At 41.9% G+C, this 288,358-nt stretch overlaps 2 protein-coding genes across 3 annotated transcripts; both read left to right on the top strand.

Annotated features, from left to right (window-relative positions):
- Positions 1–6,899: 6,899 nt before the first annotated feature.
- Positions 6,900–11,258, top strand: HMGB3 (high mobility group box 3). Of its 2 annotated transcripts, none has more exons than XM_069943007.1 (5): positions 6,900–7,005; positions 9,102–9,258; positions 9,344–9,483; positions 9,573–9,747; positions 9,853–11,258. In XM_069943007.1, exons 2-5 carry the CDS (start codon positions 9,109–9,111, stop codon positions 9,994–9,996), a joined length of 609 nt encoding a protein of 202 aa, XP_069799108.1. In that variant the 5' UTR covers positions 6,900–7,005; positions 9,102–9,108; the 3' UTR covers positions 9,997–11,258. The 2 variants fall into 2 exon arrangements, with proteins under 2 accessions (XP_069799108.1, XP_069799107.1); XM_069943006.1 differs by lacking the exon at positions 6,900–7,005 and adding an exon at positions 8,086–8,501.
- Positions 11,259–104,201: 92,943 nt separating this feature from the next.
- Positions 104,202–224,594, top strand: GPR50 (G protein-coupled receptor 50). The gene is made up of 2 exons (XM_069986225.1): positions 104,202–104,394; positions 223,729–224,594. Exons 1-2 carry the CDS (start codon positions 104,202–104,204, stop codon positions 224,592–224,594), a joined length of 1,059 nt encoding a protein of 352 aa, XP_069842326.1.
- The last annotated feature ends 63,764 nt before the right edge of the window (positions 224,595–288,358 follow it).

Here is a 288,358-nt window from a genome sequence, read left to right as displayed (position 1 = left end):
GTCGTAATTTTGCACCCAAATAATGGCCAAAAAATGACGTTTTCTGGTTGCGGCCATACACTGCAGACAACATCTGCTCAAAAATCCATGCAGGAATCAATTTTTTGTTGCGGATATGAAATTTGCAGCATGTCAGTATTGCAGTTATTCTACCGATTGGTTGTAGATTTCCCCTTTGACTTTGGTCTATGCAGATTTTGCCACAGTGGATCCGAAGCAAAATCTGCAACTGTAGAACACATTTCTTTTTCTCTTTTTACATAATCCATAGAGCTCCCACAGAAGATAAATACAAATCAACCAATAAGGCACTATAAATTCCAATGACACAAAGCCATATGCCCTTGCTCATTTTTGTTCTAATAGCAGCAGTCCGAGCCCTGATGTTCTTGTGAAGTTGATATTATGTACTATGTACTTGAGTAAAGAAGTTGTTTTATTGACCCCTTGTCCTATGTTTACATATCTAGGCCGTCATCCATGGACAACACATAAGTAAATTAGCACTGCCCCCTGCAGGAGCAGTCCATGAGATCAACATTCAGGGACTAAAATACTCTATGAACAGTGAATGGAAATTAGACAAATGCCTGTGCTATGCTATGACTTTTTAAGCACTATATTTTAAACCCTATTTTACTGTGTATTATCACACGGTTTTATGTCTAAAACAAAGCTCTATTTTATTTTCACATTTTCCCCACCTTCCAGCTCACTGGAAAGTTAGTTTCATGGTTATAATACCAGTCATAAACATGCATGATACTCGTTTTGGTAGAATTTTTGTTTTTTTTTTAGAAATGCTTCAAAAGTGCAAGCAAAAATCTGATTTGCATAACACATGCTTAAAATCTTAGTAATTGTGCTTGTAAAGCCAGGATATTATTAAGCCTGAAAACACGCTGCGTTCACACGTAGTATTATAGTGGGAAAAAAGGTGCAAATCTATCGGTTCATTCCTGGTTTTGGCTAAAAATACTCACTTAATACTAAGTAATATACTACGTGTGAACACAGCCTAAATATTGTAACACCTAAATGACGTTACATTTTACATATGAGTCACATGTGATATCACATCATACTATGTATTCCCCATTGCAGGCAAGCTGCTTGCATCTTTTTCAGCACCTCTAAATCTTTTGGGATTTTTGTATTACATGTGGGGGAAGTGTCTGCCTCTATTTTGGTCATGCACTCCACCCATCCCCCGAGTGGTAACATAGCTGAATCCTAGATGCCCAATTTTCTTCTATAGCAGTACAGCAATTAAAAACGATCTATATTATCCATACATATTGGCAGTGTGCTTTTTGTGTTGGCATGTATTTGTTTTTCCTAGGGATATCACACGTGGCTGCTATCTTTACATGATTAATTTCCTGGAGATGTAAGATTACATACAGCTATGAATAATCTATGTTTTTTATATTTTTGTCCAGAGTCCCTTTTTTCCCCATAGAAACCCCTTACCCAGTGATGAGAAGACATATACACCAGTGGACAAAAAAGACTACAATCATACGTAGGGTATTGGCCTGTAGGGCTCCATGCACACAGTGCAGATTTTGCATGTGTTTTGAAGGTAATACTAGAGGAGGAATTTTCAATACAATACAATTGTATTGCTTTTTTCCACCTATGTTTGACATTAGCTTAAAAAATAAATGCAAAAAGAAATATGTATTGTTGGTCCAATACCATTAGAGTTTCCTCTGTGTTTGTTCCACTCCTGGTTTTGTTAAAAATCCTGACCACAATACTTACACATGAACCCAGCCTAATAAAGAGGAATATACCAAGCCGTATAATATGACAGCATATCCCCATGGTGGACCCATTATACTTTATACTCAATGGTAGAAAAGCCACACAGGGCTGACATGGCATGAATGGAACAGTGCTTTCCTACAGTAATAGCAACTTTGTTCTGGCAATAGAAGCAGGTTATGGTGATCAGACCCCCACCGATTAGACATTGGTATAGCCTAACCATATGCCGTCAATGTCTGCCATTAGACGACCCCTACGAATAGCATTAATGATATTATTTAGGCCACTTTCAGATGCAATTCACTGATGTGTGAGATATTTGCACTTCTACTAGCCATTTGCTAGACGGTGACAGAAGCAAACAAGACAAAGCCGTGTTACTAGAGGTATGTGTATTGTTCCTGTCTGAGATATATGTGGCCTACAGATTAACAGAGTGTTCCTGGTAGTTTTGTGTTATCTGTTTCAGTCACTTTCTGTACAGCGACATTTATCTCAGAGAAGCACCGTCCTATTATAGAGCGTTCAATGTAAAAACCACACACAGAAAGGACACCAACACTAATAGAATAATAATAAAAAAAAAAAAGATATAAGGCATGTCAGATACACTGAGAAAGCTGCATGGTATAGCTTGGAGTTTTACACACTGCAAAAGGCCACATAGAAACTGTGTATCCATATCACCATGTATCCAAGATTAAAACTTACGTAGACTAACAATACAGTAGTAATAAAACCATTTGTTTCTCTCTTTCCAAAATGCAACTGTTTAAGAGAAACAAAACTAATGGTAACAAGAGACCCCTCTCCCCCCAACCAACAACCTCCCTTGTTCCTGTACACAAACTGATATGAAAAGCAGAGTCCGCCAACAAAATGCAGTTAGGAATGGTTCAGATATGAGCAGGTTCCTGACCACACCAAGATGTAAATTTAATACAATCTAATAAAACATGCGAAAAAAATACCCCCCCCCCCCCAGTCTATGCTAAATAGGCTATACCTATGTATGTAAATGGGGAGTGTGCCCAAAAATGTAGAAAGCTTTTTTGAGTCACTGCCACCCATATAAATATAGAATTCTAATTTCTTAAATTATTTTAGGGTGCCTTCACACACCGGATCCGCAGCGGATTTCATCCTGCGAAATCTGCTGCGAATCCTGGTAGTGTGATTTTTCAATGGGGTTACATAGGATTCCGCTGCGAGTATGTAACCCAGCCCCTTTACACCCCCCCCCCCCCCACTGAAAAACAAAAGGGTGCTCCTCTCCTTCTGGGTCCTGCCATGTGGCCGAGCAACAAAATAAGCCTAAATAGGGGGCACGGGACGCACTGTGTAATAAATGTTAGGGTGCATTTCCTCAATTCAAGAATCTGTGTGAACAGGGTGGCCCTTTATTTCTGAAGCCTGTGCATGAGGCAGGGCGCACTAGGACCCCACTTGAGATATTTATAAAAACTGCAGAATCGGCGTATCAAATATTAAGTTGAATTTTTATGTCAATAATTGCCGTGTCAAAAAAAATTTAAAAATTGACAATTTGTCAAAAAATCTAAATGTATGCATTATTTCATGTGAGACACCCAAAGAGTTAACAAACTTCCTGTTTGATTTGTTTAATGGTGCGTTTACATAGACAGATTTATCTGATTATTGAAGCAAAAGCCAGGAAATGATTTAAATAGAGGAGAAATCTCAGTCTTTCCTTTATGACATGTTCTCTATTTGTAGTCTGTTTCTGGCTTTGGCTTCAACAATCTTTCTGATATGTCTTTTTGAACACACCCTTTAGGGCTCTTGCACACTACGGAAATCAGATAGATATCTTTCCCTGGATTCTGTCACTCACATATCACCCCCCCCCCCCCCCCCCCCCCCATCCCCCCCATCCCCTTGTGCTTCCGCTTGAAGTTCCAACGGTCCCATAGGCTTCATTCTATGGTTAAGCCAATGGACGATGTCCGTCCCAAGGAATTGACATGTCATAATAAAGCCTGAGATTTCTCCTATTTTCAAATCCATTCCTGGCTTTGGCTTTAAATCTGTGGCAGATAGTCTGTCCAGTCTGCTGGACAATCTTTCTGTGTAAATGAACCGTAATGCTTCATTGTGTGTGTAAACAGGTGATATGTGGCAGAAAGTAGTGCATTGAACGGCCGCATGATCGTTACAGTGACTGATTGCTCGTGCTGTATTAAGGCACAGTAAATGAGCACCAATGACAGAGTTTGTATGTACCACAAACTACAGGACATTTCTTATAGTGTTTCCCAATGCCTTAAAAGTATAGCACTGCTGCCTGGTGTTATAAGGTGGTGCACATTCTATAAACACAATACATGTGAACGCCACATGTAATATCACCTGTATAACTGGTTATCACTATATGGTAGCAAGTGTATTTGTATAGCAACTGGTAGGTGCACAGGGATTTCTGGCTCAACCTGTATATAGGTATGATGCATGCAGATAGGTGTATATAGGTTTATTATTAAGGTATCCAGCTACCGAGAAAGTGATAAAGATGCATGTTATGTAATGTACAATCGTACCATAAACTAGTGAACAATGGTAACAATTGTTTGTGGTGTTTTTCTGCTATATATATCTCCAGATTGAAAACAAAACATTTCATGGTGTCTTTTATGCTGAATATATCTGTAGACAAGTGATCTAGTTCGGTGTAATAACATGTCGTTCGGTTGTTCCCTGGTCTATCAGCCAGGAAAGGACGAGTGCAAGAAAGACTCTAAGTAACGATCATCGTCCTGTGTAATAGGGTGAACGGAATAAGATTGCTTGTCATAGCGCTCGCTTGAGATCATTTATCATTAATTGCCGAAAATTCAGCCCATGTAATACCACACGTTTATTCTTCAGCGCGGACAGAGCAGGAGCGCGCACCTCCCATAGACTCCCATTATGAGCGGGAGGCTAACGGCATTCCGCGGCGGACAATTCTGCCGCGGAATTCCGCTAGTTTTGCTCAGTGGGAACGGGGCCTAAGGGTTCATTTACACAGAAAGATTATCCGACAGATTATCTGCCAAAGATTTGAAGCCAAAGCTAGGAATGGATTTGAAAAGAGGAGAAATCTCAGGCTTTCCTTTATGACCTGATATCTGTTTATAGTCTGTTTCTGGCTTTGGCTTCAAATCTTTAGCAGATAATCTTTCTGTGTAAACGGGGCCCTATTTTAAGGGACAATTATCGTTCGCAAAATCGTTAATGATAAACGATCCAAACGATGGCTATTGCGAAAGACCTAAAAACGTTCACCCATTTACATGGAAAGATAATCGTTACTTATGATCGTTCTTGCGGTCGTCTTGTCGTCGCTATTGCGTTCGGCACTACTGCGACCGACTTCTTATTCAATGCAAACGATTTGCGAACGAGCAACGATAAAAATAGGTCCAGGTCTTATTGAACAATTAATGATTTCTCGTTCGGTCGTTAACTGCTATTCAACCGAACGATTATCGTTTAGATTCAAACGATTTAACGATAATATGAACAATAATTGTCCTGTGGAATAGGGCCCTAAATGTGGCTCTCAAGTTGTTGAAAAACATCTTGCCAAAGGCTGTCAGGGCATCTGGGAATTTTAGCTTGCAGTTCTGCGCAGGTTGGGATCATTGCTGTAAACAAACTACAGATGTTATATGAAAACTGTTGACTACAGACCTGCTAATGTTATTGAGGCTCGCCAGCACCTCTGCCCTTTCCCCTGTACTGTGGCACAGAGAAGAGTTTTATAACTTTTCTCGACTTTGAAGACTAGCCATGGATTAGCCTATATATGACCACACATTAAATGTGCCATGTAGGGCAGTGATAGTGTAATAGTGTTACCCAACCTATGGCCCTGCAGCTGTCTGGGCATGATGGGAGCTGTAGTTTTGCCACAGGTTGAGGATCACTCCTATAGACTGTTCACACAACTTATAGATATTGGTTATCGCAGAAGTTAGGGAGCATGCGAGGCTTGCTGGCACCTCTGCCCCCTTCCTGCATCGTGGCACTGTGCAGAGAGTGGCTATGGGTGACTGCACACTGAATTAGGGCCCTTTTACACAGAAAGATTATCTGACAGATTATCTGCCAAAGATCTGAAGCCAAAACCAGGAACAGACTATAAACAGAGATCAGGTTTTATATGAAAGCCTGAGATTTCTCCTCTTTTCAAATCCAGTCCTGGCTTTGGCTTCAAATCTTTCTGTGTAAAAGGGCCCTTACTGTATAAGCCATTTAGGACACAAGTCAGTGTAATAGTGTCTCCCATATCTATGGCCTTTACAGCTGCTGCAAAACTATGGGGGAGATTTATCAATGGTGGTGTAAAGTGAGACTGGCTCAGTAGCCCCCCGGCAACCAATCAGATTCCACCTTTCATTCATTAGACTCTGGAAAATGAAAGGTGGAATCTGATTGGTTGCTAGGGGCAACTGAGCCAGTCTAACTTTACACCATGTTTGATAAATCTCCCCTATAACTCCCATTATGCCCCCACATTGGCTGATGCTGCATGATGGGAGCTGTAGTTCTGCCACAGGTTGATTCTAGAGTCAGCACTAACCTCTCTCCCTGCACTCCAGTGCTCTGTAACCTATGGCTACTTCTATCTTATGAGACTACAACTCCCATCATCCTGGGGGGCAGCAGTGCTATGCGGTCCTGACCACGTGGCTAATTTACTTACAAGGTAAACAGCGTCCATGGCCGTGTACAGCGGGTGAGACCGATGCCCCCGGGGTAACCAGCCATGCAGATGTGCCCCCCATCCCCATAGGCGGCCGCTGCTGCCGCCACATGTAAATGCTGTTACTGTACGACACAACAGCTGGAGGTGGCGCTGCCGCTGCGCCCGTGAATGCGCCGTGTTTACAGTGTGCGCGCTCAGCGTGACGTCTCCACACATATCCCGACATGAAAACACTCGCACTCCACACTACTCCACTATTTGGCGACTTCACCCCCTTTGCATCCCCCAGGCGGGTGTTCTTTTTGAATGAATGACGTACTTAGGCGCTCGTCCAATCAGAAGAGTGGGCGTGGCTGGTATTCATGAGGCCCCGGCCCAATGGCCGGGCTGGGAGGTTGTTTTAAACGGGGGAGTGTGCAGCAGCCAATCAGGGCGCTCTCGTAGTAAGCTAGCGCGAGGCTGTGAGGCAGCATTAGTGAGCGGCGTGCACACGGAGGATCACACTAGAGCGAACAATACAGGTAGGTCCCGCGGCGGCGGCCGGCTCCTGCACCGGGGCCCCTGCCAGCCCTCCCGGGCACCCCGTGCCCCTGGGTGTCTGTGCTCCCCGCCCTATCCCCGCATGTCTCTCCGTTATTCTCCTCATCTTATTATCTTTTATTACAATTTTTTACAATTTAATGAATCTAAACGCTGTAATGTCTCCCGGTAATAGACTGTGCGGCTGTGCCCGGTAGCCGTGTGTTGCCCGGGGCGCCGTCTCCTGTATCCCTCCGCCGCTGTGTTGTGTCTGTGTACGGTGCATTGTGTATAATGGAGGCTGGCGGCGGCTGTGGGCTTTGTGTGGGGCGGCAGGGGTTAATGAGCGGTGGCTGGCAGCTGCCCGGGCTGGCGGCATGGCACTGTTCTCTGCAGAACATGGCTGCTGTCCCTGTCATCTCTGCCTTGTTGTTTTCCCTGTCTTGAGAGGAGGGAGGAGGAGGGGGAGGGAGGTGACCCGTGCCCCGGCTCCCCCGTGCCCCCTGTACCGGCTCCCCCGGCCGCCCGTGCCCCCTCTCCCCTCCTCTGCAGCTCTGCCCCGCGCTCCCCTCAATAACACGAGCGGAGGAGACCGGCGACACGCGCGCTCCCGGCTCTATAACCTGCCCCTCCGCCCTCACCCTGCTCCCTATTGCCCCCAAAACTAGCCTCCCCTCTTGCCCAGACGGTGCCCTGTCCAGTCGTGTCGGTTTTGTCGTTGTTTTCCCCGGTGTGCGGCCGTTGTTGTACTTTTCCGCCGCCTCCCCCCTCTCGGGCTGCCGCCTGTAATGGCTGAACACGGCTCTTTGTTATACAGGGGATTGCGCTAAGCCTCAGCGAGGAGGGAGGGGGGGCGCCCCGAAAACCGACCCGTGCCGCCCTCCCGGGGGTCCCCTCGGTATAACGACCACCGATTCTGATAGAGCACAGTCCGCTCTTTCCGTCGGTGCCTTGTTCGGGGTGATCCGAGGCGATTCCGCCGAGCTGTCCGCCTGTGTGTGCCGCGTAGTGGTTTGTGCAGTGTGTGTATTGCAGGCTGCCTTGTGTCTATGCATAGAGAGAGAAGCCATTTTAGTGAATGGAGAGCGAGCCCATAGCGAAGAACAGCCAGGCTCCTCTATATACTCCATAGCCAGGCTATATACCCATAAAGCGGGCAAGAACGGCCGGCTGCCCCCCTCCCGGGCTCCCCCGCACACCCATACCCGCCGGGGGCTCTCCAGGGCGGCATTTTAGGGGCACTTTCTTTCATGAAGAAGCATTTCACAAAATGGAAGATGAATTATTGGTGTCTTGGTGACCTGTCGTGCTTCTCCCTCCCAGTGCAGCAGTGACTGGGGCTGTGCCTGTAACTTCCCCGACCACAGCCCGGCCACCGCTGCTGCCCCCAGCCCGGGCCACTACTGCCCGCACCTGCCCCCCCCGGGGGCATTATCTCCACATAGTGACCTTGGGTGTGGAGAAAGGAAAAGATGGCGGGGCAGGGGGGAAATCCCCGGTAATCACAACACTCCTCATGGACAACACACTTAATATATTTAGTCACATAGATTTTTATTGAATATATTATCTAATTTTATCTTTTTTTTTTTTTATTATTATTATTATTTTACACTTTGAGGTTTTTTTTATTCATTTTTTTTTTTTTTTTTTTTTTTTTTTTACTTTTGTTTTAATGTGGCAGGAATTAAGTTCCAGTTTAGTCTATATAAATATATATTTTTATATTTATATATTATATATAATTTTTTATCAATTTATTTAACATTCTTATACACTTTTTTTTTTTTTTTTTTTTTAATTTCCCCAATTACCCTAATTACCCTGTTTTGGTTCAGCTCTATGTATGAGCACTAGCGCCCCCCTACAGTTTAAAGTGGTACTGCACCCTAAATAAAAATTAGAAAAATGACTAACAATTTTTTTTTTTCACACTTAAATGACAACTTGTGCGTTAAACTGCAAAATTTTTTTTTTTTTCTTCTTTTCTGTAAGCAGACTGTTTCTGTCCACTTTAAGAAAATGTGCACTTTAATTGTGATCCCAGACCAAATTTCCATGCTCCTCCTAATGTACAAATTCATTTTTTTTTTTACAGAATCAACATGGCTAAAGGAGACCCGAAGAAGCCGAAAGGCAAGATGTCTGCCTATGCCTACTTTGTGCAGACATGTCGTGAGGAACACAAAAAGAAGAATCCTGAAATCCCAGTTAACTTTGCAGAGTTTTCAAAGAAATGTTCTGAAAGATGGAAGGTACGATGCTTCACTAATCTGACTGATGCTTTAAAAAAAAACAAAAAAAAACTTGCAACTAAAATTTCCTCCTTTTGGTTCACAGATAATGTCTGCAAAAGAGAAGTCTAAGTTTGAGGACTTGGCGAAAGCAGATAAGGTCAGATATGACAGAGAAATGAAAGATTTTGGACCAGTTAAGGGAGGCAAGAAGAAGAAGGACCCCAATGCTCCTAAGAGGCCACCGTAAGTTTTATAGGCTCTTGAAAACGATGTGACTTTTCTGGAAAAACAGAGAATGTAACCTTAACCTATGTTTATATCTCATTCCACAGTTCAGGATTCTTCTTGTTCTGCTCAGAATTCCGTCCCAAGATCAAGTCCACAAATCCTGGCATCTCCATTGGGGATGTTGCCAAAAAGTTGGGTGAGATGTGGAATAACCTGAGCGATAGCGAGAAACAACCCTACAACAACAAGGCCGGAAAGCTGAAGGAGAAGTATGAGAAGGTAACTTTGGTCTTCACTTATTTTCCATGTCTAACATAAAGCCACCGATTCTGTTACGTTAACATGTGGAGCTACATATTCACTTTTTTTTTCTCTCTCTCCAAGGATGTTGCGGATTACAAGTCCAAAGGAAAGGTTGATGGTCCTAAAAGTGCTCCTAAAATGGCCCGGAAAAAAGAGGAGGATGATGAGGATGACGAAGAAGATGAGGAGGAAGAGGATGAAGAAGAGGAAGACGATGATGAATGAAGTTGTACATTCTGTCCATGTGAATATCATAGAGTAGGGGAACCACCTGACTGCCATCTTAAGATGGTTGACTGCCCGTATTAGGTCTAATTGAAAAGAAAAAAAAAAAATTTGGTTGTGACATCATAGTTTCATAAAGATGCTCTTGGAGTTGTAACTGGGTTTACATTATGTAGCCGTGTGTGTAAATGGAGCATTCTGAAACTTTATCAAAGTTGTACATACTCCCAAACATTTTTAAACCAGACAGGCGCTCTAGTGTTCTCCTCACTCTGTGCACTTTGCTGTTGGTGTATCAAAGCATTTAAAAATGTTTCAAGCATTTTTTCTTATATTTTTTTAATTTAAGGTGTTACTTAATGGTTATTGATTTAGAAGAAAAAAAAAATCCTGGGTTGTAAACTGTACATATCTAATCTGTAAACTAGACAAATCCTTATGGTGCATAATTTTTTTGGAGCTTGTTGGTAACTCAGGGTTTAAGAACATCCCTGGATTCTAATATCGCCATCTTAGCCCCAAAGCATGCACACCAAGATCTACACTACATTGGGTTCAATTTAGCTTAAATTTTTTTTCCCTTTTTGTATATAGTGAAATAGCATTATGCCGTTTAGTTGTTGAGAGGAGTTCAGCTGGCATGAGAAGTGTATGGGTTCATTTCATTTTATTTTTTAGTTAAGTGCGATAGTTTTTAAACAAGTTGTAGGCACATCTTCACTGACTAAAGTGAGGATCAAGTAAAGGTTTGCAGAGTCCAGGAACATACTGCGCTTACATATTGCATTGTTCTGTTTTTTGTTTTTTTTTTATGTTTAGAATGCTGAAATGTTTTTGAAGCAAATAAAACAGTATTACATTTTTAAGACTGTTCTTGACAGTTGTTCTGGTTCCAGACGTTCGTGCTCTTCATTACATAGCGTTCTGACTTTTAAGTGCAGTGACACAAGGTAGGGCAACAAACAGGATCTTTTTTTCTATGTGGTGAAGATGGTGTCGTGTTAAGACCGTAGACTCTATCCCAGAATCTACTGACACATTAAACTGAAGTGAAACTTTTAACTCTTCCCATCTGACAAAGTTTTGAGTAGGTTATTGTGCCTTACGCCTCCCTGCATATGTAAATTGTTCCTGACTGTATGGTCACATGCAATGGTATAATGGACCAATGTAAAAGTTGTAATTGTTAACATACAAATGTTCTAATATTTCCTAGTTAAAAATGGTATTAAAATGTAATGACAAAATTCCTTTCAAGTGGACTTAGACTCGGCATGTTTTGTGGCAAGATAAAGGGGACCTCTGAAACATAGAAAACATCAACCTGTAACTCACAAGAGAAAACCAATGGGTGGTAATATTAAGGGACTCTTCACCTCATAGCTCAGTCTGTGAGTGCTATTCTGGGCAAAAACTAGTTAGCCTGCCCCGAAGATATCCATTAATAATGCCAAGGTTTTGCCTGGAGATTTACTTTAATCCGTTAGGTGTTTGCTTTATTTTGTACCCTACACACCATCAATGTGACAGAACACACACATGAAGAAGCCTTTACAGAGGGTCTATCTGCTGTCTTGGCTCTATACTCTTATTTCCATATAAATCTTATAGAGATTTACTTACAACTATATTGTGTTTATTTCTCTAGAACTCTATGAATAAACTTGCACCTAGGTGTTGCCATTCCTATTGTCAATGGGGTGTTGTCACAGCCATCACTTGGTGCTAATTTTTTTGCGTAGGGGCACTTGGTAATCATGTCCAGTGGGATGCCAGAAGTGTGTGTGTGTGTAAAAAAAAAAAAAAAAAATTTTTTTTTTTTATTTTGTGGCTTTTGGCAGTTTTGTGTGGAACTTTTTTTCCTCTTATCACATGACCTAGCTGCTGTACCACAAAAGGTTACAAAAACGGCATTAAAAAAAAACCCATATGCACAGCAATGGTGTTTTTGAGTCGTTTAGAACAATCTAAATAAAGTCTATGGTTAAAAAAAAGCTGCACCCTCGGTATGCTGCATTTTCAAACAATTGTCAGCCTCAAATGCCAGAGGAGAGAAAAAAAAGCCACACTACGAATGTGTATAAGGCATATCATAAACATGACCTCCAGCAAAAAAAAAAAAAATAATTGGTGGTTTTCTCATTTTTTTTAATAGACTGCTAGTAGCTACTAAAATAGACATGTCTAAAGTGTTCAGGTCTCTTTTATGGTGGGTCAAAAGATGTTTCTGTGGGTTCTAAAGATACCATGGTACTTGCCCACAAGGTGTACCACTATAGTCCACATCTATAGTCTGTAGGGCTATTAGAGCTCACTACAATGGATTTAATGCTGGGCAGGTCACTTAGGCTTGTCTAGTAACTTCTGTGCCTGCACATTCATCAGTGAGCTCCAAGCAGCTGCACAGACAGGAGCAGACTGCATAGCAAAGCAATAATGGTATGCATCAGTGAGTTCTCAGGACCTGTCTCTTGTCTGACACTGGGGATTTGCATAGAGACCATGCATAGTGGGTATGCAGAAAGATCAATGAAGCAGATGGCTTTATAGCAGCTTAGGCGTGGGGCCATCTTCAGACACCAATAATGTCTACAACTGTCAAGATCCTTTCTTTGGCCTTACAGGATAAGGGGGTTTTCACTGTTAAGAGCTGTAGGTATGAAATTGTGCACCATTTGCACATTAGTATTGTTTTTGGTACTAGAATTTGGTTAACGCTGGCCATATATTATCCTCTAGTGAGCCTAGAATTGGTGAATGTTTGGTTTTAGGTAGTCAGTATGTCCTACTGTGCCAAAATGTGCAGTACTTCCTTTTTAAGATTAGTTGATGGCATAGAAGATGGATGGCTGCATACATCTTTAGGGTGCGTTCACACCTACAGGATCTGCAGCAGATTTGATGCTGTGTTCAGTTATTTAAATGAACTCTGCTGCAGATCCTGTAGGTGTGAATGCACCATTAAAGGGATTATCCAGGATTAGATAAGGTACAGCTACTTTCTTGAGAAACAGTGCCACCCCAGTCCTCAGGTTTTCTGTGGTATTACAGTTCAGCTCTGTTTACTTCAATGGAACTGAGCTGCAAACCCTTACGCCCTAACTGAGAACAGGGGTGGTGCTGTTTCTGGTAAAGAGCGGCCATGTTTTTCTAAGCTTTGATAACCCCTCTAATGTGGGTGTGTCTGATGCTATGAACACATTATGTTGAGGCTTTGAGAAGCTGCTGCAGCTTTACTTCCCATTTCAATGAATATTTTGCAAGGTTAACATCACCAGGCCTAGCTGGAACTATAAAAGGCGACAGCAAACTATCCCATACTTACCTTACTAATAATGTTCTGGTTCAGGCACACAATGGCACCCCGTTATGAGCACATGATGCACTTTTTTTGTGCAAATTTTGTGTTGTGTGTGCATTTACACACGTGTGTGTGTGTGTGTGTGTATATATATATAAATCCAAGACTTTTGCGGTACATCCGTATAGTGAAAAAAATTGGTATTTATTGGTACATCAAAAAGCAAGTGCAACGTTTCAGTCTCATCTCGAGACCTTTCTCGAGATGAGACTGAAACGTTGCACTTGCTTTTTGATGTACCAATAAATACCACAACTTTTTTCACTATACGGATGTGTCGCAAAATTCTTGGATTTATTTAGTTGGAGATTTAATCCAATCTCCGTTGCTAGGCACTCCAGCACTGAAACTGGGAGTGCGTTCTATTGTGGACATTATATATAATATATATATATATATATATATATATATATATATAAAATCATACACGTGTAACAACTTTTCATCACTTTTATTTATTTTCAGCGCTAATATTTTATACCCAGCCAGTAAGAATTATATTCCACCTACTAAACTCTGTTGTACTGTCACATAATCGGTGGCTGCATCACTATATGGATATCTAGTTTTATCAGACAAATCACAAAGCGTAAGGGTCCATTTACACAGAAAGATTTGAAGCCAAAGCCAGGAATGGATCTGAAAAGAGGAGAAATCTCTGGCTTTTCTTTATGATCTGATCTCTGTTTATGGTCTGTTCCTGGCTTTAGCTTCAAATATTTGGCAGATAATCTTTCTGTGTGAATGGACCCTGGTAAGGGTCCTATTCTACGGGCCGAGGAGGGCCCGATCAACGATGTGAACGAGCGGCGATCTGCTAGATCGCCGCTTGTTTACTGGGCCTATTCCACGGCCCGATGATCTTTGAGCGAGGGCTGCAAGGACATCGTTACCGATGCCCTTGCAGCATCATACATTACCTGGCTGCAGGGCTTGTCCTCCGCTCCGTCTCCTCCCCGGGTCCCCCGCGCTCTATCTTCTGAATGGCCGGTCAGCTGACAGGCCACACTCAGCCAATCACAGGCCGCGGCGGTCCCGGCCTGTGATTGGCTGAGCGCTCCGTCAGCTGACCGGCCATTCAGAAGATAGAGAGCGCGGGACCCGGGGATGAAGACAGCGCAGAGAAGAAGCCCTGCAGCCAGGTAATGTATGATGCTGCTGCTGTTTCTTCTCAAATCGTAGGTTGCCCGCCGCGCACCGCTATTCAACCATAGCGATGCGTGGTGGGTTAACGATAATTTTAGGTCTGGCCCTAAATGAACGATCAGTCGATGACACGATCATTGGCTGATCATTCTCTCTATTTCACCAAACGATAATCGGGCCAAATGGGCCCGATCCGGCCGATTATCGTTACTGTGGAATAGGGCCCTAAGGGTGTGTTTACACAGAGAGATTTTTCTAAAAGATTTTTAAAGCCAAAACCAGGAACAGACTATAAACAGATCAGGTCATAAAGAAAAGCCAGAGATATTTTTCCTCTTTTCAGATCCATTTCTGGCTTTGGCTTCCAAAATCTGGCAGATAAATCTCTGTGTAAATGCACCATTAGTTCAATAAACTAAAAGCTGTAGGCACATGATATTGTCTTGGAGAGTTGCAGTTGAACAGGATTAGGTTATAGTTTCTATACGGATTGTTTTGGAACACGTTATTTGAGACTATGAGCCTATGCTATGTGTCTGACCTATTACATTACACAGTTTATGATCAGATTGGATGAGATCTCTGACATTTCCACATTGGGTGAGTTGACTTTTTTTACACATTACATGGCTCAACTTTTCCTGCACAAACTATTATACTGCTGAGTGCAAGACATATAGTTTGTGTCTAGAACATGATCCAACCAAAACCTAGAACAAAACCTTTTTCTGTTTTTTTTTCTTCTTCAGCTGGGATCAAAAGTTTTGAACTAAATGATTCAATTCTCATACATAGCAATATTAGTGCTGTAAGGCTGACTTCAAGCTCCTGTAATGGGTATGCAATTTAGCTTTCACATCAATGCTAAAATATTGACTTTTCACGGTTTTAAGTATCCAAACCTAGATCACCTTGGGCTTAGACAAGTAAAGGGGAAGCAGGTCTGCATACTGCAGTCATACTGGGTGCTAAAGTGAAGATCTATAGAGGCTGTGTTCACATGGGGGGAGATTTATCAAAGTGAAACTGGCTCAATTGCCCCTAGCAACCAATCAGATTCCACCTTTCATTTTCCAAAGAGTCTGTGAGGAATGAAAGGTGGAATCTGGTTGGTTGCTAGGGGCAACAGAGCCAATTCTACTTTACACCATGTTTGATAAATCTCCCCCATGGTGTTTTTGATGCTGCAAAATGGATGCTATTTTACAGCAATTGTGCAATTCCTGGTCACAATAGTGTCATATTTGCCCCAATGTTGCGAAAATTGCAGAAAAGACACCTCAAAAACTCCATCTGTGAACACATCATCCTCAACCTGGTGTAACAACACACGTCTGCAGTGACCAAAATGGACTAAAATGGTCATTCCCCGTTTAACCGACAACCAAATTATGGCTAATGTGTATTGCATGGCCATCTTAATACAGACACAATGGTAAGTATTGTAGGACTCCGGTGAACCTGTCAGCACAAAAGTAAATAAGCCCATGGCATAACTTTCTTTAATCTTCATAGTCTTTTCTAACTCTGAGAAGCCATTTTGTTAATATGTAAATGTCAGGAGGCATTCGATAGCATGGCAAAGGCACAGGTAAGTCCTTCTACCCCATTTCACGGACTAGATAAAGAGGACATGGGCTGGACTTATCTGCACTCTTGCCATGCTGAGGAACGCTCCCTGGGCTTTGGAGCCTCATTTGCATATTAACAAAAAGAATTATATTTATTAACTATGTATTCATGGAATCATGATATCTAGCCATGGGTTTAATTACATTCCTGTTTTACTTGTAGACATGTTTTTCTCTTTGTATTATTATTTTTTTTTAATAATGGCCTGCTTAGGGCTATAACACACCACTCAGTGTTTTGCATTATCTGTAGGGCAAAGCCAGCAGTTGTTACCCGCATCTGTCTGTTTTTTCTATTTAAAAAAAGCTTTGATTTGGATCATATAAAGATGTGTGGCCTATCGTTCCCTGAGCCATAGACCCCCTCTCTGCTGTATGACGTGCACGGTGCATACAGCAGAATAAAAGAAAAATCCATATTATACACATTTCTAGAAGGGAAGTGAATAGTTTATCCACCTATAGTCTAGTCTAAATGTATGCAGCCAGTCGTATGATGTGGCTCATAGGCTTGTATTGCATTTCACATATTGATCTAGAGACCACCAAAATGTGCGTGTGACTGCAAATCTTTTCTTGGTGTCACACCGCTGTAAGACAATTCCTCTCAGTACAGGTTTTATATATTCAGATTTTGACACTAAAATCAATATATGGATGGTTGCTTTGAGCTTACTGTTTACATCTACAGATATACACAACATCGTCTACACTACAAATTTCCTTTAGTGACAAGGTAAAAGTTGTAAACCGTCACTTAAAGGAGTTGTACAACACCGAGTAGAGTAAAATAATAAAATTTTAAAATATACTTTAATTTTTTTAACTGCATCAAAGGCCTAATTTCACTACCTGTCGTTGTATTTTTACCTGACACATGTAAAAATGTTCCTCCTCCACCTCCATGCTTGATATGGACTCTGTGAGTGATCGTTAGCTTAGCCAGCCCTCTAGTATGCCATGCCTAATGGTACACAGAAAGATTTATCTGACAGATTATGGAAGCCAAAGCCAGGAATGGATTTGAAAAAAGGAGCAATATCAATCTATCCTTTATAACCTGTTCCCTGTTTATAGTCTGTTCCTGGCTTTGGCTTCAATAATCTGTCAGATTAATAATAACGAGACATAGAGATGGTCTGGCTTGGCTAGTGAACTGATCGTGACAGCGCCCTATCATACACATCACTAGAAGGGGAGGAGACTTCTATGTGCAGCTATGAAAATCAATCTATATACGCAGCTATGAAAATTGAAATATTTTACATTAGAAAATGTTTCCTGTGATTGTAAAATTCCTTTCATGATAGGGCTTTATGTCTATATGGCCTAATCTACATTCTTACACTGCTGTATCAGTATTTACCCCTAAGAAAAAATTCATGAGCACCATTATGATCGCTCCAAAAAAAAATCAGACTGACCAAGTTTGACAACTGCTGTACAGTTTTATATTTTGCCAGTTTTAAAAATCAGAAGGTGGGCTTGCTGCCAACAGTCTATTGACTGTTTATTTTAATGCTGAAATAAATTCAGAAGAACTTTTTAGATTGACATGGATTTCAAACACTAGTTAGAACCATGTAACCACCATTAGCATTTAAAGGCCCATTATAATAGCCGATGGGGGCACAAAAATGAGTGTCAATCATGTTGAGCGGCACTCATTTAATAAGCCTTCACAATAAGCTTAGTCAGTGGCAGGCCGGGCCCACAAACAATTACTGGATCGTCTTTGTGGCCCTATACATTTTCTTACTGTTTGCCACACATCACGTATTTACACAATGGAATTTGTGGCCAATAAAAAGGATTGACAAAAGCTGCGAGACATTAGCGTACTCTTTGTCACTGCCTATTCGTCAAATAATTGGCCAATGTAGAAGGGCCCAGTAGGAAAAGGTTGAGAAGCTCTGCCTCATTCCCTCTTTGGTTTTCGGGCAGTATTTTCCATTCTTTATATTACGTTAAAGAGAATGTGTCACCTACATTTTCTTTTACTGATCAGAATCACATCCTAAAACTTGTTCTTTGATTCTTTAACACACTTTTTATTGTTTTCAGAAAAGACACATTACAATAGTAACAAACAACTCGAAGGTCTGCTGACAACAAGGCAGCCTACGACAACCGTGAATAGGCTCAGTACGTAAAAGAGACTATGCAGGAGTTACAATAGTCTGCAATGGCTGTTAAGAGTCAGAATATTGCCTAACAACATACTCAGAAAGAAGGAGTCTTTTTAACATAGACCATAGAGTCCATCTCTTAGAAAAGGAATTGTCTATTCTTTGTGCCACCAACCTCTCTATCTCATAATTGTGCAACACCATAGCATGGATAGTGGAGAGAGTACTAGGGGAGGTAGCTTTCCACAACTTGGCTATTGCCGACCTAGTGGCCATGAGTATGTGGACCATAACCATTAGATGTGGAAGAGGAAGCCCTTCCAAGGCCAGGCTGAGAAGAGCTACTTCTGGACCCCAAAGGTAGGAAGACACAAGACACAGGGTGGAGATAGCAGTACAGGTCCACCAAATATGCAGCAATCTTCCAGTAGCATTCTGGCATCTCCCACAGAGACTAGATGTTGTGGGGAATATTCTGTAAGGAGTGTAATACCACCTATAAATACATTTACGTGATGCCTCTAGGTGGTTAATTCATTGCGATATGCCTTTATGAAGAGAAAAAATAGAGCTCCACTGGTCGTCCAATAATCAGCAGATTTGAGGCTGCAGATATCAATGTAACTAAATGACTGAACACAGCATCAAATCTGCGCCATCCAATCTGCTGCAGATCCTGTGCGTGTGAACGAACCCTTAGGGAACAAGAACGTTACAGAGAGAAGTCCACGGCTTATGAACCCACTCTGTGCGCCAGAATGGAGAGCCAATGTGCAGCAGAAATGCAGGTGTCTTCTCAAGGACAAAATCAGCTGGGGGGGGGGGGGTTCTTATACTAACTAAACACTGCGTGGTGAATAAGCCCTATGGACACCTTTGAAAAGCATTTTTTTCCCCTCATTTGCTTAATTTTGCTTATACAGCCTCTGCAGCTTGCTGTGTGAGCTCTATTTTCTCTCTATAATGTACATTTTATTCTCTTGCTTTCTCTTTCTACACCATGTATGAGCTTTCCTTCAGGGTTTCTATACCCCCTGTCTTCCATCTGAAATTCTACCTGCAGTGAGACGGCTTGAAGTCTGTCAGGCGCTGGTGTTATCTTAAAGGGGTTTTCCAGGCTGACAAAACAAGGCCGCTTTATTCCAGAAACAGCACCACCTTGGGTGTGGTTTTGCAAATCAGTTGTATTAAAGTCAATGCTGCTAAGTTGTAATATCACACACAATCTGTTTTTGCAAGAATGTTTCTAATCCAGGATAACCCCTTTAAGGCCATGTTCACATGGCGTATAACACCAACTGTTCTATGACCCAACCGGATCACACAACGGCCAGTGTTACTGAAGATTATCCCGGCCGGTACTGCAGTACTGTCGGATTATCTGCACTACCAATGAATTCAGATGCGGGCGCATCAGTGTGCGCCCGCATCCGAATTCCCCACTGCACAAAATGGAGCGTGTGGCCAGAGCTGCACGCTCCATTGTGTCAACTGACAGGTTCTCTACGGCCACTATGTGTATACGCTCCAGCCGGGATTCCATTTATTGCAATATAATGTATGTTGTGTATACATCACGGCCGTTGTTAAAAATTGCAACAATGGCCGTGATTTATACACAACATAACTTGTGTGAACATGGCCTAAGGCTGTATTACATAAGCACTGTTCTCCTCATTTACAGAGATTATTAAGCAGCTCTGTGATCATGTGGCCAGGGTTGCACGTACAATCACTAGATTGTTTGTGTGGCCCTTTGGTTTATTCAGCTGTTGGCTGCACAAGTAAATAAAAAATCATCACAAAGGTGTCCATAGCCTTTAAACCCATGTGCTAAAACCCTTATAAGTTGGCTTCGCCTGGATGGTTCTCTTAAAGTGCGGCATAGAATTTTGTCATTGATTGAATGCGACAAGCTTCAAAACAATGGAAATGAATAACATAAATAATTCCTTGACACCACTTATGTATTATCCTATGTATGTTTTGACATAAACCTCTGGATTATGATAGTCCAATAGTCTATATTTTCATTACCCTTGCTGGTGTATAACTGGGTCACTCGGGCATTTTAATGTTTTTCAGTTTTGTCTGAAAGGACACATTAGGCAAATGCTGAAAAACAAGAGAGATAATACATATGGTGGATATTGCTTTTCTGAATTGGGCCTTTAATAATTTACACTGGCAGCCTAATACTTGGAATACAAATTATTTCACCCATATGCTGTGCTGACAAACATAAAACTGGAATAATCAAAGCTGTAATGGCAATGCAGTGAAAGAACACACATAAAACGCCTCTCTAAGCCTTTGGATGAATTAATATCTGCAGATTCCAGCTTCATGGATCCCTGATGCCACCGTGTGAGCAGTCATTTGTTTTTAAACACTGGCTGCACGTGACTAAGCACTCGAAACCATGAATGCAATAGATGTTGTAGCTGATTATATGGGCAGAAACAATTGCTTTACATTATAGCAAATACACAGATACTGAGTAGGTACATTCTGATATACAGTGGTACCTTGGTTTAAGAGTAACTTGGTTTAAGAGCGTTTTGGTTTAAGAGCTCACCATTTTTAAAATTGTGACTTGGTTTAAGAGCATTGCTTTGGTTTAAGAGCTCCCTGTACTGGGTGGGAGTGCGAGTGGAGGAGGGGCATGGTCTGCATAGTGGGGTTTGTAGCACTGTACTCTGACCCAGGAAGTGTCCATCACCTTCCAATCCATATCAGATTCACTTAAGGCTGGGGCTCACATCAGGGGACAGGACTGTGGAGGTAATCTCTTCATAGCTGTAACCCCTCTCTCCCCGGACAGAGAGTGCTGCTATACTGTGCCCACACATGTCCTGCTCACTCCTTCATGCTCCCTGCAGTCTCTGTCAGTCCTTGTGTTTCCCATCCTCTCCATTACTGTACAGTAACTTATAATATCACATATTCTGCTGTTTCTGAATGTTTGTTTCATTTGTTTTACATGTTATTCAGAATAATAAATCATTATTTTTGGGGTGTGGAACCAATTGTCTGCATTTCTATGATTTCTTATGGGAAAATTTGCTTTGGTCTAGGAGTGGATTTGGATTACAAGCACAGCCCCGGAACGAATTATGCTCGTAATCCAAGGCACCACTATATATATATATATATATATATATATATATATATATATATATATATATATATCCTGTATATAGAATCATATAGATGGGTATGTTAATAAATGATTACTCATAACATTAGAACCACCTACTGATTACTGCCAGAAGAGGTTTGATCTGTAGAGTTACAGACTCCTCCATACCGTATCCGCAGCGGATTTCAACCCCTGCAGATACCTTCCCAGTAACTTCAATGAGATAACATACTTGTATGGAAAAACCAACCCTCCTTAACCCCCCCACAGCCCAGGTACATACATTACCATGTCCCCGCTCCGGCTTGCTTCGGGGCTCCCGGAGTCTCCCGGTGCTCAGCCAATCATTGAAGTGACTGGGTAGGTATCTGCAACGGATTTTGCTGCAAACTCTCAGTGTGAAATCCGCTGCAGATGCGGTAAGCGTTAACCCACCCTAAGGCTCCGTTCCCACTAAGCAAAGGTAGTGGAATTCCGTGACGGAATTGTCCGCCGCGGAATGCCGTTAGCCTCCCGCTCATAATGGGAGTCTAAGGGAGGCGCGCGCTCCTGCTCTGTACGCGCTGAAGAATGAACATGTTCATTCTTCAGCGTGGACAGGGCAGGAGCGCGCGCGCGCGCCTCCCATAGGCTCCCATTATGAGCGGGAGGCTAACGGCATTCCGCGGCGGACAATTCCGTCGCAGAATTCCGCTACCTTTGCTCAGTGGGAACGGGGCCTAAAGGTATTTTGTAGGCTCTGGCACCGAGGTGTCAGTAGAAGATCCTTTAAGACCTGTAATTTGCGTGGTGGGGCTTGATTATGTTCCTTAAACCATCCCTGAACACTTATAGTGTGACGTGGTGTATTATCCTGCTGAAATAGACTACTGCCGTTAAGGAATACCGCTGCAATAAAGCCTACTGCAATGTTAAAGGTCCTAAGGAGTCCCAGCAGAAGATTCTATGCCTCTGCCTCCATTTTACTGTCTCTATCTGCTTGTCTTTTTCCCATAATGTATCTTGATGCTATCTTTTTCCCAGATAAGAGACACACAGTCAACAGCCATCTCTATGATGTTGAAGGAAATAGCGATTCATTATGCCAGGCCACTTACTTCCATTGCTCTATGACCCAGTTTATGTGCCTTTTGTTGGGCAAGGGTTATGGGCATGGGCACTCAGACTACACAGGAATTTAATTTGCCTCTTACATACCACCCTTTGCGCAATGCCACGTCCCTTTCCCTCACACCTGACAAGTAGGACACAGACTGTTGACTGAACTAGACACAGACCTTGATAAATGCCCCCCCCCCCCTAGTGTTCCAATACTTTCTAGCCAAACATAACTTTTGATATGTTGCTGCTAATGGTGAGACTAACAATTCATTCCATACTTGGTATTATCTATTCAGTCCCCTTCCCCCAGTTCTCAGCTGCTGCTTTCTGATGAAAACACTAAGGCCCCGTGCACACAGAGCAAGAGCGGCGGAATTCCGTGGTGGAATTGTCTGCCGTGGAATGCCGCCAGCCTCCATGTAATAATGACACTCTATGGGAGGCCCGTGCGCTGCATCTCTCGGCGCTGAAGAATGAACATGTTCATTCTTCAGCGCGGAGAGCGGAGCCTCCCATAGAGTGTCATTATCACACGGAGGCTGGCGGCATTCCACGGCAGACAATTCCACCGCGGTTTCCGCCGCTCTTGCTCTGTGTGCACGGGGCCTAAAATCTGTGTGTGAGCTTTCCTCTCTGTCTCCGCCAGGGGCGGGCTGGGCCGGGGGGCAGGGTGGCATATGCCCCCCGGGCCGGTCCCCCCCAGGACACTTAAGGGCCGCAGAGGCCGGATGTTAATTTGGCCGCTCTGCCTCTTTAAGGATCCCGGAAGTAGCAGCCGCTGCGCTGTGACGCTGTCTCTCTCTCTCACACTTCACTTCATTGGTGGTGCAGGCAGCCTGCTGCATCAGGGAGTGAAGAGAAGTGCACTGTCCATGAAGGAGGGAGAGGAGGACGCCTGCTGGGAGAGGAGCCGCCCACTGCCAGGACTGGTATCTGGGGAGGGGGTCTGGGGGGGTTACTGTATAGTACTGGGGTCTGTAAGCTGTAAGACACCACCACTATACAGTAGCCTAGGGCTGGCTGGAGCAGAGGACACTCACCTTCCTGTCCGGACAGCCAGTGTCTCCTCCGTGATTCTGCAGTGTGATTAGCCAGGCCTGCTCCTCTCTGCTCTGGTCAGACCTGATTAGAAGAGGCCAGAGCAGCAGAGAAGCATGGACCTGCTAGTGAGTATATTGGGGAGGTAGGGGGGCATTGTGCTTTGTTCTACAACATGTGACTCTCCAGTTATTGCAGAACTCCAACTCTTATTATACCCTGGTGACAGGACATGATGGGAGTTGTAGTTTGGTAACAGTTGAGGAGCCACTTGTTAGAAAGCAATGATTTAGGTGTACAGTTTATTTAGTAGTGTTCTCCAACATGTGACTCCCCAGTTAGTACAAAACTACAACTCCCATCATGCCTTTCTGGCAGGTGAGAATGGGGATGGTAGTTTAGGAACAGCAGGAGGGTCACATGTTGGAGAACACTTCACTAAATAAACTGTACCCCTAAATGATTGCTTCCTAACAGTGGCTCCTCAGCTGTTACCAAACTACAACTCCCACCATGTCCTGCTGGCCTGATATAATGGGGGTTCTAGTTTAGGAACAGCAGGAGGGTCACATGTTGGAAAACACCACACTAAATAAACTGTACCCATAAATCATTGCTTCCTAACCAGTGGCTCTTCAGCTGTTACTAAACTACAACTCTCATCATGCCTTGCCACCAGGGTACAATGGGAGGTGTAGTTTTGCCACTGGTAGGGAAACAATAATTTAGTGAGGGGGGGGGGCAGTTTATTTAGTATAGTGTTCTCCAACATGTGACCCTCCAGCCGCTACAAGCACATTAGAGAGGACAGTGGTACAGTACATTAGAGAGGACAGTGGTACAGTACATTAGAGGGGAGAGTGGTACAGTACATTAGAGAGGACAGTGGTACAGTACATTAGAGAGGACAGTGATACAGTACATTAGAGGGGAGAGTGGTACAGTACATTAGAGGACAGTGGTACAGTACATTAGAGGACAGTGGTACAGTACATTAGAGAGGACAGTGGTACAGTACATTAGAGAGGACAGTGGTACAGTACATTAGAGAGGACAGTGGTACAGTACATTAGAGAGGACAGTGGAACAGTACATTAGAGAGGACAGGGGTACAGTACATTAGAGGGGACAGTGGTACAGTACATTGGAGAGGACAGTGGTACAGTACATTAGAGGACAGTGGTACAGTACATTAGAGGACAGTGGTACAGTACATTAGAGAGGACAGTGGAACAGTACATTAGAGAGGACAGGGGTACAGTACATTAGAGGGGACAGTGGTACAGTACATTGGAGAGGACAGTGGTACAGTACATTAGAGGACAGTGGTACAGTACATTAGAGGACAGTGGTACAGTACATTAGAGAGGACAGTGGTACAGTACATTAGAGAGGACAGTGGAACAGTACATTAGAGAGGACAGGGGTACAGTACATTAGAGGGGACAGTGGTACAGTACATTGGAGGGCATAAGTAATATAGTTTATTAAGTAGGCAGTGGCAAACTACATTGTGGGCACAGTATAATACGGGGACAGTGGCACTATTTAATATAAACACAGTTGATAAGAGGCACAGTTTATCCAGGGGGGGCAGTGGTACAGTTCATTTGGACAAAGGGGTACCATTTATTTAGCAGAAAGGGGGGGCTAACTGCAGATGGAAGCACAAAGTCGGGGCCCAACTAGTGATTAGTGCAAAAAGGGGGGGGGGGCACAACTACAAATTGGGCACAAAGAGGGGGTCTCATTACAGATGAGGGCACAAAGAAGGGGTCTTACTACAGATAAGGACACAATGATGGATCCTAACTACAGATACAGGCATAAAGAAGGGATCTAAGTATAGAAAGAAGCACAGAAAAGGGAAACGACTACAGATTGATCTTCAAAGAAGTCTCTGTTACTCTTTAAAGGCACTATGATGGAGAGTTTGTATAGAGGTGGTTAAAGGTGCTGTAAAAGTAAGGTCCTGAAGATGTTTGTCTGGCCGATACTGCTGTGATGATTTGTGGTTGGAAGAAGTCTTTATGATGGAAAAGGAAAGGAAACCTGACCGACTCTGATCAGAGAAGACGTCACCTGTGAGTCACTGGATGTGTCTGCACTGTACTTACACCTCTATTTGGGGGAATATTGGCCCCTGTGTGGTGGAGTGTAGTACCAGTATAGTAGTAATGCTTGTGGAGTGACGGTATTATTAAGTAACCATTTATAATGTAGTTACTGTGTGATTATAGTATGTGGACATGGTGTGGGGGTATTATTGGTCCCTTTTATAGTAGTATTATTGGTTATATTAGTATACAGGGTTTGGTCAGTAATAGTATGATGTCCATGTCCATACCAGGTACAATTCAAACCAGAGCAGATTAAACTCTGGCCTTATATAAAAATCCTGGGCCGGGGGAACATAAAAAAGAATCTATACTTACTCATCCCCGTGCCCCTGCAGCACAGGGTCACCAGTTCTCTCACAGCTGCTGTTATCCTGTTCCTCACGTTCCTGCATTGTCATGTCCCGGCGGGAAGTACCCACTCGCCCCAGTGCATGACGTTGCAGGACCAGGAGCTGCAGGAGGCCGGTCTGTGAGCAGAGACGCTGCACTGCGGGGGCACAGGGACAGGTAAGTATGGATTCTTTATTATGTTTCCCTCACCCCCTGCCTGCTTGGGATGTTTAGGTTCGGCAACAGTTCTCCTTTAAGTATATGTGCCCTGACAATTGTCCGCTACTCATGGGCCACTGCTTTGTGCTTGCCCCCCAGGCCAAAGTTTGCCAGCCAGCCCCTGGTCTCCGCCCTACCTTCTGAGACTGAGCTGATATAAACAAGTCCCTGACTGGCTTTATCTGCAACATTGTAGCTTCTTTGTAATGCTGGGAGGGTCATATGTTGCGATACCGGCAACAAAAGTTGACCCCAAAATATGATGTGAATGGGGTCTTAATGTAAAATAAAGGCTACCCCGTGAGTAGTCTGGCTCTGCTTGCCCACAGGCCCTGATGAATAGCTTTCTCTGTATGAGTATGTGTATGGGTAACACAGTCAGTCAGAGCCAGTATATAGGGAAATCTCACAGGCTTACTCCATTTATAACAATGCTACATGGTGAACTAACACATTTCTTATCACATCCAGCAACATACATCCCTGCATAGAATGGCTGCCAGATCCACTGTAATAATTGCAGTTTGGGATCCCTGGCACTTTTAAGGATTTTACACGTCTAGCAGTGTGAGTACTAGAGATTAGTAGTATTGTGGGGCACAGAACAGACTTTTGCAAGATCAGATGAATTAGTCAAGCTTTGAAGAAAACGGTTTCATTCGTTCTCCTTCATTTTATGTATGGTGTTGCTTAACCTAGCACAGCATAAATCTCAGTTTCCGTTCTCGTTAACATTCAGCATACAGATGAAGAATAATGCTTCCGCATACATGGTCAATATCAGAAGAAATCAGGGACACTCTTGAAGAAAACATTCAAGGACAAATCTTTAATATCGGTAACAGTTTTCTGTATATTATGAGCGTTAATAAATAAATAGTGGGAATTCCCATGTAGGTAAGATACCAAAAGCAGAATAGAGTATACCTTAGTTATAGCAAGTATCTGCATCCCTACTTTATATATATTCTGAGAAAGAATATATTACAATCCTGGAATAATATGGATAACAGGCCCATCAGAGTACCTGATAATCCTCCCGAAGTCCCAGCATTTGCCACAATAATGGACACCAAAAAGATCCCACTAGTGACAGATCTAGTCTATTTCAATATACAGTGGTGCCTTGGATTACGAGCATAATTCGTTCTGAGACGAATCCAAATCCACTCTTAAACCAAAGCAAATTTTCCCATAAGAAATCATTGAAATGTAGACAATTGGTTCCACACCACAAATTTATATTTTGAATAACATGTAAAACTAATAAAGCAAACATTTAAAAACAGCTGAATGTGTCACATTATAAGTTACTGTACAGTATAGCAATCAGCAGGTGGAGTATAATGTATAGTAAGTGCATAAACCTGAAGAAACAGCAGCAGTTTGTAGATACAGGATGGAACTGCAGATCCCCACAATGCAGTAGTGTGGTACAGGCTAGAATAGAGAAGCAGGGCTGCTGTCAGAGGTCTCTGTGGTCACATGACAGCAATGGGGAAGGGGCGTATGTTTAGCATGGACCAATCAGGAAGTGAGAATCAGAGCTGTGCAGGAGGACAGTGACAGAAACCCCTCTATACAGCAATGTTAATGGCTGAGTGTAAGTGCAGGCACATTATAGCAGCAGTGTGTATAGCTGAGTGTGAGTGCAAACACATTATAGCAGCATTTAGCTGAGTGTGAGTGAAGGCACATAATAGCAGGAATGGAGAGGATGGGAAACACAAGGGCTGACAGAGATTGCAGAGAGTATGAAGGAATGAGCAGGACATACGTGGGCATAGTATATCAGCACTCTCTGTCTGAGGAGAGAGGGGTTACAGCTATAAAGAGATTACCTCCACAGTCCTGTCCCCTGATGCAAGCCCCAGCCTGAAGTGGATCTGCTATGATTTGGAAGGTGAGGGAGACTTCTTGGGTAAGAGTACAGTGCTGTAGACCCCGCTATGCAGACTATGCCCCTCCCCCACAGTACAGGGAGCTCTTAAACCAAAGCAATGCTCTTAAACCAAGTCACAATTTTTTAAAACTGTGAGCTCTTCTTGCAAAACGCTCTTAGTCCAAGTTACTCTTAAACCGAGGTACCATTGTAATTAAAATTAGGTTGTGTATAGCCAGTAGAGTAAAGGTCCCCAGAATTATTTACTCTGGTGGGTCCATATAGGTTTAGGCAGGGCCATATACTATTCGATGTACAGTGATGCATATCAGAAAGACACAAGTTGTCGTTCTCTTTGGTCTTTATTGCAGAATATTACAACATTAAAAGCAAGATTTTCCCAGATGGAGTCACACATTGCTTATACAGTAAGGAATCCCGCCTGTCTAAGTGTCCCACAGTGTCTCTATGGGAGGGCTTGTGCGCCTCTGCTCCCGCTGCTTTCCACTCAAAGAATTCAACATACCTGGATCTGCTATAGTAAACAATGGATTAATGTGATGATTTCTATCCATCACACTTGGCGTCCTAAAGTTATGTACTTGCTGGGCTTATTTCTTATGGAACCATGTCTTAGCCAAGTAGCTACAGGATGTCTTCCTCAGGCCTCAGCAGAAATAGGCCTCTCCTGGTCTAGTGGCTTCTCATGCATGTGTGTCTCTCAATTGGGCCAAGCATGCAGGTGTAGGAGGTAGAGAGATAGCTGTGGCCTGAACAAGCATATGTACAGAATATAGAAAGCTTATGAATTCTGGTCAATTCTCAAACCCTGTAAAAAATGTCTCCGGTAAGCAGAGCGCAGTATAGGTTTTTACATACTAAGGCCATGTTCAGACCTTGTAAGAGACCGGCCATTCCGTGACCCGGCCAGGTCACAGAACGGCCGGTCTCAGAAAAGTTCATCTGGCCGGCAAGATTATCTTTAGCGCCGCTTATTTAATGAATAGCGACCGCAGAAAACTGACATGTCAGTTTCTTGTTGCGCCGCTAAGGATCCCGGCTGGAGCGTATACTATGTGTATACACTCCGACCAGGGTTCCATAGGCGGCAACGCCACGTATATTTTCGTATTAATTACGGCCGTTGTTACAATCGGCAACAACAGTCGTAGTTTTACGAAAATATACTTAGTGTGAACATGGCCTAATAGCGTCAACCAGGGCAGGACCCCTTTTTCTATGGAACGACTGTCCCTTTGGTATATATATTCTTTTTATTTTTTCCCTTCAAATTTATTATGTGTTGAGGAAGGCACAAATGTTCTACTATATTAAAATACCTTGTTTTGTTTTATTTATTTCATATAATGCAGAAACAGTCCCTATTTGACCCTTTAGGAAGTCATGCACCACCACCCACAGAATCGAGAAAGAGCTATCAATCTGTCAATCCTTCCTTTAGGAAGTCAGTGTTAACGTTTTGCTATACATACTAGTAAACATAGATTTTCTGTTTTGTACTAAACCTTTAGTGATTCCTTCAGTATTATTCTACCCTCATTATTCCTTGATACCTCTTCCAGTGGGAATGCATTCCATAGCTGGATGTGTAGTTCTATGGAGCTAGAGAATAACTCTCTTCAGTTACAGAAACAAAGCTGAAGCCTGCTGTTCTCACAGGGGACCAAATATTGAAGAAAGTACCATAAACTTTGATTTTACACATAAGCAGTTAATATAGTTATAATTATTCTTCCTATAGGGCTGGGTTCACACTACAGTTTGCCATACATCTCAAATATACACTGGCAGATAGGGATGGTCCGAACCGAGTTCGGTTCGGGTTCGTACGAACCCGAACCCTCGGTAATGATTCCCGCTGTCTGCCCGCTCCGTGGAGCGGGCGGATCCAGTGGGAGGACCGCCTGGAAAACTGGGATACAGCCAGATTTTAGCACATGGGTTTAAAGGCTATGGACACCTTTGTGCTGATTTTTTATTTACTCTTGATATGTTTCCTGAATGCACAATGAAGCAACTTTTTGCATCATGTGCAGCCAACAGCTGAATAAACCAAAAAGCCACACAAACAATCTAGTGATTGTACGTGCAACCCTGGCCACATGATCACAGAGCTGCTTAATAATCTCTGTAAATGAGGAGAACAGTGCTTATGTAATACAGCCTTAGGCCATGTTCACACAAGTTATGTTGTGTATAAATCACGGCCATTGTTGCAGTGATGTATACACAATAGGGATGGTCCGAACCGAGTTTGGTTCAGGTTCGTACGAACCCGAACCCTTGGTAATGATTCCCGCTGTCTGCCCGCTCCGTGGAGCGGGCGGATCCAGTGGGAGGACCGCCTGGAAAACTGGGATACAGCCAGATTTTAGCACTGTCTAGATACAGCCAGATTCCCGCTGTCTGCCCGCTCCGTTCTTTGAGCGGAGAGAGAAGGTGCGCGAGCCCTCCCATTCAAACAGATAAAAGGCAGGATTCAGCCCCAAGTCCGCGGGGGTGGGTTGGGGGGGTTTCCACACAGAATTTCGGTGCCGATTCCGTAGTGTGAATGGGCCCTAAGAGTACAGACAACAAGCCATATCTGTGTAGTGTGATCCCTCAGTCATACTCTCTGTTATCTGTCCATAAACTTAGCAGCCACATGGGTAGTTTTCTTACTGGTGGCTTTATTTTTATGATAGAATCCACATTGGTCCAGCATTTACATCACGTGACCGCACATCGGATTTTCCCAATCCAGCAGCACTTTCACTATTTATCTCTATACTCAATGGCAGTAATAGCCTTTGAGTGTGGCACATAGACGCTTCACAGATCTTCTTGGAAAGTCTAAAGGCCCTTTTACCCGGGCCACTTATCATTAAAGAGCATTCCTAGGAACACTCATTCACCCAATAATCAGCTTGTGTAAAAGGGCCAGTGAATAGCTGATGAGTGTGCAAACACCCGCTCGTGGGCTGATTTGATCTTTTGTGGGGCCGTAAAAATAATCATTATTGGCCACACATCTCTCTGTCTAAACAGTAGATGTGTAACCGTTAATGGCTGTACAAACCCTCCAGCGATTGTTCTTGTGGCGTGGACGTGCAATTTATCGCGCTTTGCAAAGGCACTGTAAGTGAGCGCCAATCTCATTGATCAGGGCTCATTAAAGGGAACACCTTAAGGCTATGTTCACACTACGTAAAAGTACGGCTGTTGTTGCCGATGGCAACAACAGCCAGACTTTTGGCGCGGTGGAAAAATGCCTTACTTTCAATGGGATCGTATACACATTAATGGGGGAGATTTATCAAACATGGTGTAAAGTGAAACGAGCTCAGTTGCCCCTAGCAACCAATCAGATTCCACCTTTCATTTTTAAAAGAGTCTGTGAGGAATGAAAGGTGGAATCTGATTGGTTGCTAGGGGCAACTGAGCCAGTCTCACTTTACACCATGTTTGATAAATCTCCCCCAATGTATGCGCTCTGTCCGGGATCCCGTACGGGGCCGCAAACAACTGACATGTCAGTTTCCTGCGGCCTCAATTCAATGAATGGCCGTAGGAAACCCTGTCAGTTCACACAGTGGAGCGAGCGGCTCCGGCCCCTTGCTTCATAGTGTGCAGGGGGAAGCTCTGATGCGCTCACTTAAGTACCGGCCGGGGTCACGGAACGGCCGAATGTTCACAGCGTGTGAACATAGCCTAAAGGAAAACTTATAGCACGCATATTCATACATTCATGCTGCCAGTTTCCAGATGCCTTTTGTACAAGGATTGCATACAGGGGCAGGCTGGGGGGCAGAGGGGCATATGCCCCCTGGGCCGGCCTTCCCATGTGCCGTTAGGGGCCGTGGCAAGTGCAAGTGCACACTTTTAACTGTAGAAGTGCAGAGAGAGAGAGAAAAAGAAAGAAAAATAAACTATTAGAGCCCTTTCAGGCTTGGTCATTAAGGCGTTAAGGTATAATAAGGTATAATAATATCCCCCTGGTTCGGCCTACTGCAATAGTTACATTGCTATTGAGATTTCGGACCTGGGTAATCTTCCTGTATGGGTGTAGCGCAATGTTTGGAATTGGTGAAACTCACCATCTTTGATACAAGCTCCAGTCTATTTCCTCTTCAGGAAGTTGTCTTTATCTCTGTTTTTCAGGCATTAAAATATATTTAAGCTCTTTACAAATGATTTAGGAATTACATAGAGTTAAGCGCGTCATATATATGCGCTCATCTTCATATATAAGCTGCAGATTTTTTCCCCACTCTTCACAACAGTAAAGATGCTTATTTTTAGCATGTGTTAAGAGTACTAAGTGTCCTTTGGAACAGAGCTGTTTACCAAGTGCACAATGATTGAATGCGAGGAGGAGGCTTCCCAGTACAGTGTATGGTAATACCGCTCTGCCACCTGCAGGAAATACATGCAAATGAATTACTACTGAAAGAGCAAACTGCTCAGCCACTATTCTGTACACAGTGTAATAACACATAATGAGGAACTGTGCTCATGTATATCTACACAATGGCAAACAGGCCGCTCTATCGCAAAGGTATTACAGGCTATGGACCGCTTTGAACTGATTTTTTTTTGTTTGTTTCCTGAATGCAAAATAAAGTAACTTTCTAAATAGGCTTTTGGGAAATTTAGAAATAAGATGGATTTTCTGCTTTCTCTGTGTTAGAGATGCAAAATAAGCAAACTTTCAATCAAGAGCTATGGAGAAAATAAAAAAAAGAAAAATAATTGTGTCCCCTATCATGTATGGGTCATGTGGCAAGCACTGCATTTTAAAAGGGCCAATAGGTTTACATACACATTTTTGATTTTCTTTTTCTATCCATTGATTTTAACGGGAGTTGTGCAAACAGCATAGCCCATGAGCTACGTTGTTTCTGTAACTCTGGGAGTCAATGGACAGTTACTTAAACTGCATAATTTGACGTTTTCTGCTTAGGGCCCTATTACACTGAAAGATTATTGTTTCAAAAATCGTTATATCGTTCGGATTTAAGCAATAATCTTTCCGTGTGTAATTGTTACATCATTTGGATTTAAGCGACAATCTTTCCGTGTGTATGCAGGCAAGGATCAAACGACTAAGGAATATTTGTTTGTGTGCCATTTACCGCATCTTTTAAGCTGCCCATAAAATCATTGTTAATCTTCACTTATCGCTCACAAATCTTTTGGTGTATGTACACATGGTTTGTTTGTTATTGCCATCGTTCGTAAACTAGAGTATACAAGCGATCGTAATTGCGATTGTAACTAACAACTGTATTATAGTAAACGATTTCAAGTCATTCGCAAAAGCACTGGTTTGCAATCGCTTATCGTTTATCATTATCGTTAGCAGCAAATTCTGCAGTCATCATAAGCTGTCATATCAGTATGAGCTGGACAGAGAAGGAGAGGAGGAGAATGTCTACAGTCAGAACCACCGTGAGTCACTGGATATATTATTCATTTTGTTATGTCATCTGATAAGTTCAGTATGTAGACCAGTCTAACATTGCCATATTACTGATGCATTTTAGAATCCTCATTATTTCTCACATTTCTGCTAAATTAAACCTAGATGACTATAGACCTTAGACGACCTGGAACTGATGAGCCTGAAAAATATTTGTTACTGCCACAATCGTAATAGACAAATAGTATTTATACTACACAGCTCAAGTTATCATGGCATAAAATGGACTAAAATGTAATAATGCTCTGCCAGTTATGCTCAGCCAACTGCGGCTGAGCAGCTAATGACGCGGCAGAGGGGGGCCAGCATGAGGGCCGGCTGGAGCGGTCTGGCCCGCCTCCCGAAGATAATGTTGTCGAACCCAAGATGGTGGCTGGGGTCAACAGCAATTGAGTAAGTATACTGCACCACACTTCCGGGTAAGCGGGACTTTCACTTAAATAACACATTACAAAGTTGTATAACTTTGTATTGTGTGTTATTTAGTGAATAAATGTTAAACGCCACACTACCCCTTTAAACTGACATCATGTGACAAATTATTTGACACTTTTATTGCATGCAGGGAAACTGCATTCAACGTATTTTTGTTATGTGATTGGTTTTAATGTTACAGGTTGCTAGACTGCAAAACCAGGCTTTACCAGGCTTGTTCCCAGTTTTCAAAACCCCCAGGACTTATGGTTGGCAAGAATAATAGGTCACAGCAGTAGCTGTTCAGGAAAATTTATACAAGTTTGTATCAAATGTCAGAAGCAGAAGCTGATGGCCACTTATTATATTATATAGATTCCAGTGGCTCACAAAAGTAGTAGTGTGGCAGGAAGCAGTAGTTTTGCATGATGGCTCCAAAAAGTACAGCAACACCACGAACCGATGGAAATATGTGACAGGATAAGTCCCAGAAAACTAACAGAACTCTGCATTACACAAGATTCCAAAACCAAATGCTTATACCTAGAGATGAGCAAACTTTTTTTTTTCAAATTCCTTTTTATTTCTTTTATTTTTTATCACATTTGGATTCTTCCGAACTTTCGGCATTTAATTACTGGTGGCTGAAGAAGTTGGATGCACTTCTTCAGCCATCAGTTATTAGCGTTTGGTTTTAGAAGTCTATCTTATGTAATGCGGAGCTCTGCTAGTATGTTTTCTAGGCCTGCTGTTTTCACATATTTCCATTAGTGTTGTTGCTGTACTTTATTTGTGAAGCCATCATGCAAAACTACTACTTCCTACCAGACTACTACGTCATGAGCTACTGACATCTATGATAATACCCAAATGAGAAAGACTGAGCACTACCAGTAATAAAAGCATGAGGCAGACAGGACAAGACATAGACAACACATGGAAGCAGAGCACTACCATTAAAAAAGCGTGAGACAGACTGGATAAGACATAGACAACACGTGGCAGCCATTGCAAACCAAACAATATAAATCCACACAAAACAATATATAAAACAGACAGACACCAGAAAGCTCATGGCATCAAGCAATCAAGCATGGGCAATTACTCCAGAAAAAAATAAAATTGCTGCCAGAAAGAATAAACATAAAAGCAAAAGAAAATGACATGCCAGAAGAATTCCTTCCGGGCATTACAAATCTCCAGTGAATTGATTGGACCAGACTTTACGTAGAGGTTTCATACCAAACAGGGTTAATACATGGGCACTTAGACCTTTTTTTTATAGATATCAAAATAAAGATAAATAATTCCACCAGGTACTGTAGAAACATTTTGATTTACAAACCCAGGATACTCATTGAATGGGTGTATTTTTCCCCTTTTCGCTTGTAGGGAAGGGATAGGGTTTAATACTGATGTGCTTTACATTTTGGTTTATTTTAATATGAATTCTTAGCAATATAACAATAGAAAGGCTTGGGGGTATATAGATGGTAAAGCACAAAAGCAAGCAAACAAAATCTTCCAAAATGAAATGTAGGATGTACAAATTTCATTGTTAAAGGGAAACTATCAGCAGGTTAGATGAATCTAACCTGCAGATAGCTCCCTATTGCACATGGGGCTGTTAGCAGCGTAATCCTCGGTCCTGAGCACTGTGCTCGGGACCGAGGATTACACTGCTAACAGCATGGGAATGGCGCTGAGGAGGAAGGTAAGCCATAGAGGGCTATTAGCAGGTTAGAATCATCTAACCTGCTGATAGTTCCCCTTTAAAGGAAAATAAAAAATCCAGGGAAGGCAGGGGCAGAGGGGAACATAATAAAGAAAGTATACCTAACAGTCCCTGTGCCCCTGCAGCATTGTATTACCACTCCTGGATCCCCGCTAGCCTTCTCCAGCTCTCCCTCCTGCAAAATTATGACCCGGCTGATGGATTACCCACTCAGCCAGGCAGTGACTGGGGTGGGACACTGCTGTAGTCACTGACTGACTGAACGGGCAGTCCATCCGCCGGGTTGGGTACTTTCACATACCAGGACATACCAGGAAGCTGGGGGAAAATAAGTTCCGGTGGGTGTAAGAAAGCCAGTGATGCAGCACTACGGGGACAGGTAAGTATACTTTCTTTATTATACTCCCCACCCCCTGCCTGCATGGGATTTTTTATTTTATTTTTTAAAGTGTGTGCCAGAATTTTGGTGCTAAATGGACAGATTTTTAAACAAACTAAACAAAAAGAATAGAGTTCTGCTTTCTGTCAGACAGGGGTGGGGCTTAGCACAAAGTGGGAGTGGTTTTGAATAAAACAGAGTGTGGTTCAAATGTGGCAAAAATGCATCAGACTGCACCAAAATTGCTCAAACACATGTGCCAAAAACTAACCCATTTGAAAATGGTGCAAACTAAAGCTAGACAGTGCAAAGATCACCGGATACTTAATCTGCCTGCGCCATTTTAAAAATGTGGTCTCACTAGAGCTCTGTACAGTGGGATCAAAATTTCCTTTTCTTCCTAATGGCTATACATCTAGCTATTCACCTTGTTTTCCCTACTACCTGGCTGCACTATTGGTTTTCAGGCTGTCAGAAAATACTACCTCTAAATCCTTCTCTTCTGAAGTCTTTGGTAATATTACAGTGATCTAATATCTCCCTCTTCAGCAACATTTATAATTAGATAATAAAATAATTGTAGAATTAGGATAAAAAAAAACAACTCATCTGGCTCCGATAAAGTTGAGTGTATGCAGAAGTGATATAAGATTCTTTGTACATGCCATCTGCTAAATCAGCTTAAACATATTTACAAATCACAGTATCAACAAGAATGTGGAAGAGCATTTGTGTTTATCCATAGTAGCTGCTCCTCGACGATAGCACAACAGCATTTTTACTTGTCTTGTTGAAAGAAAATTTCCTCCCAAGTGGTATTTACACAACTATCCTGTAAGTTAATGTCTCACTCCAGAAGGAATCTTAAGAACATGAGAATGTTATTAGCTAACCATCTGTGGACTGATCTGTTTGGTCCTTTTGGGCCTCATCAGAACAAGGAACAGATTTGGTTATTTATATGTGGCGCAGATTTGGTTATTTATATGTAATAGGGGTATTTTGGAGGATTTTTTTTATATCAACTGGTGTCAGAAAGGTAAACTGATTTATAAATTACTTCTATGTAAAAATCACAAGTCTTCCAGTACTTATCAGCTGCTATGTGTCCTGCAGGAAGTGCTGTATTCATACTAGTCTGACAAAGTACTTTCTGCTACCACCTCTGTCCGAGACAGGAACTGCCCAGCGTAGTACTAAACCCTTATAGAAATCTCTACTGCTCTGCACAGTTCCAGTCACAGTAGTCACAGTCCCTGTCATGATAGTTCCAATATCAGGTGAAGTTAAGGTTTTGATCACATCTGTACCAAGTGTTGCATTATGAGCTAAATTCAAGACAATATAACGCAACATGTAGAACTATTTTGTCAAGTAAAATCCTGGACATTATGACAGAAACTTAATGGACCCTATTATTATAGTCAGTTGGGTCTGCAAAGTGCCAAGGCTTTATATCATGTGATGGACCACAGTCAGTACCACAGTGATTTTTGCTCTCCCTAGGCTTTGACCGAGCAGAAAAATAGAAACTGTAACATACAGTACTGTGCGAAAGTTTTGAAAAACTTTTGCTGCAAAGGTGGGGAAAAATACTGTAATATAAGAATACATAAAAAATTGAAGAGCTCTGACCAAATCCCTATTTCTATTTGCCAATCCAAACTTGTAAGGATTCACTGTTCTTTAGTCCTTTGGCGAACAATCTGAATGATCAGTGCAGAGCAATGGTTGTCATTTTTCTGCTTTGTTTTCTTGCTGATGGTATGGCTTTTTGGCCACAATTCTTTCATGAAGATCACTTCTGCCAGACTTCTCTGAAGAATAGATGGGTGTACCTAGGTCCATATGATTTCTACCAAGTTCCAAGCTGATGGTACTACTGTACGTCTTCTGATTTCAAAGGGAAGTAATCATGATGTGTCTATGATCTACTACACTAAACAAGTTTCCTTTAAAATACCGCATTTTCCGGCGTTTAAGCCGACTTTTTAACCCCGAAAAATCTTCTTGGAAGTCGTGAGTCGACTTTTACTCTGGGTATGGTCGCCCCATACGGTGGGGGGGGGGGGGGGCTCAAAAATGTCCGCATCCCCACCGTATGGGGCGACCACTATAAAAAAAACAACAAAAAAAACAGTTAACTCAGCTGGGGCCCATTCCTAGCCTCCGGTCCCGTTCCTGGCACAGGCAGTGTGACGTACACTGACTGTATCGGGGATCCCTGAAGCTCTCCCAAGCAGCTGAGCGTCTCGGCAGAGCTTCTAAAGAATGACAGCAGCTTTGTGTACTTCCGGAGCCTCTGTCATTCTTCCGAAGCTCTCCCGGCAGAGCTTCGGTGATCCACGGCGCAGTCAGTGTACATCACATTGCCTGCGCCAGAAACAAGACCGGGGGCGTGCGGAGGCCGGGAGCAGGCCCCAGGTGAGTTAACTGTTTTTTTTGTTTTTCTTTTAATTTAGCTGCAGTCAACCCCTGCCTGAACACAGCAGGGCTGCAGTCAGGCAGGGGTTAACATTTTCCGCATTTAGAAAATGCTTTTTCTTTGCAATTAATCATTAATAAAATGGGCCTATTGTGATGCTTATAACAGTTTTATATTTTTACCTACGGAGCTGTATGGGATGTCATGGCAGCCTGGCCCCTCCTCCTATGATGCGCGCTCCGCTCCAGAGCGCGCTTCATAGCTCAGGACGTCTGGGCACAGACTTCTAGGGCGCACCTTGGTCGTCTAGGGGTTAAACATGCTTTGTGGGTTGACCTGAGCGAGCATATAACGATCAAACTAACTATCGCTGACAATGACTATTGTTTTGTGTATTTTAGTAAATGATTTCAGATTATTCTCAACAGCGATCGTTCATGATTGTTTAGCAATTCTAGAACAGGAAAATCTTGCCGTGTAATACGACTCTACGGTACTTAAAGGGGTTGGCTAAGTTTTAGTAAAATAGTTTAGTGTACAGTATTAGTAACCATACTCCCTGTATATACTGACAGCAGCTCCCTGTGTACTTCATAGAGCTAAAATCAGGCTCCCCCTTCTCCAGGCTGTGCTGTCCTGCTCTGTGGTGAGTCTGTCCATAAAGTGGCTGACATGGACGAGCATGTGACCATGTCCCACCCCTAGGGTCCTTGATAGGCATATACAGGCTCAGTGAGGGACACTGGGGGTATGATATGATCACATGCTCCTCAATGTCGGCCATCTTATGGACAGACTCACCATAGAGCAGGGCAGCTCAGCCTATGAGGTACACAGGGATCTGCTGTCAGTATATACAGTGCGTACACTTACTAATACTGTACCTTGAACAATTTTACTAAAAAGGGCCAACCTTTTTAACTATTTTACTTCAAAACTCTTGATTGGACCTTTCCATTGAACACACCCATTAATTATTGCTGGCAGTAAGAGAACATTGTCTCTAATACACCATTAAGTAAGACAGAAGTCAATGGCGAAATTCTTAGTCTAATACCATAGAAACTAAAAGAAATCAAACATCAATACATCATTATTTGTCATCAATAAAATCTGATGCTTAGTATAATTAGCCGAATACAAAATAAGGAGAGTTGCTTACCATCTGTAAGTTCTTGGACAGCCCAGGCAGATAGACTTTTTCCAGTGCCCACGAAATAAATTGTGTGTCTGTTCCTTTCTTTGAGCCTGTAACTATTTCTTCGATTGTAATTATTATTATTTTCCAGGTGACAGTAAATACTCTTTTTCACCAAAATAATTAATAGTCGAGTTCTGAAAAGTCGTTCAGAAAGAATAGATAATCATGTTGGCAACCTTAGATGGCAGTGTGCTTGTTATACTAGTAAATCTATAAGATAAAAGTAGATAGATAAATCATTAGAACAAGAATAGTTTTGTTAGGATTTTCATTTAATCTTTTAAGAAGTTTGGAATTTTCAGCTTATTTTAACAAATGTCTTGAAAAAATTTCTTTTGCCACAAATATATATACATATATACATATTAGCAATTCAGCGCCAATCGCTTGTTTTGTGAAGCCACTCCTTTCTGTTAGGCAAAGCCTTCATCACATATGATGGGGAGGCACATGACTAGACATATTCGTAAGCAGTCTTTTTCATATGAAAATGGAATGGAGGTGCCTGAAAAAATAAAAAAATTAAAAATAATTACTGCAGATGGTAAAATCCATGCAAAATCAGCAGCAAAGTCCAAATATGAAGGCTATTTTCTCAACTGAATTTTAATAATAGTGTTTAGAGATGAGCGAACTTCGAGCATGCTCGAGTCGATCCGAACCCGAACTTTCGGCATTTGATTAGCGGTGGCTGCTGAAGTTGGATAAAGCCCTAAGGCTATGTGGAAAACAGGGATATAGTCATTGGCTGTATCCATGTTTTCCGGACAACCTTAGAGCTTTATCCAAGTTCAGCAGCCCCAGCTAATCAAATGCTGAACGTTCGGGTTCGGATCGACTCGAACCGGAACCCGGTTCGCTCATCTCTAATAGTGTTTGAACATGATAGTTGAAATCCTTTCTTTGCTATGTGCTTCATATGGGAAGTGGTAGTATAACTAGAAATTGTGGTTAAGTGGTCTCTTGTATTTTTCTTATCTAAATGCAGCAATAGTGTTAAGTAGTGAATACAGCTATAAATGACCCAAGACAACCAAAGCTCAGCCTAGCTTCTTGTTCTCTAAACGACAAATGCAACTAAATGTGGTTTGTGAAATACATAGGATATACCGTATTTGTACGGTGTACTTTTTAGCAAGAAAAAAGTGACTGCGTCTTATATTGGAAGGCAAGACCACCCTGACTGCTTCACTATTGTTCAGCCATAGCGTTGATTTATCGCTGTGCCCGATTGCTGAGTGAGCTGTGCAGTAAGTGATAGCTGCACAGTCCTCTCCCTTCTCCTGCCAGGCACCTATCTGTGAGACCAGAGCTGGGCAGGAAAGGAAAGGAATCTGGAGGTGATGTGAGATTTCTATGTGTAGAAGCCCCAGAGCAACCCAGAACTGAGCTGAAGGACGTGCAGGACATTCCATGATGTAACAGTCATGTGATTAGTCACATGACTGTGAGAAGTGTACACTTCAGATACTGATACTGTAGGTAGGGACAATCTGTATTAAAATGTGTGTGTCTATATGTCTGTATGTATGTAGCAGAGCTATTTCTGTTTGGTGAAGCAGTGGTCTGTGTGTTTATGTCTCTGCTGAATGCGTTTTGATGTAGCAGATCTGGGTGTGTATAATGTAGCTGTGCCAGGTGTGTTTTATTCAGCAGAGCAGTGTGTGTATTGTACTTGTAGCAGAGCTATGTTTGTGTGGGTATAATGTACTGTCATGGAGTGTGTTAAAGCGGCCATGTCATTTCAGTAAACTTTGACCCCTTCACTGCCTTAGACCACCAGGGAAGATTAATTAGCATGAATCCCCCCTCTTTTAGATATCTATATCCTAAGAAAATAAGAAAGGAAATACTAAAAGGGCAGCCTAGATGGGCCAGGTGGTCTCTTTCTGCTGACAATCTCTGACAATCTGCGCTCCCCACTGGACATACTAAGAAGCCCACATCTCTTAGGTAAATCTGGCGGAACCTGTGCCTACCACATGGTGCAGAATTCTACATCCTGATTCCTGCCATGATTTATGCCTGCAAGCAAGTGTAAATCAGGGTAGATCAGGTGTGATCTGTGCCATAAACTTAAAGTGACTGTACCACCAGGCCCGGGCAGAAGCACTGGAGGCGGGCCGAGCCACCCCCAGTGGGAAGAAACCCCAGCCCCTTCTTGACGTGACTCCATTAGAATCAATGGAACCCTATCATAGAGGGGCTAGGGTTTCCTCCCACTAAGGGTGGTACAGTCACTTTAAGGATATTCTGAAGTGACATGTCAGTTCTTTGGGCAGACAGTGGATTGAGCTTTAGAATATCATTGAGTCTATGGGACAGGCGGAACTTCAAGCCGAGACCGCCACGTGGACTCCGCTTGAAATTTCCGCCCAATTTCCATAATGAGCACATAACCTTACATGGTAAATTGTTCTGTGCAATAACTGGTGCAAGAGGCTTTTATTTGCTCCAGGTGTTGTTATACCAGGATATTGGCTTTATTTCCCCTACAACACTCTTTCTAGCACATCTAGTAATAACCAAACACTATCTTCTGTAGACATATTAGTTATTATTATTTATATTACACTGTGGAATTTTCCCGCAGAGTGCTGATATTAATCATCCACATTGCTTTCCTGCATACGTATGTCATCATTTTCAGCTTGCATATATTTGCTGCTGATGGATGAAACATATATGGCTTGGAGGCTGGAAGGACAGATCATCAATTATTTTTTTTTTTTTACTAAGGAAAATTGTCCTTCAGCCCCAAGATAGATAAATAAGACTAATATAGGCAATACATTGCCATATTTACAAGGATTTTAGCTAGGAGATGTACACTGAATGGTTTACTTTATTAGAGACACCCATTTAGCAGAGCGTTGGACCTCCTATAAATTTCAGAACTGCAGGACTTTAACCTAGCATAGATTCTATTAGGTGATGAAATTGTTCAGGCAGGAGTGGCCTGGAGAAACAGAAATGGCTGCACATCGCACCCATGGTTGATACGAAAGCTTGTTCACCTACATTAAAAACCAACATCAGAAGTTAGTATTGTCAGGACGGGGAGGTAGGGACAAGACGATACAGTGGGCCCTAGGTCTGAACCCAACCACTGTCCCTACCTACTTGCCTCAAACGGCCCTAGGCAGCTGCGGACAACCACAAAGATGTGCCCTATACTGTATAAGTGTAAAATAGAACGAGACAGACAAACAAACATAATAAAGGAGAGTCAACAAGCTAAAGTCAGAACCAAACGGGCAACGCAGTACAAAATCAGGGAACAATCGGATAGTCAAAGGTCAGACGGAAGATCAGGTAACAGGTCCAGGAAGCAGAGGAATTAGGAACGGGGATTGCAGGAATAGACAGGGGGAGCTGGGATCAGGGTATGAACCTTAATTGCCAGCAGGGAACAACTGGCTTCAGCTTTCATTTATGAGGACCAAGAGCCTGGTCTGGATCCCCATCGGACCGGCACTCTGATCCTCAAGGTTCCAGACAGGCAGAGGCATGTGTCAATCAAACAACACTGCTCAGCTGCAGCAATCAAGGCTAGCAGTGAGCAGTGTAACTCCTGCATTGACAGAGGCCAAAGGCAAGCGGGTGTGTCAGACAAAAAGTAAAAACAGACCCAGTTCACACCAGGCTCACTACACAGTACTGCAAGTATATAATTTGATCAAACCATATTGCCTCATGTACCACATGCAGGTTTTCGGATATACATGAGTCCCTAACTAGACAACACTGTGCTGGTCAGCAAACGCCATCCCGCAAAGCGTGCGCAAGCAGGGAAGGGGGGCCAATATCTGGAGGTACTGACAAGCCCTGAACAGCCCGTTCTACCTCATCCCAGAGATGATCTATAGGATTAATATCTGCAGATTGTGATTGTGAAGGCCAGAAAAGCTAGGAAAATCACTGTCATGTTCCTGGAACTAATCCTGACTTTACAACCCTGCACTGTTCTGATCCACCAGCCTGTTGACACCTGCCGATTCATACTGCTTTTGCCATAATATTGATTTCTCTTCTAACAGTTCTTGTTTTTCCACTGCATAATGATCCAATTTTTTTAGCTCTTTTTCTCCTCTTAAAGGGAATCTGTAGGCTGCAATTCAGATTTCAAACTGCTGGTACTGTTAAATAGCTGTTATGTCAAGAAGACACATGGTATCTTTCATGTATCTGTCTGTGCTTCCAGAACATATAAAAAACATTTTTCTACAGTACAAAGAGTCAAAGAAGCTTTCCTGAGCCCCTGAAGTGCTGACGGCTATAACACCTCTTTACTCTTTCCTCCCATATTTGACCCTGCTTGGGACTCAGCTTCCAGGTGTCAATCAAGCGGAGCTAGGAAAAGCCTCTTAGACTTTTTATACCAGAGAATTAAAGCATTTCTCTACATCCTGGAAGCATAGATGGATATATGAAGGGTACCATATGTCTTCTTGTCCTTAGAACTGTCTTGGTAACCCCAATTGTAGTTGACTGAATTCCTTCAAGTTCTGCCTTTTAGTTTTTCCTGAACAACAATGGTACTTAAGCTGATTGTTTGCTGTTATATCCATCTGTACTAAGGATGGATGGGTTGTACTTTGGGATGCAGTACTTGGAGGACCAATACTGTATCTGGCTGCAGTTTGCTTGACTATGCAATGCCTCTTTATCAGAATGATTCTTAACTTCCTTCTGAGATCCCTTTCATTGATCTGTTGTTTATATCCACTTTTTGCTGGAAGTTTTTCCTAGATGACGCCATTATCAGCATAATGTCGACACAATTGCAGGAGAACAACAGCACAGTACAGTTGTCAGTACAGGACAGGGTGCTGGCTGGCTGCAAAGGGGGAGATTAGAGCCGTGTCACTTTAGAGTGCCAATACAAAGCATTGTTTGGGGTGATCGCAGACTCGGACAACCACAATAAGGGAATGAATAGTGTTATTACTTATATAGCTATGTAGCCATGTAAGCACTATAGGATGAGCTGACAATTTCCCTTTGAGATCCCAAACTAATATCAATCACTTGTTTCACCAACACTCTTTTCCCATGTACTCCCACCAAACATCAACCCTTGAGAATGACCATTTAAAAAAAAAATCTGTAAATTAGTGTTTTTAAAAAATATTTGTAAATTCTGCAGTGTTTATTTTAATAATAAATAAATGATTTGTTTTTGACAAAGGGAAATATTTGTAAATAAATAAATACTTCCAATAATATAAAATCCAATAATATCCAAAAAAGACAATTCCTCCTTTTGAAATAATTGTGAAACTAACATGATAGCCTTATCCCCCCCCTCCACTTCCTGCATAAGAGAAATATCTAAATATCATGTGTCAACTCAAATTTCTTTCATACCGTATTAGTAGTCATATAGCTACATACTATAATGGGTAATGAACACAGAAAACCTACGTAAGACTAAATAGTTAAAAAAAAATTATTGTCAATCTACACTGGCCAAAAAAAATCATTTTCTTCTATTTAAGGCCTCGGAATGCTGAACTCAGTCATATTCTGAAGGTGAAACGTGGATAGAGAAGTCGCAGAGCATGCACTCTGCCACTCTGTTTAACACTTAGCCTATTCCTATGCTTTGGATATAGAATATGTTTGGATAGACAATATGCTAACCGCTCCCAGTGCCAGCGATGCGCCGCATCACAGAACTTCCGGACCCTGCCAGCTGTCATCTTCTCCTGGGTTCTGGTATGTCACGACCTGAGTTCAATATCACAAACAGGTGGGATTTAGCCCCCCCCCCCCCCTGCACCTAATGATTTTGACTCTTTCTTCCAGAAACAGCATTACTCTTATTTTCAGGTTATGTGTGTTTTTTTTCTTCTTATTTTAGTTGAAATATATAGAACTGTTTTGTAATACCACCCAGATCCTAAGGACAGGCAATGTGCTGTTTCTAATAGAAAGTAGCTGGTTGACTAGTAAAATATTAGTGGAATCAAAATAAATGCATTAAAGTCCATTGCCTCCTTCAAAATATCCACATCCAGATACTTAAATATATCCTTCTGCATAGAGAAAATGGGCAACCTGCAAAATCCCAGTGTACGTCATCCACTGGAAACATAAATGATTTTAATCCATCAATGTTCAATCCAGAATTTTTACAACATATTGCACTGATGCCTTGTAGCCCTTGAAGACATGATCAGCATATAACCATATTTTATCCTTGCTCCCCTTACATCTGAACCCTCATATGTTAGTATCTGTATTGCGAATTTATATCTGCAGAGCGAAAATAATTCATAACCCATTGTGCAGTGAAAGAGTTAAACATACTTCGCAGTGACAACATGTATTATTGGAGCTGCAGAAAAGCCACATCAGTTCATAACACTGTATGATGATGGCAAATCTCCTGGTCCCAACGTAAAGTGTTATAATAGCAGATGCTGTGTTACATTCAATTAGCGAGCCGCATTTCACAACGCAGTCACAATATATAAGAATCCAGTAAATTAATGGTTTGGAATGTGTAGTGGAACTGTAAGACCCACCAGTCCATATGGGTGATTAACCTCTATAGGTCGTGTTGTGATGAATAAAACTGACTGCCTCACTATAAATAGCTTCCAGATGGAGAGGACGTGCAATATTTGAAACTTTATATGTCATGCAAAGATCAATTAACTAATTATGTAGCCACACATTTTGCATACTATGAATAGCATTGCTTTGTTGGGGGCAAATATCTATTCCTTTATGTGTTCTTCAAAAGGATCAATAAGTTTATTGTAATTTTTGAAAATATTTTATAGAAATCACAAAGATAATAATATAATGATAAAAACAGAATATTCTCACATTTTAATGCTTAAAGCGGCAAAGGAGAAGAAAAAAAAAAACATTGCCCCATTTATCCCATATTTTCCTAAATAATACTACACTTTTTTTTTTGTAGAGAAAGTAATTCTTAGATCATGAAAAAAAAACCTATGCCTTACATCTGGCACAGAAAATAGGTTCACACAACGTTTTTTTTGGCTGTCTTTGTAGACATCTGTCATTTTGAGGTCAAATTACGTCCATTCATTTGAAATTACAGCCTTAGTTTCAAAATAACGGATGATATTTGACCTCTAAATGACCAAAGTCCACAAAGACAGCCGTTGAACTTCCAACAAAAAGACGTTGTGTAAACCAACCATGGGGTGCGTTCACACGTACAGGATCCGCAGCAGATTTGATGGCACAGATATCAGTGTAACTAAATGACTGAACACAGCATCAAATCTGCGCCATCAGATCTGCTGCGGATCCTGTATGTGTGAACGCACCCTTATACATCTTAATCATACGGAGTAGTTTGATTCACTTCTATCCGTACATAGGATAAGTAGTAGAGATAACTGCATGTTTTCCAGGACCCCCTAGGACTGCATCAAACTTTGTTAGCCACCGCTATTCAAATGCTAAACAGTTCGACTTAAAGTGACTCTGTACCCACAATCTGCCCCTCCCCCCAAACCACTTGTACCTTCGGATAGCTGCTTTTAATCCAAGATCTGTCCTGGGGTCCGTTCGGCAGGTGATGCAGTTATTGTTTTAAAAACTAAATTTAATCCTGCAGCGCTGTGTCTAACAGCCGGGGCTTACATTAGTATATGCATTAGGCTGGCATACCCTCTCTGTACTTCCTCCCCACCCTCCTCATCATTAGGAATGCCCCAGACAGATTGCTTCCTATTCCCCACCTGTGTGTATAATGAACATGGGCTGGATCGTTAATACACCTGTGCAAAGCTCAAACAGCAGTAAATGTTCCTGGATCATTCCTAATGCTGAGGAGGGCGGGGAGGAAGGAAGGAGAGGTGGTGCCAGCCTAATGCATATACAAATGTAAGCCCCGCCGTTAGACACATCGCTGCCGGATTAAAAGTTGTTTTTAGGACAATAACTGCATCCCCTGCCGAACGGCCCCCAGGACGGATCTTGGATTAAAGCAGCTATCCGAAGGTACAAGTGGTTTGGGGAGGTCAGATTATGGGTACAGAGTCGCTTTAAGTAACTACAGTGGTACCTTGGTTTACGAGTAACTTGGTTTAGGAGCGTTTTGGAAGAAGAGCTCACAGTTTTTCAAAATTGTGACTTGGTTTAGGAGCATTGCTTTGGTTTAAGAGCTTCCTGTACTGGGTGGGAGGCGGAGCGGTGGAGGAGCATTCTCCATTCACAGTCCATGGGATGGGACTTATACACATAGCTCAGTGCTCGGCAATGTTTGGAAATTTCATAGAAAAGGAATGGAATGGTGAGGTTAATTGGTTAGTCACCCACTGAACAACTAGTTATAGGGCATAACTTTTCTGTAACTGTTTTATTAGGTTTTCAAAGAACAGTTACAGAGCGAAAGTAAAAACAATAAGTGTTTTGCACATAACAATAAAGGAACATACAACGGAAAAGAAAACAAAATAACCCTTGCCTCAAGTGAAACAGTGGAGGCTCATGAGAAATAGACGGTTGTAAAGGACTTTAGTTAGTATATATTTAGTTAGTATATCGTGTGATGTAATATGGATTTTTCCAGTGCATACTATGGCTGATAGCATGAAAAATTAAGCATTTAGCCCAATTAGTTTTAATAGCGGTTACATTATCTAATTTATTTGCCACCATGTGTTCCATTGTACAATTATGGTGTACTGAGGACAGTATTTCTTACATAGTAGGTAGTGTTGTAGTTTTCTGTATTTTTTTTTAGCTATTTTTGCCCTAGTTGCAGTGAGGATGTGTTGTATTATAAGAAGGTCCAGGCTTGGTTTAAGAATATGTTCTAAACCTGAAGATAATAGAGCTACATTGGGACTTTGGGGAAGATATAAGGCATAACTTTTAGACTATGTTCAAACAACAGCATGCTCTTTATTTATGGCCGTAATGATCAAAATACGGCTTTATTTTTGCCTCAAAATGACAGCCTTTATTAAATAAAAAATGATGTGTGAACATGCCCTTAAAAGGGTTATCCTGCATTAGAATAACATGGCCACTTTCTTTCAGAAACAACCGGACTCTTGTCTATGAATAAGGAGGAGTTTGCAATTAAAGGGAACTATCAGCAAGTTAGATGAACCTGCTCATAGCCCCCTATAGCACTGGGGACGCTGAAGAGGATGGTACATGTCTTACCTTCCTACTCGGTGCTGGTCCCGCGCTGTTAGTCGGGGTAAACTTTGCTCTGTAGCACTGTTAGGGGCACTGACACGTCATTCGGCCCGCTCCCCTCCATTGATGATCGTTAGAAGGGGCAGACCAGATGATGTGGCAATGCTCCTAATGGTGCTCTGGAGCGGAGTTTACCCCAACTAACAGCTCAGAACTAGCACCGAGGAGAAAGGTAAGACATATACTTTCCTCTTCAGTGTCCATAGGGGGCTATCAGCAAGTTCCATTTTTTTAACCTGCTGATAGTTCCCCTTTAAGCTGCATTCACTTTAATGGAACTGGGTTGCAAAACCACAACCAGCCTGGAGACAAGAGTGGTGCTGTCTCTGGAAAAAAAAGTGGCCTTGTTTTTCTAACACTGGATAACCTCTATAATCTTGTTCTAAGGAATGCCCCCTGGGCTTTTGAGCCTGATTCACATATTACCAAAAGCTTATATCTCAGCGCTGGGAAGAACTATGGATTATAAAGATCTAGGAGCGAACAAATATTTTGAACTGACTATTGCTGTACTGTACAGTACTATGCCAAGCTCTTCAGAATGCCTTATTCCTGCCCAGTTGTTTTGCATGAGTAGGTGACTGGTTCTATATACCTGTGGCAATGGGACTCAATAAAACAACTGAACTTTATCAATAAGAGGTGTGTCCAAATTGTATATACTATAAGATGGTTGTTGAGTGAATTATTGATTATGTTCCCAAGGCCCCCTCTTTAAATGAGCCAAGCAGACATGGTATATTTATTGACATTACAAAATAAAAGAGACTTATGGGTCCACCATTATCATAAGAAGAATTCTTCACCATCTATGTCATGAACAGGTTGCTGTGTATATATGTTCCACCTTACATCTCTCTACTGAAAAGCTGAAAAGTTTCTGTGTATACTTATGTATCTATCAATCAAGGGCTTTCTGCTCATGATTAGAGATGAGTGAACTTGACGGAAGTTTCGGTCCCCATAAACCTAAATGATCAGCATTTAAATCCTGTTGCCTGGGGGATGCAACTTAAAGACTGACTGAAAAAAAGATGTATTTAGTTCTCGGGCTGCATCCAGCTTCTCCAGACAGCGTTATTCAAATGCTGACCCAAACTTTTGGCAAGTTCGCTCCTATCTACTCATGAACGTTAAGTGCTGTATTCTTTGATTTCCCTATTTGTAAAATGGCACAATGTTTTTGTGTTATTTTGGGGAATAGGAGCCCTATATCTGTAATATGCAGTCCTCACAAAGGGGGTATGTGCAAACATCTGAAAGCCAAAACCGAGACATTTCAGCCCACCACTGGGAACGTACAGAGAACCTTCCACTTTTCAGCAGGCTTTTGCTGTATATTAGTGGCCAATACTTTTCTAAGGTGATATGTGAAATGTAAAGTCATTGCCTGTGAGAGAAGCCTACAGCCAAACCACAAAGTACAAGAAATGGAAACAACAAGAACGAGGGAAAAGTAAATATGTGTTTGTATATTCAGCCATGTTATTTTAATGTTCGTGTGTTTTTTTCCCACCTTAGAAAAGGAATAATGAATGACCCTGGGGGTAGACACCTTGATGTTCAGCGGGTGTCCACTTCAAAGTAGAAGGTGTTTAATCATCTATCTTTAATTTCATGCAGACTCTCAACTTCAGACATTCAGACATGGTTTTTGATGTGTTTATTGTGAAGCAAATGGTAACGGCACAGCTTGATACATCCCATTACTACACAGTTACAAGTAAAATCTTGTATTATAAATCCTTCAGTGATACATAATGATCACAATTCACCGTCAGAGTGATAACCACAGATCATTGCAGCTAACCTTTTATATTTAATGCATTTTGAAGGCACTAGATAACAATACATAATTACAATCAAGGTCGGCACTGGAAAACATCAAGAAAATCTTTTTTGGAATTTAAGCAGAGGATACGGTCTTGGGTGAGGGGATAGAGTTAGCAAACTAAAGTTGTGTTTAGAAGTGAGATAGGTTTTTAGTTTTCCCTGCAGGCCAATAGTATATCATATTCTAACCTGGGATGGTTTTCATGTAGTTAAGATGTGTGTATATATATATATATCCCCGAAGAGAATAAACTCATCACATCAGTGTAATCCATGTGAGTATCACAGGGATAGCACTAAACTGCTGAGTCTTGTACACTAAAGCGTACAGCTTGAGGCTTGCAAACCCAATGGCGGATTATAATGTAGGCGGTTTGGGTGGCCGCCCGGGGCCCGAGGCTCCGGGGGGGCCCATGCCTTGCCGCCCACATTATAATGCCGCCTGGGAGGCCCCCCCGCCACTGCACTCTTGTGACCGCAAGCATTGTTTCGCTTGCGGTCACAAGAGTCTCCGGCTGCCTCCGGCTGATGCGCGGCTGCCGGAGGTGTCCCGTCCTCTCCCCGGCAGCGCGCGCATCTCACAGCTCCTAGTGCCGCCTGGGGCCCTGACTTCCGGTACTGGGAGCGCACGTACCGGAAGTCAGGGCCCAGGCGGCACTAGGAGCTGTGTGATGCGCGCGCTGCCGGGGAGAGGACGGGACACCCGCATCAGCCGGAGACTGCAGAAGGAGAGAGGATCGACGGGGGAACGCAGGGTAGGTGAGTTGTATTTTGTTATTTGTGTGTTATTTACTGACTGTGGGGGCTTCTATAAAGGGGAGAAGAGGGGGACCATCTATAAGGGAGGGGGAGAGGGGGACCAGCTATAAGGGGGGGAAAGGGGGACCATCTATAAGGGGGGGGGGAAGGAGGACCAGCTATAAGGGGGGGATAGAAGGACCAGCTATAAGTGGGGAAAGAGGGGGACCAGCTATAAAGAGGGAAAGAGGGGGGCCATCTATAAGGGGGAAAAGAGGGGGACCAGCTATAAAGAGGGAAAGAGGGGGGGCCATCTATAAGGGGGGAAAGAGGGGGACCAGCTATAAAGAGGGAAAGAGGGGGGGCCATCTATAAGGGGGGAAAGAGGGGGACCAGCTATAAGGGGGGAAAGAGGGGGACCAGCTATAAAGAGGGAAAGAGGGGGGACCATCTATAAGGGGGGAAAGAGGGGGACCAGCTATAAGGGGGGAAAGAGGGGGACCATCTATAAGGGGGAAAGAGGGGGACCATCTATAAGGGGGGAAAGAGGGGGACCATCTATAAGGGAGGGGAGAGGGGGACCATCTATAAGGGGGGAAAGAGGGGGACCATCTATAAGGGGGAAAAAGGGGGACCATCTATAGAGGGTGAAAGAGGGGGACCATCTATAAGGGGGAAAGAGGGGGACCATCTATAAAGGGGGGAAAGAGGGGGACCATGTATAGAGGGGGACCATCTATAAGGGGGGAAAGAGGGGGACCATCTATACTGGGGGAAAGAGGGGACAATCTATAGAGGGGGAAAGAGGGGGACCATATATAAGGGAGGGGGGAGGGGGACCAGCTATAAGGGGGGAAAGAGGGGGACCATCTATAAGGGGGGAAAGAGGGGGACCATCTATAAGGGGGGAAAGAGGGGGACCATCTATAAGGGGGAAAGAGGGGGACCAGCTATAAGGGGGGAGAGGGAAGAGGGGGACCATCTATAAGGGGGAAAGAGGGGGACCATCTATAAGGGGGAAAGAGGGGGACCATCTATAATGGGGAAAGAGGGGGACCATCTATAAGGGGGGAAAGAGGGGGACCATCTATAAGGGGGAAAGAGGGGGACCATCTATAAGGGGGAAAGAGGGGGACCATCTATAAGGGGGAAAGAGGGGGACCATCTATAAGGGGGAAAGAGGGGGACCATCTATAAGGGGGAAAGAGGGGGACCATCTATAAGGGGGAAAGAGGGGTACCATCTATAGAGGGGGAAAGAGGGAGACCATCTATAAAGGGGGACTATCTCCTATAGGATTAGCACCCTCCTCTCCTGACATCCTCTGTGCTGCTGGGACCTCTCCTATAAGATCAGCACCCTCTTCTCCTGACATCCTCTGTGCTGCTTGGACCTCTCCTATAAGATCAGCACCCTCCTCTCCTGACATCCTCTGTGCTGCTGTGACCTTGGGGGGGTCAACATCAGGGGACCAGGTGAGGTGGCGATATGTTTATTGGGGGCAGTGGAGGTGGGGTGGGCAATGCTTACTGGGGGTAGCAGCAAGGGACCAAACATTATGTTTATTGGGGCCAGCAGGGAGGGGAGGCAGGCAGGCAGTGTTTATTGGGGACAGTGGGGGGGGGGGGGGGAAGGCGCAGTAGCAGATTATAATGTGGGCGAATTGACTGGGGGGGGCCCAGGTTGGGTGGACAGCCCGGGGCCCAGGGTACATTTAATCCGCCACTGTGCAAACCTGTAACAGTAAAAGAACACCCATGGTACAGGGGACAGAGCCAGCTAGTAAGACACTGCCACAACAGTACCACCAGCCTGCTACTTTTATCAAGTATTATGCACCTGTGTGTATGCCAATATAACTGTGAAGCTTAAAGTGTCCCTGTCGTTATAATTTCAAAATCTAAATCAACAGTAGATGTGATATAAAGCAAGTTTGCAGTTTCCATTCATATTATCATGGAAAACACAGCACTTCCTGTTTTCGGACTTTTTTTTTCAAACACCCCCCCCCCCAGGAAACAGTCAGAAAACAGGAAGTCTTGTGTATTCCAGGCCATCTGAGAGCTCACAGAGAGGAGGCAGTCATGTGACTGATGGACACATTGAGCTGTGACTCTCTGTACTGGCAGGAATTCCTGTGTTAGGGTGCGTTCACACCTACAGGATCTGCAGCAGATTTGATGCTGTGTTCAGTTATTTAAATGAAATCTGCTGCAGAAAATCAGCTGCAGATCCTGTAGGTGTGAACGCACCATAAGTCTGTTTTTTTTTTCAACTAGCACAAGTCAGAAAATCTGCCTTCAAGAGACTGGACCTGGATTTCTGGTAAGTTCAGCTTTGTTTTACAAAAAAAATAATGAATGTAAATTGCAAACTTGCTTTATATCACATCTAGTGTTAATTTAAATTTTGAAAGTTATAATGACAGGGACACTTTTAGGTGTTCAGAAGATGCACAGTTTTGGTATGTTAATCTTTCAGAGGGGTGACCAGGTTACTTTGGTGCTCTCACTGTTATTACATAGTGTGAAGCTTCTTCTAATTATTTTTGCCCTTTCAATGGGATGGGACCAGAGCTGGGCTGTTTGCCGGTAATACGCATTCAGACACTTCCCCTTACTTCTCTGACCAAGCACAGGGCAGCACTTACTCGTCTCTACTATGCCATTAAAGAGTGCTGAAGAAAATGGTCCTATGTTATCAAAAATGAAATAAAGCACAACAGCTCAGTAAGGAAGGGGTTACACTAAGCACTGAACTGTTGTTGATTCTAATGATAACAAGACTGCAGAATAAGGTGTGTGTGTGTGTGTGTGTGTGTGGGGGGGGGGGGGGGGGGGGGAATAACGGTTGTGTACATATGTAGTGTCCCTTACGGCTGTTCCACTAAGTTTTGTGTCACGCAGGTAAAGGTAACTCTGTCAGGTGTCATACTCTGAGATGATAGCTGCTTTTAGCACTGTCACCACAGCCCAGATTCCTACCCTCTCTCCTGCACATAACACTAAATACATAAGCCTGAAAGACAGAAATGGCTGCACATCGCACCCATGGTTGATACAAAAGCCTGTTCAGCTACATTAAAAACCAATATCAGAGTTTAGTATATAATTTGATCAAACCATATTGCCTCATGTACCATGTGCAGGTCTTCTGATACACATGAGTCCCTACACTAAACGACACTGTGTCGGTCAGCGAACGCCATCCCCACAAAGCAAGGGGAACCCTGACTTTCTGTGTTCTGTCTCTGTTACAAGGGATGGACTGATCCTAACAAAAGACAATGGACAGTAGTTTGCAGGGAAGGAAGAAACCTAGTGGCAAATGCTTTAGCGCATTTCTGGGGTTAAAGGGGTATTCTCATCTCAACTAGCATAGTTATTTTTGTAGCGCTAAAGTTAAATATTTTTTCATATGTATTTATTTAGGAAACTTGCCTCTCTCTCCTTATATGTCTACTCTTTTCCTCCCATTACAGACCACCACTCTGCTCTAAAAACAGTGGTCTGGCTGGTGTATATATAGGTATAATGTAGATGTATAGAAGTATAAATCTCTTATGAAGGACGGGAGATTCTTACCTGCTCTTACCAGCCAGACCACTGTTTTTAGAGCAGAGTGGTGGTCTGTAACCTAAACAACAAGCTGTCAACAATGGGAGGAAAAAAAACAGCCAGATGACGAGAAGGAGGAAAAATAGCTATAGATGAATTTTTGTGTAAAAATATTTACCTTGACGAGCCCCATGACATTAAATATATTAGGTGAGATGAGAATACCACTTTCAGGAGTATTTTTGGTAAATGAAATTATTTACAAATATGTTACAAGTCACCTAGGCTTGCAAATGGAGGGAAGTTGTTTGAAATTACAAGGACCATATAAAAGTGCTTCCAGAGAGAACTGCTAAACACCTGTAGACACCCCCCCCCACACACACACACACAACTAGCAAACTTGAAGTGCCTTAACCAAAGTAAAGATAGCTTATAGGGGTTGGCTAAGATGTGGGGCATGGTCACATGCTCTTCCATGTCGCCATCTTATGAACAGAATCACCACAGGGCAGTAGAGCAAATCCTGGAAGAAGGGAGCCTGATTTTAGCTCTATGAGGTATACAGGGAGCTGCAGTCAGTAAGTGCAAAGAGTACAGTTACTAATACTGTACACTGAACTATTATACTATAAAGTGGCCAACCCCTTTAAGTTAATTAAAAAACTATGTTTTTGCTGCATCTTCTCCTACACCAACAGCCTCATACATATATTGACAAGTATCTGAGAAGCATAAATCATTATTTCTAGTGTTTGGTTTGAAACATTGGTTAAAGAGCATCAAGTCAGAGCAGGGTGACTTCTCTGGGGTGACGTTCATTTACTGAGTCACTGTTCCACTGCTGCTGCATGAAGAAATCAATAAGAACACTTCACACTTGATACCTTCCTTGTCTTCCCTAAATTTCCTAGCAGTTATAACTCACAAAACAGCAATACCATTTCATAGTCTTCATCTACTGCCCTAAATCAGTTTATATTGATAACATACAATGCATTCAGAAAGTCTTCAGACCCTTTCACTTTTTCACATTTTGTTATGTTGTGGCCTTGTCCTAATTTTTTTTTTTAAATCAAGTTTCTGCCATTATTTAGCACACATTACCCCATGGGTCTCCAAACTACAGCCCTCCAGCTGTTGCAAAACCACAATTCCCATCATGCCCGGACAGCTTAAGCTTTGGATTTGGCTGTCTAGGCATGATGGGAAATGTAGTATTGCAAAAGCTGGAGGGCTGCAGTTTGAGGACCCATGCACTACCCTGTAATGGCAAGGTGAAAACAGGATGTTAGAAATATTTGCTAATTTATTAAAAAGGAAAAAATGTAATCTTGCATAGATGTAAGTATTCAGAAGGTTCACTCAGCACTTTGACCATTCCGGATCAGGTTTTCATTAAGAATATCTCTACACTTTGCTCCATTCACCTTATTCTCAACCCTGAACAGTCTCCCTGCCTCAGCCACTGACTTCACAATGCTGCCACCACCATGCTTCACTGTAGGGATGGTATATGGCAGGTAAAATATAATTTAGTCCATAAGTATATTCTCCGAAATGCAACTGTGACATCCCTAAAAACAATGAGCCCTGATTTGTACCTAGCAAACCTTCCCTACGCACTTGAGTGTACTTCCTTAGATAGAAAACTCCAAATGGGCAGTGGTCTCTATGTTAGCCATTTGTAGGGCAATCAAGGAAGAAAGGGGAAGAATCATTGTTAAAACCAGGAGAGAATGAGAAATACAATATCAGAAAATAGACACAAAGTCAGAGTTAGGATGAGGGTCAAACAAGGATAACACACCAAGAACCAAATCAGAAGTCAGAAGAGTCAGAAGAGTCATATTAAAAACATTTAGTCTAAATATTTCCTTTCATGCTACATAAAAAATATAAACATTCTGCAACTTCAGGTACACCGCAATGTTGAAACGTCTAACACCTAAACTTACTTGAATATATATAGTTTGCCGATGGGGTGCTAAGACACAGAGTCCACTCCGGGTCTAGGTTCAGGGAAATCACCATCCCGCTAGGCCTTCCAGTAGTGGAGCCCAAACTGCCTCAGCATCACAGGGGAGCCCTTTCTAATGGAGACAATGTCCTCCACCCATTTCCAGAACATTGAGGGGCCACTCAAAGGAAAGGGGCAGTCGAGCCGAAGCTGCATACGGTTGTCTCCATCCTGTATTTTTATCTAAAACGCTTACTATATTGTCTTCATCCTGTATTTCTATATACAGTGGTGCCTTGGATTACGAGCATAATTCGTTCCGGGACTGTGCTTGTAATCCAAATCCGCTCTTAAACCAAAGCAAAATTTCCCATAAGAAATCATAGAAATGCAAACAATTGGTTTCACACCCCAAAAATAATGATTTATTATTCTGACAACAGGTAAATCTAATGAAACAAACATTCAGAAACAGCAGAATATGTGATATTATAAGTTACTGTACAGTAATGAGGAGGATGGGAAACACAAGGGCGGACAGAGACTGCAGGGAGCATGAAGAAATGAGCAGGGCAGATGCGAGCACAGTATAACAGCACTCTCTGTCCAGGGAGAGAGGGGTTACAGCTATGAAGAGATTACCTCCACAGTCCTGTCCCCTGATGTAAGCCCCAGCCTGGAGTGGATCTGCTATGATTTGGAAGGTGAGGGAGACTTCCTGGGTCGGAGTACAGTGCTGTAGACCCCGCTATGCAGACCATGCCCCTCCCCCATTCGCGCTCCCACCCAGTCCAGGGAGCTCTTAAACCAAAGCAATGCTCTTAAACCAAGTTACTCTTAAACCAAGGTAACACTATATATATATATATATATATATATATATATATATACTGTATATATATATATATATATATATATATATATACACATACATTCATAGTAGGTTCGGTTACTGAGCCTCAATACAAAGAAATTGTGACTTTCCAACTACAACTCCCAGCATATGTTACCAGTAGTAGACCTATAGTGCATGCTGGGATTTCAGGATATGTTGGGGAGTATAATGGGATAGATTTATACAACTCTCCATGTTGCCCATAGTAACCGATCACCCCCCAGCTTTCATTATTGGAGAGCTCAGTACGAGTGCTGGGATTGGTTGCTATAGGTAACAAGGAGGGTTTGTATTTCTACCTACAAACCGCTGCTCGTTGTCCATAGCAACTAATCACTTGGTAGCCTTGTTTTTGTATTTTGTTCTTCAGTAATGAGAGCTGTGATTGGTTTCTGAGGGCAACAAGGAGAGATTTGCTTGTAAACAGTATTATAAATGTAATGTAATGACGCTGAGGAGACATATTGTGCTGTGATATGGAGGAGCCCAGTAATGGATGGAGGATGTGTGGATCTCTATAGAAATAAATATATAAACTAAATAAAAGGCGGCTATATTACACTACAGATTACTGGCTGCTGGAGTTTTATCCTTACAGATGTCCATGGCTGCCATTACTAATGTCCTCTGTGTCCCGTACAGATCAGTCATATACACTCACCGGCCACTTTATTAGGTACACCTGTCCAACTGCACGTTACCACTTAATTTCTAATCAGCCAATCACATGGCGGCAACTCAGTGCATTTAGGCATGTAGACATGGTCAAGACAATCTCCTGCAGTTCAAACCGAGCATCAGTATGGGGAAGAAAGGTGATTTGAGTGCCTTTGAACGTGGCATGGTTGTTGGTGCCAGAAGGGCTGGTCTGAGTATTTCAGAAACTGCTGATCTACTGGGATTTTCACGCACAACCATCTCTAGGGTTTACAGAGAATGGTCCGAAAAAGAAAAAACATCCAGTGAGCGGCAGTTCTGTGGGCGGAAATGCCTTGTTGATGCCAGAGGTCAGAGAAGAATGGGCAGACTGGTTCAAGCTGATAGAAAGGCAACAGTGACTCAAATAGCCAACCGTTACAACCAAGGTAGGCAGAAGAGCATCTCTGAATGCACAGTACGTCCAACTTTGAGGCAGATGGGCTACAGCAGCAGAAGACCACACCGGGTGCCACTCCTTTCAGCTAAGAACAGGAAACTGAGGCTACAATTTGTACAAGCTCATCGAAATTGGACAGTAGAAGATTGGAAAAACGTTGCCTGGTCTGATGAGTCTCGATTTCTGCTGCGACATTCGGATGGTAGGGTCAGAATTTGGCGTCAACAACATGAAAGCATGGGTCCATCCTGCCTTGTATCAACGGTTCAGGCTGGTGGTGGTGGTGTCATGGTGTGGGGAATATTTTCTTGGCACTCTTTGGGTCCCTTGGTACCAATTGAGCATCGTTGCAACGCCACAGCCTACCTGAGTATTGTTGCTGACCATGTCCATCCCTTTATGACCACAATGTACCCAACATCTGATGGCTACTTTCAGCAGGATAATGCGCCATGTCATAAAGCTAGAATCATCTCAGACTGGTTTCTTGAACATGACAATGAGTTCACTGTACTCCAATGGCCTCCACAGTCACCAGATCTCAATCCAATAGAGCATCTTTGGGATGTGGTGGAACGGGAGATTGGCATCATGGATGTGCAACCGACAAATCTGCTGCAACTGTGTGATGCCATCATGTCAATATGGACCAAAATCTCTGAGGAATGCTTCCAGCACCTTGTTGTATCTATGCCACGAAGAATTGAGGCAGTTCTAAAAGGCAAAAGGGGGTCCAACCCGTTACTAGCATGGTGTACCTAATAAAGTGGCCGGTGAGTGTACAAGTCAGCTAGTTACATGCCCCCCTAACATGACCAGTGTCCCCCCCATTACCAGTGTCCCTCTCCGCTGTGCTGTGTGCGTTGTATACCAGTAATACTTACCAGTAGATGTACTGGGATGATGTACGGGGGAGCTGTACCGTCCATCAGGTGTCTGTGAAAGGAATAATGGGCAGAGAATCGCCCCTCAAAGACCACAAGACGCCACAAGACTCATGTATAGCTCCACTGACCGTGGCCGTTGGTCAATGACTTCAGCATTTTGTAACTTTTTTTTCATTAAAGTAACTTTATTAATAACCAATTGATATTAAATACATACAATGTACTGTACAACAGCGCCAGCAAAGGCTAGGTTCACACTGCGTTTTTCCAATCAGTTTTTTGTTCTTTTGCAAAAAACGGATGAAAAAAACGGATGCATTTGTGTACATTTATTTTGATCAGTTTTTCCATTGACTTCCATTGGAAAAAAAAAACGGATCAAAACGGCCCAGGTGCCTAATGGCAAACACAACCCTGATAGCAGGGTCTTATTGGGGTTTGTGTTATGCTGAGGGCCTGCTTCTGGGGTTTGCATTATGCTGGGGTGTGATACCAGGGTCTTATTATGGAGTCTGTGTTATGCTGAGGCCCTGCTTCTGGGGTCTGTATTATGCTGGGGGCCTGATACCAGGGTCTTATTATGGATTCTTGGGTGCTGAACAGCTCTTTGGCACCCGCACTACAAAAAAACTCTTGTTAAAAAAACATGTTTTACATAAATCAGACAGCAAGTGGAACTTTGTGCTCTCCAATGCCAGGACTAAATTTTAGTCCCAGTCCGGCCCTGCTCATGTTACATGATACATGTTACATGTTGTGACTAGAGATAAGCGAACCGGGTTCGGGTTCGAGTCGATCCGAACCCGAACGATCGGTATTTGATTAGCGGTGGCTGCTGAACTTTGATAAAGCTCTAAGGTTGTCTGGAAAACATGGATACAGCCAATGTTTTCCACATAGCCTCAGGGCTTTATCCAAGTTCAGCAGCCACCGCTAATCAAATGCCGAAAGTTCAGGTTCGGGTCGACTCGAGCATGCTTGAGGTTCGCTCATCTCTAGTTGTGACCCCCATGAAAAATACTAAATTATTCTCTGTCCACATCTGCATTATGGGATCTGTTAATAAGAGAAGCAAAAATGTTATAACAGATTTAAAAAAAAAAAAAAAAACATTCACACAGTGTGGCTAATTATTCAATGGAATTTCAAGCCAAGTTTTATTTTTCTCTGTTAATATTGCATCTTTATCAGTTTGTGAAGGATTTGCTGCATCTGTCACAATATAAATGCTATCTCATCTATCACCATCATGTCAAGAGCTGAGCACATCCATATATATCTTTGTGGGAAAAGATTCAGAATAACATAACTTATTGATTGAAATCCCCGCTCTTAAGAGTCCGAAGAACAGTGTCACTCAATTACCGGATCAGCTACTGGACTTATAATCATGGAAAGATCAGAGATTTCAATAAATAAGTGACAAGTTATACTGACACTTTTCCCACAGAGATATATATACAATGTGCTCTGCGTCTCCTGCTTTAAACCATGATGTTTGTAGGTTAGATTATATGTGTAATGTGACAGGTTTTCTTAGGCTGTGTGCACACAAAGCAATTCCACTGCTGTACTCAGGGCCGAATTATTGCAAAAAGTGAACCTGCACACAGCCCCTTAGATTGAGAAATAAAAACTTTACAAAGGACAAAGCAATAGTGTCATTTGCTAAAACTTTTGAGATGGTTTCCAGACATGTGAAAACTTTAGATCGCATTAGGTGTCAGTCCTGAAACCATCTGTGGTCGCTAGTTATAAATGGGTAAATTGCCTAGTAGCAAGCACCATTCCCCTGGCCACCCGATGCGATTCATTTACTTTATTATACTTGGAGGAATAATTGAGTTGGATTTTACAGCTGGGCGGGCAGTGGGGTGCACCTCTGTGCATTGCTTATAACTAGTGATCGCAGAGGGTTTCAGGACTGAGACCTGGTGCAATCTAAACCTTTGACATTTCTAGACACCATATCAAAAAGTTTCAATAAATGAAAGTAACCATAGTTGTCAACATTTTTTTTGGGGGGGGACACTTGGGCATGTGACTTATTGTGGCTTATTGTGGTTGGGGCCTATGGGTGCGTGGTCTCTTGCGGGTGTGTTTTGCCAAGGTTTGCCTTGTCATCTATGTTGATTTTTTCCCCCCAGAATTTTTCCTATATTGTCCTCATTCTATGAACCTTACAGTTAGGACCATACACATGAGTACAAGATGAAGAGTGTAGGATGCTGGAAAACTTGGGTGACCCGAATATACTGACTAAAGATGCTGGGAAAGCTCGGTGACCACCATCATACTGAGTATAGGATGCTGGGAAAGCTTGGTGACCTCCATTATGCTGAGTACAGAATGCTGGCAAAGCTGGGTGATCTCCATCATAATGACTTCAAGATGCCGTGAAAGCTGAGTGACCTCCATCATTATGAGTATAGGATACTGGGAAAACTGGGTGACCCCATTATACTTAGTATAGGATGCTGGGAAAGCCCATTATACTTACTACTATACAAGGTGCTGGAAAAGCTGGGTGACCTCCAACTGGAAGTGATAGAGTTAACCTCCTTCCTGCTGTACAGCCCCTTTTTTCTCTCCAGGCCCTGTGCACTCTGGCAGTGCATTAATATCCCACCCACAGTCGACACCTGGGGTGGGGCTTGTCGTAATGGGGCTGGGCTTAACGGGAGATACCCGGGACATTAATTTGCTGGGACTGTCCCTTCAAAACCGGGTACTGTGGCTGCTATGCAGTAACACAAGATAAAAGCTATATAAATTTGGTATTGTAATCATACTGACTCACAAAATAAAGATATATATCTCAGTTGCCTTGTAAAGTATACTGTGTAAAAACAAAGCATCCCAAACTTAGCAAAACTGGATTTTTTTCCAGTTTCAGGCTATGTTCACACTGCGTACGATTCCATCCGCAGTTCTTACGCCGCCGTACATGTGCGCCTGAAACTACGGGCTTGGGAAAAATCGACATGCGGCTGGATGCGTACGCACCGCGAACATACGCCCATAGTACAGTTATGCTTCCCTAGCTTGTTTCGAAGCGATCTGAGGCAGGTCATTTACTTGGAAATCTTCGCCCAGCCCAATAAAACACACAGAACCTTTTGGATCGAAAAATCAAGTTCAATTTGACTGAAATAAGTACTTCGTAAGGGACCGCATGGAAATCCACGGCCTTGAATTGGAACATTTCCGTCCTCAAACAATGGACAATGGTCTTGTTCAACTGAACCGGGAGCCAGACTGTCATCCCTTGCACAACCCCCCCCCACCCCCCCGAGCATGGTCTGGCCCACGGGGGAGTAACTTAACCCCTTGCGAGCCACACTGTGACTTTTTTTGGCCTCCAAAACACCACAAAGAAAAAACAACATACACATAAACTATGGTATTTTAAGTCGATAGAAGCACTTACATTGATCTCTATAAGAGAAAAAAAAACCAGTTTGCCAAAAAAAAACGCACAGCATGCTGCATTTCGAAAAACTGCCACACAGCCTCAAAAACACCAGAGAGAAAAGAAAAATGCCACACAAGAAATGCCAAGGCATATCATAAACTTTCACTGGGCCGCTGAGGTTTTTGCAAAAAAAAAGAAAGAAAAGAAATGGCATGGCATTTTTGTAGGCATTTTTCCACAATTTTAGGGCAGTGTGAAGTCAGCCTAAGATTATGTTCACACAACATTTCTTCAGCTCCATTTAAAATGATGTCTGTCCTTTTGAGTCTAAAACGATGGACGTCATTTAGCTGTCTAGCCGCCCTTCAGTACAATGACAGCTGTTGCTACATTATTCTAGTTTGGGGATTCTAATTGTCCTTTGGATGTGTCTTCAATTGAAAAGCCTATTTAAGTTAATTGTAAAAACGATGAAAGGATGGCGAAAAAGTAAAAATCATCATTGTTGTAAAGTTTGCGCAGAAAACCATTATTTTATACATCGTGTGCATTGGACGTTATTCCATTGACTTTAACGCATTGCAATGAAGTCAATTAAATCACGGCAATAACGGACATTTTTTTAAATTGGAAAAGCGGACACCTTTTCTATTTTTTTTACGTTGTGTGAACATAGCCTAAATGTCACAAACTGAACAGACACACAAACACCTATTACATAATAACATAATAATAAAGTAGCTTGAACATACAAAGGACACAAACAAAACAAAAAATAACCTAATTTATGAAAGGGGCCTTATACTGCAGTAGTCATTAAAAATCAAATGTGGAGAAACAACTTGTTATATTAGTTTTGTTGCACTATTTATATAGTTTTAGTTATTTATAAATTATTACAGTTTGCACTTTTTGAATATTAGCCTAATTGCCAATGATCTGAATAAATAAAATTGCTGTATATGAACATGCCAATAAGGCTCTTGAATCTTGTCTGCTACTGAGGAAAATCTTCTAAATAATAATCCAAATATTAAAAATCACATCGCCAGACAGTCCAACCTGGATTTGGAAGATCTGATAAGTTAATTGGTTTGGAAATAATATAAAATACCATTAAACTCCACATGATGGCGCCATAGCACAAGTGATTATCAGTTTAGCTGTAAGTGACTGGGTTGATTTTTTTGATAAACATAAAACATAGGAAGGTTTTAAAATTGAGTAATCCTAAAATATGCCAAGGGAATATGCCTCTTGAGTAATAAAGAACTATCATTAGTACTATGGTTCTTGTTTGACATTTCTAATTGAGTAATCATAGATATCTAGAATTGTTATTAAGGATATTTATTTTATTATTTAATACCTATTAAGCTATTATAGCGCTGACAAATTACCATCCACATCAGTCACATACAGTGTGGTTGAAAAAAATAACCAAATGCAGTACACTAAAAGCTGAGAGATTAAAAGGAACCAATCACCAAGACATAGGCTATGCAGCTATACATTAAGCGTTATTAAGTATTATAAAGCCCCCTTCAAATTTTCCGAACATATAACTTAGGGTTATCAGCTTTGCTCCTAGCCCTTGAAAACGAACTTGGAAAATCTCCCACACCGTTTGTAAATTAACCCTATGTAGTTATGGAATGCCGTCCTTTAAGTGAAGTAGTCATGCCTGGTGTGAAAAATACTCTGTAATTTGGCCCAGTAATGATGTCGGCGCTCAGGTGAAATGACAGGAAGACCCCTCTGTGACACAGGAGATTTTCAGTTTGTTCTCAAAGTTGATAACCCTCTGTTATATGTTCCGAAACTGTGCTGGGGGCTTTAACCCTTAGGGGACACAGCCAGTTTTCATTTTTGCGTTTTCGTTTTTCCCTCCTCGTGTATATAAGGCCATAGCGCCTGCATTTTTCCATCTAGAGACCCAAATGAGCCCTTATTTTTTGCGCAACTAATTGTACTTTGCTATGGCAGATGTAATTTTTGCCTAAAATGTGCCGGGAAACCAGCAAAAAATTATATGTGTGGTGAAATTGAAAAAAAAAATTTTTTAATTTTTTTTATTTGGGGGGGTGGGGGGGGAGGGGGGTTGTTTTTACTCCGTTCGCCCTAGGGTAAAACTGACTTGTTGTATATGTTCCTTAAGTTGTTACAATGACAACGATATGTAACATGTATAACTTTTATATGATTGGATGGCTTGTAAAAAAGAAAATATATGTTCCTTAAAATCGCTCCATTCCCAGGCTTATAGCGCTTTTATCCTTTGGTCTATGGGTCTGTGTGAGGTGTCATTTTTTGCGCCATGATATGTTCTTTCTATCGGTACCTTGATTGGGCATATACTTTTTGATCACTTTTTATTACAATTATTCTGGATTTGATGCGACCAAAAATGCGCAATTTTGCACTTTGGGATTTTTTGGCGCTGACGCCGTTTACCATGTGAGATCAGGAATGTGATTAATTAATAGTTCGGGCGATTACGCACGCGGCGATAGCAAACATGTTTGTTTATTTATTTATTTATCTATTTTTATTTATAAAATGGGGAAAGGGGGTGATTCAGACTTTTATTAGGGGAGGGGATTTTGTGTTATTAAAAATATATTTTTCTTTTACTTTACTACACTTCTAGTATATGCAATCTGATCTCTCATAGAGATCCATGCAGTATAGTTATACTGCATGAATCCATGAGATCGGTGTTCTATTGCTTTTGGCTGCTGCAGCCAAAAGCAATAGAATGCCGAGCCGGGATCAGCGCCATTATGGCGCAGACCCCGGCCCGGGATGGATGCGGGGATCTCCCCCCCGCAATCGCGCCGCAATCCCCCCACTAGACCACCAGGGATGGAGATGAGCAAGTATTTAGAAGCAGCTGTCAACTTTGACAGCTGCTTCTAAGTACTTTATTAGCGGGCACGGCTAATAGCCGCGATCTCGGGCTACATGCGGCACCCGGGATCACGGCAGTAACCAGTAACGTCCTGGTGCAGCTATGGGTTAAAAGATTTATGAGTAGCTAAGTGGCCGATTTCATGGTCAGTGTTGACCTTTAACCCCTTAATGACCACAATATGTCTTTTGCCAGCAGGGGGCAGAAGTAGCCTGGCACTGGTCTCCATTGGAGAACATCACAGGAACCTGGATGCTGCAAGACAGCAGGGTCTCTGCTGAGAAACCTTCGATCCTTGTAGTTTTACCCCTTCGATGCTGTGGTCAAATTGTAAATGTGGCATTTCAGTGGTTTCTAGACTTCGGTTACCCCATCAGCGCCATGGTGACGCAATTTGTGAGATGCAGATTGTTTTCTACGGCGGCAGAAGGCCTAATGAAGGCCCATCAGTATGCCATATATTTGTGCCTGCTTGGTTTTTTCTCTGGCGAGGCCGGTTGGGTCGCCTCTCAATGTTATTTTGTCAGGGTAATACACTGCACTATACTTGTTAATAATTATATTAGCAATCTGAAGATTGCATTTCAAAGTCCCTTTGTGGGAATAATAAAAATGTAAGTAAAAATTCAAGTTTTGAGAAATATAATTTTATTATATTAAAGCGTAACTGTCATGTTTTTTTTATGGCAGAAATCAGTAGTATAAGCGATTTTAAGAAACTCTGTAATAGGTTTTATCAGCCAAAAAAGCCTCCTTCTGTACTTAAGAAGCAATCTCCCAGCCTCCCCCCTGACTTCTTATCTGTGTATTATCAGCAAACACGTCTTCATTACAGAGAAGCCAGTGAAGACGGGTTCTGCTCTCTCCATTCTATCCTTATGGAGGGGGGAGGGGCCGAGGGAGATGAGGGAGCAGGAAGAGGTGACATGAAGGTCAGCTGTTTGTAGACTGTCTGGGCACCTAAAACGCAGGATTCTGGGGTCAGAAAGGTCAGTGCTTATCTATGAACTTACTGAGAGAAGATTGCAGGGTGTTGTGCTTTGCAGGACTGCTCCGTGCTCAGTCACTCCTAACAGCCCCTCCCCTCTCCATAGCCACATAATGGACACAGAAATCCTGCTGCTTCTAAAGTCAGGGGGGAGGCTGGGAGATTGCTTTTTCAGTCCAGAAGGAAACTCTTTTGGTTTATAAAACCTATTATTGATATTTATTGTTTTAAAAAAAAATTACCCTGAAATGACAGTTACGCTTTAAATATAAAAGTAATACCCCTCCCTCTCTCCCACAAAATACAACTACACTTTTTCTACTTACAAAATAATTTTTAAATAAAACATAAAAATATACACATATTTAATACACATCAAAGAAATACATACATAACAAGTGATACATAAGGTCTGCATACACTTTATACTATTGTCTGCCATACCCACTGTAGGTGGCAGGTTCGATATATTCAGTTGTGCTCAAAGGTTTACATACCCCAACAGAATTTTGCCATTTTTTGTCCTTTTTTCAAAGAATATGAATGATAACTCAAAAACTTTTTTCACTTATGATTAGGGGTCGGGCGAAGCCATTTATTGTGAAACTACTGTGTTTTCTCTTTTTAAATCATAATGACAACCAAAAACATCCAAATGACCCTGATCAAAAATTCTAATGGTGCGTTTACACACAGAGATTTATCTGACAGATTTTGGAAGCCAAAGCCAGGAATGGATTTGAAAAGAGGATAGATCCCAGTCTTTCCTTTATGACCTGATCCCTATTTATAGTCTGTTCCTGGTTTGGGCGTCAAAGATCTGTCAGATAAATCGGTCTGTGTAAACGCACCATAATACCCCAGTTCTTAATACCATGTATTGCTCCCTCTAACATCAATGACAGCTTGAAGTCTTTTGTGGTAGTTGTGGATGAGGCTCTTTATTTTCTCAGATGGTAAAGCTGCCCATTCTTCTTGGCAAAAAGTCTCCAGTTCCTGTAAATTCCTGGGCTGTCTTGCATGAACTGCAGGCTTGGGATTTCCCTACAGTAGAGATTGAGATGGCCATTGAGGTGGAAGTTGCACAATAATTGTTGGCGACTCAACTATGCAGCCCATTTTTCTTCAAGTGCCTGCTTATTGTGCATCTTGAAACAGTCACACTGCTAGTTTTAGAGCGTCCTGAATTTCAGCTGATGTTTTGTGTGGGTTTTTCTTTGCATCCTGAACAATTTTCCTGACAGTTGTGGCCAAAATTTTTGTCTATTTGTTTTAACTTCTGTGCATGTTTTCAGGCCCAAATCAACAGGATATGTGAACTTTTGATCAAGGTCAATTGGATGTTTTTGGTTGTCATGATCGACCTGTCATTGGCTACAGCAGAACAAAGTGAAGGTTCTGGAGTTGGCATCTCAGTCTCCTGACCTCAATATCATTGAGCCACTAACCATGAGGGTAAAAAGTTTGTGTTATGATTCATATTCTCTAATAAAAGAACAAGACAGCAAAAATTCAGCTGGGGTATGTAAACTTTTGAGCACAACTGTATATATATATATATATATATATATATATATATTAGGGATGCACGATGCACCGAAAAATCGATTCTACTATCGATTTTCGGGGCATATTTTTGGTTCGATACCAGGATTTCCTGGTATTCGATACTTTATGATAAGCCGCACAGCAATGCGGCTTATCATAAAGTACACAGCAGAAGACATGGCAGGCAGTCAGCTGAGTGCCTGCCATGTGCTCTGTGTGGCCCCCCTGGTGTCACCTCCTCTGTCCACCCGCCCTCACTCTCTCCGCTCCTGGCGGCGCTAACTTCCAATAGCCGGCACATAACGATCATATGTGCCGGCTATTTAACTGTATAGATGCCGCTGTCACACTGACAGCGGCATTATCCCCCTCTCCTAACCTGCTCCCTATGTAGCAGGGGTCGGCTACTGTGTGTAGCAGACCCCCGCTACTAATGACTGCGGCCGGCAGTCATTTACCCTTTAGTGAAAGGGTCAGAGCAGGGTCGGCGGCTGCAGAGGGAGAACGGCCGGCGCTTTATGAAGAGAAGGCTGAGGGCGGGGAGGAGATGCGGCCACTACATCACTACACTGTAAGGTGGGGGCCACAGGAGTATGAGGGGGCGGCAGGCCGGCGCCGGCAAAACACTCCCGGGGCGGACATCAGCTATGTGAGAGAGGTGAAGAGGGAGTCGGCCTGGCTCTCACTGGGATGGGGGGAGGGGGGTCTGCAGCCTGCAGTTTACCTTGCTGCCCAAATCCAGGTCACCCAGCTGGGTCAGTGGTCACCATGCCCTGACAGCAGGAATACAGCTCCCATCATCCCCGATAGCTGGTGTGTGTCTGTGTGTGTGTTACATGAATACAGCTCCCATCATCCCCGATAGCTGGTGTGTGTGTGTGTGTGTTACATGACTACAGCTCCCATCATCCCCCGATAGCTGGTGTGTGTGTGTGTTACATGGCTACAGCTCCCATCATCCCCCCTGATAGCTGGTGTGTGTGTGTTACATGACTACAGCTCCCATAATCCCCCTGATAGCTGGTGTGTGTGTGTGTGTGTTACATGACTACAGCTCCCATCATCCCCCCCTGATAGCTGGTGTGTGTGTGTTACATGACTACAGCTCCCATCATCCCCCTGATAGCTGGTGTGTGTGTTACATGACTACAGCTCCCATCATCCCCCCTGATAGCTGGTGTGGGTGTGTGTTACATGACTACAGCTCCCATCATCCCCCCTGATAGCTGGTGTGTGTGTTACATGACTACAGCTCCCATCATCCCCCCTGATAGCTGGTGTGTGTGTTACATGACTACAGCTCCCATCATCCCCCTGATAACTGGTGTGTTACATGACTACAGCTCCCATCATCCCCCCTGAAAGCTGGTGTGTGTGTTACATGACTACAGCTCCCATCATCCCCCCTGATAGCTGGTGTGTGTGTTACATGACTACAGCTCCCATCATTCCCCCTGATAGCTGGTGTGTGTGTGTTACATGACTACAGCTCCCATCATCCCCCTGATAGCTGGTGTGTGTGTTACATGACTACAGCTCCCATCATCCCCCCTGATAGCTGGTGTGTGTTACATGACTACAGCTCCCATCATCCCCCCTGATAGCTGGTGTGTGTGTGTTACATGACTACAGCTCCCATCATCCCCCCTGATAGCTGGTGTGTGTGTGTTACATGCCTACAGCTCCCATCATCCCCCCTGATAGCTGGTGTGTGTGTGTTACATGCCTACAGCTCCCATCATCCCCCCTGATAGCTGGTGTGTGTGTGTGTTACATGACTACAGCTCCCATCATCCCCCCTGATAGCTGGTGTGTGTGTGTTACATGGCTACAGCTCCCATTATCCCCCTGATAGCTGGTGTGTGTGTTACATGACTACAGCTCCCATCATCCCCCCAGATAGCTGGTGTGTGTTACATGACTACAGCTCCCATCATCCCCCCTGATAGCAGGTGTGGGTGTTACATGACTACAGCTCCCATAATCCCCCTGATAGCTGGTGTGTGTGTGTGTTACATGACTACAGCTCCCATCATCCCCCCTGATAGCTGGTGTGTGTGTGTTACATGACTACAGCTCCCATCATCCCCCCTGATAGCTAGTGTGTGTGTGTGTGTTTTTTACATGACTACAGCTCCCATCATCCCCCTGATAACTGGTGTGTTACATGACTACAGCTCCCATTATCCCCCTGATAGCTGATATGTGTTACATGACTACAGCTCCCATCATCCCCCTGATAACTGGTGTGTTACATGACTACAGCTCCCATCATCCCCCTGATAGCTGGTATGTGTAACATGACTACAGCTCCCATCATCCCCCTGATAACTGGTTTGTTACATGACTACAGCTCCCATCATCCCCCTGATAACTGGTGTGTTACATGACTACAGCTCCCATCATCCCCCTGATAGCTGATATGTGTTACATGACTACAGCTCCCATCATCCCCCTGATAACTGGTGTGTTACATGACTACAGCTCCCATCATCCCCCTGATAACTGGTGTGTTACATGACTACAGCTCCCATCATCCCCCTGATAGCTGGGATGTGTAACATGACTACAGCTCCCATCATCCCCCTGATAGCTGGTATGTGTTACATGACTACAGCTCCCATCATCCCCCTGATAACTCGTGTGTTACATGACTACAGCTCCCATCATCCCCCTGATAGCTGGTATGTGTTACATGACTACAGCTCCCATCATCCCCCTGATAACTGGTGTGTTACATGACTACAGCTCCCATCATCCCCCCTGATAGCTGGTGTGTGTGTTACATGACTACAGCTCCCATCATCCCCCCTGATAGCTGGTGTGTGTGTGTGTTACATGACTACAGCTCCCATCATTCCCCCTGATAGCTGGTGTGTGTGTTACATGACTACAGCTCTCATCATCCCCCCTGATAGCTGGTGTGTGTGTGTGTTACATGACTACAGCTCCCATCATCCCCCCTGATAGCTGGTGTGTGTTACCTGACTACAGCTCCCATCATCCCCCCTGATAGCTGGTGTGTGTGTGTGTTACATGACTACAGCTCCTATCATCCCCCCTGATAGCTGGTGTGTGTGTTTCATGACTACAGCTCCCATCATCCCCCGTGATAGATGGTGTGTGTGTGTTACATGCCTACAGCTCCCATCATCCCCCCTGATAGCTGGTGTGTGTGTGTTACATGACTACAGCTCCCATCATCCCCCCTGATAGCTGGTGTGTGTGTGTTTTACATGACTACAGCTCCCATCATCCCCCTGATAACTGTTGTGTGTGTTACATGGCTACAGCTCCCATTATACCCCTGATAGCTGGTGTGTGTGTGTTACATGACTACAGCTCCCATCATCCCCCCTGATAGCTGGTGTGTGTTACATGACTACAGCTCCCATCATCCCCCTGATAGCTGGTGTGTTACATGACTACAGCTCCCATCATCCCCCCTGAAAGCTGGTGTGTGTGTGTGCTACATGACTACAGCTCCCATCATCCCCCCTGATAGCTGGTGTGTGTGTGTTACATGACTACAGCTCCCATCATTCCCCCTGATAGCTGGTGTGTGTGTGTGTTACATGACTACAGCTCCCATCATCCCCCCTGATAGCTGGTGTGTGTGTGTTACATGACTACAGCTCCCATCATCCCCCCTGATAGCTGGTGTGTGTTACATGACTACAACTCCCATCATCCCCCCTGATAGCTGGTGTGTGTTACATGACTACAGCTCCCATCATCCCCCCTGATAGCTGGTGTGTGTGTGTTACATGACTACAGCTCCCATCATCCCCCGTGATAGCTGGTGTGTGTGTGTGTTACATGCCTACAGCTCCCATTATCCCCCCTGATAGCTGGTGTGTGTGTTACATGACTACAGCTCCCATCATCCCCCCTGATAGCTGGTGTGTGTGTGTGTTACATGACTACAGCTCCCATCATCCCCCCTAATAGCTGGTGTGTGTGTGTGTGTTACATGACTACAGCTCCCATCATCCCCCGTGATAGCTGGTGTGTGTGTGTTACATGACTACAGCTCCCATCATCCCCCTGATAGCTGGTGTGTGTGTGTTTTACATGACTACAGCTCCCATCATCCCCCTGATAGCTGGTGTGTGTGTTACATGGCTACAGCTCCCATTATCCCCCTGATAGCTGGTGTGTGTGTGTGTGTTACATGACTACAGCTCCCATCATCCCCCCTGATAGCTGGTGTGTGTTACATGACTACAGCTCCCATCATCCCCATGATAACGGGTGTGTTACATGACTACAGCTCCCATCATCACCCTGACAGCTGGTGTGTGTGTTACATGACTACAGCCCCCATCATCTCCCTGATAGATGAAGTGTTAGGCCTCTTTCACACTATCCGTGCCGCGACCTGGCACGGATTCCACCCCTGCCACCCAGCCGCAGAGGCCACTTCTGGTGAAGATGAAGCTGGTCAGCACAGGGAGTAGGTGAGTAGTAGATGAGATGACAGGAGAGCACATTATGCTCTCCTGTCATCTCTGCGGCTGGGTGGTGGTGGTGGGGATCCGTGCCGCGATCCGCACTACGACATGTCCTATTTTTTCGCGGCGCGGGTCGCGGCACGGATCATCGTGTGAATGGCCACATTCACTTTAATGGGCCGTAAAATTGTCCGTGGTTGCTGATCCGCGACCATGGACAATTTTATGGGACGTGTGAAAGAGCCCTTAATGTAATGTCACTTAATGTAAATAATGTCAACTTTATTTTTAAAGTTAAAAAATTAAAGGAACATAAATTGGTTCCATCGGACCTGACAGTTGGGGTGGGGGGCATTTCTAATATTGAGGGTTTTTTGGTGTTTTTTTTTTTTTAAATATAATTTATTAAGTATCGAATTGGTATCGAGCATTGAAAAAAAAATGTTGGTATTGGTATCGAACTCAAAATTCTGTTATCGTGACATCACTAATATATATATATATATATATATATATATATATATATATATATATTTTGTAGGAAAATATTCAGTATACTTGTAATATGTTGATTATTCTGCGATAAGGAGTCCATTGAACAGTGTAACTCAATGGACTGGACACAGAATGGAAAGATCAGAGATTTCAATCAATAGGTTACAAGTTATACTGAATCTTTTCCCATAAAGATGTATATTAATCTTCTCACCTTTTTCTGCTCTATAGCATGATACCAGTAGCTTAGGTAGCATTTTCATGTTGGTGGGTTTATATCATGTATTACCACGCCTATAGATAGTGACAGGTAAGACATACTTAATATGCTGTGTGATGCCATGCTGCATGCTGCAACACAACCTATGCAAACGTTGGCACATAGCACAAGCCCAACATGGAAAAATAAAATCACATAAAATAAAAGGTGTAAAGCACATCAAAGCAGACGATATGTGATATGGAATACCTATATCGTTATTTGGCTCTTCCAAAAGGGTTCTATCCAGTATTAAACTACTTTTTGGAAGAGAAAATACGGAACATGGAGGCAAGAACAGCAGCTGAATAGTAAAATTCACTGGTGCGTAGAGTTTTTTTTTTTTTTTTTTAATCATGCTACCATATTAAAAAGAGATGCAGGCGGGCACATATAACCCATAGTTACATTAAATGTGAAGTGTTTAAAAAGCGATCACGTAATGTAATGGAACATTACATTTTAGTGAAACAGAACCAGAGATTAAATTACTAGAATAAATAAAAATGTACCATAGAAATGGTAATAAAATTCTAATAATGGAACAGCTTCAGCTAATAGCCGTTTATATTGGTCTTAATGTAATGAGTCCCTATAAGAGCAGAGATTCTAAATGACAGTGTTAGGTGACGAGATGGAATATATTTGCAGCAGTGTGAATTTACTTTTAAACATGTGAATATCAAGATTTTTCCTCAAACTATAATGTGAGCATGCTATATAAAGAATGACTGGTGCATTTTATCCTTTACGTAAATTCCCATGAGCATACTCTGTAACTTTTGAAGAAGTCATTCCACAGGGAGCTGCTATTGTTGCGTATCTACTGTTGTCACATGTTGCTGCAATGCTGCTCAGATCACTTTACAGCAGCCTCCTCTTATCCCCACAGACAGAACAGGAAGTCTCAGCTAAGTTCTAACCCCAGTGGTGCGATGAAAACTGCAAGATTTTAGGATTATTTCATAATATAGATAAAATGAGAAAGAAATTTAGCAAAAATTCTTAAAAAAATATGTTTAACATAAAAATATTTAAACAATTGGTTATTTTCTGAAGACACATTCCCTTTAAGGATCTAAATCTGTATAGTCTGGAGGAAAGAAGGGAAGGGAATGAATAAGACCTTTAAATGTGTTAAAGGACTGAATAAGGTTGTAACGCCTGGAGTAGTGGATCCACTGGACCGTCACCAGCGATGGCACTAACCTCCCCAGGGAGCGGAGTCTAAGGGGCCGCTGGTTTTCACCAGAGCCCGCCGCAAGGCGGGATGGACTTGCTGCGGCAGGCGACCCCCAGGTCGCTACCCCTGGCTTGGTTGCTGGTGACGGCAGGCGAGGCGTGGCAGGAGCAGTAGGCAGGAGATGGTGCTGCAGAGGTCAGAGGACGTAACCGCAGGTGACAGGCTATACACAGGAGCAAAGGTGATGCAGGGGAACAGGAACCAGGAACAAGGACTAAGGACAAGGTTGCGGATAGGAATCAGGAACAGGGACTAGGAACCAGGTAGCGGACGGGAATCAGGAACAACAGGGAGCTGGGCCAAACGCTATGGGAAGCATGTAGAGGCTCCAACACCTGTAGTGGGGCAGGGCTGGAATAAATAGGGAGTGATTGGTGCAACTGGCCAATTAGGGCCGGACTGGCCCTTTAAACCTGAGACAGCCGGCGCGCGCACGCCCTAGGAGGCGGGGACGCGCGCGCCGGCCGGCACAGACGGAGGCAGGAGCGGGACCAGGTAAGGCGCCCCCCGGGGCCGAACATGTAGCAGCGCCGGGTCCCTGCACAGGGACCCCGGCAGCTGCATAAGATGGAGGGAGGTCGCGGCGGCGGCCCGGAGCACGGGACGCCGCCGCGGCCGTGACAGTACCCCCCCCCCTTTGGCCTCCCCCTCTTTCTAGCCTGCAGGAACCTCTTGATGAGATCTTGGTCCAGGATGTTAGCCTCGGGTTCCCAGGACCTCTCCTCAGGACCAAATCCTTTCCAGTCCACCAGGAAGAACCTTCTCCCTCTGACAGTCTTCATGGCCAGAATGTCTTTAACAGCGTAGACGTCGTCAGAGACGGCTTGTGGAGCAGAGAACGAAGACTTATCGGAGAACCGGTTCAGGACCACTGGTTTTAAGAGGGAAACATGGAAGGAGTTCGGAATCCGCATAGTGGGGGGTAGGCGGAGTTTGTAGGTGACAGGGTTGATGCGTCTTAGCACCGAGAAAGGACCGAGGAATCGAGGGCCCAACTTGTAGCTGGGAATCTTGAGTCGGACATATTTGGCCGAGAGCCAGACTTTGTCACCTGGGAGAAAATTCGTGGCAGGTCTCCTCTTCTTATCAGCCTGGTCCTTCATGCGTTCAGAGGCTTTGAGTAAGGACTGTCGAGTTTGTTCCCAGATCGATTGCAGGTCAGATAACAACTCCTCCACGGCTGGGACTTCAGAGGATGGAGAGAGAGGCAGAGGAGGACGAGGATGATGCCCGTAGACCACATAGAAAGGGGACTTGCCTGTGGAAGCCGAGTCCAAATGGTTATATGAGAATTCTGCCCATGGGAGTAGATCGGACCAGTTGTCTTGGCGGCTGGAAACAAAATGGCGTAGGTAGTTACCCAGAATCTGATTGACTCTCTCCACTTGCCCGTTAGACTGAGGATGATAGGCCGATGAGAAGTCCAGCTTCACTTGGAGTTGCGAGCATAGGGCACGCCAAAATTTAGAGACAAATTGAGAGCCTCGGTCGGACACAATGTGGAGAGGAAGTCCATGCAGGCGGAAGATGTGTCAGAAGAACAACTGAGCCAGACGAGGAGCAGAGGGCAGACCAGGAAGGGCCACGAAGTGAGCCATTTTAGAGAAGCGGTCCGTCACCACCCAAATAACGGTATTGCCCGCAGATGGAGGTAGGTCTGTGATGAAATCCATCCCAATGTGGTGCCAGGGATGGTCCGGGACTGGCAAGGGCAATAGTAGGCCGGCAGGTCTTTGACGGGGAGATTTATTCCTGGCACAGACTGCACAGGAAGCCACAAAATCCTTGACATCCTGGAGGAGATTGGGCCACCAGTAGTGACGGGAGATCAATTGCCCGGTCTTTTGGGCTCCTGGATGCCCGGCTACCAAAGAGGAATGCCCCCACTTCAAGATGCGTTTACGGAGTGCGGGGCGCACATAAGTCTTCCCGGGAGGCAGTCTCTGCAGAGCAGAAGTGGCAACTGGTACTAGGCGGTCGGGAGGTATTATGTGACGAGGAGATTCCTCTTGCCCCATGACATCGGATGCTCGGGATAATGCATCAGCCTTTAGATTCTTCTCGGCTGGACGGAAGTGGATGGTATAGTTGAACCGAGAGAAGAAGAGGGACCACCGAGCCTGCCTGGGATTGAGGCGTTGAGCCGATTGGAGGTAGAGGAGGTTCTTGTGGTCCGTGTAGATGTTAACAGGGTGTTTAGCCCCCTCTAATAGATGACGCCACTCCTCCAGTGCCAACTTAATGGCCAGGAGTTCACGGTCCCCAATGGTATAGTTCCTCTCAGCAGGGGAGAAAGTCTTAGAAAAGAACCCGCAGGTTCTGGTCTTGCCTGACGTGTCCCTTTGCGAGAGAACGGCTCCTGCGCCCACAGAAGAAGCATCGACCTCGAGAGAAAACGGCCTGGAGACATCCGGGCGGACTAGAGCAGGAGCAGAGGCAAAGGCAGACTTGAGGCTATTGAAGGCTTGTTCGGCCTCTGGAGGCCAACGTCTGGGGTCCGCCTTCTTTTTAGTGAGAGCCACTATGGGTGCGACCAGGGTAGAGAAGTGAGGGATGAATTGCCGATAATAGTTGGCGAAGCCAAGGAAACGTTGGATGGCTCTCAGTCCCACAGGGCGTGGCCACTGAAGGACAGCTGCGAGCTTGGCTGGATCCATTTGGAGACCGTGGTCGGAGACGATATAGCCAAGAAATGGAAGACTGCGCTGATAGAAAACACACTTCTCTAGCTTGGCGTATAGATGGTTGGCCCGTAGTCTTCGTAGGACCTGACGCACTTGTGCCACATGAGTCTGCTGGTCCGGGGAGAAGACCAAAATGTCGTCCAAATAGACAATGACGCAGACATAGAGGAGGTCTCGGAAGATATCGTTCACGAATTCCTGGAAGACCGCTGGGGCATTGCATAGGCCGAATGGCATGACCAGATATTCGTAGTGCCCATCTCTGGTGTTGAAAGCGGTCTTCCATTCGTCTCCTTTACGAATACGGACCAAGTTATACGCTCCCCTGAGATCCAGCTTGGAGAAGATCTTAGCTCCACGAAGACGGTCGAATAGTTCAGGAATAAGCGGAAGAGGATAGCGGTTCTTAACAGTCACCTTATTCAAGCCCCGATAGTCTATGCATGGGCGGAGGGAACCGTCCTTCTTCTGAACAAAGAAAAATCCAGCGCCAGCTGGAGACGTGGATTTACGGATGAAGCCCTTTTGTAAGTTCTCCTGGATGTAGGAGGACATGGCTTCAGTCTCGGGCACAGAGAGAGGGTATACTCGACCACGTGGAGGAGACGCCCCTGGAAGAAGGTCTATAGGGCAGTCATAGGCTCGATGAGGTGGTAGTGAGTCCGCCTCCTTGGCCGAGAAAACATCGACAAAGTCTTGGTAGTCCTCTGGTAGCCCGGATAGAGGCTTGACATAAGCAGGTGACCTCGTAGAGCACTTGGATTGAGGAGCTCTCAGACACCGGTTATGACAGTCCTGGCCCCAGCTGAGAACCTCCCCAGTTCTCCAGTCCAGCCTAGGGGTATGGAATTGCAGCCAAGGAAGACCCAGCAGGAGGTTGGAAGAGGAATGGCGCAAGACATAGAAGGAGATCCTCTCCTGATGTAAGGCTCCCACCTGGAGGACTAGGGGTGCCGTCTGGCAGTACACAGCTTCGGTAAGAACCTCCCCCGTAACCGAAGAGATAGACCGGGGTTGGGCTAGCTGGATCACGGGTAGCCGCCATCTTTGGACCAACGAAGCAGAGATGAAACTGCCAGCAGAGCCAGAGTCGATGAGGGCAGTAGTCTGGAAAACTTGCCCTGAGGGTGTCTGGATGGAGACGGGCATAGTCAACCTTGGAGAGGTGGCATTCACACCTAGGGAGGCCTCTCCCACCAGACCTAGGTGCGAGCGTTTCCTGGACGCTGAGGGCGTTGGGGACATCTCTGCCGATAGTGATCCGCGCCACCGCAATAGAGGCAGAGATTCTGGTCCAGTCGACGGTTCCTCTCATCAGTCGTCAGGCGAGCACGTTCCACCTGCATAGGAACCTCTGGAGGCGACTGGGACATAGGAGCAACGGGATTCTGGAACACCGGTGCCAGCCGAGGATGGCGACGGGGCAGACTCAGACGCCGTCCTTGCCGGACCTCCTCCTCTCTCTCGGAAAACCTGGTGTAGACTCTGGTAGCCAGTAGGATAAGTTCGTTCAAGGAGGTAGGCAGGTCCCGGGCAGCGAGCACATCCTTCACTTGGCTGGATAGGCCCTTTTTAAAGGTGGCAATCAGAGCGGCCTCATTCCAGTCTAGTTCCGCAGCCAGGGTACGGAACTGGATTGCGTAATCACCAACAGAGGAAGTACCTTGGGATAGATTGAGAAGAGCAGTCTCAGCCGAAGACGCACGGGCAGGTTCCTCAAAGACAGAGCGGAACTCGTCCAGGAAGATTCGAAAATTGGCAGCAACCGGATCATTACGGTCCCATAGTGGTGTGGCCCAGGCCAGAGCTCTGCCTTCCAATAGGCTGATAATGAAAGCCACTTTAGAGCGCTCGGTGGCAAACTGACTGCTTAAAAGTTCGATATACATAGTGCATTGGGTCAGGAATCCTCTGCACAACTTGGGGTCACCTCCATATTTACTTGGGAGAGCCAGTCGTAGTTTAGAAGAGGCTGCCGGAGGTGATGACTGCTGAGCTGTGGTATGCTGCTGAACGGCTGCAGTCAGTTGTTGGATCAGCTGTGACTGTTGCTGAATCTGTTGAGCCTGTAGGGCGACCACTCGGGCTACCTCGCGGATATCAGGCACCTCGCCGGGATCCATGGTTGGAGCCTACTGTAACGCCTGGAGTAGTGGATCCACTGGACCGTCACCAGCGATGGCACTAACCTCCCCAGGGAGCGGAGTTTTCACCAGAGCCCGCCGCAAGGCGGGATGGACTTGCTGCGGCAGGCGACCCCCAGGTCGCTACCCCTGGCTTGGTTGCTGGTGACGGCAGGCGAGGCGTGGCAGGAGCAGTAGGCAGGAGATGGTGCTGCAGAGGTCAGAGGACGTAACCGCAGGTGACAGGCTATACACAGGAGCAAAGGTGATGCAGGGGAACAGGAACCAGGAACAAGGACTAAGGACAAGGTGGCGGATAGGAATCAGGAACAGGGACTAGGAACCAGGTAGCGGACGGGAATCAGGAACAACAGGGAGCTGGGCCAAACGCTATGGGAAGCATGTAGAGGCTCCAACACCTGTAGTGGGGCAGGGCTGGAATAAATAGGGAGTGATTGGTGCAACTGGCCAATTAGGGCCGGACTGGCCCTTTAAACCTGAGACAGCCGGCGCGCGCCCTAGGAGGCGGGGACGCGCGCGCCGGCCGGCACAGACGGAGGCAGGAGCGGGACCAGGTAAGGCGCCCCCCGGGGCTGAACATGTAGCAGCGCCGGGTCCCTGCACAGGGACCCCGGCAGCTGCATGAGATGGAGGGAGGTCGCGGCGGTGGCCCGGAGCACGGGACGCCGCCGCGGCCGTGACAAAGGTTCAGGAAAAAAGTAGTAGATGCTTGGAACAAATTTCCAGCACATGTGGTAAATCTACAATAACTGAATGTAAACCTGCCTGGGATAAACATACTGTATATCTATCCTAAGACGTGATAAGATTAGAGCAGGATTCCCCTAGTAGTCTATTCCAACCCATAAATAATAATTTTAAGGAAAATTGCTTCTGATCTCCAACAGGAACATAGCTAAAAATTCATGGCCTCTGTTGCACAAGCTCAGTCTGAGCCTCCCATCCATTTATTATTTTTACCCACTATTGTTCTACAAAATTGTGATTTCTACACTGGGAACCAGAAAGGACCCTCGAGGGGTGGACGGCAGCAGACCCTGATTTAATATATTGAGTGCACCTGAGTCATACCTGAGCATTAATGACTACAACATGTGTATGCACTTGTGATTGACAAAACAATTAAATTAAACGTTATTGGCATTAGATTACATGTGATAGGATGCTGATTCTGATTGTCATATTTGTAGTTGGGGATTTTTTCTCCCCGCTAAGGGGCGATTGGTATCTACCTCATAAGGGTGCCAAAGGTGGGTGGCAGCTGCTCCCCCCCCCCTTTATTTTTCCAAACACACGAACGCTCAGTTGAGTCAAGTGGTACCAAGCTCCCCACTACACTAAGCATGTGTATCTGCAGACTGATGTACCCACTGCAGTCATCACTTTTTTTTATACTAAAGTATTGAATTTATTCCACACCAGGGCAGCAGGAGAGCGGGGCCTGAAGGTTAAGGTCATGCTATGCAATAGTAATCTGGCCCTGGCCATAGCTTTAACCCCTTAACGACCCATGACGTATCTGATACGTCATGGTGCCGCGGGGGGTGTTCAGAGCGGGGTCCCGCCGGGACCCCGCTCTGAACGGCGCTGATCCCGGCTGACACGTGCAGCCGGGCAGTGCCTCTGTTAGCCGGCGCGGGTCCCGTTGCCGCGCCGGCTAATTAAGCACTTCAATGCAGCTGTCAAACCTGACAGCTGCATTGAAGGGCTTCAGACATCACATCCCTGGTGTCTAGTGGGTCGGATCTCCCCCCCGCGATGCGATCGCGGGGGGAGATCCGTTCTTCTGCCCGTGTCGGGCCTCAGCGTCGGAATGACGCTGATCCCGGCTCGGCAATAGATTGCTATGGCCTGCAGCAGGCCATAGCAATCTATAACCGATCTCATGGATCTTTGCTGTGTATATACACAGCATTGATCTCTATGAGAGATCAGTGCTATGTATATACAAGCCCCCCAGGGGGGCTTCTAGTACATGTAAAAAAAAAAGTAAAAAAGTGTTTTTATTAATAAAAAATCCCCTCCCCTAATAAAAGTCCAAATCACCCCCCTTTTCCCATTTTATAAATATAAATTAATAAATAAACAAATAAATAAACATATTTAGTATCGCTGCGCGCGTAATCGCCCGAACTATTAATTAATCACATTCCTGATCTCGCACGGTAAACGGCGTCAGCGCAAAAAAATTCCAAAAAGCAAAATTGCGCATTTTTGGTCGCATCAAATCCAGAAAAATTGTAATAAAAAGTGATCAAAAAGTCGTATATCAAGGTACCGATAGAAAGAACACATCATGGCGCAAAAACTGACACCTCACACAGCCCCATAGACCAAAGCATAAAAGCGCTATAAGCCTGGGAATGGAGCGGTTTTAAGGAACGTGTATTTGTTAACAATGTTTTGATTTTTTTAAAAGCCATCAGATACAATAAAAGTTATACATGTTATATATCGTTGTAATCGTAACGACTTGAGGAACATGCATAACAAGTCAGTTTTACCTTAGGGCGAACGGCGTAAATGCAAAACTCCCCGAAATCAAAACAAATTCGTTTTTGTTTTCAATTTGACAGCGCAAATGATTTTTTTCCGGTTTCGCAGCATATTTTATGGAAAAATAATGCCGGTCATTGCAAAGTACAATTGGTTTCGCAAAAAATAAGCACTCATATAAGTCTCTCGGTGAAAAAATGCAAGCGCTATGGACTTTTAAACATAAAGTGGAAAAAGCAAAAGCGCAAAAACGAAAATTGGCTTTGACCTTAAGGGGTTAATGGGTAAAACCAATCTATATAATTAAAATGATTTATCGTTAACTATTGTTAAACATCATAGCCAGATTTCATTAGTGGTAGCCACATGTAGTATCCTACAGAAAGGGGAGGAGAGGGTTACACTGTCAGTTATTCTCTGCTCTGTCAGTGCAACCTCTTGTTATCTGACTTTTTGGACTGCTCCTGTCAGTGCTGCACAAAGCTCCATATACTGCCGAGTTTTATCAAGGAAGACTTGAGTTGTCTTTTAAAATGTACAAATCTGTATAACTTTCTGACACCACTTGAATTATAAACTATTTTTTTTCTTTCCAGAGTACCCCTTTAACATGGCAAGAGGCCTCTCGATAAGGAGGGGAGGGGAACGCTGATCATAACCTGTTGTAAATGAACTGATCTTGTAATTTCTTTTTACTGGTGTCATCTTTACTGTAAGCCACTCTGTAATGATAAGGAGGAGACTACTGTGAAATTCTCTCTTCAGAACAGGAAGTAAAACAACAAATACTTCCAGGAAATACCAGGACAAAATATGACAGATCTAATAGTCTTAATACTGAAAGGTCACCTTAAGAATGACAAGTGAAAAAATTTGAGAATTCAAAATAAAAAGAATGTTCCAGTAATTGACACAAGGCTCCATGTAACACCTGGATTTATGACCCATTACATGGACATGCTTCATACCCCTGTACCACAGCAGACTGATCCCAGATTTATGTCCCCAGCTCTCCCAACTCCAAGTCATTACATCTACAGCCCATTCATCTAACTAAAACCTCCATTTTAGCGCTTTGGTTTATCTTTATGATGCGTCACCCCATGTACAATGTCTTATTTTATGTTAGGACTGAAGGGTAATATTTCTTCTTAAGGAAAGTACTAAAAGACATATGATAACTTATAAGCCATTTACACTCCATTGGGAATTTTAGGAAAAGGATGAGTAGAGTAGGGTAGCTCTCGCTGAGAAGGAATAAATGCTACATCTGTTAAATGTTGTGCTCTTCTGACATTTATTTATTTCTTAATTTGCATATTAATAAATAGAAATCACAAATACTGTGAAGCTGCAGTTTTTCTTTTTTCTGTAATATCAATAATGGCCACTAGGGGCCCTTCTGGTCAAGCTGTGATTGCACTGACTTGAGCAAAAAATACATCCACATGAAAAGTTAAGTCATGTTGCAGACTTACTTAACTTATAGTTACCTTAATATACTATACAGATGTTGAGCCTACACATTGTATTATTAATCATTTACATACAATTCTGTTAGTTTTATACTAGTTTTATTAAGCAGGTCTTTTTTTTTTTTTTATTAAAAAAATTACAAACTTTCTGTCAGGTATCTATAACTCTTCCCATACTACTTTGTAATATCAATTTTAAACACTTATATCTGTTTTATCTTGTAATAAACATAAAGTTATTCCTGTTGAGATTTCTAACTTGGATCTTTACACCCCCTGTGTTGTCATTCAGGTACAGCTCATCCCTTTAAACGTGATTATTCTAATTTATGTTGTACAGTCTGTTTCAAGAATGAGTTTCCCAGTCTGAAATGCAGACAATTGGTTCCACCCCCCACAAAAGATTTTTTTATTCTGTATAACATGTACAACAAATGCAACAAACATTTAGAAACAGCTGAATATGTGATATTAAGTTACTGTACAGTGTAGCAACCAGCATGTGGAGTATAATGTATAGTAAGTGCATAAACCTGAAAGAAAAGCAGCTGTCTGATACAGGATGGAACTGCAGATCCCCATAATGCAGTAGCATAGTACAATAGGCTAGAATAGAGAAGCAGGGCTGCTGCAAAAGTTTTGTGTGGTCACATGACAGCAATGGGGGGGGGGGGGTGTTCAGCATGGACCAATCAGGAAGTAAAAATCACAGAGCTGTGCAGGAGGACAGTGACAGAAACTTTTCTATACAGCTGTGTGAATAGCTGAGTTTGAGGTTTGAGTGCAGGCACATTCTAGCAGCAGGGTGTAAAGCTGAGTGCAGGCACATTATAGCAGGAAGGGAGAGGATGGGAAACAAAAGGGCTGACAGATACTGCAGGGAGCGCGAAGGAATGAGCAGGGCAGATGTGGGCACTCTCATCCAGTGAGAGAAGGATTACAGCTATGAAGAGATTACCTCCACAGTCCTGTCCCCTGATGCAAGCCCCAGCCTGAAGGGGATCTGCTATGATTTGTAAGGGGAGGGAGACTTCCTGGGTCAGAGTATAGTGCTCTAGACCTTGTGCAGGCCATGCCCCTTCACCACTGGCCCTCCCACCCAGTACATGGAGCTCTTAAATCAAAGCAATGCTCTTAAATCAAGTTACAATTTTGAAAAACTGTGAGCTCTTCTTGCAAAGCACTTTCAATCCAAGTTACTCTTAAACCAAGGTACTACTGTGTATATATACATGTTTGTTCCCAGTCCACTGTATTAAACTAGGAGCCCTCATGGTTAAATACATAGGTGCAGGAGCAGGCTACCTTTTGCTTAACCCCTTATGTACTGCAACATGTAAGTGATCCAATGTTCACTTACATGCTGCAACACAAAAAAACAGCTTCACTGCTCTGTAGGAGCTCAGGAGAACACGGACCTCAGCGGTGCCCGGTGCGCTGCCCGACACCCCCTGGGACCTCAGCGGTGCCAGGCCTGTAGCCCAACACCCCCTTTCCAGACCTCAGCAGTGCCTGGTCCACCTCCTGACTCCCCCCTAGACCTCAGCGGTGCCTGGCCCACCGCCCGACACCCTCCGGACCTCAGCGGTGCATGAAGATGGTAGTGGTCATGGTTTGTGATGGTATTATTGGTAATATTTGTGTTTAGTGGATTTTATTCAGTATCATTATAGTGGTATGAGAAACTATGTGGTGGTAATGACATTGGTTATAGTGTGGAGCTATAGTCATTTGCATATTAGTATTATTGGTAATATTGGTCTCAGTATTCTGGGTATGGTCAGTAACAGTTTGGCAGTAACAGTATGGTGATAATATTTCCTTCCTGTATACTGGTGTTATTGCTATGACTGTTATTTACACATATACAATATTATTATGCACAGAAAATTGTCTTACCTATGTTAACATAATATATGTGTATTTTTTAATATACCGTATTTTCTGGCTTATAAGACTAATGGGCGTATAAGATAAGCCCTGACTTTTAATAAGATTCCACAGCAGAGTTTACTAGCTGGAGCCCTGCTGCAGTAAGGCAGTGTTAACTGCAGTTAAAGAAAAAAAAACACATCTTTGACCTGTTCCCGTCCCATTCCCGGTGCAGGCAGTGTGATGCACACTGTCTGTGCTGGAGGTCGCTGAAGCTCTCCCGGGCAGCCGAGCGTCAAATCGGAGATACCTTGTCAGAAGAGGCTTTGGTGACTTCTGGCGCCTCTGTCATTCTCCCGAAGCTCTCCCGGCAGCCGAACATCTCCAAACTTCTCCAATGAGACGCTTGGCTGCCCGGGAGAGCTTTGGGGCCCTCCGGCACAAGCAGTGTCTCTGCATCACACTTCCTGCTCCGGAAAGGGACAGGAGATGCACGGCTGCTGGGAATGGGTCACAGGTAAGTTGTTGTTTTTTTTTTTTTATTGTGGTTGCTATATATGGTGGGGATGCAGCCATTTTTGAGCGTATAAGATGACCCCCGACTTAAGTTATAAAGTTGTCTTATATGCCAAAAAATACGGTACTCTAAAATTTGCCTGGGGCTCTCTATACACCTTTGAAGAATGTTTTAGCCTGTTGCTACATGCTAGGCCCATCAACTAGAGCACGATCCTCATGCGGCCTGAAAGATAGATAAATATTTGTAAAATAGTCCGCAGCACTCCAAAAAGCTTGTGTAAAAATGTGGTTTATTCCATCAAGAATAAAAATCTAAACGTGTTGCGGACTATTTTACAAAGATTTATTAACCCACGGTCAGGGCAATCTGCTGGCACCAACTTACAAGAATTTTGAGTAGTGCTGCTCAATTATTCATATTGTAGATAGATAGATAAACACATCGTTCATTAAGCCTTACTATGTTATTATTTCTTACAGAGAGCTGAGCAATGCAAACAAATATTGAAAAACTTGCTGCAAAGCGCACTGCATCTCAGTTTTTTTTTTTATTTACGGTGGGGAATATTTCATGTGAAATGGAAGAGTAACTGTAGCTGCACTCCTCGGCAGTCTTAATAAATCCCCCCACTCCTATTATCTGTTGTATATATTTCACTGCTCTAAAAATTGAGATGATACAAATGTTGAGGTGCAGGTACAGTTGTGCTCAAAAGTTTACATAGCCCAGTTCTTAATATCGTATATTGCTCCATCTAACATCAATGACAGCTTGAAGTCTTTTGTGGTAGTTGTGGATGAGGCTCTTTATTTTCTCAGATGATAAAGCTTTGCATTCTTCTTGGCAAAAAGCCTTCAGTTCCTGTAAATTCCTGTAAAATCTTGCATGAACTGGGTTCTTTGTTCTGTAGCTAATGACAGGTCGACTTGGCTTATGTTTTGGATTGTTGTCATGTTGGAACGTCCAAGTACGTCCCATACGCAGCTTCTGGGCTGATGGGTGCTAATGACCTGCTGCATTCATCTTTCCTTCAACTTGTACAGAGTTTCCTGGGCCTTTGTAGCTCACACATACCAAAACATCAGCAGTCCACCTCTGTACTTTGCAATAGAAATGGTGTTCCTCTTTAAATGTAACGTTTATGGTTGTGGCCAAAAAGTTTGATTCTGGCCTCATCACCAAAATGATCCTGTTCCAGAAGTTTTGAGGCTTGTCTATGTTCTGTTTGGCGTACTGTAGGTGAGATGCTTCGTTATATTTGCACTCGACCATGCAGCCCATTTTTCTTCAAGTGCCTACTGATTGTGCATCTTGAAACAGCCACACTGCTAGTTTTCACAGAGTCCTGGATTTAAGCTTGAGTTATTTGTGGGTTTTTGTTTGGATCCCAAACAATATTCCTGGCAGTTGTGGCTGGACTTTTTGTCAATGTGTGTCAACTTCTGTGCATGTTACTAGGCCAAAATCACCAGGGTATGTGAACTCTGATTTGGATGTTTTTGGTTGTCATGATCGACCTGTTATTGGCTACAACATAACAAAGTGAAGGTTCAGGAGTGGCCATCTCAGTCTCCTGACCTCAATATCATTAAGCCACTCTGGGAAAATCTCCAGCGCACAGTTCATGCAAGACAGCCCAGGAATTTACAGAAACTGGAGGCTTTTTGCCAAGAAGAATGGGCAGCTTTACCATCTGTGAAAATAAACAGACTAATCCACAGCTACCACAAAAGCTGTCATTGATGTTAGAGGGGGCAATACATGGTATTTACCCAGGGAGGCTTCAAGTATAAGTGTAAAAGTTAAAATAAAAGTGTTATTATAAGTAAAAAAGACCCCTCCCCTAATAAAAGTCAGAATCACCCCCCTTTTCCCATGTTATAAATAAAAATAAACAAATAAATAAATAAACAAACATGTTTGGTATCGCCGTGTGCGTAATCGCCTGAACTATTAATTAATCACATTCCTGATCTCGCACGGTAAACGGCGTAAGCGCAAAAAAAAATCCCAAAGTGCAAAATTGCGCATTTTTGGTCGCATCAAAACCAGAAAAATTGTAATAAAAACCGATCAAAAAGTCGCATATGCGCAATCAAGGTACCAATAGAAAGAACACATCATGGCGCAAAAAATTACACCTGACACAGCCCCATAGACCAAAGGATAAAAGCGCTATAAGCCTGGGAATGGAGAGATTTAAAGGAAGATATTTATGTTAACAATGGTTTGAATTTTTTACCGGTCATTAGATACAATGAAAGTTATACATGTTATATATCGTCGTAATTGTAACAACTTGAGGAACATATATAACATGTCAGTTTTATCCCAGGGCGAACGGAGTAAAAAACTAAAAAAAACCAAATAAAAGAAATGCGTTTTTTTTTTTCAATTTCACCACACTTTGAATTTTTTTCTGGTTTCGCAGTGTACTTTATGAAAAAATTCAGCCTGTCATTGCAAAGTAAAATTTGTGGTGCAAAAAATAAGGCTTCATGTGGGTCTCTAGGTGGAAAAATGCAAGTGCTATGGCCTTTTAAGCACAAGGAGGAAAAAACTAAAACTCAAAAATTGAGATTGGCCGGGTCCTCTAAGGGTTAAGAGCTGGTGTATGTAAACTTTTGTTCAGGGTCATTTGGATGTTTTTAGTTGCCATGAGTAGAAAAAAAGTTTTTGTATAGGGTATGTACATTTTTTAGCACAACTGTAACCACTTTAAACAGTGCCACAGCTTACAGGAATCTACTTTTACTCTACTCTAATTTATTATACATTTATGTTTTGAGCCTCATTTTACAACTGGACACACAGGGGGAGATTTATGAAACTGGTATAAAGTAGCACTGGCTTAGTTGCCCCTAGCAACCAATCAGATTCTGAAAGGTGGAATCTGATTGGTTGTTAGGGGCAACTAACAGAACTCTGCTTTACACCATGTTTGATAAATCTCCCCCACAATCTTTTCTGTTTATCCTGGATGCCAGGATATTCTTTTGTTCCTAAACAATGGTAATATGGGACAAATTTCTTATAATGAACAGTCACTAATTATATTACACTGCTATCCTCCCTACAAACTTTAATCATCCCTTGTTATAATGGAATATTATAGATAAGAGTTGATATAGTCTTTGCTCTTTGATTTACCATGTCACTGGGACACAACTTCTCTTAATTGCATGATCGATCCTGATTTTTACACTTAGTCAACCAACAGAGCAAATACTAATACATGCCTATTGCATTTCAAAGAGCACAGTGCAAGGCAACATTTCCTTCATGGCACAAAGGTTATGCCCTTCTGCAGCTGAGTGAGCAGGAAAATGAGAAACTAGATTCTATACATACAGTATATATATATATATATATATATATATATATATATATATATATATATATACACAATCAAGGTGTAAGGCCAGCCATTTTTCTTGGATACTATGTGAAAAATAAGATAATTTAGAACTTGTCCTTGATTTCTGTGCAAGCTGTATCCTATACAGTTACATAAACATTACATGGACATCACAGGTAAACTCTCATTTTCGATCGACATATCCATCTGCACCACAACATCACTCTTGTCCTCAGTTCCATTAAAGTGAATAGAGCTGAATTGTAATACCACACACAACCTGTGAGGATAGGTGTTGAGCTGTTTTTTTTGTTGTTGCAAGAAAGTAGCTGTGTTTCTTCTAATCCTGGATAACCCCTTTAAAGTCTGCAGAAGATATAGACTCAAGCACCTCTGTTACTTTCTCTCCATGATGTTTGTGAATCTATACAATAATTGATGTATATATTGTATAAATTATATATCATTTATCAGAGGGTTAACCCATAATAATTTCTCTTAGATTGTATCTTCAAATCCAGAAGTCAGAGTTAGACCCATCAAACTTTATTCTCGGAGCTTAAAATTATTATTTTTTTAACATAAAGGTCCCTCTTTACACCTGGTGGATACAATGTTACTTCAACAATAAAAACATAAAGAGTGTGAAAAGCAGTTTTCAAATTTAGTCTAAGTAATAGACTATCAGTGTGCATGCATGGCTAGCACTTCATTCATTCTCTATCCTGTGAATAGGTGATATCTTTGTATATTGCAAGACTATAATTCATTTAAAGGAAATCTCATTAAGTTTTAACAAATACATGTAAGTACTGTATATAGAAAATAAAAATGTGTTTGATCTTTTCCCAGTATTGTATCCATTGTTTAATCATAAACCCTTCCCTAGGGGAGGGGGCATAACATAGGATAGGATCAAGATGATAATAAAGAAATGAATATTACATAGGAGGGAAATGTTGTTGCTGTCACCAGAGGTGTAACCTTATAACACTGGTGACATTTTTTGGCAGAAGGATTTTAGTGACAGCCCAGGCACCAGTGCCGTGTACTGCTTTAGCTGCTATTGTATGAGTAGTGACACTGTACTGGCATTATAAGGTCACGTTCACACGCAGTATGAGGCTATGTTCAGACAACGTAAGAGACTTGTCCGGGTCACGGAATGGCCGGTCTCTGAAAATATCATCCCGGCCGGTCCTCATATTGCAACCTCAACCAGGAGTGGATTGAAAACACAGAAAAACTATGGGGGAGATTTATCAAACATGGTGTAAAGTGAAACTGGCTCAGTTGCCCCTAGCAACCAATCAGATTCCACCTTTCATTTTCCAAAGAGTCTGTGAGGAATGAAAGGTGGAATCTGATTGGTTGCTTGGGGCAACTGAGCCAGTTTCACTTTTTTACACCATGTTTGATAAATGTCCCCCTATGTTCACACCATGTTGAAATTGAGTGGATGGCCATCATATAACGGTAAATAACTGCCATTATTTCAATACAACAGCCATTGTTTTTCTTGTTTATAGTTCCTAATCCCCTAAATAGATATAGGGGAGAGTTTATTATATTTGTGTGCCACTTGTTTGGTGTAAAAAGTTATCAATTTTGTTCACAAAGGTCATTTAGCCACAAAACTTAGCTTTTAGTTTTTTTTATACCACAGAATGAGGAGTGGTCCAAAGGTTTCAGTGTATTAAACTTCCCTGATAGAATTTGATTGTAAAAATTAAACTGCCTCAATCCACCACTAGGTAGAAAATAAAAGCTTACTGCATACTGAACTTAACCCCTTAACGCATTATGATGTCAGGTTATATAATAATGGCATTGAGGGGGGGAACAGAGAGGGCTCACAATGTGAGCCTCCTCTGTACCATGCCACTCATAGCAGCTGGGGACTGCGGCTTTTACTCATACTTAGTGTCCGGGGGCTCAGTGACGCTCTGATGCTGTCCCTGACTTGGTAATTGCTTCAGACTTCCTCCAGGAGCCTGAAGCAATTCATCTCAGAAAACATAGATCAATGGAGGTACTGCATTGATCCATATGAGCATTCAGTGTAGGAGTCCCCTAGTAGGACTACAAATTGCTGTTGGAAATAAAAGGAAAATCCCATCCCCTATTAAAAGTTTAAAAGCTCAAAAACTTGTAAAAACGAAAAATTATAAATTTTGTCACATCACATCCAGAAAAAATTGTGTAGTGATCAAAAGTCGCACATACATAAGCAAGTTACTAATAAAAAGTACAATGGTAAATAAATGCCATTATTTCAATACATCGGCCTTTGTCTTAAAATAACAGCAAATATTTGCTATTAACCTCTTAAGGACCCATGACGTACCGGTACGCCGGCCCTTTAAACGGGCGCCGCGCGGCGCTCCGGTGAAGAAGGCTGCTGATTCTATCAGCAGCCATTTTCCTGTGTCATGTAGGTGGCAGTTTCCCTGCCCCCCCGTGACGCCGATAGCTGTAATTGGCCGATGACTTCTCATCGGCCAATCATAGCAATGTACTTTGTTTCAGGGACCGGACCCCGGAATTCAGCGGTGATTGGTGCTGTCCGAGACAGCACCAATCACTGCTGTGCCCGTGCGTCACCTGCCCGTGAATCCGGCCCCCCGATCGCCCGTGATTGGCCAGTAACCACCGGCGGCCATTCATGGGCGATCGTTACTACTTCTCCCATCATCTCCTTCTCTGCTCGCCGGCGAGCTGAGAAGGAGATGATGGGAGTACTGTGCAGTGAGCCTGGCGCCCAGTGCGTACCTGGGGTGTGTCGGGCGCCGGGTGCCTCCTCCCCCGTACTGCCTCCTCCTCCTCTGGCCCCCTCGTGCTGCCGCCAATAACAGGGAGATCAGCAGCCTCTGATCTCCCTGTGCTCTCTCCCGCTCCTCCCCAGTACCTCCTCCTCTTCCCCGCCACCGCTCCATGCTGCCCCCGCTTCCTTCTCCTCCCCGTCAGCCGCTCCATGCTTCCTCCTTCTCTCCCACGCCACCGCCCGGTGCTTACTCCTCCTCCCCGTTCCGCCGCCGATCCATCCCTCTCTCCCTGTGCCCTTCTGGCACCCACGCTCCCACCCTCCCTCCCTGCTGGCACCCACGCTCCCACCCTCCCTCCCTGCTGGCACCCACCCTCCCTCCCTGCTGGCACCCACTATCCCACCCACGCTCCCTCCCTGCTGGCACCCATGCTCCCACCATCCCTCCCTGCTGGCACCCACCATCCCTCCCTGCTGGCACCCACACTCCCACCCACCCTCCCTGCTGGCACCCACCATCCCACCCACCCTCCCTGCTGGCACCCACCATCCCTCCCTGCTGGCACCCACCATCCCACCCCCCCTCCCTGCTGGCAGCCACCATCCCACCCACCCCTCCCTGCTGGCACCCACCATCCCTCCCTCCCTGCTGGCACCCACCATCCCTCCCTCCCTGCTGGCACCCACCATCCCTCCGACACCCACCATCCCTCCCGGCACCCACCATCCCTCCCTGCTGGCACCCACCCACCTACCAACCCACCCTCCCTGCTGCCACCCACCCTCCTGCCACCCTCCCTGCTGCTATCCACTCTCCCTGCTGCCACCCTCTCCCCTCTCTGCTGCCACCCTCTCCTCTTACCCTCTCCCCTCCCCTGCCACCCTCTGTCCTGCCGCTACCCTTTCCTCTCCCCTCTGTCCTGCCAACCTCTCCCCTCTGTCCTGCCACCCTTTCCTCTTACCCTCGCCTCTTACCCTCTCCCCTCCATCTTGCCGCCCCTCTCCTCTTACCCTCTCCCCTCCCCTGCCACACTCTGTTCTCCACTGCCACCCTCTCCCCTCCCCTGCCACCCTCAGTCCTGCCGCTACCTTTTCCTCTCCCCTCCGTCCTGCCGCCCCTCTCCTGCCACCCTCTCCCCTCTCTGCTACCACCCTCTCCTCTTACCCTCTCTCCTCCATCCTGCCGCCCCTCTCCTGCCACCCTCTCCCCTCTCTGCTACCACCCTCTCCTCTTACCCTCTCTCCTCCGTCCTGCCGCCCCTTTCCTGCAACCCTCTCTCCTCTTCTGCCACCCTCTCCCCTGCCTGCCACCCTCTGCCCTTTGCTGTTTTTTTTCTTCAGTGTAAATTTCTTTCTTTTTTCTGCGTCCCCCCCCCCTTTTCCCGGTGTGCCCCCCAAGAAAAAAAATGTAAAGTAAAAAAAAAATAGTAAATAGTAAAAATGTAAAAACAGTACATAAAACACACACACACTTTCACATGTAGAAGCATAACACTTACACACCCCTCTAAGGGTGCCTTCACACACTCCGGATCCGCAGCGAAATCCGCTGTGGATCCAGTGTCAGTTCATCCCTATGAGAATACATACACGCAGCGGGCTTGACATCCTGCTGCGTGTATGTAAGTTAACCCCCGCTGCCCGGAGCATACATCATCTGTTCCCCGCTCTAGCTTGCTTCGGAGGTTCTCGGCAGGATGTCCTGCTCAGCCAATCTGTGGTTGCGGCGGGGCAGCACACTGATTGGCTGCGCGGAATGAGCAGACACCGTGAGCCCTGAAGCAAGCCGTAGCAGGGAGGAGGTGATGTATACTCCGGCCAGCGGGGGGTTAACTTACTTACACGCAGTGGGATGTCAAGCCCGCTGCGTGTATGTATTCTCATAGGGATGCACTGACACTAGATCTGCAGTGAATTTCGCTGCGAATCCACAACGCTGCGATCCGGTGTGTGTGAAGGCATCCTAAAGAAAAAAACGGCCCACAGGTTGTTGTCCGCTGAGGAGGCATTCGCCTGGATTGCCTCCGATACTGAGACAACCAGTGAGGGAGAAGAGGAAGATCTTTCGTTCCTTCTTCCTTCCTCATCATCTTCATCATCTAGTGATGACAAGCCCCCAAGGCGCCGCCCCGGGAAGCCCCACAAACCCCCTCAAGTGACCCCAACCCCTACGAACCACAGATTCCTGAGTTTGTTGGGGCCACTTGTGGGGGGTTTACAATGTTTTGGCAGCACGGGGGCTCTGCGAACCCTTCGACCTCCATTCTGGCCAAATACAGCTTCCAAAATCCAAATAGCGCTCCTTCCCTTTGAAGGCTTTCCGTGCGTAGACTTTGCACTTTGTGTCCACATATGGGGTACTCCTGTAATCGGAGGAAATTGCTCTACATTTTTAGTGGTTTATTTTTTCTTTTAACCCCTTGTGAACATGAAAAATTCAAAGTTACATCAATGTTTTAGTATAAAAAATTCAATTTTTCATTTTCACGTCACATTGTTTCACAATTCTGCCCGTCACCAGTGGGGTCCATATGCTCACTATACCCCTTGTTAGATTCCGTGAGGGGTGTAGTTTCCATAATAGGGTCACTTGTGGGGGGTATCTACTGTCCTGGCAGCACAGGAGCTTTGTAATTGTGACATGGCCTCCATCCTCCATTCCAGCCTCTAAATGGCGCTCTGTCCCTTTGGTGGCTTGCCCTGTGCCCATATGGCATATTATGTCCACATGTGGGGTATTTTCGTACTCAGGGGAAATTACCTTACACGTTTTGCATTTATTTTCTTTTTTAACCCCTTGTGGAAATGGAAAAAAATCAAGGCTAGACCAACATTTAGTGTAATTTTTTTTTAATTTTTACTCTAAATCATTGATCTTGTCTTGATTTTTTCATTTTCACAAGGGGCTAAAAGATAAAAAAAACACAAAATGTGTAGAGCAATTTCCCCTGAGTACGGAAATACCCCACATGTGGACATAAAGCGCCATGCGGGTGCAGGGTAAGCCTCCAAAGGGAAGGAGCGCCATTTGGTTTTTTGAGGCTGGATTAGATTTCGAGGGGCCATGTTGCATTTAAAAGGCCCCTGTGTTGCTAAGACAGTTGAAACCCCCCACAAGTGACCCCATTATGGAAACGACACCCCTCAAGGAATGTAACAAGGGGTGTAGTGAGCATATGGACCCCACTGGTGATGGGCACAAATGTGGAATAATGTGGCGTGAAAATGAAATATTACATTTTTTACACTATAATGTTGGTCTAGGCTTGAATTTATCATTTTCACAAGGGGTTAAAAGAGAAAAAAAACACAAAATGTGTAGAGCAAATTCCCCCGAGTCCGTAAATACCCCACATGTGGACATAAAGCGCCATGTGGGCGCAGGGCAAGCCTCCAAAGGGAAGGAGCGCCATTTGGATTTTGGAGGTTGGATTTGGCTAAAATGGATGATGAACGCCATGTCGCATTTACAGAGCCATCGTGCTGCCAAAACACTGGAACCCCCCCACAAGTGACCCCATTCTGGAAACTACACCCCTAAAGGAACCTAACAAGGGGTGCAATGAGGATATGGACCCCTTGATGACGGCCACATTTGTGCCGTGAAAGTGAAAAAATTAAAATTTTCACTTTCACGTCACATTTTTCCACATTTGTGCCCGTCACCAGTGGGGTCCATATGCTTACTGCACCCCTTGTTAGATTCCTTGAGGGGTGTAGTTTCCAGAATGGGGTCAAATGTGGGGGGTTTCCAGTGTTTTGGCAGCACGAGGGCTCTGTAAATGCGACATGGCCCTTGAAATCCATTCCAGTGAAATCCAGCTTCCAAAAGCCAATTGGCGCTCCTTCCCTTTGGAGGCTCGTCCTGCGCCCGCTTGGCACTTTATGTCCACATGTGGGGTATTTCCGTACTCGGCAGAAACTGCGCTACATGTTTTGTGTTTTTTTTTCCTTTTATCCCTTTGTGAAAATGAAAAATTGAAGGCTAGAACAACGTTTTAGTCTAAAAAATACTTTTGTCCTTTTTCACGCCATATTGTTCGGAAAATCTGTGAAGCACCTGTGGGGTCCAAATGCTCACCGCACCCCTTGTTACATTCATTGAGGGGTGTAGTTTTCTAAATGGTTTCCCTTTAGGGGTGTTTTTTAGGTTTTGGCACCCCAGAGCCACTGCCAACCTGCAGTGGTACAGTCAGAAATGACCTAATATAACGGAGCCATTGAAATTCACTAGGTGCTCCTTTATATCTGAGGCTTGTGGTTCCAACAATTCCAACAATGTTTCAAACAATGCATTAGGGCCACAAATTGGGTATTTCTATAAACTGCAGAAACGGGGCAAAAAATATTGTGGTGCATTTCTCTGGTAATAGGTTTATAATTATGAAAAATATTGGATTACAATAAAATCTCTGCACAGAAAATTAAAATTTTCAAATTTCTTACACACTTAGCTTTTATTTCTGTGACTCCCCTAAAGGGTTAAAAAAACTTTCTGGATGTGCTTTTGCAGAGTTTTGGGGGTGCAGTTTCTGAAATGGGGTGCTTGTGGGGCTTTCTAACATACAGTCCCCTCAAATATACTTTAAACCTGAGCAGGTCCCTAAAAATATCTGATTTTGAAATTTTACTGAAAATTTGGAAATTTGCTGCTAATGTTTTAAGCTTTCTATTGTCTAAAAATAATGAAAGATAGTTTAATAAATGCCGCCAACATAAAGTAGACATGTTGCTAATGCTATTTAATATATAATTTATGTGGTATAACCATTTTCTGTATAAGCAGAAAAGTTTTAAAGTTGGAAAAATGCATTTTTTCATAATTTTTCACGTTATTTTGGGTTTTTTCATAAAGATTCGTTATAAGTATCGACTCCAATTTACAAGAAATGTGAAGTACAATATGTCACGAGAAAACAGTCTCAGAATCAGACGGATAGGTAAAAGCATCCCGAAGTTATTAATGAATAAAGTGACACAGGTAATTTTCATAAAATTTGCTCCGCTCCTTAAGCACATTACAGGCCCCGTCCTTAAGGGGTTAAATGTCAACCATCCACTCAATTTCAACATTGTGTGAACAGAGCCTTTCTGTGTTTTCAATCCACTCCTGCTTGAGGTTGCAATATAAGAACCACAATACTGACTGAAATAGGCTATGTTCACACGCTGGAAGAGACCGGCCGTTCCGTGATCTCTGCCAAGATCATCCTGGCCGGTACTGCAGTACCGGCTGGATGATCTTTCTGGTCACAGTGTTCTGATGCGGGCACATCAGCGCACATCAGCGCCACATCAGAACCTCCCACAGCACACAATGAAGCAAGCGGCTGGAGCCGCTCGCTTCATTGTGTGAACTGACATGGGTCTCTGCAGCCGCAATTCACTGAATTGCACCCGCAGAAAACTGATATGTCAGTTATTTGCAGGTCTGCATGGGATCCCAGCCGGAGTGTATACTATGTGTATACGCTCCGGCCGGGATCCCATAGAAATGTAGGCAATGTTCACAGGCGTACAAAGTACGGCCATTGTTGCCGATGGCAACAACGGCCGTACTTTTACGTAGTGTGAACATAGCCATATACTTTGTGTGAACCCAGCCTAACCTTGGTACTCTGGCATATTTTTGAGCCTCAAAACAATAATAATTAGCATTTAACTTATTATCATGTGACTTTAATTTTTGCAACATTCACAACTGGACAAACAGGCTATGTTCTCACTTTTCCGTTAATAATTTTTTAACAATGGCTTCAGTCATTTTGAGTCCAAAATTACACCCGTCATTTTGCGGTTTGGCCGCCTATCAGTGCAATAATGGCTGTTAGTACATTATTCTAATTCAGGTGGACTGATTGCCCTTTGGGTGTGTCTTTAATTGAAAAGTCGGTAAAGACGGTAAAAGGACAATTAAAAGATAAGAACTGTGTATGAACAACTAAAACGTAAGACATCTTAAAATAATTGTCATGAATATTATTTGATCTCCACCTCAAAAGATTTAATACGCTGTGTGCAAGTGACGTCCGTTATTCCATAAACTTTAATACAATTTATTGAAGTCAATTAAAATGATGCAATAATGGATTTTTTTTTTTAAATAATGGTTTCCTGGACACAGTTCCTAGAAATACACAGTCACTAATTATATTACACTTCTACCCTCCCCACAAACTTTAATTATCCTTATAATGGAATATTATAGATAAGAGTTGATATAGTCTTTGCTCTTTGATTTACCATGTCACTGGGACACAACTTCTCTTAATTGCATGATCGATCCTGATTTTTACACTCAGTCAACCAACAGAGAAAATACTAATACATGCCTATTGCATTTCAAAGAGCACAGTGCAAGGCAACATTTCCTTCAAGGCACAAAGGTTATGCCCTTCTGCAGCTGAGTGAGCAGGAAAATAAGAAATGGGATACTCTGTATTTTTCCTCTGTCTGTAAAAAAATATTCATCTAAATAAACAAATATAATATTTTAATAAAACCTTGGCAAAAATGATGGAAGAAATAGCCTGCTTTTTAGGTAATCCCAATAAATGCCATATTAGGGCATGTACAGTAAAAGCTCACATAGCTTTTCTTCTATATGTTTTCTATACAAGAGTATTTAATGTACTGTATATTGTACCTTAAAGCGAATTTACCATCAGGTAAATCGCTTTAAAGCGTAACTGTCATTTCAGGGTCATTTTTCTGAAAACATTAAATATCAACAGTACAAGCGATTTTAAGAAGCTCTGTAATAGGTTTTATGTACTAAAAGAGTTTCCTTCTGGACTGAAAAAGCAATCTCCCAGCCTCCCCCCTCACATCAAATGAAGCAGGATTTCTGTCTCCATTATGTGGCTATGGAGAGGGGAGGGGCTGTTAGGAGTGACTGAGCACGGAGCAGTCCTGTACAGCACAACACCCTGCAATCTTCTCTCAGTAAGTTCATAGATAAGCACTGACCTTTCTGACACCTGAATTTAGCGTTTTAGGTGCCCAGAGAGTCTACAAACAGCTGACCTTCATGTCACCTCTTCCTGCTCCCTCATCTCCCTCAGCCCCTCCCCCCTTCATAGCCTTACAATGGAGAGAGCAGAGCCCGTCTTCACTGGCTTCTCTGTAATGAAGACGTGTTTGCCTGATAATGCACAGATAAGAAGTCAGGGGGGGAGACTGGGAAATTGCTTCTTGAGTACAGAAGGAGGCTTTTTTGGCTGATGAAACCTATTAAAGAGTTTCTTAAAATCGCTTATACTACTGATTTCTGCAATAAAAAAAAACATGACAGTTACGCTTTAAGATTTTTACATCAATAGACTGGCTCCAGTGTAGGGAACCCGGTGCTGTGGTCCTTTTTTTGAACCGCCGCCTGGTTCCTGCACACAGCGCCGGTCTACTCCTGGGCACCGGCAGATGGCATTAACCCCTGCAGTGCCGTGATCGCTGCACCCCTGTCACTGTCCAATTGGGACCCCCGCAGTCCCCTGATTATTCTAACTGACTGCCGGAGGCTTCTTACCTTCCTCCCGGCAGTCAGCTCAGCAATCAATGCATAGAGTCTGCCACAGGCAGACTCTATTTAATGTTCACAGATAGCTCTGATTTATGACACAAAGGGGACTCTAACCAATACTGAGAGCAAGATGGCTGAAAACAATAGCATGTTCTCTTTTAGCTTTATTTCACGTGATCTGGATGGACTCCCTTTGTCTGAGGGTCCAGCCAGGTCTCATAGACATAGGTAATCTAAAAGTGTTTTCTGATTGACAGGTGCACTAAAATGAGTAAAAAATGGTAATGAATCCCTTTTCAGGATAAGACCCATTATTCCTCTTTTCTCATCCGTTCTGTCTTAGTTACACCACTTCCCCCTCTTTACCATTCTACTTGTGATTGCTGCTAGAAGCTCTCTGTTGGCTGATAATCGGCCTGTGCAAAAGTGACAGCGATCAGCTGAGGACTGGCTGATCGTGTCTTTAGATCAGGCTTCAAAATGTATTGTTATTGGCTGATCATCTTCCTGTGTAAACAGAAGATTTGAGGCCGTTAATAATAAAGGGTAACTGACAGCATAGAAACGCATATATCCGTGCTGTCTGTTTCCAGATAACAATCAGTGCATACTTACAATAACTGGTCTATGTCCACTGCTGTATTTTCTGGCTGTCAGCTTCTCCAGACTGATTGACAACCAGAGGAGGCGGGCCTGAAGATACAGGATGGGAAAGTCGGTAAAGGGTGATGGCGGATCACAAGGAGAGCAGAAATTAAGTATGCACTACTTGGGATCTGGAAACTTTTCATGGCTGCATGAACAATACAAGGATTGTTCGTGCAGCCTTGCCACTCGGTGTTTTTGTGCCGTGTAAAGCCACTGCAAACGAGCGTGGATCTTGCAGATCGACGCTCGCAAATGTAAAAGGACCCTTAGCATCCACTTGGACTTGAATTATAAGATAATCACAGTAAACTACTGGGAATTATACATCAATAATTGCTTCCCTAACAGAAGTGCACTGTACTTTACCCTTATGTATTTGCTTCATTGGTGTTTGTATGTGATGATCTTTACATTCCTACACTACTGGCTTTGAATTCAATCATAAAACACTCTCATATGAGTGATGTTGGCAGTGAAGATGACATGTTCTCTGAGGTCTTATTCCTTTCCAGACTTTGTACAATTTGTGTTCTCAAACTATCAGAGGCAAAACCACATGAAATATCCAAGGTGTTTTTTCTTGCTTTGATCAGAACTTCATTGAGCTGCAAAAGAATTGCAAATACACAGCATAATTTATACAATATCATCATGCTGTCTTGGCAAAAGAACGACACAACCCTGTACACTGTCAAAGTGAATATATGAATAGTGCCGTGAAAGTTAACTCATTGTAGTTATCTATCCATGATGGATGATGGCTGGAGATGGATGATGAGGACCAGCATGGATTTTTTGCTTGCTTTACATGGAACCTCTATTCCACTTTGATACACGGGAAATGTCAAAATTAAGTTTAGAATTCTATGCTGATTAATTTCTGAATAAGTCTATATTGGGGTCAGAGCTCCATGCCACTCATAGCAGCTGGGGACTGCCGCTTTTACTCAATATGGACCAATCATACACTAGGCAGGGGGAGGGGGGGTATGATCAATTATACTTCGTGTCCAAGGGCTCAGTGACGCTCTGATGCTGTCCCTAACTTGGTGATTGCTTTGGACTTCCTCCTAAAGCAATCCATCACAAAATTATAAATTTCGCCACATCACATCCAGAAAAAATTGTGTAAAAAGTGATTAAAAAGTTGCATATACATAAGCAAGTTACTGATAAAAAGTACAGATCATGGGGCAAAAAATTACACCTCACACAGCTCCACAGCCCAAAAAATTAAAGCATTAAAAGGATGGTAATAGAGCAATTTTAAACACATAAAAAAAAAGAGTTCAATTTTTTAAAAGCAGTCAAAATAGAAGTTATATAGTTTCACCACAGGGCAAACTGCGTAAAGGCAAAAAAAATAAATAAATAAAAAAATAAAATAACAAATAAAAAAAAAAAATTAAATTTACTGTGCAAAAAATTTTTTACGCCATATTTTATTTTAAAAAAATGGTATTCCCTTGCACAGTACCATTCTCCAAGCTCCAGAAATGCTGCAAGCTGCATTGCCTTCTCTCTTCTCATATGTAAGCCTGCTTGGGACTTAGCTTCCCGATGAAACTAACTGTCAATCAAACTGTGACAGGGCTAGGAGGCAGAGCAAAGAGGCATTACAGCTTACATTTTAGGAGCTTGGGAAAGCCTCTCTGACACTTTGCACAGAAGAAAAAAAAGCACATTTTTACAGTATGGAAGCACAGATGGATGAATAAAAGGTACCATGTGTCTTCTTGGTCAGCAGTTTAGAACATGATATGAAGTTGATAGATTCCCTTTAAAAAGCTGACTGTCAGTCAGCTGGAGGCTGAGTCACAAGCAGCGATAGGGATTGGACCCCTCAGCACTTCTTAGACCCTTTGGATAGCAGTGTATCAGCCAATGATTCACTGAGTGAGCCCTTCCTTGAGCAGAGATAGGACCTGGGATCACTGAGTGGTTGGGAACTGGACAGATGAGCAAACCTTTTTTTTGCATCAGAAGTATGCAGCACTCAAAAAGATGTAACAGGCATTAAGAATGGAAGCATTTGCAATTATTAGTTATGATACTTGAAAATTTCAATCATCAAGATGAGCGTCACAGCACTCGGGAACTGCTATGTAACATTATCTATAGCAACATTAGAGAAGAACAAGGGGGTAAGGAGGGGGGGAAGAAGAATGAGAAAAAAAGGGGGGATTAACACACTTGGACAATATGAAAACGGAGCAGCAAATAGGCATGTGAACTTTTATCCCCTTTGAAACTTTTTGCTATCCCTGGACAACCCCTTTAAGGCTTACTGACTGACACAGTTTCAAGGGCAAATGGACAAGTACTGAAATGCGTGAATGGCTTTGAATAGCTGTCTTAGGGAATGTAGTAAGAAAGTATATGTGTATGTGTGTATATGTATATATGATGTGCACTCACACTTGTACGAACATAAAACTGTCATCTATTCATCAATTTGTATACCATATATTTTTGTAATTTTATATATATATATATATATATATATATATATATATATATATATATATATATATAAATATGCTCCATCAGAGCAGGTACAGATATGACTGAATACATTTAATAGAGAAGCACCATATAGTTAACTCATATGAATCAAATAGATCTATAGAATGATAGACAGATCATTTACATGAACAAGTTTTCAGTGACAGACTGGTCTCTTTTGCTTGGCAATATTGTGCCGGGAGAGTTTGTACTCCTGAATAAACACAGATGCCTGGCTGGTATTAGCTGCTTGATGTAAAATGCCCCATAGCTATCTTGTAACACATCTGAAGAATTGATTTATGATGGGACCACCATCTGTTATTGCATATTTTTATTTCTGTAAAGGAAACAACACATAGAGATTGGACTTAATTCCCACAATTAGATGGGAGCAGTGGGTGCTGCTGTAAATGCATTAACTGTTCACTCTTCTCCTACTACCAATAGATGCATGTACTGCTGCTGTCAGTTTCCTTGCTCCTTCCCCAGTGCTTGCTCATATATTGCTCACTACATCCACAGAGCAAGTCAGAGATTGGGAAATGAACTGAAGTGCAATCCAACAGCAGCAGATTCCCAGACTTTATACTGCTGAGTGAAGAGCACAGACATGCTCTGTGCAAGAGCAAGAGCAGCCACATGAGCGCATACTGGAGCAGAATGCTTCTCACTCATCTGCAAGGAAGCTTGGACTTTATGAATGGGAATGCCTATTTATAGTGTGTGACCTCCTCCTGACTGACAATGCATGGGTTAAAGAAGAACCTGAAACAGGGAGGAAGGCAGCACCTACCAATCACTGCCTCCTACTCTGATCAAGATGCTGCATCTGTGGTGCTGGTGGGGAACACAATGGCACCAGGGAGGTTAGTGTGGGCAACTAATGAAGTCCATCTCTAACTCCACAGTGAGTCCAGAAGACCTGCCCACTGCTTATGAACAGCACAGCAGTCCCTGTAAAGATCCAGTTTGGTTCTGCCAACACCACTCAAGTGCACAGAGATGATGGAGGTGAACAGGACCTGTCTTGACTGCTGGACACCTGGAACAGCTGGTGCAGAGAGAGAGGACCAAGCCTCCCCTGGACTGACCACTGCCCTGGCTGCTGTCCTCATCTTCACCATCATTGTGGACATCTTGGGCAATGTATTGGTCATTCTATCCGTCTTCAGGAACAAGAAGCTTCAGAATCCTGGTGGGTACCAAACCTTGGTGGGAGGGTACAATGTAGATAATGACTTGCTTAGCATGCACCATCTAATTCCAGGAGTCCCACTATGTTAATAGAAAACTGCAACTCACATTGTTTCCTAACTTTTACACCACACACTACTGGTTAATTTCATTTAAAAAAAATTCAAGGATACAAAGAGCTTAAGCAAACAGAAAAAGTGATATGGGGCTCACGCAATGCTCTATATGCTAAATCCTAGGGGATGCTTCTAAAATAGACTTCTTATATTCTTATTTTATATGCAAATTGTATCGTCATGAGTATTGACCTATATGTTTATAGTAAAGGTGGTAATTCTAGGATTATTATTCATAGGAGCTGTATGAATCTGGAAATCTGTTCCTATGAGGTGTATGAGGCAATGTGCCACCTCTGTCTCAGTTAATGTATTGTATCTCCAGAATAAGGTGACAGCGTAAGTTCCTGTAACAGCAAGAGGTAGCTGAAGGTCATTTAGGGCATAAAGTGTTCAAGTGACCATTACATCCTAACCTTATTATGTGGTTTAGAGGCTGAGGATGCCTCCATATAGAAGAATTGGTAGAATTGTAACTATGTAAATGTAAGCATGTGAAGTAAAGCAAACTCTAGACTTTCTTTGAGCATGCCTTTAAGATGCCTGATTGCTTTTTTTTTCTTTTTAATGTTAGTAACATTCTGGGCCATTGAATCAACTCCGTTTATTTGTGTTACCAACATCAATAGTTAGTTTTAATGTACGATAATTCCTCTAGAGAGATTATAATGCAATTGAATAAATTAGGTTTCTACTTTCCCAATGTTTCATGTTAGGACATCTATTTATAAAGAATGTTTAATGTGTTCTTCATCTACGAATATCCTGCGTATGTGGTTAATAACTAGTCTATTAAGACTTGACATCAGTGGTTTCTTTTTTTGTATCGTTAGTCTCTATTCTTTCTTCACTTTGAAATTGGGAGCCTCTTACAGCAGTACCATCACTTTGACAAGCAAGGGTTATTCTTGCTGTGAAATCTATGGAGACATTGACATAACCCAACAGACCCCATTATAAATCTATAAAGTCTGCGGGTCACCGTAATGATAAAAAATATACAGAAGCCACAATGCCACCATACATAAACATAGAAGCGCCTTGAGATCCAATTCAATAATACAGCATGTGAAATGGTAAAACCAAGCCAACTCCTGGTGAAGATCAGCTCCATGTAAAAAATTTTTTTTTCAAAAGAATGCAAAACGAAGTGCTGATGCTAAAAGCTAGTGTGTTTTTAGCTGCCGGAACTTAATTTAATTAAAGTAGAACTCTGGACAGGACACTTTTTTCAATATCCCGGGGGAGGGGGGATGAAAACAAAAACATCCTCTTATCCACTTTGCTCCAGCAAAGCTGGCCGCTCCACTCCCTGGTCACTTCCTGGTGGTGAGAAGGGACCTCGGACATTACATGGCAGGCCTGCTCATTTAGCGGCTGTAGTAGTGTCCCACCACTGCCATTGAATGGCCAAGCAGGCCTGCCATGTCACGTCCCGGTCCCTTGTCACCACCAGAAAGCAACCAGGGAGTGGGCATCAGCGCTGAAGCCGGTTAGAGGTAAGTGGATGTTTTTGATTTTACCCACCCCCTCCACAAGCATATTTAAAAAGTGTCCTGCCCGGAGTTCTCCTTTAAGAGCATAATTAATACATTAGCATTTCATTTGTTTGTTTTTAGCATTGTCACATCAGTGTGTTCTTTTTAAATAGTTTAATAACTTTTTTTTAAATTTTTCCACAGAGCTGTGGCACCCTTTGTACCAAATTTTTAACCATACTAAAAACTATAGTTGACTGCGTTTTTAAACACAACTGAAGGCCAACACAATGTAGATGGCATAACAGTTTTTTTTCCCTCCAATTAGAATCAATAACAGATGTGTGCAACTATTTTACTCATAATGATTTTCTTGTGTATTATATATGGCTTAGCTGACCTTGTAGTGAGAGGCAATAAAGATGAAGTTGTCATGTGGCTCATTGACATAACAATGAGTTATGTTTGGTTTTGCATAGTGAACAAGTAAACCTCATGCACTGTCTGGGTTTAAAGCAGTATCAAAATACAGCAATGATATAAGGGTTTAAAGAGGTATTTTCACTTTAGCAAGTTATTCCCTATCCACAGGAAAGGGCATAACTTGCAGATTGTTGGAGGTTTAACTGCTTGGACCCCCAATAATCTAGAAAACACAGGTACACATCCATGGCCATAGCTCTATTAATTCTCAGTTTACAGGTGTTTTCAGGATTGGCGGGGTTCCTAATGATCAGACCATTATGGACATGCCATTTATTTCCTATTCTGTACATAGGGGATAATTTGGTAAAGTGGACATCCCCTTTTAAAGGAGAACTATCAGTAGGTTTGACAAATCTTACCTGCTGATAGCCCCCTATAGCATCGGGGACACTGAGGAGGAAGGTATGTGTCTTACCTTCCTCCTTAGCGTCAGTTCCACAATGTTAGTTGGGGTAAACTCTGCTCTGGAGCACCGTTAGGAGCACTGCTGCGTCATACAGCCTGACCCCTCCATTGATTACAAATAGAAGGGGCGGTCTGGATGACGCGGCAGTGCTCCTAACAGTGCTCCAGAGCAGAGTTTAGACTGGGTATCATGTGAAGCTACTCTAAAAGTGATTGTATGAAAATTGTAAGTTCCATGCGTCACAGGCAGACCTCCTAAAACTTGCAGACGCATTGGATTTATATTATTCCTTATGAGAAAACAAAACAAAATGACTTGCAACTTTTTATCTGTGCGCCTTAAATAGGACAGACAGTGGGAGTTGTTAAAACATGCATGCATGAAAGTGTAATGTGCTATTATTAAAAAAAAGTGACTGTATAGACCTAGCTGTATAATAAGAGCTGCATGAATATGTATGGAAATATTTCAGGCACTAGAGGAAAGTAGTGATTATGGGGTCAGGCATTTTTATTAGCATTCCTATTGAAACCCAAAGCCACTTCTCCCTAGCCTAAAATTCCACTTACCAGAGAACACTTGATAGCATTTAATTGCACAGAAAATGTAGAAATGTAGATACAGTCTCTTTAAATGACATTATCAGTGCTGAAACATCTGTATATAAATATGCATAAAGGAACCCCTTGTGTAGCCAGCTATGTGGTGCACTAAAACACATCGGAATGGCACAAAGGTCTTAACTAATGACCATGGAAGGGTAACTAGACTGCATGTTCACCCTTCAACATGTCATTCAGGGCTTTTAAAGGTTCAGCATTCTGCACTGATTTATTCATTTTTTATACATTGCTATAAATCCCCTAGATGTGGAGTTAAAGGGAAACTAACAGCAGGTTAGAAGAATCTAACGTGTGGTTATGTTCCCATAGGGCAGCAGGCACTGAGAAAGAAGAAAGTTTTCTTACCTTTATCCTCTGTGCAGTTTCCCTGTAATTCTGTGCTTTACCTCTGCAGTATATCATACAATGACATTTTACAGAATTTTATATTTTCAACTTTTAGTCAACACCTTGGAAAGACATTTTTCATCCTGACAATGTTTTAGTGTATAAAGCAAAGAGAGTACAACATTGGCATGGTATGGAAAGAACTCACACAAATTTGTGAAATCTCAACCTTAAAAAACACCTTTGAGATAAAGTCAGATCCTATTTCCCACCAATAGGGCAAAACCTTGGATTTGTATTCAGAATTCTACTGTCACATGGGAAAATGCTGGATAAGCTTCTATGATAACGCTTTCTCCACGAGGTAATATTATTATTTTTTCCCCAAAAGCCATAACTATTTTATGTTTTCTTTTGACATAGCTATATGAAGACTTGTACTTTTATAAGTACATCTTTGGGTTCTGCTTAAACCTTGAGTCATGGGGGTGGTGCCTGGTGGCTTTAGCAGGGCCCTTGGGTGACAAAGCCTTAGTGGGTCCTTTTTAGAGCAACTCCACACAGCAGCAGTAAAAAGTAATAAAGTACTTAGGTCCCCTAATGTAATTGGTGGGTACCTGCTGTATTTGCTATACATTGACCATATATTAGTAGATAACAGTCCTATACAGGCTCTGCAGACCATAAAATTAATGAAAGTGATTTATATCTAGTGACTCATAGGGGGTGCCCCTGGTAGTTGCCCCCCTCTCTAGAAAATAATATCCCTGAAGAAGGTAGTCCCCTCTAGATAACTACCCATGTAGGAAGCCCCTGTAGCACTCATCCCAACTGTGGGTTACCCCCCCCCCCAGTAAATATCCCCCATGTTGGCAATTCTCCAAAAGACATTCCCCCTCTTATAAAAAAAAAATAATAATAAAAAAAGATATATATATATATATATATATATATATATATATATATATATATAATATTCCTATCATTTATTTCTACAGATATGCCATGCTTTTTTTCCTGAATAAAAATTTTCTCTCACACATATATAGCCCTCGGGGGAATGCTGAGTTAGTCACTGTTATAAAATAGTGGGATATTTTCTTGCATTAATCAAAAGAGTATTTTTCAGCATAAATTTCATAGAGCATCTGAGCACCCATGTTTTTTAGGACCAGGAGCTGATAAACATGCACTGAATGCATAACAGTATGAATAAGCAATGCTACAGGCATGAAATAATGAGGTTTCCTTTTTTTTGTCAAAAAGGTGAAATCTGCAGGAAAGCTGTGCATTTTACTATATCATGCCATAGTATATGTCTATAGTATACATCTAAAGCCCAGAGCTCAAGGCCAGTTATTAACTAGGAACAATAGATCTTACAAAATGTCAAGAGGTTTGCTTATCCTAATGTTTACAAGGCCACTAAACATTTATTAAAGTGTTGATAGAGAAGAAAACCTTAAAGTAAACATTTGCCCTTGAGCATCATTTTTCATATATATAGGTATAAATAGGTTAAATATTTGACTTACAAAAAATTCTATCTACAGTAAAGCACCACTGGTTGTGTGTTAGAGCAAATGTGTCACAACATTTACTAAATAAAGATCTCAATACCTCCGCACAGATTCTTGTAGTGCCATCTATTACTCTTATTGTTCCTGAGATCTCCTCCAGTTTGTATATGCTTTGTATGTGCTCCCAGGGCACCAATATTGTGTCACCGGGGGAGGAGGTATCGGTGCACTGGGGGCACTGGGCCTTCCTCCAGTGCACTAAACTATTACATTTGCATTTATACAAATCAGAGGAGATCTCAGAAATCTTTATTTAGTAAAACTTTTAGTATATTCGCTTTCAGCTTCCCCTTTTGGGGAGTCCAAAATTTAATTATTTAATGTAGGGGATTCAGAACTGTGTACAACTTAAGGAAAGTGTTAAAGTTATTTAAAGAAGTTTGCTCACAATGGTGGTTTTGTGTGGGCACTGGGCTCCATCCCTTTTCTATGTGAACTGGTGAAGATAGCTGAGTACAGCGTTCATCTTTATTTGGCGGTTTCCGTAAAGAATAAAAAGAGCATGACAACTAGAGATGAGCGAGTACTTAAATGCTTGAATGCTCATTAGTCGAGTATTTTCTAAATAAAAATAGAGGGTGAGAGCCTGGGGGTGACCCCCATAAAAATTGTGAAGGGGAGCCTGTTGTGATCCTTTTTATAATTGTGGTTAACAGTCTGTTGTGACCCTGTTAAAATTGTAGGTAAGAGCCAGTTGTGACCCTCTTAATAATTGTGGGTGAGAGCCTGTTGTGACCCTCTAAAAATTGTAGGTAAGAGCCTGTTGTGACCCTGTTAATAACTGTGGGTAAGAGCCTGTTGGTCCGCCATCCACATCAACACCTGCTTGCGCTACTATGCATTCGGTAGTGGCGTTCTACATGTCCCAGCCATGGCTTGTGCCCACACCTTCATTAGTACACCCACGTCCTCACCAATGTCCTTGTCTCTTTGCACTATTCTTTTCTATATTTTCTGTTATTTGCAGATAACACCCAGTATGTAGTGGTGTATACTTACCACCACTAGACTGTCGCACTATGACACTGGCTAGACTGTAAAATACTGTATGCCAGATGTTTTGTCCTAAAAAGGACTTTTGGACAGTTGTAGACATAACTAATACTATATATATATATATATATATATATATATATATACTATTCTATTCAATACTGGTATATTGTATTGAATTAGCACTTTATCCGTAATAGTGGCAGACTACTAGTCCTTAAAAGCACTGTTAGGTATTTGGTGAATGTAATCGCCTACCTGACTAACCACACTAAGTCTACACTACGCCAATGCCTGTTCCAGCAGCTCTCCTTGTCAGATAACAGACAAGTGAATTGAGTATCAGGTGACTTGGGTCTATATACACCCAGGTCACCTGATGCAACTGCCCAATTACTGCTATGCCAAAAGCCAACATAGGACCTCCCAGCCCATTCCCTGCATGTTTATTGGCTGATTAAAGCTGCCAAACCTACGGGCAGGAGACTATCAATTGTATTCAAGCACCACACGGTATCCATCCGAGTATCAAGTACTTTCGAGTACCTTGATACTGGAGCGAATAGTGAGCTTGAACGAGCATGTTCACTCATCTCTAGTGACCCCCACTCCATTCTCAGGGGAGATCACTCAGTTCTCTGCTTCCCGCTATGGAGATTGTGTGTGTGTGGTGTCCTAGCAACTACCCCCCAAAATCAGATAGATAGCCTGAGGAGAACTCATGATCAGATAGATATCCTAAGGAGAATCTGAATTCTTGAATAACCCTTAGAAAAAAACAAAAAAACTTTTGACTGTTTGTCACACAGACTACTATACAAATGCAGTATAACTACCATGGTTTGACAACAACTACCATCTATAGGATACACTAGAAAATGTACCCGACGCTGCCCGGGTATAAAGTGTCAGTGTGTTAATTAGATTTGTTCTAAGGTGCCCAGGAGGCCAAGCTAAAGGTATTGTTTCATCTGAGTTAATCAGTGGAATTAGTGTATACCTGTAGTGCGTAGTTGGAGGGGTTCTGTATACCCACAGTGTATAGTTTTTAGGGGTCTCGCATATCTGTAGTGCAAAGTTGGGGAGGCTGTATACCTATAGACTATAGTTGGGGGTGTCCTGTATACCTGTAGTATGTAGTTGGGGGGGCTGTATACCAGTAGTGTATAGTTGAGGGAGGTCCTGTATACCTGCAGTGTATAGTTGGTGAAGGTCCTGTATACCTGTACTGTATAGTTCGGGGGTCCTGTATACCTGTAGTATATAGTTGGTGCTGTATACCTGTAATGTATAGTTGGTGGAGGTATTGTATAACTGTAGTTTATAGTTTGAGGGTCATGGATACCTGTAATGTATAATTGGTGGAGGTCTTGTATACCTGTAGTATATAGTTCGGGGGTCCTGTATACCTGTAGTGCATAGTTTGAGGGTCCTGTATACCTGTAGTATAGAGTTGGTGGAGGTCCTGTATACCTGTAGTGTATAGTTTTGGGGTCCTGTATACCTGTAGTGTGTAGTCTGTGGTCCTATATACCTGTAGTATATAGTTGGTGGAGTTCCTGTATACCTGTACTGTATAGCTTTGGGGTCCTGTATACCTGTAGTATAGAGTTGGTGGGGGTGCTGTATACCTGTATTATATAGTTAGTGGAGGTCCTGTATACCTGTAGTGTATAGTTTTGGGTTCCTTTAAACCTGTAGTGTATAGTTTGGGGTCCTGTATACCTGTAGTATATAGTTGGTGGAGGTCCTGTATACCTGTAGTGTAAAGTTTGGGGGTCCTGTATACCTGTAGTATAGAGTTGGTGAAGGTGCTGTATACCTGTAATATAGAGTTGGTGGAGGTCCTGTATACCTGTAGTGTATAGTTTTGAGGTCGTGTATACCTGTAGTGTATAGTTTGGGGTCCTATATTCCTGTAGTATATAGTTGGTGGAGTTCCTGTATACCTGTAGTGTATAGTTTTTGAGTCCTGTATACCTGTAGTGTATAGTTTGGGGTCCTGTATACCTGTAGTGTATAGTTTGGGGTCCTGTATACCTGTAGTATATAGTTGGTGGAGGTCCTGAATACCTGAAGTATATAGTTGGTAGAGGTCCTGTATACCTGTAGTGTATAGTTTGAGGGTCCTGTATACCTGTAGTGTAAAGTTTGGGGTCCTGTATACCTGTAGTATATAGTTGGTGGAGGTCCCGTGCACCTGTAGTGTATAGTTTTGGGGTCCTGTATACCTGTAGTGTCCTGTATACCTGCAGGGTCGTATTTACCATTTGGCACCCATGGTCTGGTGCGTAGGGTAGCACCTTGCAGAGGGGCAGTCCCCTTCTGTTCAGACTTGCCAGAAAATCTGGTGTCTTTTCGAGAGGGGTATGGCGGTATTGGTCAGGTCTGGTATAGCGGTGTTATCCAGTCACAGTATGGCGGGATTGGTCAGGCCTGGTATGGCAGTGTTATTCAGTCACAGTGTGTCGGTATTGGTCAGGTCTGGTATGGTGGTGTTATCCAGTCACAGTATGGCAGTATTGGTCAGGTATGGTGTGGCGGTGTTCTCCAGTCACAGTGTGGCGGTATTGGTCAGGTCTGCTATAGTGGTGTTATCCAGTCACAGTATAGCGGTATTGGTCAGGTCTGGTATGGCAGTGTTACCCAGTCACAGTATGGCGGTATTGGTCAGGTCTGGTATGGCAGTGTTACCCAGTCACAGTATGGCGGTATTGGTCAGGCTTGGTATGGCAGTGTTATCCAGTCACAGTATGGCGGTATTGAACAGGTCTGGTATGGCAGTGTTATCCAGTCACAGTATGGCGGTATTGGTCAGGTGTGGTATGACAGTGTTATCTAGTCATAGTATGATGGTATTGGGCAGGTCTGGTATGACAGTGTTATCCAGTCACAGTATGGCGGTATTGGTCAGGTGTGGTATGACAGTGTTGTCCAGTCACAGTAAGGTGGTATTGGTCAGGCCTGGTGTGGCGGTGTTATCCAGTTAGAGTATGGTGGTATTGGTCAGGTCTGGTATAGCAGTTTTTTCCAGTCATAGTATGGTGGTATTGGTCAGGTGTGTTATGACAGTGTTACCCAGTCACAGTTTGGCGATGTTGGTCAGGTCTGGAATGACAGTGTTATCCAGTCACAGTATGGCGGTATTGAACAGGTCTGGTATGGCAGTATTATCCAGTCACAGTATGGCGGTATTGGTCAGGTCTGGTGTGGCAGTGTTATCCAGTCACAGTATGGCGGTATTGGTCAGGTCTGGTATGGCAGTGTTATCCAGTCATAGTATGGCGGTATTGGTCAGGTCTGGTATGACAGTGTTATCCAGTCACAGTATGGCGGTATTGGTTAGGTGGGGTATGACAGTGTTATCCAGTCACAGGATGGCGGTATTGGTCAGGCTTGGTGTGGCGGTGTTAAATGTGACGTGTGGAGCTATTACCTACCAATCCTGATGCTAATTGGTGAGTGAGGATGGGGCATCTTCAGTTTTAGTGCTTAGGGCAGCAGCAGCTGGTAATACTGTCCTGTATACATGTACTGTATAGATGGAGTAGGGGGTCCTGTATACATGTACTGTATAGATGGAGAAGGGGGTCCTGTATACATGTACTGTATAGGTGGGGTAGGGGGTCCTGTATACATGTACTGTATAGATGGAGTAGGGGGTCCTGTATACATGTACTGTATAGATGAAGTAGGGGGTCTTGTATACATGTACTGTACAGATGGAGTAGGGGGTCCTGTATACATGTACTGTATAGATGGAGTAGGGGGTCCTGTATACATGTACTGTATAGATGGAGTAGGGGGTCCTGTATACATGTACTGTATAGATGGAGTAGGGGGTCCTGTATACATGTACTGTATAGATGGAGTAGGGGGTCCTGTATACATGTACTGTATAGATGGAGTAGGGGGTCCTGTATACATGTACTGTATAGATGGAGTAGGGGGTCCTGTATACATGTACTGTATAGATGGAGTAGGGGGTCCTGTATACATGTACTGTATAGATGGAGTAGGGGGTCCTGTATACATGTACTGTATAGATGGAGTAGGGGGTCCTGTATACATGTACTGTATAGATGGAGTAGGGGGTCCTGTATACATGTACTGTATAGATGGAGTAGGGGGTCCTGTATACATGTACTGTATAGATGGAGTAGGGGGTCCTGTAATACATGTACTGTATAGATGGAGTAGAAGGTCTAACAGTTATTTCTGTGGATCTGTTGTGAGGCAGCTGCCCTAGCAACCATTCAGATTCCAGCTCCCTATGAAAATGAAAGCAGTAATTCTATTGGTTGCTAAGGCTCCCAACTGCTGTTTACTGCTGGAGACATGCAGCTAATTATATCGCCTGTGTGTGCAGTGTGGAGATTTTCCCATTCATCTCTATGGGGCGCCGCTCTTCCCCTCCCCCTCCCCTCCTGTACATCTGGCAGGGACGGGACCTTCGCAATAACCTTCCCGGCTAACCAATGTATCTGTGTGCCAAATTTGGGGTCAAACGGTTCAGGCGTTTGGAAGTCTATACGGGACAGACAGACTTTCATTTTTATGATATAGATAGTGCTAATAAATTACATCAGGGCACATTGCACTGATGTTTTATCTCCTGGAAAAAAAAATAAACACTTTGGGGGAGATTTATCAAACATGGTGTAAAGTGAAATTGGCTCAGTTGCCCCTAGCAACCAATCAGATTCCACCTATCATTCCTCACAGAATCTTTGGAAAATGAAAGGTGGAATCTGATTGGTTGTCGGGGGCAACTGAGCCAGTTTCACTTTACACCATGTTTCATAAATCTCCCCCTTTGTTTTCATCATGGATTTATGTACTTATTAATACTTAGCGACAATGATTTAAATGTCACTCCTTGTGTTTTCCCATCAGCTCAGTCCCTGCATCTGTTAACACCAAAATATTGGAGAGGACCAATCTGACAGGCCATGCTGCTGTAAACAGTGGAACATTTCAGACATTGAACCTAATGTCCGTAAGATATTCTCAAACACAGCTGGAAAGCAGAAAGAATGATTCAAGGGCTAGAATATAATTACACATTTTAGAGCAGTGTCTATTTCTCCTCGAAGCTGTCCCTGCAGATTGTTATAACACAAAGTTTTAAGTGGGCACACTGTCATTCTATACAAGTATTCCTCCTCTGAGTATGAAAAAGGGATCATTAAAGGGGTACTATGGAGGAAACATAGTTATTTGATTCAACTGTTGTCAGTACGTTATACAGATTTGTAAATTATTACTTCCAGTTCTTATCAGCTGCTGTATGTCCTGCAGGAAGTGGTGTATTCTTTTCAGTCTGACATAGCTCTCTGCTGCCCCCTCTGTCTGTTTCGGGAACTGTCCAAAGCAGCAGTAAATGTGAATCAATCACTAAATCTTACTTATAGTTATGAAGAAGCAATAGCACATGGTAATAATAGTATTAAATCTTTCAATTAAATATGTTCCCCCTAGAGACATACTCAATATTTCCATGTCTAAATGTATTTACCTTTCATAAAAGGCTAGTTCACAGTAAAATAAAAGCAAAAAAATGGAAAATATGTCAGTTGTTCATATCTAATAATGTGCTACAAAAATTATATTGAAAGATGTCTTTTTGTACACATTAGAAGAAAAAAAACAATCAGTTTTTTTCTTAAATGCATGCACAGCCTCATTGGTCATGGGTACATTAGCTTATGCTTCTTATTACTCAATACAAATGAGTTATGCTGCTTATATTGCTGGTCTTTTATAAATCAATTCCATTAGAGATGATAGCTAACTCAGGCCATTTTCTGCTGACTATTAGCCTTCAGTTAAAAAATAAAATACAATGTCCTCCTCCTGGTGATCAGGTATGACAGTGTACATAGAAAGAGTAATTTCCCCCGCGCAGCAGGATACGTTGAAAACTTGTGCAGGTGTGCTGTCCTCTTCTGATGTGTGCGGTCGATGGAACGGTGTACGGTGGATCCAGGAGTCCTGAAGGCCGCACGTGTCAGAAGAGGACAGCACACATGCAGGGGGGGTTATCGTGTCTTGCTGTTGTGGGAAAATGATCGGTATACTTTAATGGGAATCTGTCAGCTTCAATTTACGTTCCAAACTGCTGACACTGTTAGATAGCTCCTAGGTCAGGGAGACACATAGGGGAGATTTATCAAACATGGTGTAAAGTAGACTTGTCTTAGTTGCCCCTAGCAACCAATCAGATTCCACCTTTCATTCCCCACATATTCCTTGGAACATGAAAGGTGGAATCTGATTGGTTGCTAAAGACAAGTCTATTTTACACCATGTTTGTTATATCTCCCCCATAGTACCTTTCATATATCCAGCTGGGCATAGAAAAATGCTTTTATTTTCTGGTCTAAAGAGTCAAAGAGGCTTTCCCGAGCTCCTGAACTGCTGCAAGCTGAAATCTCCTCAGATCCCAAGCTGAGCTCCAAGCAGGGTCAGGGATAGGAGAGGGGAGAAGGTGTTACAGCCTTCAGCTGTTCAGGAGCTCAGGAAAGCCTCTTTGACCACTATGGGATGATACATCTTCTCCCTTATCCCACTTTGCACAACAGTATTTCACATGGTTATTTGTAAGCCAAAACTTACCATAAGTCCAATGTAAGAATTATAAAACTTTGCATGATACTTTCTGTCTGGGTTTTTTCCACCCCAGGTTTTGGGTTACAAATATTAATACTAAATACTGTCACAAACATATGAGTAAATATCTTTTATATGTATCTTCAATATGGACATTTTGCGCTTGAAATTCTATTAGTATGGCAGCAGTACTATAGAAGTAGTATTGGAGTGGTCAGGAATAGCAATGGCTATATTCTAGGCAGGAAATTGAATTCTATAAGACAGCTACTTGTGTAATGCGGATGAAAAGCAATCTAATGCAATAAGGAGAAGACATGGATTAAAAACTGATGGATCCATGTTATTATATGCTTGTGGGAAAGCAGCATGGGACTGCATTGAGACTGTACAAGTAATTGATGTTAAAGTGGTATTGTCACCCCCTTTTCATACAAGGAGTTCTCAGCACCATTCTTAAGCTTATGATCTGGACATTTCATATCTTACTGTATAAAGGATTTTTGGAGGTCTCTCGCCTCCAAAATGCATGTTATTTTTGGCGGACAGTGCAGTAGGGGTGGGGCTTAATGGCCCCATATCTCTGCCCATTTCGGCACAGTAGGCCCTGTCCCCTCTGTAAGGTCGTTAGGGTGTAGGCCTTTCCCCTCCACAGCATTATCTGGGCAGACCTAGAGGCCTAGCCCCCACCCTTTCTGTGGGATGGATCAGAGCGGGCAGGGCCTAGGTCTCTAGGTCGGGCCATTCCAATGATGCTGTGGAGGGGGTGGACCTAGACGGCAATAATGTCACTGAGGGGGCGGGGCTTACAGTGCAAATGTGGGCGGAGATATGGGGCACGTTAAATGTTGCTCTACAGTTGCAAAGAATACATGGAGCTGCATTATCTGGACTGTAGTTTTCTATTAATGTTTAAAATTATTCAGCAGTGATACAAAATGTCTTTGGGTATGTATAGACATAATGGTTATGTTGCGGATTATTACCTAAAATGCTGCAAAGCCAATGATATTGCATGAACGTGTTAAAATAAATATTATATATAAAGTAAATATTTCAGTGTGAAATTTGACACTAAGGTTTTACTAACCAAATTGGCACTGCGTAGCGGTTATGGTGTCAAACGCCAATAAATATTGGGGACATTTATGAAGACCAGCATACTTGTACGTCGCTCTTAAATAAAGCCCCGCCCCCATTTTCCCATCCAGATATATTAAGAGGTGCGCACCTCTTAGTAAATCCGGCGGGACCTGCGCCTGTTGCAGAACTTATATAGAGTATAGATTTTTGTATGGTTTTCTCTTCACCCATCAAATGAGCAGGTGTTACTCCTGGCATACACCACCAAAAAGGCCAAAATCTGCTCCCTTTCCGTGGCATACGCCATTGGTGCATGTTAATAAATGTGCAACATTGTCTTCACTTTGACTCAAACCTCTAAAGCCCCTATTACACGGGGCGATTCAGAGGAACAAGCAAGCGCCAACCTGTCAGGGTGATTGCTAGATCATCCAAGCAGCCCATAGAGGATAGCGATGGTCTGCTGCCACCGCTCCTCTTCCGTGGTTCAACGGCAGCAGATTGCTGCTATCGTGATTGTTGATTTTTCAACATGTAGCCGACATGTCGTGCATGTCTGCTGATGGTTGTCTCCTGTTACATGAGACGACTATTGTCCATAACGGCCGATATCGGCCAAATATGGCTGATAATCGCTTTGTGTAAAAGGGCCTTAACAGTATGTAGAGGGAGGCAGGAGTCATGGCCCACATGTAGATTGACAAGTGTGCAACATGGACCCTGTTCTGCTCAGGTAAATATTTGTAAGTTATCCTCTACAGGGAAAACACCACGGGTTTGATTCCTACTAAGTGATAATACAGTTATAAGGTGGCTGTCTCTTTAAAGAGATGGCCGCTAAGAATGTTCATGATCATTAGTAGCGACCAGGGGCGGATTAACATTACCATAGGCCCCGGGCTGTTTATCAAGCATGGGCCCCCTAAACCCGCGGTAACTATAGCAGCACTAACGTGGTATTCATAGTACAGGATAGATAATGTCATGATACCCTGATTTGTGCAAAATCGAGGTAAAAAATCAGGGATTTTTGCAAATCATAGCAGAACTGTAGCCAGGAGACAATACACCACTGAAAGTATGTCCGTTTGGGTGGCCATGGGCCCCCCAGTAACTCAGGGCCCCGGGCTACCGCCCAAAATGGACCTAGTATAATCCGCTACTGGTAGCGACCATCTTTGTTCCAAGATGACCGCCTTCCCTGATATTTTTGCTTAGTGGGAACAAAGCCTAAGGTTGAAAATGTGAATTGGAATGTAGTCATGATGCCCACATGATAAATTTGATTTTAGCATGAGATGTGTGAAATTCTCACAGGTCTTATTATTAGAAAACAATTATTCACAGAGAGTCTTGATGTAGGGACAAGCCAAGAAGATATGTTTGAGCTGATCATGCAATGCAACCATAATGGAACAGCTGTTGGTGGCGCAGTAGGGAATTTTATTGCTTCCAGGCTTTGACCTTACATATCTTCAAGCCCAAACCCTGTTTTTGCCTGAGAGCCCAGGAGCACAATGCTGGCCCCTCTAGTGGGGAAGCACAAATGTATTTATTTATACAATTAGCCTTTCTGATACACAGCTACAGTTGTTGGAAAAAGATTTCACTGTTGTGCTCAGACCCTCGGGCAGAGTGTGCGGCAGTAGATAGTCTTATGATAAGAATTTATTTTGGAAAAAGCAGAGAAAGAGAACGAATTGTCTTGAAAAACAGAGCTGGTTTTGTATTGAATATTAGATAATTAGATTGCATTGCACATTCCTATGTATCTTATAAGCAAACAAAATCACAAATAATCTTTGATGAGAAGCCTATAACCAGATTTATGATAAAGGCGAAGACTTTATATGGTATGTTATCTCTAAGGTGGGGAGGGGGGTTAAAAGGTCACCATTATGTAAAAGCCTAGTGTTGTTTTTCTGTTGACTATATACTGTATATGTGTGTGTGCCTGTGTGATCTTTTTTGTTAGTAATACTGTGAATTGTGTGTATCCTTGCACTGTTAAATTTTCACTAGGTGGCTATAATACCATAGACTATATTAAAGTGAATGTACCACTAGGTACATCTCTGTGTTTTTTACATGAACAGACTGGCGCAGGAGCGGGTATGCCGGAGCCACTGTCCTTTTTTTAAACCGCCACCCAGTTCCTGCACATAGCAGCGGTCTATTCCCGAGCACAGCCAACCATGAAACACTGGGACGGCCCCAGTATGACGATCTCCCCTCTATGTAGCGGCTCCATTGATTTTAATAGGGCCGCATCACAGAGAGGAGGAGTTTTCGTCACACTGGGGGCCAATGGGCCCACCCCCAGTGTTTCATGTTGGGGCGGTGGTTGGGAATAGACCAGAGCAATGCGCGGAAACCGGGCAGCAGTTCAAAAAGAGGACAGCAGCACCGCACAGCATTCGCTTTAAGGGCTGTAAGCAGGAAGCACGACAGTGCCACGCTAAAGACACATGGTGCCCTAGGGAAGCTTGCCGTGAGTATCATTGCAGTGGCTTTCATCCCAGCCTCTGTAAGACACACCTCAGGATGCCAGGAGAGGATGCTTCTTGAGTCATCATCTGAGATGATGTATGGCAACAATGTGAATCGGATTATTAGACTTTGGGGGACATTTATTTACAGACAGAGATGCCATTTGGTGGCACAGATGTGTCCAATGTGTGTAAATATAGTCGCAAACGCTTTCATTTTTTAATTCACATTGGGTTCTTCTGCATCACTTGCGCCAGAGTGGAGGGAAGGGGCCGTAACATGGGGTGCAGCCTCGGTGTGTGCCACATTTAACATTTTTCCACAAGAAGAATGTCAATGAAACCTACACCAGCTCTGGCCAGACTTCTGGAGACTTCACGACTATGAAAATTGTTTGATGAGGAATTAAGTGTCATTGTTTTGTCGTTCTGCACAGATTTCACAGTGGCATTGTGGTGCAACACAGCACCTGTAGGTGAGGCTGAGGCGGGTGCTTATAACTGTGTGTTTGGTGCCCTGGTAAGTGGGTGAGCATTTGAGATAAGCTGAAACCTACTGAGAGACTAAACAAAGGTCCAGGCTTAGGGTACTCTTACATGGGCCGATGAAGGGACGATAATAAATGTAAACGAGCGCTGATCTGCTAAATAGGCGCTCGTTTACTGGGCCTATTACACGGCCCGATAATCGTTTAAGAAGGGCAGCAGGGACATTGTTACCGATATCCTTGCAGCCCTTGTTTAAACTTTATACATTACCTGTCCAGGCTGCAGGGCTCCTCTTGTTCTGTGCTTCGCGGCGATTCCGGCCAGTGATTGGCTGAACAGCCTGTCAGCAGAGACAGGCCGCTCTGAAGCTGCAGCGCGCGGGACCCAGGGAGAAGCAGAGAAAAAGAGGAGCCCTGCAGCCTGGATAGGTAATGTATTCTTCTTTGCTAATCGTCAGCGCCGGCCGCGCACCGCTATTACACGTAGCAATGCGCGGTCAGCGCCCGACAATTATAGGTCAAAACCTATTTCAACAATCAGCTGATGACAACGATCATCGGCTGATCGTTGTCTTTATTACACGGAGCGGTAATCAGCCGGATAGGGCCGATTCGGTCAATTATCGTTCCGTGTAATAGTACCCCTAGTGAGGCGAATCATAGAACATAGGAGAGAAGAAGTAACAGAGGCTGAGGACTCTGAGAAACAGGGGCTTTCTGGTGTCCCTGAAACATCAAATAGCCATAAGCAAGCTCAGCATCGTCCTGGTTGTATAGTTACCCAGCAACTGTTGTCTGCAGCTGTCCAGTCAATGTCCTTTTACAAATATCTTTTCACCTAGCGTGAAAGTAACATCCAGTTTTTGTACCTCTTCAAATGGCTGTAACCTTTACACTTCTCTTCTTAGTGGGACAGTAACTGCTAAGCTAGTCAAGGGCACAGAAATACAAATCTCTGCATTAGCAACATATTGGATTGATTTATTTTGTGCTTATTTTATTGCTATAAAGAAACTAATGAAAGGTATTTTGAGCAGTCCTATATTTCTCACTATAGATCCTAAGCACCAATTGAAAATACCTGAGAAGCCCTGTCGTATAGCATCAAAATATATAGGATTAAAGGACAAAAGACAAAGGACAGTTAGAAACAAGATACATAGATACAATTGAAGAGACTATTAACGTAAATCATTGTCACTTCTCAAAAAAACTTCTCAAATCACATAGAAAACCTTGACAACATGTCAAATGTTTCTTTTTTTAAGTGACAGTAACACTCTTATGTAGTCTGCACATGGCTTAATTGTAGATCGCTAAAGTTGATCACACAGTATATATGCCTAGTAGTTACAAAATGGATTATATTTTAACATATCATGGATCCTGCATCTTATTGAAGTTCACACAGCACAGATATTTTCCAATGTGGATTTTATAATGAAGCAACCGGTCTGCGTAGCCTGGATGCAGATAAGCCCCAGGGCTAACCTGCATCCAGAACCATGACTAAATTCACAGCATACATGATCTAAATTCAAAGCAAAAAATTCATCATGTGAACATACCCTTACCTGTATTTTAGTGATGTATGACTCATCCAATAAACTAGATTGTAGGTTTCTTGTATTAATCTTTATCTGTATTGATTTGCTTTGCAATTTTTAAGCCCTGCAATAATAATTGCCTGATCAAGTAGAGGTTTTGAGGGCAGAAATGATTGATTTTCACTCTAATCAATGTATTCCGGATACATATCGGGCTGCTAAAGGTGCGAGTCTTAGAAGATGTTTATTCCAGATGCATCCAGTAATTAAAGATGAAATGAAGATGTGTTTACTGTTGTCATCATTTGCCTATGATGAGACGGTAACATCGGGAGCATACATTTACACAATAAGCGTGATCTCTAGTGTCTTCCTCTTCGGCAGCTTCTGACATACAATCCAATGAACCAATATATGGTATAAGCCACAACTGCTTATATTCTGTAGCATCAAATGAACAAAGCCACTTGTCATCCAGGGCTATGAACTGTAGTAACCCATAAGAGCACTGCTCTTTATTAATGTCCACTTTTCCAAGGTCACGCCAATGCTCGGCCACTTTATTTAAACCGATTACTGGCACAACAACTTACATCACCTAAAAGGAACCAAGAAAATGTTGATTTGTGCACAATTTTTTTTTGCTAATTTACTCTGCAAGGCAATTGGAATTCGAGACAGAATTGTGCATTAGTATGAAGCAGATATATAACCCAATTAAAGCAGTCTACTTTATAAAGGAGTGACTAAGTACATGAGCTAGACATGAGTGATGAGCCGTATAGGGAACAGGTTGCAAGAATAGATAAGAGCACTTGTTTTGCTTTTACAGGATGTACCTCCAAAATCATAAAAGGGCTTCCACATGGGAAAACAAAGCAGGAGACATATTATTCCTAACACTTGCTGAATTTTATATTGTCCCAGTTAATCATCTCTTTCCCCGTTGTGTCTGAAGTTTAGTTCTGCGCACTGTTTATCCAAATGTGACAAAACACTTACAGTCACTTAGACTTGTAGGCTCACTTATATATATATGTATATATATATAAATATATATACTGTATATATTCCTTGTGCATATTTACTGTATATATATACTGTACAGTATATATGAAATTAGTATGCAGGGATGAGGTCCTTCCAATAGGTGGCACCAGAGAGACACATTTCTTCTTTCTGCGGAAGAGCTCATTTGAGTTTGTTATGACATGATGCCCCTCAGGGAGAACTAGTAAAGAGGGTAAGGGTATGTTCACACTGAGTAAATCAGGCGGAATTCTATACGAGAGCGTGCGCTCCTCCGCTGCCGACACTCTCCACTTAAAGTATTGACATGTCACATCTCTAAGCGGAGAGCGGCGGCAGTGGAGGAGCGCGCGCTCTCCCATAGACAGCCTATGGCACACTGACACAGGCAGGATTCTGCTGCGGAATTTCGCCTGATTTCCTCAGTGTGAACGTACAAGCTCGATATAAGTGCAAGTTGACTTTTAGAGGACATCCATGGTTGACATGGCTAGGGTGTTTGTCTGTCCGTTTGCCTTAAAGGAGTATTTCCATCTCAGTATGTTATTCCATAACATGCTGATTGGTGAGGGTCTGACCCCTGTGACCTCCACTAATCTTGTCTGCACTCCACTCATAGGGGGACATTTATTAAGTCAGGCGTTTCTTGCGCCGGGCTTAAAAATGTTCCCACAGCGCCGACAGTACGCAGATTTATATAGGGGCATAAATTTGAACAGCTCTGGAGCCGGTGGCTCGATGCTCCTGGGATACCCAGCCCAACTCTACTACGTATATGTAGGAACCCTCTCCAGCAATTTCTCAATGCCATGAACAGTTAATGTGAGACAGTTGGGGTCCATCTAGCAGTTAAGTAGAGTTTTAGTCTATATTTGTTTACTAAGTTTGGAGGTCTTCCCTCTGCACATTCCTATTGCTATGTACATTTAACCATTCTCTCTGACCACACTGTGCGACACAGGGGTGCAAGCATATCTGGAGGAAAAATACAGAAAAAGGAGTTGACTCATTGCAGACATAATTGTTTCCTTTTATAGTGAGATTTGATGCCTTTGTATACACTGTTTATCCTGGAATTGTACCTTGTAACCTCTCTTTAATGCTTATATGTCTTTTTGTCCGTAATGCAATGAGCTGGATAATAAAAAGTTATCTGATTTAAAAAAAAAAAGAGGGGCACAAAGGGAAACCTACGTTAGCTCTGAGCTGGAGTAGGTTTCCTTATCATTTTTCTGTGCGCAAAATCATAAATTTTGCGGACCTAGAATCTTTATTGTGTGTCCACAATACAGAGAAAGTGCTGGGAAGCAAAAAAAGTTGATCGCTGTGGTGTTTTCATCATGCTCTCTTCCTGCACCATCCAGGGATGTAATGGACATACAATAAAGATTGTCTGCACGCAGTATCCGTGACTTTATCTCTTTGCTTCCTATAGGTGGTGTAAACTTTGCACCGAAAAACTGACAATCTTTATATGCAACAGATTTATCAAAAACCCTGATAACTCCAGAACATTTAAAGATTGTTAGTAAATGGGGGTGACTGTGGAGTTTGCTGCCCTAAGTGGTCAGGCAGAATATACTCTATTGATTCCACATACATCATAATTTTTATTTTTATAAATCTCTCACAAATATGTTGCAAAAACCTCATGTGGATTTTGTTACAAATTCCCTGTGGATCTCACCCCTATTCCCCAAAACTGGTAAAATCCATGGAAAATCTGCAATACGAACACTTTTTTTATTTTTTTTTTAAATCCAGGGCACAGCATGACAGCAGCAGCTAAACATTATATTCCTGCTGTGCCTTGTTGTTGTGATCATGATGTTCTACCCCCTTACACGCCCACCCTTCTGAGCAGTTCAAACGGCAATCCAGTCCATAAATTGGCTGTACAGAGAGGGGCACTTTACTGTGCACCTTCCTTGGCATCCTCCACTGAGTCTGCTGCACAATACATTCCCTTAGAGGACACTACCTATAGTGGCCAGCCCCGTCTTTGGGGCTGCTCCGGTAGTGGTGTACAATCCTCAGGGGTTAAGACCATTTGTTTTCCCATAGGCTCCTGCACCCATTTACGCCACTCCAACAAAGCTTCCAAGTGAGGAAGGTTCTAAATACCTAGTCCCCGAGCTACAAAGATTGTTCACAAAAACCAGATGGGTTTCCTGTCCACCTAAAGTGAGAATAAACTCCTCTAGCGAACCACTATGGCATTGACAGTCAGAGGAGACATCTATTGCCTGGTAGCAATCTACATTGCATCGCAACCTTAAAGGAACTAACCAGAATGGTTACAGCAGACCTCTCGAGGTATATCCATAGATCACGTTTTATCACTCCTGGTTTTGGTTGCAAAATACTGACCAAAATACTGAACTTTTACTGAGCTGTGTGTGAAGATAGCCTTATACTGCTTCTAGGCAAGAGCAGTCATGATTTTTCTAGCCATGTTCTTTTTTTTTTTTTTTTTTTTACACTTTATTTTACAAGGAGATGTGCTGGAAATAACTAAATGAATACACAAGGATATATGATCGATGTATATACCATTAACAGCACTGATAAAGTATAAACAGTTTTTTCAGCACTTCTACACTCCTGTTGAAATCCTGTTATAGCTCTAAATCTATAAGACACTTATGCTTGATGTGAAATGTAACTGAATTATTACAGATTTAAGCTCTTTAATGCACGAATCTCATGTTTCACTGTGATTACCTAAGATCTACGTTCTGAATACATCACATAATTAATATTTCATATCCACAGCCTGCTTGGTGTCTCAATGTATTTGGTGTCTGTTAATTCCAGTTTTATCTAGGACAGAAAGTGATTGTTCTAATTGTGAGACTTGAATGGCTTGACATTTTCCTATCTAGACTGCAGTGTGTAGCCGAGGATTATTTGTTTGATTTTACGTTGCAATCCAGGAACTGTGGACTATACCTGTTATTTGTGTTTTGGCTCGACTTGATATAGGGCGCTGCTAACACTCACAGACACTTACACCATATGCTATTTAAAGGCTTTTCTGAAAGCAGCTATTTGAGAGAATTGATTTTATTGTAGAAGCAGAGGAGTTTTATAAAGTTTACAGCCATAAAGTTTATCTTTAGATAGAGCTGGAAGCGTTCCTCACTCCCTGACTCCATTCGTTACAGAAGCTGGGCTTCACAGACTTACAATGGATCCCATCACCTGTTCCTTTCTGAGCAAGCATTTTGAACAAAAGCCTTCGTTTTTTTAAATGAAAATACAAATACATACACAGGCAACATGGTATGTTCTAAATGCCACCAGCTCATTAGGTGGCAAGGGGAGGACAAATTCGGTTAAAGTTCACTGCTGCTTGCTTCTTCTGGCTATATCTATATAATAGCCCCAAACTAATATCTATATCAGCCCCCAACTAATCAAAATGTTGACATGTCTGCATGTCAACTACCGTGAAGGGAGGTTCTACATACAGAGAGCAAACTCCTCTAGGGTTTCACCCTGAAGGGGGCAAATTACATACAGGGGTTCTACCTACAAGTGGCAAAATACCCTCAGGGAGTCATACCTAAAGGAGAAGCAAACTACCTACAGGGGGTCCTATGTACAGGGGAGCTTACAGGAGGTTAACTACCTTCAGGGGTCCTACCTATAGGAGGCAAACTACTTACTGGAGGAAAACTATCTACAGGAGGTTCTACCTACAGGGGGGAAACTACACATAGGTGGTTAATCCACCTACTGTAGATAGTTTCCCAGTACTGTGGAAACTGTCTACAGGGGAAACGACCATTAGCTTTATAAGAAAAACTACCTACCTATGGCACCTACTTACAGGAGTGGTTCTACGGGGAAAAGCCACCTATGAGAGGAAAGAAAATACTGTGAAAACTACTTACATTGGACAGCATACTGGGGGAAACTACATACCAGGGGCACCTATGGAGAGATGGGCACCAGCCTAATGGGGAAAATTACCAACTGGAGCAACCTATTTATTAAGGGGGACCTACCTAACACCATCCAACCTACCCTATCCACTTCACTGTGTGAGACATCAAATGGTAGAATAATTACTGCATATAGATAGGGAAAAGGGAGTGAGGACACTGGAGAAGTGCAGTGCCTAAGTTGTTCTGCAGAGATGAGTTGTGGCTTGGCCAGATGGAGGAAAAAAAGGAAAGCAAACAACTCCAATCAGAGAAGATGTCACCAGTGAGTTACTGGATATAGCTGCACTGTAATCTTCATAGCTAACAGAGCTAACATCTTTATAGACAATTTTTGTCTTTTTTTGTCTTTTTACCTCAGTGCTTTGGGTGTCCCAAGGTTTATAAAATGATGGCAAACACTGCTAAAAGTTGACTGTACTATTTGTTTCTAAGCTCCTAAAATTTGCAAAAACTCGCTCACCCGGGGCACAACAGCGATAGAAGTATTGAGTAAAGAAACCCTGGCATGAGTGGGGTTACGAGGAGCGGCAGCCAAGGTCACAATCTGCCTTAGGGATTGCTTCCAGTTCAGAATCAGTATTGCACATAGAGAAAAGGGAGGACCAGAAAGGGTGCTGCTCTTGTGGATGGAATCTTTATTAAGACACCACAATACGACAAACCAGCACTTGTTATCCAGGTAGTATATGTTTCAGAATCAAAGCGATTCCTTCATCAGGTAAATGCCTAAGTCAGTGATTCCTTTTAGAGGTGAAGGAAATTACAATGGCTAAAAGTGTATATAAAATACACAAACATAGCATTAAAAACTAATTTACCACGATAGTGTCTGAAATCTTATTTAATCTGTCTGGTGTGAATACGTGCAGCCGAAACATCTAAAAGACTTCTCATCTTTTCATGAGTTTAAATACATTAAATTAAATCTAATAGATTTGAACTCCTGAAAAATAAAGAATTCTTTTGTATTTATCAGCTGCACATATTCACACCAGACAGATTAAATGAGATTTCAGACACTATCATGTTAAATTAGTTTTTCATATTTTTCCTATATATTTTAATGCTACGTTTGTGTATTCTGCTGTCTTAATAAAGATTCCATCCACACGAGCAGCGCCGATTCTGGTCCTCTTTTTTTCTCCTCTTATACTATAGATATAGGTAAGATGACTGTCATTGAATGCTGTGTTGTAGCTGAACATTTGTTGCTTTGTTTCTAGCACAATGTGTATGTTGGGTTTTACAGATCAGCTTTTTATTTTGTCTTGTTAAGAACATTGGCTCTACTTTGTAGACATTGTACAATAACATTGTACAATAACAACACTTTGCATTTACGCTGATAAACTATCTTATTACAAATTCATTCTCAGTTCCGATTGAATTGCCAATTTATCACACTGTGCACAATTTTCAATCACCTGCAGATCAACCACAAGAAACTACACGTGTACATTTCTGGAGATAAATAGTGCAGAACTGCCAAAATCTGTTCTTTACGTGAAATATTGTCCTGCCGAAATGCAGGACAGGTTTACCCCTTACATCACTGGTGTTGGGTGTAATTTTCTTTGTATACTTTTCCAAGCAGAGCTCTGGTATTTGTGGTGGAAGCTGCTCTTTTAGGGTGCTCAGGTGACTCTACAGCCCTGGATAAATCAGCAATGAGTGGTATATCACCATCTGCATCGTGTTGGACTCCACCATTGCCAAGCAGAAGAAGCAATTGGGAGAACAGCTGAGCAGATTCATCTTCAAAATTATGAGCTCTCATGTTGTTTGTGAGTTTGCAACTGGGCACAAATTTCCTGAGGAGCCTTCTTGCCAAAAGGGGAGTTTTTATGGCGGAATTGTGTGAAGTTGAAGTTAACCATTAGATAATTTTAGATTCTGAAGGTATAATGGCAGGCTTAGAAGGCAAGTACAGTACAATTTAGAAATGTGGAATCAAAATGTCACAACCAGAGTGGCTTTAAGCACCCTCTAAATTTGATTTATTTTTGCACAATTAATAAAAATTACAATAGTTCAGGTCATTCAAACATCGGCCAGTCTGTATTACACCTCTGCGAAACCGGCATAGTAGAAAATTGAAAAGGTTTTCCAGTGTATAGTCAGATATCTTGTTCTTCAAACTTGAGGTAGGCCAGGAATTTCTGATAATAGCTGATAACAGAGAACAACAGTGAGTGAGTGCTGTATATGTCTGGCAAGTTCAGAACTATCATGGAAACACACCCAATGTACCTATGTACAAAATTTGTGGTCAAATGATTCAGGACAGACTTTGATGGCTGATAAGAGAGAACAATGGCCAGAGAGTGATTGTTACATACATTTGTCAAGGTTGGGGCTGTAATAAAAAACCCTCCAGGACAACCAATGTATTTATGTGTCATTTTGTGGGCATACAGTATAGACATTTGAGTTCCAGACTATGATAATGGCTGATAACAGAGAACAACAATGAGTGCTGTTTATGAAGCACTACTGAAATGAAGCAATACTCACTTACTGTAAGCCCCCATAGATGCTCTTCACTGCTACTTCCTGTCCCCTGGTAACTCAACAGGAGATGCCCCTCATGAGTGGGCAGTTGTTGCAGCATGACATGTCAACAGGAACCAGAAAGTAGCAGTCACAAATTGGAACCAAGACTTCAGCAGCTGCCAGGGCTCCTGGTAGGTAAGTATTGCTTCTTTATTATGTTTACACTACCACCAGGCATATATACTTGTTTTACTCATGGACAACCCCTTTAAAACATTCATGTGTAAAACCATAACGTAATAATATCTCTCAGACATGAAATTGCCATTTATGTTAATAGGAAGCTATGTATAAAAAGAATTTAGTATTTCAAACAAGATTTATCCATTTACTCTCTGTACAAATGTGTAACTTATTATGTAATACTTGGCTTAGGGAGGAGTCATATGGTTTCTTGTTGAGTAGCTTATCACATGCTGCATTTTACAGAGTGTTAGGCTTGCACTGAGACAAACTCTGCTGCAGAGCTAGTGAACTTGGGAGTTAGAGGCAGCTGGAATGGTATCAGGTCATTACACTTCAAATGGTGTAATGATTTGCAGTCCACATTTGTAACATGAGGAAGCAGATATATTATGGAATGATTAAGAAGGACCTATCATTGAAGTAGTGGATTATGAGGCTCTTTAATGATTTTCACCAATGTCAAATTGAGGTCCCATGGATCTACCAGAGGAGGGGATTCTGAGGCTCATCCTTAATGCATACAGTACATGTGGATATCAACTTTTATTTGCATCATAAACTGTGTCCTTATCATTAAACACACACGCCATATCATCTGTATAGTTTTATGTGTTATTTGGAATTGACCCATAAGAAATAGTCTGGGGCTAAGTGATCAGCTGTGAGGGGATTGATGCTCGACTGTAATAAAACTGCTAAGTGAGTCAATAGTCAGTACTTTTACAAAAACAACATTGTTTGATTAATAAAGTAATGCATGATGCTAAAACATTACTACACTTGCTTTACAAATTAAGACCTGTCACAAACTACAAGTGACACATGATCTTTAATAAACTATAGTGTGATGACTGGTTATAATGAGCATGCTGTCAACCTTTATAATGACACTCATATGTGTCCAGGTCTGGTGCCATCTCCTGTTTAACCCCTAGGGCACCTCACTGCTCCAAGATACCATGTACCATCTTCCCGGCCAGCTGCCACAGATTTAAAGGGGCAGTGCAGTCATAATTGGTTATTTGCACCTACACTCTCCTATAAATCCCAGCATCTCCCTGACCCCTCTGTTGAGGTTTCTACATGCTTCCTAGTGTGTGGTCCTAGCTCTTCTATGATTCTTGCCCATGACTCCTGCCTTCTGCCTATTGTTCCAGCCGTGAGTCCTGCTGTGTCCCAACCAGCCTGCCTACGTGTCTTTAGCTGCACCTCACCCACTGCCGCTAGGAAGCCAGACCAAGGGTTGAGACCTTGGGGGCCCGACGCAGCAAGTCTGTCCAACCTTGCGGTGGGCACTGGCGAAGACCACTCCAAGTGGCGGAGACTCCACTCCATGGTGCGTCTTACACCATTGCTAGAGGTGGTGCCGTGGATCCACAACTCCAGTTGTAACAATAGTCTTATTTTTGGGGTAAGTAGAATTTTGAATGTGGAAACCACATTTTGTTGGGCACTTTTGGGCACTATAAAAGTTTTTTTCAGTGCTATCAACTCCTACAAAGCCCAACACCACTCCTATGGGCTAAAGGTTTCCACCATAGCCCTCTCTGAAGCATAACGGACTTAATTGTGGAGGACTGAGATTATGCCGGCAAGCCACATGACACACTAACTGTAGAAGGGAAATTGGTTATAAGCAAAGCCGAGATGCGCAAGAAGCTGGTGGACTCGTCAGGACCAGAACTAGGGTGGCACATTTAAACCAAAACAGCAGGCAAAAAGGTAGTCATTAACCAGTCCAAGATCAAAACACCTGGAGAGCGCAGATAATCCACGAATCAACAGGCAAGGGTGAGTACTTGTCCGAGTCAAAAGTCAGAGTATCTGCAACACATAAATGCAGTAGAGGTATAGGGCTAGAAAGCTTAGCAGAATCACACGCACTGTATTAGTACCTCACTTAAATGAAGCAACCTGGTGCATGATTGGACACTATGCTAGAGCCCTGATTGGCTTGGCATCCCAGAAGGAAGATTGGCTAACCAGCCTTGTTAGTGGCTATGGCAATGTTAGATCGCTTTCTCCCGCCACTACTTCAGAGAATGGAGTGAAGTCAGACTTGGTTAAAAAAAAAGCCAATGGTGCTGGCGTTCATGTTGAGTGTCCACTTTCTGGTCCCCATCAAGTCAATGCCCACTGTGCAAAATACTGGTCACGATGGTGACATGCCTGTCCTTGAGCGCCTGTGTACTCAAGTCTGGTTATTTTCAACTGCGTCTGTATTTTATCAGGAAACTGAAACAGTTTGCTGATAAGAACTCTAAAACTCCAAACACCGTACCTAGATTATCGGACAGTTGACAGCGCTCGTTTGCTCCTCTTACACGCCCCATGTAATAGGGGCTTTAGGTCAGTTGCTTCTGTATTTGGCACATGCCATGTAATACTGTGACATTATTGATGATGTCATAGGAATAAATATGCAGGAGAAAAACTAGCAAATTACCTTAGGGGCAGGAAACATTGCTGTATACTGTACAAATGATACAGGTTGCATAATTTAAAAACGTAAACAAAGATATTTGTTTCCATATCAACTTTTTGTCATAAAATTCTACAGATCTATATATTACTTCTGTTTTAAAAAACTAATGTGTTCAAAGAATTATCAGCTGCTGTATGTCCTGCAGGATGTGATGTTTTGTTTCCAGTCTGACATAGTGCTCTCTGCTGCCACCTCTGTCCATGTCAGGAACTTTTCTGAACAACAGCAAATTCTAACAGAAAACCTCTCCTGCTCTGCACAGTTCCTGATATAGACAGATTGAGAGGGTCCTTGTGCCAACACTGACACATAGAGGTATTTTACATTGCAAACAGTGACAGTGGGGGGATGAGGAGGCTTAGCAGTTTTTTTTTACTACTTAATTGCGCTCTGAGTGCAGGTAGTCAGAAAAAAAGTTCCCTAGAATACTCCTTTTAAAGGGAAACTATAGGCAGGTTAGATATGTCCTAATTGGACACAGGGCGCTGAGGTTTCTTACCTACATCCTTGGTGCTGTTTCCATGCTATCTCCGCAATCTTTATGCTAATTAGGTGTTTTGGTGCACTGGCGTAGAGACTTTCACCCCCAGTGCACTGATCCTCCCCTGGACATAGTGCCCCTTTTACTGAATATCAGCAGAATGGGCTGTCTGCAGGCGGGCAAATCGGTGCACTGGGTGGGGATAGTCGTGCCCCCAGTGCACCAAAGTACCTAATTACCATAAGGATTAAACTCCTATGGCACAGAAACTGTGCATCCTCAGCACACCATGCACTATATAGACATCTCAGCAGGTTAGATTCTTTTAACCTGCTGATAATTTCCATTTAAAGGAGTGCTAAACCTGCAGAGGAGACAAAGGTTACTTTCATGCTCATTTTTCTTCCTGCTGGCAGACGTGATGGAGTGGCATATAGCAATAGCATTCCTTATCTCCAGTTGTAGTAAGGTTTTTCTTATTGCAGTCAGTTGTCTTACATACAGACACAGGACCGTGAGGAGGAAAAGAAGGAGGGTGGCTGATCTCCTGGTACAAATATATTTCTCATAGTTTTATTTACAATATGAGACAAAATAAGATCGTGGGAGAGGTGGAGATTTATGAAGGAATTGCTGGGATTTATTTCATTATTTGTTTATTTTCTTTATTTAGTGTTGTTATATATATATATATATATATATTTATACATACACATTTGCTGAAGTCTTTCATATAATAATAAAAGGCCCCCTTTCACGATCATATTTCTAGTTACGATTTTGGTACATGAAGGTATGAGGTTTACATGATCTATATATATATGAAATACTAGAAAATGTACCCGGCGCTGCCCGGGTATAAAGTGTCAGTGTGTTAATTAGATTTGTTCTAAGGTGCCCAGGAGGCCAAGCTAAAGGTATTGTTTCATCTGAGTTAATCAGTGGAATTAGTGTATACCTGTAGTGCATAGTTGGAGGGGTTCTGTATACCCACAATGTATAGTTTTTAGGGGTCTCGCATATCTGTAGTGCATAGTTGGGGGGGCTGTATACGTATAGTGTATAGTTGAGGGAGGTCCTGTATACCTGCAGTGTACAGTTGGTGAAGGTCCTGTATACCTGTATTGTATAGTTTGGGGGTCCTGTATACCTGTAGTATATAGTTGGTGCTGTATACCTGTAATGTATAGTTGGTGGAGGACTTGTATACCTGTAGTTTATAGTTTGAGGGTCCTGGATACCTGTAGTGTATAATTGGTGGAGGTCTTGTATACCTGTAGTATATAGTTCAGGGGTCCTGTATACCTGTAGTAAATAGTTTGAGGGTCCTGTATAGCTATAGTATAGAGTTGGTGGAGGTCCTGTATACCTGTAGTGTATAGTTTGGGGTCCTATATACCTGTAGTATATAGCTGGTGGAGTTCCTGTATACCTGTAGTATATTTGGGGTCCTGTATACTTGTAGTATAGAGTTGGTGAAGGTGCTGTATACCTGTATTATAGAGTTGGTGTAGGTCCTGTATACCTGTAGTGTATGGTTTTGAGGTCCTGTATACCTGTAGTGTATAGTTTGGGGTCCTATATACCTGTAGTATATAGCTGGTGGAGTTCCTGTATACCTGTAGTATATTTGGGGTCCTGTTTACTTGTAGTATAGAGTTGGTGAAGGTGCTGTATACCTGTATTATAGAGTTGGTGTAGGTCCTGTATACCTGTAGTGTATGGTTTTCAGGTCCTGTATACCTGTAGTGTATAGTTTGGGGTCCTATATACCTGTAGTATATAGTTGGTGGAGTTCCTGTATACCTGTAGTGTATAGTTTTGGGGTCCTGTATACCTGTATTGTATAGTTTGGGGTCCTGTATACCTGTAGTATATAGTTGGTGGAGGTCCTGTATACCTGAAGTATATAGTTGGTGGAGGTCCTGTATACCTGTAGTATATAGTTTTGGGGTCCTGTATACCTGTAGTGTAAAGTTTGGGGTCCTGTATACCTGTAGTATATAGTTTTGTGGAGGTCCCGTGCACTTGTGTATAGTTTTGGGGTCCTGTATACCTGTAGTGTCCTGTATACCTGCAGGGTTGTATTTACCCGTATGGCAGTGTTATTCAGTCACAGTGTGTCGGTATTGGTCATGTCTGGTATGGGGGTGTTATCCAGTCACAGTATGGCGGTATTGGTCAGGTCTGGTGTGGCGGTGTTATCCAGTCACGGTATGGTGGTATTGGTCAGGTCTGGTATAGCGGTGTTATCCAGTCACAGTATGGCAGTATTGGTCAGGTCTGATATGATGGTGTTATCCAGTCACAGTATGGTGGTATTGGTCAGGACTGGTGTGGCGGTGTTACCCAGTCACAGTTTTCCGGTATTGGTCAGGTCTGGTATGGCAGTGTTATCCAGTCACAGTATGGCGGTATTGGTCAGGTCTGGTATGACAGTGTTATCCAGCACAGTATGGCGGTATTGGTCAGGTCTGGTATGGCAGTGTTATCCAGTCACAGTATGGCGGTATTGGTCAGGTCTGGTATGACAGTGTTATCCAGCACAGTATAGCGGTATTGGTCAGGTCTGGTGTGGCAGTGTTATCCAGTCACAGTATGGCGGTATTGGTCAGGTCTGGTGTGGCAGTGTTATCCAGTCACAGTATGGCGGTATTGGTCAGGTCTGGTGTGGCGGTGTTACAAAGTTACAGTATGGCGGTATTGGTGAGGTCTGGTATGGAGGTGTTATCCAGTCACAGTATGGCGGTATTGGTCAGGTCTGGCAGTGTTATCCAGTCACAGTATGGCGGTATTGGTCAGGTCTGGTTTGACAGTGTTATCCAGCACAGTATGGCGATATTGGTCAGGTCTGGTGTGGCACTGTTAGCCAGTCACAGTTTGGTATACCTGTAGTGCCCTGTATATACATGTACTGTATAGATGGAGTAGGGGGTTCTGTATATACATGTACTGTATAGATGGAGTAGGGGGCGCTGTATATACATGTACTGTATAGATGGAGTAGGGGGTCCTGTATATACATGTACTGTATAGATGGAGTAGGGGGTTCTGTATATACATGTACTGTATAGATGGAGTAGGGGGTTCTGTATATACATGTACTGTATAGATGGAGTAGGGGGTCCTGTATATACATGTACTGTATAGATGGAGTAGGGGGTCCTGTGTATACATGTACTGTATAGATGGAGTAGGGGGTCTTGTATATACATGTACTGTATAGATGGAGTAGGGGGTCCTGTATATACATGTACTGTATAGATGGAGTAGGGGGTCCTGTATATACATGTACTGTATAGATGGAGTAGGGGGTCCTGTATACATATACTGTATAGATGGAGTAGGGGGTCTACCAGTTATTACTGTGGATGTTGTGAGGCAGCTTCCCTAGCAACCATTGCTCCCTGTGAAAATGAAAGCAGTAATCCTATTGGTTGCTAAGGCTCCAACTGCCGTGTCTGCTGCAGCTAATTATATCACCTGTGTTTGTAGTGAGGAGATTTTCCAATTCATCTCTATGGGGCGCCTCTCTTTCCCCTCCCCCTCCCCTCCTGTACATCTGGCGGGGACGGGACCTTCGCAATAACCTATCCAGGCACCCAATGTATCTGTGTGCCAAATTTGGGGTCAAACGGTTCAGGCGTTTGGAAGTCTATAGAGGACAGACAGACAGAAGGACAGACAGACAGACAGACTTTGATTTTTATAATATAGATTTAAAAAATATAATATAAAAAAGGCCAATATAGTTTTCTTTTTCTCTTGCAAAATGTAAAATCAAGTATCATAAGTATCATAAAATAAAAGTGAAGTTTGATCCTGTAAATATGTTGGCTAAGACAAAAATTCTGAATTGAGGTTATAAGAAAATACTTTTTAGTTGACACTACTTTTCTAGGATGTATATTGAAAAAAGATTATTCCAGAGATGTTAGTTTTGGCCTCTACCGTAACCACTGAAGAGTATTATTTTATATGGAATATTAATAGGAACTTGAATCAAATAAAACATATCTGACCATATAACGACGTGCTGAATTTAATCTAATTTAATCTAATGTAATTATAATTTATTGCAGTAGAGTCATGCATTTTTCACTTCTGCTGTTAACGTTACACTTTATGACATATTAACACTTAAGTGACTTGGAACAGTAATAAGATTTTGTGAAGATTATTCATAAATGTCTCCATTACAAAAATAAGAAATGGGGACAGTTCATTCATTGATGGACATAAGGAAGTGGCTAACCATTTGAATGGCTACTTCTGCTCAGTGTTTTCAGTAGGAGGCCTTCACAATCACAATATGGTCGGACATAGCCTTGCCTCCAGTTGTATGGGTTCAGCCCCAGGAGTTTTAAAGGCCGATATTTCAGAGGAACTTGCCTGTTTAAAGTGGAATGAGGTAATGGATCCAGATGGTATTTAGGGTTCTTAAAGATCTGTGATATCTGCCCTGCTGACAGATCTGTATAATCAATCCCTCAGGAGACATTCCTGAAAATTGGAGAACGGTCAATGTTATAACCATCCATAAGAAGGGTAGTAGAGAAGAGCCCAGTAACTACAAGCCAGTTAGCTTAACGTATGTAGTAGTCAGAAATATGGAAACACTTCTAAAAGAGAAGATAATGGATCACCTAAGAACAAACAATTGATGGATCCAAACCAGCATGGCTTTACTGCAAGCAGATCATGTCAGACTAATCTTATTGATTTCTTAGATTACACTGGTATACATCAATTTTGCTGACTACAAGATAACATGTGATCGTTATGTATTTTGGGGTGCTGAATCCAAAAATAACATCCGTTTTCTCCAGTCACGTCCAGTTTTTGGAAATGCTGAGTGTGAAAAAAGATAATAGTGTGCAGAAAGATATGCAGAAGGTATAATTTAATGGAAGAATACTGAATAAGTACTTGTCGACATTTTGTGACTATATATATATTTATGGAACACAGATATCAGGGCAGATGGAACACAAACATGATGGCAGGCTACTGCTGGTGTTTACAGCGTGACTACCCTGATCATAACTATTCCAAAGGAGGGGAGGTCCCTTCATCTCATTGGGCAAGGCCTCAGTGTCGCATTGATGCTCATCCCGGTTTGGCAATCTGTAGAATTGGGCTGCAGCAGCCCAGAGTATTACAGCACTGATCTAATCAATCAGTGCTGTATTATGTATACTTCATTGATCTCTATGAGAGATCAGTGCGGTTGTATTAGAAGTGTCCCAGGGGGGATTTAAATTAATGTATGTAAAAAAAAGTTTTTTTATTAATAAAAAATCCCATGCCCTAGTGAAAGTTTAAATCACCTCCCTTTTCCCATTTTACACATGCACAGTAAATGTTGTAAGTGATAAAACCCGCCAAAGTGCAAAATTGCTGATTTTTGGTCACATCAAATGCAGAAAAATTGTACTAAAAAGTGATCAAAAAGTGGCATATATGCAAGCAAAGTACTGATAGGAAAAATAGATCATGGCATAAAAAAAGGACACCTCACACAGCCCCATACACAAAAAAAAAGTGTTATAAGGATGGTAATAGGGCAATTTGAAGAACGTTAAGTTTTTATTTTTAAGTTTACATTTTTTAAAAGCCATCAAATAAAATCAAAGTGATATAAGTTACATATCGTTGTAATTGTACCGACTTGAGGAACAGAGATAACATGTCAGTTATACTATAGGGCGAATGGTGTAAACACAAAACCTCTCAAAATAAGAATTACTTTTTAAAAAAAATTTCAGTGCACAAATAATTTTTTTGTTTCACAGTATATTTTATATAAAAATTAAAGGGGTATTCCAGGAAAAATCAATAATTTAGCAATGGAAAGGGTTAACCAAGGTTAACCCTTTCCTAATATACTTACCTGTCCGTTTTTGGCCCCCCACGGAGATCTCCCGTCCGGTCACGTGATGGTCCAAGCTGTGACTCGCGGATCCTCTTCTTCCGGTTCGGTGACGTCACCACCCGGCCGGCGACTGACTCTTTCTTATTAGCAGCAGAGCACTGAACCCTGACTGACTTGTAGTGTGTAGCCAATCAGGGTTTAGTGCTCCTGCTGTACGAAGTTAGCCGGGTTCTGATCCCCCCGGCCCCCTCCTTCTCTATCATTACAGCGATCCCCCCGGCCCCCTCCCTGTGCTATAAGCCCGATCCTCCTGGCCTTCTCCTTCCTATGTAATCTGTCCTGATCAAAGATAGCTCACCCGCACCCCCCAGTGTGCTGCGGCGCCGGCCCCCGTATCGGCACTTATTGTAAGCAGCTGTTCTCAGCTGACAGGCGCTGTGTGTGAGGCAGGAGAGAGTTCATGCTTGCGCTGTGTACGGAGCAAGCATGAACTCTCTCCTGCCTTACACACACACACACACAGCGCCTGTCAGCTGAGAACAGCTGCTTACAATAAGTGCCGATACGGGGGCCGGCGCCGCAGCACACTGGGGGATGCGGGTGAGCTATCTTTGATCAGGACAGATTACATAGGAAGGAGAAGGCCAGGAGGATCGGGCTTATAGCACAGGGAGGGGGCCGGGGGGATCGCTGTAATGATAGAGAAGGAGGGGGCCGGGGGGATCAGAACCCGGCTAACTTCGTACAGCAGGAGCACTAAACCCTGATTGGCTACACACTACAAGTCAGTCAGGGTTCAGTGCTCTGCTGCTAATAAGAAAGAGTCAGTCGCCGGCCGGGTGGTGACGTCACCGAACCGGAAGAAGAGGATCCGCGAGTCACAGCTTGGACCATCACGTGACCGGACGGGAGATCTCCGTGGGGGGCCAAAAACGGACAGGTAAGTATATTAGGAAAGGGTTAACCTTGGTTAACCCTTTCCATTGCTAAATTATTGATTTTTCCTGGAATACCCCTTTAAGTCTGCCATTGCAATGTGTAATTGGTGCCACAAAAAATAAGGGCTCATGTGGGTCTGTAGGTGAAAAAAATGCAAGCGCTATAGCCTTTTAAACAAAAGGAGGACAAAATAAAAGAACAAAAATCAAAATTGGCTCGGTTAATCAAACATTTCTCATTTGTGAAAATTTTTTACATATTGTATAATTTTTGCCTTCAAATATGGAATCAACACCTTTCATTTGGGTAAAATCAGCAAAAATATTTAGGTCATCAGAATTTTTTTTTTCAAATGTAGACCAGTGTTATGTGACAAATAGCTGGATGAATGTGGTGCCGTGGATATCGCCTTCTGGACTTAAGCAAAGCCTTTGGTACAGTTTACCAAAATTGGGCTTAAAGGGGTAGTGGGGCGTTTAACATATCACTTTATTCATGTTATACAACTTTGTAATGTGTGTTATTTAAGTGAATGCCCCCCTTCCTCGTGTCCCCCTACCCCGGAAGTGTGGTACGCTATCTTGGGTCGGCCTCCTGAAGATGATGTCGTCGACCCAAGATGGCGGCCGGGGTCGACAGCAATTGAGTAAGTATAATGCGCCACACTTCTGGGGTGGAGGGGGAACATGGGGAAGGGGGCCATTCACTTAAATAACACACATTACAAAGTTGCATAACTTTGTAATGTGTGTTATTTAGTGAATAAATGTTAAACGCTGCAATTCCCCTTTAGTCCCTGGATAGTTCAGTGAATTTGTGGTTGGAGAAGGATAGATATCAGAGGGTTGTTGTTAATGTTGTATACTGTGAGCAGAGACTGGTTACAAGTAGTGGCCACAAGGGTCTGGGTCCTGGTCTTTTGAATATGTTTGTTGATGACATAGGAGAAGGTTTGGTAGGCAAAGTTTGTCTGTTTGGTGATGACACAAAAATCTTCAATAGGCTTAATATTCCTGGAGGTGTCAGTAATATGGAAAATTATAGATATGTGGTCTAAACAATATAAATTGCCGGTCAGTGTTTCCAAAAGTAAAATAACCCATTGGCATTGGCTGTATCCCAGTTTTCCAGTGTAGTGTAAGTGTATACCTTAAAGAGTTAAAACTTTCTGGCTCTGTGCAGCTGCATCAAAAGGTTGTTTATGTCAATTTTATTCTATATGCATGTATTATTAAGTTCATTTGGGGTTATATGAATGATTGTTTGATTGTCCTAGTGGGGTCTGCCTTCAGATTTATTTTATTAAGCTGACTAGACAGGGGATTTGGAGCTTTAGAAATCCAACAATTAAAGAGACATATTGATACACTAAGAGACACTTTTTGAAATAAATAATTAAAAAAGAAAAATTTAAAAAATGTCTTAGGCAGTGCCGTAAGCATCAGGTGGCCACCCTTCTACTTAACTGCAAGGGAGAGAAATTGTTCTGATTGTTGGCTAGTCTAAAAGCACAAAAAATCTATAATAAATGCAAAAACTATTATTTACCATTGATTACAATTGATAGCACACTTATTAAAATCTTTGCTGTCGTGACAGGTATTGGCTCAATCTTGCTTGCCCAACATTTACATTCTATATGCTCCTACTAATGCTGTATATTTCCAATGATTGGAAAATCTATTGTCAGTGGTTTTAAAGAATGTTATATGTAAATGGGTCTTCATTCCATACACAGTAAGGCCATATTGTATGCTTGTAGTGTCTCTATTGTCATCCAAAAGTTAAATGCTGGTGAAAATTTTATTCAGAAGTACATATATCACAATCCAACCAGATCAAGCTGTGTGAATTAGAGTAGAAAGGCAATGCTACGGGCGACGTTTCGGTCGTGCTTCCGACCTTCCTCAGGCCTATGTAGCCATACTGTAGGGCGAGTGTATAGTGTGGAGGATCTCCACACTATACACTCGCCCTACAGTATGGCTACATAGGCCTGAGGAAGGTCGGAAGCATGACCGAAACGTCGCCCGTAGCATTGCCTTTCTACTCTAATTCACACAGCTTGATCTGGTTGGATTGTGATATATGTACTTCTGAATAAAATTTTCACCAGCATTTAACTTTCTGGTAGTGCAGTGCTTCTGTCTATTTATATTATGGGTTTGAGGAAACCCTTTGCACTAGCACCCATCAACTCATTTTAGGGTGTGCGGACTGTTGTTGCTCTATATCTATTGTCATCCAGAGAATGCCTATGAGTAAAATGGAGTGAATATAGCGCTATATACAGTACAGACCAAAAGTTTGGACACACCTTCTCATTCAAAAGAGTTTTCTGTATTTTCATGATTATGAAAATTGTAGATTGCAGCGGCATGCTATTCCATCCGGTTTATGTTTAGTTGGACCATCATTTCGTTTTCAACAGGACAATGACCTCAAACACACCTTCAAGCTATGTAAGGGCTATTTGACCAAGAAGGAGAGTGATGGGGTGCTACGCCAGATGACCTGGCCTCCACAGTCACCAGACCTGAACCCAATCGAGATGGTTTGGGGGTGAGCTGGACAGCAGAGTGAAGGCAAAAGTGTCAACAAGCGCTAGGCATCTCTGGGAACTCCTTTAAGATTGTTAGAAGACCATTTCATGTGACTACCTCTTGAAGCTCATCTAGAGAATGCCAAGAGTGTACAAAGCAGGAATCAAAGCAAAAGGTGGCTACTTTGAAGAACCTAAAATATAAGTATACACAGTAATACCACATGTGTTAATTCACAGTTTTGATGCCTTAAGTGTGAATCTACAATTTTCATAGTCATGAAAATACAGAAAACTCTTTGAATCAGAAGGTGTGTCCAAACTTTTAGTCTGTACTGTAAGTTTACCATCTTATCAGCATATGGGCTCAAAATGTAAAAAGAACCCTTATTGGTTAGTATGTTGCCTTGGAGCAATGGACAACATTTGCACGGCATTTGTATTAAAGATGAATGAAAGATGAGTGCTTCGTTTGATTAGCGCTCCGATCATCAAGTCAATGCCTTTTAATGCTGCTCTGTTCCTTGTCGCTCCTCCCAGGATGCCGGGAAAAGCTGGATCCAATCCATGGATCCAAATTTCCCCCGGCAACCAGGGGGAGCAAAAGGGAGTGGAGTAGCACTGAAAGGCAAATGGCTTGATGAGCAAAGCACCGATCAAACGAAGCGAATCGCTATGTTTAGATGAGCGATTCGCTCATCTCTAGTTTGTATATTCCCCCCATGTTTGCATGAATTTCCTCCGGGTACTCCACTTTCCTCCCATACTCAAAAATAAGCTTAAAGGGAATCTGTCAGATGTAATTCACATTCTAAACTACTGACACTGTTAGGGCCCTATTCCACCGGACGATTATCGTTTGCATAATCGTTAACGATTAACGATCTCAAACGACCGCTATTGCGAAAGACCTGAAAACGTTCACTCATTTCCATGGAACGATAATCGTTACTTATGATCGTAAATGCGATCTTTTTTTCTTTGCTATTTATTCGCTATTGCGTTCGTATCTATTGCGAACGTCCAAACGATGTCTTATTCAATGCGAACGTTTTGCGAACGAGCAACGATAAAAATAGGTCCAGGTCTTATAAAGCGATCAACAATTTCTCGTTCGGTCGTTAATCGTTAACTGCATTTCAACCGAATGATTATTGTTAAGATTCAAACGATTTAACAGTAATCTGAACGATAATCGTCCGGTGGAATAGGGCCCTTATGCCCCTATTCCACCGGTCGTTTAGAGGAGCAAACGAGAGCTCTCAGCGCTCGTTTGCTCCTCGTTCTCCGCTCGCTGCGGCCGCTATTCAACGCGGCTGCAGCGAGCGGGTGAGTGCGGGAGGGGCGGCGGGGAGCTGCGGGGGGGGGGGCTGCTCGGAGGATCGCTGATCGTCTGGGCAGCCCATAGGATATAGCAGCGTCTGCTGCCGATGCTCCTATTCAACGGAGCGACGGCAGCAGATCGCTGCTATATCAGTCGCTTGTTTTTCAACATGTTGAAAAACAAGCGACAGCAACGATCAGCCGATATCAACGATGTCGGCTGATCGTTGCACTCTATTCAACGGGACGATTATCGTTCGTAGCGGCCGATATTGGCCGAATACAAACGACATTCTTTCCGTGGAATAGGGCCTTTAGAAAGCTGTTAGACCAGAGTGGTGGTCCGTAACCAAGACAATGAGCTGTCAACAATGGAGGGAAAGAGCAGCATATCAGGAGAAGAAGGCAAGTTTACTAAATGAATGCTAAATATTTAACTTGACGGGTGCTACAAGTACAACTATGTTAGTTAAGGAGGAAATACCCCTTTAAGTGAGCAGTATTTTGCAAAAAGAATAAGCATAGGTCCTTCCTTTAAATACCCCATCCCTTTTGACACCACCTCTTACTACTACAAGAACTGCAGCATTTTCTAGTACAGCACATGTAAGGCGTATAAACTATTCTACTTTATATTACCGTATATACTTTATATCGTAAATCTAATCTCATATATAGTGTCTTGTAAATCTACTCTATTCACCTTCCATTCACTTACTCTATTTTTTACTCTGCCCGAGGGAATAATATCCCTCACAAAGTGGATTATTGAAGACATTGACTCCGTTTTTTAAGCAGTCATAATTCCTGTCACAAGTATAGTTTTGATTTGACATGTGTCATGCATTTTTAGGTTGGCTTTCATAAAATAAACAGAGACAATCATTTTTTTCATATATTTGGTATGACATTTTTCCGCCATTGCCCCAGGATCGGATGAGAAATTAAATTTGCTGCACATGTGACTAGAGCCAATATCAGTTTATCCTCTAATCTAGTGTATAATTTAGTATCTAATGCATTTCCTTAGTAGTTCAAAATTTGACCTTGAATTTAGCTAATCCAGACACCACCCTAGTCAATGCTTAGTGATACCACCCATTAGGTGTGACGATCATAGCCAGGAAATACCCCATTATTACTTCAAAAAATACATTTATTAAAAAGGTAATGTAAAAGTCCTACCTATTCCTGTTCACAATTTAATTGTAAGAAGCATCAATGACCAAGACTTGACATTGCCATTGATCTAGACTGGGATAATTTGCTAACAATGCATCAATTTTAAACCGTTATGCTGTTGTTCATGTCTGTTTTCACGCCAAATTCATTAATGTGTCTGATGCCCTATGTAAATCTGGAAGGTTTTTCACAGGACAAAACTAAAACCCCACCATCCCGCTACCCTAGAAGTGGATGGTTTTTAGGGTACGTTCATACTGAGGAATAGGCAAGGAATTGAAGAGGAAAGTTTTCTGCTTGAAATTCCTCACCTATTCATCTCTGGCAGAATAGGAGCAGAATTTGGGTGGGTTCACACTATGGAATCATTCTATCGCCGGGCCGATCCGGCTGTCTGCTGAAAGAATTGACATGTCAGTTCTTTCTGCAGAAAGCGCCATTGCGCTCGGCCATAGAATGGTGTCTATGGCACAGGCGGAGAGGCGTGCACCGCGAACGAGAAGGAGCGACGAAATCCTCTGGAACTTATCCGCGCGGATTCCGTAGTGTAAACCCACCCTAAGAGTGGAATTTGAAATTCAAGCAGAATTCATGCAGAATTTAATCCCCTATTGACTTCTATAGGATTCCTCTAGCAGAATCCGTTTAAAGAATTAACATGTCAATCAGTGGCAGAAAATTCTGCTTGGCAATTCGGCAGTGTGAACAACAGAGGGGAAATTCCATTGGGCACAATGGGACATTGCTCTGTTCATATTTAACAGAAGAATTTTAAGCTGAAATTAAGAGTGGATTCCTCTTTAATATTCTTGCCTATTCCTCAAAGTAGACAACCTGTCACAAACTGACGGATTGCTTGGTAAATCGGTTGTGGGGGTTTTAAAGTAAATTTCCATGACACGCCTACTTAGCGTTTTTTTGGACAAAAATTACGAGTTTGTCTAGTTTTTGGAAAAATTGTGTTGCACACCCTTAGTACACACTAAATCGACAGGGAAAATGGGAAAACATGACAATTCGCTGCCAGGAACACATTAGTAAATCAGCCCCAATGTCTCCTTTAGCAATACTGACATGAGCACAAGATTGGAAGTATGATCCTCAATGAAAAATGACTCTCTCATATACAGCCAGGAACTATAAAGTAGGAAACATTGGGCTGTACAGAACCAATGGTATAACAACTATAGGGCTTGTGATCATGTTAATGGAAATGTATAGTTTCATTATTTAGTTTGAATACAATTAGAAACTGCCACTAATGGTGCGTTTACACTGAGAGATTTATCTGACAGATCTTTGAAGCCAAAGCCGGGAACAGACTATAAACAGAGACGAGGTCCTAAAGGAAAGACTAGGATTTCTCCTCTTTTCAAATTCATTCCTTGCTTTGGCTTCACAAAATCTGTCAGATAATCTGTCTGTGTAAACACACTATAACTTTCTTCATAATACCCTATTCATTATCATTGTTTATTTACTTCTAAGGCTATGTTAACACAACGTCAAAAAAAGAGAAAAGAATTCCACTTTTTATATTTAAAAAGAAGTCCCTTATTGTAAATGATTTTAAGGCAATGCACTAAATGAAATGAAATGACGGACATTTAATGCACACAGTGTGTAAAATAACGGACGTTGTCTGCGCGGATGTCAAAATAATTATCATGACAATAATTTTCTGACATCTTTTGCAAACAGTGGGTGTTATTTTCTAGTTTTTGAAACACAATTTTTCTTTTTCATTGTCCTTTTACCATTTTTACTAATAAATTCAATGGATTTTTCAATTTGAGACACATCCAAAGGCTGATTGGTCCTCCCAAACTAGAATAATGTACCAACAGCTGTCATTGCACTGACGGGCGGCCAAGCAGTAAAATGACAGACATCCTTTTTTCTTTTAAAAAAAACGGAGAGAAAAAAACATTGGAAGGAACATAGCCTAAATCTGTAATAATTTCCTTGTTTGTATTCAAGACAACCTGAAGCAATAGTCCTGAGCTTCAGAGAAAGTCTATGTCACAAGATATTCCTGGCACCAAAGTACTAAATGAAACCAATCATTGCATGGCATGCGAAGGGAAATTTAAAGGCAGAGTGTTCTTTCTAGGGATGGTCCGAACCTGCCGAGGTTCGGGTTCGTACAAACCTGAACTCTCGGCAATGATTCCCGCTGTCTGCCCGCTCTGTGGAGAGGGTGGATACAGCGGGAGGACCGCCTGGAAAACTGGGATACAGCCTGGCTAGTTCTTTCTGTAATTTATAAGGCTATGTTCACACACAGTGAAATAAAAGCTAAATCTGAGCATAATTCAGAGCAAAACTAAAACAGTGTGTGATCAGATAAAAAAAAAAGTTTTTTCAAAAGTAGCTGGTAGATAATGAGCTTGTTTTAGACAGTTATAATCAGTCACAACCATTATTCTTTACAGTGTGTGCACAGCTGGCCAATTTCCCATTGACTTCAATTGAGCAAATTATTACATTAAAAATATAACTGCATTTTGACCTGAAAATTAGGGGCATATTTTACCTAAATTTAATTGAGTGTGTGTACATAGCCTTAATCTGCAGATTTTAGTGCAGATTTGGATTTTGGTTATCTGTCTAGGTTGCATTAACAAGTGACAGAATATTTTTTTTTCTACTTGTCATTGTTGCATGCAAACACAGTAGCAGATTATAATAGGTCCATTTCGGGCTGTAGCCCGAGGCCCATGGTCACCCAAACAGACTTCGACTTTCAGTGGTATATTGTCTCCTAGCTTCAGTTCTGCCATGATTTTCAAAAAATCGCTGCTTTTTTACTGCAATTTTGCACAAATCAGGGCATCATGACATTATCTATTCTGTGCTATGAACACCCAGCTAGTGCTGCTATAGTTACAATGGATTGGGGGGGGGGGGGCACAGGCTTATTGAACAGCCTGAGGCCTATGGTAAAGTTAATCCGCTCCTGTGCAAACATAACAAATATGCAAATACTCCTGCTCTCCGTGCGTTAAAACCAATGGATCCTTACGATATACAGTAAATCTGATCTGTTTCTGTAAGCAGTGATGATATTACATTTCAATTAGACTCTGAGAAACTGTATCATAGCCTTAAAGAGGTTGTCCCACCTGCTGAATATTCAGTTAGGCAATGCTGTGTCCCCTATCACATCCTTGTTTGGATCAGGGAGTCATGGGGGGAAGCGGTCCTGGGATGCAGCGGTGCCAAGCTGAATCAGCTTAGCATTGCTGTGTCTCCCACTGAGGTTACACATGTCTCCAGGGACAATCTAAGTCCTGCAGATGAATGTAACCTCAGAGAGAGACAGTGTAGAGCAGGGCCAGACAAAAAAAATCAGCCCTGGCACACAAACAACCTCACTAGTCCGCATAACAACATTAGAATGTTGATATAGAACATTGACATAGAATGCTGGCTTAGAATGTAGCTTTAGAATGTTATGTAAACATTCTAAGACAGCACTCTATTATATACCAGGAATCCAACAGCATCCAAGTGAAGTAATCTTTAATGCTTTATTGCAAAAAAAAACAAGCGGACAAATATGACGTTTCAGCTACACAATGAGCCTTTGTCAAGTACAAGGCTCATTGTGTAGCCGAAACGACGTATTTCTCCACTTGTTTTTTTGCATTAAAGCATTGAAGATTACTTCACTTCGATGCTGTTGGATTCCTGGTCTATAAGTCATCTGGTCCACTTGGGTTTGTGGACCCTCCAGCGTGCATCACCCACTGAGCTGCATTGATAGGAACTACTTGTGCTGTTGGATTATCTGAATTGAGCACTCAATTATATGTCAACATTCTAAACCTAAATTGTAAGTCAACATTCTATGTCAGAAGTGTGTTGGCAAAGTATGATGACAGAAGCTTGACATAATATTCAATACCTAAATTCTATGTCAACATGGTATGACAGAATGTCAATGTCATGTTGCCATATAATGTTGGCAAAGAATCGTGACATAAAATGTATGTTTACAACATTCTAAGCCAACATTTTAAGGCTACATTCTATAACAACATTCTTTGTCAGAATATAGGCTTAGAATGTAGTAAAAATACATTCTGTCACCATTCTTTGACAAGGGAAGGTTATGCCAGCTGGAGGTCCAATTATGCAAGGAGATCCGGGACTTTGGTGGCACTGACGGCATCAGATGGACATCACTCCTTCAATGATGGGAGTAGTAGTACTTGATGTAAAATCAAAGGTTTATTACAAGAATTTTGCATTCCAAGGCACAGCCTCTTTATCATGCGAATCTGATGAAGGGGCTGTGCCTTGAAACGTGTAATTCTTGTTATAAACCTTTGATTTTACATCAAGTACTACTACTCCCATCATTGAAGGAGTGATGTCCATCTGATGCTGTCAGTGCTACCAAAGTCCCAGATCTCCTTGCATGGTTGGACCTCCAGCTGGCATAACCTTCCCTTGATTCTCCACCGTAGAAAAGAGAAGTGTGGACAGCGCTCCATGGTGTGAAGTCTGATGGCAAATGTGCAAAAAAACAGGCGAGTAATTGGAGACTCTCACCTGTAATGGTTGTGCATATGGAAGGCACAACACTCAGTAACGCATGTGTGTGGACCGCAGCCACTCCCAGGAACCAAACTGGTAAGCAAATAGTCAGATCCTCCACTCCAAACCCTGGGTATATTCAGGCGCAGATCCAAGATAGGCAAGATAAAAGTAGATAGAACTATAAAAATTTATTAAAACAACGACACAACGCGTTTCGAAGTCGTGCTGACTTCTTTCTCAAGTGAGACACATGAGTATGTAGTAAACGAAAAGATCATGTTTGGGCTATGTTCCCACTACGTACTGATAAGCGCAAACAACGGCCATTGTTGTAAAACAACAGCCGGAATTAATATTCATGGACTTGGAGTTTTACTGCTATAACTCACGGCAGAATTTTTGTGCATGCAAGATTCCTTCTTTTAGGGTATGTTCACACTAAGGCAGGGCCGTTTATAATGGCAGGCGGGCCGGGCGACCACACAGGGTGCCAACAGCTAGGGGCACACCCGGACCTCACCCAGCCACCCGGCCGCTCGCCCCATCACCTGCCCTGATCGCTGCCACAGCACCGACTTCCGCCCGGGACCGCGCTCAGCTGCTCAGCCACTCAGCCCCAGCTAGGCCGCCGCAGCTGCCCCCGCACACACATTTTCTCCTCGCAGGCTGGAGAACAGGAGAGAGGGACCCCCTGTATGTTATAACAAGGTGAGTATAAAGGTTTTTTTGAGTGTGTGTGGACAAAGCATGGGGTGCTTATTACTATGGGTGGGGGAGCGCAGGGGGGGCACAGGGGGGCTTATTACTATCAGGGGAGCACGGGGGGGGGCTTATTACTATGGGGGGAGCACGGGGGGCTTAACACTATGTGGGAGCACAGGGGGGCTTATTACTATGAGGGGAGCACAGGGAAGGCTTATTGCTATGGGGAGAGCACAGGGGGGCTTATTACTATGGGGGGAGCACAGAGGGGCTTATTACTATGGTGTGTGTGTGCACGGGGGCGTATTACTATGGAGGGAGCACAGGGGGGCTTATTACTATCTGGAGGAGCACGGGGGGATTGTTACTATGGGGGGAGCACAGGGGGGATTATTACTATGGGGGGAGCACAGGGGGGATTATTACTGTGGGGGAGCACAGTGGGGATTATTACTTTGCGGGGAGCACAGGGGGATTATTACTATATGTGAACAAACCATGGGGGGATTATTACTATGGGGGAAAAACACAGGGGGGATTATTACTATATGTGAACAAACCATGGGGGGATTATTACTATAGAAGGAGCACAGGAAGCATTATTACTATATGGGACACAGCAAGGGATCCTATATACAGGGGGCAACCCACATACCTACTGACTTTACTGCACAAGAAACAAAAACCGTGGAGGTTGTTGTAAAAGTGCGGAGCCTAAGATGTTTTTCTGGCAGGTTCACAAGAGATGAATTGTGGCTGCAAGAAATCATGTCTGGGCCAGAAGAGAAGAGGAAAAGGAAAGTGACGTCTCAGATCAAAGAAGACGTCATCTGTGAGTCACTGAATTACAGGATTCGCCCTGTAGTCAAAATAGCCTAGAAACAGCCCTGCACTGAGGAATCGGCGAGAAAGGGGAATCCCCGTTTAATTTCCTGTGGCTTATGCTTGAAATTCCGCTTGTAAAATATGAACAGATCAATGTACCATGGTGTTCAATGGGATTTCTGCTCCGTCTTTCACATGGCGCAATTTTCATGCTGAATTTTCCACCCTGGATCCAATCTCCGACCAAAGATTTAACATGTGAATTCTTTGGGTGGATTCCACTAGAGAAATCCTATAGAAGTCAATGGGGCTTAAATTCTGCTCGAATTCTGCTTGCATTGCCCTACTATTCTAGCAGAGCTAACTAGGCGAGGAATTTCAAGCAGGAAACTTTTCTCTTCAATTCCCCACCTATTCCGCAGTGTGAACATACCCTAAGACTGGGCCTAAGCTGATTTATTCATGCGACTACTAGACGTGAACAGACCTATCTGATCTGTATGTCTGACATACTAATACACACTGAAAGATAATGCATAATATATACTAGCAATTATTCTTTCCATTTTGCAAACCACTATTATAATCATAGCAGCGCTCTGATCTCCCCATTATAATCAGGCTCTGGAACTGTGCAGCATCTTCCAGCACCGAACATAAAATCACATAAAATATACAATTATTTGAAATATTAATGAAAGAAAAGCATTAGTAGGGATGAGGCTGCTAAAGTTTAATACAGAGGATATCTGTTATTTAGAACGCCACAACACAAGGGACTGAAGAATAATACATGAATTATTGTTTTGGGACCTTCACCCCAACTAATGTAAATACATTTTGATTCTTCATATCAATGTTTTAGTTTTATCAGTTTTCCAATCTTGGATTTGATTGATGTTTGTGGGCCTTAATATAATGAAAATAAAATGGGCAGTATAGTTGTGTGTGTGCGCAAGTTCTCATAGGGATGGGGATTACCATTTGGTATTTTTAAATTAAATGTAAAGGCAGAGGGCACACAAGAAATACTTTCCCATACAATATATTTATACATGGTTTCTACTAATGTATATTTCTCTGCTGGGGCATGTTACAGTGAACACTTTCTGATTGTGTGACAGCCTTTATAGCCCAGGTCATCCTCCACCTCGGCGTCTCCATATGTGCTTGTGAAGATCTTATATGGACATTTATTGCTCTGAATGGATAAATGGACTTATACTGCACAATGTGGTGATGTATTGTGTCTGATTTATACTGCACAATGAAATATATAGAACAGCGCTAGCAAGTGATTTCACTCGGCTGATTTATTTGTATATAACCTCTATGGCTTGCCGTGTCTTTGCTTTTTACAGTATTCCTGTTTCTTAAAAAGACAATAAAGGCATTAGATGGAAGATGGTTACAGGTTCAAGATGTTGCTTCTTGTTGAACTTAAAGGGCAACCCCGGATAAGAAAAACTTGTTTTCTATTAAAAGTACATTAAAAGTTATATAGATGTGTCTATATAATGTATTATTGTATCTGTACGGTTCTGTCCCTCTGGTAGCTGATAGAAATCCAGGAAGTGAAAAAAAAATGGCCCCTGTGCCAATTCACATTGTATCCTGCTCCTTCTGCTCTCCCCCCTTAGGAGACAAATATTCCATGCCTCTGTCTCACATTGTGTGTGTTTGCTGAGCACAGGCTGATGATGCAGACAGGGGGCAGGGCGGGATGTCACAGGAGGATTGGCTGCATCCCCCAATCCACTAAGTGATCCACCATCTCTGACCAGCCACAAGCAGGTGCAGCACTAATTTTACTGATTGTGATGGGGGGGGGACTGTGATGATCAGCTGAGGAAAAGCATTGCATTCTAGGAACTGCTCAACCAGGAAGGACAGAAACACAATACAGAATAAAACCACCACAAACAAATGGATTTTTGGTAGTTTCAAAACTGGGATAGACAGGTAAGTAATGTGCTATGCTTCTGCAGAAGTTTCACTTTTTTAACCTTTACCTGGAGTTCCCCTTTAATGGAGAGCTATGCATTCTTTTTATCTGGCTAATATGGAAAATTAAAACTTTTTCCTTTCCATCTGAAGCTTATCTGTAAGTCAGTAAGAATCAGGTTGTCAAGGGGAGACAAGATGATGACTTGAAAATGCGGTAATACAGTACGCTAGATTTGTTTATGGTGTGTTGCAATTGAGACACATGGGGTACTAACTACAAAATATCTCATCCTGAACTTGCACCTGGGCCTTGTCTGAGAGTGTGCAGGTGTAACTCTGCTTCATAAGACTACCCTGTGTTGTATCAGTACCCTATTGTTTTATGTTTTGTTTGGTTAATTTAGTATGCTTTTAACCTCTGATAATGATACTGCAGTGTGTCATGCTGCTATTGCATGCATAGGCTAGGTTCACACTATGTAAAAATGACAGCTGTCTTTCATAAGAATGGCCGTCATTAAGCAAATAACACCATTTTTTAAAAATTTTTGCCCAATGGATATTGTTATGAAAGGTGGCCATCATTTTTACATAGTGTAAACCTAGCCAAACTTTTCGCAAATGTTTCCATTTAGGGATGGTCCGAACCTGCCAAGGTTCGGGTTTGTAAGAACCAGGACTCTCGGCAATGATTCCCGCTGTCTTAAACCTCTGCGGAGAGGGTGGATACAGCGGGAGGACCGCCTGGAAAACCGGGTTACAGCCACAGCCATAGGCTGTATCCCAGTTTTCCAGGCGGTCCTCCCTCTTTATCCACCCTCTCCACTGAGGTTTAAGACAGCGGGAATCATTTCCCAGAGTCCGGGTTCGTACGAACCCGAACCTCGGCAGGTTCGGACCAACCCTATTTCCATTCTATTTTTTCTCTGTCAATATCCCTCCTTATTTTGGCTAAAAATATACTGTAAAAATACTGTCAGAAATACTGACCAAAATCCTGTGTGTTAACATAGCCTATTGCCAATAAATGGTGGCCATCCACTCCACAGTGTGTGAACATAACCTTTCTGTGTTTTCAATCCACTCCTGCTTTTGGTTGCAATAGGCTATGTTCACTGTAGGTATAACACCGTCCGTGGCACGGCATTTGGCATGTTCCTGCAGCCGATAATGCTATATCAGCTGCAGGAACATTATCTTTAGGCTAGGTTCACACTACGTATATTTCAGTCAGTATTGTGGTCCTCATATTGCAACCAAAACCAGGAGTGTATTAAAAACACAGAAAGGATCTGTTCACACAATGTTGAAATTGAGTGGATGGCCGCCATATAACAGTAAATAACGGCCATTATTTCAATACAGCGGCCGTTGTTTTAAAATAACAGCAAATATTTGCCATTAAATGGCGGCCATCCACTCAATTTCAACATTGTGTGAACAGATCCTTTCTGTGTTTTTAATTCACTCCTGGTTTTGGTTGCAATATGAGGACCACAATACTGACTGAAATATACGTAGTGTGAACCCAGCCTTAAAATAGAATTGGGGACATTGACTACAATGTAAAGTACAGCTGTCATCCATACTTTACATTGTGAGACTAGCTATTGTTTCTGTTTGGCAAACAGTGTCAGAAAATAATGGGCATGCTGATTATTTTAACGCCTGTTCTAAAGAACGGACGTAAATTGACAATGTCATAACACAGCGGGCAGCATTACATTCAATGCAATGTTGCTGCAGAAAATAACGGACGCTGATTTCATTTTAATCAGCATCTGTTCTTCTCTAAAAAAGAACGTAGTGTGCACATAACCAAATACCAAAATACTGAGCAAAAATACTGTGTGGGAACATAGCTTAAACCTTTAATTGTATATAAATGGGGCATCATCCTTTTAAAAAAATAAATGACCCTACATTTCCTGTAATTTGAGGACTGTCATATGTGGTGCTTGACAGGGTGTTTATGGGTGTTATCTGAATGATAGCTGGGAGAATTATATAAGTATTGTGCTAACCATGGTTGCAGTAAACTGTAAACTTTTAGAAGCAACTAGATTACAACTAGATTACACTTGTATGTAAAATCAATACTGCTAAAAGAACTATTGATGCAAAGGGTTTGCATAAGAGCTGAAAACCTGAAACCATAGGATCATTTTAGCCAAAAAATTTTTTTTTAAACATTGAAGCAATTTCAGTCACATTCACTTTACATGCGTAAATGCATGAACAAAGAGAAGCATGGTGCTATGTGTTAAAAAAATCCAAACTTTAAGCAAATGAACAGTACAAGTGTTAGTACCAAAAGACGTATGAAGAAGTGTTGATATTGCATCGCTCCTGCAGATATTCGCTTGAGGTTTGGTTTATCATTCACAGCGAGATTTGTAATTACTGATCCCGCTAGTGATTAGGTTACCTAATGAGGTTCTAGGCTCAGCTCATATAGAACGTGATGTGATTTCATACCATTAATGCTGGGGAAGGCTCAATGAATACTCTCAGGAGAATCGCTTGTTTTGCTGAACCTCCAAATCTATTGTGTCACTTAATCCACTTGACATTAAAGCGTCTCTAATTCCATCCTCAAAAATGACACACAAGTCAGCCAAGAGCTGATGCTTATTTTTATCACTGCTTGCCTGCCCTTTAACTGATATCTGTAACAGCAGGGGTGTGATCTATGGTCTGCACTGCCTAAAAGGAGCTTGGGGTAGTCTGAGACACGCTCCCTGTCTCATGATTGGCTCAGGCTGCTGCTTGATCCCTGCCCCTGCAGTTCTGTCCCTTCTGATTGGTTGTTGTGTACAACAATTGGTTGTTTTAGGGTAGCTTCACACGTACCGTATCGCTGCTGATTTTACGCAAGAAAAAGAAAATCGCAGATCCGCCCCTGCAATTTTAGATGCAGAAAAAATCGCATGAATTGACCTGCGTATTATGTATATATAAAAAACGCAGCGTAAATTACGCACATAATACACAGGTCAATTCATGCGATTTTTCTGCATCTAAAATCACAGGGGGGGATCTGCGATTTTCTTGCGTAAAAACAGCAGCAATATGGTACGTGTGAAGCTACCTTTATGGTGGTTCTACACGGAACAATGTATCGTTCGAATTTGCACGATAACAGTCGAATTGGAACGATAATCGTACGTGTAAACGCAGCGAACAATCAAGCAACGAGCGAAAAATCGTTCATTTTGATCTTTCAACAAGTTCTCAAATCGTCGTTGATCGTTCGCCAAAAATTCGCAGATCGTTCAGTGTAAACAGTCTTTCAACGATTTCCCCTATGTGTGAGATAGGCGTAAGCGATTGCAAAACGATCGCAAAACGAATATTCCGTACGATGTATCGTTCCGTCTAAACGCCGATCGTTATAAAAAAAAAATTGTTCATTCAAAATCGTTAATCGTGCGATTGGGCGAATTATCGCTCCGTGTAAAACCATCATTAGACAGTATTGATTATAAAGTATACAAGTTTATCAGATAAGTGCTGCTGAGAGGAATGATCCACAATGTGCCTATATACCTTCAATAGCTACCGGCCAAATGAAAGTTCGGCGAAGAGTTATTTCTCCTACATCCCCATGTATCTCATATACATATGTACATATGCTGTGCCGAGAAGCGGGCCAGGCAGTGAAAATAAATCATGTCCAGCCCCCATACACCTTATACTGACAGCTGAACCTGCTGCTAGCGGCAGGTTCAGCAAATTTTAGTATAAAGTGTATGGGGACCTGAGAGTGATGCTTTAGGTACAGTACAAGTCTGCTTATCTATTCTTCCGGATTGCTCAGACATATTGTGATGTTTGCCTTCTCCCTCTTTCCCAGCTATAGGGCATCATGCACTTCATGCACATATTACAATTTCATGCAGAGCGATAATATGGCACTTATAGATTTCTGCGGGGCTCTGCAGCACCTCTGTATGCCTCTGATTTATTGTGCTACAGATAGTTACTTGAATGCCATATTACAGACAGAAAAAACTCCCCGGTTGCTTTTTTTTTGCGAAATATCTGAAATGTTTTGTAATGACTGGTAATGGTTGGCATGGTGATGTACTTGGCATGTGGCTATACATATTTATGTATTCATAGTATATGCCAATGAACATATCATTATATGCATCAAGTATAAACACTCATTCACACAGCTAAGGATTAGCTGTGTCTGTTAGACATAAACATAGGGGGGAGTCACTGATCCCTCATACTGTAATTAGGACTTATGACTTATGTAATTAGGACTGCACTGGACCTGTTTTTTATAGCATTCAGCCAGATTGAAGCGACACGGTTGACTATGTTGTTCCATCCAGCAAACCTCAATGTATATGTCCCGTATGGAGGATAAAATGACACATTATTGGCCTCCGTCTGGTTAATTGGGCTCTAAGGCTTTATGGATATGTGCCAGGACTATCCAGGCCCTTGTCTTAATCTTATCGCCAGATTATCGCCTAACCTAAAGGCCCTATTACACCAACAGATTATCGAACATATTTTTTCAGCCAAAGCCAGGAACGGGCTATAAACATAGAACAGGTGATAAAGGAAAGACTTAGATTTCTCAGATTTTTCAAATCCATTCCTGGCTGTGGCTGAAAAAAATCTGTCAGACATCTGTTAGTGTAATAGGGACCTAAGGGTCCTTTTACATTGCCTGATATGGGGCCATGCACCGACACATGCAAGTGCTGATCAGCGAGATGAGCGCTAGTTTGCAATTTCTTCAGAAGGCACGATCAATCATGCAGCTGGCACGCACGAGTGAAAATATATTGCTATCGCTTGCACATCCCTTGCTCACGCAGGCAAATAGTGATAAATTTTGAAGCTGCACAAAAGATGCCATCAGGCGATGAGCAGCGTTTTTCCGCACCATACACCACACAGGAGCATGCTGGGAGTTGTTGTTGTATTCCACACACACCACACAGGAGCATGCTGGGAGTTGTTGTTGTATTCCACACACACCACACAGGAGCATGTTAATACATGCGATATCCTTATTTGCTAACAGCAGAGCTCTTGCTTGTCAGCAATTATAATACACTGTCACAACAAAGAAAAGGCACTATGTCGGTTCGCAGCTTTAAACTGGCGTTGTGGAAATCACCCAGTATAACTTAGCTGCGAGACCGAGAGGGGTGCACGGGTGGCGGGGCTACACCACAAGGGGTGCCGTCACATTGCTGATGTCTCTGTCCGGAGGGAAAGGGGGCAGGGGCTGGGGCATCTGTGAGCCGGGAGATGCTGTGGGGGGGGGGGGGGGAGGGGGCCAGGCTGCAGTCACATGTCTGGGGGAGAGAAGGCTTCTCCTTGCTGACACTCAGCAAGGCTGCTGTGCCGGCGATATATGGCCTCAGGGGGAAGCAGGTGGCGCCCCCTTCCTGCTGGGAGTGCACAGCGCCCTGTGCAGCCGCACTGCTCGCACACCCCTAAGGCCGGCCCTGCCTACAAGTATAACTATATTAGGCAAGTTGAGAATAACCCTGTAAGGGTGCATTTGAAAGTATTGTATGGCATTACAAGGAAGACAGGTTGCTGTAAAACAACACACAGTACCAAATCAGAATATAAGGAAATGTATACTACTATATACTGTATTTAGCTCAAAGAGTATTAGCTATATTTGATCCAATTGTAGCAAAATGTATGTACATTTAACCAGACCCTTTCTTTAAAGGTGACCTGTGAAGCCTGCCTGACCCCTCGGTGGAGCCCCTTATACTTATCCCCCTGTCGAAGTCCCGGTCCTGGACCACATTCCCGCGGCCAAGAAATTTCTGTTGGAAGCCGTGCGCACACTCACCAGAGATGAGTCCGATGCCCATAGAGAATGATTGGAGCAGGGACCAGGACTTGGAGTAAGGGGCTCCACCGGGGGGTCGGGCGGGCTTCACCGCGGCAGCCGGAATGACAGGTCCCCTTTAAGACCTTGTCCACACATTCGTAAGACCATAATGTGCGGTCCATGATTGCAGGCCACCACCGTGCACTTGTGAAGGGGATACAATCTATAGAGCCTTGGCTGCAAAACAGACTGTATAATTGACAGGCCTCCTTATTTTTGCGTAATAGAATTGTGAACACAAACAGTGGTCCCCCACGAAAATAATGTGTGGATGAGGCCTTAGATTAAGAGGTTAAACGTCAATTACTATGATGAATAACTAGTGACATTGACTTGTCATAAAGCTTCCCCTGATTAAAAAAGCAGGTTGGGTGGAGGAGGATATGGATGTGGTGAAGACAGAAAGCTATAGTTAGAGGGAGGGTAGGAGATACTAATGCTGGAGCTGCTCCAGGTTATCTCTTTCTGTGACATATTCTCAGCACAATCTCATTTACGTACTTCTAGATGAAGTGCATTAAAGGGGTTGTATGAGAAATAGCAACACTTTTGTCCATTAACTGTATCAGCTTTTGCAGCTTATTTCCATTTACTTTAATAAGCATGACTTGCAATATAACACAGCCCTTAGACCAGAGTTTCTGATAAACCAGGTCATTTTTCGAACCATAGACAAACCCCTTTAAACTAATATTGCAGTACCTTAAGTCCATGTTCCCACTACGTAAGTTCCGTATGAATCACGGCCGTTGTAGCAAAGGCTGTGATTCCTACAGAACTTACGTAGTGCTGCCTTCTATGTCAGTGCACACAATGGAGCGTGCAGCTCTGGCCGCCCTCTCCATTGTGAGAAGCGGGGAATTCGGATACGGGCGCGCACTGCAGTACTGGCCGGGATGATCTTTTCTGACAACGGCTGTTCCATGACCCGGCGGGTCACAGAGCGGTCGGTGTCTTACAACGCTTGAACATAGCCTAACACAGTCTGTTACTGATATGCTGCTCTTGTTCAAGGGTTACTCTAGTATGAGAAAATTGTATTTAAATGAAACTCCAAGATATATAACTTTCTAATATAATGTTATTACCAATAGTCCTCACTTCAGTGGCTTTTCTGGCTTTTCAACACTGACAGGAAATGGAAAATGGAAGGACTACAAAACTTGTATTGGCCCCCAGCTTCTCTCCCCTGTGTTAACGAATCATCTCTGATGTCACAGGACAAGGAGTGACAGAAGCAACTGCTGCAACTTCAATGATCAAAAGTCTGCAGTGAAATTCGGGCTTTGTTCACACATGTTGGAGCTTCATTGCAGTACTGCAGCGTCTTCACAAAAATTATGCAGCACTACAATTAAATGGTGCTAAATGGCAGAGAGGATGAGAGCCGGTACTGCCAATCCCACCTTGACAAAAAAACGAGTCCTACACAGTATATCCAGTGTAAGATAATATCGGATGAAGTCCTTATTATGGGGCTCTAGTTCAAAGACAAAAGAAGAAAAAGGCACAAAGTAAATTACTATTGTTATTCCTATATCGGTGTTACATCTAGAGAATACAGCCCTCTGTGTGGGCAAGAACATAATGACATAATGCAGGAGCGCAATAAAATAATTCAGTAACACAAATTAACATAATTCAGAACTGGGTCAGACAGGTAAGCAATGCTATTAGCTTCTGCAGCTGGTTTATTTTTTTTTACCTTTAGCTGGAGTACCCCTTTAAGTAGAGTATACGTTTAGCTGTGAGTAACAAACCATTCAAAATCTATTGTCCTGTTTGAAAAACCTATACACCAGTGGTGGTGAACATATGGCACACATGTCAAAGGGGGCACCTAGAGCCTTCTTGGTGAGCACACCATCCATTAGTTGCTTGCTAATGGGGGAATCCTCTTCCTTTCAATTGTATGTGCACATACATCTGAAAACTGTCAGTGTAGGCCATGGGACCACAGCTTACGCTGACAGAAGGCTGTGGTCTCTGCCCTTGGGCAGGCATGGTAATATATTTTATAAGGGCCTGTACTGTGTGACAAAAAGGTCACCTGGCTGCTCTTTGCGGGAGTGTAGGTAAGATGTTTTCCACCACATACCTAAGGAAGGAGGACGTCTAGCATCACCATATACCTCTTGGGGTCGTACAGTACACAGCGGTGCATAAAGCATGGACTATCAGAAATTGGACTAATAATATACTGTTCTATACCAGAGCAAGCAAGTACGCTAAGGCCACTTGGCAACAGTAGTATGGACACTTTGACCCCACATTTTTTATCGGGAAACTGAATATTTCTTACCATTTATAGAACATTTGCTGAGATTTTTTAAATTTGAATCTTAATACAGTCAAGAAAATTTCCAAAATAGGAAGCTGTTATTTTTCTACCTGGCAAAATTCATCTGGTGTGCAGAAAAGATACCAAAACATAGATATTAACGTAATGAAACCCAGTCACAAGTCAAGCGCTGAGGAATGTCAATATCTAGCCAGCCTGCTGTGTTTAAAGACAAAGCTTTAAGATGTGCGCTGATTCCAATTATTTCAAAATGTTACAAATAGCAGGAGATCAGGCTCAGGACTTAGTCTTTATTAGCCAATTTCCTAAATAGATTGGCGGTACGCAGCTTCTTAGCGGAAAGTTCTGAATGTCTAAACCCAAAATAGCTGAACAATGCTTTTATGGATTGTGTCTCTTCTTTATTTTGGTTTTTTAAAGGGAACCAGCAATCATTTTCAGGATGATCCCTACCCACCCCATCAGCCTTGATTGACACATGGATCCCTATTAAGGATGGTCTAAACCCAAACGCTCGGCATCAGATTCCCGCTGTCTGCCGGCTCCGTGAAGAGGGTGGATACAGCGGGAGGACCGCCTGGAAAACTGGGATACAGCCTATGGCTATGGCTGTATCCCAGTTTTCCAGGCGGTCCTCCCGCTGTATCCACCCTCTCCACGGAGCGGGCAGACAGCTGGAATCATTGCCGAGAGTTTGGGTTCGTACGAACCCGAACCTCGGCAGGTTCGGACCATCCCTAATCCCTATATCTAAATGGAAAGAAGTCTATTAATAAAGGATGGTTAGGTGGAAAGAAGCTGCCAAAGATGATTCCATTGAGTTGCGGCTCAGGCAGCATTGATGTGATGACAGGTATCCTTTAAGTTATTCTCTTAAAGGATTGACAACTGCTACGCATTAATTGAAATTTACCCCAAAGGTTTCTATTTATTGTGGTTGAATTTCTTACAGTACTGCCTTTTGTGGGCTACTTTAAAGGGATACTCCAGCAAAAAGCTTTTTCCCAGTAATTGAAACATATTACAAAGTTATATAACTTTGTAATATGCTTCAATCACCTATCTGCCCCCCTTCCCTATCTTTTCCCCCCTCAAACCCCCACCAGGAAGTGAAGTAAACTCATTCTTACCTAATGACTGTTGACCCCTGGCTGCTCTGTGGCAGCCATTTTGTGACAATGACATCATCGAGAGGGAGGCGGGTCTAAGACCTGTTAAGCCAGCCTCCTTTTGTCAGGTGACACAGCTTGCTCAGCTCTGATTGGCTGAGCAAGCTGTAAGCCATCTAACAGTTTTACAGAGTCAGTTAGACATCCCAGGAGACAAAGTGCATCATGGGAAAGCCCAAAGCAGGAAGTAAAGAAAAAAAATGAAGCCACCAACTGGACTGTCAGGGACCTGCAAACAGTGGGAAATTCAAATGGAGACAGACTCAGAGGGATGGTAAAAGTAAAAACTATGTTTATGATTGACTGATTTCTTTTTTATTAGTACACCTTTAATGTTTCTCTATGACAAGGAACCTGGCAACAGCAGCAAAATTGACCATGCAATATGAAGTTTTTGCAGCAATACAAAGTTTTTGTAACATAAATTTAACATCTCCAAAATATTCAGTCCAAGGAAGCGCTGTTTGGGTCACTCATAATTATGTTATAATATATAGGGGTTACCCTATCACCTGGGGCCCACCAATGAAGAACCAGTGAGAAATAACATGTCAGTCAGTGTTACTGCAGGTTCCGAGCTTGGGGCCCACCCAGAGGTTTCCCCGGTCCTCTGGTGGGCCAGTCTGACACTGCGAACAAGCCCTCCCCCAGAATTCCATCGATTTTATATAGTTTGTTTTTATGTATGGCCTTAATATCTAATTCACATTGGTGGGCGATACAATTAGTGAGCACTGGCACTATATGATTCATAGCCTAATGTGGATTTATACTGTATGTTGCTGACATAGCACTTTGTTTATACATACATTTCATGTTTCTGTAAGTGATTGATATTATACGCATTATGGGCAAATTTATCATTAAGTGCATATTGTACAAATGTATTAATAATTCCAAGTTTCCATCGCTATACCCTGGTTTATACAGAAATTTCGGTTTAAAGCGTAACTGTCATTTCAGGGTCATTTTTCTGAAAACATTAAATATCAACAGTACAAGCGATTTTAAGAAACTCTGTAATAGGTTTTATGTACTAAAAGAGTTTCCTTCTGTAGTGAAAAAGCAATCTCCCAGCCTCCCCCCTCACATCAAATGAAGCAGGATTTCTCTGTCCATTATGTGGCTATGGAGAGGGGAGGGGCTGTTAGGAGTGACTGAGCACGGAACAGTCCTGCACAGCACAACACCCTGCAATCTTCTCTCAGTAAGTTCATAGATAAGCACTGACCTTTCTGACCCCAGAATCCTGCGGTTTAGGTGCCCAGAGAGTCTACAAACAGCTGACCTTCATGTCACCTCTTCCTGCTCCCTCATCTCCCTCAGCCCCTCCCCCATTCATAGGCTTACAATAAAGAGAGCAGAGCCCGTCTTCACTGGCTTCTCTGTAATGAAGACGTGTTTGCCTGATAATGCACAGATAAGAAGTCAGGGGGGAGGCTGGGAGATTGCTTCTTGAGTACAGAAGGAGGCTTTTTTGGCTGATAAAACCTATTACAGAGTTTCTTAAAATCGCTTATGCTACTGATTTCTGCAATAAAAAAACCATGACAGTTACGCTTTAAATAAAGGCTTTTTCAATTAAAGGAAAAACTGCATATTTTGACTACCTCCAGTCTTTTACTTTGTAAATCTTACTTTTATTTAACTTTCAAAAGGTTATTAATATCCAGTGACCAGAGTCAATATGTATAGTACTGTGCATAGTAAATCATTAGTCTGAGATGTCTTGAAAGGTCACAGGTACACATACAATCAATCCCCTCTTGGACAACTCATTTATCTCTTTGCTGTATTTCTTGCTTATTCTGTAATGTTTCTTATTCTAGAGATTACATTAGGGCAGAATTTGTTAATGTGGTAAAGTATCTTATCTTATTGATTTATACTAATCTGCATCAATAAGAAACAATTTAAACACTATATAAACCTGTGATAGTGCTATCTGTGCATACAATACAGGAACTTAAACTTGCAAAAGGCTCTTGGCCAGCATAGCTCTGATATACCTGTGAATTTTTTAAAAAATTTAATTTTACTTTTCATTTTTTTCCCCTTGTCATTTTATTTCCTATTAATAATTTCATAATTATGGAGGAATGATTATCCCCGGAGTATGCCAATTATGGATATGCATTGGCAACACAAAGACAAATGGCTGGTTGTAGGAACAACTGATTGAAGGCTTATCAAATAGTAATTATGCTCCAAGAAATGTCATGATGGGAGCAATTTACATATTTTGTGCCTTAGTGGCAAATAACTCATTTGTAGAGCAAATATTAAAAGATAATTTGTTGCTCTATTGCCCCTTTGTGTTATGTGAATGTAAATTAGCCAACACAATGGATTTTTTTCAGGTTTTCATTAAGTTCCAATCAATAAAGAATTTAGATTGTAACCCTTGGAAAACCAAATGGTTGGAGGACTATAGGCAATTATGGAGGTATTCTTAGATTCTGAAGTTGTAACAATGTAACCATAAAATACACATCCTTTGTACGTTTTATAAAAGAAAGCATCAAGTTTTCTGGATTCCATACATCAATGCCGTTAAAAATGATGCTGCCCAACTGCAACCATCTTTCTAGGTATAATCATATGACAATAGTGGATCAATCCTACAATGCTTATCGTTAAGATTTTATAAGATTTGGCTTCCTAGACTATGAAGAGGGCTAAAACAATAAAGAACTACATGCTGTTATTTCCTAATGCACAATGCAAGTCCTGTTAGTGTTTGTAACTATATTGGAGTTGGGGATGTTATGTTTTACGAGACCATGAGACTGCTGCATATATAACTTCTGCTCCCTGCACATGTACAGGGATATACGTATACGTTAGTGATGAGTGAAGCTTTAAAAAGGTTCACAAATCCTTTTTTGCAAAGATTTAGAAACTTGCAAACCAAACCTAATGAACCATTTAGCTTTTTAGTGCAGGTTTGGTGCACAACTTACCTTTCCACGTTGCCACATGTCCTCTTGCCTCCAGCCCACTCAGCCAATTACAGACTGAGACAGGACAGCACCGCAGCCAGTGATTGGCTAAGCGGGCTTTCACTCTCCATACAAGAGTGAAAGCCTGCTCAGCCAATCACTCTAGAGCTGAAAGTGACAGCCCACTCAGCCAGTCAGTGACTGACTGAGACGGGACAGCGTCGCAGCCAGTGACTGGTTAAGCAGGCTGTCACTATTGTCTGGAGAGTGACAACTCACTCAGCCAGTAAAACTTCAGGCCCCAGACCACTAAGTAAATTCTTAGGGTTATAACATAGCCATATGTACTATAATCTTAACCTCCCTTCCCAAGTTTCCTTTAAGTACCAGTCAGTATATTACAATGATGGTAGAAGAGAAAGAAAGTGTATGAAGATGTAAATTTGTACTATAGTCGGCTGGGTTGCTGGGGACGTGCCGACACTTCCTTTTTATGTTGCTGCGGCTGGGGCTTTACTGCCCCCGGTCAATCAGCATTAGGCAAATCAAGCCTGGGGCGGGGACTCCAGGTTGCATAAGTATCCTCCGTCTTTCCTTGTTCCTTTCCTGCGATAGAGCCTAGTTTACAAGTGTGTCTTGAACTAGCATTCCCTGCTTTGAGTACTTGGTATTTTGACTTTTGGCTTCTGGACTTTTGACTTCTCTATTGGATCACGTTTTATACTGCACCGTCCTCTTATTACTGACTTAGACCCCTGTCTTGGATTTATTATGTTGTGTTTGTCTGTCTTTGTTACGTGTTCACACTATATAGCATAGGGACCGCAGACTAGTTGTCTGCTGCCGTTTAGGGCTGTTGAGGCAAATAGGCAGGGACAGTCGGGCTGGTGTCAGTGTTAGGGCTGCACCTACCTTTTGTCTTACTGGTCTCATATACTGACAATATGGTTATGATGAGAATGACATTTCAGAACTATGTTTGGATTGTAATTCAGGCGGCTAAAAATTGAATGTGTGTTTGGAACAATTCCTTTTAATGGAAACCCACCATGCTTATTGTTCTTGGAATCTAGTTACATCAGGATATTGTAATTTTCAGAAACTTAATGATGCTTGGACCTTGGAATTGCAGCCGTGGGCTTATTTTCATTAGTCTCAATAGATCAGATGACTTGTTGTTTTAATAAGTAAGGGAGAACCGATTTAAGAGAGAACCAATGCTTAATTACGTCAAGGCATTCCTAGATGTGTTCATGTAGGTAATGTCATTTTCTTCTCCGTAAATTTTTCAAAACTCTGAATCTTTATTAAGTGTTTTAGGGATTTTCATTCCTGTATCAGCACAAGCAGAAAATAAGAGTGAATGAAATGTTTACTATGCTGCGGTTCCACATATTAGAGTCATTAATTAAAAAACACTAAGTAAAACCTTCAAAGCACATTTACTTTAATATACAAATGCATCAAACACATTGGAATATGCTAAACACATGGAAAATGAATTTAATTTCACAACGCAATATTATAGGTTTCATCTCGCCTTTGAAAGCTTTATTATGGTTCATGAAAATAAACTGAGATGTTTATCACACAGAAATAATCCAATTTGGAAAATGGCTAAATCCATTTATAAACTCGGGCTCCGTGCATGGAGCCTGTAAAGTACGCCCAGAGTTTGCATGGATTCATAGTCGTAGACACTACTTGTGCTGCTATATGGTGTCTCCTCGTGGTGCCATATTACAAAGATATTTGTCCCTGCAAGTAACAAATTTGGAGCAGAATAGATCTGTAATATACAATCCCATGGAACATGATTTTTTTGGTTGCAAGATTCCAATTCAGGAGTGGATTGAAAACACAGAAAGGCTATGTTCACACACTGTTGAAATTGAGTGGATGGCCACTGGACACTCCACTGGACACTTCACTCCACTCCTTGTTTTGGTTGCAAAATATAATACCAATATAATACTGTGAATATGGAGAGTGCATGGCTCTCGAGCCCACCCAATACACCCTAAAGGGCTCATGAAAAATTTCATGTCATGGGTTAAACAGAATTTGTCATGAGAAAACGAATTATTGCTTAAATAATGTTTTTATTTTAAAGAATATTTTTAAAGAATTGTTGGTAATAATTTTTTTGATTTTTCTTTTTTTCTATTTATATTATAAAATATCCTGATATCTTGCAGTTTTCATTCTCACCACTGGGGCTAAAACTAGGCTGAGGCTTTCTGTTGTGTCTGTAGTGATAAGAGGAGGTGCTGTAAAGTGATCTGTACAGCATTGCAGCAACATTTGACATAAGTACATTGAGAAGACAATAGCTGCTCCCTATGAAATGACTTCTTCAAAAGTCACAGAGTGTCTCAAGGGGACAGAGTCTGTCTATTGTTGTCTATGACTATGAGGATTGATGTAAAGCGTATCACTGACTGTTATTAAAAACAGTTCAGGCAAGATGGCAGCCCCAAAAACAATGTACAAATAGTAAAATAAACAAAAATTAGTCAGAAAACAGAAACAGATTAGAATAAAAGAACTATTTTTAGTATCCCACTCTAATCAGTAAAAGAAAATTTAGGCATTACATGCTATATGAATTTATCAAAGCCTATGCTATCAACATTATTTTGATGGTATTAGAGTTAAGAGTTACTATTCAGTATTACTGCAGATAATTACCTTCTCATTAAACGGGCAATACCACCAATTGTTAGAGCTGGGAGATGCGGCGAGCTGGGGGCAGAGAGCTGGGGAGTAAAGCGCTTAGCCAAATGTTTCTCCTGGCTCTATCTAACGATTGTGGGTGGCTGAACACGCAAACGTTTTTTTTTTTTTTTTTTTTGTTAAGTGACAGAGACACTTAAAACATAATTCTTCAAAAATATCTGAAAGAAATGTATCTATACAAAAAGTGGTATTGTGGGCTTAAACAATATTTTAAAAGGAATACATTGCTATTCCCTCCTTATTACCTCGGCTTTATATGTCCCCTTGAAGTTACGGTACCATCTAAACCTAGAATGAAAATTTCACATAACCTTAAAGAGTCACTGTCGTATTTTTTTTTTTTTTTTTGCAGAAATCAATAGTCCAGGCGATTTTAAGAAACTTTGTAATTGGGTTTATTAGCCAAATCTGCCATTATCTGCATGTAAAAAGCCTTTTTCCAGGTCCCCCCCTCCTTCCTCTTTTTCATCCACTCTGAAAAATCTGAAAATTGTGACTTGTTGCAGGAGTCGTACCCTGTCTGCTCTAGGGAGAGGGGAGGGGGGAGGAGGAAGGAGGGAGTTAGCCGGCAGCAGAAAGCAGATAACAGAGGATTACAGGCACAGAGCTGGGTGACAGCTGTAATCTGAGCTCAGAGAGGTCAGTGGTGACTGTCCCAGGAGATAACGGTGAGGTATTTGTAGATTAACTCTTTGTTGTCCTGTTTTGGTCTTTTATTTAGCTCTCTCCATAGGAGAACAATGAAGACAGAGGGAAGTGAGCTTCAAACTGCTTTTTCATGATAAAAATGCATTTTTTGGCTAATAAACCTAATTACAAATTTTTTATTCTTAAAATCGCCTGGACTATTGATTTCTACAAAAAAAAAAATTCACGACAGTGACACTTTAAGACCAGTGTACCCACTAATGGATATTTAACTGTTCCATCCTTTTACGAGAATATAAATACTTTGTATTAATACTACAACTAGGGATAAGCGAACCGGCTGAGGTTTCGGGTTCGTATGAACCTGAACTATCGGCTTCTGATTCCAGCTGTCTGCCCGCTCCGTGGTGAGGGTGGATACTGCCTGAGGACCGCCTGGAAAACTGGGATACAACCTTTGGCTATGGCTGTATCCCAGTTTTCCAGGCAGTCCTCAAGGTTGTATCCACCCTCTCCACGGAGCGGGCAGACAGCGGGAATCAGAAGCCGATAGTTCAGGTTCATACGAACCCGAAACCTCAGCCGGTTCGCTTATCCCTAACTAAAACTTGTGTACTGTTAATAAATGCCCTCAGCTTTCTATCACGAAACCAGTTATTTACCAATACAAAAAACACACACATTTTCCCTCAGTCTAAAGCCTTTATATTTTTTTGTACCAAACATGTCTGCAGAACCAGGCTATATACAGATTCAAGATATGTTACATTCAGAGGCATCCCTAGAATCCCATTTGCCCTAGTGCAGATTTAGTCTGTCACTGCATCTGATCTCTTGTATAACATGCAGCATAATTAGGCTGGGTTCACACACAGTATATTTGAGGCTGTATTTGGTCCTCATGTCAGGTCCTCATAGCAACCAAAACCAGGAGTGGATTGAAAACACAGAAAGGATCTGTTCACACAATGTTGAAATTGAGTGGATGGCCGCCATATAACAGTAAATAACGGCCATTATTTCAATACCACAGCCGTTGTTTTAAAATAACAGCAAATATTTGCCATTAAATGATGGCCATCCACTCAATTACAACATTATGTGAACAGAGCCTTTCTGTGTTTTCAATCCACTCCTGGTTTTGGTTGCTATACAGCCTCACAAATACAGCCTCAAATATACATAGTGTGAACCCAGCTAATACTCTGCAGAGTACAAGCACACATAATTTTTTTTTTTTGGTAGTTTGACGGATGTTTTTTGGACGCCTGTCATTTCATGACTAAATATTGGCTGTTGTTGTGAAATAAAGGCTGTAATTTGACTGACATCTGAAAAAAAGTCCTCAAACAGCCAAAAAAAGACGTTCTGTGGTCATGGCCTATTCATATAATTTCATTGTACAGCAGCCTTAACCCCCTAGCTGACTCCCTGAATTTCAATTTTCTTTTGCAAAGTTTTTATTTTTTATTTTTCCATAGATTCGTATAAAGTTTTTTTTTTTTTTTGTGAGAAAAATTGCAATTACACAATTTTGTGGGGCAACCATTTTTTTCTATGACAAAATGACTTCCGGTGGGGGTCCTGCACCGGACTTATCCTTAAAACAATAGGTTATTTTTTTGATGATACATTCCCTTTAAGTCTATATCTCTCAAACAGTACTGTTTCATAAATCTTTGTACTTTTAAAATATAGAGATAAATGTAGAGTCCAGTTCACCATGTGCTTGAGAAGTAGTCAGTAGCTCCCTATATGATGCAGAGCAGGTGGGTGGATGATTCGGGCCTCTTACCGTGGGTAGAGTACAAAATTAGAGAAAATCCACAGCTCCATACAATAAAAAAATGCAAGGTCTTTATTTCATATCCTTTAAAAATATGGACATACAAAGATAAAAGCACGCCGATGCGTTTCGAGACAAGAGTCTCTTATTCATGGCAAGAGACTAAGAGATTTGTTTCAAAACGCGTTGACGTGCTTTTGTCTTTGTATATCCATTTTTTCAAGGATACGAAAATAAGGCATTTTTTATTCTATGGAGCTGTGGATTTTCTCTATTTTTGTACATGCATCAGTTTAATACTAATTTTCTTAATGGCACAACCCCTTTAAGACTCTAGGAATAAGAATTCTTGCATGCATTTCACCATTTTACATTGAATTATAGACGATTCTTTAATTTATTCCATTCCTGAAGTACAGTAGCCCGGACAACATAACAGTATCAGTATCCTCATCTTGAAATAGATATTTCCAAATCTTCCTCCATTGCAGTTAAGTGGAAGCAAAACTGGTCTTTCAAAGAGCATCAAAGACAGCAGAAATACCTGACTAGACTTCAGACTTCATCCACTTCAAGAAAACTTTTCTTCATTATAGAAGGTGTTTCATCCTCTTAACCTCCTAAGAACAAAGGCGTGCTTTTGCAACATGTGATCTTGCTACGTAATTTTCCACAGCCCTTGGCCATGCTGCATGCAACTGGCATGTGTCCATTTACCTTTAATGTATAAAAAGAGGTATGAGTGACAATAGATTCTCAACGCAATTCTCTGGTATACAAAGCTAGTTTCTTAGGCCATATTCACATGGCATAAGAGACTGGCCGTTCCGTGATCTGGCCGGGTCACGGAGCAGCTGGTCTCTGCAAAGATCATCCCGGCCGGATGATCTTTCCTGCCGCAGAGTTCTGATGTGGGCGCATCAGTGTGCGCCCGCATCAGAACTCCCCATTGCACATTATGAAGCAAGCGTCCGGAGCCGCTCGCTTCTCAGTGTGCACTGACATGGTTCACTGATTTGCGGCCGCAGAAAACTGACATGTCAGTTGTTAGCAGCACCGCTAGGGGTCTCGGCTGGAGCGTACACTACGTGTATACGCTCCAGCCGGGATCCCATAGACACCTGGCCAACTTATTTTTTCGTATTTATTCAGCCGTTGTTGCAAATTGCAACAACAGCTGTATAAATACGAAAAAATACATTGTGTGAACATAGCCTTATACTGTAATATAGGAAATGATTTAAAGGATATTCACATGTATTTTTTATGTAGTAAGCTTCATATTATAACAGACTTAAGTTATATGATCTAGATAGGAAACCAGTAGGTCAATATCTACTTCTAGATACCTGACAGGTGCTGAGCAGATTGCTGATCCCATGGTTGAACATTGAGGATGATTGTTGGAATAAAGCATTGATTATTTTTATTACAATTGATCACTGGATTGTCCCTTTGTTTTTGTTTCTGACAGTGTCTGAATGAATATTCTTTGTCAGTTCTAGGAAAAATTCCCATAAATAATGATATCCTTGTATAAGTATAGTCTGAAGTCTTAACAGGGTAATATCCAACCAGTGGCTGATTAAATAACCCCTGGGCCCACCCAATCTGGGCCGGCCTTCCCCCATTGTGCAGGCATAATGACAAGAGACCCTAGGGCAACAAGCTTGCTTGCATCAGTGCACCTGTGCTGCCTCACTAGCAATGGTGTATGCCCAAGATGTGTACAATAGAAGGGGACATAATCCAGAACAGGTGTATTAAATGCAGAAAGATGGGGAGGAAGCACAGAAAGGCCCCACATAATTGACCCAGCTACAACTTTTTTCTTCAAGAAACTGCCCCCTCTGTAGTCTCCCTATATAGTACATAGGCCCACAGTATAGTCCCCCTATAGTCAAAGGTATCCTCTGTGCATCCCCTATATAATAGAGGCCCCCTCTGTGTAGTCCCCCTTTGGTAGATGTCATCCTCTGTACATTCATCTATAGTAGATGGCCTTCCGTGTAGTCCCCTTTTAGTAGATGGCTCCCTGTGTAGGTCTTCTCATATAAGATGTTCCCCTTTGTAATTCCCCTATAGTAGATGGCACCATGTGTAGTGTCCCTATAGCCCCCTTTTTAGCTCCCCCTTTAATAAATAGCCCTCTTTGTAGTCCCCTCTTTAGTAGATGGTCCTCTCTTAGTCACCCCGTTAGTATATGGCCCCCTGGACAGCTCTCCTAATGTAGAGGGACCCCATTATGACAATGTTGAAAAAAAAACACACCTCTAACACGCTTTCCTATTGCTGCAGCTCTTTTCTCTCCTCTTCTGTCAATTGCATGTGTGCCTTAACCCCTTGCCACATAATAACAAGCCAGCTCATCATGGAATCCAGGTAGTTCCGGCATTATGACAAGCCGGATCATTATAGTTTTCCTCCCCCTGCTGTGTAGGCCGATGATTGGGCAGCAGGAGGAGGCCTCCACACATTTCCTCCCCCGCTGCAGCTGCCCAGAGAGGAGCAATCGCATGGCTCTGAGGTAGCTGAGGCGACCAGAAGCCAGCCAGTGCTTTTGGGTTGCTAGCTTAGTAATAGAGCAGGCTTCTGCACTAAGGGAAGGAGCCAGATCATATGAGCTGCCACTGTGAAACTGACAGCTCTTATATAAAACATTACAGCACAGATCATATATATATATATATATATATATATATATATATATATATGTATATACTGTATATATATATATGTATATTTATATACTGTATTTTCCTGCGTATAAGATGACTTTTCTTAGAAGTCGGGGGTCGTCTTATACGCCGCATATGGTCGCCCCATATGGTGGTGTGTGTGTGGAGCTCAAAAATGGCTGGATCCCCCCGTATGGGGCGACCATTATAAAAAAAAACAAAAAACAGTTCCGTTCCCGGCCTCCGCGCGTCTCCTGGCCCGTTCCCGGCGGAGGCAGTGTGATGTACACTGCCTGCATCGGGGATCCCCCGAAGCTCTCCCGAACATCCGAGCGTCTCACAATTTAAGTAATGTTACTTTGAATACTTTGAGCTTTTACAGTGGAGGGATTTATGGGGCTAAGTAACATACAGGCCCCACAAATCCACTTTAGGACTGAACTGGTCCCTAAAAAAAATAAATCAGAATTTAAAATGTTCCTGAAAATTTATAAAATCGCTAAATTTCAAAGCCCTCTAACATCCTAAAAAGTAAAGGGACATTTACCAAATGATGTCAACATAAAGTAGACATGTTATAGATGTGCAGTAATAATTAGTTGCTGTGGCATGACTCTCTTTCTTGAGTGTATGAACAAAAGTTCTCTGATTGGAGTTGTTCTGGCAACCATGAAGACTTTTCCCAAATTTGCATGAGTTTTGGCTAAAACATATTTAGCAGTACACTTATAATTAAAATAAATCAGTTCATTCTTCAGTGTATCACAAAGCCTGTGGCCTATTTCAACAAGTTTTATATGGCACCAGCTTCCCTGATCTGTTAAGTTGATGCTTGAGGCAGCTGTGAGGTTGACTAAGGTTTTTTGTTTTTTTTTTAACAAAAAAAGAAACGGTGGCATATAAAATATACATCCAAAAACACTGCTTCCAAAAGTATATCTAAATAGGTAAATTGGATAAAAAAAACTGTAGAACTTTAACATAAGATGCGATGAGGGAATAAAACATGTTGGTAGGGAATATATGTCTTGTAACAGAGCCATCTGGCTGTCTGTTGTGTATTCCTAAGAAAGGATTTGATAGCCATTGGCCTAAAGCATAAAGAAGAAGTGGGTCATCAAAGCGTTGCCTGCAATTCTTCTAATTCTAGCTGCTAAGAAATAGCTGATAACAAAGATGATGATGACCTTAAATGAGAGAGAAAAAAGTCATCATGTACCATCAATGAAAACCGACAATTAACCCAATTACTGCCAGCCTATGTGAAACATACAGGTGCTAAATAGAAATAGCACAATGGTGTAATTTGCCAGAGCAGGTTATTAATAAGCAGCAATGAAGTATTTAGAATAAATGGAGTTATGGATTTAAAGGTTGCTGCGAGGCTTGTGACATTTCTGAACCTTTAACCACGTCTACTTCACCGCTGAGGCTGTTAATTGAGATCTCACTTTTCAATGAAGGAAAGATTCTTGGAAACCTTTGGCCATAAGGACAACATGACGCTAATGTATAGTAGTCCCATCTTAGGTTATTTTTCCAATGTGATAAAGTAATGGCCAATCAAACGGCATCTAAATACGAATTTAAAAGGTGACAGTCTCCATCTACATGCACGATACCTTGGTGTTGCAGGTCAATCACATTTCTCCCTCCATACTATATATGGGTTCTTCACAAAACTAAACCAGCAAAGTAATAGAGCAAATCAAGCCACCCCTAAATAAGAAAATGCTTGTCTCTTAATAGTGATACCACATCTGAAAATGTACATTCAAGGAACATGATACTTCCAAGAAACACAGATATATCCATGTCAAAGCATTTTTTGAGGTGCTTGGAAAAGCCAGTGGATTGCTGCACACGGATTATCTTCATTGTATTTGGCTAGGGCATATTAAAACTGCTGCATAGTTTTGTTTTTTTTAAATCAATTCTCATTGAGCGAAGCAGCCAAAATTTGCTAATCAAATCCTAAAGAATTCCGTTAAAACAGCCAAAACTAAAGTAGCTACAATACTGGGACTATTACAGAAAGGAGAATTTGTTAAAGCATGTTGTTGTAAAAGTGTAAAAATTGGAAAGACACAATTAAAAAAAATGTCAATCAGCCAGCCACACATCCAATTTCCGCCATTCCTCTCCTCTCTGTTCCTATATCACTCTGTTAGGCTTTCCCTGTTCTGCTCTGACTGCCTGCTGTCATCCTGCTCTCTCCTCCACACACAGCCGATTGGCCACCTCCGTTACCCAACCGCCTTATATAGAGAGTGAGGTGGAGGTGCTGACATCACCCACAATCAACCCTCCTATCCTCTCAGTCCCTATATCACTCTGTAAGTCTCTCCCTGCCATCCTGCTCTCTCCTCCACACACAGCTGACTGGCCACCTCCATTAACTAACCTTCTTATATAGAGGATGAGGAGGAGGTGCTGACATCACAGAGGGGCCTGCAGCTGATTGGATGGCTTAATCCCTTTCTCCCACCCAGCAATGCTCCAGACAGCATGTGTCACCGCCATTTTCTTAAAACGACTCTGTACCCACAATCTGACCTCCCCAAACTGCTTGTACCTTCGGATAGCTGCTTTTAATCCAAGATCTGTCCTGGCAGGTGATGCAATTATTGTCCTTAAAAACAAATTTTAAACTTGCAGCCCTGTGTCAAATTGGCGTGGCTTACAGTGTGTGTCTGCCCTAAGATTGCAACACCTCCACGCCCTCCTCATCACTAGGAATGCCCCAGGCAGGAATTTTTCTGATCATCACCTGTCTGAACAGTGCATAGGTGCCTTAACGATTCAGCTCATGTGCATTGTTCACACAGCTGATGAATAGTTCCTTAACGACCGCGGGCATATATTTACGTCCTGCGGTCATTAAGGGAGTACAGAGCAGGGCCGCGGGGCGACCCCGCTCTGAACTGCCGCATGTAGCCCGGGACCGCAGCTATTAGCTGTCACGGTCCGATCGCCGTGCCCGCTAATAAGGTAATCGGATGCAGCTCTCAAAGATGACAGCTGCATCCGATTACCTGATGCAGCTGTTCCCTGGTGTCTAGTGGCGGAGATCTCCCCCCCCCCCCCCGTTGTCCCAGAGGAGCAATCCCCATGTCTTCACCCGGCTGGGTCTGCGCCGTGATGCAGCCGGAAGCAATCGAGTGCCTATATCATTGATCTATGCTGTATATCTATGCAGCATAGATCTCATTGAGAGATCAGAGTACTTATACTAGTAGTCCCCCAAGGGGGCTTCTAGTGTAATTGTAAAAAAAAAAAAAGTGTTGTTATTAAATAAACATGTTTTGGTACGTAATGTTTGGTGCATAATCGCCCAATCTATTAATTTATCACATTCCTGATCTCACACGGTAAACAGCGTAAGCGCCAAAAAAATCCAAATTTGCTAAATTGTGCATTTTCGGTCGCATCAAATCCAGAAAAAAATTAATAAAAAGCAATCAAAAAGTCGCATATGCGCAATCAAGGTACTGATAGAAAGAACACATCTTGATGCAAAAAATGACACCTCACGCAGCCCCATAGACCAAAGGCTAAAAGCGCTATAAGCATGGGAATTGGCAATTTTAAGGAACATATTTTTGTTAACAATGGTTTGAATTTTTTACAAGCCATCAGATCAAAGAAAAGTTATACATGTTACATATTGTTTTAATCGAAACAACTTGACGGACATATATAACAAATCAGTTTTACCCCAGGACGAATGGCGTAAAAACAAATACCCCCCAAATAAACAAAATACATTTCTTTCCCCAATTTTACCACACATTAAATTTTTTTATGGTTTTGCAGTGTACTTTATGAAAAAATTTATCCTGTCATTGCGAAGTACAATTAGTAGCACAAAAATAAGGGCTCATGTGGGTTTCTAGGAGAAAAATTGCAAGTGCTATGGCCTTTTAAGCACAAGGAGGAAAAAACGAAAATGCAAAAAACGAAATTGGCCCGGTCCTTAACCCCTTAAGGACCGGGCTAATATTAATTTTTGCTTTTTCATTTTCTCCTCCTTGTGTATATAAGGCCATAGCAGTTGCATTTTTATACCTACGGACCCACACAAGCCCTTATTTTTTGCGTCACTAATTGTACTTTGCAATGACAGGCTGAATTTATGCATCTGCGAAACCAGAAAAAAAATACATGCACGGTAAAATTGAAAAAATTGAAAAAAATTGAAAAAATTTAAATCTCATTGAGATTAATGCTTTGTATATTACAGAGCACTGATTCATTAGATCGGTGCTCTGTTTGTCTGATCTGCTGCAGAACAGATCAGCAGAATACCAGATCATTCCGATGTTGAGGTCCGGCCGGGTAAGTTAAACGGACCGTCCCTCCACGATCGCATTGCGCGTGCGTGTGGGTGTGTGTGTGTGTGTGTGATCTGCCCACTAGTTACCAGGGATAGGGCATAAATAGCTGTTTAAATGCAGCTGTCAGCTATTAATAACTACTGTAACTACTAATCGGCCTTCCTTTCTCTAAGCTCTCCCCTCTCTATTCTATCCTTAATGCAGCAGCCCTGCTCATCTTCCTCTCCAGCCGCTATACTGATGTCTCCCCCTGTGCCAGTCACTGCACTGGTTACCCATTAAGTCCAGAATTCACTTCAAGCTCCTAACCCTCATCCATAAAGCTCTCCACAACTCTGCTCCTCCATACATCTCCTCTATCATCTCCACCTATAATCCTTCCTGTGCTCTACGCTCCGCTAATGATCTAATTTTAACATCTTCCATATTTAGAACCTCTCATTCCCGCCTCCAAGACTTCTCTCGTGCTGCACCAGTTCTCTGGAACGCCGTACCCCAAAAAACTCAGACTCATACCCAATACTCACAGTTTCAAGCGTGCCCTGAAGACTCATCTCTTCAGGCTCGCTTATAACATTCCTTAAACTCGTTCCCCCTTCTGTTGTATCCCTCACTCTATATCTCTGACGGTTCCTGCACTTGATATGTTTTACTTGCAATCAGATATTAGCATTGTTACTGACTCATCCTGTTCTTTCCAACTATGTATAATGGCTGGACCATGGACAAATAAAGCACTTGTGCCTCGTGTGGACCCAAGTTGTAGTCTGTAAGCTCCAACGAGCAGATCTCGTTTACACTTTGTATTTTTATTTTAGTTTATTTATTCTAATTATTTAACTGTGTATTATGTACCTCTGTACTCTATGCATTAAAAAAAAGTGCTGCGGAATCTGTTGGCGCTATACAAATAAATATATTATTATTAATAACACCTACCCGACCAAGGACGCTCAGTTACGTCCTTGGTCGGCAAGGGGTTAAAATCAAAAGTTCTTTTTCACTTAAAAGGGGACATTTATGAAGACCAGTGGATGAGTACGCCAGTCTTAAATAAGGCCCCATTCCTGACCAGATTCACTGAGAGGCGCACACCTCTTAGTAAACCCTTCTGTCCTGTGTTACGGTGCAACAAATCTACACCTGCTTCCAGCAGACGTAAATCATGGTAAATTTGGCGTGGGAGGAGACCACACCCATTAGGCGAGCAGGGGATATGGCAGGTGTACACCAGGGAGAAGGGGTGAATCTGCGCCTTCTCTCTAGCGTATGCCCTGGCAGCCGCCTTGATAAATCTCCACCCAAGAGTCTATCTCTTAGACCTACCATCTGCTTTCAGAGTTTTATTGGTTTACATCTCCCTTTAAATGGAAAATATTATTGTGAGTGAATGATCAAAGTGGTATTTAGAATTGGGAAAACCAACCATGAGACAATGACCTACCTATCTGATGATAATGAGAGAATGGAAAGAACTTTCAACCTTTCTGAAGAGAATGAGAAATCCCCTTCTTGAAGACAGTGATAACCTTGGTGTGTTCTTAAAAGTGGTTGCAAAAGATCAATCTGTAGTCATAAATTCTTCCAGTGAAAGAGATTTTCTGAAGGTCATGGATGACAAGGACTACTGATTTGTGTGCCTTAAAGGGTACCTGTCACTATGTTCTTCTGCACAGTTCAGTGTGGAGACACAGCTGATATGGGAAGATTGGATTGCAGAGGAAATGTCCCTTTAAATGTCTAATTAATAGGGTTTATGCACAGAACTTGTCCGGTATGGACAGTTGTCTTGGCATCCGTCAGTTGTGTCTCTACATCAAACAGTGTAGAGGAACATAGTGACAGGTACCCTTTGAGGATTGATTGGATAAGGGTATAGCTCGCTGGATAAATGAAGTTGTTAAGAATATAAAAACTTTTAGTAAAAAAAATCTATGTAAATGACCTTGTAGGACTACTAACAACCTAATAACCGAGTGTTACAAATGGATCGCACATTTCTTTTCTAAATGTTTCGTCCTCGCCTTTTGATCTCACCTAATTTACATGCACATGTTTCTTCTTAACCCTTTGATCTCACCTAATTGCTTTGACAGGTAAAACAAAATTTGATTAAGTATTTAGCATGTTTAGTCCAATTCAATCAAGTATTGAAGACGAGTCCGTATCTTCAAAGGTGCAGCTTAAACACCAGCCAGGCATGTCAAATGTTGATAGCTGCCCACTAAGTATGTACAAATACCTCAATGTTAAATGTAACGCATGTAATTTCTTATAAATACATGTAAACCGCGATAAAATAAAATTTTCATTAAAAATAAGAATTGGATCAAAAGGATGTAAGCAAATTTATGTTTCATAGAAGCCAGGGGCTAGAAAATTGAAAGGATGGAGGTACTAATTTTCTGTAAACTTTGTTTTTTATGTTGTAGTCATTTGCGGTTTTGGTCCAGTAGCTATGCCACAATAGAGGACCATTGACTTACATAAAAAAAATCATAGCTTGGGGTTGTTAATGGTGCCTTCCTGACCTAAGAATGGCATCCACATCATTAACTTATGTATAGAATCTATCAAAATTTTACATCCTTTCAATGTGTCACAGTATTTCTATACAAGAATTACAGCCTGCTCCGAGCTATTTCCCTCATTTACGTCTTCCTTCTAGATATAAGCTTTTTCGTACTTGTGAGCGTCTTCTATACAATAGATAATCCACACATCAACATTGTCATTGTATCTAACAACCTCCACCATATTGAACATTCTGTGTTTTTTTCAAAGTTCTACTAAATTACTTTGGATGTAGTTTCTATAGTCCATTCATGTTCAACAATAGATTGTTATTTTGCGGGAACGGTCCAGGTCATTCTTCATTATGTTAAGGCTTTTATCATAACCTTCTATTCAACATGTCATTTACCAATTTTGCCTTCTTTTCTGTGCTTCCTCATGTCTTACATACACAAGATATACATCATTCTTAACCCTTTATAGATGCTGCCTGTTTGGAATGCTTTCCTTGTGTCAGTGAAACCTTTAATAACCAGAATCACCATGACCAGATCTTCATTGTGTTAGGTAATGTAGCAAGATTTTCATTTCACACCAACATTTTTTCCTTGTTTTTTATCTCTAACATCAGAAATGAGGTTGTATGGTTCCGCATGGTAATCCCACAGCCTTCATCAGAAAACTGGCTGCGTCAGTTTCAATTTACATGCACATATGATGAATGTACATTTTGCTTGAGTTCACACATACTCGCTCCGTATTACCCCACTCATTTTGTTCTAGATGAATAAATCACATGTGTACATCTGTTTAGTCAAGCAGTAATGAGACTGCAATCTTGTTTCTAGTAAACTGCATGCAGATCCATGTGCCCCAGTTTGAAGGTTTTTTACTTCTTGTATGGTTCTGTTTGCCTGTTATGTAAAAGTGCAGGTAAATAAATTGTTCAAAGACCAAATAAAATTATTATATATGTCAATAATTAATTATAAATAGGTAGTCAAATAAATCAATCTGGTTCTCATGGCAACTATGTTTAATATAATTAACATCAACAATCAACAGTGGGTTGATTTATTAGTTACGGCCAAGTTTGACCATGCAGTTAAAAGTATACACCGGGGGGAGGGGGGAAATCTAGCTATACTGTGCAGTATGCATAGAAGTCTATGGGGCATATTTATTCAAAAGTGTCTCCTATTACCTTTTGACTATGTCTTATGCCAGTACATTTGCTTCCCTTGTCACAATAACATTCTTTTTTGTTAACAAAACCATATGTGGTATGAACCTTTGACTCTGGGGTCCATGGGGCCATTTGGGTTCCATCTAAGCTTCTGTGGTTTGGACATCAGGTGTAACGCGTTGCATACTGCTCTATTCTTATATATTAAAAAAAAAAATGAAAACCTTAAAGCCTTAAGTTTTGTACATGAATAGAACAGTGCAGCTGCGGGGAAGCCAGTGCTGTGTTCCTTCCTTACGGTGCCGCGTCTATTACTGAGCACCAGCTGGGGTTGAAGCACTAGAGGCGGGCTAGCCTTCCCCCAGTGGGAGGAAACCCCCTCCCTTTCAATGATGAGGCTACATTGATTTTAACGGAGCCGCGTCAGAGAGGGGTGGGCTGGCTGGGGGCAGACCCGCCTCCATTGCTTCACCCCCAGCCTCCAGTGTTGTTGACCCCCGGCCAGTGCGCAGTGCACGGCTTCCCTGCTCTATTCATGTGCAAAACCTAAAGCGAATGTACTGATGGTACAATCGCTTTAATGGGGCATGACTTAGGAAGGCATGACTAAGGAAGGACCATAGCATGATGTAACGTCTTAAAGTCAAATTTGCTTCCAAATCCGTCTCTGCAACCAGGTGCTGCTACCTGATGCAGAAGTGAATTGAATGTATTCAGATGTGTCTGTTAGACTTTTTCCTTCTGTAGATAACCTATGGGTAATCCTCTATCATTCCTCTAATATTTGGACCAATATTTAATATGTTCCCATACTTTGGGATAACATTTCTTTTAGCATCGGAAACCCCATTAAGGGTGGCTATTAGTCCCAAATTCTTCTCATTCTCTTTCTTGGTTTTGGGTTTCTGCAATTCTTTATACCCACTCTCTAGCTGCTCCAAGTAATTGATTTATTTATCATTTTTAGACAAACTCCTTTGTGTTTAAGCCGTTTTACCAGGCAAGGACCACTGACAAGAGTGCCTCTGATTCTCTTCATACCCTTGGTGAAATAAGTAATCCATCACGGAGGTTACCTGAGGTTCAAAAAGTTGATACACTATGATTATACATGAAAAGACAAATCGTGTTTGCCTGATGCCTTTTCTATTCGGAAAAAAGACCTTTACTTATTTTGAATTCCCCCAAAGTAAAGTTCTGTGCCATTCTGAAGGAAAGATGTTGAATACAGTGACAGATCTAGTTACATGTGACAGATCGACAGCTGCATTAATCCAGAATGACACAGTCTCAGCGTCCATGAGACAATAATAATAATAACACATGGCTTACGACGTAAATGATTTACCCGGTGTGCCTCCTGGATCACAATAAGTGACTGCACTTTAGCATAAAATGCTGGTAATTATAGACGGATAAATAAGCCGCTTGCGTTTCCTAATTCTACATCTCATGACGTGAAGCTTTCAATTTTCAAGTGACTTTTATGAGCAAAGGAAAGCAAACACAGTTATTTTCTTCTGTCTCATCAACTAATCAGAAAATTGATTGGGCTCAGGATTAATTAAACTCCACAGGAATCTCAAAGTTATTTATATATCAATGTCAGACACAAAGACAGTGGGAAAGTGTAAGATTTTAGAAATAATACATGAAATATTTTGTATTTCATTACGGTACATATATTTGTGTTATTATCTGTGAAAGACACCAGCACCCTGTGAATTAGATCTTTTTGGTCACACTTCACAAAAAGTTATCAGCACTCTATTCGCTTTAGGGCCTGCTCACACTACGGAGTTGGCTCTGAAATTCCGCTCGGAACCCCCGCCCGCGAACTTTGCGGCAAATTCCACGTGCTATCTCTTTCATTGGGAGGCCTCACGCCCCTCTCGACTCAAAGAATTTACATGTCAGCGAACAAGGCCTCCCATTGAAAAAGTTAGCAGGCGGGATTCGGTGCGGAGTCCGTGGGTGGGGGTTCCGAGCAGTGTTTCAGTGCCAATTCTGTAGTGTGAACAAGCCCTTTAGGGAATTTTTGTATTACATCCCATGTAAAGCTCTGTATAGGCCCATGTATAGCTCCCATTGTACTACATGTTTTTATTTGTAACACATTTTGGATCAGGTTCAATGTCCAAACACTTTAACAGTTCTGTCAGCAGAGCCATAGTAATGGTGGTGTATTGGTAGCAGTTGCATGTAGACCATGGGGCTCAAAGAGTTTAGAGACTTTAGATCACTAATGAAAACACCAGTATTATAAATGGCGCACATAGTAGGGGAGGAGGTCTATATTGTATTTTTTTCTATTGAATCCCAAGCATTACACTTATGCCTCACAGTCTCAGTGTATGTAGATTTTTTTAGGAACTACAGCTATTTTTGTTGAAACATATGTAGAAAAGAATTGTAACATACTTACCCCACTGCACTCCAGTGATGATCCTGGCTCTTCTCTTATGTGGCACTGATGGTGACACTCTATAGCTATAGCTACCAGCCTTGTTGAAAGTAGTAGGCTTGGCCCCTCAGCCAATCAGGCTAATCACCAGTGCCTCATACTATCCGAAGCTTGTTGATTTAAATGGGTGCCAAAGATATCTGTGATTGGTATTATACTATGTATCTTCCATTTTCTGTATTTGGATTCTTTTTTTTTCTGCTCCTGGTATAGATAACCCTTCCTGGCTACCTGCCCCCTGACTGAGGTTTAGACTCTCCTCTAGTATCTGACCTTGTCCCTGACGCTGCCTCCTGGCTTCTGACCCAGGTTCTGAGACTTAACATTGCTTCTGAATTTGAATCTCTCCTCTGTTAACCCAGCTTTACCCCCTAGTTTCCCAGTAGGCCCACTGACCTGCACCTATATTTTATTTCTTGACCATGCAGCTACATTACGCCTCTGGCCAAGTCCATCCGGCCATGAGGCAGGTCCTGGTGAAAATTTACTGAAATCACCATAGACACTGCAACAGGTTGTTGAACTGCTTGCATGTAATAGGCTGGCCTAGATGGGACTGAAACAAGTACTTACATTACAGGATTGGCCAGTTAGTTACGAAAAGAGTATAACATTGGTAAAAGGGTCTATTCTTCACTGCTCTTGAATTTCATACTTTGTTTTATTAGTTATTCTTATGTTTATATTTGTCATGCTATTAAAGCAGAGTATGACACCATATGTGTTATACACTCTACATGCATAATGATTTAAGAACAAGAGTCAATTATTATATAACACACTGCATGCATCTGTCATATTGTGTCAGTCTACCATTTCTCTGTGGTTTTCCTCTTGGCTATTTTTTTTAATGTATTTTTTTTTTCCATGTCTGTTAGTTTTACGCCTGGAGTAATCAGAAGACAACTATTACATTCTCACATACAACAAGATGAACGTATTACAGAAATAGATGAATGCTCAATAAGAGGATAGTTTTTAACAGGACATATGATCACGAAACCTTCCTGCCTCGTCAAACAATACTGACACATGGCTCCCGAATAAAACAACACGTATTTGTAAACTACATCTAAAGGCAACATTTTTTTTTTTTTTTTAATTTCTGTTTCCCTAATTTTCTTTTTAACTGTTTATCAAAGGAATTAATTGGATATAGATATCTGTAAGGTGTTATAATGAACTGCTTAGAGTTTACACAAATATTATGTTTGTCTGCTCTATTATAGGCACAATACAATTATAATAATTTTAGTTTTTGATCCCCAGGCACCAATGCCAACTGATGGACTTGTCAGGTTTTTATCGTGACGTGTACTATATTACTGGACAAAATAGAGCTGCACCATTTTGGGGGGATTTTAGTAGAATCTATAAGAAAAGATCCTGATGGAGCCACTGATACAAATGTGAACATATAAGAAATTATATAAAGGCTATGTTCACACAACGTCAAAAATATTAAAAAGGCCGGTTTTCATATTTAAAATGACGTCCGTTTTTGCTGAGATTTAACTGACTGCAATGCAATGCATTGAAGTCAATGGGAAGACGGACGTCCAATGCACACAGCGTATTGAATAATGGACGTTTTTGCTACGGGCGTCAAAATAATGAACATGATCATTATTTTCGGGCGTCTTTTGCAAACTGCAGACGTTTTTTATTTGCATTTCACACAGTTTTCCTTTTGTCACCGTTCTTTCTCCGTTTTTTACTATTAAATACAATGGACTTTTCAATTAAGCCACACCCAAAGTCCAATTAGTAATCCCAAACTAGCATAATGTACAAACACCAGTCTTTGCACTAAGGGGAGGTCAGGCTGCTAAATAACGTCCATTATTTTAGACTCAAAATGACGGACGTCATTTTAAAGGGAGATGAAAAGACGTTGTGTGAACATAGCCTAAGAGAGTAGACTGATATTTTATATTTTTTGTATACTAGCTTTTAATTCCATGTTGACTTTGTCACATTTTCCTAGGTTTTCAAAGAATATGAAAGAGTAGACATGGAAATAAAAGATAATTTGGGGAAATTGAAGAGTTTTATAAGGATTCTGTTCTATTCTATAAGGAAAATGTATGTTTGTTTTTTGTTTTTTTTTTAAGAGAAAGGCTAAGAATATGGTGCAAAATGAAAAGCAGATAATCAGGGAAGTACATCAGATAATATGGAAGATACAGTTCAAAGGAATAAGGGAATAACATTACGATCAAAGAGTAGGAAACTTTTGTTTATGAAAAGGATACCAGATAAAGGAAAAGCAGATGGCTGGAGTGGGAGAAATAAATGCGGAAACACAGTCAGGTAAAGGAGAAACAGACATCAGGAACAAGATGGAGACTTTAGTGAGTGACATAGTAATCAATATTTCCTCTGGATCATTAAACCACTGAGTACATGGGAATGCAAGATATGAAATAAAGGGCTGGGAATTGTTACTTTACAAATTAGCTGAATATGACTTTGTAGTGCATGTTTTGCTGACAAATCACATGTAACATATATTGTTATAATATAAACTGCAAAAACAGCTAATGGGTTTTGCCACTGTTGGATATTCCCATGAAATAATAATAAAAAAAATCTAATTTCAGTTCTAACATCTCAAGAGGGTTTCTTGACATAGGTAACTAGGGAGGGTAAATGCATTTAAAGTGATGGTGGCACTACAGAGTAATTTGACCAAATCCTTGGAGAATGACCCCTCCAGAAGGAAGATGAAGAAGGAACCTTAATAGTTCTGAATAAGAAAAAGTAAATATTGTAAGTCCACAGTTCGGGCCCCTGTCTGTTAATGTAAAAAGCCTATAGCAATGTACCTAGTGGTAGATTTACTTTATGCACATTTATATTAGAAAAAAAAATTCCAGACAACCTATTTTATTTTTCTGGGCATACTGTCGGGAAAAGTAACAAGATACATAACAGGTACATTTTGTGACAAGATTGTACAAGTGATGGTCTCCGCACTTTAGAGTTCATAAAATCAAAATTTTATTACATATCAAGATGAGAGTTAAAATCCAAGATATAGTGCAGCTGTATGAAATGCATTGGTCTCTCCTTCCCCCAACATGAGCTTAAACCCATTGATACAAAATAATGTCCCGAGATGCCATGAAAAGCAGCGAGTTCCAGCATCATGACATCCTGCTATGTCATAGCGTGCAGAGGCTCCGTGAAGCCAGCCGGAGCTGAGCTCGCTTCATAGAGAGTGAGGATTGGCTGCTTACTCATTAACTCACCGTTAATGATGGGCCGCAGCGATCACACTGCCATCTGCCCTTAACCCCCTAAATGCCATAACTGGTCATAACATTGAGCAGTGTTAGCAACCTAATGATTGCTTGTAATAGTCCCCTAAGGGTACATAAAAAGTGAAAATAAATAAATAAATCACCCCCTTTCCCATTTTACAAATGAAACATGCCAAACCTTGGATACAACTTTTGTGGCAGCAAAAATCAGCTGCACTTCTTTTTATATTATTTAATTTTTTATATTTAAGGTGACTTTATAGTTAACAAGGAAACTGTGACAAACTTGCTTTGCTGATCTTCGCTGTCGACTTCTTCACATGTTTTAAGCTGGAAATTGAGTAAGATAAGGCGGCGCGTTTGCTGGTCTGATATTGACAAAAAGTAAATTACCATCATATGTGTAATTTTTTTTTTTTAGGCATCAATTACTCATGCCTTCCTATGTAGTCCTATCTGATAGTGAACCTTTTGCTATCTTGATCAGCCCACTGAATTTCATTAGGTTCAGTGTATTACTAAAATAGAAAAGTATATGAAATAGCAAAATACACTCATAAAAGCATAAAGAAGAAAATACTTAGCGCTTCGGAGTTCAATATAAAAACATACAAATTGAGAAAGGATCATATCAATCTGAAATGAATCGTTTCTTCTAGTTTTGCCTGTTCTCATGTGGTTTACAGAAAAAAAATCCTAAGTAAACATCATAAATATTGTATGTGTCTAAGAGGGGTGAAATGTGAGTTGGATAATAACCTGTAGAGACTACTAGTGATGCAAGGTACCACCCTGATGGGGTTTGTCCTGCTGTGGAAATAGATCATCAATTAAACTGACAGAAATAGTCCATGCTTACAATTGGGGAACAATTTCTCAATACTTTTTCGGTTCTCATAGGCATACACTTGAACAGTTCCAATTATAATACCTGCTTGACATACTTGACTCAGTCCCGTAGGCAAGGAGCACAGTAATATCAGGTCTATATTTAGTCCCTTGAGGACAGGGATCAGTGTTTCAGCCACAAGACCAAGGGCATGCATTGAGGGTATGTCTACCACATTTATAAACCACCTTGAAAAACAGCCTCCAAAACAGCTCGCACATCAGTGGGGGTTTTTATGTGGTTATAGGAATTTTTGTATTTCCACTTCTGTTTTCAAGCTCCTATGAACTACAATGTGAATTGGCAGTGGAAAGCTAAAAAAGAAGTTAAATCTGGGAGAAAGGTGATGAAAACAAAGGCACTTGGATTGTCTCACCGTATGACGTTGTGCTCAGAGCCCAACATCTAAATACGTTCTTAGTGGAGAAAGTGATGTAGGTCGGACCAGCCACAGGTTTAAAGGTTGCTGGGATCCTGAGCCACAGGGTCCCGGCAGGATATGCAGAATGCTGACCGATAGTAGATATAGGACAATATCCAAAGCAGGTACTACTAAAAACACTTTGTCTCAAGGCATGATGTGTTTTGGGGTACAGGGGACCCCTTCCTCAAGTCAGAAAAATGTTTTTAAGATGTTTTCATGGTGTTTTAAGCCTTTCCCACTGAAGTCAATTGGAGTAAAAAGCCACACATTTTGGGGTGTTTTAAAGAAAATTTAGATGTTTTCAACATTTTTTTTATTTTTTACCTCCAATAGTAATACTGTGGTGCCTTGGATTACAAGCATAATTCGTTCCGGGGCTGTGCTTGTAATCCAAATCCACTCTTAAACCAAAGCAAATTTTCCCATAACAAATCATAGAAATATAGACAGTTGGTTCCACACCCCAAAAATAATGATTTATTATTCTAAATAACATGTAAAACAAATGAAACAAACTCAGAAACAGCAGAATATGTGATATTATAAGTTACTGTGCAGTAATGGAGAGGATAGGAAACCCAAGGGCTTACAGAAACTGCAGGGAGCATGAAGGAATGAGCAGGGCAGATGTGGGTACATATATGCAGCACTCTCTCTTCGGGGAGAGAGGGGTTACAGCTATGAAAATATTACCTCCACAGTCCTGTCCCATGATGCAAGCCCCAGCCTGAACTGGATCTGCTATGATTTGGAAGGTGAGTGAGACTTCCTGGGTCAGAGAACAGGGCTGTAGACCCCGCTATGCAGACCATGCTGCTTCCCAAATTGCTCTTAAACCAAAGCAATGCTTTTAAACCAAGTCACAATTTTGAAAAACTGTGAGCTCTTAAACCAAAACGCTCTTAAACCAAGTTACTCTTAAACCAAGGTATCACTGTAATAATATTTATTTGTATGGCACTAATAGATTTTTTAGTGCAACATATACTTGTGTAAATATACCCTAACATGACTTTGCTTTAGGACCTACTCTGCTTGTCTTTGATGTAATGGTTAGTAAACGTTTCTGTTTTTTGATCAAAGTGACCTTTAGCCTCAGCTATCACACAGGTTACTCTCTCAAAATCCTGTACACATTGTCACTGTCTCAGTGCCCTTATTTTTATTTCATGGCCCAAACAACATGGCAGGAGATCCAAAGTTGCCTTCCTCTTACTTGAAGAAATATGGCCATTCCCCTCTGATCTCCTTGTTACAAAACTTGCACTCACTAGATTTTTTTTGCTGCTATATTGTGCTATATTCATGAATAAACAAACTCAGCAGATAAGCCAAATATGTAGACAGCCAAAAAGGCTTTTAACAGATACTTGTATAAGGAGTATGTTTTCTTAGGGACTTACAGAGTAAAAATTCTAAATATACAAATCAACAGCATTTCTCAAAAATGTATTTCTGAGGTTTAGTTTCCAAAAAGGCATGTGGCTAGAGAAAATTACTTATGAAAAAAGATTTTTTTGGTACAAGCTACACAAGAAAGCAGAGGTGTATATTACTGCACATTTTGCATCTGTAGGGATTTACTAACCAATGTGCGGCAAATTTGTAAATAACACAAAAATACACCTGGAAAATGCAGTTAGCATGTCAGATACTCAGAAGACAACTGTAAATTCTCCCCTGTGCATGTCTGGCAACTTGACTGTTTAACAAGACCCAGTCGTGCTCAAATAGGTCTTGACATTATGCCGAGAACAAAAAAGGAGGAAACTAACTAGGACGCTGTCTAGACACAATTCTCCATTTAGGCAGCAGTATATTTCCTCCTCCTCGAGCCTCTTGCTTGTAGCTGAGCCATGTGCGCAGATGCTGAACAGAAACACATAGGGAAGATTCATCAAGCTGCCTTATAGGAAGATTGTCTTTGCTACCCATAGGAACCAATCAGGGCTCAGCTTTTATCTATGGCTCCATATAGTGGCGTCCTTGGCAGGGAAATATTTTGACAGAGCAAACAAGGGGTCTCTTGAGAATTCTCTCATATTGTCTCCATCAAAGTTATCCTAAATGGTATATTTAAAATATGGCATACTGGGACAAATTATTGTGAATGATGCACATGTGTGTAAGTGACTCCAGATGCTTCCGTTCATAAATGAGATACTTAAACCCATATTTTATGGAATAAATAAGGGCTGAGATGCCTAACGTTTTTTTCTTTATTGTTAACGATTTAGGCTAAGAGTTTATCAAAAATAGACTGTGACCCATTGAATATAGATGTTTAGTCTTCCAGTCCTTTTCACTTAACACAACACCTCTGTATTTTTCAATGTTTCCTTAACCAGAATTCCATACTCCTGTACTCGCCGTGTTTCTCAGCTTAGTTCCCAGGTCCCGCTAACAGGTAATGATGCAGTGTCCCAGTACAGGTATATATATGTATACTGTTGCCTGTAGGTACTGGAAAGAGTTAATGGCCACTGCAAAGGGTTGTGTCATATTGCCCCCCGGTGTTCAAGTCTGGTATTTCTCATATTTCCCTATGTATATTCATTTGTATGTGACCTTATGGTGTGATGAATGATGCAACCGGCCTAGTGTCACGTAACTTCTCCCAGCTGCCATAGTAACCCCAATAGCTGTCGAGCTTTTGGCTGGGGTCAGTTAGTCACTTCCCTTTTACCTCAGTAGTCTTCTCTCTACCCTCAAGGGCAGGGGCGTAACTAGAAATGGCTGGGCCCCATAGCAAACTTTTGATTGGGGCCCCCCCGCCCCCCCCCCCTCTCGATCGACCACTATGCCATCAACACACTCAGCTCTACACAGGTTCTGTACACCATATAAATTACAGTACAGTTACATCAGGTGACTTACAGGAGACGTCTTCTCTGATCGGAGTTCTTCCCTTTTCATTTTCTTTTCCATCTGCCCTGGGCCGTTATGAGAACTTCTCCGAGCCACGAATCCACAGAATCTGCCAGACAGACATATTAGGCTCCACACTCTGTCACCATCCTCATCTCTAACAACTGCACATCTGTATTGGCCCCTTTACACCCACATTTAGTGGGAAGGCTGACTCTATGTGATCCCATTTTAGTATATGGCCCTCCTCTCTGTCGCCCCTCCTTATAAATAGCCCCCTTATGTTGCCCCCCTCCGCTGTCCCCCTTATAGATGCCCCCCCATGTTGTCTCCTTATAGATGGTCCCCTATGTTGCCCCCCCTATAGATGGCCCCCTCTTCCCCTATATTGTCCCCTTATAGATGGCCCCCTTTCCTCCTTTATTGTCCTCTTATAGATGTTCCCCTCTCCCCCAATGTTGTACGTTTATATCCCCCTCTCCCCCTATGTTCTCCCCTTATAGATGGCCTGCTCTCCCCCTATGGTGTCCCCCCCTTATAGATGGCCCTCTCCCCCCCCCCTTCCTTATAGATGCCCCCCTCCCCCCCCCTTCCTTACAGATGTCCCCCTCTCCCCCCTCCCTTATAGATGGTCTCTCTCTCCCCCCTCCCTTATAGATGCCCCCCCTCTCCCCCCCTTCCTTATAGATGCCCCCCTCCCCCCCCTTCCTTATAGATGCCCCCCTCTCCCCCCTTCCTTATAGTTACCCCTCCTCTTCTCCCCCCCTTCCTTATAGATGCCCATGCCCCCTTCTCTTCTCCCCTCCCCCCTTCCTTATAGATGCCCCCTTCTCCCCCCCCTTATAGATGCCCCCTCCTCTTCTCCCCCCTTCCTTATAGATGCCCCCTCCTCTTCTCCCCCCTTCCTTATAGATGCCCCCTCCTCTTCTCCCCCCTTCCTTATAGATGCCCCCTCCTCTTCTCCCCCCCTTCCTTATAGATGCCCATGCCCCCTTCTCTTCTCCCCTCCCCCCCTTCCTTATAGATGCCCCCTTCTCCCCCCCCCTTATAGATGCTCCCTTCTCCCCCCCCTTATAGATGCCCCCTTCTCTTCTCCCCCCTTCCTTATAGATGCCCCCTCCTCTTCTCCCCCCTTCCTTATAGATGCCCCCTCCTCTTCTCCCCCCTTCCTTATAGATGCCCCCTCCTCTTCTCCCCCCTTCCTTATAGATGCCCCCTCCTCTTCTCCCCCCCCCCTTCCTTATAGATGCCCCCTTCTCTCCCCCCCTTCCTTATAGATGCCCCCTTCTCCCCCCCCCCTTCCTTATAGATGCCCCCTTCTCTCCTCCCCCCTTCCTTATAGATGCCCCCTTCTCCCCCCCCTTATAGATGCCCCCTTCTCTTCTCCCCCCTTCCTTATAGATGCCCCCTCCTCTTCTCCCCCCCTTCCTTATAGATGCCCATGCCCCCTTCTCTTCTCCCCTCCCCCCTTCCTTATAGATGCCCCCTCCTCTTCTCCCCCCCCTTCCTTATAGATGCCCCCTTCTCTCCTCCCCCCCCCCCCTTCCTTATAGATGCCCCCTTCTCTCCTCCCCCCCCCTTATAGATGCCCCCTTCTCCCCCCCCCTTATAGATGCCCCCTTCTCCCCCCCCCCTTATAGATGCCCCCTTCTCCCCCCCCTTATAGATGCCCCCTTCTGATGCCCCCTTCTCCCCCTTATAGATGCCCCCTTCTCCCCCCCCCCCTTATAGATGCCCCCTTCTCCCCCTTATAGATGCCCCCTTCTGATGCCCCCTTCTCCCCCCCCCCTTATAGATGCCCCCTTCTGATGCCCCCTTCTCCCCCCCCCCCCCCGAGAAAAGCAAGTTTAAAAAAAAGAAAAAAACTCACCTAACAACACGCTCCCCCGTCGAGCCTTCTTCCTGTCACCCCCTGTCTGATACGCGGCTGCCGTCTGATGACGCGTCCTAGCCCCGGCAGCGCGCGTATCATAGAGTTCTGTGTGGGCCTGTAGCCGCGACTTCCGGCACACGTCTCTGTGCCGGAAGTCGGGGCCGCAGCACAAGCCCACACAGAACTCTATGATACGCGCGCTGCCGGGGCTAGGACGCGTCATCAGACGGCAGCCGCGTATCAGACAGGGGGTGACAGGAGCGCTGTGGACCGGTCCCGTGCTCCTCCTGGCCCAGTGACTCCTTTTCCCTATGGTTGGGGAAAGGAGTCTCCGGGTCGGGAGGAGCACGGGACCGGCCCCCGGCTACAGCACCCGGGAGGCATGCTCAGCCGCCGGGTGCTGCAGGATATGTCAGCTCCAGGGGCCCGCGTCACGGGCCCCTGATGCGGCGGGGCCCCGTAGCAGCCGCTACGGCTGCTACGGCGGTAGTTCCGCCAGTGCTCAAGGGAGAAGGTCATGTTGTGCCCCCTCTACCTTCAAGAGGGAGGACGTGTGCTCTGCTGCTCTGCAAGCAAGGCCGCAACTTAGTGTGATCCTCTCAACTATTCCAGAGACAGATTCCGGTCCAGTCCTGTCCAGTCTCATCTTCAAGATTCTCCATTCTATTCAAAGATCTGGGTGCCGTTCTCAAGTCTTCCTCTCATCATCATCATCATCTCATCAGCAAGTATTCTATTCAGTCTATTCCGCCCAGCATTATTCTCAGGGAACTACTACCCTCATTCTCCATTAAGATTCCTTTCACTCAAAGTAACGTTATCACACTACGGCCTATTGCAGCATCTGCTCAGTTGTATTCAAGTTTGCCTATTCCTGGTTGCATCCAGAGAGACAGTGGCTATTGACAACCACCGTGTTAATAAACGCACAACCACCGTTGTTTCTGAACCCTGGCTTTGGTCTAGTTATTGGTGCCTTGACTAAGGGCAACGAAGAATTGTTGGGGCCCCGCATGGTCAGGTTCCCGTGGGTTAGTCACCTCCCCTTGTGCCATACCCGTGACCTAACATCTGGCAAGTGGCTACCCGGGTCCTACCTACCACTACTAACTACTACTACCCCCAGCGGGTCACCCCATGACAATGATAGATAAGTATCTCCCAAAAATAGATGTCACAGGGTCTCCTTGGTAAACCAAGGACAGGCCACATACAGTTTTCTTAGCTCTTATTTTATCAGCATATACATTCATGTACTCATTTCCTTGAATAAAATATACTCACTGAACTAGCAGGGAAAAAGTGAGGGAATGGAGAGAATGAACAGGAGAATTAAGTATGTATAAAGCAGTAGATGGAAACAAAGGGCAGGATTGGTGGAACCGGCCATACACTAATATAAGGGAGGGGAAAGGTCAGAGCAGCGGTCAGGGTAAAATACTGCTGAAAGCATGTAAGAATGGTTGTTGGTGGTACCTGATAAAGATTAATAGCTGGTGTGTAATAATATGATGATAAGTTAAATACGAAGCCTCGGAATGTATGTACTGGGAACCTGCTTGGCCCATAGGGTTCCATTATAAATGGACCTGTAGACTCAAATTCAGTTAGGTGCCCTACATGGTCCGCAATTAAGCAGAGATCGATGGGACCGTTTGGATGTGGGCTGGGAAGAGTTTGGGTCCACACTGGGGCTATCCACTATCCATCAATGGTCCGAGGTAGTTCCAGGTAGGGGGCCTGGGACTTTGACAAGGGTAAAGAAGGCAAAATATGAATGGGAGTCTAAAAGTGATATAGAAAAAGGATATATATTGGAAAGTGGATGAGAGAAATAGAAGAATAGATAGTGGCAGCCGCACCTTTATTTTTTTCTTCTTATTCTTATTTTCTATCCTTTTTACTTGTGCTTTGACAGATAAAAAGGGGCATCAGCATAGACTTTAAGTAGGACATGACAAGAAGAAGGATGTCAGAATCATAGCAGCCAATCACATTAAGTACAGGCTGGAGTGTATACACACAGAAAACTGCCATGTCTATTTTGTGCAGCCGCTATTCATTCACGGTCGCACTTTACATTGTCTGCTAAGGTTAAATGGAGCGCGGGCACATCCTAACATTCCAACTAAAAAGAAGTGATGTTCACCCGGCCGATACTACATTGCCAGCAGGGTTGAACATATAAGACAGCGGTGGTTCTGTGACATGGCTGTGTCACAGGACAGCCACTGTTTTATAGCATGTGAACATGGCCTTAAAGTGGGTATAGAGTAGAGTAATTAATTAAAGGGTGATTAAGGCTGTAGAAACCAGACCTGCCTGCTGGGAACTGATGAAGTGTAACAGTTGGATAACCGACTTATGATAGCAACTTAATATACTGAAATGATGTAATGTTGTTCAGTGAACGTGTATGACGGAAAGATCAGGGGAATAGAAACTGGATTTATCTGGAAATATAGGAGAAAATATTTCAAACCGACATCCAGTTTTCTAATAAAAATCACTGCCCCCATGCGTTGTGTTGGATTTACTAAGGCTCTTAGTAAATCCAGCTTAACTGAGACTGACGCAAAAATCTCATGAGCAGACTTATATCTTCACCATAATTTATGTCAGCTAGCAGGCAGAAATCGCGATAACTCCATGTCTCCTCCATGCCTTTAGGCTAACGGGGCTGCGCAAGGCGAATACTTAAAAACAATGGCAAATGCTTAAAAACAATCGTGGTTTTATAAATACAACATTTATATATACAAAAAGTCTGCTCATATTTTCTAGCATTAATTTGTTTCTCAATAATTTGTTTCTCATTTAGAATTTAGAAAAATAACAAAGGAAACTATATGATTTAACTTTTAATGGCTACATTAACTTGTGACACAGCACAACAGAATGTAATAGTAGATAAAACTATGTAAAAAAATTTGAACATTAGAGGATCTTTAAAAAAAAGTTATGTCAACAGTGGAAAATTAAATCTCTACCACAATACATTAGGGCTGGAATTCCCTCAAAGGGCCTTCAGCTCATTCGACACCCCAGTGGAGACTTATGCAACAATGAATTTGATGGGAAATGGGAATTTGTTAAAATTCATTGCAGAAGTTAATCTAGTCAATGCATAAAGGGAAGAGATTTTAAAAGGATTAAAGCAATCTAATAACCAGATGTGTTCTAAAAGTAATATGTTCACTATAAACTGTGATCTAAAAAATATCAAGAGAGGATTTGCAGCCAGCTAGATAAATTGGAGAAATAAATAGAAAGCAGATAAATGTGTTGGGGAACAATTTCATTCTAAAACACACAACACTATTGCACAATCACCTAATATACAATATAGTCTACTGGTATCTAATAAATATTAACCTTACTCCGGGAGTTCTTCAGATCAACAACCTGGACTCCTCCGAGGCACATAGCCTTCACATCCTCCAAACTACTACATCATCCAACAATAATTACTCCTAACTACTCATCAAATCTGACAATATCAACCACGACAAAACTCCACCTACTCTTGAATCTGTGAATAAGCATGTGAAAAAAGGATTTACCATTTGAGTGCTGTCACTGAATTAATTTTGACAATGATGAAGTCTTAAAGTGTCCCTGTCGTTATAACTTTCAAAATCTAAATCAACAGTAGATGTGATATAAAGCAAGTTTGCAATTTACATTCATTATTTATTTATTTATTTATTTTTTAGTTATCATGGAAAACACGGCACCTGTTTTCTGACTCTTTTTTCCTCAAAAAACAGGAAACATTCAGAAAATAGGAATTCCTGTGTATCCCAGGCCATCTGAGCGCTCTGAGAAGGCAGTCATGTGACTGATGGACATATTGAGCCGTGACTCTCTGTACAGTCTAGAATTCCTGTGTTTAGTCTGTTTTTTTCAACCAGCACAAGCGGGAAAACTGCCTTCAGGAGACTGGACCTGGATTTCTGGTAAGTTCAGCTTTGTTATACAGCGTGATAACAACAACAACAAAAAATAATGAATGTATATTGCAAACCCACTTTATATAACATTGATACTGTTGATTTAGATTTTGAAAGTTATAACGACAGTGACGACAGTGACAGTCCACCCTTCCAAGCACCATCACATGTGATATACTTTATATACAGTTTTTTGTCTTTTGTATATTAGCATTTTTTGCACACAATTTTTAAACATTTTTTTTTACAACATTGGTAATTTAGTTTTCATTTATTATTGGTATGTTTTTTGCTATAAGTATTAGCATGCTATTTGCACATGCACTTTCATCATGCTTCGTTAAAGCAATTGAATATAGGGGACCTAATTAAATGTGGGGTGAAATTGAAAAAAAAAAACAACAAAAAAAACGCATTTCTTTTATTTGGGGGGTTTTCATTTTTATGCGGTTCGTCCTGGGGTATAACTGATGGCCTGTAAAAAATTCAAACCATTGTTAACAAATATATGTTCCTTAAAATCGCTCCATTCCCATACTTATAGCGCTAATATCCTTTGGTCTATGGGGCTATGGGAGGTGTAATTTTTTGCGCCATGATGTGTTCTTTCTATCGGTACCTTGATTGCACATATGCGACTTTTTGATTGCTTTTTATTACAATTTTTCTGGATTTGATGCGACTAAAAATGTGCAATTTTGCACTTTGGGATTTTTCCGCGCTTACGCCATTTACCGTGCGAGACCAGGAGTGTAAATAATAGTTTGGGCGATTACGCACGCGGCGATATTAAACATGTTTATTTATTTTTATTCATAACATGGGAAGAGGGGGGTGATTTTGACTTTTATTAGGGGAGGGGGCTTTTTATTTATTTTTATTGGGGGACTTCTAGTATAAGTATAAGTACACAATGAGATAGGCACTTTGATTGCTTCCGGCAACAATCGAGTGCCGAGCCGGGATCAGCGCCATTACGGTGCTGAGCCTCGGCAGAGAAGGATGTGTGGATCGCTCCTCCGGGACAACGATCCACCCCACTAGACACCAGGGAACGGCTGCATCAAGTAATCGGATGCAGCTGTCAACTTTGACAGCTGCATCCAATTTCTTTATTAGCTGGCACGGCGATCGGACCGTGCCCACTAATAGCAGCGGCCCGGGCTACGAGCAGCACCCGGGACAGCGGCGGTTCAGAGCGCGGCCCCGCTCTGAACACATGGAGGCGTCCCTGGACATACGGTTACGTCCAGGGTCGCCTAAGGGTTAAGCCAAGGGCTCAGCACTGCCGTGGGCACTATGTTAACCCATAGGCCAGGTTGCATAGGCTGAGGTTGCTCTCTCAGAAGATATAACAATTCTTGCAAACCTGTGGGCAGATTCGGTAGTCTTGCAATAGGTATATTGACAATGTAAATCTGTTTTTTTTTGTTTTTGTTTCCCTCAATGTGGCCCTGCAGCCAGGGGAAGTCGGGCGGTGGTGTGGTATGGGGGTCATCTCTAAAAGGGAGACTACTGCAAGCTCTCCAGGACCCCCAGCAACACCGTCTCCTGCTTGGTTTAACCACTGCTTGACTGCAGCAGGGCTCCCCAGCTGCAGCTAGCCAGCCAATTCTAATTTATAGTCCGTATAGATTATAATTCAGAAGTGGGTGACTGGCTGCAGCTGGTAAGCCCTGCTACGGTCAGGTAGGGGTTAACATTTTCCGGCATATAAGGTGACTTTTGAACCCCTGAAAATCTTCCCAAAAGTCTGGGGTCGTCTTATACGCCCAGTCATTTTATAAGCCGGAAAATACGGTAATGTTTCCAATTCTAAAGATCTATAATAACCCCATGTCTTACCATTTGCAGCATGCTGTTTTTGTACATGATTTGCTTGCAGAGATCATCCTAAAGGAAAGTATTTAGTATTTTATATACAAAAAAGTGACTTTTCAACTAAAAAAAAATTTCTGCACGACGATGGTGTGTTCTTTGGGATATTAAGTGCAAGCACAACACTCAGCCAGCAATTGCACGTAATGTGAGATATGAGACCTGGTGGGTCTACTGAATATATGAACATTATCAGTTTTTGAGTGAAATGGCTTAACAGCTACCGGTGCTATATTAGGTATTGATGGTAGCCTAGTAAGCCTATTTATGTGTCTTTCAATGCACTAGCCAATACAAGTTTTAATATTTTTCTTTTTTCTGTGCAAGTTTAAGATATTTTAAAAGGAAACACATTTAAAATATAAAGGACTACTCTTTTCTACCTGACACGGTACATGGATATTTCTGAAATAGTATAATAATATATCTGTCATATATTGGAAATTTACTGAATAAGCTTTACAAATTAGGTTCGGAAAGCTGTATAAAAAAATTAATTTCATGTAACTTAACTTGAGGTTCCCATGACGTGCTTGTAAAGCCGATATTGTGAACTTGGACGTGTTAATTACATTTGTCTTGTGGTTACATTTTACATTTTCAAAGAGAAGTTAAATATTACAATTCAATTTTAAACTCCTTAAAACATTTTTAGTATTCTTAAGTTATCTACTGCATTATTTATACTAATGATCACATTATTCATGTAATACAAAATGCAATTGTAAAGTCTTTAGGCCCTTTTTTACACTAAATGTTGCGATCTTGTGCTTTCCCCCATGATTATGTATTCAATACTCCATGAAGAGAATATGAAAACAAAATTTTCGATTTTTTTCCCTCCACAAATGTATTTACAAAGATGGAAGTTTAGTAAGCATGTAACTATTCAGACTTAGGGCCCATTCACACTAAAAGCGGCGGAATTTCAAATGGACACCGCTCTAAATTCAGCCTGTGCTATTGTTTCAATGGGATTTCTCGTGCGCCTATGCTCTCTGCCGTTCTACGCCCAACGAATTGACATGTCAATTCTTTGGGTGGAAAGTGGAGGCGCACAAGACATCCCACTGAATCAAAGGGACAGGCTGAATTTCAAGTGGCGTCCACGGCGCAGAGTGCAGATAAATGCAATAAATGACGTGGCCGCGTCATCAGCCGCTCAGCCGCGATTGGCTGAGCACAGTTATGCTCAGCCAATCGCGGCTGAGCTTCGGATGACGCTGCAGAGGGCGGCCGGCACTCGGGAAGATCCGCTGGCCTCCCGAAGAAGACGTCACTGCTGACGATCGGAGACCGTGGACGACACGAGATGCGGTGAGTATAATGCACCACACTTCCGGGTCTAGCGTGGGTGGGGGGGAAACACGGGGAACGGGGCCATTCACAGACATAACATACATTACAAAGTTGTATAACTTTGTAATGTGTGTTATTCTGTGAATAATTTTTTATCGCCGGACAACCCCTTTAAGGGGTTAAGGTCTGGATTTTTAAAGTGTCACTGTCGTGGAATTTTTTGCAGAAATAAATCGTCCAGGCGATTTTAAGAAACTTTGTCATTGGGTTTATTAGCAAAAAAAAATGCATTTTTATCATGAAAAAGCAGTTTAAAGCTCTCCCCCAAGTCTTCATTGTTCTCCTATGGAGAGAGCTAAATAAAAGACCAAAACAGGACAACAAAGAGTTAATCTACAAATACCTCACCCTTTATCTCTTCTGACAGTCAACACTGACCTCTCTGACCTCTGATTACAGCGTTTACCCAGCTCTGTGCTTGTAATCCTCTGTTGTTATCTGCTTTCTGCTGCTGTCTAACTCCCTCCTCCCCCCTCCCCTCTCTATAGAACAGACAGGATTGTGTCTCATGCAATAAGTCACAATTTCCTGATTTTTTGCAGTGGATGGAAAAGAGGAGAGGAGGGAGGGGGCCTGGCAAAAGGCTTTTTAAATGCAGATAATGGCATATTTGGCTAATTGACCCAATTACAAAGTTTCTTAAAATTGCCTGGACTATTGATTTCTGCAAATAAATAAATAAATAAATACGACAGTGACTCTTTAACTAACTAGTGTTTTATTTGAATATCTTTTGCATTATTATACTGTACTATATGTGAACATGGTTGTTCATAAACAAATAAAAAATGAAATAAAAAACTTAATTCATATATTTTTTGTGTCGAAAAAATGTTAGATGGCCTTATTGCATTATTCATGCATATTGCACATTTGCACAAAAAAAGTCTTTATGAAACTGTAAACTATAACTAGTAACATCAAACTGTATGTAAATATATTTTTTTCAAAAACAAAACAAACAAAAAAAAGTCTAGTTTTTTTCTATATAAAATGTGAAATAAGGTTCAAGGTGCTAAATTTACTATTTGCATTTGTCACAAGTATAATTTACATGTCTTTTGCATAAGTACTTTGCACTTTGCAACATATCACATTTGATTTGTGATTACTTGATGTTGGAAATAAGGTTCATCATTTCCGTTTAAGGCTGGTTGCACTGCTGGTGGAGGCCGTGGCCATTGTCGCAGTGCTAGTGGAAGCCGTTGGTTCACTTTCTTCGGCATACTGTTGGATCCTGTGGACAATGGCTGCAGCTCCATCACCTTTGGGTGTTACTTTTCTTTGTTCGATATATGGGCTAACCAGTGATTTTCCCAATTCCTCTAAAAAAATTTCCCATTCTTCTTTTATACAGTTTCTTTTTGTTCCAATTTGGATCTATTTCACGCCATAACACAAATGCATTGTACGTCGACACATCAAGAATATTGTAAAAAAACAACCATTGGCCACCGATTAGTTTTGCGTTTACAGGTGTAAGAGTTGATCTAGAGTATCAACTGCCCCTTTAGTGGCATTGTAATGTAACATCATGTCTGGCTTTCTGTTGTCTCGGTTACTGATTGACTAAAATCAGATTATAACTCCTTTATTTTTTTCAAAAAATGGCTGGAGATTAGTATAAAAGGCTATCGGTCATTTTTGACCGAACAGTACAAGAGTAAAAAAAGACGTGGAGCAAAAAGTAAGCAAAAAAATAAATAAAAACTGCTATTAGTAAGAACCCCTCAAATGAGGAAAAGTCAATGAACCACAAGTTTCAGAACCCCATAATGAATATTTTAAAAAAATATTGAATTTCAAATTCGCTCATTTTTGACCGAACAGAACAGCAGGGTTAAAGGAACTGACCTGCTTCCATGTTCTTTGAAGAAGGACATTTGGAGAATGGAAGAAAACTCACAGATTGAAGGTGCTGTACATAGTCCAGACTCTCTCTTTCCCTGCACATAACAATGGCTAAACCCTACCCCACTTTTCATGTTTCCTACTGATTTTTTTTTTCTCAGTCTGAGCTTAACAAAATGTGTAGGACAGCAGATTTTAAAGAAGTATGACATTTAGTGGTCAAGATTTGTAAGCATTTTCAAGTGTAAGGAGTAGTGTTGAGTGAGTATTCCCTATTGATGCACAATGCTTGACTGACTTGTGCTCGAATGCTTGACTTGAGGTGCTCAATTAAAAAAAAAAAGTTTGTTGAAAGGCCGCTGAGCAGCCAATCAACATCTTTAAGGCTGTGGAAGTGCATGTCTACAGCCTTTACCCATTGGGGAGAGAGGGGAATAAATTATTATAAATTTATAATTTATAAATTATAATTATAAATTATACTTACTGTCTTGGGCTCCCAGTGTGTGGCAACTTCTCCTTCATGTTCAATCAGCCAATCAGTCACTTAGGAGGATAAGTATAACCCCCCCCCCCTCAACAGAGTACAGGATAATATCAATCATGAAGAGTGATAATAAAATATTTATGATTTAAAGTAGAATACATTGGCCTTCATCCAAGAATCTATAGTAATTCAACTAAATGCCATTCTGTACTGTACAGTATGTAGGATTATGTCCATCTCTTATAAGAAGGCAGATATAGAGGTCTCTGTATTTAAGCTATGTCTTGCCAGTGATTATACAAGAAAATTAGTTTCTTTATCATTTTTGTAAGAGAAAAACAAAAAAAAAGAGATAATGTGCTTCCTTGAGTCTTATCTGGGGATTAAAGGGTTACTCAGAAGAAAAAAAAATCAAATCAACTGTTGTACATCAGAATTCCATCAGAATGTTATACAAAATTGTAAATTGCTTCTATTTAAAAATCTAAGTGTTCCAGTATCCTTCCTTCCTTCCTTATCAGCTGCTGTATGTCCTGCAGGAAGTGGTGTTTTCTTTCCAGTCTGACACAGTGCTCTCTGCTGCCATCTCTGTCTATGACAGGAACTGTCCAGAGCAGGAAAGTTTTTTTTATGGGGATTTGCACACACTTGACACAGACAGAGGTGGCTAGAAACTTTTTAGATTTTTTAAATTTTAATTCTTAAAGTGTCACTGTCGTTTCCCAAAACTTTTGACTATATAGAGACATGTCAAAGGTTTTGATGGGTCTGGGTCTGAGAGTTCAGACCTGTATTGATCGAGAGATAGAGCCGGGAGAAGACCGAGCTAAGTGCGGTCCTCTCCCAGTTGTGTGTCACGTTATCAGATTGACTGAGTTAGGCTCTGTAGAGCTCCATTATAAGTCCAACTGATAACGTGACACTTAGCCGGGAGAGGACCACGCTTAGCTTAGCTCTATCTCCCGATCAGTACGGGTCTGAACACTCAGACCAGGACCGATCAAAACTTTTGGCATGTCTCAATGACAAGCTAAAAAAATTTGGTGAAATGACAGTGACACTTTAAGGTCCCCAAGGTCTCAATGATGTAACAGAACTCATAGTGTAATCCCAACTAGATCACCTAGTTTTCTATGTAATGTCAAAATATGGCAATCTCCCTAAACACCTATGAAGCACCTTTTAAAGCATAATTTTTTAAGTCAGGGGTCTCCAAACTGCGGCCCTCCAGCTGTTGCAAAACTACATTTCCCATCATGCCTGGACAGCCAGATCCAAAGCTTTAGCTGTCAAGGCATGATGGGAGTTGTGGTTTCGCAACAGCTGGAGGGCCGCAGTTAGGAGACCCATTATCTAAGTAGTAGCATTCTTATACCATCATAATCTTAGTTGCTCCTTACAGTTAGATATAATGCTGCCTTTGAGTTCTTACTCGTTCTGGACTCTCCTGGCATCTGTAATTTTCCAGTATGTTTAATGCACTTTTGCAGTCTGTCAGCAACATCTATTTTATTTTCCTAAGTATAGCCAAAATAGAAATAGGCTAATAGCCTACAGTGTAATGTTCTCCTTCCAACTACTGGTTGACTTCGATTTTTCTTAAGCATATCTGATATAGAAATGGATGTTATTAACAACAGCTGCATCTGTTGGTTTCTCCTGGTTTCATTGATCTGAAAAATAAACGTAAATATACCAGACAGATGTAAGTCCTATAAGGAGATTGACAGATATATATGTGTGTGTATGTTTATTTGATGCTATGCCTAACTGGAACCACAATTCATACTAATTTACCAACACCAGGCAGAACCTGATGGACCCCATTGACGTCAATGGGATCTCTTGGGTATCCGTCTTCATCAGTTAATGTTCCAAATGTCAATGTAGCCTAAGGCAAGGTTCACACTGCGTTTTCAGCATCCGTTTAACGGATCCGTTTTTTTTAACGTCCAGAAAAATAGGGTCAGCAACGTTTTTTTGTCCGTTTTGGTCCGTCAAAAAAAACGGATCAGTTTTTTTTTATAATGGAAGTCAATGGAAAAACGGATGCACACAAATGAATCCGTTTTTTGTAATCCGTTTTTCATGCGTTTTTTGCAAAAAACGGATGCGTTAAACGGATGCTGAAAACGCAGTGTGAACCTAGCCTAACTAGTTGTGATTCTCATAGGGTTTTTCTTTTGCAAAGTGCTATTGCAAGTTGACCCATGTTCCTTGAAGAAGGAAATAGTTTCATGTTCCTTAGACTGAATAATTTCTTTTTATAATTTTTGACATTGATGAAGCTATAATAATTAAATTATGCAATGAGAGATTTTGCAAGAAACATTTGCTTGTAGCCTGTATGTTTTCATACAGCATCTAATTCTTATGCTAATAACCAAAGTTTAGAGTTAATATATCTCATAAATTAATGAACTTTGACAGTGAACACCAAGAAAGCACACACATAGGTCATGTTTTTCAAAGGTACTCAGGATATTTTCCTTAAAGGGAACCTGTCAGCCCCCGTGCCGGGCTGACAGGCTCCCGGCCCCCCGCTGGAGCACCCTATGCTCACCTGATCCCGCCAAGTCCAGCTTCTTGAGCCGGTTGGGTGACTGAGATATCAGCGCCCGAAGCCCGGCGCACGCTACTTAGATGAGTCCAACGCTCATAGAGAATGACGGAGCGTCGAACTCACCTGTCATTCTCTATGAGCGTTGGACTCATCTGAGGAGCACGCGTGCCGGGCTTCGGGCGCTGATATCTCAGTCACCCGACCGGCTCAAGAAGCTGAACCCGGCGGGATCAGGTGAGTATAAGGTGCTCCAGCGGGGGTTCGGGAGCCTGTCACCCCGGCACCGAGGGTGACAGGTCCTCTTTAAAGGGGTCGCCTGACACTGACAACTGGGAGTGTTGAGTGGGGTTTTGCTCATCTCTAGTCATCTCTCTCATGAACCACGAGTGGTCCCCAATGGCTTATGCCTACCATGTTTGCCATGATTAATAGATCCCTTTCTGTACTTACACAGGAATAGATCAATCAAGGTTGGTTGGATAGGAAGAAGACGCCGAGGGCCATCATAAGATTTTGGCATCATCAAATGATGATAGGTTCCCCTAAACTAAGGTACTTTAAAGCAAATGTACCATCAGAATATTTACTTTAAGGTTTGCACATGGATAGAAGAGCACCGGAAAGTTAGTGCCGCAGTCCTTTTTTTGAGCCAGATTCCCGCATATAGTGCCGTTCTATTCCTGGGCACCGGTATGGGCTGAAGCACTGGAGGCAGGTTTGCCCACCCCCAGTGGAAAGAAAGCCCCGCCCGTCTATGACGCTGCTCCATTAGAATCAATTTCCTCCCACTGGGGGCAGGCCGGCCTGTCTCCAGTGCTTCAGCCCATACCGGTGTCCGGGAATAGAGCGGCGCTGTACGCAGGAATCGGGCAGCGGTTCAAGAAAAAGAACCGCGGCATCGACTTCCCCGCCCCGGTGCCGTTTTATCCATGTACAAAACTTAAAGAGAATGTACTGATGGTACATTCACTTTGAATCCTTTGGTCAATAGATGTTTTAGGGGGTTCCTAAGTCGTTTCCATCATTGCCAACAGTGCAACGTGTTGCATGAGTGATATTATTGAATCCTGCCCCTGAATGATTTATGTAGATATTGCCTCAATATATTCTATGCTTGAAGTCATTGTTTAATTTTTAAAGTATAAGAAGTAACACCCATGTAAAGTGTCTAGAAGGATAATATTTCATAGCTGCCACCCACAGTCTTCTATCTATATCCTACTTAGTCACTTTTTCTATAAATCATCTTTTTTTTTTTCTTCACTTGTCAGGTTGTTAAGACATGATACAGGAAAGGAAACTAGACACAATGTGTCATTTCTTCCTGATCAGTACAGCAAAAGTTGTCCCAGTACAAATTTATTCTTCTGTACTGACTTGATAAGACTCGGTATGCATTAGATCGGCATAAGAAAAAAATCTTGCACCATCCAATCCCATTGCTTTATAATCATGTCACAGTACAATGGCCCTTCCTTATAGCATAGAGGAGGTGGGAAATTCACTTCACAATGTACTCCATAACTACAGGGGATTTGGGCTGCACTCCTTATACTTATGTGCTCCTCTTCAGTTCCATTGGAGTTATGAACAACACTTTCTCTGCAGAAGTGGATCATTGCACTGGCACTGAAGTACCTCTTAATGAGGATCCTAAAGGCACACCAAGAGGAGATTTTCTAAATATGTAATGTGGACCATTTTACAGCAAATTCACATAGCTGTCATCTTTTAGGTGCTGAACACAAGAAATAAGTGTCAACTGTAAGCATGGGAAAGCTGAAGATTAATATAGTTATATAGTTTATACAGTAGGGTGTCTTATATTGTTTGTTGTACTATATTGTATTACTGTCCGCATAATCTGTTCTATTCCTAGGTTTATTTCAAACTTTAATTTTTTTAATAAAATTATTGTTTTCCAGAGATTCATTCTTTCACTTTAAAATAGTCGTTCTGCAAGACTGGGTATTTTATAAGACACAAGATGCTGGTGTCTGTTGGTGGGCCTGTGAAAAGGCATCTTATTCTCATGGTGTGGGCTGGTCTTATAGGACTTATGTTATGTATGAGGTTACACACATGTTAGACAACATGTTAGACACTACAGATAAGCGAACCTCGAGCATGCTCAAGTCGATCTAAACCCGAACTTTCGGCATTTGATTAGCGGTGGCTGCTGAAGTTGGATAAAGCCCTAAGGCTATGTGGAAAACATGGATATAGTCATTGGCTGTATCCATGTTTTCCAGACAACCTTAGAGCTTCATCCAACTCCAGCAGCCCCCGCTAATCAAATGCCGATCGTTTGGGTTCGGATGGGCTCGAACCCGAATCCGGTTCGCTCATCTCTATTAGACACCTTTTCACCATATCCAATAAGAAGGAATAGCTTACAGTGAAAGGCGTGAGGCTCTAATAAGAAAGGAATGTGACCTAAATTTAATTACTTTCTATTTTCATCTATTTGTATAATCGACTTTCACTATCAATATCGGGTCAGCATTGAAGCCTTTTTATCCTTTGACCTTATATACCTAGTCTGTGTAATATTGTGATCAGTCTTTGAGCAGCAAGATGACTTTCACATTTCTAAATAATAATAATAATAATAATAATATACAGTGGGGTCTTAGATTACGAGCATAATTTGTTCCGTGGCTGTGCTTGTAATCCAAATCCACTCTTAAACCAAAGCAAATTTTCCCATAAGAAATCATAGAGATGTAGACATTGGTTCCACACCCCAAAAATAATGATTTATTATTCTGAATAACATGTTAAACAAATGAAACAACAAACATTCAGAAACAGCAGAATATGTGATATTATAAGTTACTGTACAGTAATGGAGAGGATGGGAAACACAAGGGCTGAAAGAGACTGCAGGGAGTATGAAGGAATGAGCAGGGAAGATGTGGGCACATAAATGCAGCACTCTTTGTCCAGGGAGAGAGGGGTTACAGCTATGGAGAGATTACCTCCACAGTCCTGTCCCCTGATGCAAGCCCCAGCCTGAAGTGGATCTGCTATGATTTGGAACATGAGGGTGACTTCCTGGGTCAGAGTACAGTGCTGTAGACCCCGCTATGCATACCATGCTACTCCCCAACTCGTGCTCCCACCCAGCACAGGGAGCTCTGAAACCAAAGCAATGCTTTTAAACCAAGTCACAATTTTGAAAAAACTAAGCTCTTAAACCAAAATGCTCTTAATCCAAGTTACTCTTAAACCAAGGTACCACTGTACCTTTAAAGTATCTTTTTCTTTTCCTAGAACATCCCTTTAATGTTGGATGTTTATTTAAGGCAATGAACTACAGTGTCTTAAGATGTTCTCACAAATTGATAAATGCATAGAAGCAGATTTTCTGATTTTGTGCCTACAGATTCAGGCTGGGTTCACACGCTGTAACTGTGCGGCTGTATTTTTTATGCGGCTGTAAATGTGCGGATGAAACTACAGCCGTGGGAAAAAATAGACATGCGGCTCAAAACATACGGTCATTTACTTGGAAATCTGGTTCAACTAAAAATAACAAATAAAATGTTAAGAAAGTGATGCAAACACCTCTGGATGCATCTAGGAAAGCAGGGAAACAGTTTACATGAATCGCTATTACCGGGGTTTGCGATCCTCTGCAGTATGCCGATGTCTCTCATGGTTAATATATTGAATTAATAAAACACATTTTCTGTCTAATAAAGTCCCTTTTATTGTTCAATAATTAAATGTAAACGATTCCATCATTTTGCAATTAAATATACTGTTAAAATAAATATATATATAAATAAATGTATATTTATATATATATTTATTTTTTGACAGTATAATTAATTGCACAATGATGGATTCGTTAGAATTAAATTATTGAACAAAGAAACTGTATTTATTTCAACGAAAATGTTTTTTATTAATTAAATATTAATTAGTACAGGAAGCTCTATAAGCCGTTAATTCATATTCCTGGCAATAGAGCATTCTGTACTAATCATCACTTTACTTTAATGAAAACATCAAATGTTTCTTCTAATTATGTTATCACAATAGCATTATTAGAAGAAACATTTAGAATTATATGTGCGCTCAGCTGATTGGCTGTTCGGCTGAGCGCACATATAATTAGCCGGTCCGCAGTACAGTGACTTCATTGTGCTGCGGACCATAGAAGAGGACACATCGGGGTGAGTATAGAGCTCTCCCCACCCCCTCCCCAGCACTGCACCCCTCCCAGCAAGGAAGGGGGGGTCACTTAACCCCTTCCTTGCTGGGATGGGTGCAGTCTGACATCAGTCTGGCCCCCAGGGGGTTAAGGGGGATGCAATACATCCTCCCTTAACCCCTTGGGGGCCAGACTGTAAGCAGCGATCTGTAAAGATGCACGAGGCTGAAGTTGGTTTCTTATTCGGCCAGTTTCTTATTCGGGGCTGAAGTTGGTTTCTTATTCGGCAGTTTCTTATTCAGAGGATTTTTCTTTTTCCTGTTTTAGCTATTATTCTTACAGAAAATGTATAATATTCATACCCTACCGTAAGTGAGGGGCCCTGAGAGGACTGGTGATAAAAATGGCAAAAAAGACCCCACGGTTGGCATAAAAATGGGCATGAAAGTAAAACCACAAAATTATTATTTAAAAATAAAATTGACTTTGGGCCACTGATCTCACACTGATAATACACAGAGAGGGATGCCCTGCATCACATCCAAGAGAGTCCAGCCTGGCCCAAAGTGGTTCTGGGTATAAAAACTGGCATCAAAGTGGGCACATAGCCATTTTTCATGATTTGAATAAGTAACAGCTATTTTCAAAGGGTTAAATGAGTTTGGGCCACTGATCTCACATTGATATTACACAGAGAGGGATGCCCCGCATCACATCCAAGAGAGTCCAGCCTGGCCCAAAGTGGTTCTGGGTATACAAACTGGCATCAAAGTGGGCAGATTGGCATTTTTCCCAATTTGAATAAGTAACAGCTGTTTTCAAAGGGTTAAATGAGTTTGGGCCACTGATCTCACACTGATAATACACAGAGAGGCATCCCCCGCATCACATCCAAGAGAGTCCAGCCTGGCCCAAAGTGGTTCTGGGTATAAAAACTGGCATCAAAGTGGGCAGATTGGCATTTTTTCCTAATTTGAATAAGTAACAGGTATTTTCAAAGGGTTAAATGAGTTTGGGCCACTGATCTCACACTGAAAATACACAGAGAGGGATGCCCCGCATCACATCCAAGAGAGTCCAGCCTGGCCCAAAGTGGTTCTTGGTATAAAAACTGGCATCAAAGTGGGCAGATTGGCATTTTTTCCTAATTTGAATAAGTAACAGCTGTTTTCAAAGGGTTAAATGAGTTTGGGCCACTGATCTCACACTACATACACACAGATAGGCATGCCCCGCATCACATCCAAAAGAGTCCAGCCTGGCCCAAAGTGGTTCTGGGTATACAAACTGGCATCAAAGTGGGCAGATTGGCATTTTTCCCAATTTGAATAAGTAACAGCTGTTTTCAAAGGGTTAAATGAGTTTGGGCCACTGATCTCACACTACATACACACAGATAGGCATGCCCCGCATCACATCCAAGAGAGTCCAGCCTGGCCCAAAGTGGTTCTGGGTATAAAAACTGGCATCAAAGTGGGCACATAGCCATTTTTCATGATTTGAATAAGTAACAGCTATTTTCAAAGGGTTAAATGAGTTTGGGCCACTGATCTCACACTACATACACACAGATAGGCATGCCCCGCATCACATCCAAGAGAGTCCAGCCTGGCCCAAAGTGGTTCTGGGTATACAAACTGGCATCAAAGTGGGCAGATTGGCATTTTTCCCAATTTGAATAAGTAACAGCTGTTTTCAAAGGGTTAAATGAGTTTGGGCCACTGATCTCACACTACATACACACAGATAGGCATGCCCCACATCACATCCAAGAGAGTCCAGCCTGGCCCAAAGTGGTTCTGGGTATAAAAACTGGCATCAAAGTGGGCACATAGCCATTTTTCATGATTTGAATAAGTAACAGCTGTTTTCAAAGGGTTAAATGAGTTTGGGCCACTGATCTCACACTGATAATACACAGAGAGGGATGCCCCGCATCACATCCAAGAGAGTCCAGCCTGGCCCAAAGTGGTTCTGGGTATAAAAACTGACATCAAAGTGGGCAGATTGGCATTTTTTCCTAATTTGAATAAGTAACAGGTATTTTCAAAGGGTTAAATGAGTTTGGGCCACTGATCTCACACTGATAATACACAGAGAGGGATGCCCCGCATCATACCCAAGAGAGTCCAGCCTGGCCCAAAGTGGTTCTGGGTATAAAAACTGGCATCAAAGTGGGCAGATTGGCATTTTTTCCTAATTTGAATAAGTAACAGCTGTTTTCAAAGGGTTAAATGAGTTTGGGCCACTGATCTCACACTACATACACACAGATAGGCATGCCCCGCATCACATCCAAGAGAGTCCAGCCTGGCCCAAAGTGGTTCTGGGTATAAAAACTGGCATCAAAGTGGGCAGATTGGCATTTTTCCCAATTTGAATAAGTAACAGCTATTTTCAAAGAGTTAAATGAGTTTGGGCCACTGATCTCACACTGATAATACACAGAGAGGCATCCCCCGCATCACATCCAAGAGAGTCCAGCCTGGCCCAAAGTGGTTCTGGATATAAAAACTGGCATCAAAGTGGGCACATAGCCATTTTTCCCAATTTGAATAAGTAACAGCTATTTTCAAAGGGTTAAATGAGTTTGGGCCACTGATCTCACACTACGTACACACAGATAGGGATGCCCCGCATCACATCCAAGAGAGTCCAGCCTGGCCCAAAGTGGTTCTGGGTATTTTGTGAATAAATGTTTAGCGCCGCACTACCCCTTTAAGCAAACAGGGCTAAAGTACTCAGGAAGCATTTGTCAGCATAACAGGATCCCAGAATTAGCTGTCCCATCTCCTCTTATTAAACATTTCTCGGCTAACCCTGAATACATTTCTATAATAACAATACCTGCAGCAATGTTTTCTGCTGACAGGTCTGCTTTAGGCTATGTTAGGCCTCATTCACACATCCATAGTTCAGCCAGTGAATACGGACCTGTAATGGTGGACCGCACTATGAATGTGCAGTAACAGTGCTACGCAGTTTACGGAGCACTATGTAGAAGACAATGATTCGTGCCGCAAATCCAAGTCCGCACTATAATCTATCCTTTATTTTTTTGTAGCGCGGGACGTGGACCTGAACACTTGTACAGATGTGTGAACAGGGCCATTGAAATATATTTGTCCTATGTGTTGCCTGCAATGTCAGGGTCCCCTTGTAGCCATATAGGACCCCTTTGTAGCCAGTAAGACCGCCCTTGTAGCCAGCAGAACCTGATTACGGGAGCATTGATGTCCCTGTACCCAGTGGGATTAGCAGATGCATGCTGCAATACTAATGATCGCACTGCGCACGTGTAGGAAGGCCGTTCTGGGTACGAGAGATGGCTTTGCCCCCAAGTGTTGACGTCACCATACCCAAGAAGATGAAAGGAAGTAGGACATCACTGTAAGAAAGGTTGCATCATGTGACTGGACCAGCAATCTCCGAGTAAAGCCAACAAGGAATATATAAGTTCTTTAGTTAAGGGTTAATTTTGGTTCTTTTTTTTTTTTCAATTTTTCCAGGAATACCCCTTTAGGCTATGTTTAAACAAAGTAAAAATAAGGGCAAATAATGACCATTATTAAAGGGGAACTGTCAGCCAGTTAGATTAATCTAAACTGCTGATAGCTCCCTATTGCACCAAAAACACCATGGATAAAGGTGTGTTTTACCTTAATCCTCATTACCGTTTCAGTAAAGTTTGGCATTTGCTCCAAAGTCTGGTAAGGACCCACAGGGCATCCCTCTCTGTGTATTATCAGTGTGATGCGGGGCATCCCTCTCTGTGTATTATCAGTGTGAGATCAGTTCCCCAAACTCATTTAACCCTTTGAAAACAGCTGTTACTTATTCAAATTAGGAAAAAATGCCAATCTGCCCACTTTGATGCCAGTTTTTATACCCAGAACCACTTTGGGCCAGGCTGGACTCTCTTGGATGTGATGCGGGGCATCCCTCTTTGTGTATTATCAGTGTGAGATCAGTGGCCCAAACTCATTTAACCCTTTGAAAATACCTGTTACTTATTCAAATCATGAAAAATGCCTATGTGCCCACTTTGATGCCAGTTTTTATACCCAGAACCACTTTGGGCCAGGCTGGACTCTCTTGGATGTGATGCGGGGCATGCCTATCTGTGTGTACGTAGTGTGAGATCAGTGGCCCAAACTCATTTAACCCTTTGAAAACAGCTGTTACTTATTCAAATTAGGAAAAAATGCCAATCTGCCCACTTTGATGCCATATTTTATACCCAGAACCACTTTGGGCCAGGCTGGACTCTCTTGGGTATGATGCGGGGGATCCCTCTCTGTGTATTATCAGTGTGAGATCAGTGGCCAAAACTCATTTAACCCTTTGAAAACAGCTGTTACTTATTCAAATTGGGAAAAATGCCAATCTGCCCACTTTGATGCCAGTTTTTATACCCAGAACCACTTTAAGCCAGGCTGGACTCTCTTGGATGTGATGCGGGGCATCCCTCGCTGTGTATTATCAGTGTGAGATCAGTGGCCCAAACTCATTTAACCCTTTGAAAATACCTGTTACTTATTCAAATTGGGAAAAATGCCAATCTGCCCACTTTGATGCCAGTTTTTATACCCAGAACCACTTTGGGCCAGGCTGGACTCTCTTGGATGTGATGCGGGGCATCCCACTCTGTGTGTACGTAGTGTGAGATCAGTGGCCCAAACTCATTTAACCCTTTGAAAACAGCTGTTACTTATTCAAAATAGGACAAAAATGCCCATCTGCCCACTTTGATGCCAGTTTTTATACCCAAAACAACTTTGGGCCAGGCTGGACTCTCTTGGATGTGATGCGGGGCATGCCTATCTGTGTGTACGTAGTGTGAGATCAGTGGCCCAAACTCATTTAACCCTTTGAAAATAGCTGTTACTTATTCAAATCATGAAAAATGGCTATGTGCCCACTTTGATGCCAGTTTTTATACCCAGAACCACTTTGGGCCAGGCTGGACTCTCTTGGATGTGATGCGGGGCATCCCTCTCTGTGTATTATCAGTGTGAGATCAGTGGCCCAAACTTATTTAACCCTTTGAAAACAGCTGTTACTTATTCAAATCATGAAAAATGGCTATGTGCCCACTTTGATGCCAGTTTTTATACCCAGAACCACTTTAGGCCAGGCTGGACTCTCTTGGTTGTGATGCGGGGCATCCCTCTCTGTGTATTATCAGTGTGAGATCAGTGGCCCAAACTCATTTAACCCTTTGAAAATACCTGTTACTTATTCAAATTAGGAAAAAATGCCAATCTGCCCACTTTGATGCCAGTTTTTATACCCAGAACCACTTTGGGCCAGGCTGGACTCTCTTGGATGTGATGCGGGGCATGCCTATCTGTGTGTACGTAGTGTGAGATCAGTGGCCCAAACTCATTTAACCCTTTGAAAACAGCTGTTTCTTATTCAAATTAGGAAAAAATGCCAATCTGCCCATTTTGATGCCATATTTTATACCCAGAACCACTTTGGGCCAGGCTGGACTCTCTTGGATGTGATGCGGGGGATCCCTCTCTGTGTATTATCAGTGTGAGATCAGTGGCCCAAACTCATTTAACCCTTTGAAAATACCTGTTACTTATTCAAATCATGAAAAATGGCTATGTGCCCACTTTGATGCCAGTTTTTATACCCAGAACCACTTTGGGCCAGGCTGGACTCTCTTGGTTGTGATGCGGGGCATCCCTCGCTGTGTATTATCAGTGTGAGATCAGTGGCCCAAACTCATTTAACCCTTTGAAAATACCTGTTACTTATTCAAATTGGGAAAAATGCCAATCTGCCCACTTTGATGCCAGTTTTTATACCCAGAACCACTTTGGGCCAGGCTGGACTCTCTTGGATGTGATGCGGGGCATCCCTCTCTGTGTGTACGTAGTGTGAGATCAGTGGCCCAAACTCATTTAACCCTTTGAAAACAGCTGTTACTTATTCAAAATAGGACAAAAATGCCCATCTGCCCACTTTGATGCCAGTTTTTATACCCAAAACCACTTTGGGCCAGGCTGGACTCTCTTGGATGTGATGCGGGGCATGCCTATCTGTGTGTACGTAGTGTGAGATCAGTGGCCCAAACTCATTTAACCCTTTGAAAATAGCTGTTACTTATTCAAATCATGAAAAATGGCTATGTGCCCACTTTGATGCCAGTTTTTATACCCAGAACCACTTTGGGCCAGGCTGGACTCTCTTGGTTGTGATGCAAGGCATCCCTCGCTGTGTATTATCAGTGTGAGATCAGTGGCCCAAACTCATTTAACCCTTTGAAAATACCTGTTACTTATTCAAATTGGGAAAAATGCCAATCTGCCCACTTTGATGCCAGTTTTTATACCCAGAACCACTTTGGGCCAGGCTGGACTCTCTTGGATGTGATGCGGGGCATCCCTCTCTGTGTGCACGTAGTGTGAGATCAGTGGCCCAAACTCATTTAACCCTTTGAAAACAGCTGTTACTTATTCAAAATAGGACAAAAATGCCCATCTGCCCACTTTGATGCCAGTTTTTATACCCAAAACCACTTTGGGCCAGGCTGGACTCTCTTGGATGTGATGCGGGGCATGCCTATCTGTGTGTACGTAGTGTGAGATCAGTGGCCCAAACTCATTTAACCCTTTGAAAATAGCTGTTACTTATTCAAGTCATGAAAAATGGCTATGTGCCCACTTTGATGCCAGTTTTTATACCCAGAACCACTTTGGGCCAGGCTGGACTCTCTTGGATGTGATGCGGGGCATCCCTCTCTGTGTATTATCAGTGTGAGATCAGTGGCCTAAACTCATTTAACCCTTTGAAAATACCTGTTACTTATTCAAATTAGGAAAAAATGCCAATCTGCCCACTTTGATGCCAGTTTTTATACCCAGAACCACTTTGGGCCAGGCTGGACTCTTTTGGATGTGGTGCGGGGCATGCCTATCTGTGTGTACGTAGTGTGAGATCAGTGGCCCAAACTCATTTAACCCTTTGAAAACAGCTGTTTCTTATTCAAATTAGGAAAAAATGCCAATCTGCCCACTTTGATGCCATATTTTATACCCAGAACCACTTTGGGCCAGGCTGGACTCTCTTGGATGTGATGCGGGGCATCCCTCTCTGTGTATTATCAGTGTGAGATCAGTGGCCCAAACTCATTTAACCCTTTGAAAATACCTGTTACTTATTCAAATCATGAAAAATGGCTATGTGCCCACTTTGATGCCAGTTTTTATACCCAGAACCACTTTGGGCCAGGCTGGACTCTCTTGGTTGTGATGCGGGGCATCCCTCGCTGTGTATTATCAATGTGAGATCAGTGGCCCAAACTCATTTAACCCTTTGAAAATACCTGTTACTTATTCAAATTGGGAAAAATGCCAATCTGCCCACTTTGATGCCAGTTTTTATACCCAGAACCACTTTGGGCCAGGCTGGACTCTCTTGGATGTGATGCGGGGCATCCCTCTCTGTGTGTACGTAGTGTGAGATCAGTGGCCAAAACTCATTTAACCCTTTGAAAACAGCTGTTACTTATTCAAAATAGGACAAAAATGCCCATCTGCCCACTTTGATGCCAGTTTTTATACCCAAAACCACTTTGGGCCAGGCTGGACTCTCTTGGATGTGATGCGGGGCATGCCTATCTGTGTGTACGTAGTGTGAGATCAGTGGCCCAAACTCATTTAACCCTTTGAAAATAGCTGTTACTTATTCAAATCATGAAAAATGGCTATGTGCCCACTTTGATGCCAGTTTTTATACCCAGAACCACTTTGGGCCAGGCTGGACTCTCTTGGTTGTGATGCGGGGCATCCCTCGCTGTATATTATCAGTGTGAGATCAGTGGCCCAAACTCATTTAACCCTTTGAAAATACCTGTTACTTATTCAAATTGGGAAAAATGCCAATCTGCCCACTTTGATGCCAGTTTTTATACCCAGAACCACTTTGGGCCAGGCTGGACTCTCTTGGATGTGATGCGGGGCATCCCTCTCTGTGTGTACGTAGTGTGAGATCAGTGGCCCAAACTCATTTAACCCTTTGAAAACAGCTGTTACTTATTCAAAATAGGACAAAAATGCCCATCTGCCCACTTTGATGCCAGTTTTTATACCCAAAACCACTTTGGGCCAGGCTGGACTCTCTTGGATGTGATGCGGGGCATCCCTCTCTGTGTATTATCAGTGTGAGATCAGTGGCCCAAACTCATTTAACCCTTTGAAAATACCTGTTACTTATTCAAATTAGGAAAAAATGCCAATCTGCCCACTTTGATGCCAGTTTTTATACCCAGAACCACTTTGGGCCAGGCTGGACTCTCTTGGGTATGATGCGGGGCATCCCTCTCTGTGTATTATCAGTGTGAGATCAGTGGCCCAAACTCATTTAACCCTTTGAAAATACCTGTTACTTATTCAAATTGGGAAAAATGCCAATCTGCCCACTTTGATGCCAGTTTTTATACCCAGAACCACTTTGGGCCAGGCTGGACTCTCTTGGATGTGATGCGGGGCATGCCTATCTGTGTGTACGTAGTGTGAGATCAGTGGCCCAAACTCATTTAACCCTTTGAAAACAGCTGTTACTTATTCAAAATAGGACAAAAATGCCCATCTGCCCACTTTGATGCCAGTTTTTATACCCAAAACCACTTTGGGCCAGGCTGGACTCTCTTGGATGTGATGCGGGGCATGCCTATCTGTGTGTACGTAGTGTGAGATCAGTGGCCCAAACTCATTTAACCCTTTGAAAATAGCTGTTACTTATTCAAATCATGAAAAATGGCTATGTGCCCACTTTGATGCCAGTTTTTATACCCAGAACCACTTTGGGCCAGGCTGGACTCTCTTGGTTGTGATGCGGGGCATCCCTCGCTGTGTATTATCAGTGTGAGATCAGTGGCCCAAACTCATTTAACCCTTTGAAAATACCTGTTACTTATTCAAATTGGGAAAAATGCCAATCTGCCCACTTTGATGCCAGTTTTTATACCCAGAACCACTTTGGGCCAGGCTGGACTCTCTTGGATGTGATGCGGGGCATCCCTCTCTGTGTGTACGTAGTGTGAGATCAGTGGCCCAAACTCATTTAACCCTTTGAAAACAGCTGTTACTTATTCAAAATAGGACAAAAATGCCCATCTGCCCACTTTGATGCCAGTTTTTATACCCAAAACCACTTTGGGCCAGGCTGGACTCTCTTGGATGTGATGCGGGGCATCCCTCTCTGTGTATTATCAGTGTGAGATCAGTGGCCCAAACTCATTTAACCCTTTGAAAATACCTGTTACTTATTCAAATTAGGAAAAAATGCCAATCTGCCCACTTTGATGCCAGTTTTTATACCCAGAACCACTTTGGGCCAGGCTGGACTCTCTTGGGTATGATGCGGGGCATCCCTCTCTGTGTATTATCAGTGTGAGATCAGTGGCCCAAACTCATTTAACCCTTTGAAAACAGCTGTTACTTATTCAAATTAGGAAAAAATGCCAATCTGCCCACTTTGATGCCAGTTTTTATACCCAGAACCACTTTGGGCCAGGCTGGACTCTCTTGGATCTGATGCGGGGCATCCCTCTCTGTGTAATATCAATGTGAGATCCGTGGCCCAAACTCATGTAACCCTTTGAAAACAGCTGTTACTTATTCAAATTAGGAAAAAATGCCAATCTGCCCACTTTGATGCCAGTTTTTATACCCAGAACCACTTTGGGCCAGGCTGGACTCTCTTGGGTATGATGCGGGGCATGCCTATCTGTGTATTATCAGTGTGAGATCAGTGGCCCAAACTTATTTTTATTTTTAAATAATAATTTTGTGGTTTTACTTTCATGCCCATTTTTATGCCAACCGTGGGGTCTTTTTTGCCATTTTTACCACCAGTCCTCTCAGGGCCCCTCACTTACGGTAGGGTATGAATATTATACATTTCTGTAAGAATAATAGCTAAAACAGGAAAAAGAAAAATCCTCTGAATAAGAAACTGCCGAATAAGAAACCAACTTCAGCCCCGAATAAGAAACTGGCCGAATAAGAAACCAACTTCAGCCTCGTTAAAGATGCTGCATACTGTAAGGAGCACAACACCGCTCACAATGATGGGTGTTGTGCTCCTGTTTGTGTGTTTTTTGTGTGTTTCTCCCTTTTTGTTTTTCAGATATCGGTATCCTGGGGATTACATCGGACTCCATGGACTACGTCGATGACCAGCGGTTGTTCTTTGAATTTTTTAAATAAAATGGTCAATGAGGGGTGTGGGGGTGTTTTTATTTGAATAAAAAATATTTTAAACTTGTGTGTTGTCTTTATTTCTTTACTTTATAGACTTAGTAGTGGAAGCCGTCTAATAGACGGAATCCATTACTAAGTTGGGGCCTAGTGTTAGCCGGTATAAAATGGCTAACACTAACCCCCTATTATTACCCCAGTACCCAATGCCACCAGGGGTACTGGGAAGAGCGCCAATATTGGCGCTCCTGGACCGGGCGGCAGCAGGCTGGTAAGATTTAGGCTGGGGAGGGCCTAAACCAATGGCTCTTCCCACCCTGGTTACCAGGCTGCTGTCGTTTGGTTTTTAACCCGGCTGGTTATAAAAATAGGGGGGACCCTATGCGGGTTTTTTATAAAATAAATAAATAATTAAAAAAAAACGCATAGGGTCCCCCCTATTTTTATAACCAGCCGGGTTAAAAACCAAACGACAGCAGCCTGGTAACACCAGGGTGGGAAGAGCCATTGTTTTAGGCCCTCCCCAGCCTCAATCTTACCAGCCTGCTGCCGCCCGGTCCAGGAGCGCCAATTTTGACGCTCCGGGACCACTGGCACCCGGCTCTTCCCAGTACCCCTGGTGGCATTGGGTACTGGGGTAATAATAGGGGATTAGTGTTAGCCATTTTATACCGGCTAACACTAGGCCCCAACTTAGTAATGGTTTCCGTCTATTAGACGGCTTCCACTACTAAGTCTATAAAGTAAAGAAATAAAGACAAGACACAAGTTTAAATTTTTTTTTATTCAAATAAAAACACCCCCACACCCCTCATTGACCATTTTATTAAAAAAATTCAAACAACAACCGCTGGTCATGGACGTAGTCCATGGAATCCGACGTAATCCCCAGGATACCGATATCTGAAAAACAAAAAGGGAGAAACACACAAAAAACACACAAACAGGAGCACAACACCCATCATTGTGAGCGGTGTTGTGCTCCTTACAGTATGCAGCATCTTTACAGATCGCTGCTTACAGTCTGACCCCCAAGGGGTTAAGAGAGGATGTATTGCATCCCCCTTAACCCCCTGGGGGCCAGACTGATGTCAGACTGCACCCATCCCAGCAAGGAAGGGGTTAAGTGACCCCCCTTCCTTGCTGGGAGGGGTGCAGTGCTGGGGAGGGGGTGGGGAGAGCTCTATACTCACCTCGATGTGTCCTCTTCGCTGGTTCACAGCACAATGAAGTCACTGTACTGCGGACCGGCTCTTTATATGTGCGCTCAGCCGAACAGCCAGTCAGCTGAGCGCACATATAATTCTAAATGTTTCTTCTAATAATGCTATTGTCATAACATAATTAGAAGAAACATTTGATGTTTTAATTAAAGTAAAGTGATGATTAGTACAGAATGCTCTATTGCCGGGAATATGAATTAACGACTTATGGAGCTTCCTGTACTAATTAATATTTAATGAATAAAACACATTTTAGTGGAAATAAATTCAGTTTCGTTGGTCAATAATTTAATTCTAACGAATCCATCATTGTGCAATTCAATATACTGTCAAAAAATAAATATATAGATAAATATACATTTATTTATATATCTATTTTTTTTAACAGTATATTTAATTGCAAAATGATGGATTCGTTAGAAATAAATTATTGACCAACGAAAGTGTCTTGATTACAAAGAAAATGTGTTTGATTAATTTAATATATTAACTATTAGAGGCATCGGCATTCGGCATCATTGCCGGCTATTTTGGAAGTACTCCGTACGGACCGCCTGTCAATCCTCGGCCGCATGTCCAGCCGCAAACAATGGTCTTGTTCATTTTTTACGGGTCCGTTTACGATAGGGCCGTAGATTCAGACATAGTGTGCACTGTGCAGCCGCATATCCTATACTTCCAAGCATACACACGAACCACCAAAAATACCGCCGCACAATTACAGCCGCAAATACAGCCGCACTGTTACAACGTGTGAACCGAGCCTCATATTGTACAGTGAGTGATCACTGTACTGAGAAACTTTATGTCCTTACAGTCTAATGAGGAAAAGTAAGCTTTATTGCATTTCAAGCAGTGACCTCCAATGTCTCTTGTGTTCTTATACACATTGATAAATCCTCGTAAGGCAGAATTTAGTCCTCTGTGAATCCCATGCTACATTGAAAGTGAAATCCACAAAAAGGTTTATCATGTGTCACGTTTCACCATCTATCTGACGACATAAGGAAGCGCAGATACATGATTAAAAGGGAAAACACCTGAGCAAAAGTATGCCTATCCCAACCTGGCAAATTATCTAAAATAGAGTGGCCAAATCTTTTCTATTTACATTGGTCCACAGTATGCTCATTGACTTGCTGTTCTAACTTGTACTATTCCCTTAGACCCCGTCCACCTACTACTTAATATCTATTTAAGGGTCTAAGTAAAATTGACTCCAGGTAACTTAGTATTTTAACAGCAGCCTAATTGTCCGTCACTAGAAACAGACCTTTAGTATCTCATTACATGACCTCTCAATGAGGATATACATAATGTACATAATACTCCCAGCCTTAACAATACTCTACCAATCTTTTACCCCAGATGGGACAAATATTGGTCTACTCATTGTGAGTAATCCCCACCATACCATACCAACCCTTTCTTCCATGCTTTTCTGTTACTGTCTTCACCTTTTCCTCTTTCTCTTGGTTTTCCTACTATTCATTCATACTTTGGATATTCCTTTTATAACCTTAACTAGGGTTTTAATTTTACTTAATATTAGTAATATGACCTGTTGACCTTGTTTCATGTTAACACACACGTTAAGGTCCTCATTTGTGGAGCGATATACTATTGGTTTGGAATGTGCTAATTCTTTTTGGATTTTTCTCCTGGAATTATACTGTTACTCTTTTTACTGTCAATATTTGCCTTAAACAAATTACTGTGGAAACTGGAGTGAGATCTACAAAGACATAAATGTATCACATGCTGGGCAGCAAATATTGCAGAGCTACATTGTGTGTATGACGACAATAAATAATGACAGCACTACCTCCCTCCTTGTACCAGGGCACATGCAGGCATCTGTAAACCGAGGCAATGTGTATGAGAGGGAAAAGGAATGAGGGAGCTATAGTTCTTCACATTGGCAATCCCACCCAAAACAAGCCTTTGCAGTATTAAAACTAAAGTGCCGTATGCAGCTATGTAAGATACGAAAATTATTTTGGTGGCATCAGCTGGTAAGGAGGTGGTCACATGCAGGTACTTTTCAAATTTTTTTTTTTAAAGTTGAAAAACAGCTTTAAACAGTTAGATGCTATTGGAAACCAACAATATTAACCCGTATCCTGCACTCAGGTAAACTGTGTTTCACCTACAATTCAGAAAACAGTAACTATCAGTAACTATCTACTGTATATTACAACCCATTGTACTTATCTCTTATACTATATTACCTGGTCAATTTGTTCTATACTTTAAGGTGAATCTGTCGCTCCCTGACTGCCGGATGATCTGGCAGCACCGCTGGATATATATAAATAAAAATATTCTGAACATACCTTTGTTGCCTTTGTACCTTTGTTGCCTGTGCCTGTGTTTTTCTTTTCATAAAAAAAAATTAGCCTTCATTTGGGCCTTGGATAGTGTCAAAGAGATGGGGTCTATCTTTCCCTGGGCCCTAGCATTGCTATGCCTCACTGTACTCTATGTACAGTGCATGCTACTGATTATGCAAAGGGATGGGCATACAGCGCAGTGCGGTGTAGTGATGCTGGGGCTCTGGAAATGCTAGGCCCCACCTCTTTGACACTATTCATGGCCCAAATAAAGGAATTTTTTAAAGAAAAGTAAAACACAAACACAGATAACAAAGGTATACATGATTTTATTGATAGTAAATTAGCTGTGTCTCCTTATGTATAATATAAAAGATAATAATATAATAAAATAATGTATAATATATTATAAAATAAGTTAGGCTGTCATATACTGACAGATAAACTTTAAACCAATGTATTTTATTACAGTTTAGTACTTTTGTCTAATTTTCTCTGTATCTGCCTATAATAATTTTATTGTTGTTTTTTTTTTCTTCCAGGCAACATTTTTGTCGTCAGTTTATCTGTTGCAGATCTGGTGGTAGCAGTATACCCATATCCAGTTATTCTTATAGCAATTTTCCACAATAGATGGACGCTGGGATATATCCATTGCCAAATCAGTGGCTTTCTGATGGGACTGAGTGTCATAGGTTCTGTTTTCAACATTACAGCCATAGCGATTAATAGGTATTGCTACATCTGCCATAGCCTGCGGTATGACAAGCTTTACAACCAGAAAAGCACAATTTGTTACCTGTGTCTAACTTGGATATTGACTGTTATTGCAATTGTGCCAAATTTTTTTGTTGGATCTCTACAGTATGACCCACGGATTTTCTCGTGCACATTTGCCCAGACTGTCAGCTCCTCATACACAATTACAGTAGTTGTGGTGCATTTTCTTGTCCCATTGGCTGTAGTAACATTCTGCTACTTCAGGATATGGGTCTTGGTCATTCAAGTCAAGCACAGAGTCAGACAAGATTCCAAACAGAAGCTGACACCGACAGATCTCCGGAACTTTTTGACTATGTTTGTTGTGTTTGTACTTTTTGCCGTGTGCTGGGGACCTCTAAACTTCATTGGCCTTGCTGTAGCCATTAATCCTTTTCAGGTAGCACCGAAGATCCCAAATTGGCTTTTTGTGTTGAGCTACTTCATGGCTTACTTTAACAGTTGCCTCAACGCGGTTATCTATGGTCTTCTTAACCAAAATTTCCGCAAAGAATACAAAAGAATACTGATGGCCTTGTGGACTCCAAGACTATTGTTTGTCGACACATCCAAAGGTGGGACAGAGGCAGCTAAAAGCAAGCCATCGCCAGTTGTAACAAATAACAATCAGGCCGATGTGGGTGTTTAAACAAGTTGGACAGCCATTTTTTATGCATTTTCATTTATTCAAACATATTTTTAACATTTTTCACCATGTGCCTGTTATCATACACTTTGTCCTTATTCTAAATGAACAAAACATACAGTATCTGAAATACAGCAATCTATGCTGGTCTAAATCTAAAAAGAAAATTACATTTGCTACATTTTATACAGTAAGATTTTGAATATTGTTTCCAACTGTTATTGCTGATATCATTGAATTATAAGGTATAATCATAAATTTAATGTGCGAGCCCAGTGCAGAGAGTGCAATAGAATTTTACCTAGGACTGACAAACTCACATTAATGGGGCACATTTACCTTTGTGTCAAGCTGATCCTATTTGTGATTAAATTGGTATTCCCATTTCAACTAATTTAGTTAAGGGTTCGTCAAGTTAAATATTTTTTCAAATATATTCATTTAGCAAACTTGCCTTTTTCTAATATGCTGCTCTTTTCCTCCCATTGTTGACAGCTCCTTGTCTAGGTTACTGACCACCACTTTGCTCTAAAAGCGGTGGTCTATATATTATTTATATTTCTCTCTATATATTTTTTACAGTAAATACACACTGTACATATCTACAGTACATCTAAATTATAGCTTTAATTACATCAGCCAGACCACTGTTTTTAGAGCAGAGTGGTGGTTGTTAACATATCAGGAGAAGGAAGTTTTCTTTATGAATGAATACATTTGCAAAAATATTTAACTTGACAAGTCCTACGAGTATAAGTAAGTTAGTTAAGAGGAGAATACCCCTTTAATTTATTAACATAGCCTATGCCTGATTATAAATGTGCCTTGTTGCACCTATCTGCACCTCCCTGCACCACTATGCATACACTAGGCAGTTTAAAAAAAAAAAAAACTTGCAGCTGGTTTCGTTTGCATCAAATGGCATAAAATATACCAAACAAAAGAGTAAACTTTATCTAGAAAAAGTAACACTGCATATATTGTTTAAAATATTATTTTTTGGTGCACGAATACATAAATAAGGGGCAAAAATTGTGCCAAAAAAAATAAGCTAGACAGAATAGAGCTGAAAAGAACAAAATAAATCTGCCCCATTGTCTGCCTCTAGAAGCATACTCTGATTCTGAACAAAGAGTTATGTTGAGCCTATTCGAACCCGATCGTTCGGCATTTGATTAGCAGTGGCTGCTGAACTTGGATAAAGCCCTAAGGCTATGTAGAAAACATGGATATAGTGATCGGCTGTATCCATGTTTTCCAGACAACCTTACAGCTTTATCCAAGTTCAGCAGCCACAGCTAATCAAATGCTGAACGATCAGGTTTGGATGGACTCGAGCATGCTCGAGGTTGGCTCATCTCTAGTCAGTAAGTATGTACAATTGTTTCCTAGGTCTTACGATATCTCCTTTTTCGGTTTGAAAAAGTTACAACAGGAAATAAAAGTCATTAAAGCTTCGATAAAAAAAAAAGTGACGTAGCAATGCATTACAATCTGGACACCATTCAAAAAGCCTGAAAAAATAGGTTTCCTTGTTTCAGTGATTGCTACTGGTGGATTTGGCTACAGTCAATGCCCTTGTTAACTGCACCTTGTCTCTTCCCCCAATTCCCCCAATTCTGCTGTCTTCTGTTTAGAGCAGTAGCACAGCTGATACTGGCCACTTCTACTGTCCCCCTCTGCAGGCAGGTTGCCATGACCACTTATGCTCGGTGCTGACCTCATCCCTGATGGTCTGTTTAGAGGGCACCTTGGGCCTGCTCCCCTGTCTGCATATTGATGTTCATCTTGCTTTGACTTTAAACTTGGCTTTGTTTCTTGATATCGTTACCATTTTTAGCGTCTGGCTCCAGCTTTCCTGATCAGACTCTATTTCTCTGCTAGCCTCTTAAATATAATCTTGCTTCATCCTTCATCCATAAGTGCCTTCTTGGTGACAACTCCTTACTCCTTGCCACTCCAGTCAGTTACAGTTCTAAGGGCTTTGACCTGGCCATCTGAGGGGAAATGTCTATATCTTCTAAACATGGGTATGATCAGAGAATAGGGAAATTTTAGACTTCCAACCACAGCAAAAAACAAGAGCTAAACTTTTTGTAGCTTAAGGGGTTAGTTACTCCTGTATAGAGATGGAACAGCAACTTCCTGAGGAGCTGTAATAGTTACTATTTCCTGTTGTGATGTTTTAAAAACTTGACCATGCAAAGATTTATTACAACTAAGACATAGGGACCTAAATGAACATTAAGGCTATGTTTACACATAGTAAATTAATAGCAAAATACGGCAATTTTGAATGAAAAATATGCCTATTTTTTCAATGTAATAATGTGCACACTTCATTGAACTCTAGGGAGAATAAGCAAATCAATGTACACACAGTACAGAAAAACAGCCGTAATTGAGCATGGATGTACAAATAATACATTTTCATCAATATTTACGTCCTGTTTTAAGACAAAATAGCATTTTTTTTCTCACCTGTTCACACAATAATGTCAATAGATGAAACACTGGATTAGAAGTAACAAACTCAAAAACAAGGCAAAAATATGTCTGTAAGTTGTTAAGAAAAAAAAAGACCAAAAAACTGTGTGTAAACATAGTCTAATTGTTACTTTGTCTCTTAGAAAAATAATTTTCACAATTATTTTGCATTGGTTGGACAACCCTCTTCTGTTCCATTAAGCCCCTATTACACAGGTCGTCAGAGGAGCAAACGAGCGCTCTCAGTGCTCGTTTGTTCCTCGTTCTCTGCTCGCTGCCGCCACTATTCAACGCGGCTCCAGCAAGCGGGTGAGTGCGGGAGGGGCGGCGGGGAGCTGCGGGGGGGCTGCTCGGAGGATCGCTGATCGTTCGGGCAGCCCATAGGATATAGCGACGTCTGCTGCCGACGCTCCTATTCAACGGAGCGACGGCAGCAGATCGCTGCTATATCAGTCGCTTGTTTTTCAACATGTTGAAAAACAAGAGACTGCAACGATCAGCCGACATGAACGATGTCGGCTGATCGTTGCACTCTATTCCACGGGACGATTATCGTCCGTAGCAGCCGATATCGGCCGAATACGGACGATAATCGTTCCCTGGAATAGGGCCTTTAGTTGCATTGGTCAAAATGCGAAACATGCTAATTATAGTACTGACAATCCAGTGCACTACTATTAAAAGCATTTATTGCTTTACTGAGAACATAAAATAATAAAAAAAGCTTTATTTTATACATTTGTGCTCTCGGTAAACTATTGTTCATGTTTGTGCTGATGATCTTCTGTAACATAACAAAAGATTTTGCTTTGTGTCTACAGCTCCTATGCAAATTTATATGTCTCCTTGGTTACAGACTACAAACCTTGTAGTCATACTCTCTTACATGTATTCCCTAAGGCTATGTTCACATATAATGTTTCAGTCTTTTGGTCAATATTTTTTCAAACGTAATCAGGAGTGGTACTGAAAGGGCAAAATTATAATGGAAAGATTTGCACAGTTTCTGTTTTAATTCACTAATGGTTTTGGTCGAAAAAAGACTGACCAAAATACTGACAAAGGGGACAGGTGAATAAAAAAAACTCTACAAACATATGGATATCTATAGAACCTTTAGACACAACAAAAAAAAAATCTTTTATATTTTTTATTTTAGGTGCACTGGAGCAAAGAAAAAAAAAGTTGGTAACATGGACCTCTAATATTCCAAAGCATACTGTATACCATGTATATGTATGATACCTGCCTCAGCCCATAAATGTCACATTTGTTAAACAGAACATCCTAAAAGCAAAAGCCATTCAATTAAAAATGTAAAAAGAAAATAATTAATAAAAAAAAGTACAGATACAGCAAAATTCATGTTTCTGCACACTTTTTTCCCATTTCGCTTTTAGGCACATTGTAAGAAATTGCATATATATGTAGTTTCTTAAGTTTTGCTGTGTCAGTAGTCCACACCAAAATAGCTAATAGAGGCTTAAAAAGAATATCTTCAGTTAATTAAAATCACAGCCATGGTTAATGTGATTGAGACTTAGTTTCAGGACAATTTAAAACAAAGGCTAAATTAACTAGTAAATGATAATATTGAAAAATTCTCAAATCCCATGTGACACTTATGTGACATTTAAGTGATTGCTTAATAGGTTGTTTACATTGGAGAGGTGGCAGTCATAAATAATCACCAATGATAAAAAAATAAAAAAAAAAAATCGACCCATCACTTTACATACAGTTCTACTGCCAGCTGTCCAGACACAGCAAAGCTCATATCTAACTTGCTGGATTCAGTAAGCATAATATGAGAGTATTACTAAAGCGTTCAGTGTAAGGTTCTGATAACTGTTATAAATGTGCCTGTTCTGCAGTTTATGATATGAAAAGAAGTGGCAGCATATACTTAAAACTTGGCTCATGCCACTTTCATTTTCTCCTCCATTCTCAAATTTAAATTGTGAAATTGCTAATAAGGAGACTTGGTTAGCAGAGATAGGGTGATGAGTGAATTTTACAAGATATGTGTCCGAATCATAAGATGCCAACCTATCCTTATTTCTAAGCATTTATTGCTACGAAAAGTTTGGTAGCGTTTTAGTAAGTTGAAAAAGAAAATAACATTTTTCATATATAATCTTTTATTCAATCTTTATTTATTATATGATCTCAGAATATAAATTGATGTCTCTGAAATTCTAAGGGTCCTATTACACAAGGCAATTATCTGCCCAATCAGGCAACCATAAATAAAGGCAACCAACAGCCGAGGAGCCGATCTCTCGATCGTTCTCTTTCAGCATGTTAAAAAATCATTGAATGCCAACCGCTCATTCCTCTGTGTAATAGGAGGTGTGTGGTCGGCAGCTGATTAAAGTATATAGAAAATAAAAAAGGTCTATACTTACCTGTCCACATTCTCTGGACCTCCTGCCTATTTCCTGCTGACAGGAGCTGTCACTAAAGCTTCTATACCTGGCAGGCTGCTCCACGAATCGCTAAGACGGGACAGCACCAGCAGCTTGTCACTTCAGAATGGGTGTAGAAGCTTCAGAAGTGGCTCCTGTCAGCGGGAAACAGGCAGGAGGACACCGGGGAGTATGGACAGATAAGTAAAACATTATTATTTTTTGTGTAAAGCTAGGGCTGCCCGGACACTGCTAATGATGTCCGTGCACTCATTGCCGCATAGTAATCGAGCTGTATAATAGGCTCTGTAAGTAAGCGCTGATCTAGCAGAACAACAGTCCCTGAAGGTCTATTACACTAAATGATTAATGGCCTTACATGGCTAATTACCAACCATTCAGGACAATAATCGTTTAGTGTAATATTGTATGTTGAAGGGCAACAAACAGCCAACATGCACACGCTGACATGCTGAAAGATAATGATCATGTCAGCAACAGTCTGCAGTGTGATGCTCTGTGCAATAGTAGCGACAGCCACAACCACTGACTTCAATGGGCTACCTGAATGATCTAAGGATTGTTCGGGTGTCCTCTCCAGCTGCCCCACGCTCGCTGCAGCAAACAGGGAACAAGGGGGAAGAGGTCGCTGAGCTGACAGGATGGTACTCACTTCCCCCGGAAAATTGTGCCCTCTAATATGGCCTTTACTGGATGCATCAACCCTAAATCTATTCAAAAGATTTATGGGACACTACAATATCTTTGAAATCTGGTGTAAAGATAATGCGGGGTTTAGGTCTTCAGACTAAACATTAATTTAGAGATAACCAGACCCTCATTCTGACTATTGCTTATCTGTAAACTAATGGAGGTGGTGTCATAAATTATTCTGTTATATTTTGAGTAAATATTTGCTTGGTTATATGCTTGTTTGTTATTATTGTTGTTAGCCATTAAAAGGCATATCTGTCTCTCCTAGGAAGCATAAACAGTCTGCTAATATGACTGATGTGTAAGAATAAACCTCATGGAGTCTTAAAACGGCAATAGCTCAGGGGCAGGAAAAAGTCAAAATATTTTGGATCATCAGTTAAATAAAACTTGTTTTTGTCCTAAGCGGAAACATATTATGACTTAATGGCTATTGCATTGACTTTTTCTTCGATTTTTTAGCTGTTTCCTTAATACTAAATTAAAGGGGTTATCTGGTGCAAATAGATATTTTATGAGGCTGGGGCTATAGCAGTGCTTTATACTTACCCATTGCACTGAAGCTGCCGATACCCAGGCTGCCCTGTGTAGACAGGAAATAACGGACAGGGAATAACTGCTAAGCATATGGTCTATGCTGGGTGGTCATTTCCTGTCTGCATGCCACATGACATCAGCAGACATTGGGTGGCCTGGGAACTGGCATCTGATCACTTCTGCAGAGTTTGTTTATAGCTATCTGTCCTAAGTGTGAGAAAAATACAGCAGCTAAGATTGTGAACTGTTAGGGGAGATTACATGGAGGGCAGATGTAGATAGGGAGGAAAGGACACACAAGACAAGGGGTGAATGACATAGGCTTTATGCAAGTGTGGAGAAAAAACAGGGCTCCCGGGGAAGACTCTAGACTCCTATACATGCAGATCTTACATTCAGCTTATATTCCATGAGACCTTAATATTTTTATCAACAGTATATAGCAAGAAAGTCATGTATATTCCAAATGACAATGGTACCTTACCCGATGTTAAATCACTAGTAACATAGTGTAGTAGAAAAAATACACAACTATCAAGATCACCCAAGAAAGAGGAGAAGATATGGAAGAAGGGAAAGGAATTCTACATGTTTCCATGTTCTTCCAGATAAAAGGTACAGAGGATTAAAAGCTCACATTACCCCTAATAAAGGAAGTATTGAAAGTTTAACTTTTATTCACCCAGGGCAAAGATTAAGTTTGATGCCAATCCTGTAGAAATACATATACATTTTTATGTGCTGAAGTGCATACATAGATTTGTAGTCCGGGGGTCTTTGCAGCCTTTCCACTGTTATTGAAAGGTGACTGCAGCCCTCTATTCCACTATACAACAATAGTTTGCTGCCTAAATAATATGTATATTTAGTAGTATTTAAAGGTTATTATTAGCCCTTACTGCTGTTGTCTGTGGCAAGTGTTGCCCTCACCGACGTCCCTCCAGCTCGACCTCTATCAAAGGTAAGAAATGCCCTTGATTTTACTTCTAGGCTTTTCTTTACAACATAATCGTTACGTGTAAAATTGTAATCAACTTTCCAATCTGAAAAAATGTTATGAAAGCGTTTTAGACCATAATTCATTGCTATTTTACATATTACAGCTTGAAGGTCTTATTAACCATACTACAGTGTCCTTTTGACTGTCTACCCTTCTCCTTCAAGATATTTACTTCTGTGTCTCCAGAAAAGTGATGATCCAGTATCTGGTTAAGTATATATTTCTGCATGCAAATGTGCCCTTTAATGCACTTATGACAGTTCCCATTATTGTGAAGAAGGTCGGCTTCTCCTTTCCATTTCAGGTAAGCTCCTTTATTTGGGTTTGACATACCTTCAGTATTTGCAATTTTGGAATTTTATAAGTAAAATGATAAATAGATAAATAGAAAGATGTCTTTATATATTTATAAATTTCATATTCTCCAAATAGCAGCTTGCCGCTTCCTACATAAAGTCGTAGTTTGTTTCTTGTCTGCTTCCTAAAGTATAAAGTCGCCACTGTGGACATATGTATCCTTTCATCCCCTCTGCACATCCATGACTAGATACAAATTATACTATGACAGCTCTGTAGATTGCCTTCTATTGAAAGGTTATAGGCTGTTGTAAATATAAATCCAGGCTTCACTAAAGTGTTCGAGGCAACACAGGGAACCTGAACATGTTTGCTGCCCTGCATTTATACACTATGAGGACTTGCACTTACTCCATTTTATTGATCGGTGGTTTACAGATCTGTAATATGGTGCCCATACTTTGCCTTATAAAGAATTAGATAATTCAGCAACAGAGTAAGCAAAGCTGTCCCTTTTATTGGGGTTTACCGGACATAAAAACAGCATAAAAAAACACAACCTTAACATGTTTCAGCTATATGCCTTAATCACAGTGTCTAAGTATATACAGTATAAATATCACATACGCTGGGATGATGGCATCTAACCGAATCATGTACATGTTGTGTTTTCATGCTGTTTTTATGTCCAGGTGAGCTTTAATAAAAGGGACAGTTTTGCTTTGTTGCTGGATTATCTATTTCTTCAATGTGGACTTGGATGGGAGAAGGAGGCTGGTGTAGCGGAATGCTGTTTTGTATTCATACTTTACTTTATGGCACACTTGTTTATTTTTTCATGCATATCCTCCTTGTATTAAGAAAATAGTAACTAAAAATATAAAGCCACACATGTAAAACGATAGGCTAAAATGATTATAAAGCCGAGGTTTTATTATTAGTGTACAATGTAACAGTAACACAAATAAATATGATTTTCATCATAATAAAGGACAAAAATGTGGGGTTAATAGGGTTCATGTATTTCATGGCTTTTTCTTCCTCAGTGTCTTGGTCATGCCTATACTCTGCTTTTGACAATGACTCAGTGCTTGAATTTTATGTTTCATTTGCACCAGTCTGAACTCTTCTTTCAGTACTTACTGTTTGGTGATTGACAGGTTTCCAACATACCTGTCTGGATTTCTGCTAGCTTCGTCCTGGGCTGCAGATAGTCAGTCTGTGTTTTGTGTGGCTTGTCCAATCACGTTCTGGACTGGGACTTGACATCCCATAAACAGTTCTCTAGCCCACACTCAATTGCTTGCTATTAGTCTGTTTGAGTATGCTAGCATTTACTCATGTCTATCAAATCTAGTTTATCCTAACCCCTGGCTATTACTATTTTACTATTTCTCTGGTTCTTACTTTGTACTTTGCTGCCCAATTGGTTCTGACCATTGCGTACTTGTATTATTTGTCTTGTCTATGTTTTGTGTATTTACCTGTGACGTCGGAAGGGGCCATCGCCAAGTTGTCCTTTACCACTTAGCGGGCAAGCAGGTAGAGACAGTTGGGTAGTGAAAGCATTAGGGCTCGCTGTCCTTGTTTCCCCCTTCTTCCCAGGTTTCCAACAGCAGTAGTGTGGTCAGGGGCTCTATAATAGGGTAAATATGGTTAAATGGAATACAAAGCAGAAGACAACAACGGAAGGGGCCATCGCCAAGTTGTCCTTTACCACTTAGCGGGCAAGCAGGTAGAGACAGTTGGGTAGGGAAAGCATTAGGGCTCGCTGTCCTTGTTTCCCCCTTCTTCCCAGGTTTCCAACAGCAGTAGTGTGGTCAGGGGCTCTATAATAGGGTAAATATGGTTAAATGGAATACAAAGCAGAAGACAACAGTTATGGCTATAAGAGGTAATGGGGTAATGGTCAGTTAAAGGCAAAAAATACTGTACATAAGTAGTAAAATGGTAAGTTAAAAAAAAAAAATATATATATATATATATATACACACATACACACACACACACACACACACACACTCACACACACACACATCTACAACTATGTATATTTATATATACTGTATGAGACAACGTATTTGACTTTTTAATGTCACATCTCGTAACTTCGACCTTCAGGAGACATACAGGTCTGTGCATTGTGTAAATTTATTTGATTGATTTTTCCATATATTTTGTACTTGCCATTTTTCTTTCTCCAATGACCTTTTTATGTGAACATTATGTATGTTGGCACAACAAGAAGCCGGTAACCTCTTTAGAATAGATGAAGTATCTGACTATGCTCTTTTATCTCATCTATGGCCCAACTCCAATGAATTGAAACTAATTTGGGATGAATTTTAACACTGGCATAATGTAGTTTATTGTTCAAAGTGTGTAAATTCCAGACAAGAGGATGTTTTTCTAAACTATACAACTATAAGAAACCTTTTTCTTTTCCATGTTACAGGCTATCATTTAAATACTAAACCCATCATTAGTACTGATAGCATATCACACTTCTGCTCCTCAATCCTGAATCTTAGCAGGGAGTCCGAGAGGTCTAATGTGAACGTAGGTATAGCGGTTGGCACTACTGGGTGATAATGGATGGTCGGCAGGCTGTATTGATGCAAAGCAGTAAAGGGCCTTAGTGAGGTCACAAATGGATAAATGTGCAGACGGGGGTGCTCTCTCTCGTAATAAAGACAGTTCATGTACAAATCTATTTGAGAAAGAAATGAGCTGGCACTCACCCGTATGTTGAACTGCACTTTATTGGTAACTTCTTTTAAAATTCATAGCAGACATCCTCGGTTGGCTGCGACGCCAACACCCTGCTAACGCGTGACAGCTGTTTTGTGTGGATTCCACACTTCTCCAGACTCCGCCCCTACTCTTGCGTCACTCTCTTATTACGGAAGCAGTAGGCTGTTACTTATTAAAAACAATTGCCAAATACTTAAAAATTATCAATTTCACATATAAGAAAATGCAATATTAATAAATAACTATTCAATGTGTTACAAAAACATACTTAAGTCAATTCTTTCATTTAAACCACCGGATCCTTGCGCATTGGTCATTATAATCCACCGAGCTTCCCTGCGTAGCAGTTCCTTGTTAATATCGGCGCAATTGCCAATGTGAACACGTTCCAGTCCCATAAATTTTAATTGACTTGCATCTCCACCATGTTCCTCTCTTATGTGTGGGATTAAATGTGGTACACCTTTCCCAGTTCGTATAGATCGGACGTGTTCACTGAACCGTCGCTTGTGCCCTCGCTAACCTGTATCTTGCGGTGCTTGAAAAAGAAATAATTTTCACCACAGATAACCCCTACATTAAATTTCTGTTGCAATATTATAGATTTGTCGACGACATTTTTGTCGTATGGGGAGGTACAGTGAAAGAATTTGATGAATTTGTTTGCTATATGAACAATAAGAATAATATGAACATGTCATTTACTAGTCAAGTAAGTTTACATTCTATAGAATTTTTGGATGTTCTCGTAACTCTCAATCAAAATACATTAATGACAACCAGCTATCGGAAACCCACTGCATCGAATGCGTTTTTGCATTATAATAGCTACCATCCGAACCACACGAAATTGGCAGTTCCTTATGGGCAGTTCTTGAGACTACGCAGGATCAATAGTACAGATCAAGCTTACCTGGAAAAGGCTAGAGAGTTGCCTGATAGATTAATCCAACGGGGTTATCCAGAAGCCGAACTGGAAAAGGCAAAAGCTAGAGCTTTTAAAAAACAGAGACATGAACTATTATTTAAAAAAAGCAAAACGAGATGTAAAGAAGTTAAAAAAACCATTCATTCAAATTTTCCCCTCTGGGGAAGATGATCAATAAAAATTGGTACCTTATACAAAAAGATCCTGTGTTTGCCAATTGTTATGCGGAAAAACCATTGGTTACTTTTAGACGTTCCAAAAATTTGAAGGATTTATTGGTACACAGTGCATTTAAAGAGAAAAGAAGTGGTGAAAACGTGTGGAAACAATTCACATTACCCAGCAGCAACCATAAGTGCGGCAATTGTGCGTGGTGCAAGTTCTTTAATCCGGGAAAAATAGTGTCAGTTGGAGGAGTCACACGTAAAATCACGGACATGATTTGTTGTTGTACCCAACGAGTGGTCTATGCAATTGTTTGTACCTGTGGACGTTTTTATATAGTTAAGACTATTAGAAATTTAAATAGAAGGTTCAGTGAACACGTCCGATCTATACGAACTGGGAAAGGTGTACCACGTTTAATCCAACACATAAGAGAGGAACATGTTGGAGATGTAAGTCAATTAAAATTTATGGGACTGGAACGTGTTCACATTGGCGATTGCGCCGATATTAACAAGGAACTGCTACGCAGGGAAGCTCAGTGGATTATAATGACCAATGCGCAAGGATCCGGTGGTTTAAATGAAAGAATTGACTTAAGTATGTTTTTGTAACACATTGAATAGTTATTTATTAATATTGCATTTTCTTATATGTGAAATTGATAATTTTTAAGTATTTGGCAATTGTTTTTAATAAGTAACAACCTACTGCTTCCGTTATAAGAGAGTGACGCAAGAGTAGGGGCGGAGTCTGGAGAAGTGTGGAATCCACACGAAACAGCTGTCACGCGTTAGCAGGGTGTTGGCGTCGCAGCCAGCCGAGGATGTCTGCTATGAATTTTAAAAGCAGTTACCAATAAAGTGCAGTTCAACATACGGGTGAGTGCCAGCTCATTTCTTTCTCAAGTAGAGTCCTAGAGGTCTGATCCCCACTGATCATGAAGACATGGCATATGCTATGCTCTGGCATATCCACTAGTTATTATGATGGAAATAACCTTTAAAGGTTTCATTCACATATTTTAGGAGAGGATTTTATTCTTTGGCATTCAGTATTGTTCTAGTGCTTTTGATTTTAACCAATGCAAAACTAAAGTATTGCATTGCCCCCTAAAAGTTAAACAAATTATTAATATATACTTATTATGAGAAATGTACATAAAGTGATTTTTTTTCCCTGCACTTACTACTGCCTAAAGTCTTGTAGTCTTGCTAAAATGGTGACATCATGATCCACTGGAACTCCAAGAGCTATGAGCGCTGTGTGGTGGCTGCTGGAGAGGATGATGGTAGGACTGGGCACTGGATCCTGCAACTGAGGACTAGAGTATGTGACCAGGGCACCTGTGTGCAAAGCAGCTGCTGCTGCCCCTGGCACAGTTGTGGTGCCGGATTTTCCGACCAAAATAAAGTGAATGTCATCAGTCACTGATTGGTGGGGTACCAACTCTGGATCAGCTTTTGACCTTAGTCGAAAGTAATTTGTCTGATTACCTGTGTAGCTATGTTGCTCATCAATCTGTTTTGCACGAAAAACCCCTTTAATCCCAGTACTGAGTAAAATATCTCAACTTTATCCAAAAGTCTCTCCCACCATAACTTTTTTTTATACTATCCGAATGTTGCAAAATGTTATGGTGCAAAATATAATACTTCAAATAAAATTAAAATTTTTTTCAATCTGCCACAATGAATCATGCAACATTTTGCTTCAGTTTCCATGCCGTACATATTTTGTGGGACCCAAGTAAATCACAATATTTATATGGATAGAAATACTGTATGCTTCCTGACAAATTATCTTCAGGACATTGAAACTCGACATTTCAGCCATGTCTATAATGAATTTAGGTCTCATAGTCCTGGAGCTGAACATTCACTGGAAGTCGTTTATAAAGTGACAGCACAGTAGAGTAGTTCACAAAAGTGTTTATTTCCTGAGAGCCTGTGGAAGTTTTTGTATCAGGCTTTAGGCAGAACTTTGCTGCAATGACATTACAGATTAGGTTGTATAAATAATGTTATTTGACTTTATTCTTAATAACTTTTTGAGTAAAATTAGAAGTTCAAAACTGAGAACACATACAAATGCTTACAGAAATAGAGACTAGGCACCCTTAACATTAAGTTTATGAACTCTGCAGTGACTATATGTTAGAATACCTTAAAAAAAGTATTTACACAGAATGCCCAAAGTGTAGCCATGGGCTTTAATAGACAACACATAGTCTAATGGTGACTACATTTGGTCTGCTTTATCTCAGTATACATTTTATTTAAGTGATAGGTGACTATGATCAATATGAATGGGTTTCCTCATGTCACAAAGATATGGTCTATTCAAAGGATAGGGAATAAGTAGGTGATTGGTAGGGGTGTAACTGCTGGGTCGCTCAATGATCACAAGAACCCAGGAAAATATTACCCCCGGATGAAGCTATTACTGAGAACTAACTGTTCAAAACATGTGTGACATGGACCCACGTGTGTGACGTTGACCATGTGTGTGACGTGGCAATAACTTGGTGATTGGTAGGGGTTTGACTGCTGGGTCCCTAAATGATCACAAGAACCCAGGAAAATGTTATCCCCTGATGAAGCTATTACTGAAGACTGAAAACGTGTGTGACATGGACCTGGCATTCAGTACAGTTATGTATTAAAGATTTATAAATACAGGATTGTGCTTCAAGAAAAGAGGTGGACAAAATGTATTTCTTTTCACAAAGATACTGTATTATGTCTAGTTTACAGCCTAAGGGGGTGAAGCTTGACGCAAGAATTAGCAAAAAATAAATAATGATAATAAAAATATGAGGCTCTCATGCAACATCAAGTCAGCAGATGTGAAAACTGTCACTCTTTACAGATGGCTATCTCACCTAACAGAGTTGTGCTTATTCTTACCTAATGACTGTTGACCCCAGGAAGCCATTTTGTGACAATGACATCATCAAGATGGAGGCGGGTTTAAGCCCAGTTAAGCCAGCCTCCCTTTGTCAGATGACACAGGTTGCTCAGCTCTGATTGGCTGAGCAAGCTGTAAGTCATCTAAGAGTTTTACAGAGTCAGTAAGACAGTGCGTCATGGGAAAGCCCAAATCAGAAAGTAAAGAAAAAATGAAGCCACCAACTCGAGCTTCAGGGACCTGCAAACAACGGGTAATTCCAACCGAGACAGACTCCGGAGGGATGGTAAATGTAAAAACTAAGTTTGATTGATTGTGTTTTTTTTTAATCATCGCTGGAGTACTCCTTTAATGTTTTACTTCTTTAGCACAATAAAAGAATGTTGTATGGAAAAAAAAATTATAACAGAGGCACAGTTTAGCTTTGTAATGCCTGGTATGATTTACAGGCAGCCTAAGGGCTGCATCCAACTTCTTTAGCCGCTGGTAATCAAATGCAGAGCATTTAGATGTGAGCGAACCAGGAATGTTAATCACGACTTAGTAGGCAACACAACAGGGCTACTTGGAAGAGTCAGATAATGCTGGGTCCAGAGCATCAAAAATGGCACTTGTTGTCTGGGGTGGTAGCAGGCTGGCATTAAAAGTCTGAGGAGGGCCAAAATACATGACTTCATTGTAATGCCAGGCTGCTACTGCTTGGTTTGTACCTGGATGGATATGAAAAATAGAAAAGGGCGCCAAGCATTTTTTCCCATAAATAAATGAATAATTTAAGAAGCATTTGTGTACCTTATTTTTCATAACCAACCAGGAACAAACCAAGCAGTAGCAGCAAGGCTTCTTATTCACCTTGTTATTCAGTTAAAAAAAAAAATCTTTTTTCCTATTTTTTTCTGATATAGTCAATACCATTCAAGTTGTCCACACTTCCTGAAGTGGTCCACAGCTTACAGGTCTGTGTCCTCAGGAGCCTCATAGGAGATGGATCATCATGCCACCTGTGAACTAGTGCTGGGCTATAGGAGAACAGATCAGGGGAAGTTTAGCTCACTCGGTGAGTTGTGAACTATATGAACCTGGAGAATCAATCAGGAGAGTCTAGGTCAATCACATGTTTATGACTGTGCTCAGCAGAGACACCTCTGGTGGTTAGAGGTACTGACTATGGCAAAAGTATAAGGGAGCAGAACAGCAGTAAAGCAGCAAGTAGCATATACAGCACCGAGTTAGGATACAAGAGCAAACAAGAGCCAAAAAGATGGATACACTACAGGAAAACTGGAAGAACATTCTCTCTGTGTCTCTCTTTCTTGCTCACACACACACGGGCAGTATGTAGGCAGTGCAGTGTCATAGATTAGTATATTCTGGGATGTGCTATGTTTTATTACTTTCATTTTCCAGCATGGGGTACTAAAAAACAAATCACAGTTTTATAGGCAAAGAGCTGGAGCTACTGGGCTCAACTCTCTGTCACCCCCCCCCCCCCATAACCCCCCCCCCCCCCCCCCGGTTGCAGTTCACTTTGAATTAATATTTGCCAGAAAAGTGAAATAAATAATTTAGGTCGCTTTGAAGATTAGTTAATTTTTAGTTCTTAAACTGTGTATAATACACCAAACCCTTACACACTTCTCAATTACCCCAAATACTATACTCTATATGTAACAGAATCCCAAGATTATATCATGGGTGTAAGTACAATCTTTCCAATGAGCCCTAAGGCAAAACTAAAACAATAATTAAGACCCCAAAATAAAGTCAATACATTCAGACCCCAGATGACACAGATTGCTCTCCTTGGCCTCCCTTACACTGGCTGATTCCCATGCCTCCCCTAATATAGACCACTCCCCATGGCTTCCCTCATATAGACTATTCTCTATGTACCCTCCTACATAAATTGCTCCCCACTGACACAGACTGCTCCTCAAAGCCTGTTAAGCTTTTTCCCAGTAATTGAAACACATATGCTTCAACCACCTATCTGCCCCCCTTCCATATCTTTCCTCCTCTCAACCCCCACCAGGAAGTGAAGTAAACTCATTCTTACCTAATGACTGTTGCAGGCTTTTCTGTGGCAGCCATTTTGTGACAATGACATCTTCAAGAGGGAGGCAGGTCTAAGCCCTGTTGAGCCAGTCTCCCTTTGTCAGATGACTCATGTTGCTCAGCTCTGATTGGATGAACAAGATGTAAGCCATCTAACAGTTCTACAGAGTCGGTTAGACATCACAGGAGACAAAGTGCATCATGGGTAAGCCCAAACAAGGAAGTAAAGAAAAAATTAAGACACAAACTGGAGGTTCAGGGACCTGCAAACAGCAGGAAATTCAAATGGAAACAGACTCAGGAGGGGTAGTAAATGTAAAAACTATGTTTATGATTAATTGATTGGTTTTTTTTTTTCAGCACCGGAGAACCCCTTTAACCTAGACTTTTCCTCTTGCCCCCTAATATGGACTGCCCCCCATTGCTCTCTCCCACCTAGACTGCTCCACATGCCCCCCGTCTTACATAGACTGAACTTCATAGGCTCCCTCACACCAACTCATAATCCATGATATAATGGAGAAAAATAATACATAATAATAATATTGCTATTGATCTAGTATGTAGAACGTCCTTTACCAATGTATGCTTACACTTACAGCTCCTGTTCTGGGAACAATTTAGTTACATTCTTACTGAGATCACAAGCTGGGATGCAGTGTGGTACGCAGGGTACATCAGAGTAAAAGAGGGCCAGACAGACTGGCTGCCTGTACGTAAGATCAATAGGTGGGGCCCATGGATGAAAGAGAAGGGCCTTGGTGTGCAGGAACAGTATGCACAAGACAAGATGGTATGACATGTTATCTTACACTGGCATAGTGTCTCCGTGAGAAATGTATAAAGTGTGGAGGTGAGTGGGTGGATGAGGGATTTTGCTGTGTGAAAGAGGTAAAGGCTAATCATTAAGAAGAGTGAGGCCCATTATAGCTCAGAGGCCCACTGGATGATTCATTGGTCTGATATAAAGAGTAACTATTAATATGTGCTCCCCCCCCATGCCATACCATACCCGATCCTTCAGTTAGCTGATACTTTTGATTTTCTTGCACTATTGATTTATGCAAAGTTTAGATTGCACTAAGCTTTATTGTGCAATGCTTGCACTAGGCAATGCAAAAACACCTAAAATCAATAACTAAGGTAAGAAGTCCTACCTAAGCCATATAGCACTAGTAGTTACAGTTCTTTCCTGAATTAAGAGATAAATTATGTCTCTCTCTCTCTACATATATTTATATTATTCTGCTATACATTTTTCACAATGCTGACAAGTCTGCAGAGAAATTAGTTTATAACTGCTTGTTGAGACACGTAGATAAATTAAATGTCACTTTCATAGTATATACATCACATTATTAGGATGATGGAAGTTAATAGTTGCCAGCCAGTGGAATGCTGAATTGGCACTCATTCATCATATGCATGCTCCTCAGATATTCCCATTAACTACTGTTCTAGTCCCTTCCGTTTATCATATTATTGTATAACATATGCAGCTGTTTTTATATAAAGATGTCTACTCATGTGCCATTGTCATTCATCAAAGGCACGTTTAATCTTTCCCAATAAGATGATATTATTTTATATGAACTGTTTCGAAAATAACCGTTTAGGCTAGGTTCACACATTTCTTCTGGCCATTTGATGGCTGTCTTTTAGAATGGCTGTCATTTTGAATCCAAAGAACGGCCATTATTTCACAAGGACGGCTGTTATTTGTACAATCATGGCCATCGTTATGAAATAACGGTCATTATTTGGACTCTAAAAGATGCCTGCAAGCAGTCAAAAAAAGACAGAATGTGGACATAGCCTTAGGCTATTTTCTCACACAGTATTTTTGCTCAGTATTTTGGTCAGTATTTTGCAACCAAAACTAGGAGTGCATAAAAAACACAAAAAGACTATGTTTACACTCTGTAGAAATTTAGTGAATGGTCGCCATTTAATGACAAATTACACCCTTGTTTTAAAATAACGGCAATTATTTCCTATTAAATGATTGCCGTCAACTAAATTTCAACAGTGTGTGAACAATATGTTCACACTACGTAAAAACAATGGCCGTGTTTCCTAACAATGACTGTTGTGAAGATAATGGCCGTTGCTTGCATAACAATGGCCATTGTTATGAAATGCGACTGTTGTTTTTACATAGTGTGAACATGCCAGAATACGCAGTTCATATTACACGGATCCGGCCAAAAACAAATGATTTCATTAACCCCTTAAGGTCCAAGCCAATTTTCGTTTTTGCGCTTTTGCTTTTTCCATTTTATGTTTAAAAGTCCATAGCGCTTGCATTTTTTCACCTAGAGACTTATATGAGTGCTTATTTTTTGCGAAACCAATTGTACTTTGCAATTACAGGCATAATTTTTCCATAAAATATGTTGTGAAACCGGAAAAAAATCATTTGCGCTGTCAAATTGAAAAAAAAATTAATTTGTTTTGATTTCGGGGAGATTTGCATTTACGCCGTTAGCCCTATGGTAAAACTGACTTGTTATGCATGTTCCTCAAGTCGTTACGATTACTATGATATATAACATGTATAACTTATATTGTATCGGATGGCCTGTAAAAAATTCAAACCATTGTTAACAAATATATGTCACTTAAAATCGCTCCATTCCCAGGCTTATAGCGCTTTTATCCTTTGGTCTATGGGGCTGTGTGAGGTGTCAGTTTTTGCGCCATGATGCGTTCTTTCTACCGGTACCTTGACCGGTACCATATACGACTTTTTGATCGCTTTTTATTACATTTTTTCTGGATTTGATGATACCAAAAATGCGCAATTTTGCACTTTGGAATTTTTTTGCGCTTACGCCGTTTACCGTGCGAGATCAGGAATGTGATTAATTAATAGTTCGGGCGATTACACGCGCGGCGATACTAAATATGTTTATTTATTTATTTATTTATTTATTTATTAATTTATATTTATAAAATGGGAAAAGGGGGGTGATTTGGACTTTTATTAGGGGAGGGGATTTTTTATTAATAAAAACACTTTTTTACTTTTTTTTTTACATGGACTAGAAGCCCCCCTGGGGGGCTTGTATATACACAGCAATGATCTCTCATAGAGATCAATGCTGTGTATATACACAGCAAAGATCCATGAGATCGGTCATAGATTGCTATGGCTTGCTGCAGGCCATAGCAATCTATTGCCGAGCCGGGATCAGCGTCATTCCGACGCTGAGGCCCGACACGGCCAGAAGAACGGATCTCCCCCCCGCGATCGCATCGTGGGGGGGGGAGATCCGACCCACTAGACACCAGGGATGTGATGTCTGAAGCCCTTCAATGCAGCTGTCAGGTTTGACAGCTGCATTGAAGTGCTTAATTAGCCGGCGCGGCAACGGGACCCGCGCCGGCTAACAGAGGCACTGCCCGGCTGCACGTGTCAGCCGGGATCAGCGCGGTTCAGAGCGGGGTCCCGGCGGGACCCCGCTCTGAACACCCCCCGCGGCGCCATGACGTATTAGATACGTCATGGGTCGCTAAGGGGTTAAAGAACTAAGGTTAGCTTGATTCTCATGATTGTTATAGTAAAATAAAGCTTCTAATCTAAGCATGCTGCTGACAGTAGGATTTAAAAGATTTTCAAGAAAACAACCACATTTAGGCTATGTTCACACTGCGTATGAATCCGTCCGTAGTGCGAACCGCGAATATACGCACGTAGTTTTGAGGTTGATGCGTTCGCTTGAAAGTATACGATATATGCCTGCACAGTGCACACTACGTATGAGCTTACAGCCGGATCGTATACCGCGCCATGAAAAATGAACAAGACCATTGTTTGAGGACGGAAATGTTGAAACTCACGGCCGTGGATTTCCATGCGGTCCCCTACGAAGTACTTATTTCAGCCAAAATGAACTTGATTTTTCGATCCAAAAGGTTCTGTGTGGTTTACGGGGCTGGGCGAAGATTTCCAAGTAAATGACCTGCCTCAGATCGCTTCGAAACAAGCTAGGGAAGCATAACTGTACTACGGGCGTATGTTCGCGGTTTGTACGCATCCGGCCGCATGTCTATTTTTCCCACGCCCGTAGTTTCAGCCGCACATGTACGGCAACGTACGATCTACAGACGGATTCATACGCAGTGTGAACATAGCCTTAAGTGGTTTTGTTTAGTGCTAGATATTTTTTGATAAGGGCTTAGACTGGCTTAAAAATAAAAAATAAGAAATACTCATCCAGTTGATCTCTGCTGCCACTGCATCTATGGTGCCCGATTTCTGTTGGTCAGTGCTTCCCGCTTTTGTGACTGTAGCAGTGACCCACCTCCAGTGACTGGCTGAGCAGGGATCACCTGTACGTCAAGACAAAAGCATGAAGAGTTGATCAATAGAAATCAGAGTTTAAACAAACAAGTATTCATAAAAAATTTTCCTAGCGCTGGACTGTGCTTTGTCCACTTGTCACCTAAAGCTAAATAAACTTGTGCTAAAACACCATAACAAATAAACATGGTGCACTGTCTCTTTTAAAAATCCTTTCCCTCTCTTTTTTAATTGCCTTTTTTTGTTTGATTCTGCACGAATTGTCAGTTGTTACTTAGACAAACTGGGTTCACAGAACGTGTCACTGTGAAGAGTTTAGAAGATGTTTAAAACTGCAGACAACAGAGATGAAACATGTACTGACATAAAGAATTGTTGCATTGGGACCATCCAAAATATAATGCAGTGCACACAAGTGACTCCTTATGGATGGGGTACGAGCGACTTTTTACAGAGGATCCTTGAAATCCTCCTGTGTATTAAATGAAAGACATTTTGTTAGAACGAGTGGGATTGTTACATCTTGGAGCGCCTCCATTCGCGATGCTTATGAAACATGTAGCTATGAACAAGCACTTGATAAAGTGTATATCAAGCTTTTAGGAAATACAAGAGTTGGAGCATGATTAATCTACAAAGAGTAAAATCACACAGAAAGTGAATGTAGGCTTTTGCAGTGCTCTCACCACAAAGTGTTGTTTGTGTTCTTGTATTTGGTAGATTTGGGTGGAAAAAGAGGTTTCATATCTTTATGGATTGTACAAATATTTTTGGGCCCCTGACCATGTCCTACTTTCCTAGTTACTCTCATTCTATTTATGGTGCCAAACAGCCTGTCCTGCTTAGATGGCGATCTACCAAACCAACCATTATTGCTCAATGGATTGATAAAGTAGGACAGATATTTATAGAAGAATTTAAAGGAGAACTCCAGCCACAACTGAAAATCCGATGCAGACAGGAGGTCATGGAAACATAATAAAAAATGTTTACTTACCTGTCCCCATGAAACCGTAGCACCATATCACTATCTCTCTGATGGTCACCGGACATAATCTTTCCCTGGCTCAGCCAGTCAGCGATTGCAGCAGGCATTCCTGAAGTCCCCAGGTCATGATGTTGCAGGAGCAGGAGTTAGAAGAGGTTGGTCGGGTTCTGAGTTTGATGATGCGGCACTGTAGGGGCATGGGGATGGGTAAGTTTACATACTTTATTATGTTCCCCCCATCCCTTGTCTACACTGGATTTTTAGTTCTCCTTTCATCAGTAGTAGAGATGAGCGAACTGCTCAGACTTTTGGTCCGAAAGCAGTTCGCTCTCTCAACATGTCTTTGGCCGCATAGTTGCGCTCACAGGAATATGCGGCCAGGATATTCCAGGGAATCGCTGTTGAATTCCCTGGAATATCCTGGCCGCATATTTGTGGGATCACAACTATGGGGCCGGGATCAAAGGCTTGATAATAGAGTGCCGATGCCGTCGGACCAAAAGTCCGACGGTCCGCTCATCCGTAATCAGTAGGCAGACAAACTGTCACGAAAACTCCTGAAAGTGTGCAATGCTTGTACCGGCTGTAGGTCATCCTCTTCTTTACCTATTATGTTATTTCTGCAGTTAAATAACATACTTACCGTATTTTTCGGACTATAAGGCGCACCGGACTATAAGGCGCACCTTCAATTTTAGCCTGCTAAGCCATCTAGGTTCATATATAAGGCGCACCGGACTATAAGGCGCACCAGACTATAAGGCGCACCGCATTATAGTGTATAAGTTTGAACTAACGAAAAACGTAAGTCACCTGCTGATCACAGTACTTACTGAGGCTCCTAACTATGGTGGCCGTAATGCATCATGCAGGATAGGCAGAATTCTGCCAGCGAGTCCCGTTGGCAGAATTCTGCATGGAGCATTGTGGCCACCATAGTTAGGAGCCTCAGTACAGTACAGTGTTGCTCTATAACCTCCGGCCACTAGGTGGCGCTATTGAATGAAAATCTATCCCTGAAGCCTATGCCTGAGCCTGTATCCAGGCTGCGGAGAGCAGGGAGAGCGGTAGAGCGCTACAAAGGGAGAGCGGGACAGCAGGACAGGTCTGCGGAGCCATGGGTCGGGAGTCCAGGTGAGGGAGCGCTGCGCTGTGCGGCTGGGAGATGTGAGCTCAGCAGCCTATCTGCGCCATGGTGGCCGGAGCTGTCCCGGTCCATATATAAGGCGCACTGGACTATAAGGCGCACTTACAATTTCTTAGAAAATCATAGTATTTTAAGTGCGCCTTATAGTCCGAAAAATACGGTATATGAAAATCAGAACTAGGTTTCTGTATTAGCTGGGACCTAGTAGTCCTTTCTTAAAATTCCTCTATCCCCCAGCCCCCAACATATACTGTGTCTGTTCCCCAACTATGTTTTTTTCCAAAGTGCTTTACCTCTGTATGCACTGTGGAGTTGTTACAAAATGTATTTATGCCAGCGACAGTCATTTCATATTGCTCTTTGTGTAATTAATTCTACTGTCAGGAATGTGCAGTGAGCCTGGTGTGAACTGGGCCTATTTTGACTTTTTTGTCTGGCACACCCGCTTTTCTTTTAGCTTCCTGGCAATGCAGGAATTACACTGATCAATGCTAGCCTTGATTGCTGCAGCTGAGCAGTGATTGACAGATACCTCTACCTGTCCGGAACCTTGAGGATCAGAGCGCTGGTCCAATGGGGATCCAGACCGGGCTCTTGATCCTCATAAATGAAAGCAGAGCCAGTAATTCCCTGCTAGCAATTAAGGTTCATACCCTGAGCCCAGCTCCCCCTGTCTACTCCTGTGATCTCCATTCCTAATTCCTCTGTTTGCTTGACTTGTTTCCTGACCTCCTGCTAGACCTTTTTGACCATCCGTTTGATCCCTGATTTTATACTGCGTTCTCCGATTGGTTCTGACCTGGCTTGTCAACTCTCATTTGTTGTATTTGTCTGTCTTGTTCGGTGTTACACTTATTTAGTGTAGGGCACATCTTCGTAGTTGTCCGCGGCCGCCTAGGGGCGACTGAGACAAGTAGGTAGGGAGAGTAGGTGGATTCAGCCTTAGGGTTCACTGTCTCGTCTTGTCTCTACCTCCCCGTCCTGACATCTACATTGCGAGTGTACAAACCTCATTTGTTCTGTTTCTCCTTTAATAAAACACTACTACTATTTATTTAAAATTATAGAGTAATTTAATATGTCTTTATTAGTTATATCATTTCCCTTGTAAATAAAATGGAGTTCAGGGTGTAACTACCACTGTAGCAGCCATAACGGTTGCTCGCTCTTGCAATACACTGGGCCCGCTGTGCTGCCATCATGTGCAGCACCAGGTGGCCAATCGGGCCTCCTGGATTCTGCAAATAATCCTTTAAGGTGCCTTCACACGTACCGTATCCCAGCGGATTTCACACTGCGAGTTTATCACAATAAAATCTGCTGCAAAAATGATTACTATGTAACTCAATGCCAATGTATTTCCACAGCAACGTATTAAGTGCGTTTATTTGTACCATGCAGATTTTGTGCTGGAAATCCGCTGCGATACGGTACATGTGAAGGCACCCTTAACTTCAAATACTCCTGACGAGCACCTGTAGGTAGACTTGATGGCTTTGTGGTCAGTTGGGGGGAGGGGCAATCAAAAGTTTGCTATGGGGCCCAGCCATTTATAGTTATGTCCCTGATGGAGATACCTGCTATTACATACCATTTGTGTTATTCTATACAGTAGTACTTGATGGTTTTGGGAGCCTTTGTGTAGCTGGAGACTTCCAATAAAAAAATCACCAGTCCTGATATCAATGCTGGGACTGACAGAGAAGTGAAAAAGCACCCTCTCTGTTGGTCTCTGCTAGATCAGCATTCATTGCAAAGCTGATGGCGTTAAAAGGCCAGGATTAGAGGTGTTCCTGATCTTAGCAGTACAGAAGTGCAGAGATCCTTGACTGTGCAGAGAGCCTTGACTGTCATCATATATTGTACATTGTAAATCATTTGATTAATATAATGTATACTTTATCTTACACAGTTGTCTGAATTTGATGCATTGTGCAAACTGATATTATTTAGAAGCCATAAAATAAGAAAATTAGATAAAAGGTAAAATTTTTTAATCATAGTAGATAATGTTCTATCCCAGTCTTTTTAACCTAGGAATGTGCTTTTGTCAACTTCGCATCTTGCTCACTTCATTATACTGAGTCATGAATGCCCTTTGGTAAGGAATGTATGGGATAGTGTTAATGAGCTTCTCATGACTCACACTTATGTCTCCTGTGCCTATCAACTTTATCTCTACCGTGTTGAGCTGACATAGGATGATACAAGTTCAGAGACAACTTGTGATAAATTAACATGTATTGCAGACTTCACGGCTACTAGCTGTACAATTTATTACTTTTCAAACATGGGTTATAACTATGCCTCTACAGTCGACAGGGAAATTAAGGGAAATATTATTTCTGTATCTTCTATTCCCTCATTGGACACCACATAGGATAACTTCAAAAGATCACTGTTAGGCCAGTGTCACATGTAACGGATCCGCAGAGTATTTCACGCTGCGAATTTCACAGCGAAATCAGCTGCGGATCCTTAGCCTGTCATTTCCAATTGTCATTTTCAATTAATCCCTTGCCTGTCAATTTTAAATTGTCATCTCGCTGCGAGTATGTACAGTAAGTGATGGCCCCGTTAACCCCCATGCCGGCCGGAGCATACACACTCTGGCTTGCTTCAGGGGTCCCTGGCTGGACATCCTGCTCAGCCAATCAGTACGCTGCCCTGCCGCAGCCACTGATTGACTGAGCGGGGCGTTCAGCCGGAACTCCCGAAGCAAGCCGGAGTGTGTATGCACCGGCCGGTGGGGAGTTAAGGGGGCTGTCACTTACTGTACATACTCGCAGCGAGATGACAATCAGGCTGCCAGTATGGATTCTCATTGAAACTGACAGGCAAGGGATCCGCAGCCGATCTGGTACATGTGTTTCTATCCTTAAACTATTTAAAGGAGTTGTCCAGCCAGGACCCTTTTTTTCGGAATGCCCAGGATGGGGGTGAGTGAAAAAAAAATAACACACACTTACCTCCCTAGCTTCTGCTCTGCTGCTCGTATTTCGCTGCTGAGGGCCCTGGTGTGCAGACACTTCCAGGTATTGAGATGTTTTGAGATGTGAAGTGTTAGGCCTGTAGCCGTTCAGTGGCTGTTTTGGTTTCCTTTAGCTGAATGGCTGAAATTGGAGTAGATGCTTTGAACAAACTTCCAGCAGATGTGGTAGGTTAATCTACAATAACTGAATGTAAACCTGCCTGGGATAAACATGTATCTAACCTAAGATAATAAAAAAGGAAATACTAATAGGGCAGACTAGATGGACCAAACTAGATGAACCAAGTTCTGTCAACACTTTTCTATGTTTCTATGTAATACTCCCTCCTAGAGAGTTACATCCATCAGGATGTGTCATGGGAGATTTTTAGGGTAGCTTGTAGCTGGGTATCAAAACGAAGAAAGGTGTTAAAAAAAACACATAGAAACATGTCACAAAAAGAGGTCCCAACAGTGACTGAGATGCATGGAGGCATCACAACAATTGCTGGGATGTGTAGTGCGGCACTATTGCAGTCTTTAATGTAGCATTGAAGCTTTGTAGTATTGGATTTTTTTGTGTTTTTCCTTTTTAATTTTACCCTGTGCTGCACAGCTGATATTCTTTTCTTTCTTTTTTTGTGGAAAAAAGGAACTGTACCTTGGTATATTAGGCTATGTTCACACAAGATTTTATGACAAGAATGGGCATTGCTTGCAATTTAAACAACTGACGTTCTTGTCATAAAAAAATATGTTGCACTTAAGTCAACGCAAACAGCGGTCGGTCGTTGTTCACACAATGTATTGAACAATGGCCGTTGTTCGCTAGGGCCGTGAAAATAATTGACATGTCAATTATTTCTGGCCGTTGTGCATTGAAATTAATGCAATGTTCCCTGTTTGACACTCAAAACAATGGCCATTGTTTTTAAATGAAGTTGTTTGTACAATACGTGAACATAGCCTTAAAGGCAAAAATGTGAATAGATCTGACTAGTTGCTTTAAGAATGCAATAAATGGGTCCATGGAGCCTCAGTTACGAGTCTCAAAACATGGGAATAGCCAGATATCCCTCTCTCCAGAGAAGGAAGCCCATTGCCAAGGGGGTGACTCATAGTGGGGAAAACACCAAACCACCCTACATAGCCCCTCGATTTCAAATAGGAAAATACCAGGGTGGCCCCTTTTGCATCAAGGTCTAACTGTGGCGATTATTGGAACATGACAAGGGTTTACCAAAGCCAGGTATCCATCCACAGACAGCTGTTTCCGGGGAATTGGGGTATTTACCCCTCATCAGTGTGGAGCAGGATTCTGGCTAACGGGGACAATGAAAAGTAGACCAACAAAATAACAATCACTGAGCTCAGGGAGATCAGTTTAAAAAAATCTAACAAAGTACTTACTCAAGAGTCGACATTGATACATTTCCCCCTATAAATGTAAATATGCAAAAAAGGGATCCGTGCCTTAAGAACCTAAGCCTCTGTAGAGTATAAGTTGTCGATTATGCATGTTAAACCTGTTAGTGATAGAAAGCATAGAATGTGAGAACCTGTGTGTTTGAGACTGTGGCATCATGTCTGCTGTAAGTGATGGGAGGTGGTCACATTTATGTGTAGAAGTGGGGACTGGTTTTGGGGTGCATGTACTTGTTTATTGCCTATTGCGAAAGTTGTGTGGGAGAGTAAATTCAGAAGTGTTCCCCTTTACATGTATATCCAGGAGTTACCTGTGCAAGGAAAATTTAAGACAGTCAAATAACATGGACCAAATAACAATTGTTTGTGTCAATATTTTTTGCAGTGTGTTTTGGCATATGTGGACTTTCTGGGTGTGATTTATGCTTAAAGAGTCACTGTCGTGAATTTTATTTTGCAGAAATCTATAGTCCAGGCGATTTTAAGAAACTTTGTAATTGGGTTTATTAGCCGAAAAAAGAATTTTTATCATGAAAAAGCAGTTTGAAGCTCTCCTCCTGTTTTCATTGTTCTTCTATGGAGAGAGGGAAATGAGACACCAAAACAGGACATTAACAGAGAGTTAATTAAAAGCTACATTACCCTCTGTCCTCTCTTCTTTCTCCTCTGATGTCACCACTGTCCTCTCTGAATAGCACTCTGATTAACTCCCCCACTGAGGAATCCTTTGTTCTCTGTTTTCTGCTGCTGACATTTCTCCTCCGTCTCTTTTCCCCCCTCCCCTCTTCATAAAACAAACAGGACACGTCTGATTGAGATTTCCTGATTCTGAACAGTGGATGAAAGAAAGGAGAGGAGGGGGGGGGGGGGGGGGGGGCTGGGAAAAGGCTTTTTAAATGCAGATAATGACATATTTGCCTAATAAACCCAATTATAAAGTTTCTTAAAATCGCCTGGACTATTGATTTCTGCAAAAAAAATAAAAATAATAATAATTCACGACCTGAATAGGAAGTGAGAGCAAGATTAAGTGAGTGGACATAGATCGTCCCAGGAGATTTCCTAATGCATAAAGCAAACTGACTGGTGTGTAAAGAGGTCTTTTTTGTCTGTTTTGTCATATAATTTGGCTTCCTGCTTCTTGTCCTGGTGATCATGTGATTGCTGGGTGCAAAGATCAGCAGTGTTTCAGCAGCTCTGCATCAATGAGTAATTTCTCTGCATTTCTCTCCCCCCTGCTGCATGCACACCTCATGCCTGATGAGTGGCAGCTTGATTTAGGCCAGTTTCACACGTAATGGATCCACAGCAAATTTCATGCTCCAAATTTGCAGTGAAATCCGCTGCAGAACCCTTGCCTGTCATCTTCAATTGACATCCCGCTGCAGGTATGTGACAGCCCTCTTAACCCCCCGCCGGCCAGAGCATACATTACCTGCTCCACAATCCGGCTTGCTTCGGGGCTCCTGGGGTCTGGATGTCACGCTCAGCCAATCAGTGGCTGCGGCAGGGCAGTGCACTGATGGGCTAACAAGACGTCCAGCAGGGAACCAATGTAATTGGCAATTTCATTAAATAAAGGTCGTGGTGCAAAGAATTCCCAATTGGGTCCTGATTCGTTATAAATTTTTCAATACACTGATGCAAAAAATAAAAATTTATTTTTACATTTACATGCAACACAGTCAGTGAACAAAGCTTAATATTTAGAAACATATCAATTGGACACATGGCCATATCATGGACAAGTATTTATTTTTTTATCAATTGCGCTTATTTCTGTTCTTTTTTTTCACCCAATCGCAATAGAAATTTACTGAAATAAATATTACCTGAGCAATAAAAAAAAAATTATCTTTCAAATCTGCGTGTACCTACAAATTTTTTAACTATCTGGTCGGGAAGGGGTTAATGAGCCTAGTTTTAAACGATTGAATAATATAATGATACGTTATAACAGAGAAGTGTGCATTGTATTAAAGCTAAAAGGAGCAGATCAGTGACATTTTAGCTCTCAGCTCAGTTGTTTGCTCCTGAAGCTGCTGGATAGAAAGATGTTTGCTCATGGAAACATGGCAGAATATAATGATGTATGTGTAATTGCTTCCCTGCTGCTCGTATATATCAGCAATCTTTGATTCAGTTTTTATGCCTTTTGACTTCAAAACACACAATGTTTTTTTTCTCTTCAGGTTAGTTACGGTTTAGAAACTTCCAAAGGACAACAGAAGTTCTATTGCTTTAGCCATCCAATATGCTTAAAGGGAACCTGTCACCCCCCGTGCCGGGGTGAAGGCCGCCCAACCCCCCACTAGAGACCCAGATACTTACCCCATCTCGCCAAGTCCCGTTCCTGGATCCGATCCTGGGACGGAGGTATCCCTGTCTGAAGCCTGGTGCACGCTGCATAGATGAGTCCGATGCCCATAGAGAATGAATGGAGCCGTCATTTTCTATGGGCGTCGGACTCACCTCAGACGGGGATATCTCCGTCCCAGGACCGGCTCCAGGAATGGGACTTGCTGAGATGGGGTAAGTATCCGGGGCTCTAGTGGGGGCTTGAGCGGCCTTCACCCCAGCATGGGGGGTGACAAGTTCCCTTTAGCCCTTCATGTTTAATCCTTTACAGTTAGGGATTTTTGGCACTCCTCGCTTAGAGCCATAACTCTTTTATTTTTTCATATACAGAGACTTGTTTTTTGTGAGGAAACACTAGTACTTTTTACAGACTCTTCATTTTACCATAAAATGCACTACCAAGCTGAAAGACAAATGGGTAAAAACTGCATTGTTGGGAAAAAAAAACTAAAAAAACTGCATTTCTGTAATTTGAGGGATTTTTTTTTCTCTTTTACTCTGCAGGTCAGTGCGACTACAGTGATACCCAATCTATATAATGTCAGTTGTGTTTTATCTGATATACGATTTGAAAAAAAAAATCATAATCATTCTGATGTTTTTATTATTTTTAATCAATGCCGTTCACAGCATTAGATAAATAATATAATAATTTGGACAATTCCACACAAGATGATACCACATGGAATTTGAGGGGGTGATTTTTTTTACTACCTTTTTTGTATAACTAAATTTCTTTACAGATTTTAAGTTTCTAAGGGGACATGTATAAGCAATAATTAGGTTGCTTATACTGATCAATGCAATGCTATTGCACTGATCAGCATCATCTGATTGTACAGTTGGCCTTAGGGCCCTATTCCATCGGACGATTATCGTTCGCATAATCTTTAACAATTAACGATCTCAAACGACCGCTATTGCGAAAGACCTGAAAACGTTCACTCATTTCCATGGAACGATAATCGTTACTTATGATTGTATTTGCGATTGTTTTTTCTTCGCTATTTCTTCGCTATTGCATTCGTATCTACTGCGAACGACTGAACAACGTCTTATTCAATGCGAACGATTTGCGAACATTTTGCGAACAAGCAACGATATAAATAGGTAAAGCGATTAAAAATTTCTCGATCGGTCGTTAATTGTTGACTGCATTTCAATCGAACGATTATCGTTTAGATTCGAACGATTTAACGATAATCTGAACGATAATCATCCGGTGGAATAGGGCCCTTAGGCAGGATTTCCAAGCAGATTTGCTATAGCAAACATTGGCCTTCAGAAGACCTCTGGTAGCTGTGGCATAAGTTGTGCACCTATAATTGTGCTAAGGGGTTATGGATCGGACCCCTCTAAAGTGCTGCACCTGTCAGTTCATTACATGCCGCAAATGACATTTAGAAGGCTCAAGTCTGCTCCCGGTAAATGAAGCAGGTTGCCGGCTGTAAGATACTTCCAGCACCCACCACATGTAAAGCTCCCGAACCTGCTCTGTACGTAATCATTGCCTAGACACTATAAAAAGGTGTAGACTGATTATAATAATGAAAAAAATTTTGTATACCGCCAACAGATTCTGCAGGGCTTAAAAAGATGTCTTGGTCATCATTAAAAGGTTAATATCTTCACATGGAATGCATTTCTAAATGGTGCTGTGAAACATCAAGGCCATTAAGGCTCTTAGTACAACTATTTGTAAAAGTTTTTTTCTTGAATGTTTTCAGAATTTATTATATAATGTTTTATCCTTGAAACATGCTAACTCAAAGAGCTCATAGATGGTGTCTCATTAGGAGTATCAAGTATCACTGTTCGACTGTACCCCAGAGACAAAATGTAGAAATTTAGAGAAATAACTTAACTTCATATCATATACAATATAACACAGGTATAAAGCATAAAAATAAAAAGCATAAAAATATGTAACATTTTTTATGCAAAGTATTAATTGAACCTTTCAGCCGCTGTTATAAAGATATATATGGTTTGTGCTGTAGGGCCCTTGCAGAAGACAACTTCCGTATGCCTGTTATACAGTATATCTATTAGATCTTAACGATGAGTAAAGTCCGTCCCGTAGATAAACCAATAATGGAGATGTTATATATAGTTCAATGTGGCTCAGGGAAGAAACAGAGTGCTGCACATCACACCCATGGCTGATACTATTGCCGCTAGGCTAAATAAAAAACACATCAGAATTTTGTGTATGAATTGATCAAGCCATACTGCCCCATGTACCTCGTGCCGGTATCTGATACACATGGGTCCCTACACTAAGTCCACACCGTGCCAGTCAGTGGCCACCAACCCCGCAGGCGTGCACAGCCAGGGAACGGGGGCCATGGGACGGCCCTGCGACCCCCATGCCACAGGACCAGACCCAAAAACACCACACCAGAACCCGGCCAGCACCGCCGGCGGAGAAGGTCGCCCCCAAGCAGCACAAGTCTGGATAAGGTATTGCGCTCACCATAGCTGCAGCAAACAGAATGGGAAAAAAACAGGAGGGATTAAAACCATGTGCACTCAGGTGTCTCCTGCTAATTGCGGTCATGTGGGTCTCACCAGGAGGAGTGCAATACACGGAGAAAAGAGAGAAACAAAATGTGGCTCAGGGAAGAAACAGAGTGCTGCACATCACACCCATGGCTGATACTATTGCCGCTTGGCTAAATAAAAAACACATCAGAATTTTGTGTATGAATTGATCAAGCCATACTGCCCCATGTACCTCGTGCCGGTATCTGATACACATGGGTCCCTACACTAAGTCCACACCGTGCCAGTCAGTGGCCACCAACCCCGCAGGCGTGCACAGCCAGGGAACGGGGGCCATGGGACGGCCCTGCGACCCCCATGCCACAGGCCGCTGTTATAAAGATATATATGGTTTGTGCTGTAGGGCCCTTGCAGAAGACAACTTCCGTATGCCTGTTATACAGTATATCTATTAGATCTTAACGATGAGTAAAGTCCGTCCCGTAGATAAACCAATAATGGAGATGTTATATATAGTTCAATGTTGTCGTTACAGAATAGATAGAAACAATAAACATTGTTAGATACTCTTATAATTGTTGTAGTTGGTTTATAGTTTGTTAGTATAAAATGATAGCATATAGGGTTAGTTTGTAGCAAAATGACTTCTTTTCCTTCTTCTTTTCTACATATTATCACTGTTGATAGTTACATAATAACAATAATGCAGCATGCAGTAAACTTTGATACTGTTGTGGTGGATGTCCACCTTTCACCATTTGGATGGTCTTGTTTCTGCAATATGGATTTCACTTTTGTTGCTGCTGTCTGTGATACGGGGATCGTAGTATAAGACTTGTTCAGGCTGCACTCTGAAGGAGCATAATAATAATAATAATTTTTATTTATATAGCGCCAACAGATTCCGCAGCACTTTACAATTCTGGGGGTACATACATAGACAAAAATCTGACATTACAGAAATCTACATATAATTATCCATACATGAGGAGTGAGGTCCCTGCTCGCATGCATGAGCTTACATACTATTAGGAGGGGGTGCGAGACAAAATGGCAGAGGGGCAAAGTCCTTCCTTTTTAGCATGGTCCGGCCATCTTTATAAATAGGGCAGTGCAGTTAAAGGTGGGTAAACCAGTCACCAACCAATGCCTGCTACAGGTCTAAGTGCTTGAATGCCTGGCGTATGTATTTGGGGGAGGGAGGGGGTCAATTTAGGGAACCTGGTATGCCTGTTTGAACAGATGTGTTTTGAGGGCACATTTGAAGCTTTGTGTATTGGTGGTGAGTCTGACAGTCTAGGGTAATGCATTCCATAGAACTGGTGCAGCTCGGGTGAAGTCCTGGAGACGGGAGTGAGAGGTGCGGATCATGGTGGATGTTAGTCTTAAGTCGTTAGAGGAGCGTAAGGCACGGGTAAGACGGCAGACAGAGATGAGGGAGGTGATATAGGGAGGTGCAGCACTGTGGAGAGCCTTGTGGGTGAGCAGGAGGACTTTGTATTGTATCTTGTGTTTGATAGGGAGCCAATGTAGTGACTGGCACAGGGGGGAGGCATCGGTATAGCGGCTGGACATGGAGATGAGCCTGGCCGCTGTATTAAGAATGGACTGGAGAGAGGAGAGTTTAGAGGAAGGAAGGCCGATTAGTAGGGAATTGCAGTAGTCAAGACGGGAATGAATCAGAGCGACAATGAGAGTTTTAGCAGATTCAACAGTAAGGAAGGGACGGATTTTAGAGATGTTTTTAGATGCAGATTACAGGAACGTGAAAGAGATTTAATATGAGGAGTGAAGGAGAGATCCGAGTCAAACATAACCCCAAGGCAGCGGGCTTGTTGTGTAGGGGTTATGGTTGCACCACAGACAGAGATGGAGATGTCAGGTAGGGGGCGGTTAGCAGAGGGAGGTAATATAAGAAGCTCAGTCTTAGCAAGGTTTAGTTTTAGGAATAGGGAGGACATAGCGTTAGAGACGGCAGACAGACAGTTACTGGTGTTCTGTAGAAGTGCGGGGGTGATATCACGGGAGGAGGTATACAGCTGGGTATCATCAGCATAGAGATGGTACTGAAAACCAAACTTGCTGATGATTTGTCCGATGGGTAAAGTGTAAAGTGAGAAAAGGAGAGGGCCCAGGACTGATCCCTGAGGAACCCCGACTGTAAGGGGAAGAGAAGATGAGGAGGAACCAGCTAATGATACGCTAAAGGAGCGGTCAGAGAGATAGGAGGAAAACCAGGAAAGAGCAGAGTCCTTGAGGCTGATAGAGCGGAACGTGGAGAGGAGGAGCTGGTGGTTTACAGTGTCAAAAGCTGCAGATAGGTCCAGGAGAATGAGCAGAGAATGGTCACCTTTAGATTTGGCGGAGAGGAGATCGTTAGAGACTTTAGTAAGGGCAGTTTCTGTAGAGTGGTGAGGATGGAAACCAGACTGAAAGGGGGTCAAGGAGAGAGTTGTCAGAGAGGTAGTGGGTTAGGCGGGAATAGACCAGGCGTTCCAACAGTTTGGAGATAAAAGGAAGATTAGAGACAGGTTGATAATTTTTCAGTAATGGAGTGATAATGAAGTGTTTGAAAGCCGACGGGAAGATGCCAGAGGAGAGGGAGAGGTTGAAGATTTTAGGAAGGTAAGTAGTGACAAGAGGAGAGAGAGAGACTAGAAAAGGTGTGAGGGAATAGGGTCACTAGGGCAGGTGGTGGAGCGAGAGGAGGAGGAGGAGCATACGAATTATGCCGAGAAGAGCACTTAGAGGATCATGCTCTGGTTACCGCTGGTACAAGGTGATTAGGGTCGGACTGGCCCACTAGAGGACTGGAGAATTCTCCGGTGGGCCCCCAGCTTTAGAACCTGCACTAACACTGACTGACATGTCATTTCTCACTCGTTCTTCATTGGTCGGCCCCAGATACCCCAGTCCGACACTGACAGTGATACCAATGTGATAATATCTAGCAAATAACCGGAAAATAAGTCATTTTGCTACAAACTAACCATACATGCTATCATTTGCTATCATTTAATACTAACAAAATATAAATAAACTACAACAATTATAAGAGTATCTCACAATGGCAATTTATGTCTGCTTATTGTTTCTAACTACACTCTAATGGCAACGTTGAACTATTTACAGAACTATATATAACATCGCCATTATTGGTTTATCTTCAGGACGGACTTTACTTAACTTTAAGATCTAATAGATATATAATACGGAAGTTGTGTTATGCAAGGGCCCTGCAGCACAAACCATATTTAAAGGGTCTGAAAGGTTCAATTCATACTCTGGATAAAAAAATGTCATATATTTTTATGCTTTTTACTTTTTATGCTTTCTATGTGTTATATTGTATATGATATGAAGTTATGCAATATATGATAATCACCTACAGTAAACATTTAAGGAGCCTGCTATTTTTCTACATAAAATACATTAATGTTACATCAAAATAAAAAAGCAAGAAAAGAACTTTGCAGAGAGTCTTACAGTTTTTATCAGCTGCTGCATGTCCTAAAGGAAGTGGTATATTCTTTCCAGTCTGACACAGTGCTCTCTACTACCACCTCTGTCTGTGACAGGAACTGCCCAGAGCAGGAGACGTTTTCTGTTTCAACTTCTTTATTGAAAATTTTTTAAATTTCACATTTCACATTGTATTAAAAAATGTATAAGCAAGTATAATAATTATACATACAATAGAAAAGGATTATATGTAAAGAATAACAAGTGGTTCCAGGTAGTGATGAGTGAGCGTGTTCGTCCGAGCTTGGTACTCGTTCGAGTATTAGGGTACTTGATGGTGCTCGTTACTCGGACAAGAATCTCATGATACTCAAGAAAATGGCATCTTCCTCTTCCTGCATGTTTGGCGGCTTTTTTTTTATCATGCAGGAGAGTCTTTGTTAGGCTGGGGTGACACTGCTATTTTGCAGTCCATTTTTTATGCAGTCCATCTGTTTTAAAAAAAAAGAAAAGAAAAAAAATTGATTTATGTGCACCTGTTTTGATTTGTTTTTCTATTGACTTCCATTATTAAAAAAAGGGGGATCTATATTTTTAAATATACACTACCGTTTAAAAGTTTGGGGTCACGTTAAAATGTCCTTATTTTTGAAGGAAAAGCACTGTACTTTTCAATGAAGATAACTTTAAACTAGTCCTAACTTTAAACAAATACACGCTATACATTGCTAATGTGGTAAATTACTATTCTAGCTGCAAATGTCTGGTTTTTGGTGCAATATCTACATAGGTGTATAGAGGCCCATTTCCAGCAACTATCACTCCAGTGTTCGAATGGTACAATGTGTTTGCTCATTGGCTCAGAAGGCTAATTGATGATTAGAAAACCCTTGTGCAATCATGTTCACACATCTGAAAACAGTCTAGCTCGTTACAGAAGCTACAAAACTGACCTTCCTTTGAGCAGATTGTGTTTCTGAAGCATCACATTTGTGTGGTCAATTAAACGCTCAAAATGGCCAGAAAAAGAGGACTTTCATCTGAAACTCGACAGTCTATTCTTGTTCTTAGAAATTAAGGCTATTCCATGCTAGAAATTGTTAAGAAATTGAAGATTTCCTACAACGGTGTGTACTACTCCCTTTAGAGGACAGCACAAACAGGCTCTAACCAGAGTAGAAAAAGAAGTAGGGGGCCGTGTTGCACAACTAAGTAAGAAGATAAGCACATTAGAGTCTCTAGTTTGAGAAACAGACACCTCACCAACTGGCATCTTCATTAAATAGTACCCGCAAAACACCAGTGTCAACATCTACAGTGAAGAGGCGGCTGCAGGATTTTGGCCTTCAGGGCAGAGTGGCAAAGAAAAAGCCATATCTGAGACTGGCCAATAAAAGAAAAAGATTAAGATGGGCAAAAGAACACAGACATTGGACAGAGGAAGACTGGAAAAAAGTGTTGTGGACGGATGAATCCAAGTTTGAGGTGTTTGGATCACAAAGAAGAACGTTTGTGAGATGCAGAACAAATGAAGAGATGCTGGAAGAATGCCTGACGCCATCTGTTAAGCATGGTGGAGGTAATGTGATGGTCTGGGGTTGCTTTGGTGCTGGTGAGGTGGGAGATTTGTACAGGGTAAAAGGGATTCTGAATAAGGAAGGCTATCACTCAATTTTGCAACGCAATGCCCAGTGGACAACGCTTGATTGGAGCCAATTTCGTCCTACAACAGGACGATGACCCTAAACACACCTCCAAATTGTGCAAGAACTATTTACAGCAGAAGCAGGCAGCTGGTATTCTATCGGTAATGGAGTGGCCAGCGTAGTCACCAGATCTGAACCCCATTGAGCTGTTGTGGGAGCAGCTTGACCGTATGGTACGCCAGAAGTGCCCATCCAACCAATCCAACTTGTGGAAGCTGTTTCTAGAAGCGTGGGGTGCAATTTCTCCAGCTTACCTCAACAGATTAACCGCTAGAATGCCAAAGGTGTGCAATGCTGGAATTGCTGCAAAAGGTGGATTCTTTGACGAAAGCAAAATTTGATGTAAAAACAATGTTATTTCAAAAACAAATCATTATTTCTAACCTTCTAACCATTCATTTCACAACGTATGGTGGTGAATAAGTGTGACTTTTCATGGAAAACACAAAATTGTTTTGGTGACCCCAAACTTTTGAACAGTAGTGTATATATAATTGAAGTCAATGGAAAAAAGGATCAAAGCGGTTGTACTCAAATGTATTTGTTTCTGGATTGCAGAAATGCAGTGTGAACCCAGCCTTACGTCAAACATAAGGAGAGGCTTTCTGTGGGGATTTGCCTTTGCACTGGACAGTTCCTGACATGGGCAGAGGTGGCAGCAGAGAGCACTGTGTCAGACTGGTAAAAATACACCATTTCTATTTATCTATTTAAATCTGCAATTCGCTTTTCTCTAATTGATATGTCAGAGAGACATTTCAAAATTTCTAATCAGTCAGACTCTGACCACGACCGTTTAGAAGAACAAATTAGAAGAAATTTGCATGCAGCGTGTTCACTTCCGGCTCTGTGTTACGTGACTTAGGGTATGTTCACATGACGTTTTTGGCCGCACGTCGGGCTACACGGCACATATCAGTGATAAAAGGATGCTGCCGTGCTGCCCGACGTGCAGCCCGAAGTGCGGCCGGTGGCCACATTGACTTAAATGAGCAGGACAGAGTCATTATGTGACAACGTCCTGCTCATTTGCGGAACAACACGGCTTTTGTGCAGGACTCAAAAGTGTAGTCGACTTTTGAGTTTAAAATTACGTCCGCCATTTTGCTGTTTGGCAACTGGTCAGTGCAGTGATGGCTGCTGGTACATTATTCTAGTTTGGGTTGCTACTTGACCTTTGGATGTGTCATTACTTGAAAAGTCCATAAAATTTAATAGTAAAAATGGTGAAAGGATGGGAAAAAAAGAAAAACCTGTGTCTGAACAACTAAAAAAATAACATCCGCTGTTTGCTAAAGACGTCCGAAAATAATCAGGATCATCAGAAACATTGCGCAGCTATTGGTAAAGAAACTGGGCCTGGTTTTCGCCGCATTTCTGATCACAAATGTGGGGACGTGTTCCTAGGTCTCTGTTGCCTTTATTTACTGCTGTTAGAATTTTTTTTAATTCCAATTTGCATGCTACCATCTTGGATTTAATATTCATCATGACATCTCCTTGACTTAAGACACCTATTAAGTATATCTTGATTATGACACCTATATTCACAGCTTACATGTGGTATACAAGGGAGAGCAAATGGAACAGTTGGATATATCTAAACATTAAGTCCATTAAATTAATGAAGCATATGATGAATTTACTGCTTTAAAGACACTCTGATGCTTGTAAACTGTATGTAAATTAGGATTACACTTTATTTTTAATTAACAGTTAACTGGTGAAGCAAAGTGCACATGAAGTTATACGTGCTGACCCTACTAATGAGTTGGACAAAGTCAGGCAAAGGTGCCTAGTAAGTTAGCCGAGTACAAGTTGATCTTTGTGTGACTAGCTAGTAGTCTGGTCCTTTGTAATGCATACAATTTATAGATTTAGTATCCAGGCTCCCCCAGTGGGACTTCCTCTATCATTTGATTGGTTTCCCTGTGATACGATTAGATGATGTCATTGGGCTGTCATGGCAGGCAGAGGCCTGATGAAGGTCCCCTAGGTCTGCTATATTATTTCTCCTATTAGACCTCGCTAGGGGTTGTCCTAATGTTCTTAATTATCAAATTAATGAATGAATGTTAATAAATGTTTAATCGTAGAGAGTCTGATCACTAGGATCCCCACAAATGTTAGTCTCTGCAGTACAGCACTGGGTTAATGAGTTCTGTACTTGGTTATCTCTGGTGCTCCCATAAATAATGCATGGAGTGCATGCCAACCCACTGCTGCATGCAACAAGAAGATAGTTGGGGCCCCATTCTGGAGATGAAGGGGGATGCAAGGGGTCAGACCTCACAGGGACAGACACTTATCCCGCATCCTACACTATGTATATGGGATACATTTTTAGGAATGGGAATATCCCTTTAATAAAATGTTTAAAGGGGTACTTAAAGAGGACCTGTCACCCCCCGTGCCGGGGTGACAGGCTCCGGACCCCCTGTTAGACCCCCCTATACTTACGTGATTCCGCCGGGTCCCGCTTCCTGAGTCGGCCGGGTCCCAGGGATATCAGCTCCTGAAGCCCGGCGCGTGCGCTGAGAGATGAGTCCGATGCCCATAGAGAATGACGGAGCATCGGACTCCCCATTCATTCTCTATGGGCGCCTGACTCTGCTGTCAGCGCGCGCGCCGGGCTTCGGGAGCTGATATCTCCGGGACCCGGCCGACTCAGGAAGCGGGACCTGGCGGGATCACGTAAGTATAGGGGGGTCTAACAGGGGGTCCGGAGCCTGTCACCCCGGCACGGGGGGTGGCAGGTGTCCTTTAAGCACCAATATATTTTAATTTAAATCAACTGATTTCAGAAAGTTATATAAATTTGTAATTTACTCCTATTTAAAAATCTCAGGTTTTTCCATACATATCAGCTGCTGTCTGTCCTGCAGGAAATGGTGTTTTTTTTTCAGTGTGACACAGTGCTCTCTGCTGACATCTCTGTCCGAGACAGGAACTATCTAGAGCAGGAGAGGTTTTCTATGGGGATTTGCTGCTGCTCTAGACAGTTCCTGTCTCGGACAGAGGTGTCAGCAGAGAGCGCTGTGTCACACTGAAAAGAATACGCTACTTCCTGCAGGACATACAGCAGCTGATAAGTATAAGAAAGACTGGAGATTTTTAAACAGAATTAAATTACAAATCTATATAACTTTCTAAAATAATTCAGAATTTTTTTCCCGCTGGAGTACCCCTTAAACTACTAAACTACTAAGAAAAAAACATGTAGTGCAGGTAGAGGTTTTCTGCAAGTCCAGAAACAGTTGATATATCATCTCTACTTAAATAGAGTCCCATAGTCAGGATAAATAATGGAGTCTAAATAGCACGGCTGAAAAGTTTACAAAATTGAGAAATCATTATTTAAATCAAACATCTATTTGTTCACCAGAATACCATCATCATTTTAGTGAATGTGAACATTAGATGCAGGCTCATGGTAATCCCCACTATAATACAACTGCAGCTGACTGGCCGCAGGCACCCTCATGCTAACTGAAGGGGCCACAGCATCACAGCCACATCCACTTTATTGTTTACCAGTCACAGGCCATGCATAGGCCATGCATTGTCTTGTATCGGTCTATGTCGGGGGGGGGGGGGGGGTTAAATTTTTAACCCAAATATACTGTATAATATATATAAAATGGGAATCCGAGAACCCATTATTCTTAAAACCAAAACTTCATTTCAAACCTTATTAGCAGTCCAGGGCACCAGCAAGTATAAAAAGGAAAAACGTCAATGAACATTCACAGTGGATAAAAGAGATGTGCAATCTGTGATGGATTATGCAGCTAAATCTCTGCTATAGATTTCCTTGCGTTCTAACATATGGACGACAAGTGGAAATATATCCTTCTCACCCCTCCTTCACCATACTCTGGATAAAGTGTAGCACAAGTTATTTAGTTAAAGAGAAGAAATTCTATGAAATCAACAGAAATCAAGTTTGATTCATGGAAATGAACTGAGAGATAAGTATATACTTATATCTCTTATAGTTGATATTTACATTTTGTATCAATTTAATTTTGAGAAACATATGTTCCATATTCAAATTTAAAACAGCCCTTGAAAATACATTATATTCACACGCCGTCTTCCTGTTGTATACTAAAAGCATTTTCTATTCTTGCTCAACCAGGCCGATTTGCACAAAAATTTGCCACTTTTTGGTAATCTACACCTTACTGAACTGATGGGTGAACAGGGGGGTGCAGAAAATGCGAAGGGGTGTAGCCCAACCTGTGTTCAATTTTCCATGATGTAAACCTGCAAGCAGGCATACATGGTAAAAATCTATGCCAGCTCAGGGAGTTTGTTGCATGGTAGGCATAGATCTGCTGGGTTTATTCCCTCTAGATTTTGAATTACATTTAAACAAAGAATTTATTTTTCTCAGTTCTCAAACATTAATTCTTTGCTGTTTATCTGATAGTGATAGTTTAGTCTGTCACTCGGTTTCTATATTCCTAAAGAATCCCCCCAAAATTATAACCAAGTAACCAACTATGTTTGGCATTAATGCACTAACAAAAATTATATCCACTGTTTAACCCCCTCACGTAAGCCATATGGCTATATACGATCCTGTGGCACATGCCCCTGGCTGCAGAAACATATATAAACATTCCTGACAGTGAAGGAGTGTCCCCAGACCCGGGCATAATGACAGGCAGCAGCTGCCCCCTTTAAACGACGCAATGCACAGCGATCGTGGAACTTAAGGCAGTCAGTGACTGACCTGTCACTGACAGACAGGCAGGGGTAAGCCACTTACTTTTATGCTGTCGGTTCAGCTATCTATAGATAGAGTCTGTTCTCAGGCAGACTCTATGCACAGATAACGAATAATAATGATGAATACTATGGCATAGTATGCAATACAAAATGTTTAAAAAATAAATAAAATAAAAAAGTTTTACAATCTATCTATCTATCTATCTATCAAAACACTAATAAAAATGCTCAAATAAACATTTATTCCCCCCCTTCCCATTATACATTTCCCATTATACAAATAAAAATATAACAAAATGAACATATTACATATGTATGTAGAATTATCTGATCTATTAAAATGTAACAATATTGTTTACTCACGGTGAACACTGCAAATGAAAAGCGGGGAAAAAACACCAGGATTGCAGATTTTTTAAAATTATATTTAGAAAAAAATTAATAAAATTTTTCTCTTACACCAATATGATACCAATAAAAACTCGAGATCATGGCGCAAAAAATGACACCCCAACCAGCACTGTAGGTGGAAAAATAAAAGCACTATGGCTCTTAGAAGATGAGGAGGACCTTCAATTTGAGCTGGACATCTGCGCATCAATCACCTTCGGTCATGAAGGGGTTAATATGAGAATATACTACTTGGTCTACTTGGTATACTTGGTATACTAATATGGTCTACTTAGGTACTTAGGGACTGGAGAGGGAAAACAATGGATGGCGTTATGAATTAATTTCTATTAAAATGACCTCTTTAATATTATCTGTGAATGAAAATGTTACTTTTTTCATATTTTAAATTTGCTTACTTTGGCAAGGCTGTGTTTAAAGCCTGCAAATTGCATGTCTTATATGCAAAAGTGATTGACTTCTGCTTATTTTGATGTGTTAGCAGTTTAATCTCACAATTGTTATCATTAACTACTGTATAAACAATTGACTTCCCGTTGGACCACAAAAATCTACCAGAGGAACAGGGTTGTATTACTTTCTAGTTTTAAAGGCATTAAAAGCCCCCAAAAATCTAAATGCCTTGAGAGCTTTTCCTTGGAGCTTGGATGTCAGATTTAGGATGTCCAGCATTACTATTATTATTATTATTAGGCTCGGGCAAAATCTTGGAGGCGGTTGTGTGAGGTTCAAAGGAGGGGGGGAACACAAATGGTGGTCATTGAAGGATCAGAGGTTGCACCAGGGACAGTAGTTGGTTATCAAGTGAATACAGCGTGCTGTGTGGTTTTACAGGTAAAGAATATACTGTGCTGTGTGGTTTTACAGGTAGAGAATACAGTGTGCTGTATGGTGTTACAGGTAGAGAATACAGTGTGCTGTGTGGTGTTACAGGTAGAGAATACAGCGTGCTGTGTGGTGTTACAGGTAGAGAATACAGTGTGCTGTGCAGTGTTACAGGTAGAGAATACAGCACGCTGTGTGGTGTTACAGGTAGAGAATACAGCGTGCTGTGTGGTGTTACAGGTAGAGAATACAAGGTGCTGTGTGGTGTTACAGGTAGAGAATACAGCATGCTGTGTGGTGTTACAGGTAGAGAATACAGTGTGCTGTGTGGTGTTACAGGAAGAGAATACAGTGTGCTGTATGGTGTTACAGGTAGAGAATACAAGGTGCTGTGTGGTGTTACAGGTAGAGAATACAGTGTGCTGTGTGGTGTTACAGGTAGAGAATACAGTGTGCTGTGTGGTGTTACAGGTAGAGAATACAGTGTGCTGTGTGGTGTAACAGGTAGAGAATACAGTGTGCTGTGTGGTGTTACAGGTAGAGAATACAAGGTGCTGTGTGGCGTTACAGGTAGAGAATACAGTGTGCTGTGTGGTGTTACAGGTAGAGAATACAAGGTGCTCTGTGGTGTTACAGGTAGAGAATACAAGGTGCTGTGTGGTGTTACAGGTAGAGAATACAGTGTGCTGTGTGGTGTTACAGGTAGAGAATACAGTGTGCTGTGCGGTGTTACAGGTAGAGAATACAGGGTGCTGTGTGGTGTTACAGGTAGAGAATACAAGGTGCTCTGTAGTATTACAGGTAGAGAATACAGCATGCAGTGTGGTGTTACAGGTAGAGAATACAAGGTGCTGTGTGGTGTTACAGGTAGAAAATACAGCACGCTGTGTGGTGTTACAGGTAGAGAATACAGCGTGCTGTGTGGTGTTACAGGTAGAGAATACAAGGTGCTGTGTGGTGTTACAGGTAGAGAATACAGGGTGCTGTGTGGTGTTACAGGTAGAGAATACAGCGTGCTGTGTGGTGTTACAGGTAGAGAATACAAGGTGCTGTGTGGTGTTACAGGTAGAGAATACAGCATGCTGTGTGGTGTTACAGGTAGAGAATACAGTGTGCTGTGTGGTGTTACAGGAAGAGAATACAGTGTGCTGTGTGGTGTTACAGGTAGAGAATACAAGGTGCTGTGTGGTGTTACAGGTAGAGAATACAGCGTGCTGTGTGGTGTTACAGGTAGAGAATACAGCACGCTGTGTGGTGTTACAGGTAGATAATACAGTGTGCTGTGTGGTGTTACAGGTAGAGAATACAAGGTGCTGTGTGGCGTTACAGGTAGAGAATACAGTGTGCTGTGTGGTGTTACAGGTAGAGAATACAAGGTGCTCTGTGGTGTTACAGGTAGAGAATACAAGGTGCTGTGTGGTGTTACAGGTAGAGAATACAGTGTGCTGTGCGGTGTTACAGGTAGAGAATACAGGGTGCTGTGTGGTGTTACAGGTAGAGAATACAAGGTGCTCTGTGGTATTACAGGTAGAGAATACAAGGTGCTGTGTGGTATTACAGGTAGAGAATACAGCATGCTGTGTGGTGTTACAGGTAGAGAATACAGTGTGCTGTGCAGTGTTACAGGTAAAGAATACAGTGCTGTGTGGTGTTACAGGTAGAGAATACAGTGTGCTGTGTGGTGTTACAGGTAGAGAATACAAGGTGCTGTGTGGTGTTACAGGTAGAGAATACAGCGTGCTGTGTGGTGTTACAGGTAGAGAATACAGCATGCTGTGTAGTATTACAGGTAGAGCATACAGTGTGCTGTGTGGTGTTACAGGTGGAGAATACAGTGTGCTGTGTGGTGTTACAGGGCAGGGCCGATTCTAGCCTTTCTGCTGCCTGAGGCGAAAATTTAAGAAAATTAAAGAGGTATGTACTGCATAGTAGGTACCAGCAGTGCGTATACTGCATGCAAACACATGTACCAGCTGTGTGACCAGTTACCATCATTCTTTTCATTTTCATTATCATATCATTATCACTTGTGGGTGGAGGATTAATTGATGCTCCATTGTACAGCTGGAGGCTAGATAAAATACTTTATTACTGATAAAAGACTTACAGGCTTTTCATGTGTGCCAAGTTGTTCTTTGTGTAGGTAGCAGTTTTAAGAAAAATATAGTTTTACTTATAACACAGAAAATAGTTGGGGGAAAAAAATTAGTCATAGCCCCCAACTATCTCCACCAATGAAAACCACTTTACAGAACTGTACTGATGATCTAACACAGAATTTAAAGTGACACCGTCACCCCCTTAGTGCATTCTGACATCTCTACACAGGTGTAAAGGGTAAATTTAGTGTTTTTCATATCTTATTTCATATCATACGTCATGGTGCTTGTTCAAGTAAAAAGTGTCCTTTTATCAACTGCAGATTGTATTAAGTGGGCGTGGCCTCGCGGCACTAGCGCCACATAACCCCGCCCACAACGGCACGGTTGGCCCCGCCCCCTTGACGCCCATTGGTTGTCCAACGTAAAGGGGGTGGAGTCTAGACCTTTCGGCCAGCCTGTTCCAATGGCCGGCGAGGGGGCGGGGCCAATTGTGCCGTTGTGGGCGGGGTTATGTGGCGCTAGTGCCGCGAGGCCACGCCCACTTAATACAATCTGCAGATGATAAAAGGACACTTTTTACTTGAACAAGCACCATGACGTATGATATGAAATAAGATATGAAAAACACTAAATTTACCCTTTACACCTGTGTAGAGATGTCAAAATGAACAAAGGGGGTGACAGTGTCACTTTAAAGTCTTCCTGGCTGTTCAATATTGAAAAGAAAATAAACTGCAACAAAAACTGATTTTGTTAGATTAACTCTTTAGAGTGGTGACAATGTGATTTTAGTGTTCCCGCTGCTATTGAATTATTGACTTATTGAGCTTTTAACAGGGGCGTAGCTAGAATACTAGCTAGGGGCTCCATAGCAAAAATTTGTAAGGACCCCCCCTCCGCTACACACAACACAAAGCACTGCATGTATATATATATATATATATATATATATATATATATATATATATATATATAGGCTTGGTGATGTGGCCAAAAAACAAAATCTCTGGTGGCCAGAGGCAGAATCCTGCCTGCAGCCACAAGAGTGACTGGCAGACCAGCGATCCAATGGCTGTTCGCTCTTTATGGGGCCATTAGGAGCCCTTATGGTTACATACATAGGTACAGGAGCAGACTACCCTCTGCTTACCCCCTTGTGTACTGCAGTGTGTAAGAGACCCAATGCTCAGAAGACAAGGAAATCTTTGCTTTACTGCTCATGCACTGATAACCCCTGATCTCTGCATGGAGCTCTGCACATTTTACCACTTGATTGCAGCAGCTAGAGAACAGAGTTCAGGGGTTATCAGAGCAGTGAAGCAGAGATCCCCTTGCCTTCTGCTTGTTAACCAATTTTTTGTGTTGCAGCATTTAAGTAAAAATTGGGTCACTTACTGCAGTACAAAAGGGGTTAAGCAGAAGAACACAGGACGGCTCTAACCTTCTTCCCTGACCCTCCTCCTGCACAGGACCCATAGCATCTGCCTACCCTGCCTCTATGGTAGCTACTCCACTGGCTTTTAATGTCCCCTATATGGAGTACAGCTATTTTTCATTCTCTCATTTCAGGGGGTTGGACCAGAGCTGGGCTTTAGTATACACACAGTCACTTTAATTGCCTACCCAATCACAGTACAGCCGTGCTGGTAAAAATAGAGAACAGGCTGACTAACTTGCTGGGGGATGATTTACACAATACAGTACTATAGATGACATGTGTAGGACAGAAGGGGTTACTGAGTGTATATAGGGATGCTCAAAGAATTAAAGCATTGAGAGCTAACACTGTAACATGCAGATGGGGATTGTTAGAGAAGACTTATGGGAAATAATTTTTTTATAGAAAAGGATTTTTACAACTAAAATGATTCTTACTCCAGACAACAAAATATTATTTTAAGTCATTATCTATATAATTGTCATTATAATAAATTGTATAGAGAAAAAACTCAGTAGAGTTGAGATAAGCAAAGCGGGATGCATTTAGCTTCGTACAAAGCTAAATGATTGGTGGCTGAATCCCGCAGTCTGATGGCTGTATCCTTGTTTTCCAGGTGTTTTCCAGGCAGTCCACAGACTGTATCCACCCTCTTCACGTAGGCGGAATTCAAACACCAATCATTTAGCTTCATACTAATCTAAATGCCTCCCACTTTGCTCAGCTCTACTTCTAAGGATCTGTGCAAATGCAGCCAAATGGAACAAACAAAACTAAAATACTACTCACCTATTATTGGATTCATAAGCCAGAAATATAATACATAGCAGTTATAAGAAGGTTCCCAATTTATAAAAGTTGGCACTATACACATAATGATGTATTATGATGCAACAGAGGGAGCTCTCAAACCTCAGCATCACCGATTTAAGACAAGATTTTGTGGACACTACCATAAGAACATAAATGATTAGCTTTTAAACTGAGATATATATGGATATTTTGATGAATAGGATTTTTTTTGTATCTGCTCGGAAGCATTGAGATAAGTATTTATTGTAGGTACCATCACAATTGTAAAGTACATAACGTGCAGCATACAAAGGGCATAACTGCCATTAATAGAAGTTTTCATATTCAACATAGGAATGTGTGTTCATCCATTTTTTCTTTTATTCAGGATTTAATCTTTTTGTCTGCAAAAGAACTCAGCAGCATAGATTGGACAGGTCACCCAGCGGGTTATGGAAGTAGACCATTATCTGTAGCATATATATTCTATTAGCATATATTTTGATAATACTGTTTGCCCACTTGCTATTTTATCGTGACCCCATTGTGCCATTGGAGTTGGACACAATAGCAAAGGACCCAAGTCTCCCACACCCCACCGGCAAATGGTGAACAGGCGGCAATTTTCTCTGGAAGAAAATAGTCTGCTTACATCATGACAGAGGGGAGAGAAGCTGATAGCATAGTAACATTCTCAGGTTTATTGGTACACAGTAGTGTTTAGGGTTTCCAACCACTGAGCAGCCATCTGTAGAGGAAATTAATCTAGATTCAATCTACGAATCAAAATTTTATACATCAGAACTTCCATTTCGAGTCTGACAAGCTGTAAAATGTAAGAAGCCTTTCTGTGGATATGAGAACACAGCCCTGTCTAAAGCAAGCGCTCATCTTAACTTTTATTTCATGTTAATTGTCCCGAGCATCATCTGACTTGTAATAACAGAACTATGGTATTTCATATTTTAAGTCATTTGAAATGAAGACTTCTGAATAAGAAATGAAAAGTAAGAATCATTCTATGTATTATTCATCTAAATGGTGAAAGGCAAGATATACTATGTTATGAGCTTCTCATATGAGTCATGTCCACTGGAACTAAGGTTAGAGCATATTGCTGCAGGGCACCAAGGAGATGGTATTTTCTTATCTCTTTTTGAAAATACATTAAAGACTACTTGGTGGGTAGAGTGTTGTACAATAATTGACTATAAATGAAGTTATAACATTAGAAAAAGGGATAAGAAGGTGTAGCCAAAAGTAATGGGCTTCTCAAAATCACTATGAATGATATAAAAAATTGCAATAAAAGCCATTACGAGAAATCTGCCAGCCCATCTGCATGCTATAAGTTACAGAAATGGGCTTACAGCTAATAAGGGCAATGAAATGAATAATGTCTGATAGCATTTTATCATTGATAAAATCAAGTACAAGGGTCAAGGAGGTGGAGCTAAGTGGCTGAAAAGCCTAAGCATGACCAACTTCCTGACATCCTCTCCCCTCCCTTCCCTTGCCAATATGTAGTAGTTGTCCTAAACAACTTTGGAAGCAAATTTCCACTAATGTAAAGCTCCTTCAATGACTCAAATACTAAACTTTGGAAATTATAAAATGTAATCCATAGTGGAATTATTTATTCTTTTATTTATTCTTTTTTTTTTTTTGTACCAAGTTAAGCAGCCATATTTGCATGCAAGCTCAAGGAGCCATTTTGTCAACATGCCCTTTTTCCAAATTAATCTTCTACTGTCATGTAACAAATCTCTCCTTAATAATCATAATGCATTTAGTGTACTAGCACGACTTTATGAAAGCATGTCATTGTGTTAAGCTAGAATATCAATGCAAAATATAACCGTGAAACACCAACTAGCACGCAAACCTTGTGAAGAATGCTGAGAAAACAATGTCATCATTATAGATGAACTTCTAGTGTTGATATTACATTAATCTAACCCTAATCACTCATTGTGGCTACATATATATATATATATATACAGACAAGCCGATCTAAAAAGACCTGGTCATGATGGTGTCGGCTGAAATCTCTCCAGGGCATGAAAGCTAAAGTTATTTAGAAAGGAGAAAAGGCCATTGACTAACAGGACGCAGAACAGCTCATGTTTCCTTCCAAAAATAAATAAATAAAACCGTTCTCATTAATTATTGGATTTAGGTCACACGAAATTTTCTTTAATTCTTTTAGTTTAAAAGACAGTTTAAAAAACAACTTGAAGACTCTAAATGTCTCTTCTAAAATGAATGTCTCTTCTAAAAAGAAATGAGTGTTCTTCGAATTGCACAACACAAGTAGAATAAGCAAACAATGTGCCGGTGACTTCCAAACTTATTAATGTATTGAAAACCTGCAGACAAATGTCTATTTTCAAGGAACCCGTACTCATATTCTTTATAAACTTTATAAATTTTGGTAGATTTTTTTTTTTTTTTTTTGCTGCTTTACCTTTCTCCATGACAACTACCTTTGAGTAGGTTGAACATAAGCTGCTGCTGCTGTCTTCTAGGGAACCAAAAGTAGGAGGCATATACTGGTCTTCTGGACCACCAAAGTTGTGCTACCACCAGGGAATCATAGACACTTACCCAGAATAGTATGTAAGTTTTTAGAAATATTTACAGTACAGTTAAAATTTATGATGGATTATAGAGCCATTGACTCCTTGCCTTATCACTTACAGTTGCAGGTGAATGGTCATTTTATGCCTACATCCTACAAGAAACTTGGAGTGGTGCTGGACGTCTACATCCTGGTGCAAGTCCCCACCTACTCAAGGGAGCCTTCCTATATGACGGAGGACTTAGCTACCATCCTGCCTAAAAACTGAGGGCTGCATACTTATCTACTAGGGATTTACCTAATAAATTTCATTGATTTACTTATTAAATGGGGAGGACCTACCTACATAATGGAAGGCCTTACCTATTCAACAATGAGGGACCTATATAAAAGGGAACTTATTAAAGATTATGTTATGTTATGTTGGATGTAACTGTACTGTAATCACAATCTCTTTATGGTTATCCTACCTAATAGGGAGACTTACCTACAATACCTAATAAGGGATTTACCTTCTTAACGGGAAGGACCTACCTACCCCTAACCTAACCCACCTACATAGGCACTCTTACTGTGGGGAACAAAATGGGCCACTATTACTGTTCAGGGTACTATAAGTGAGAAATTTATGTAGATGGGGAAGAGGTGGAGAGGGTGCTGGAAAAATGAGGTGCCTAAGATGTTTTTGGTGCAAATTCTACAAAGTCAAGTAATGGCTGTAAGAAGTAATCATGACAGTCTGTACCAAATGGAGAAGAAAAGGAATAAGACATGACCTGTGAGCCACTGGATGTCACTGTACTGCAGTCACTTACTGGACTGTATACAGTGGTTTTATTCAGCCACAGAATGGTGGGAAAAGCATGGTGGAATTTATTCACTCACTATGTTGTGGTAATGGTAGTGTTCTTGGAGTGGAGATTTTATTTGGGATGAATATTGTGGTATTATTACTCTTTGGATAGTGACTGACTATATTATACAGTATTCAAGAGAATGCAGGTTGGCCTCAGGAAGATAAACCACAACACTGCAGAGACACCATCACGTGTTTCCCAACATAAGTGAATCTAGGAACATTGCCCTCTGGGAAATCAAATATGCAAAAATACTCTGGTGACAACATCACATGTTTGCTAATGTTAGTAAGCTAGCCAGACCTTCTACTGGGAAGGAGCAACCCAACCAACAGGGGTCTCCAGTCAAGGAAACCACCGTCCAATAAACATAGTAAAAAATTACAGGACTTGGGAAATACCCGAGCAAGGTATCCATCCACAGACAGCTGTTTCGGGGTATTTGCCCCTATCAGTGTGGAGTAGGATTCTGGTTATTGGAAGAAAAGCCAAGTAAGTGCATTCAAGACCTCAGGGAGAACAACCAAAAACCCTGCAGAGACACCATCACATGTTTCTCAACGTCAGTGAGCTAGCCAGACCTTCTACCTGAAAGGAAGTGTGGCTTGTTGGAAGGTAGTTTCCTTGACTGCAGACCTTCCTTGGCTTGGTTGTTCCTTCCTGGTAGAAGGTTTGGCTAGCTTGCTGATGTTGATAAACACATGATGGGGTCTCTGCAATATTTTTGCATATTATAGTATGAGATTATTAGTATGATATTTTCCAGGTCTAAATCCAGCCCTGCATATAAATTTACATAAAACCTACTATGATCTCTTTGATAGACTGACAGGTTTTCCAGCCCTAGGCTAAAAAGTACTATTGTCCCAGGCCCTTTACAAAATAGAAAAAAACATACTCATCTAGTACTGATCCCCCTACTGCTCCTATTTGGCTATGTACAGTCCCTACCCGCTCAGCCAATCACTGGCCACTAATACACTAGTACACTAATGCAGGCAATGGCTGGATAAGCTGGCAGGACCAGCTGGTGAGTTCTTGTCTCAGAAGCAGGAAGAAGAGAAATCAGAGGATTGGATAAACCCAAGCAGGTGCTGCGAGGGAGCAGCAGTGGATTGGGATTAGGTAGGTACGTTTTTTGTATATCTTGAGCTGCCTGGCCGAGGGCCGGAATACCCCTTTAACTGCCACACTGTCTTGAGTAAAATCTTCCTTGTACCAAGGTTACTTGCAACTTTCTTTTCTGTATATTCATAGTTAAACCAAGTCTGATCATCTATGCCAGCAGACATGCTACATCTTTCTCCTTTTCCAGCTGGACATAACAGTGTTTGATGTCCTCCCATTTTGATCTGTCTGCAGCCACATAGATGAAGCTAATATGCAATCTTCATTATAGAAATCCTTGGACGGCTCAGATAGATTCCTCACCAGCACTAATTACATCATGTCTATAGGCTGTCACAACGTCGGCTTTTCAATTTTAGAGCCAAGATATGTTGCCTTGACAGCTGTATATGAGTCTGTGTTACATGCAACAGAAATGGAATAAAACATATTTTCTATAATCAGTTGGAAGGCATGAAAAATAATATCACAATTTTCTATACAGTTAAGAAGATACAGTTAAAAGTTTAATACTTTGTTCACACAACATAAAAATATGAGCAAAATATGGCTGTATGTATTTTAACTTATTTTTAACCATGCTTTGTGAACATACTCTCCAGGGGATTTTTCATCATCAAAAGCATTTTTTAGGGTATATTCACACGTCCGGCAGGTCCTGGCAGTTCCCACACACTATATACTCGCTGCGGTCTTAACGACCGCAGCGAGTATGTAATTCTACCGCCCTTAACCCCTTCTGCTCCCGCCTGGCTCCCCCACTGTAAGCATACCTCTCCTCGCTGCACGGGGCCGGCGTCCTGCTCTCTCGTCCGGCCAATCAGTGGCTGCGGCTGGGCAACACAGAATCTCGCTGCGAGTCCGTGTGAATATACCCTTAAAGGTGTCAGACAACTACAAGCTAAGCTACGGATAAGTTAAGTTCACTTAAAAAAATGCTTTGTGAACATAGGGGGAGATTTATCAAACATGGTGTAAAGTGAAACTGGCTCACTTGCCCATAGCAACCAATCAGATTCCACCTTTCATTTTCCAAAGAGTCTGTGAGGATTGAAAGGTGGAATCTGATTGGTTACTAGGAACAACTGAGCCAGTTTAACTTTACACCATGTTTGATAAATCTCCCCCATACTCTCTAGGGGTATTTTCATCATCAAAAGTTTTCCTCTGCCCACATGATATAGATAACTAGCAGAACAGTATGGGTCCTACCGCTTGCACTACCACCATCCCCAGAAAAAGGGAAAAGTGTCCTCTAAACGAATTCTCTGAATTAGAAAACTCCTTTAATTTAACATATTTTTTAAATTTTCTAGACATATACTGCATCTAAGATTAGGTTATGAATAGAAGAGGCCCCCAGGAAAAAAAAAAAACTGCTAACCCCCTTATTGGTGTCACATGCAGAAAATATGTTCGTGCGCATACATGGATATCTCCAATAAAATCAAAGAGAAGCAAAAGATTAGTTCTATGCCTAATGGTCATCATTCAAACTCCAGAATCAAGACATGACGCCTCCAGTTCCAAATAAGTGGGTATGTTGATGAAAGGAGAGTGCTTGGTGGGCTTCACATACATATCCTGTGGGCTTAAAGGAAAAATGTCGGCTAGAAAGGACATTCCAAACTTCTTACAAAGCTACATAGCTATGTGTGCAGTGAGATTATTCATCTAACTTTGTTGTAGTAGTCCAAAGTTGCAATAACCTAATATAATGTTTGCTTTTTTTTTTTATTTCTGTTCATAAATTAATGGCTAGGCCACACCTCTATGGCACTTTAGCGTAAAAATAAAAAGCATTTTTTTTTAAAGGTGATTGCAGTCTCAGACAACTACAAGCTAAGCTACAAATAAGCTAAGCTCACTTAAAAAAAAGCGCTTTGTGAACACACTCTCTAGGGGTATTTTCATCATCAAAAGTTTTGCTTACTAAGTTTGGGATGTCTTTTCTAGCGGGCAGTTTCCCTTTAAAGCTAATGACTCCTTTGTACTTGTTGAACAACTGGTTCTCCTGATCTAGTTTGAATTGTAATAATTGTATTGAAAGAAAATGGTCTGTGTAGGGAGGGTGGATGATGAAGGCTCCTAAGTTCCCACGGTTTTGGAGATCTCAGGGTCATGGGTCATGTGCCCTTTGTACCCTACCTATAATATAGCAAAATCGTAAGAAGAAAGATGAGGGCACTCACCGCTTTTAGTGATCTTCTTGTTTATTTCATTTCTTTACTTTACGTGCAATCTTACAGGGCAAACTGGGCTTAGCGTGGACGCCAGACACCCACCGAGTTGGGTAACAGCTGTTTCACGCGCATGCGCGCTTCTTCTGTAGAAGCGCGCATGCGCGTGAAACAGCTGTTACCCGACTCGGTGGGTGTCTGGCGTCCACGCTAAGCCCAGTTTGCCCTGTAAGATTGCACGTAAAGTAAAGAAATGAAATAAACAAGAAGATCAGTAAAAGCGGTGAGTGCCCTCATTTTTCTTCTTACGATTTTGCTGAATGTGAGATGTCTATATTCGTAGTGAGCACCAACCAGTGATCAGCGTCTAGTCTCTGTCTGTCTGTGGGACCCATTGGTGTGGAAGCCTAGGCTCGGCAGTGCCGGAAACTACGATTCTACTTAGAGCTTTTCTACCTATAATATAGCTATATATTTATAATAATGTCTTACATTAGTCTGAGATGGTAAACAATAAATCACACAACCTTCAGTTCCTTACTTCTCTGCCATGAACAACTTTTCACGAAGAACTATACAAGTATACGAGTATAGATTGTGGCCTGTATTTATATTCTTACATGTAAAGATGCTATGAAAGTCAACAAAATATAAGTGGATAAAATGTTTTAAAAGAATACACTTTTATTTCCAAGTGGCATTTTTGTCTAGTTCCAAGCAGTACTTCCATACTTTACATCTTGCTATCAGCAACATTTCCATTTGCAATTTGCCCCAACAATTCAGATCATCTTTATACACAAGATCAGCAATAAATTAGACATTAACTGTCATGATCATCTGGAAACCAACATCATAAAAATTATTGCATAGTGTAAAACGGCCTTTAGTTACCATTAGAAGAAAAACAATGTACAGCATTGTAAATTATTTACAATGTGTTTATTTAGTCTTAGCTGAGAAGTCAAACAGAAGTCATACGACTTGGTGATGTGTAGAAATGTATCCATTGAATTAATATTACATTTAAAATAAATATTTGAATGTATAAAGTACTGTACTTTACTGAAGTACTATTGTACTGGGTACAGCTATAAGAAAAAAACATCTCCACTCATGAAATGTTTTTTTCTGGCTTCTTCCCAAAGCCATTTACCGCTAAATATTCACAATTGTTCCACAAAAATAATTTCCCTTTTACTTTTTATTAACATTTATTATTTGTATTTATTTATGTACAGTGGTACCTTGGTTTAAGAGTAACTTGGTTTAAGAGTAACTTTTTTCAAAATTGTGTAACAGTTTTTCAAAATTGTGACTTGGTTTAAGAGCATTGCTTTGGTTTAAGAGCTCCCTGTACTGGGTGGGAGGGGGAGCAGGTGGAGGGAATGGTCTGCATAGCGGGGCCTACAGCACTGTACCCTGACCCCGGAAGTCTCCCTCATCTTCCAAATCATAGCAGATCCACTTCAGGCTGGGGCTTACATCAGGGGACAGGACTGTGGAGGTAATCTCTTCATAGCTGTAACCCCTCTCTCCCCGGACAGAGAGTGCTGCATGTATGTGCCCACATCTGCCCTGCCCATTCTTCATGCTATCTACAGTCTCTGTCAGCCCTTGTGTTTTCCATCCTCTCCATTACTGTACAGTAACTTAGAATATCGCATATTCTGCTGTTTCTGAATGTTTGTTTCATTTGTCTTACATGTTATTCAGAATAATAAATCATTATTTTGGGGGTGTGGAACCAATTGTCTGCATCTCTATGATTTCTTAAGGGAAAATTTGCTTTGGTTTAAGAGTGGATTTGGATTACAAGCACAGCCCCGGAACGAATTATGCTCGTAATCCAAGGCACCACTGTATTTTATTTATTTAATAATGTCCCTGCAGTGCCGACAGTACAGAGATTTATGTAGAGGCGCACTGTCTCTACATAAATCCCGTGTGCACCAGTGTGTGTGCCAGGCTACGAGCTGGCGTATGTTTCCTTATCATTTTTCGTCGCCAAAAATGATAAATGAAAGGGACTTATAGTCCGCGCCTCCCATTCTGCCCCTTTCACACCCCCTCCCTGCCCCCCTGGTGAAGCTGGCGTAAACTGGCCAGATGCAAATATTTTATTCGCAAAACGTCCATTTGCGAATAAATTTATTCGCATCTGGCCATTTTACACCAAAAAATACAACTTTTTACTTTGATAACTTTCCCTCTAAGAGTCCAGTGCTTGGAAATTTTTGGCAGCTCCATATAGAATCAATGTAGCAGTGGCCACGCACGCAAGGTGTACACTATTCATACTAGGGACAATTTTATCAGAGATCTTGGATTGGTTGGGAGACTAGCGGAAAGAACCCCACCAATCAACTTGTTTTGTACCCTATCCTATGGGGGCAATGCTCCTTTAAGTTTTTGAGCAAGGACATACAAAGAGGTAAAGGGTCACATAGCAAAGATTACCAGGGCTTCCTTCCCTTAAACACCTAACCAACAGGAACAAGTTTAACCCCATGTAAGACCATTTGGATACTATTCTATAACCATATTTATTAACAATATATGAGCTGCAGAGTAGGGATACACACACAAGTTCTCACTACCCATAAAAATAAAGGACACAGCTGGCCAACCTGGCCTTAGCCAGAGGCCACATAGCAGCTGCCTCTATTGGCCAAGCTCTCACAGAGGGCTTTGTTGGTTGTCACCCAACTTTCCCTGAAACAAAAAATGGTTGGATAAACGATGTGTTATTGACGCACAGCACAGCGGTGTTTTTACTTAACGCATAAGTTGAATATACAGCAATTGCAGCCCACATGCCGTTACTTTTAGCAAATAACTGAAAATTGCCATCTATGATTGATGTCATATTCATCATAACTCATCAATACTTGGATCTTAATAATGGATCCTCATATGTATCGATGCGATCAGTGGCAAGCCTTGACACCATTTGTTAACACTATCTCACCTTCTAAGTCCTGTAGTCCCACAAATCACATATAACAGGCTTTTAGGCTGGCAATCCATGAGTCATGAAAGCTCTGGAGTAATGTGCCTGCCTGGCAGAAGCCATTTAGTTAAAGGTGAGAAGTATTGAGCAGTGTATTATTAAGAAAATAACTTTGAATACTTACTTGAAATGGTTCATGTTAGTCTTTGTGCATATGAGCAGTGTATATGTATGGTAATAAAAGAGGGATGGTTTGCATCTATCCAGATAGGTACAATAGGTGCACAGGTACTGAGTGAGGTATTTAGAGGGAGAAATCCTGTGAAACTGAACAGAGGCAAGCAGGGGGTATGGAAACATAATAAAGAAAGTATACTTACCTGTCCCTGTTCCCCTTGTAGTGCTGCTTTGGGGTCAACTGTCAACTGTTATGTTATTTTTGTCTGGCATCTGGGTATGTCACTTACCTGACTCCTCCAGCTGAAGGGGGTAAGTATAATTGTATATTGTATTTAACTGAGCGAGTGCATATACAAAATGCATATAGGCTGTTCTATGTAAACATATATAATAATAAAGTAAAATTACTATATTATCATACTCAAGTTTCTAGCTGGGAAATAATGCTGCAGCTAATTCTGCAAACCAATGATAATTCCAGTAAAACAAATCAGAGATCAGTCACAAGATATCATAGAGTTAGTTCTGTTTTATCCACACTGCACACTACATTATGTGTTCTCTTATCTTTTTACACACTTTATTTCTTTCATAGAAATAAGAAATAAAAATTTTATGGCATTTTATGATTTTTTTTTAGCTTTTTTTTCCATTTATGTCCTTTTTTCACCAAGGTGTTTTTTTTTTTTTTTTTTTTTTTTTTTTTTTATATTGGCCATACTTTTTTTGGTCTGTCTAGAGTAAAAAGCCTGGTGGTGCTGGTTTTGCAAAAAAAAGTAGCTGTGCTTTTTCTAATTCTGGATAACCCCTTTAAGAGTCTGCCTCTGGCACCCTTTAGCACCTACAATCACATTCAGTGGCCTAACCATGACTCAGATGACCAGAGCTGACAGCTTGAGCCATGTGCATGTATGACCCTTGAGTGAAACTAGCCTTTGGTTAACTTTTTCTCCATCTTGTAAAACCTCTTTCCTGAGATTTTTGAATTATTTACAAAGGGCAGGAACTCCTATAGGATGACTCTACATGTATCTTAGAAAAAAAAAATCTATTGCTTCAGAGAAAGTCTTTAAAAATGTAATAATGTAATCACTTTTTGTCAACAGCATGTAGACAGACCTAAACATCTCCATGGTAACAGACTACAAAAAAGTTGTGTAGTCTGATCCTGCAGTCACTCCCCCTTTCCTTTATGTTTTACTAACATACTGTAACTATGACATCGCTTTAATTTCTCGATACATTCTATGACAAGCTTATCAACACAGAAATGCAGCCATAGTTATAATTATAAATAACATAACCTGATTGTTCTACTCTATTTCCCCAAACCGTTTATTAAAACATCACTTTATAATTGATTTTATCAGCATAATCCACAGTGGTGAGATAATGCGACTGCTGCAGATAGAAACAGGCCATCAATTACCGGAACACGTAAGCCTTCTTGTCTCTTAAAGACGGAGCACATTTGTTTCCTTTTATTATAGCCCTCTCAGGTATTCAATGCTTGTAGCTGAGATGCAGCTCTAGTTAAATGTATTATCCACTCCACTACTGTATATATCTCAGCTTATCCATATACTTTAAAGAAGAACCTTATCCTCAGGAGAGCTAGAATTAAAGTATTTTATCTCCTTACTGCACTGTGCAGTGTTTCCACATAAGATCAAGAGAAGGGATTTGTAAAACATAGACATACATTGCATATCAGTAAGTAACGGGTAAATGAGATAATGAAGCAGCCGAATCTGGTACATGTGCTAACTTTAATATATTATTTTTTTTTTTATCAACCAAAAGTAATTTTGAAAGTTGTTACAAACAATAGCAGATAGAAAAAAACGGGTTTATAGGAGATTTTTTTTTTCCATTTATAGTTAGTGATTAATAATGAGAAAAAAGCCTCAACTAGAACTAGACAACAATACATTTTGCTTTTCATTTTATTGGTTGATTTGTTAAAAACAAAAAACACCTATTTTAGCCATTTACTTGCTTTATGTTTATTTTAAACAGAACAGCCATAGACCTGCACATTCGTTGTAAAAATACTTTTTGCCTCTTAAAGGGGTACTTTGGAGAGAAAAAAAAAAATCTTCAAATCAACTAGTGTCAGAAAGTTATACAGATTTGTAAATTACTTCTATTAAAAAAACAAAACAAAACATCAAGCCTTCTAGTACTTGCAAGAAGTAGTAGCAGCTGCAAGAAGTAGTATTTTTTTTAAACCTGACATGGTGCTCTCTGCTGCACCATGTCAGACTGGAAGGAACACATCACTTCATGCAGGACATACAGCAGATGAGAAGCATTGGAATACTGTAGATTTTTTTTTAATATAAGTAATTTACTTTGATTTAAAAACTTTTTTCCCTCCAGAGCACCCCTTTAAAGCACCCCCTCCCCCCCTTCCCAAGTCAATAGCTTGTTGGATTACCTTTTACTACAATTACATCTGCAAGTTTTGCGGGGTGTGTCTCTTCCAGCTTAGTACTTTTAGAGGCTGAAATCATTGCCCAGTCCTGCTACCTGTCTGTGTACCTGATGAGCTTTGCTATGTTAATTAGATAAAATGGGAGGGAGCGTCAGGATTTGGAGCTTGCAGGACTCTGACTGGTCCTTCTTCTAGGCATGCGTCAAGCTGGTTTGTGGTGGATTGTGGGTAGTGAGTAGGACTTGGTTATAAGGCAGGTTAGTGGTGGTGGGGGGCAGGGCTAGAGGGGGTGCAGCTTGTAGCAGGTCCTGCATACCAGTTGTTCTCAGCCCCCACGGGATATCGGTGGTCTTTGTCATCAGGCTTGAATGCTGGATGAGGATCTACTGTAAGGATTCCAGCGGAGGTTCATGAACTGGACATGGCCTGAGCCTCAACTGACCCACACACACACTACCCCACCTGACCCCCCCTCCACACAACCACACCTGACACGCACACACACTACCTTAACTGTCCCGACACGCGACCCCACCTGACCCCAATCTTTCTAAAATAGTGCTTTTCATATCTTTTTCTTAGTCATGGAGTTTACACACAACTGTAGCAGCAGTCATCACTAGAGGGGAACAGCAGTCACTACTACAAGAGAGGTTTCCTGTAGGAAGTAGTTTAGTGGTGACCCCCCCCACACACACACACACTACCCTACCTGACCCTTCCCACACACAGTACCCCACCTGACCCCCCCACACTCACACTACCCTACCTGACCCTTCCCACACACAGTACCCCACCTGACCCCCCCCCACACACACCACCCCACCTGACCCCCCCCACACACCACCCCACCTGACCCCCCCCACACACACACACACTACCCTACCTGACCCTTCCCACACACAGTACCCCACCTGACCCCCCCACACACACCACCCCACCTGACCCCCCCACACACACACACACTACCCTACCTGACCCTTCCCACACACACACCACCCCACCTGACCCCCCCACACACACACACTACCCTACCTGACCCTTCCCACACACAGTACCCCACCTGACCCCCCCTCACACACACACTACCCTACCTGACCCTTCCCACACACAGTACCCCACCTGACCCCCCCTCACACACACACTACCCTACCTGACCCTTCCCACACACAGTACCCCACCTGACCCCCCCCACACACACACACACCACCCCACCTGATCCCCCCCACACACACCACCCCACCTGATCCCCCCCCACACAAACACATACCACCCCACCTGATCCCCCCCCACACACACACACAGATATACTACCCCACCTAACCCACACAGACTTCCCCACCTGACCCCAAACTTTCTAAAGCAGTGCTTCTCATATACTGTACATCACTGACTGTGGAATTATAGCAAATTGTCTATGCATGATACATATATGCAATTAAATTGGTGAACTACATGTATTGATTTCACTTGTCACTAAATATATCTCACCCAACAATCTGGTATAAGTGGATCATATATACACAAAATATTTACCATATTCTGTTTCATCATACGATTACATGGACCTCCAATATACATAGCTAGGTATGATGAAACAGAATACATTACAATGAAGGTTATTACAAATACAATTGGCCCCACAGAGAACATGTCCTCAACATGACTGTTTATTATACTGAAGTGTTAGTAACATTGTGGGTGGTTTAGTACTATGAGAGTAACACAAATCCATCATCCTGCTGTGTAGCTGGAAAACAATCTCCTCCCTACACACACTGCTCATCCTTCCCACTATGTGGCTGTGACATCATCACTGAGACAGCCTAACAATATAGCTCTGATGACTGATGACATCACAATGGAATGTGCAGTGCTCTATAACATCACAATGGAATGTGCAGTGCTCTATGACATCACAATGGAATGTGCAGTGCTCTATGACATCACAATGCTAGGTGAAGTGTTCTATGTCTCTGGGCTGCACTGGCCTCACTCCTGATTCTGCTTTCGTAGGAGATGGAGTTCCGTGGCGGTTATCTGCTATTTTTACTTAGTACCTTGTGTGATGCACAAAAAATGGTTACAGAGACATCAGGTAATGGCTTCTTACTGGGTGAACTTTATACTTCTAAATCAAAATTACATTTATGTATCTAATGTCTGTGTTTTCCTTTCTGGACAGTGACCTCAGGGATGGAGGATCCCACCCAACAGGCTGGCGGCCATTACAGTGAGTAGTCACTTCCATTATGACGTTCATATACAAATATAATAATAATAATAATAATAATAATAATAATAATAATAATAATAATAATCCATGAATATCTGTCTTTCTTTATTATCAGGCGGAGTCCTTATCGGGATAGTAGCTGCTTCAGTCCTGGCTTTGGCTATCATCATCTTCTGGTAAGTTCCTGCTGCTTATATTCTCTCACTACAGACTGCTCTGAGCTTATGGGATCTCTGCTACAAAGCCAGACATGAAGCCTTGAGGGGGGATGGGAAAGGAAAAAGTTATGGAATTTTGGAAATTCAGCGTAAAGAGGAACTCCTGATTTTTATTTCAAGTCAACTGGTGTCAGAAAGCTCTAAAGATTTGTAATTTACTTCTATTTAATAGTCTTCAGCCTTCCAATACTTATCAGTTGATGTATGTCCTGCAAGAAGAAGTATTTTCTTTCCAGTCTGAACGGTACTGATTCCTAAATAAAATTAAATTACAAATCTATATAACTTCATGACACCTGTTGATTTAAAATAAATAAAAATAAACATTTGCAGGAATACCCCTTTAATATAGATTCAGTGTTATTCTCATGCTTTACTTTCTAGGTAACAGAGCTGACATGTAGTTTTCTATCAGAGCTATAGGGGGCGCAGTAATTATTACAGCCAACCTATATGCAGATAATAAGGGGAGGGCTGATAAATGGCTAGGTAAATGAATTGTGTCATCTTTATACGTTTATCTAAAAAGTTTACTTTCTTTCACAGTGCTATATATTGGTTTCGGCGTTGTTATTTAAAGAGGCCAGAAAGTGCAGAATTACAAGAAGTCGTTGTCCAGAAACCAGGTAATTATTACTATATCATAAAGGAGGAGGATGTGTCTTAAAGGGGTACTCTGCCATTTTCTTTTTTCTTTCAAACCAACTGGTGTCAGAAAGTTATACAGATTTGAAAATTATTTGTAAAATAATCTCCAGTCTTCCAGTACTTATCAGCTGCTGAATGTGGCGCAGGATATGGTGTATTTGTTTCCAGTGTGACACAGTGTTCTCTGCTGCCACCTCTATCTATGTCAGGAACTTTTCAGAACAGTAGCAAATTCCCATAGAAAACCTCTCCTGCTCTGGACAGAGGTGGCGGCAGAGAGCACTGTGTCAGACTGGAAAGAATACACCACTCCTTGCAGGACATACTGCAGTGGATAAGTAGTGAAAGAGATTTTAAAATAGAAGTACAGTAAATTACAAATCTATATAAATCTATATAACTTTCTTAAACCAGTTGATTTGAAGGAAAAAAAATGAAATTGGATAATGGAGGGTCCCCACATTTAACCTTCTGTTAGTGTTATACTGAATGTTGTCCCTTGTTACCTGTATTCTTTCTATGGAGCAGCAGGTAGAGGCTCATAACACAGGATGATTCTGATGTCTTCTCTTTTACATTACAGAGGTCCCAGCGGTGGAACAAAAACGAGAGGATGTGGTTAACATCATAAAGGAGGAGAAGACGACCATTATCAAACCCTACAAAATCAGTGACATCACCACATACCAGCGAAAAATGATGGAGGAGGATGGGATCCTCATAGAAGAAACAACAAAGACATTCGATTGTGAGCCGTGGACATCTGGAGAGAAGGATAACATCAGACGGGTCCGCTCCTGGTGGAATAAAAGAAAGAGGCGAAACCAGAGAAAGAAAAAATTGCAGAGAAGAGCACGCACGTGGCTGTGCTGCCAGTAACATCAGGCCGGCCAGCCACCGATGCCGCAGGGAGAACACCCG

This window comes from Dendropsophus ebraccatus, chromosome 10 (genome assembly GCF_027789765.1).
Source record: "Dendropsophus ebraccatus isolate aDenEbr1 chromosome 10, aDenEbr1.pat, whole genome shotgun sequence".
In the NCBI taxonomy this organism is placed as follows: domain Eukaryota; kingdom Metazoa; phylum Chordata; class Amphibia; order Anura; family Hylidae; genus Dendropsophus; species Dendropsophus ebraccatus.
The sequence above is the reverse complement of the archived record's forward strand: the minus strand, read 5'-3'. Positions and strand labels throughout refer to the sequence as shown.

What these genes read in the sequence shown, in the direction of transcription:
- GPR50 (XM_069986225.1), top strand. Translation starts at nt 104,202, where the DNA reads ATGATGGAGGTGAACAGGACCTGTCTTGACTGCTGGACACCTGGAACA. An exon ending in CAAGAAGCTTCAGAATCCTG is followed by an intron (nt 104,395 to 223,728) that starts GTGGGTACCAAA and finishes TTTTTCTTCCAG; the next exon opens with GCAACATTTTTGTCGTCAGT.
- HMGB3 (XM_069943006.1), top strand. Translation starts at nt 8,476, where the DNA reads ATGGCGGGGCAGGGGGGAAATCCCCG. An exon ending in GGGCAGGGGGGAAATCCCCG is followed by an intron (nt 8,502 to 9,101) that starts GTAATCACAACA and finishes TTTTTTTTACAG; the next exon opens with AATCAACATGGCTAAAGGAG. An exon ending in TGAAGGAGAAGTATGAGAAG is followed by an intron (nt 9,748 to 9,852) that starts GTAACTTTGGTC and finishes TCTCTCTCCAAG; the next exon opens with GATGTTGCGGATTACAAGTC.